The sequence below is a fragment of the Pelobates fuscus genome, chromosome 6 (assembly GCF_036172605.1).
Source record: "Pelobates fuscus isolate aPelFus1 chromosome 6, aPelFus1.pri, whole genome shotgun sequence".
Lineage (NCBI taxonomy): Eukaryota > Metazoa > Chordata > Amphibia > Anura > Pelobatidae > Pelobates > Pelobates fuscus.
In genome coordinates this window covers 308,341,020-308,629,377 of record NC_086322.1, presented here as the reverse complement: position 1 = coordinate 308,629,377, position 288,358 = coordinate 308,341,020, and the positions used below count along the sequence as shown (strand labels likewise).

The following is a 288,358-nucleotide window of genomic DNA, read 5'->3' as shown; positions in this document are numbered from 1 at the left end:
CTCTCCTATGAATAATAACAACACACGTTTTGCTCCATTGAGCAGGATTACCGGAGGAATTAGAATGAGTTTGTAAGCTGTATATTTGTTACTTGTTTGTTTGTCTCTTTGAAATAACAGCTATACTGAAATTTCATCTTAAAAATTGTGCCGTGAATTTCCAAATACATTGCTGGCAGAAATGATATTTTCTTCAACATCATAAATGATTAGAAATTGCCATTCGCAACGTATGGAAGACCCAAGTGCTCTGTATTTTTATGAGTCAATATCGTCTATCTCACTGCATGCAAAGTGAAAAATAATCTTTTTTTTTTTGTGGATTCATATTTCTTTTTTTTTAAGCGTTTAAATTGGAGAAATCCATTTGAAGATTGCATCTTTAAGTTGAAGCATTATTTATGAAGTCGGGATATCATCTCACATATGAAAAGATCGATATCACGGGTAACTTTATTGGCAAATAGAACGCTAACAGAATTTTCTGCTGCAGATAAAACCAGCCCCTGGGTATTGCGAAAACCAGGAAGTCTGTTGAAACTGTAAACTCTTTTTCATTTAATATTTAAGAATTCTATTCACTGATGTACGTTTCAAGGTTTGTGGAAGCTTGATATCGGTTTTGTGTGTTGTCATGGAAACACACATTTTTTCTGAGGCATGGTCCTCAGAGGGAAGATATTTATTTATTTTAGCTGAAGTTGAAGTGAGTAAAAAAAAAAAATTAAAAAAATCTAGAGTCACCAAAGTGCTTGCGCAATGACTGCTGAGTTGCCCACATTCTAACTTGTGCTGATTACTGGGTGGCCAGTCTGCTGGATCCCCATTACAAGGACAACGTGCCATCCTTAATTCTCTCACTGGAGCGTGATCAGAAGATGCACGACTACAAGCACACGCTAGTAGACGCACTGCTGAGGGCATTCCCAACTGACACCGGGGGCTCAGTGGAAGCACAAGGAGAAGGCAGAGGAGGAGGAAGAGGTTGCCAGCGCAGCTAAGGCACCGCCAGCACCTCAGAAGGCAGGGTTAGCATGGCAGAAATGTGGAAAAGCTTTGTCAGCACGCCACAACAACCAGCACCACCAGCTGATATGGAACGTCTTAGCAGGAGGCAGTATTTCAGCAACATGGTGGAACAGTATGTGTGCACACGCCTACACGTACTGACTGATGGGTCTGCCCCATTCAACTTCTGGGTCTCCAAATTGGGCACATGGCCTGAGCTTGCCATTTATGCCTTGGAGGTGCTGGCCTGCCCTGCAGTCAGTGTATTGTCTAAACGTGTGTTTAGCACGGCAGGGGGCGTTATCACAGACAAGCGCAGCCGCCTGTTCACAGCCAACGTGGACAAGCTCACGTTTATTAAAATGAACCAGGCATGGATCCCACCAGACTTGTCTGTACCTTGTGCAGAATAGACATTTATACCCGCCTCACCCAGGCATTGTTATACTCAAGTGCACTTATTCTTTGTTTTCTTTTTTTATATGTCTCAATATTTTGGGGGCTACCCCAATTGTTTGCAGGGCATTTGTCCTACTCTTACCCCCATTTAACTTCCTTTTGCAGCCCTCTAGCCCTTTCCAGGACTTTTTAGAGCCATTTTAGTGCCCAAAGGTTCGGGTCCCCATTGACTTCAATCTGGTTCGGGGTCAAGTTCGGGTCAAGTTCGAGGCCGAACATCCAGGTGTCCGCTCAACTCCGCTCAACTGGCCTTGCAGCCCAGTCTCTGAAGGGAGGGGATGATGCTCTGCTTCAGTATGTCACAGTACATGTTAGCATTCATGGTTCCCTCAATGGACTGTAGCTATCAGGATCCTATCCAGACAACTCAAATCATGTTTAATTTCTTGTTTTATTTTCCTTCAATACCAGTGTCTCTCCAATAGTGGCCACCCTAACCACTAGACCAGCGGATACCAAACTGTGTGCACACAGGTGTGCTGCAAAATGTTTCCCCAGTGCTATGATTATAGCACCGGGGAAACATTACTGCTAAACAGGGGCCTGGCCGAGTGTCACAGTCTTTTAAGACCACGACCGGACCCCTGTAATGTCTGCTGGCTGGGAGGAAATGACAACCCTCCACTTCCTCCAAGCATCTGCATGGAGGCAGCCACAACGTGAGGGGAGAGGAGCATGAAGAGCTCCAGACTTCTCACTCCCACAGCAGCAGGACTCCAAGCCACTGTCCTGGCATATAAGGTAAGCTGAAAACAGGGTGGCGGGAGATATATAAAAAAAAAAATCACTTGTATGTGTGTGAGTATGTGTATGAGTTTGAATGTGTGTGAGTATGAGTGTGTGAGTATGAGTGTGTGAGTATGAGTGTGTGAGTATGAGTGTGTGAGTATGAGTGTGTGAGTATGAGTGTGTGAGTATGAGTGTGTGAGTATGAGTGTGTGTGTATGAGTGTGTGTATGAGTGTGTGTATGAGTGTGTGAGTATGAGTGTGTGAGTATGAGTGTGTGAGTATGAGTGTGTGAGTATGAGTGTGTGAGTATGAGTGTGTGTGTATGAGTGTGTGTATGAGTGTGTGTATGAGTGTGTGTATGAGTGTGTGTATGAGTGTGAGTATGAGTGTGTATGAGTATGTGTATGAGTTTGTGTGTGCATGAGTTTGAGTGTGTGTGTGTGTGTGAGTGTATGTATAGGAGTGTGTGAGTGAGTATGAGTGGATGTGTGTCAGGGTGATTGTGAGTGTGTGTGTCAGGGTGTGCATCTGTGTGTGTGTGTATATCAGTGTGTTTCTGTGTCTGCGCAAACATCTGTATATGTGCGTCTCTGTGTCAGGGTGTGTATTTTTATGTCAGTGTGTGTATCTGTGTGATGTGTGGGCATGTATCAATGCTTGTGTGTGTCAGGGTGCATGTGTGTATATATCGATGTGTATATGTGTGTATGTGTCGGTGTTTATATGAATTTGTGTGTATATGTCGGTGTATTTATATGCATCTGTGTGTTAATGTGCATGAATATCTGTGTAAGTATGTACATTGCCGGTGCAAGGAATTTTGCCGCCCTAGGCAAAAGAAAAATTTGCCGCCCCCCCTCCCCAATGTGACATTACAATGCCCCACCCATATGATCTGCCATATGAACTAACGCCAGTGCTGCACACTGTGTTTACATTAAAAAGCCTGCAGGGACAGGCCATAGACACCGGAACCACTTCATTAAGCTGCAGTGGTTCTGGGGACTATAGTGTCCCTTTAATGTGAGGTTAATTAGAGATTAGTGTCACTAATATACTAGATTGCCTACTTACAACCAGATGAAGATGGTGATGGGCTCTAGCTGCAGTCTGGCTCCACTGGTCTGGTGTAGCACCGGATCTCTGGAGGCTGTTTGTAACTGCGGTCACAAAATTCAATGTTCTGGGAGAACAGGAAGCAGCTCCATTTTTTGGGGCCCCTTACACAGCTCAAGGTCTGGGCCCCAGGGCCTGATGGTGAGTATGCCCATAAGGCCCACCCATAAGTCCATCTGTATGTTCCACCCATTAAATTCGCTCACAGGGAGTGTAGTGTGTAGGGGATGTGTTATGTGTTATTGTAGATGATCTAATGTGTGTGCTTATGAAATGTAGTGTATAGGCATACCAGTTTGTGTAGGTGATGCAGTGTGTTTGTGTGTAGTGGAAGCAGTGTGTGTTTGTAGTTATGTGTAAGGGATAAATTGTGTAAATCTGTGTATGTATGTATAAGGGATGCAAGGTGTTTATCTGTAAGTGTGTGCATTGAGTGTGTGTAAGAAATGTATTGTTTCTGTGTGCATGTAAGAGAAGCAGTGTGTGTGTGTGTGTTTGCATGTGTGTGTAAGAGATGAATTGTTTGTTTCTGTGTATGTATAGGGATGTATTGTGTGTGTGTGTGTGCATGTAGTGTGAAAGAGCTCTCCCTTCTGTCCCTTAGAGCTCTCCCCTGCCCCTTAGTGGTCTCTCCTCTCCACCCCACCCTCTCTTGGGGGTCTCTTCTCACACCCACCCTCCCTGTGTTCTCCTCACCTCCCCTTCTCCTCATCTCCTCTTCTCCTCACCCCCTCTCCTGTGTGTCTTCTCACCTCCCCCCTCCCTGTGTTCTTCTCACTCCCCCCTCCCTGTGTTCTTCTCAGCTCCCCCTCTCCTCACCCCCTCCCTGTGTTCTTCTCACTCCCCCTCCCTGTGTTCTTCTCACCCCCCTCTCCCTGTGTTCTTCTCACCCCCCTCTCCCTGTGTTCTTCTTACTCCCCCCTTTCTTCTTACTCCCCCCTCCTCCCTTTCTTCTTACTCCCCCCTTTCTTCTTACTCCCCCCTCCTCCCTTTCTTCTTACTCCCCCCTACCCCCTTTCTTCTTACTCCCCCTCTTCCCTTTCTTCTTACTCCCCCCTCCCCCTTTCTTCTTACTCCCCCCTCCCCCTTTCTTCTTACTCCCCCCTTTCTTCTTACTCCCCCCTCCCTTCTTCTTCCTCCCCCTACCCTTTTCTTCTTACTCCCCCCTTTCTTCTTATCCCCCCTCCCCTCTTCTTCTTACTCCCCCACCCCCTTTCTTCTTACTCCCCCCCTTTCTTCTTACTCCCCATCCCCTCTTCTTCTTCTTACTCCCCCCCACCCCTCTTCTTACTTCCCCTCTCCGTCATACTCCCCCTCCACTTGTCTTCTTCTTACTTCCCCCCTCCACTTGTCTTCTTCTTACTCCCCCTCCCCCCTTTCTTCTTACTCCCCCCTCCCCTCTTCTTACTCCCCCTTCCCCCCTTTTTACCCCCCTCCACTTGTCTTCTTCTTACTCCCCCCTCCCCTTGTTTTCTTACTCCCCCACCTTCCCTCTTCTTCTTACCCCCTTCCCCTCGTTCTTACCCCCCTCCCCCAGTTCTCCTCCTAACCTCACCTCCCCTGTAGCGTGGCCGAGCTCCTCTGCGGTCCGCGGTACAGTAGTTTCAGTTTCCTGTACCCGGACGGACTGATAGGAAGTGCACACTAAGTGTGCACTTCCTGTCAGTCCGGCCGGGTCGCGGACCGGAAAGGAGCTCGGCCACGCTACAGGGGAGGTGAGGCAGTACGGCAGCCACCTGAGCGCTCTCTATAAAGCGCTCAGGCGCCTGCAACATTTAAAGAACCGGCGATGGGGGCGCAAGTCGCCCCCTCCTATATGGCACCCTAGGCGGCTGCCTAGTTCGCCTTATAGGAAGCGCCGACCCTGAGTATGTATGTATGTATGTATGTATGTATGTATGTATGTATATATGTATGTATGTGCTGCAGCGCTGTACAGATATACAGCCTAGACATTTTGACTTGGGGTGCCTTGGAAAAATACTGAAATATTAAGGGCGCCTTGAACCTAAAAAGTTTGTGAACCACTGAGCTAGACAAACCTTCTTTCTCTCACCTGCATAGCATGATGGTCCAAATCTGCTATAAGAGGCCACACCCTGCTTCTCAAGGTTGCCTTTACATTGATAGAAGTTTGTGTTCTGTTACTGAAAAGACTTCTGCTCCTGGCTCATACTAAGAAAATCTGCTCTACTCTATTATTACAACCTGATCTACACAATTAACCTGCTTTATTCTATACTGGACTGGGCCCTGGGGAGATAGCACAACTAAGCGGACAAGGGCACATGTATGGGTGTGGGGATGGATGTTTGTGATTGGTTGTATGTGTGTATGGGGGTGGTTATGTGTTTGGGAGTGGTGTGGGGATTACCTTACCTCAGTGCCTCATGGGAGACGGGCCAGCAAACAACTTACCCTTACTCTGTTGCTCCTGTTTGTCCTGGGCCTTGGAAACTTTCTGCTTGAGGGTGAATCAAGTCTGCCCTCAGAGCTGCAGCTGCCCTGGATGGTGGTAGGTGCCTCTGTGAGCAATTTTCCCACCTCCAGCTACCCAATTGCACGAACACCGCTGACCCGTACCATTATCGGAGTCCGGGCCCGAGGCGCCGCAAGGTTCGCGTGTCTGCTCCATCGGACACATGGCCTGCTCCCCCCGCAATCTCCAGTGTGCCCCCGGGTAATGGACAGCAGGCTCAGGGCACAAGAACATGTCCTGCGGCTGGGGTGCCTAGGAGGCCTTCCTTGGAACCATGCAGTCAGTGAGACGGCGACCTGTGACGGTTCCGCAGGTGGTGAGTGGGTCCCCACAGGGCTATGTGGGGCATGGCTGTGCCGTGGTTAGGGGGTGGAGGGGGTCCTCTTCAGGTTCTGGTATGTCCTATGGGGATGAGTGTTGGCCGGTGGGGTCCCCCTCTCCTCCCCCTGCTTCTGGCAATTGTTCCCCCATCCCTTCCTGACACTGCCCCCTGTCACCCCCTCCCTCAGCCCCTTGTCACGCCCTCATTCTGCCCCCTGTTATCCCCTCCCTCCCTGACATTGCCCCCTGTCACCCCCTCCCTCAGCCCCCTTTCACCCCCTCATTCTGACCCCTGTCACCCCCACCCTCCTTGACACTGCCACCTGTCACATCTCACTCTGACCCTTGTCACCCCTTCACTTTGGCCCTTGTAATCCCCTCACTCTGCCACCCTTCCCTAACTCTGCTACCTGTCACCCTCCTTCCATCACTCTGTCCCCTGCCACCCCCTCAGTAAGCCCCTGTCACCCCTCTTACCCTCACTCTGTCCCTTGTAACCACCTCACTGAGCCCACTGTTACCCCCTACTTCCCTCACTAAGCCCCCTGTTACCCCATCACAGAGGCTCCTGTCACCCCATCACTCCCTGACACTGCCACCTTTCACACTACCTAACACTGCCACCTGTAACGGAACTCCCGTACTCCGACCGAGTACCTTCCATTGATGGACGCTTCCTAGCTTGTGCCGGGGACCACAAGCACCGCGCCGGACACCACAACCACCGCAGATTCCACAACCGCCGTAGCTTAACTGGAGTCTCGCCGTCTTCTGTCCACCCTAGATCAGCTTCTGTCCCCCAGGACCATGTGGGGAAGACTTCTCCTCCAGGAGAGCGTATCAGGAACAAGCTCTTAAAAGTGCTAAGTGATTAAAGCTCAGGGGAGTATGCAGAGCATAGCAATCCCTAGTGTGGGTATAGCTGTCCCCTCCAATCATGAGACAAGACTACGTGTTGAGGGTCAAGAAGAACTGACTCCAATGAGCGTTTATTTCTGCTTATATACAAATTTACCAGCAAGGTTAACACCCACGTGGACCATGTGGGGCATAGAACTGTACACTTTGCAACCAATCAAATAAAAGCACATGGATAACCACACCCACTTATTACAGTATGATTCCTCCCCTCTGCTTGAGAGATAATTGAGTTAATTAATCTGTTGATCTTTTGGATCAACAGCAAAAGCATATGTGAGGAAGGCTGAACTTGATGGACGCAAGTCTCTTTTCAGCTATGTAACTATGTAACTATGTAACTATGTAACTCAATTATTTCCAAGCTAAAACATATTTATATAATTTTTATAACTTTGTAATTGTACATGCAGTACGAATAAAACTTATATTTTTACAACCAGCATAACTTCGGGGCAAACATCCAAAATTCACTTGAATCGGTTAAGTGGTTAAAAAGTTAGATGAAAGTCCCTTTTTGACCGACCGCACGCACATTTTCATACCAAAAACAGTTTCATGGATTTGGGCTGTGCGGTCGGTCTATTTTACACTGAACAAATGACTAAGTCCCATTCGAACGGGTGTTCGATTCGCCGAACGGGACTTAGGCTCCAGCCGCAGTGTCGAAGTGGAGGAAAAGGTTCAAGTCAGCGGTGTTCGTGCAATTGGGTAGCTGAAAACAGTTCCATGAATTCAGGGGCACACACCGCTGACCGCGTTCGACTGAATATAGATGGCCGCAGTCACGTGTACGACTATACGAACGGCGGCCACCCAGCGGTTGGCAATTAACATTGCAGTTAACCACCAGCCTGGGAGGTAAATTGACTGCACACTTCCATTTGTGTGTGGTCCGCCTGTGCAGTAAATGGTTCGGTAAGCCCCAATTACCGAACCATAAGGGGAAAAGCCATGTAAAAGTGATTTCCACAGTCTGGGGACACTGAGGACACAGATTTAAAGGGGCATTGTTCCAATTTTCACTATGTCCCAATAATGTTTTTAAAGGGCACCCCTAAAAAGGGCAGGAGGCTGGCAAGCAGGCCTCTCCAGGACCAAGTGGCCACCTGTCACCTGTCACCCCCTCACTCTACCCCATGTCACCCCTTCCTACTTCACTCTGCCCCCAGTCACACCCTCTCTCCCTGACACTGACACCTGTAACCCCCTCACCCTGTCACCCCATTCCTCCCTCAAGCACCTGTCACCCACTTTCGCACTCTGTTACCCCTTCCACAATCTGTCACCCCCTTAAACTGACTTCCGGTCCATGCAAATCACCATTTTCTTACATACAACTCGTGGGAACGCTTACCTGGTCCTGCAGCCACTGGTCGTCTATCTCGCTATTTTCCTGACTCTCCAGAGCCTCAACAGGACATCCATACCCCTTCAAACACTTCGCTGACTGTTTCAGTAAAAAAAGCAAGTCAAAGCTGCCCATTGCGCCTTAGTCGCGGGCACTCAGCGTCATCCTGGGTCAGCTCTAACATTCATTCATGCATCTCTGTTCGTTTCTCTCATGTGTTCGTGGCCATACGAACGCTTAGGTTAAATTAAAATATTTCGGCTAATTCTAACTTGTTCCTGCTCACTTGGATTTGCAGGCTTTCGGGAGCATGCGCACGAACGCCTTGTTTGGCGTATGATCAACTAGTGGGCATATTCTCTGAACATTTTTTTGTATGTTTTCTCATTATTTTAGAGCATTCGGTTGTATACAAAACTTAGCACATCTCATGGGCCGTTCGTATATTTTTACCGAACACCCTATTTCAGCATTAGGTTAAATGTACTCATACGAATGTGCATTTCTCTATGTTGATTTAAATATCGGCATCTGGTGGTCAATTTTGTTATTGCAGGTAGAGATTTTAGAGTTTTTGTCGGCCAATTGAAATGGATAATTTGTTTAGATCAAATAAGTGCATTTGCTTATTAAGGATGGAACGCTTTTTTCTTTTCTAGGTACCTTAAAATTGGGTTATTCAAGTTGTTACCAGATCTCAATTTTCATACTATAGGTACAGTTATCCCTTCACTAAGCTGGTATTACATTAAGCCTTTTTGTGGCTGTTGTAGGTGGAGTTTACGTGTATGCAATAATCTTTCATGCTCAGAGGCTGATTTAAATGCATTGTATATTTCAGTTCCTGTATATATGTTAGTGGTTATAGTTTTTCTGTCCACTCATGGTCCTTATATTTATTCTTCTACATTACTAGGTACTAGGCCATCCAAGTCTCCTTTCAAGTCATTTAGTGCCGGTCCATTTTTCTCAAGTATTATCATAGATTCTACATCACTACCATTACTCTCATATGTTGTTACAGAAGGCTGTTTCACTTGATTTTTTCACCAGGTATGTCAATCTTTTCTGGTTCATATCTCCTACTCCTTTATGGTTCTTAGTATATGTTCATACTGGCTTATAGGGCTAGGAGGTCTCTAGTGATAATTATTTCTAGGGCTTGTACGCCTTAGCTTAGTGGTCCCGTGAGGCCATCACCCATCCTCATCTCAAAGGTACATTCGCCCCTCGGGCCAAATCCTAGTTAGTCGCCTCACTTAGTTGCATAGTAAGGGCCTCACTTGTCACTCCCATTCTGTCTTATGCTTGTACATGTCACAGAGAGGCCGTCACCCTAGCACAACCTTGTGGCCACATATCCCACTCTCGCCAACTCATAGATAGAGCCTCTCTAGCCGCTTGGCAATTACCAGGGTATCACCTGCCACCATTAGAGGTATTTTTTTCGCAGCTTGGCATTAGCATTAGCTAGCCAGCAAGTATAGGTAGTAGACCCTGTATAACCTCCTATTTTTTTTATTTTAGTATGTCATACCTACCTGAAGGCAGGGAGGATCTATCTATCCCAAGTACTCCAGCTAGATCTGTTACCCCATCTCGAGGTGGTGATACCGCAAGTACTTCATCTCTCAGATCCTGGACCATTCCGAGGATTACAGCAGAATTACGCAAAATAAACATCCCCTATCCGGCTACAGCCAGGAAAACAGAACTATATAGGTTACAGTGGGATCCAATAGTGGCCAGTCTTCCGATCTACAGGCTTTTGTTTTCATCAGTTCTATCCTTTTTAGGCCAAATCAATGACATGTTGGATAGGATGGACTCAGGAACCCAACTGAGTTCTCCATCAGCACTGGTTACTCCTGATTCCACTAATCCCCCCAGTACCCAATTTGGTAATATCCCAATTGGCCCTAAGAACCCACATATTATTAACCCTGCACATATGGTACCGGCTAACATTAAAAAGGACATCTTGAAGGGGAAAGACGTGAATTTGGTCTCACTCCTCATTGCCTCCCAAGATGTCCTTGAGAACAAGACATACGCTTCTGGTGGCGTATCTGTAGTTTTGAAATCCAGGGATCCCAGACTGAATTGCAAATTATGAATACTGGAATTTGTTCTTGCATTTGGAATATATCGGCACGTGGTTTCAGTATATCCTGACAGGAGAGAAGAATTTGATCCTTACCTCCACAAGCTGGTAGACTTGGGGCACAAGTATGGTGGCACATCCTTTTACGACTACCACCGTTCTTTCTCTGCAAGGGCGTCTGCATCACTGGCCCAATTGAACTATCAAGTGTGGTGACATTCTGTCATCAAACTAATATGGTGACCAGGGGTCATGTGACCAAGCTCATGTATGCCTTTCTCACAGTGGGATAAGCTTTACCTTTGATATGGTAATTCAATACCTTTACAGGTCAGGAAAGAGATAACCACTCCCCCCTATCCCCATTCCTTTCAGTTCCTTCTTGGCTGTGCTACTAAGCAGACCCTTAAGCAGACATGGGCTAATTTTTATCATGGTGAACTGTGAGTGGGATCTGGTGATTTTATAAGATTTAGTTGTTATTGTTAGTTAGGTTGTTGTTGTTGTTGTTGTTGTTGTTGTTGGTATAGTTAGTTAGATTGTGTGTCATTATTTGTATGTTGTTGTTTTTTTGTCTCTGAATAAATATTTTGTTAAAGTAGACGGACCAGAGTTTATATATGTATGCGTACATAATAATTTATAGAGTTTAGTAATACACCACACCAAGCAGATTGGAGTATGTTGGATACGGAACTGTTTTGTAGACACTTTGCGGGCCTCAAGACACCAGCTTGTACTATCTGTTCATCCTCTTCCCACACCGCTAACTTATGCCCAAACACGCCGGAAGTGAGTGCCTTTTACCCCAACCCGACTACAACAGCTAGACCTGACATGGTTCTGAAAGATAAATTGGAATGGAATATTGTGTTTTTAGGGAAGTCACAAATCTGTAACAATTTCAATCCAGGCACCTGCGGTTACTGTGCCTGAAGCCTGTTGCATGTGTGCTCACACTGTTTCCGGGCACATTCTAAGACTATGTGCCCTAATAAATTATACCCTAAGACTTATCTTTCGTCTGTCCATGTATCACTACTTAGGGAATTGTTGCACAACCACCCCTTACAACATCTAGTGGAATTTTTGGTGTCTGGGTTTACGGATCAGTTTCACACAGGTATCATTTACATGCCTTCAGGTATCATTTACATGTAACAATTTACAGACAGCTCTCGCTAACACTGACACGATCAAGAAAGAGGTAGATCAGAGATTTTTACTATGTCCATTCAACTCTCCACCCTTTTCCATGTGAAGAACTAAACCCATAGGTGTGGTCACTAGTAAATCTTCCAATAAGCAAAGGTTAATCATCAACTTCTCTGCTCGATGTTTTACCTTTGTGCTCCTCACCTGGTTGCTGCCACACACGCTTGTCACCATCTGAACCAAATAAGTTTATCTTGGTCTCATCGGACCACAGGACATGGTTCCAGTAATCCATGTCATGCTTGTCTTCAGCAAACTGTTTGCTGGCTTTCTTGTGCATCATCTTTAGAAGAGGTTTCCTTCTGGGATGACAGCCATGCAGACCAATTTGATGCACTGACAGGCTGACCCCCCCACACCTTCAACCTCTGCAGTAATGCTGGCAGCACTCATACGTCTATTTTCCAAAGACAACCTCTGGATATGATGCTAAGCACGTGCTCTCAACTTCTTTGGTAGACCAAAGGCCTGTTCTGAGTGGAACCTGTGCTGTGAAACCGCTGTATGGTCTTGTCCACCATGCTGAAGCTTAGTTTTAGGGTCTTGGCAATCATCTTTATGTAGAGCAACAATTCTGTTTTTTTTAGATCCTCAGAGGATTCTTTCCATGAGGTGCTATGTTGAACTTCCAGTGACCAGTATGAGAGAGTGTGAGAGTGATAACACCAAATTTAACACACCTGCTCACCATTAACACCTGAGACCTTGTAACACTAACGAGTCACATGACACTGGGGAGGAAAAATGGCTAATTGGGCACAATTTGTACCTTTCAACTTAGGGGTGTGGTCACTTTTGTTGCCAATGGTTTAGACATTAATGACTGTGTGTTGAGTTATTTTGAGGGGACAGCAAATTTACACCATTATACAGACTGTACACTTACTATTTTACATTGTATCAGAGTGTCATTTCTTCAGTGTTGTTACATGAAAAGATATAATATTTACAAAAATGTGAGGGGTGTAATAACTTTTGTGAGATACTGTATATAATATAACTCCATTAACTAGGGTAGCAGTGCTAAGGGACTAACTACACTCCTTAGCTCACAAGATGACGTGGATCAACCTCAACCTGCACCATCTCTGCTACTGAGCCCCAAGCTGCACCCCACATGGAAGAGGGAAGGCGCTCTTGCCAGGTAGGGCCAAGGATCTGCCAGGCCAAAACAAACATGCAGTTCCAAGAGTAGGAATAAACTAACAAAAAGGGGACTCGTGGCAAATTCAACTAAACAAGCCCAGTCGCCTTCTCATAAAAGTAAAGGGAGGCCATCCCACCACAAGAAACAATGTTGACGTTCACTCCTGGCCATGGAGAAGCCCTCTTAATTTTGCTTCGGGTCTAGGATGGGTCCCTGCACTCCCATTAAAGCTAGAATGGCATAAAAACGAAAAGTGAAACTGAACACTTTTCTGGTAAAAAAAAAAAAACATTACAAAAAGATTGATTGCAATTCATTGTGACATTGTGTAAATAAAAAAAAAAAGTTGATTAAGGCTCAAAAGAATCAACAGAAAATAAATTGCATAAAAAGAAGACAAAAAAAAGGGTAAAAAAATGCACAAAACTGTCTGCAATACTTTGGTAAACCTCGTCCACATAAAAACTGTTTGAAACAAAATATGATATTGTGATGAAAGCTCTTAAATAGGGTAATTAATTACGGAAAAATGTCTTCACCACGGCTGTTCAACAAGATAGGAACTAGATAATAAACAGAGCGCTAATTGCAAAATATTGTGCTAACACATGTATAATAAATATGGCAATCTGTCATTTTTTATCCACATTATAAACATATACAAACAAATACAAAGAACACCCTAGATTACAGCACAATATGTACCATGATCTGTATATTACACATAGTTACAGTCACATTTGACACATCCCCATTGGCAAGGATCTGACCTTGCACCACATTACTTTTTAGGGTGGCATCTTGCACCCTTCTCACACTTCATCAGATGTTCTTCATGAGTTCTAAAGAAAAGGATACAAATCCTACAATAATATGTAATTCATTATAAAGTCTACGTAGCAAAGTACATACTCACATTTACCTGAGCCTTCTCCCAGGCTTTGGAATTAAGTATGCTGCATTAATTATGTCACGCTCTGCATTGTGATTTCTTTATTGAGAGTCACCCTCTCAATAATCACTTGATTGGTAACATATGATACAATAAACAGCTAACGGATTGACTTGTGCATCCGGTTTCAGATTAATTGCAATCTTCTGAAATTAGGGTGATCGGCGAAATGCCATCAGGATGTATCATGAAATAACAGACAATGGATGAACAGATTGTTTGTTTCGTAATTCAGAGTTCCATCAAAAAGGGATGATTGGAAAAAAAAATAGGGCATAGTCGTTAAATGTTGATTTTATTATTGACAGATCAATTGAGAAGTCCTTTACAGAGACAGTTTACATTCTCTATATACTTATATATTTATCTGTTGATTATGTCTTCCTATTTGAGCCTCAATTTAATATGTTTGGATATGCTTTAAAAATGATTTAGTATTTAGAAGCTTTTAAAGGGATTTAATATTTTTTAAAATATGTTAATATATTTTTTGATAATTCTTTTAAAAGTGTATCTAAAAATATTAAATTGAGGCTTTAATCCGTTAATAAAATGTGGTATGTATATTTTGACGGATGGATGGATGGATAGATAGATAGAACCAAGTTTCATTTGGTCTAACGTAAGCAGAATATGTGAAGTCAAAATCATTAATTGTACTTCCACCTATCCTCCAAACTGGACTCACTGAACCCTACACTGATGGAGCACCGATTTTCTAAACCAAGATTGTTTATCTACATAATATTCCAACATTGCTAAAATGTATATATATCAAGGGACATATACACATTCTGTCTTCTCATTGGTGGAGATCAGCCAATCCAAGAACTAGTAATGCAACGTCCGATCCCTATCCGATCCATATCTAGCTATTTCTATCATCCCTGACTCAATGAATGTCAAGCCTCGTAGACCTCTGTCACATAAAGTAAACTCAGACGTCAATGCTTTAAAAAAAAAAACAAAAAAAACGATGGCTTTGAACATTAGACAGACTGGTAAAACAAAACTGACTGTGATCAGAGTAGCCATCATGTCTACAGACTACATTACCTATTAAAATACTTACTATATATTTCAATATCACATACTTGTAGGTCTCATTTTGATCTATCAGGTATGGCTTTTTTGTCATTTATTTAATTGACCAAGACAAAGAAAATACACAATTTGTCTTCCGCAGTCCTTCTTAGAACATAACTACACAGTACATTGTGCAAATATCAAGATTAAATGAAGAATGGTAGAATTGTGTATAATTCTAATAACAATATTGTGTAAGTTGCTTTATGTTCATGTCATAAAAAAATTGCCCTGTATATCTGCTGCATTTAATAACACAATATCTACATGTAGCCAAACTTTTTGTCCATTTTCTCAAAAGAATCTGTGCTTTTCATGAAAAAAACTAAATATTATTCTGTTTTTTTTTTTTTTTCAATCTTTGGTTTATACTATTAATACTATTTATGCCAGAGACTAAACACTATACGTGATTCTTTATTTTTCGAGACACGGCACATAGTAGAATTGACATATTCTATAGAACCTAATACTGTGATTTCAGCATCTAATGCACCTCACAGTCTGTATCTTTTCAAAGAGTGTTCTGAATGATTCTATGCACAGAGTCCCGTGGTGTTGGTTGAAGTCAAAAGAGGAAAGATATTAGAAGATAATAATGGATTTGTTGGTGAGTAGAGGTAAGCTGTTTGGGAAATAGTTTTTGCACAGCACGAGATAATTATCCCTTTAACCAGCAATGACACTACACCTTACTCAAAAATATAGCAATATCTCAACGCAAATAAAACCCAGAAAATAACATTTATCTCCAGACTCAAACAGTCTAATGTCACAAGTCGTAGTCCATTCCACAGAGCATGTGATATAGATATTTGTACAACTTGGTAAAATGGAATGGAATATTGTTATCTTAAAGGGGAACCAACAGAAGCCGAACAGTTTTATGCAACTCGTCTGTCAGGTCAGTAGGGTAGTTGGCCGAATTGTGAACTTCGAACCAAATTCCGATCTTTGAGCCAACTCACAAACCAATCGAAACACGTTCATTTTTATTTGTGATTCTACATGGTGCCAAAATAGATCGTTTGTGGAAAAAAAAGATGATTGATGACTACGGGATATTCACTAATATTCACAACTCAAGTGATAAGTGAGCAATAGTAGGGAAAAAAAAGGGGGAGCAGTGAAAAACATATATAATAATGATATAATATATAAATAGAGACTTGTTTTTTTTACTGCTCATCCTGTTTTTCCCTATTTGATGACCTTTTCTCAGGTTATCTGTGAACCACATGTTGGGAAAATGCTCAGATCGGTATGTTTTTATTATATGTGTATTTTGCAGTACACCGATTGGCCAAATTTCACCACTTTTGGTCCATGTGATTTGTTTCTAAGGCCACTACTTAGATGTCAGAGATCCTTCCTGGGTCAAGGCTGCCTAAAATGCATCCAAACATTCAGTGTCTCCTCCCTCTGCATGCAGGCACTGAACTTTCCTCATAGAGATTCATTGATTCAATGAATCTCTATATGGAGATGCTGGTTGGCTAGGGCTGTGTTTAGCTTGTGCTGGCTCTTCCCCATATCTGCCTCCTTGACAGTCTCAGCCAATCCTATGAGAAAGCATTTGTTATTGGTTCAAAACACCACTTCTGATGATGTTAGCAGACAGCAGGCAGGTCAGAGGCAGACAGGGGCAGAGGCAGCAGCTGCAGACATGAATACAAGGAGTATTTTACTATATTTAGGAAGGCAAGGGGAGCCAGGGGGGCTTGTTGGTGGTTTTAACACTATAGGGTCAGTAATACATGTTTGTCTTCCTGACCCTATAGTGTTTATTTAAGAAATATATCATCTTTATTGAATTTAATGAATGTGTTGTAATTATTGTGGAAATTTGTGATTATATTCTGGTGAACTGAAAACTGAATTATATAATTTAGACCAAAATAACTGATTGGAAAAACTCTCCAATTTGACTGCATTATAGCTTGTCTATTGTAGACTGAAATCTGTCTTTTGGTTTTCAGTTAAATCACTATTAGCTTGTTAGCAAATAAAGCCCTACATTGTTACATGTGACCTTTCAGACATTAGTTAACGAATTTAGACGGAATTTAGACACCAACAGGATCTTGAGAACTGAAGCTAGATACAATTTGATCAAAGTTAAATCCATGTGTTGCTTATAAATGTCACAATCCAGTAAATATGAGGAGTATTAAATGATCTTTACATTGAGTACCAGGCTTGCCTTTGGACAAATTTGGCTACAACGTTACCAAGGACACAAGGGGGAGTTAAATCACCATTACGCTCACAAAGACTTTGTCTCAATGAAGTGGTCTCTGTATAGTGGTCCTGGCATTTTGATCCTGCAATGGTCCTGCGATGGAAATACTATTTACATTTTTATTACAAATACGAAGGATCCGTTGCTATTATTTTGGGAATACAGTTAGGGACACTATAGTCACCCAAACAACTTTAGCTTAATGAAGCAGTTTTGGTGTATAGAACATGCCCCTGCAGCCTCACTGCTCAATCCTCTGCCATTTAGGAGTTAAATCCCTTTGTTTATGAACCCTAGTCACACCTCCCTGCATGTGACTTGCACAGCCTTCCATAAACACTTCCTGTAAAGAGAGCCCTATTTAGGCTTTCTTTATTGCAAGTTCTGTTTAATTAAGATTTTCTTATCCCCTGCTATGTTAATAGCTTGCTAGACCCTGCAAGAGCCTCCTGTATGTGATTAAAGTTCAATTTAGAGATTGAGATACAATTATTTAAGGTAAATTACATCTGTTTGAAAATGAAACCAGTTTTTTTTTCATGCAGGCTCTGTCAATCATAGCCAGGGGAGGTGTGGCTAGGGCTGCATAAACAGAAACAAAGTGATTTAACTCCTAAATGACAGGGAATTGAGCAGTGAAATTGCAGGGGAATGATCTATACACTAAAACTGCTTTATTTAGCTAAAGTAATTTAGGTGACTATAGTGTTCCTTTAAGCCGTTTTTTCGCACCCTGGTTTTAATTTGATTTCTGAACTCCCCAATGTGCAGATAAATGCAAAGGCCGTTTTTATTCAATTGCAAAACCCTGAAACTGAGTAGTGGCCCCTTTTTAAAGTTATAGGGGCTTTCACTTGTTATGAAATGCTGAGATGTCTAATTCTCAAATATAAAGCTACGAATAAAATAAAAGCAGATAATACAATCGAGACTGATTTCCAGCCAAGCAGAGTTTATTCCGTAATTTCCACAGGAACACAGATAATTACAATAAATTCTTTATAAAAATAATTGTTTTAAAAAAATGTTTTTATTCTTTTTATAAATGGAAAGCTTTTTAAAATAATGGCGAAGTGAAACATTACAAAGAGACATTATTGAAACCTATTTGGATTCCAACAGAGGCTCAGAGTAAGTTTATTTTGGGTCCCAGGTGAATCGGAATTTCCTGAGTCCTCACAAGACACTGACGTCTTCACTCACGTCCTCCTGAGACTATCGACTTTCTTCCGTGTTATTCTGATTATGACCTTCGACAACCTTTGTGAAGAACAGGTAACTATGCAATACCCTTCATTACTTTTGTGACCTCTCTCCTGCTACTGTTTCAAGATTAGAAGAGTTATTTTTAGAATTCAAATTTTTGAACGGCACCAAATTTTTATAGGAATAAAGAAATAAATCCACGTACCGGTCTCAGTGGCTAGGGAAAAATAGAGAGAAAATATGCAGTAATAGAGAAAAACTGGAATTGTCGATGGACAGGAACAGAGGCCCATCTCCATACATTTTGCTCACTTTCTCCAAAGATAGGAATTATATTTTATTTAATTTTAAACAGATAAAGATATTTTATGATATTATGTTACTATGTAGATACAGATTATTTTACCTATTTATTCATGGTTGTTAACCAGAGATGGCTATCGGGTACAAAAAGATGGGTGAGGGGTGAATTGCAGTTATAGTTGGCTTCTTTGATTGGGAGGGAGTTCACTTTTAAACTCACCAGATTAAGATCCCAGTGAGCCTGGTGTTGACAATTATGATGGGCCTAATTACAGAATCGTATCGACATAAACCTCTAACACAGTCATACCCCCCAAGCGTCAGGTATCTGGTTGAGGTATTTGCTGCACTATGCAGACAGCGCCCTGAGCTTGGCGCAAATGTGTCTAATAAAGCCCTCGCTCTACGCTTTCTGGGGACTATCCCCTAGCACTCACTTATCTACTCCTCTCTTTAGATATGTGTGAATTCTCGATTAATTGAATAAATGCAGAGTGAAAAAACATTAGAGGTGATGGTAGTGCTGTTGACTTGGAGGCGAGGTTCCTGCGATCACATAGCCCTGGGGTTGGGAGGGGGGGGGGCAGATCAGCTGCCTGGGGATCGCCAGTGATCAGGTAAGTGCATATTTGCCACGGACGTACCTAATCTTACTGATCATTTTTTGTCGGATGTACCTAATACGTCCGCGGTCGTTAAGGGGTTAAAGAGGATCTGTCTCTTTCATGTTTTGTTTTTGTTTTTTTTGCATGTTTTGCAAAGACTGATGAAAGTGACTGATCCAGTGAGATTGCGAGAGTACGACATGGAGGTCTATGGATTACCCACAAGACTATGTGAGCCTCTAAAGATCAATACCTGAATCCCACAGCTGTCACTTGTGGTGACTGCAGCGATTGGACAAACGTTGATAGCGGAGCTCCGCCTCTTGCAAACTTAAAGCCTTATGGTATGTTTAGATTGCGTTAGAATTGCAATGAAACTCCAACACTGTCTTGATTAGTATTTAATAAACAAGATGTATTTATGAATTACTGAAAGTTACAGATCTGATTTATATTAAAAAAAAATTATATCATTCATATTAACTTTGATACAATAGTCAAAATAACCCAGAATCGAACAATTAGCAAAGTGTTGGATTATTAACCCTCTGTAACCACAGTAATATTTATCGAACGCACATTCTGTCTCTGAGACTTGCTGTACAAATATCACACAGTTCCAGTCAGGCACACTATTCTGAGGATTAATATTTCAACACTACATCTGTGACACACCATCACCCTCTCGTCTTCTCTCACATCATCAGGGGGTTTAACTCATATTGATCATGAACTCATATTGGTCAGTATTGCTTCAGATTCAAAAGAGAGGAAAATGCTCAAAAGCATGTCTACATGCTATGTTATGTTATGTATATATCATAGTTGCCAACTCTTCCGAATTTAACAGGACAGTCCCATGTTTTGACTCCTGTCCTATATTCCAGGGGCAGAACTAGCAGTTGTGCAGTCATATCTGTGTGTGTGTTTATTAATGTGTGTCATTGTGTGTATCGGTGTGTTTGTTTTAGAGTGTGCATGTATCTATACTTGAGTGTATCTGTGTGTGTATGTGCGTGACTGAATCCATATTTGCCACAAGTTGTCACAGTGATTTTTTTTCCCAGTAGTTGCCAACTAAACATACAGTCATGGCCAGTGCAACCTTAAGGTAGCACAGATAGTCTCCTTAAGGCACACCAACCATAGGTGGCGGGTAGTGCTCCCCCTCATTCCAGTCATCTTATGTAGCATGGCCGAGCAGACCCAGAATCTTTGGTATCCTCTACCGGGTCTGACAGGAAGTGCTCGCTGAGATATATGAGAAGCTTCCTGTCAAACTGGGTAGAAAAATCCTCTACCACTGTCCATGCAGCCTCACTACAAGGAAGGAGGAGAGCAGAGACAGAAGATAAGAGGGTGGAAGAGACCACTAAGGAGAGGGGAGTGGAAAGAGGAAGGGGGCAAAAAACACAGAGAGACTGGGGAGAAGAGACACAAAGGAGGTCATGGGAGAAATTGACACACAGAGGGGTTGGGTGGAGAAAGAAATACACAGAGGAGTTGGTGGGAGAAAGAGACACACAGATGAGGTGGTGGAAGAAAGAGACACACAGGGGGTCTGACAGGATAAAGAGACACACAGAGGGATGGCGGGATAAAGAGACACACAGAGGGGCTGAAGTGAGAAAGAGACACACAGAGGGGCTGGCAGGATAAAGAGACACACAGAGAAGGTGTGGGAGAAAGAGACACACAGAGGGGTTGATGGGAGAAAGAGTCACACAGAGGGTCTGGCAATATAAAGAGACACACATAGGGCTGGCAGGATAAAGAGACACACAGAGGAGCTGGTGGGAGAAGAGACACAAAGAGGGGCTGGCGGGAGAAGAGATACACAAAGGTGCTGGGGGGAAGAGAGCCACAGAGGAAAGTTGTGGAAGTGATGAAAGAGATAAAGGGATCAAACAACCATTCCTCCTATTATTCATGACTGGCTGAGATTAGTGGTAGTTATTTTGTAACGGTGTTGCTGCAGACATGGCTGATTGTACTATAACCTGCAAGCTTTGTCAGAGATGGACATTGCACGTGTCTCCTGTATACGCACTGGCATTGTGCATTCAGAGCCTGCTTCCAGTGTTCATACAAACTGCAGGCTGCACAGAGCTCCCTGATGGCCACTGACTGACGGTAGAGAGAGAGCTATCTATGCAGATAGAAGAAGATGCTAATCAATCAAAGCTGAACAGCAAACATCCATGGAGATACTTAGCAGAGATGGACTAACAGAGCAGGAATAGTCAAAAGTCAGAGCAGGATTTAACATATGGTTCAAACAGCTACTAGATGCATACTTGCAAAAAAAGAATATTTAAGGATATAATCTTTCAATGTAGGGTAATAACTGCTTGATCCAAGGAGACATCTGACTGCCATTTTGGGGTCAAGAAGGAATTTTTTCCTAGCTTGTTGCAAAAATTGGACGTGCTTCAGACTGGGTTTTTTTGCCTTCTTTTGTATCAACAGCAAAAACATGTGAGGAAGGCTGAACTTGATGGACGCAAGTCTCTTTTCAGCTATTTAACTATGTAACTATGTTACCATGTAACTATATAACTGTGTAACTATGTAACTATGTAACTATGTAACTATGTTACCATGTAACTATATAACTGTGTAACTGTGTAACTGTGTAACTATGTTACCAGAGACACTACTTAGGGCTCAGAGTTAGACAATTGCCTTGGAACCATTCATCCATTATTAAATAATGAAGAATGGGGTTAAATGGATAACCTACAAAGGGCACAAAGGGATCTTAATCCTTCTTGACTGCAATAAAGACATTCACTCACGCTTTTCAATTAGCTCACAATATGTGTTGTATATGAGTGTGTCACAGAGCTCCACAGAAATAAAACTAGTTGAAATGTGCAGTGTGTGTGAGTGTATCACAGAGCTCCACAGAAATAAAACTAGTTGAAATGTGCAGTGTGTGTGAGTGTATCACAGAGCTCCACAGTAATAAAACTCGTTGCAATGTGCAGTGTGTGTGAGTGTATCACAGAGCTCCACAGAAATCAAACTCGTTGCAATGTGCAGTGTGTGTGAGTGTATCACAGAGCTCCACAGAAATAAAACTCGTTGAAATGTGCAGTGTGTGTGAGTGTATCACAGAGCTCCACAGTAATAAAACTCGTTGCAATGTGCAGTGTGTGTGAGTGTATCACAGAGCTCCACAGAAATCAAACTCGTTGCAATGTGCAGTGTGTGTTTGTGTATCACAGAGCTCCACAGAAATAAAACTCGTTGAAATGTGCAGTGTGTGTGAGTGTATCACAGAGCTCCACAGAAATAAAACTCGTTGCAATGTGCAGTATGTGTTTGTGTATCACAGAGCTCCACAGAAATAAAACTTGTTGAAATGTGCAGTGTGTGTGAGTGTATCACAGAGCTCCACAGAAATAAAAATCGTTGCAATGTGCAGTGTGTGTGAGTGTATCACAGAGCTCCACAGAAATAAAACTCGTTGAAATGTGCAGTGTGTGTGAGTGTATCACAGAGCTCCACAGAAATAAAACTCGTTGCAATGTGCAGTGTGTGTTTGTGAATCACAGAGCTCCACAGAAATAAAACTTGTCGCAATGTGCAGTGTGTGTTTGTGTATCACAGAGCTCCACAGAAATAAAACTCGTTGAAATGTGCAGTGTGTGTTAGTGTATCACAGAGCTCCACAGAAATAAAACTTGTTGCAATGTGCAGTGTGTGTGAGTGTATCACAGAGCTCCACAGAAATAAAACTCGTTGCAATGTGCAGTGTGTGTGAGTGTATCACAGAGCTCCACAGAAATAAAACTCATTGCAATGTGCAGTGTGTGTGAGTGTATCACAGAGCTCCACAGAAATAAAACTCGTTGCAATGTGCAGTGTGTGTTTGTGTATCACAGAGCTCCACAGAAATAAAACTTGTTGCAATGTGCAGTGTGTGTGAGTGTATCACAGAGCTCCACAGAAATAAAACTCGTTGAAATGTGCAGTGTGTGTGAGTGTGTCACAGAGCTCCACAGTAATAAAACTCGTTGCAATGTGCAGTGTGTGTGTGTATCACAGAGCTCCACAGTAATAAAACTCGTTGCAATGTGCAGTGTGTGTGAGTGTATTACAGAGCTCCACAGAAATAAAACTCATTGCAATGTGCAGTGTGTGTGAGTGTATCACAGAGCTCCACAGAAATAAAACTCGTTGCAATGTGCAGTGTGTGTTTGTGTATCACAGAGCTCCACATAAATAAAACTCGTTGCAATGTGCAGTGTGTGTGAGTGTATCACAGAGCTCCACAGAAATAAAACTCGTTGAAATGTGCAGTGTGTGTGAGTGTGTCACAGAGCTCCACAGTAATAAAACTCGTTGCAATGTGCAGTGTGTGTGTGTATCACAGAGCTCCACAGTAATAAAACTCGTTGCAATGTGCAGTGTGTGTGTGTGTCACAGAGCTCCACAGTAATAAAACTCGTTGCAATGTGCAGTGTGTGTGGGTATCACAGAGCTCCACAGTAATAAAACTCGTTGCAATGTGCAGTGTGTGTGTGTATCACAGAGCTCCACAGTAATAAAACTCGTTGCAATGTGCAGTGTGTGTGAGTGTATCACAGAGCTCCACAGAAATAAAACTCGTTGCAATGTGCAGTGTGTGTGAGTGTATCACAGAGCTCCACAGAAATAAAACTCGTCGCAATGTGCAGTGTGTGTTTGTGTATCACAGAGCTCCACAGAAATAAAACTCGTTGCAATGTGCAGTGTGTGTGTGTGTCACAGAGCTCCACAGTAATAAAACTCGTTGCAATGTGCAGTGTGTGTGTGTATCACAGAGCTCCACAGTAATAAAACTCGTTGCAATGTGCAGTGTGTGTGTGTATCACAGAGCTCCACAGTAATAAAACTCGTTGCAATGTGCAGTGTGTGTGAGTGTATCACAGAGCTCCACAGAAATAAAACTCGTTGCAATGTGCAGTGTGTGTGAGTGTATCACAGAGCTCCACAGTAATAAAACTCGTTGCAATGTGCAGTGTGTGTGAGTGTATCACAGAGCTCCACAGAAATAAAACTCGTCGCAATGTGCAGTGTGTGTTTGTGTATCACAGAGCTCCGCAGAAATAAAACTCGTCGAAATGTGCAGTGTGTGTTAGTGTATCACAGAGCTCCACAGAAATAAAACTCGTTGCAATGTGCAGTGTGTGTGAGTGTATCACAGAGCTCCACAGAAATAAAACGCGTTGCAATGTGCAGTGTGTGTGAGTGTATCACAGAGCTCCACAGAAATAAAACTCGTTGCAATGTGCAGTGTGTGTGAGTGTATCACAGAGCTCCACAGAAATAAAACTCGTTGCAATGTGCAGTGTGTGTGAGTGTATCACAGAGCTCCACAGAAATAAAACTCATTGCAATGTGCAGTGTGTGTGAGTGTATCACAGAGCTCCACAGAAATAAAACTCGTTGAAATGTGCAGTGTGTGTGAGTGTGTCACAGAGCTCCACAGTAATAAAACTCGTTGCAATGTGCAGTGTGTGTGTGTATCACAGAGCTCCACAGTAATAAAACTCGTTGCAATGTGCAGTGTGTGTGTGTGTCACAGAGCTCCACAGTAATAAAACTCGTTGCAATGTGCAGTGTGTGTGTGTATCACAGAGCTCCACAGTAATAAAACTCGTTGCAATGTGCAGTGTGTGTGTGTATCACAGAGCTCCACAGTAATAAAACTCGTTGCAATGTGCAGTGTGTGTGAGTGTATCACAGAGCTCCACAGAAATAAAACTCGTTGCAATGTGCAGTGTGTGTGAGTGTATCACAGAGCTCCACAGAAATAAAACTCGTTGCAATGTGCAGTGTGTGTTTGTGTATCACAGAGCTCCACAGTAATAAAACTCGTTGCAATGTGCAGTGTGTGTGTGTATCACAGAGCTCCACAGTAATAAAACTCGTTGCAATGTGCAGTGTGTGTGTGTGTCACAGAGCTCCACAGTAATAAAACTCGTTGCAATGTGCAGTGTGTGTGTGTATCACAGAGCTCCACAGTAATAAAACTCGTTGCAATGTGCAGTGTGTGTGAGTGTATCACAGAGCTCCACAGAAATAAAACTCGTTGCAATGTGCAGTGTGTGTGAGTGTATCACAGAGCTCCACAGAAATAAAACTCGTTGCAATGTGCAGTGTGTGTTTGTGTATCACAGAGCTCCACAGAAATAAAACTCGTTGCAATGTGCAGTGTGTGTTTGTGTATCACAGAGCTCCACAGTAATAAAACTCGTTGCAATGTGCAGTGTGTGTGTGTATCACAGAGCTCCACAGTAATAAAACTCGTTGCAATGTGCAGTGTGTGTGTGTGTCACAGAGCTCCACAGTAATAAAACTCGTTGCAATGTGCAGTGTGTGTGTGTATCACAGAGCTCCACAGTAATAAAACTCGTTGCAATGTGCAGTGTGTGTGAGTGTATCACAGAGCTCCACAGAAATAAAACTCGTTGCAATGTGCAGTGTGTGTGAGTGTATCACAGAGCTCCACAGAAATAAAACTCGTTGCAATGTGCAGTGTGTGTTTGTGTATCACAGAGCTCCACAGAAATAAAACTCGTTGCAATGTGCAGTGTGTGTGTGTATCACAGAGCTCCACAGTAATAAAACTCGTTGCAATGTGCAGTGTGTGTGTGTGTGTGTGTCTGTTTCTGCCATCCAGGTTATGGTAGTATCTTTTACTTGCCAGAAGCTGCCTGTCCAAGGATAATCTGTAAGAATTGGATTTTTATAAAGAATGTTGCACTTTGCAGAATGTTAGCTGGGTTCACTGTTCCCTCTGAGCACAGTTTATTGTGGGTTTAAATAGTAGCTTAGACTGTAATACAATGTGACAACATATATTCTAGGCACTGATTCTAGGGAACCAAATAACTGCTAACGTCACTCACTGCCAACTCTCTTAAAGCACATTATAAAATCAACGAAATCTACTTCTAGTTCTTCAAACACAATCCTGGCCTTGTGTCAGCTCACCAGGAAGTCACCTAACGTTAGCTGTGAAAGGCCTCAATTCCCTGACTTTTCAATGTGCCATTCTACCATTGGTTTAATTAACAGACTGTTATATGGTTCTCACTTAGTATAATATTTCAATCTTTCCTGTTATCTGCCCTCCACTCTTTCCCTCACAGCATGGCAATCATCGGAACTCCTCGTTACTCATCATCATAACTCATCCCCCCGCATCATTGGAACTCCTTCTCCCCCCTCATTATTCATCATTGGAACTCCTCCCCTGAGATTCCTGTATCTGAAAAGGCTTCTTGGAGAGGTAGGTCATGCACGGTAACTAAAGCTACTGTTACACTCAGCTTATAGCTAGCGGCTTCACTGCAGCACTGGGACAGGGGACATTTAGGGTTAATCTGAGGGTTAACATTAGGGTTAGGAACTAATTTAGCCTCCTTTAATTCTTATTGTACCCTAACCCTATACGTGGAATAACAATTAACCCTGGACATAATTGTACATTTATTTATTTTATCTAGGTGTCAGAAATCTGTCAATAAAAAAAATACTCCCTAAATCCGCACCAAAATTGGTAGAATGAATCAAACATTTAATTATGGCAGTGGAATATCAGAAATCAGGCATATGTTTTTGATAATTAATTTTAAATAGGTTGTAAATGTGTGCTACACAAATGTTTTATTGGATTTGTGAAGTAAACTTTAAAGTTTGTGATGAGTTGACAACAAACAGTTTGACGTGTATTTTCCTTACATTTAGTACAAATTTTTAATATTCATCAATAGATTTAGGCTGTGCAGTCAGTCTATTTCACATAGTACAGAATGCTAAGTTCTATTCGAATTCACGAACGGACGTCGTTCGTGCAAATCCCAATGTTAACATGGTGTTCGATTATTCAAACACACTTCGATTTCCGTTGAAGTCCCAGAGATGGTAAGGTTCAGCGGTGTTCGTGCTGTCGAGTGGCCGATTTGAGTTCCATGAACTCGACGGCAAAACACAGCCGACTGTGTTCGACTAAACAAGATGGCCGCCGCCACGTGTTCGACTATACGAACAGCGACCACCCAGCTGTTCGTCAATTAGCTTGCGGTTAACCACAGCTTCTGGGAGGTAAATGGGCTGCACACTCCACTTGCGTGTGGTCCGGCTGTTCCGCGTTTTTTTCTGTAAACTCAATTTACCGAACCACATAGGGAAAAGGGCACGAACAAGCCTTTTTATAGTCTGGGAACACAGTGTTAGCCAGGGGCCATAGTCATAGGGTAGGAGGCTGACAATCAGGTGTGACAAACTGCCATTTGCCACTGGGCATTGGAGAGGACTGATCGCTAGCCCTCTACCCTGCGACTATGGCCCTGGGATGTATTGCCCTTTGAGAACTACATTTGGGCATATTGGATTTTGGTATGCTGTTCATGGCCCTTTAAGTACTTTGGAGCAGTGTTACAACTTTTAAACTGGCACTTCAAATGCAGTGGAAGTGCCGAAGTCGTCGAAGTGCCAAAGTTGTCGACAAACGTACACGTGTCGGCGCCATTTTAACTTATTCGAACGCGGTCAGCGGTGTGTGCAGCCAAATCTATGGAACTGTTTGCGGCTACCCAATTGCACAAATACCGCTGACCCGTACCTACTTCGACACCGCGGCTGGAGACCCGTTCGAATGGGACTTAGTAATTTTCTAGTTGTAAAATAGACCGACCGGACAGCCCAAATCCATGGAACTGTTTTGGGCATGAAAACGTGCTTGCGGTCGGTCATAAAGGACTTCCAGCTAACTCTTTAACCCCCGGATGGAATTGGCTGAATTTTAGATATGTGTGTAAGTAAAGTATGCTGATTATTAATATGTGTTTTTTTATGAAGATTGAATGTATAGTTTTAAAGTTATAAAAATATATAAAAATGTATAAGTTTTAGCTTGGAGATAATTGAGTAGATACAGTAAGAAACTCAATTATCTCCCAAGCAGAGGGGAGGGAATATGTGGGATGTAACCGATATTTGATTGGTTAATGCCTAATTGCCTGTGGGCGTCTCCCTTGCAGGGGAGCACTGCATAAAAGCAGAGTACCTGCCATTAAACATCAGTTCTACTTTACCCTCAATTTGGAGTGCCGTCTCTTATTGGAGGAATCTGCTACAAGGGATTGCTATGCTTGTCATATTCCCTTGCTAAATCACTGCTAAGTTCTTGGAATAGCTGGTTCCTGTTTTGCTCTCTGGAGGAGTCTATGGTGGTTATGGTGTCTGCTGCAGTGCTTGGAGTCCTCAGGAAGCGCTAGGAGCATCCATCAACGGAGGTACCCAGTCGGGGTGCCCGTCGATCCGTTACATCAGGCTCCTCCAAAAGCCAGTGGCAAAGGGCAGTTTGTTACAGCTACGGAACTTGTTGGAGCTATATAAATAATAATAATAATAATAATAATAATAATAATAATATGGTATGTTAAAATTATACTGCTGGAAGGCCAGGCTTCATATCAGCAGTCTCCCATTGTTACCCGCTACCTGGTTTGGCCAGCAAAGGGGATTGTGGTCAGTTACCACTGTAAACTCCATGTGATAAACGAACCTCTGCCTTGACATTCGCCACGGGCTCCTGTAGGAGTGTGACACTAGCCTCCTGCCCACTGACTATGGACCATATGCAAAGATCCAGTTCAGCAGTTAAATCTCCCCAACCGCCGTTAGTGGCTTGACCTGGGTGTCCCTGGTTCGGCACTTTCTGGAGCTAGAAAAATAACCAACTTGACCTGACATCCCCAAGCCAACCCGTTGGAACTGGGGGGAGCTATGTGACAAAACCCCTATGTTGCCTTCACAGGAACCATTCTCTTCTTCAGTTCAGGAATCGGTTTAACTTTGTTTTTATGTTACCAAATTTGACTGACCGCTAGCCCTGATTTCATGGACATTTTTTGGGCATAGGTTTTGCAAAAAAATGTGTGAGATATAGGCACTTATTTATTAATGTTTTGTTAAATATTTGTTATAGCAGCTGAAAACACTGTGTGGATGCTCCAAAATCACCCACTAGATAGAACATTCAAAGTAGACACAATACCAGGTGCTTAAAGTGGTCATCCCCCAAACACCCAGTATTAGTAGTGCAGCGCTTATTTTAAATTTGAACTTACCCTTCCAAATTTCAGGGTGGGTTAGATCATACATGTAAAAAGAAACAGGCCCGGGCTTCCTGTCCTCAACCGGGCCTGAGGGGTGGGATCAGGGGAGAGCATGGCAGGGCTGGGGGGGGGGGGGGGTTCCTCTTAGGTCTTTTTTTTTTGTATCAGTGGGAGAAGGGGATGGCGGTTAGCGGGGTCAATTCTATTGATGGTCAACTCCGGTCAGCGTGGTCCCCAGCCCTGATCCCTCCTCAGGTTCAGTCTTCTCCTACTCCTGGGCCCCTACCCAGGTCGGGTGGCAGTACAGTGCCTCTGAGTTCCCCGGCGCCCGCGGTGGCCAGTGTTCTGCCTCGGGCGATGCTTGTCTCAACAGGGGGTCTCGGACGTGGAGCGGGGTGCTGCTTACATGTGCTGGTCTGGCCCCCTGGGCTTGCACTTGAAGCAGGAGACTAAAGAAAAAATTTGGAAGGGGGAAGTTGATATTTTCTCTCCTGCCGCTGGAGGAAGCTCCTCCCGTGGTGGACAAGGACAGTAAGGAGTCAGAAAAGGATAGGGAGAAGTACCGTTTTCACAAAATTCACAAGAACTTTGGGAACTGGATTCGGGCGTTCTCTATTTTGGCGAGCGTGGTGGGGGAGAAGTCTCCCCAGAAGTGTTCCGCACTGTTCTGTTATTAGGACACAATCTGGAACGCTTGTCGCACCTATGGGGGGCTGGGTTGGTGGAGGTACGACGAGCAGTTTCGACAGTGGCTGGCAATGCATCCCTCTCTGTCGTGGGATCAGATGGATATTGGCCTCTGGCTTTCCATCATGACTCGTCCTGCTCCTCAACAGGGCGCGTTTTCATCTTTTCTTGGGGGGGCCAGTGGGGGCACATCCTCCTCCTCATCAGCCTCCGGTCAGAGGTCCGGCTGTTGTTGGAAATTTAATGACAGTCTCTGTAAGTGGGGGTCCTCATGCCGGTTTAAGCACGAGTGCTCCGGCTGTGGTGGGGCCCATCCTGCCTCCCGCTGTTTCAAGCGGGGCAAAACGGGGGAGAAAGGGGACCTGGGGGCTAAGGGCGACGACGCCGGTCCTCGTAAACGCGATGCGCCAGTGGCTCGACCTTTATAGGAATCGGGCTGTGGCGCGGATCCTGGTGGATGCGTTTGGGCAGGGGTTTTGGATCCCTTTCTCTGAGCGCCCTCTGCTGCTCTCCGTCCGGAACCTCAAGTCCGTATGGGCTTTTCCTCAGGTGGTACGGGAAAAATTGGATAAGGAGGTCTCCTTGGGTCGGATGGCCGGCCCGTTCTCCACCCCACCGATGGCGAATTTGCGAGTTTCTCCCTTGGGTGTGGTGCCTAAGAAGGATCCTGGGAAGTATCGTTTGATTCACCATGTGTCGTACCCTCGTGGGGGTTCGGTGAATGACGACATTTCCGCGGAACTTTGCAGGGTTTCCTACGCATCCTTTGATGCGGCGGTTCGCATGGTGAGAGTGGCGGGCCCGGGGGCATTGCTGGCTAAGGCGGATGTGGAATCCGCTTTCCGGCTGCTCCCGGTGCATCCGGAGTGCCATCATCTTTTGGGGTGTGCCTTTGAGGGCCAGTTTTTTGTGGACATGTGCCTCCCCATGGGTTGCTCGCTGTCCTGTTTTTATTTTGAGTGCTTTAGCACTTTTCTGGATTGGGTGGTGCGGAGGGAAGCGGGGGTCACTTCCCTCCTGCACTACCTGGATGATTTCCTGTGTGTAGGTCCGGCGGAGTCGCACCTCTGTGCCCTCCTGCTGCGGGTTTTCAGGGAGGTGTTTCAGCGCTTCGGGGTTCCGTTGGCTCATGACAAGACGGTGGGTCAGGTCACGTGCTTGAGCTTTATGGGCATCTAATTTGATTTGATGGCTGGGGAATGTCGGCTGCCGAAAAATAAGGTCTTGGACCTGCGCCTAGCGGTGTCCCGAGCCCTGGGGCGGCGTAAGATCCAGCTGCACTGCCTGCAGTCTTTGCTGGGGAAGTTCAATTTTGCCTGTCGGATCTTGCCAATGGGGCATATCTTTAATAGGTGCTTGGTGGCGGCGACGTCAGGGGTCGTTCATCCGCAGCATTTTATCCGGCTTACCCGGCCCTTATGGGCTGACTTTGCCGTCTGGGATTCCTTTTTGGCCTCCTATCATGGCAGGTCTTACTGGCAGGCCCCGGAGGTCTCTAATGCGGACCTCCATTTGTTTACCGATGCGGCGGGTTCGGCCGGCTTTGGAGCCATTCTGGGCGCCAAATGGTGCGCTGACTTATGGCCGGAGACCTGGCATACGGCAGGGCTCACTCGGAATTTGGAGTTTCTGGAGCTCTTCCCTATTTTGGTAGCTTTGGAGGTATGGGGTTCCCTGCTGGTGGATAGTCGTGTGGTCTTTCATTGTGACAATTTGGGTGTAGTGCAGGCTATTAACCAGCTATTAACCAGCTGTCTGGTTCGCTTGCTCCGGCGCCTAGTGCTGCTCTGTCTGGAGCTGAATGTGTATTGTAGGGCTGTGCACATCCCGGGTGTGCGTAATGTGATGGCCGATGCTCTCTCTCGTTCACAGTGGGACGTGTTTTGGGCAGTGGCTCCACAGGCCGAACTGGTGGCTGTCCCGTGTCCGACAGAGATGTGGTCCTTGGGTCTGACAGACTGATGGAGTTGGTCCGTGGGTCGGTCACTGCGGCTACATGGGACCGCTATAATAAGGTTTGGAGGGAATGGGTGGGAGGGGTCCCGCGGGGGCTCCCGGGACTCGTCCACTCATCTGCAAGGTTTGGTTCTGCTCTTAGGGGACTGGGAGGCCGTGGGATTGTCTCCCTCGGGGGGTATGTCTTTGCCAATTAAGTTTGGTTATGTTTAAGGATGGAGTAAGTTCATTATGTTTGCAGGTCTCAACCTCCCCTGCTTCAAAGGTTTAACATTAGGTTGCCTGAGGTCTCGTGCCCATCGAGCGTGGATAAGGTCGGCTAATGGCGGGCATTGGAATGATATGTTTTTATGATGAGGGGGGAGGTGAGAGGCAGTGGTGTTTAGGAACCATGTTTATTGGCAAGGACGGTTGGGTCTCTGTATAACACTGTATGTTGAGTCATATATATGTATATATGTTAATTTAGGATTATTTATTTCTAACAATTTTGTTACAGAAAAGAAGAGTTAAATATATGAAGTCTCTTGCCGCGCGTGCGCATTCAGCCGACGGGGCGGAGAGGAGGCGGAGAGGCGGAGGAGAGCTCCCCGCCCAGCGCTGGAAAAAGGTACGTTTTAACCCTTTTCCCCTTTCCAGAGCCGGGCGGGGGGGGAGGGGGGGGGAGGGGGAGGGGGGGGAGGGGGGGGGAGGGGGGGGAGGGGGGGGGGTCCCTGAGGGTCCTGGCACTAGAGTGGTCCTTTAAGTGCTTTCAATCTGACTGTCAAATGTTAAGCCAAAGCTGCCAAAAAGCTGAGTCATTTTCAAAGTCACCTATGAATTCAGTTTGTCTGTTTTGGTATAAATTTTGAAATCCACTTTGAATTCTCTCCTACCCCAGAAAAGCCACCCATCCCCACTGCACTTTGGGAAAATGTCTTCCAAGTTTCCAGATGTTTGTTTGCTGCTTAAATATTGTTTTATCCAAGTAAAGTTTTCCCCTCTCTGTATTGCAATAGACATTTTCTAACTGTGTCCATTCTACAAATTGCTCAAATATATTGTTTTCCTCTTCGCCTTCTTCTCCATCACAAGATTTAACCACCTCTAGTTTCTATAATAAAGACCAATGACTGCTTTGGGACTAAACCTTTAACCTTCTCTGTAGAACACTGAAAATATTTTGTTAATAAAGATTTAAGCAATGATTAGGCAGCACTATAGTGATCAGAGAATAGAGAGAGATTTCTGTACTGCCTGGGGCTGTTGGTTTAGGAATCCCTTTACCATTTCAGCAGGGATTGTGGTTGTTTATATTTAATCTATGTTCTTATTTACAACATGATTCACTTTGCTTTATAATTCAATTATTATTATTTTCTAGAGTGGTTAATTGAATATTTACAAATATAACCTCAATTTAACATCTTTGGATAAGCTTTGCAAATGATTTTACCTTTTTGGATACGCTTTTAAAACATTAAAATATTTTGAAAAATATTTTCATATTTTATTAATGTAATAGTATTGCTATAAATTTTAAATTAGACATTAAATACAGTGTTAAATACAGCATTCGCCTTATACAGATCCTGAGCCTTCGTCAATTCCATTACTGTGTTATATTATACACATCCCGAGCATTCTTCAATTCCTTTAGAAACATAGAAACATAGAATGTGACGGCAGATAAGAACCATTCGGCCCATCTAGTCTGCCCAGTTTTCTAAATACTTTCATTAGTCCCTGGCCTTATCTTATAGTTAGGATAGCCTTATGCCTATCCCACGCATGCTTAAACTCCTTTACTGTGTTAACCTCTACCACTTCAGCTGGAAGGCTATTCCATGCATCCACTACCCTCTCAGTAAAGTAATACTTCCTGATATTATTTTTAAACCTTTGTCCCTCTAATTTAAGACTATGTCCTCTTGTTGTGGTAGTTTTTCTTCTTTTAAATATAGTCTCCTCCTTTACTGTGTTGATTCCCTTTATGTATTTAAATGTTTCTATCATATCCCCCCTGTCTCGTCTTTCCTCCAAGCTATACATGTTAAGATCCTTTAACCTTTCCTGGTAAGTTTTATCCTGCAATCCATGAACCAGTTTAGTAGCCCTTCTTTGAACTCTCTCTAAGGTATTAATATCCTTCTGAAGATATGGTCTCCAGTACTGCGTACAATACTCCAAGTGAGGTCTCACCAGTGTTCTGTACAATGGCATGAGCACTTCCCTCTTTCTACTGCTAATTTCCTCTCCCTATACAACCAAGCATTCTGCTAGCATTTCCTGCTGCTCGATTACATTGTCTGCCTACCTTTAAGTCATCAGAAATAATTACCCCTAAATCCCTTTCCTCAGATGTTGAGGTTAGGTCTCTATTAAATATTCTGTACTCTGCCCTTTGGTTTTTACGTCCAAGATGCATTATCTTGCGCTTATCCACATTAAATGTCAGTTGGCACAACTCTAACCATTTTTCTAGTTTACCTAAATCATTTGCCATTTGGCTTATCCCTCCTGGAACATCAACCCTGTTACATATCTTAGTATCATCCGCAAAAAGACATACCTTACCATCAAGACCTTCTGCAATATCACTAAGAAAAATATTAAAGAGAATGGGTCCAAGTACAGATCCCGAGGTACCCCACTGGTGACAAGCCCAAGCTTCGAATATACTCCATTGACTACAACCCTCTGTTGCCCGTCACTCAGCCACTGCCTTACCCATTCAACAATATTGGAATCCAAACGTTAAGATTGCAGTTTATTGATAAGCCTTATATGTGCAACAGTGTCAAAAGCCTTACTGAAATCTAGGTAAGCAATGTCTACTGCACCACCCTGATCTATAATTTTAGTTACCCAATCAAAAAAATCAATAAGATTAGTTTGACATGATCTCCCTGAAGTAAACCCATGTTGTCTCTGATCTTGAAATCCATGTGTTTTTAGATGTTCAACAACCCTATCCTTTAACATGGATTCCATTACTTTCCCCACTACTGAAGTAAGGCTTACTGGCCTATAGTTGCCTGACTCCTCCCTACTACCTTTCTTGTGAATGGGCACAACATTCGCCAACTTCCAATCTTCTGGGACTACTCCTGTTATCAATAATTGGTTAAATGAATCTGTTAATAGTTTTGCTAGTACACCACTGTTACAACACTCACCGCCTGGAGAGTGAAGCCGCCGTTTAGTCGATAATCCCCTTTCTCCAGAAATGCAATTCCAGTATAACCGATCATAAAACTCCCGAACGGAGCATACGAATGCGGTAACTCCCGATCAGCAATCCATCCGAAATCCTTCCACAGCTAGAAATAAACGAAAGCGCTGTCCCAATAGTCAATCCCTCCACAAACGAGACAAAGCTCCGTTTTGAAGGTCAAGCAGAATGAGTTTAATGGGGGCTACCTGCCCAGTATTTATGCAGGTCTCCACCAGGTAGACACTCCCCTAGGGGACCTGGTAGAAGACTGAAAAATATATTAAACGGTAGCCAATCACAGTGGCTATAACACAAGCCCTTCCCATTTTACCCACAATACATCTCTTCCTATCCTGGAGATAATTAGGGAGAAACCTAATTAACTCCGAGGATAGGAACCATCGCCATCTTAAACTCAAACACAAAAAATGCAATAAAATACATAAAATCAGAAGTACCGAATATAAAGTGTTCGTGTCACGTATCCCCAGATAGCCTGGATCTGAGGGCATATTCCTACCGAATAGCGCTCAGGTCCGATGTACACAGTCCAATCGCCATGGAGTCAAAGTCTCTCATAAGTCCTTCGGTATACGAATGACTCCATGGGACGGCTATCTGGGTAAGTTCATACGGATGAAAGAAACTCCCGAACGGAACAGTGTTCGTATGCCTCCAAGGGAATAGAAGGGGAGACGGCCGTCTCCAGCGGTGTTCGGTAGATAAAGAGTCCTATTTTAGATCCATGGGTTTTGCACCGAACACCGCTGATTCGCCTCGTGTCCAAAATGGCCACCGCCTCGTGTTCGGCATACGAACGACGACCACCCGTACGAAATGGAATGGAGAGGTGTTTGCGGTTAACCACAACGTTCTAATTTGTGGTCAAGGTGTTAATGAGCCGCACACTCCTCTCCTGGGTGGCCGATGTTCGGTAGTTCCAATCGGTACTTTAGGAAACGTACGAACAACAGCGTACGGACAGGAAATCCACGAATCCAATGAAAACAGACGACCCAGCAATACAGGTCTATGCAGCAGGGTTCGTCACACGGCTCCCCCCTTGTGGAACACTCCGGCAGACCCGGCTTGGCCCTTTAGCGGGTCAACTTGGGGATGACCGGACTAGGAAGTAGCAAGGACGTCGGTTTGCCGTGATAACCCATCTGCATTCCCATTCTGCTTACCGGGTCGGTAGCTGATGGTGAAGTTATATGGTTGTAGTGCTAAACTCCACCGCAACAGTCTACCATTGTCTCCTGAGACCCGGTTAAGCCAAATGAGGGGATTGTGGTCCGTGATAAGTGAAAATTCCTGTCCATACAAATAGGGACTCAATTTTTTCAATGCCCAGACCAGGGCCAAACATTCTTTCTCCACTGCCGCATAACTCACTTCCCGGGGTAACAGCTTTCGACTGAGATATGCGACAGGGTGTTCTCCTCCATCCTCCCCGACCTGGCTTAGCACAGCCCCCAGTCCATACATGGAAGCATCTGTATGAACGAGAAAACGTTTGTTAGGAAGTGGGGCAGCCAGGACAGGGGCATTCACGAGAGCCTGCTTAAGTGCTTGAAACGCAGCTTCACAAGCTGGAGACCACAGGACCTGCTTAGGGAGGTTCTTCTTAGTCAGGTCTGTCAGGGGTTTAGCTATAGAGCTGTAGTCGGGGACAAAGCGTCTGTAATACCCTGCTGTCCCTAGGAAGGCCAATACCTGGGTCTTAGTGATAGGTGTGGGCCAGTTCGCTACTGCCTCTATCTTGGCCGGCTCTGGTCTCTGGCTCCCACACCCCACCCTGTGACCCAAGTATTGTACCTCAGCCATGCCTAGATGACACTTTTCTGGCTTCAACGTCAGGCCAGCGACCCAAATTTTATCCAGTACTACCCCTACGTGCACCAGGTGTTCCTCCCAGGACTCACTGTAGATCGCAATATCATCCAGGTATGCACAAGCAAATTCCTGGAAGCCATCAAGGAGCCTGTCCACCATCCGTTGGAAGGTAGCTGGGGCATTCTTCATCCCAAATGGCATAACCTTAAATTGGTATAAGCCAAAGGGGGTGACGAAGGCCGACTTGGGGATAGCGTCCTTGGCCAGGGGAATCTGCCAGTAGCCCTTGCACAGGTCTATGGTGGTCAGATAGCGTCCCCTGGCAATGCGGTCTAATAATTCGTCTACCCGTGGCATCGGGTAGGCGTCAGTGGTGGTCCGCTCGTTGAGCCTCCTGTAGTCCACACAGAACCGGGTGGTCCCATCTTTCTTAGGCACCAGGACTACAGGGGAGGCCCAAGGGCTATCGGAGTGCTCGATGACCCCAAGCTGGGTCATCTCCTCTATCTCCTTCCGCATTCCTTCTCGGACTGCTTCAGGGATGCGGTAAGGGGGCTGTCTTAAGGGGTTCTGTCCAGGGGTCTCTACCTTATTTACAGCTAGGGTAGTGTAGCCGGGTTCTTGGGAGAACGTAGCCTGCTTCTCCCACAGAAGCTGTTTCGCCTGTTCCTTCTCTGCGGGGCTTAACCTGTCCCCTAGCTGTACGAGGTCAGTCAGATCCGTCTGGGCACCTCTTGCTAATAGGTCGGGTAAGGGTAAGCTTTCGGTATCGTCTGCAGCGGGGGCACATACTGCAGCTACATCCTCAGGTCGTTCCTGATACTCCTTTAGCATGTTCACATGAAAGGATCGCTGGATCCTGTCATCTGAACAGCTGGCTATAAGGTAAGTAGTATCACACACCTGAGCTAATACTTTATACGGGCCCTGCCAAGATGCCTGCATCTTATTCGCCTTCACAGGTTTGAGCACTAGTACCTTCTGCCCAACCTGGAATACTCGCTGTCGGGCACCCCGATCGTACCATTCCTTCTGTCTCCCCTGGGCCACCTGGAGGTTCTCTCTTACCATCAGAGACAGTTTCTCCATGCGGTCCCGGAGCTCCAGAACATATGGCACTATGGGGGTCCCTTCTTGCTCTGTCTCCCCCTCCCAGTGGCCTCTAATGAGATCTAGAGGTCCGCGGACCCTTCTCCCATAAAGCAGCTCAAAGGGGGAGAACCCAGTAGATTCCTGGGGCACCTCTCTGTAGGCAAACAAGAGATGAGGCAGGAATCGCTCCCAGTCCCGGCAAGTGTCAGAAAAGGTCCTCAGCATTTGTTTGAGGGTGCCATTAAATCGCTCGCAGAGACCGTTAGTCTGTGGATGGTATGGGGAACTAAGTATCGGTTTAATGCCGCATACCCTCCACAGCTGCTGGGTGAGCACAGCGGTAAATTGGGTTCCCTGGTCAGAGAGAATCTCTTGAGGGAACCCGACTCTGGTAAAAATCCTAACCAGGGCATCAGCAACTGTCTCTGCCTCTATATTAGACAGCGCTACTGCCTCTGGATAGCGAGTGGCATAGTCCACCACGGTGAGAATGTATTTCTTACCCGATGGACTAGCCCTGGCCAGTGGACCCACAATATCAACGGCTATGCGGGCAAAGGGCTCCCCAATAATAGGCATCGACATAAGCCTACCTTTTGGGTGGTCCCCCCGCTTCCCTACCCGTTGACAAGTGTCACACGTGCTACAATATATCCGCACAGCCTGGTTAATCCCTGTCCAAAAAAAATTCTGCATAATCCTATGGCCTGTGCGGCGGGACCCTAGATGTCCGGCTAGCGGGACATCATGCCCTATCCGCAGAATCTCCCGCCGGTATTTCGCGGGCACTACCAGCTGTCGATTCGGCGGAGGGGCAACACTTTTCTGGGACGGCTTAGGGATCCGATATAACCTGTCCCCCACCCACTCATACCGCTCCCCCTCTGCTCCTTCTTCTCCAGTGTCTGCTCTGCTCCTATACCTCTGGAGAGATGGGTCTGTCTGGGTTTCCCTCCCGAACTCCTCTGGGGAATCCCAACTAGCTAACGTCTGCCCTGGGGTGTCAGTCGGGGAATCGGTTCTTACCTGGGTCTCAGCAGCAGGTGGGCTGGTTCCAGCAGCACGGGTCTGAGCACGGGTAGTCACTGGATTGGCTTCGCCAGGTCCCATAGTAGCATAGGCAGAAATCAGAGGGGCCAAATCATTTCCCAGCAAAACATCGGCCGGCAAGTCCTTCATAACCCCCACATTCACATGTCCAGCTCCCACTCCCCAGTCCAAATGAACCCGGGCAACAGGCAGGCGGAACACGGCGCCTCCTGCCACCCTTACTGCCACAGTATTCCCGGTGTGTTGGTGTTCCGAAACCAGGTTCTTTTGGAGCAAGGTCATAGTAGCTCCGGTGTCTCTCAGACCAGTGACCTCTTTTCCATTCAACTTAACGGTCTGCCTGTGGTGTTGGCGGTTGTCCTGCTGAGCTGCTTGGACTGGGTCTGCTTCGTGAAGAAAACCCCAAAATTCCTACTGCTTAAGGCAGTGAGCAGACGGCTGAGGTGGCTGCTGGGCTCCGCCGGCTGGGTTTCTCCAGGACGGTGCTTGGTTGGCATGGTTTAAAGTACATTCTGGTCTTTTATGTCCCATCTGCTTACATCCATAGCACTGGACCTGGTTCGAGTAACCCCGTTTGTTGAATCAGGCTTTCTGCCCATGGTTGGGTGCTGGCGGCATAGCGGGGGTACGTTGTGCTGGGGGGTGATATAGGTTGGTGGTTGGAGGTGCTGCCGGTTTGTATTCCACTCGGGCAGGGACCTTGGCTGCTGTCTGATCGAGCTTACGGGCATCAGTGTATTCGTCAGCCATACGAGCAGCTTCATGGAAGGTAGCGGGTTTACGGTCCCTGACCCACTCTCGAACCCCTGCAGGTAACTTGTCAAAGCAGTGTTCTAGTAGGAACACTTGCAGCACCTCTTCCCCAGTTACCGCTCGACACCCTGTCATCCAGTGGGCTGCCGTGCGGTGTACCCGGCATGCCCATTCCACATAGGAATCACCAGCCTGTTTATTATTGTCCCGGAATCGCCTCCGGTACGCCTCAGGGGTAACAGCGTACCGGGTCAAAAGGGCATCTTTTACTGCCCGGTAGCTAGTGAGTTCCTCCTCTGGGATGGCCCGAAAAGCTTCACTGGCCCGGCCGGATAATTTCCCAGAGAGGATAGGAACCCATTCTTCTGCGGGCACCTGGTGTAAAGCACACTGTCGTTCAAAGTCCGCCAGGAACCCGTCTATCTCTCCTTCAGTCTCAATAAAGTTTTTAAAAGCAGCAAATGGTACCTTTTTCTTCCCATTGTTATTATGGGGTACCTCTGCTGCTGCAGCTCCGCTTCTCTGGAGCGCCTGTTGTGCTGCCACTGCGGCTTGTACTTGCACCACAATATCCGCTGCAGGGTTGGGGCCAAAGTGTGCCAGCCTTATCTGAACTGCCCAGTTAAACGCTATCTCCTCGGGTGTTAAATCCAGTAGGCCAGGCACATTAGCTATCTCCCTTCCCTGTGCTGTATCCATCTCTACCAATATAGCAATAATCTCTCTTTTCTTGAGATCGCTCGCTGATCGTCCTCTGCGCTCCAAAATGTCTTTAAGGGTAGCACGCCTTAATTCCTCATATTGCATTTCCAATCCGGGGTGTGTAGCTGGCCTTCAGGGCGGTGGGATTCATCCCGTCGCTTGCCACCAATTGTTACGACACTCACCGCCTGGAGAGTGAAGCCGCCGTTTAGTCGATAATCCCCTTTCTCCAGAAATGCAATTCCAGTATAACCGATCATAAAACTCCCGAACGGAGCATACGAATGCGGTAACTCCCGATCAGCAATCCATCCGAAATCCTTCCACAGCTAGAAATAAACGAAAGCGCTGTCCCAATAGTCAATCCCTCCACAAACGAGACAAAGCTCCGTTTTGAAGGTCAAGCAGAATGAGTTTAATGGGGGCTACCTGCCCAGTATTTATGCAGGTCTCCACCAGGTAGACACTCCCCTAGGGGACCTGGTGGAAGACTGAAAAATATATTAAACGGTAGCCAATCACAGTGGCTATAACACAAGCCCTTCCCATTTTACCCACAATACATCTCTTCCTATCCTGGAGATAATTAGGGAGAAACCTAATTAACTCCGAGGATAGGAACCATCGCCATCTTAAACTCAAACACAAAAAATGCAATAAAATACATAAAATCAGAAGTACCGAATATAAAGTGTTCGTGTCACGTATCCCCAGATAGCCTGGATCTGAGGGCATATTCCTACCGAATAGCGCTCAGGTCCGATGTACACAGTCCAATCGCCATGGAGTCAAAGTCTCTCATAAGTCCTTCGGTATACGAATGACTCCATGGGACGGCTATCTGGGTAAGTTCATACGGATGAAAGAAACTCCCGAACGGAACAGTGTTCGTATGCCTCCAAGGGAATAGAAGGGGAGACGGCCGTCTCCAGCGGTGTTCGGTAGATAAAGAGTCCTATTTTAGATCCATGGGTTTTGCACCGAACACCGCTGATTCGCCTCGTGTCCAAAATGGCCGCCGCCTCGTGTTCGGCATACGAACGACGACCACCCGTACGAAATGGAATGGAGAGGTGTTTGCGGTTAACCACAACGTTCTAATTTGTGGTCAAGGTGTTAATGAGCCGCACACTCCTCTCCTGGGTGGCCGATGTTCGGTAGTTCCAATCGGTACTTTAGGAAACGTACAAACAACAGCGTACGGACAGGAAATCCACGAATCCAATGAAAACAGACGACCCAGCAATACAGGTCTATGCAGCAGGGTTCGAATAGCTTTGGGTGCATTCCAACAGTTTCCATTGACTTATTTGTCTTTACTTTTGACAGTTGAAATAGAACCTCTTCCTCTGTAAACTCACGTGTAATAAATGACTCATTTATCCTTTTTCCTAACTGAGGTCCCTTTCCTTCATTTTCATCTGTAAATACTGAACAAAAATATTCATTGAGGCAGTCAGCTATCCTCTTCTACATACCTTCCTTCTTTTGTTTATAATCTAACTAATCCTTGTTTTACTTTCCTTTTCTCATTTATGTATCTAAAAAAAATGTTTTGTCCCTTTTTTTTACTGACTGTGCTATTTTCTCTTCTGTGTGTGATTTGGAATCTCTTATAACTTGCTTAGCCTCTTTCTGCCTAATCTTATAGATCATTCTGTCTTCCTCACTCTGGGTTTTTTTTATAATTACTAAATGCTAACTTTTTGTTTTTTACTATTTTGGCCACATCTGCGGAGTACCACAGTGGTTTCTTGAATTTTTTGCTTTTACTGACAAGCCTAATGCAATTTTCTGTTGCCTTCAGCAGTGCAACTTTTAAATAATCCCATTTCTCTTGGACCCAATTTACTTTACTGTGTTAGCCTTATACACATACTGAGCATTCTTCAATTCCTTTACTGTGTTAGCCTTATACACATCCGGAACATTATTCAATTCCTTTACTGTGTTAGTGTCAGGGCTCCGCGGGCAGCGGTGAGGGGAGGCTGCAATCCTCTCGCAGCACTCACCCTCGGTCCGTCGCCGCCCGCGGTCCCCCCTCCCCTTACCGTTAAGCGAGCGGCGTCCTCTCCTCCTGACACGCCGCTCGCGTCCTCCTCTCCTCCTCCCAGCGGCAGCATGTCTAACGCTGCACGCTGGGAGCCGGCACTATTATCTAAGCGCCGGGGTCACTCACGTGACCCGGCGTTAAAGCTACAGTGCAACAAACACAGTGGGGGGTATAGATATCCCCCACGTGTGTTTGTTAATACTGATTGGTGGTTAGCCAATCAGGATTCAGGCTAGGATTTAAATACTTACCTTTCCTGTCTATCTGTGCCCTGTTGTGGTCTTTGCTTTATAGTATCGATTGTGAACGTGTGCTTTCTGGTTACGTACCCTCTGGCTTGTTATACTGACTTTGTGACTTTCTCCTACCCTTTGACCTCGGCTTGTTTCTCGTTATTCTGTTTTCTGGTTCCCCTTACTCGGCTTGTCTCCTGACTATTCTTTGTGTGCTTAGCCCGGCCACTCTAAGGACCGGTACAGCACACTTTCTGTGTGTGTGTCTGTGTGTGTGTTAGCGTGTTGGGTTCCCCGGGATCGTGACATTACAACAGGGCCATAATGGAACCTGCTGACATACCACAGCTCCTAGTTAATCAGGAGGCTAGAATGGATGGCTTGGACCACCGTATGGATCAGTTTGCTCAAGCTTTGCAGACCATACTGGCTCGTACTGCACACCTGCAGCCTGCCGTCCAGGAGGCGGTTGCTGCTGTGTCCGAACCCATTGCCACTCCAGTACCCGTTCCTGCCCATGTAGTCCATATGACACCGCCACAGCGCTATAGTGGTGACCCAGCATTGTGTCGTGGTTTCCTCAATCAAATTGACATCCATCTGGTGATGAATCCACGTTCCTATCCCACCGACAGATCCAAAATTGCCTTTTTGATAAACCACCTGTCTGGGAGAGCTTTAGCATGGGCAAACCCCATGTGGGAAAATATGTCTCCTATGTCCTTTGCGGATTTTTTGTCCGCATTCAAACGCACGTTTGATCAACCCGGTAGGGTTGCCTCTGCTGGCAAAGCTCTGCTTAGGGTTCGACAGGGTAACAGATCTGTAGCGGATTATACTATCGAATTCCGCACTCTAGCAGCTGAAGTGGTTTGGAATAACGACGCCCTCGTAACAGCCTTTCAGGAGGGTTTGGCCGCTTACATACTGGATGAAATAGCATCCAGGGAACTGCCTGTCCTTCTAGATGATATTATAGACTATGTAATCCTTATTGATAACCGCATTAGAGAGAGACATAGTCAAAGACGGCTGGATACACGGGTGTTACCTGCTCTACCCAGTACTGCATTACTAGCGTTACCCGCTCCTAGGCAACCATCCCCCGAACCCATGCAATTGGGTGCTACGGGGTTAACTGAGGCTGAAAGAACGTATCGTAGAAGGGAGGGGTTATGTCTCTATTGTGGAAAGAGGGGTCACCACTGTAATACATGCCCTAAATTACAGGGAAACTCCAGCACCTAAGGCCTAGAGAGGGGTCGGCCTCGGGTGTTATGACTTTGTCCCCTCATGTGTCCATCTCCAGACCATTTATTACGGTCTCTCTTTTGGTCAATAAAACCACCATAACAACTAAAGCCTTGATCGATTCAGGTGCGGCTGACAACCTTATGGATGAGACCTTTGCCAGAACCGCAGCCTTGACTTTGATCCAAAAGGCCACACCCTTGGCCGTTGAGGCCATAGATGGTAGACCCCTTGAGAGACCTCTGGTGACCCATGAGACCCAAAATATAGAGATGTGTGTGGGTGCTTTACACAAGGAAAGGTTAACCTTCCAAATAATTGACTCCCCTACTGCTTCCATAGTTCTGGGTTTTCCCTGGTTAGTGAAACACAACCCAGTACTTGATTGGGGTTGTTTAGACATACTCTCCTGGGGGGAATCTTGTCAACGAGACTGTATGGCCCAAGTACGTCCCATTTGTTTACTTAACGTGCCCACGGCTAAACCGCTTTCTGTTTCTGTCCCTTCTGTGTATGCAGACCTTGCTTTGGTTTTCGAAAAAAGGGAGGCAGATAAGCTACCCCCACACCGTGAGTATGACTGTGCCATAAACCTATTACCGGGTACTATGCCTCCTAGGGGTAAGGTCTACCCTCTTTCTGAGAAAGAAAACCAGGTCATGGAGGAGTACATACGAGAGGCCTTAAGTAAAGGTTTTATTAGAAGGTCCTCCTCTCCTGCTGGTGCTGGTTTCTTTTTTGTGGCAAAAAAGGAGGGCGATTTGAGACCGTGTATAGACTACAGAGCCCTAAACAATATAACGATTAAAAATGCCTATCCGATTCCCCTCATTACCGAATTGTTTGATCGTGTCAAAGGTTCTAGATATTTTACTAAACTAGACCTCAGGGGGGCTTATAACCTTGTTCGTATTAAGGAGAATGATGAATGGAAAACGGCGTTCAATACGCGTAGTGGGCATTACGAGTATCTGGTCATGCCTTTTGGATTGTGTAATGCTCCTGCCGTTTTTCAGGACCTCATAAACGATGTCCTTAGAGATCTACTGCATGTCTGTGCTGTAGTCTACCTAGATGACATACTTGTATATTCTCCAGATTTGAAGACACATCATACTCATGTTAGGATGGTGCTTAAAAGGTTGTTGCAGAATGGTCTTTATTGTAAATTAGAGAAATGCTTATTCGACCAAACCTCTGTACAATTCCTGGGTTATGTTATTTCTGAACAAGGATTCAGCATGGATCCTTCAAAATTGGAAGCTATACTGTCCTGGCCCCTTCCCCAAGGACTTAAGGCAATACAGCGATTTATAGGGTTTGCCAATTATTATAGAAAGTTTGTTAAAAACTTCTCATCCATTATTTCCCCTATCACTAAACTGACAAAAAAGGGTTTACACCCCAGGGTTTGGAATCCTAATGCTATTGTGGCCTTCGAGACTCTAAAAAAGGCATTTGCCACTGCCCCTGTGTTACACCATCCTGATCCTTCCCTTCCCTTTGTACTGGAAGTAGACGCCTCTGAATCAGGTATAGGAGCAGTGTTGTCACAAAGACAATCGTATGACGAACCCCTCCTTCCCTGTGGTTACTTTTCAAAACGCTTGTCAGAGTCTGAAAAGAATTACGACGTTGGGAACAGGGAATTATTAGCTATAGTGATGGCATTTAAAGAATGGAGGTACTTGTTAGAGGGAGCTAGACACAAGATTTTGGTTATAACCGATCATAAAAATCTATCCTATATCGCAGATGCTAAGAGGTTATCCTCTCGTCAGGCTAGATGGTCTTTATTTCTCTCACGTTTTCAGTACATAATCACATACAGGCCTGGTTATCGAAATGTCAAGGCTGATGCCATCTCCCGCCAGTACGAACCTGTAGATTCTATTACCTCCACTCCTGAGCCCATTGTACCCACAACTAATATAATAGCTACTACCCGTTTGGTTATCTCGTCTCTTTTTCTTGATGGTATCAAGTCATACCAACCCCAAGCACCCTCTGAGACACCTACTGGTAAGCTGTACGTGAAAGTAAAAGACAGAAAGAAGTTGTTGACTTTATTTCACACAGCCAAAACGGCTGGTCATCCAGGGGTTACCAAGACTTACAAGGGTCTTCTCCAACAGTTTTGGTGGCCCTCACTCAAAAAAGACGTGGTAGATTACGTGCAGGCTTGCCGTGTCTGTACACAGTGTAAGTCCCCTAATGTTAAACCCCTGGGACTCCTTATGCCCCTATCTGTACCCAAGAAACCGTGGACACACTTATCCATGGACTTTATTGTGGATCTTCCTTCATCTGATGGGCAGACAGTAATTTTGACTGTAACGGATAGGTTCTCCAAAATGGCGCACTTCATTCCGCTTAAGAAGCTACCTTCTGCGGTTCAGTTGGCTCAGGTGTTTGCCAAAGAAGTGTTCCGCTTGCATGGTATACCACAAGATATCGTATCTGACAGGGGCCCTCAGTTTGTCTCTCGGTTTTGGAGAGGCTTTTGTGCTGAGATGGGGGTCTCCTTATCGTTTACTTCCTCCTATCATCCGCAATCTAATGGAGCTGCCGAACGAGCAAATCAGTCTGTGGAGTTGTATTTACGCTGTTTCACGAATGCACACCAGGACAACTGGTCCCGTCTCCTTCCCTGGGCTGAGTTTGCCAGGAACACTGTGTCTCATTCTTCTACTGGCGCAAGTCCTTTTATGGTGGCTTATGGGTTCCAACCCGCTGTCCTTCCCGGTGTATTCTCCGACAAGGGAATGCCCGCTTTGGACGAGCACCTCGCCTCCTTACGGAAGATGTGGGATCAGGTCCATGCTGCTCTTTGTCGTGCTGCTGCTACTCAAAAGAGGTTTGCTGATCGTCGTAGGTGTGCGGCTCCTTCTTATGCTCCGGGTGATAGGGTTTGGTTGTCCTCTAGGAATCTCCGCCTTAGGGTTCCCTCGATGAAGTTCGCGCCCAAGTTCCTTGGTCCCTATAAGGTGTTGCGTAGGGTGAATCCTGTATCCTACTCCCTGGCCTTGCCCCCTTCCATGCGCATACCTAACACCTTTCACACCTCCCTTTTGAAGCCCTTGCTTTGTAATCGGTTCTCTGGCTCTCTCAGGCGTTCCGATGCCCTCCGCGCGGTCTCTAGTGACGTATATGAGGTGGCTGCTCTCCTTGATTCTCGTTTCTCTCGAGGTCGGTTGCAGTATCTGGTTGATTGGAAGGGTTATGGCCCGGAGGAGCGGTCGTGGGTTTCTGTCTCTGACTTGGACGCCCCCTCCTTGATCCGCTCCTTTCATGCGCGGTTTCCTTTGAAGCCTTCGGCTTCCCGCCCCCTGGGCGGTCTTCGAGGGGGGGGTTATGTCAGGGCTCCGCGGGCAGCGGTGAGGGGAGGCTGCAATCCTCTCGCAGCACTCACCCTCGGTCCGTCGCCGCCCGCGGTCCCCCCTCCCCTTACCGTTAAGCGAGCGGCGTCCTCTCCTCCTGACACGCCGCTCGCGTCCTCCTCTCCTCCTCCCAGCGGCAGCATGTCTAACGCTGCACGCTGGGAGCCGGCACTATTATCTAAGCGCCGGGGTCACTCACGTGACCCGGCGTTAAAGCTACAGTGCAACAAACACAGTGGGGGGTATAGATATCCCCCACGTGTGTTTGTTAATACTGATTGGTGGTTAGCCAATCAGGATTCAGGCTAGGATTTAAATACTTACCTTTCCTGTCTATCTGTGCCCTGTTGTGGTCTTTGCTTTATAGTATCGATTGTGAACGTGTGCTTTCTGGTTACGTACCCTCTGGCTTGTTATACTGACTTTGTGACTTTCTCCTACCCTTTGACCTCGGCTTGTTTCTCGTTATTCTGTTTTCTGGTTCCCCTTACTCGGCTTGTCTCCTGACTATTCTTTGTGTGCTTAGCCCGGCCACTCTAAGGACCGGTACAGCACACTTTCTGTGTGTGTGTCTGTGTGTGTGTTAGCGTGTTGGGTTCCCCGGGATCGTGACAGTTAGCCTTATACACATCCTAAGCATTCTTTAATGCCTTTACTGTCTTAACCTTATACACATCCTGAGCATTCTTTAATTATATTACTGGGTAAGCCTTATACACATCCTGAGCATTCTTTAATTCCTTTACTGTGTTATTCTTATACACATACTGAGCATTCTTCAATTCCTTTACTGTGTTAGCTTTATACACACCCCGAGCATTCTTTAATTCCTTCACTGCCTTAGCCTTATACACATCCTGAGCATTCTTCAGTTATTTTACTGTTAGCCTTCTACTCATCTCAAGCATTCTTCAATTCCTTTACTGTGTTAGCCTTATACACATCCTGAGCATTCTTCAATTCCTTTACTGTGTTAGCTTTATACACATCCTGAGCATTCTTCAATTCCTTTACTGTGTTAGCCTTATACACATCCTGAGTATTCTTCAATTCCTTTACGGTGTTAGCTTTATACACATCCTGAGCATTCTTCAATTCCTTTACTGTGTTAGCCTTATACACATCCTGAGCATTCTTCAATTCCTTTACTGTGTTAGCTTTATACACATCCTGAGCATTCTTCAATTCCTTTACTGTGTTAGCCTTATACACATCCTGAGCATTCTTCAATTCCTTTACTGTGTTAGCCTTATACACATCCTGAGCATTCTTCAATTCCTTTACTGTGTTAGCTTTATACACATCCTGAGCATTCTTCAATTCCTTTACGGTGTTAGCTTTATACACATCCTGAGCATTCTTCAATTCCTTTACTGTGTTAGCCTTATATACATCCTGAGCATTCTTCAATTCCTTTACTGTGTTAGCTTTATACACATCCTGAGCATTCTTCAATTCCTTTACTGTGTTAGCTTTATACACATCCTGAACATTCTTCAATTCCTTTACTGTGTTAGTCTTATACACATCCTGAACATTCTTCAATTCCTTTACTGTGTTAGCCTTATACACATCCTGAGCATGATTGAATTCCTTTACTGTGTTAGCATTATACACATCCTGAACATTCTTCAATTCCTTTACTGTGTTAGCCTTATACACATCCTGAGTATTCTTCAATTCCTTTACTGTGTTAGCCTTATACACATCCTGAACATTCTTCAATTCCTTTACTGTGTTAGCCTTATACACATCCTGAGCATGATTGAATTCCTTTACTGTGTTAGCATTATACACATCCTGAACATTCTTCAATTCCTTTACTGTGTTAGCCTTATACACATCCTGAGTATTCTTCAATTCCTTTACTGTGTTAGCCTTATACACATCCTGAGCATTCTTCAACTCCTTTACTGTGTTAGCCTTATACACATCCTGAACATTCTTCAATTCCTTTACTGTGTTAGCCTTATACACATCCTGAGCATGATTGAATTCCTTTACTGTGTTAGCATTATACACATCCTGAACATTCTTCAATTCCTTTACTGTGTTAGCCTTATACACATCCTGAGTATTCTTCAATTCCTTTACTGTGTTAGCCTTATACACATCCTGAGCATTCTTCAATTCCTTTACTGTGTTAGCCTTATACACATCCTGAACATTCTTCAATTCCTTCACTATGTTAGCCTTATACACATCCTGAGCATGCCTTTATTTGTTTATACACATCTGATTTAATCTTTGCTTTTCAGTTAAGCAGTATATCTTCACATTATGTCTCACTCTACCATCCATCAATGTTTTCATTTTGTTGTTTTAACATTTATTTTTATATTAAATTTTATATTAAATTATTTCCTTCTTTAACTTTATCTAACACCTTGAGAAGCCCCAGCCCTCACAGAACATCTGTGCTTTATCAGTTTATGGTTTTTATGTTAATAGAATTATAGGAAACACTCGTCCAGTGAGAGGAGGTAAACTGTGTTTTGGGTTTTCGCTACTTGCATGTAAAGCATATTCCTTATAGTTTCAAGCTATAACTGACATTAAACATAACAATTCACATGACATTAGCTACAGTTTAAATGCTCGTAATGACACCCATGTGTTCAGTTATGCTTGGTTACACCATAAAATGAATTGTTGCACTAAAAATGCTTGTTTTACTGTCATAATAACAGCATGTTTGTTATACAAATTGGCAAAATAACTATAAAAAGGGATGCATTTATCAGAAGAAAGGAAGATAGTTATGTAAAAATATAAAAAGAAAGAAAGTTTGAAAAGAAAAGAAAATCAAAGTTTCATTTCAAAATACTCGAACAAAAATGATATTAAAAATAAAATAATAAAATGAGGACACCTAGTGGCTGTCCGGTGTAGTCGATATTTGTTAGTTTTTTTTTTTGCCTTTACACAGTACGGTTCTAGATATTCTGCCCTTGATTTTTATTAATTTATATCATTTTTAAAGTTTAGTTTTAGTTGGCAGCAATTCGCAGACTGTTTTATAAGTGATCCTCTTTGGGTCACCAACTTTTCAGAATACTGATTTGGGAGTTAATTGCTCAGGTAACACTGGAGTAATCAGTAAGTAATAAGTTTTGAATAATCATTGCATCGGTGCATCGGTGCTAAGGTGCTTGCTCCTGATATATCAGACGACTCTAAACTAGCTCTTCATTTGAAAAACAATAATTAAATACCGCACTCATATGTATTATTACATGTAAGAAAAGTAATGAGTAAGTCTCTATTCGATATGCAAAAAAGTGAAATTTAATGGATTATACACTAAATGTCTAAATTAATTTATCTACAAAATATGTACACCATAGCATTCTGATTATCTCCTTCATAAAATTCATCTATGATACAAATATATATCCACACATCCTAGGCTATGTATAGTAATCTACATTGACCAATGTTCAGATGGATCCATTCCTGAGTAATCTTTCTTAAAGAAAAAGGATGTATACACAAAAAAAGAAAAAAAATGAAAAAAGTGAAAAAAGAAAATGAGAAAAAAGTAAAAAAAGAAAAAATATATGTTTTAAGTCCTTTGAGAGTTCACTATATATATATATATATATAGTATCAGTATGGTTGGATCTCACCACATTGAAAGTTTCAATCAAAAGTTCAGGTGATCATTGTCCTCAGTACTCCAGTAGTCAGACTTGTTCCTAGACGTCAAAAATGTATGCGCCGGCCAGCCTGCCTGCCCGCCCGCCGGGTGACCGGCCGCCCAGGAGCCCAGCAGCACCACTGGACCCCAGGGAATCCCCTCAGCACTCCAAAAGGTAAGGAGGCTGGGGGGATTAATAAAAAAAAACTATTGTGAGTGTTAGTGTGGGTGTGTGGGTGTGTGTGTGTGTGTGAGTGTTAGTGGGTGTGTTAGTGTGAGTGAGTGTTAGTGTGTGTGTGTGTGAGTGTTAGTGTAAGTGTGTGTGAGTGTTAGTGTGTGTGTGAGTGAGTGTTAGTGTGTGTGTTAGTGAGTGTGTGTGTGTGTGTGAGTGTTAGTGTAAGTGTGTGTGAGTGTTAGTGTGTGTGTGTGAGTGAGTGTGTGTCTGAGTGTTAGTGTGTGTGTCTGAGTGTTAGTGTGTGTGTCTGAGTGTTAGTGTGTGTGTGTCTGCTAGTGAGTGTCAGTGTTTGTGTCTGAGTGTTAGTGTGTGTGTGTCTGCTAGTGAGTGTCAGTGAGTGTGTTACTGTGTGTGTCTGTTACTGAGTGTGTTTGTGTGTGTGTGTGTGTTAGTAAGTCTGTTTGATGTCTGTTAGTGAATATGTGTTTGTCAGTGAGAGTGTATGTTTTGTAAGTGAGTGTGTATGTATGTCTGCCGCTGAATGTGTCTCTGTCAGTAAATGTGTGTGTCTGTTAGCTAGTGCGTATGCGTTTGCTCGTGAGAGTGTGTGTGTCTTCAGCACTTACCTTTCTCCAGCGCCAGACTCCCATGGCGCTGGGGATCCCTCCGCCTCTCAGCTCTGAATGCGCATGCGCGGCAAGAGCCGCGCACGCATTCAAACCGCCCATAGGAAAGCATTACTCAATGCTTTCCTATGGACGTTCAGTGTCTTCGAATCGCAGAAGCGCCTCTAGAGGCTGGATTAACCCTCAGTGAAACTATGCTTTCAGCTGCAGGGTTAAAACTAGAGGGACCTGACACCCAGACCACTTCATTGAGCTGATGTGATCTGGGTGTCTGTAGTGGTCCTTGCGTACATACCGCGGTCGCAGGGGTCGCAGCCCTGCAACCCCTGCGACCAGGATACCGCCGCCATGTGTTGCTGCCCCGGCCCGCGGGGGGGGGGGGTCCACAGATAAATTTTCGCACCGGGGCCCCATGGGTCATGTGTACGCCACTGCTTCAATGGCCATGTTTTGTATATATTGTTGAGGTTACTTATAGGGAATACCTCTAAATACCTGCACCATTTAGTAATTGAGTGCAAACACGAGTAACAATTTTGGATATATAGCTCTACTTTTGAATTTGATAAATATGACCTTTAATGATTTGTTCAGGGAAACGTGTATGTTTGCATATTAATGATATGATCTCACAAATCCTGCTAATTATCTCCATGTCATGATAATAAAGTCATGTGATGGCCGTATTTGGATACTGTTGAAACTCTGGCGGGTTAATGAGTTAACGAAAAGAGACCAGAATGGTTTAATTCAATAGGCAATATGGAAACAAAGTAAATGAAGAACAAGGAAGCACTTTTATTCCACATATAATTTATCAATTCTCCTTTAATTGGCAGAATATTTTATTTGTCCGAATATTTTTTTTTTCCTATAGATATTTAAGGCATAGTTTGACCCTTAAAGGGACACTATACTCACCAAAACAACCTCAGCTTATAGTATTTGTTCTGGTGAGTAGAATCATTCCCTTTATGCTTTTTCCCGTAAACACTGTCTTTTCAGTGTGTTTACATTACAGCCTAGTGATACCTCCACTAGCCACTCCTCAGATGGCTGCTAGAGGTGCTTCCTGGGGCAGTGCTGCATAGTGTGTCTGCCATTCAGTGTCCCCACCCTCTGCATGGAGACACTGAACTTTCCTCATAGAGATGCCATGATTCCATGTATGTCTGTGAGGAGATGCGGATTGTCCATGGCTGTGTATGACTTGTGCTGGCTCTGTCCCTGATCTGCCTCCTTGGCAAGCTCAGGCAATCCTATGGGAAAACATTGTGATTGGCTCAGATAATCACTTCTGGATGATGTCAGCCAAGAAGGCAGATCAAGGGCAGAGCCAGCAGCTATAGACTTGAATACAGGTAAGATGTTACTATATTTAGGGTGGCAAGAGGGAGGACAGGGGGGCTAGTTGGTGGTTTTAACACTATAGAGTCAGGAATACAGTTTTGTGTTCCTGACCCTATAGTGTTCCTTTAAGCTCTGTTTTTGTCTACTTTCTCCTCACTCGTTGTAGTTATAGTCATAGTTATTTTACTTTATACATACTGAGGTCATAGCCATTACATACATAGTTACATAGTTACATAGCTGAAAAGAGACTTGCGTCCATCAAGTTCAGCCTTCCTCACATATGTTGCTGCTGTTGATCCAAAAGAAGGCAAAAAACCCAGTCTGAAGCGCTTCCAATTTTGCCACAAACTAGGAAAAAATTCCTTCTTGACCCCAAAATAGCAGTCAGATGTAGACATAGGATTTGCTTTTCTGATACAGTTAGTATGTATCGATTGAAAGAAATAATGAACTTAATTATTAGGACTATGTCTTTGTAGTACTGACTGGGACTAATTCCATAAAAGTGAACTCTCTAAATTCTAGACTGGGGACTATTTGAGAAATGTAATTCACATGGTTAAGGTTAGTTATATGTCTAAGAAGAAGAAAATCTGTATCAAACTTCTTTATTTTCATTTAATATATCATACATCTTTTTTTACCATAGATAAGTCTCCTCATGATAAAGAATTAATGTATTTAGTTCCAAAAAACACATAGCATGAAGTTTGAAATGTAGCGGACTTAATATTGAGAAAGCAGATACTGCCACCTAGTGGACACATGGTAATTTGCTCATGGTTTTCAATTGACCAACCAGTTTTACTATGATCTTGTTTTGGTGGCAATGTTTGCTATTTTTTCTAATTTGACTATTTTGGACTAAATTCAGAAATTTACTTTGAATCCCAGGTAATTTCATTTTAGTAATGAACCCTGTTTGTTTTCTATGGGTGTATATGAGTGTGAGCTTGCTTTATGTATATAAAGATTGTGATTCATTGATACCGACACGTACAATGAGGAACCTGTAAGTAGTTTTTTCTTCATTTAAATCATGTTCTTTGAAGGAATATTCAAGCATATAATGTACATTATAGTAGTGATTATCCAGGTTGGAATTTCTTCTTTAATCTAATCTCAGGATCTGAGGTTGAATGAATTTTCAGAGTGCAGGGACACATTTTTATGGTTAGTGTGGAGATTATCAGGCTTTCAGGGTGAATGGGTTAATTCTTAAGGTGAATGAAAAGGTTCTCATGTTAAATCAGTAGATAGTCAGGGCGAAAGATCAAATCCACAGGGATTCAGGGTGAAGCTAACACGCCATTAAAAACATAATATGACATATGTGTTAACCACAAGGAACAAGCATATAAAACAATGCTACGATGGTACCTGACACCCCTGAGACTAAAACAAATGGGATGAACACCCACAGACTCCTGATGGAAGGGATGGGGACAACAGGGCACATACATTCATATGTGGTGGGACTGCCCACGACACTCCCCACTCTGGACTGAGGTTGCCAACCTCGCCTCCAGAATTCTACACGAAGACCCATGGATCTGGCTGCTCTCTAAACCCCACCCCTCCATCGCACAAGCACAAAACAAACTAGTAGCTAAACTAGCCCTGGCCACCAGACGCACGATCACAGAACAATGAGGAAACCCAACCACCCCATCCCTGACTACGATGCTCCAGAAAACCAAAGAAGCCATGGGAATGGACAAACTTTCAGCCCTCCTACATGATACAACCAAAAACGTTTACAAAATTTGGAACCCCTGGATCATCGGGAACCTACTGGGGATGTAGGGGGGGACCAGAGGCAACCAACCACCCCAAGGTGCACATCCACACACCACCCCCCACCAAACCCCCTAACTCCTCCGTCCATAACCCCACCCCCTCCTACACCCAACAGCCACCCCACAACCCACAACCCCTCCCCACAATCCCAACACAAGCTAAACAAATCTTCACAAACTTCGAAAACCCACGCAACCAACACTCTTGAATCCTCACGAACAACAAAACATCACCCACCCATAGACTTTCCATAACCAGACACACCTAAAACACAAAGACGATCCCAACCACTTGGGACACACCCAGATACCATCGACTCTGTAACGAACCCATGAAACACCAAATCAGAAACTAAGCCTGAATAGACTGAGATAAAAACACCAAAGTAGGGAACCACATCACCACCCACCATAAGGAAAAACACACCACTTGCACACAAACCTATACAAACCACAAACAGAGATAGGTGACGTCTCCCACCCTACCTACACATATCAATAACACACACCTCAACTACACTGAACTACATAAGAATACCCCAGGGATACATTCCTGGGACGACAAATCTGTCCAGCACCACAACTAAAAGAACCATATGGGTATGCCAAGAATGCACAAAAAAACATTAAAAGCATCTCGATTTCTATTTGCGTTCTCACGGAAACAAAGGTTGCAAGAATATTAACCCCACGCTATGCGGGGGTATGAAATGACACCAATGTAACTTAACTGTTAACTCCACTCTATCTCTTCTGCACCCCCACCCCTATGAAACAAAACTCTAACACAGTTAATTGAAAAATAAAAAAACCTGACGGATATAGAACAACTATACATGCACATTTGGCTTCTGCGCAAGCCCATTACAGAAAGATGATGTACAATGGAATGAACGGCTTCTGCGTAAGCCACACACAAAAATGCTATGTAATATTGCAAATATCTGTCGGAAAGCAAATAAAGATTTAAAATAAAAACAAAAACAAAACATAATATTACCAGTTTAGAAGATATACCTTCAAAGAAAATATCTAAATTGCTTTGCTTATTTTCTTTGGGGCTCTATGAGGTCTCTTGTCTGCAGCCTTAACAATCCCTCCCTTCCAACCCTGCCCAGACCTTATGTGACTGTACAATTACAGACTTACCAATGCATCTCGATGAGAACTTTGCAAGGCAGGTGCACGGAGACTGGGGCAGGCCTGGCGTGACTTCACGGTGTATTAGGCATTTGCCTTGAGCCCACTGGCAGGAGGGGGGGGCGCAATAGCGAGGTGACCAGCAGGACGGGAGCAGTGAGATAGAGGAGCTTGTTTCCTGTCTGGTCTGTGTGGAAGTTTGCGTAGAGAGCATCAAAGCTGCTTCCTGTCAGACAGGGTAGAGGGAAACAAGCTCCTCTACCGCAGTGAGACACATGAAGAGTCAAATGGAGAGCTGGAGGAAGAGAGGCACAAATTTCTGAGGGGGGAGGTGTACAGAGAGCTGAGGCGGGAGAGGTGCATAGAGGGCTGGGGACAACAAAGAGACATGCAGAGGGCTGGGGGGACAAAAAAAGAGACACAGAAGGTATAGGGGAAAAAGAGACATGCAAAAGGACTAGACTAAGGGGGAGAAAGAGTCCCACAATGGTTCTGGGGGAAAAGACACACAGGGGGCCGGGGAAGGGTAAAAAGAATGCAGCGTGGTGCTCAGGGAGGACAAAGAGACACAGAAAGGGGTTGAGGAGGACAAAAAGACACAGAGAAGGGCTACAGGAGGAAAAAAAGGCGTTGGAGCCCCTTTGACAACCTTTGCAACCCTAGTATTTCCTCCAGTGCTCTGAGAAATTGACTCTCTTTTTTGCTGCACAGTATAGCTTGATTGTATATTACTGTTTAATTGTAGCCAAAACTACACATTAACGTATCCTTAATTTTGAGATCATAGTCTTTTTTATTATAGTGAATCACTCAGTCGCAAGGGTTAAAGTGTCATTAAAGGACCGTCCATTTATTCTGCTCCCTTTACCTTAACGTCTCCTGTTGTTTCATGATGGATTGCATTTCTTCAGATGTTTCAGGCTAACTCATTTATTTCAACTTCATAAGATTGCAATGGCTGGTGTTTGCTATAAAAAACACGTTTACTTGTTATCGAAACCAAAACAAGGACTCACTTTACTTCAATTGAATTTCTTGGATCACTTGATCTTACGAGTGCATTGGTTTTTTGTTTGGATATTTTGTTAGTTTGTTTAATATTTGTTTTTATTTTATTCATTGGATACACTGAATTTTAATAATGACAAAATCCACTGTCACTAATGAAACAATAAGGTAACGACAACATTAGTCCCAAAGTGGAGACTGAGCATGAGCTGGGCCATTGTGGCATAACTGACGTAGGCTCGAAGAGTGTCAGCATTGCAGTCCAATAGTGGATTAAGGACAATAGCGAAATACTCAGAGAATAGTGCATGTCTCTATTGTCCAATATATCTTTGTGTATATTTATAGAACGGTCAGGGGAGCGAATCTGGATAGACATAAATACAGTGAATAATACATTTCTATATGTTGTATAACTTTTGCTTGTTTTCATGAACTGTTTGGCTCCACTTCCCAAGAGCAGTTCCAGAATATGAATTCACTCCCCCTAATCTATCTATCTATCTATCTATCTGTAACGGATCACCTGGCACCCCGACTTGGTACCTCCGTTAATGGATGCTCCTAGTGCCTCCTGAGGACTCCAAGCACTCTGGCAGACACCATAATCACCGAATCCGAGAAACCTTTAAATTCTCCCAAGCGTATGAATGCTGTAGACCATTGAATAGGAACCATACGAATAGGCTTGTACTACTAGCAGTCAACTGGAACAGCATACAATAAATCCTTCCCCCAATAATGAGACGACACATCACTTTGAGGGTAAAACAGGAACTCTGGACTGGCTCATCCAGCCTGGCTTTTATTACACTTGTACACTTACAGGCCACACCCAGGGGGAGGCATAAAATAACCAATCACATACATGGTACAACCCACACATCCCCTCCCCTCAGATAACCAGTTAACATAATTATTACAGCCAGGAAAACTACAGTTTTTATACATGTGCTATAACTTTAAATCCATACATCCAATCTTCCTAAAAAACTACATATTTAGAATCAGCACACTTTAAACATACACCCTTCCAAAAATCAGACAAATCCCTCCAGACAAAGTTAGCTGGAGGTCCCTTTATGACCGACCGCAAGCACATTTTCCTGCCCAAAACAGTTCCATAGATTTGGGCTGTGCGGCCGGTCAATTTCATGCCGAAAAACGACTAAGTCCCATTTCGAACGGGACTTAGTCTCTGGAGCTGCAAGTTCAGTATGGAAGAAGGTAAGGGTCAGCGGTGTTCGGCAAAATGTGTAGCCGATTTCAGTTCCACAGAATCTTTAGCATACACCGCTGACCGCGTTCGACTGAACAAAGATGGCCGCCGCCACGTGCAATTAACCTGCAGTAACCTCACAGCCTGGGAGGTAAATTGCCTGCACACTTTAGCTTCTGGGTGGTCCGCCTGTGTGGTACTTGGTTCAGTAAGCCCTATTTACTGAACCAAGTGGGGGAAAGCCAGGGGCAAGTTATTTTACAGGTCTGGGGACATAGTCTTAAAGGGACATTGTTCACCAAAGTTACAAGATGTCCCCAGACGGTTCTTAAAGGGCCATACACACCCAATAAAAGTCCATACGTTTTCAGGGGCCATAGTCTTAAAGGGTATTGTTACCCAAAGTCTCAATATCTCCCCAGACAGTTCTTAAAGGGCCAGCAGCAGTACAATAAAATACCATTCACTATACTTAAAGGGCCAGCAGTCGCACAATAAAATACAATATGCCCCAAATAATCCAGGGGCCATAGTCAGCAGGTAGGAGGCGGGCAAACAGGCTTCTCCAGGGCCCAGTGGCGAGGTTGGTTTCGCCACACTATCTATCTTTCTATCTATATGTAACCAACCCTGGTATTCCATTTCCCATTTGTTTGGTTCCTACCAAACTGCTAGGTTTTTAGTGATTATAGCTCGCAGTTCAGGCGCAGATTCCTACATTCCCAGGAATCAAAGTACAGCATACAAATAAATTCAGCGGTTCAGAAATTCCTTCCCCAAACATCAGTTGAGACTAGATAAAGGGTACAAGTCTTTACCGGTACACACGTTTTTTTTCGCACAGACGCCCGCATGGTGTCTCCACTCTTTCAATACTCTCACCTTTGTCTCAGGCAAGAATGGGAATAGGATTTAGATAACCATCTCCCACTCTGGGAGATACCAACTGGGCACAGTTTCATACATTAAAACATAGGGATGAACGTCATGTACATATAACAGATAAGTTCCGGGAAAGAGAAGGAACAGACTGATTTACGAGAGACAGCTCAGGTGGAGGCTATCTGCTCCCGGAAGCAGACATATATGGTCTTAAGTGTCATTTTAAGCATTAAGCATTTCCTGAGTCCAAGTTAGCCAATTGTAATATAGGCTCTCTAATATGACACCTATAAACTTGAACCTTGGAATCAAGGTAAATGCTTTCACAATCCCATCTTTTGATCCAAGGGTCACCCAAATGTCCAAGTTATGTCCAGGACTGTAAGCCAAAGCCTGTGGGACTTTCATTATTTATTGACCATGGTTCCCTTGGACTGAGAGACCACCAGAATCAGCTGAGGAGAGTTTCTTCATTTGTTAATGACAAAAACCTTCCGATATCGAAGCTGGAAGGTAAGTTAAGGTATGACCAACAGTAGATTTGTTTTTTACAAAGAGATGTTGTGGTGAAAGTAACCTCACCACTTGTACTTGGAGGGGCCTGCTTGCCAGCCTCCTTCCCACATACTATGGGCCTTGCAGGGAAACCTGTAAAAGACAACCGAACTTGACCGACTGTTATCACTGATTTCCCTGGAAATGTTTTGGGCATAGGACCATGTGCACGGTCGGTCAAAACTATGACTTCCAGGAAATTCCTGAACCCCTGAACCGATCTGGGTGATGTTTGAATATGTTGTTCACCAAGATCGGGGCTATCAGGGGATGTAACTTGATTTATGGGGTTTTATGTGTTTTTAAGGTACTTTTTGGGGTTTCATAAAATCTTATGTTTTTCTGTGCTTGGAGATAATTGGGTTAGTACAGTTCCTGATTCAATTATCTCCTAAGCACAGAGGAGGGATTCTATTGTTTGTGTATGGGAGTTTCTCACTGTATGACTCTGTTTTTATTGGTTTATTCACTTTGTGTCCCTGTGCCCAACAAGGTCCGCCTGGGTGTCACCCTTGTTGGAAAACTTGCATAAAAGGCCAGTGTGCCTCCATTAAAATTCTGTTCCTGCTTACCCTCAACATAGTCTCATCTCATGTGTGGGGGAAACATATGCATCTATTCTGGGGATTGCTATATCACTATACTCCCCAGGAATTATAATCACTAGCTCTTATAAAAGCTGTTCCTGCTACGCTCTCTGGAAGTAGGAGAGTTCTGCCCACTGGAAGCTGGATGCCGGTCTTGGACCAGGGTGGGTGAAGGACAGCGAGACCCCGGCACGGCTGCATCACCGGAAGTGGGGTCTGCAGTGCTTATGGTGTCTGGTGGAGTGCTGGAATTAAACGGTGAGCACTAGGAGCATCGATTGGTGGAGGCACTCGGTTGGAGTGCCAGTAGGTCCGTCACATTTTAGTAGACATGATAAGAACTTGAAGGTTAAAAAAATGGTCATAACAAATACAGCTAATAGCAAAAAGTACAGCATTTTTTTAATTAGCTAAGTCAACCATGTTCCTAGCCCAAATGTCCAATCCCAATCCACAAAGAAGACAGTATCCTGTTTGAAATCCTGTACTAAGTCATGTAAATCTTTTAGATGTTTATGGATCATAGTGCCGTGGTCAGATAGGTTAAAACAGCACATACCTTCAATAGCTTCACTTCCAAAGTCATGTTTAATTAGTAAGTATCAAAGGCTGCTCTATTCTCAAGGATTGCCTTCTTATTTGCCTGGGTGTCCATAAGTAGCTTTTCTAGGGCCTGGGAAGTGGCACTTAAACCCTTTGCAAGGGAACAGGCTACATCATTAATTACTCGGGCATTATACAGTGCTAAGCCTGGGACTCCTCCCATAGAGTACGCAAGGGCAGAGTATTCGGATTTAGATAAGAGAGTGATTTCAGGGTTACAATCTGAAGTAAGGGTGTGTTTGACATCTCTCCTGGTCATGGTTAGGCGTGAGATTGCACAGAGTCCTCCTGTAATGTTACCTGGGACATAAGCATGAGTAACATTTTGAGAAGGGGAAAGTCCACCATTTAGGGAGAAAGACATATTGGTTGTAACTCATAACTTGGTGAGTTTGGGTACATTTCATAGTGGTTCTCAGGGCTCTACAATTCGTAGTATTTTTCCACCATGTGGGGCAAAACAGGGATTTAGTATTTTGAACAATTACATGAAAAAGACTAACATAGTTTAGCGGCTGTCACATTAATTGTCTTCACGGCTAGGGAGACTTGCCTACCAGAGGGTTGAAAGCATAAGAATGTAGTTGTAGGGTTTTATGGGGTCTATGGGTAGGTAGGTACTTCTCCAAGCGTGAGATGGGGGTAGGGACAGCTATAAGACAAGATTGTATGGCGTTTTCAGTACTGAGGAGAGGGTTGAGGCAAAGGAGGTTAAATTAAAAGCCTTTTCTATCTGCATCCATATATTTCCCTGCCATGCATTATTATCTTCTGGTCTCAGGTTAGAGTAGCATATCTGAACATCCAATGGTAAAGGATAAGAACAGCTTCATGTCGGTGGATCAGTCGGAGTGACTTGTTTACAGTGACTGGCGTGTATCCACATGGCTTATCCTTCTAGTTTCACTGATGTAGCCATAGTCAGGAGCACTTGGAATGGACTGTCAAAGCGTGGTTCAAGTCCTCTACTCACATGCCTCTTTATCACCACCCAATTCCCAAGTTGCAGTTTGTGAGTTGCAGAATCAGAGTCTGGATCTGGAGTGGAATCAAAGACTTGTTTATTCACCCTGCCTAATCTTTGGTGTAGGACCTGTACATAGGCAGTCAGTAACCATGCTGCATCTGGAGGGTCTGGGTAAATTAGAGACCTGTCTGTGGGGCACATCCAAACAGGATGTCTGGAATTGGGGGTGAATCTCATAAAAAAGAGTGCTAGGGGAAGGCATTCAGTCCAGGGCTTCCCTGTGTCTTGCATGGCTTTTGCAATCTTGCTCTTTAATGTGCAATTTGCCCTTTCTACTTTCCCACTACTCTGGGGGTGATAAGGGGTGTGGAAGGCCTGGCTGATCCCTCAAGCTTTCATGATTTCTTGCATTATTTCCTCTCTATCAATTTCAATCACTTCACGTACCCCATATCTACATACCAGTTCTTTCAGAAGCTTACTTGCTGTGACCTTCATTGTGGCTTTCGACACTGGGTAGGCCTAAGGCCAACCTGAAAAGAGATCACAACACACCAACACATATTCATACACAGTCTTTGACTGCAGTCTTTGAAATGGGTAAAGTGGCCTTGGTGTGTGCTTATTTGTTGTTTTGACAGCCTGTCCTGGATTGTTTCTAGCACAAATCATGCAAGCTTGGGTGTGTTTAGCTGCTACAACAGTAAATCTGGGTGCTACACAATGGGTGTTTACTATGCTGTTCATGTGCATCTTGGATAGATGTGTAGTTCCATGGGCTATCTGGGCAATCATGGGGTACAACACTTGTGGCAGACTTCACGTGAGCTGCCACCTTGATGATGCCTGTTTAAAGGGGGTAGCAGGATAGTGTCCACAAATGCACTCACGGCTTCAGAGTTCTTGATTGGAGTACCTGCTGAGGTGAGAAAATCACGGGCCCGCCACACAGGACCAAAATCATGGGCTATACCGAAGGCATAGCAAGAGTCTGTGTAAATATTAGCTGTCTTACCAGAGGCCAGTTTCCACGCTTCAGTGATTGCCTTCAACTCAGCCTCCTGTGCAGAGCACAATATATTTAATGCATTGGGGTTCAGCACAGCTTGCAGTGCCCCATTTTAACAAATTGAAATGTTCCATGCTTAATAGATCTTTACGCATTGTTTGAACTCATGTGGCTGTCTTTTTAGATTGTCTGATAGCTCATTGTACAGATAAGAAGTGTTATAATGAAAATACTGAAGGTTAAAGTAGCTAATGAGGGAATTGTTAAATTGAGAAAGATGAATATGGAGCGGCTGGACTGATTTTGTAGTTTGTTAAGGGATCACAAAAGATGGCCTACCTTGTCTAACACAATACCACTATTCATACACTCGAACATCTGAATGAAATCTGACCACTTCAGCTAGAACTGTCTATTTAATACAAAACAACTGTCTAACAGTGTGTTACAGGAACGCAATCTGTAATTACCTTAGTGGTAGCCTTATAGTCATACAATAAACACAACCTTTCTAAAGTTAGAAGCAGAACTGATTAGTGGAGTCCACAATAAATGTCTAAGGTCACAATTTCCTGCCTCCTCTACAATTAAGGCCCAAATATTAAACCAGCTCCCTCAGTAATTGCTGGAAGAAGAGCCTGTATCTCACTGTATTGTGTTCTCCATTAAAACACAGAATTAACCACTTTAGTACAGATTTCTTTCTGTTAAATTTGGGGATATGTCATTGCTGTTAGTCTGGTAAAAAAAAAAACATAGCTCTGATGTGCATCAAGTCTGTGCAACAAATATGTAAATTTTGATTATTTTATTGTTCATGGTTAGCCCTTGTCTGCCAATAGTAGAGATTTGTGTAGTGCCCCTATGTAAACCCCTTGATTCCCAATAACACAACATAACGTAACAGGTGAAAATAGGCTACAGCTTTAATTAAAATATTTCACCAATAAATATTGCCAATATTTAACTTGATATATTAGTATAATATATTATAAACTTCACACATAAATACAACATAACTGTAGAACCATACCCGTGCTTACCAACTAATTATACATAACATCGGAACTCTCCTGGGCTCTCACCCTCCCCCCTCATTCCCACTAACACTGGCCACAAAACCTGGCTTTCCACCAAACACCATGCTAATCACTACCTGACCTTTGCATCAATGGGCACGTCTGTAAAAACCATAACTTAATTTAACCGAGGCAAGGGGAGGGATCAGTCCTGATTTTCTTTATACCCATTGGACTCCCCTGTCCAACTCATGATTGGCAAGGACAACCACCCACTTCAATGCCCTCAGAATTTTAGGGCTTAAAACACCCAGAAAGCCATGGCCTGCTCCAACCATTCCTATAATGCCAAGTTAAAAAGGTCCAACGCCACGCATGTGAGGTACACCCTGTAACGGATCACCTGGCACCCCGACTTGGTACCTCCGTTAATGGATGCTCCTAGCGCTTCCTGAGGCCTCCAAGCACTCTGGCAGACACCACAATCACCAAACCGATGCAGCATATGAATGATATAGACCGTTGAATAGGAACCATACGAATAGGCTTACACTCCTAGCAGTCAACTGGAACAGCATGCAATCAATCCTTCCCCCAATAATGAGACGACACTTCACTTTGAGGGTAAAACAGGAACTCTGGACTGGCTCATCCAGCCTGGCTTTTATTTCCATCTCACACATACAGGCCACACCCAGGGGGAGGCATAAAATAACCAATCCGAGATATGGTACAACCCACACATCCCCTCCCCTTAGCCTGAGAGATAATCCACTTATTATACAGTTTAAAACATAACTTTTACACAATATCTGTAACTTCAAAACCATACATCACATTCACATACAAATCACATATTCAGACTCAGCATACTTTAAACATAAACACTTCCAAAATTCAGGCAAATCCCTCCAGTGGATCAAAAGTTACACGGAAGTTCTTTTATGACCGACCGCAAGCACATTTTCTTGCCCAAAACAGTTCCATAGATTTGGGCTGTGCGGTCGGTCAATTCCTGGCATAAAAACGGCTAAGTCCCATTCGAAGTGTGCCTGTACTTCGACTTTAGTCGAAGTGTCGAAGTGGAGTTGATGTTAAGGGTCGGCAGTGTTCGAAGTTAAAATGGCCACCGCCACGTGGTCCTTTGTCCGATACCGGCCACTTCGACAACTTCGACAACTTCGGTAACTTCGGTAACTTCGACAGCTTCGACAGCTTCGACTGTGTCCGAAGTGCCATATACAAAAGTACCAATCTGTCCCCAAAGTATTTAAAGGGCTAGGGACAGTATTATACAACCCACATGCCCAAAAGTAGTTCTTAAATGGTCAGTACATTATGGTAGCAGTCCATAAGCCCCAATTCAGTCCCTTAAAGGGCAATACCTCCCAGGGACCATAATCACTGGGAAGGAGGCTAGCAACCAGTCTTCTCCAGTTCTCAGTGGCGAGGTTGGTTTCGCCACACTTCTCCCCTTTACCAACTAGACTAACAGGGTACCTGACCTCTTGCCGGTCAGTGCCCTTGTTAGTCCAGCAGCCCACCCACAAGACAGAAACAGCAGTACAGCCCACCCGCAATAAATGGTTACTACACCTGGGTAAGGGAGAATCTTGTCCATGTCCAGGTGCCTTACCACGGCTGTGTTGGGGACTGGTAGGCTGCCTTGGTGGGTTGCTGAGGGGGCAGAGACCAGCGGTACTCTGTCCTGGTGCCAGCACTACCACGGGAGTAGTCTGGTTGGGGCCTGGTTGCTGGAGACGGGCTGTCTCCCCTTTAGATACATAGCTCCGCTGTTGGAGGGGGAGACCGACTGTCTCCCCTTTGGCTAAGCAGCCTTGTTGCTGGGGGACAGGACTGACTGTCCTTACACCCTGTGCTGTAGGTGCAGAGACCACAGTCCCATCTGCACAGTTGTGGGGCTTACAGTCTCCCCCTGGTACATTAAGCTGCCGCTGGGGAGAGGTGGTAACCAGCTCCTCTCCCATTAGAACACTCTGCCGCTGGGGAGAGGAGGTAACAATCTCCTCTCCCATGCATACTTTCAGTTTTTGTGGAGGGAGACCGACTGTCTCTCCTCCCAATGCAGTGTCCTGCTGCTGGGGAAAGGAGACTGGGCTCTCTATTCCCAAAAAATCACGCTGCTGCTGGGGGGTAGGACCAACTACCTCTGCCCCCTGTATCTCAGCCTGCCGCTGGGGAGGGAGGACGCTGCTCTCCTCTCCCTGCACTTCACACTGCCTTCCCGGCATATCACTCTGCTGCTGGGTGGTGGGACCAACTACCTCTGCCCCCTGTAACTCAGCCTGCCGCTGGGGAATGGAGACTGGGCTCCCAATTCCCTGCAATTCACACTGCCACTGGGGAATGGAGACTGGGCTCCCAATTCCCAATAAATCACGCTGCTGCTGGGGGGTAGGACCAACTACCTCTGCCCCCTGTGACTCGGGCGCAGAGACCATGGTCCCATCTGCGCTGGTGTGGGGCTTACTGTCTCCCCTTGGTGTGCTAAGCTGCCGCAGGGGAGAGGGGGTAACAAACTCCTCTCCCTTACACACCTTCAGCCGCTGGGAAGAGGGGATAACAGGTTCCTCTCCCTGAACCGTAGACTGCCGCTGGGGAGGAAGGACGACACGCTTCTCTCCCTGAACTGTATCCGGTTGCTGGGGCGTGGGTAACCCACCCCGAGCCTTCCTATTGTCCCATTCTGCTAGGTGCAGCAGGAACTCGATCAGTAGATTCCTCGAGAATTGCACCATTGCCTCAGATGGGTTGGGTCCAAAGAAAGACAGTCGCTCCTTCAGCATCTTGTCAAACTGTGCCTCAGTGCAATTGAGCGCCATGCTTGTTTTGCCGAAAGTTAGTCCCTTTGAAGATAGGGCCGCTGTACGCATACTAGCGTTACCCTCCATTTGTAGCTCCAAACGTTACCAGTGTCTCCGAGCTGCTTTATCTCGCACTAGGACGCCATCCCACCGCTTGCCACCAATGTAACGGATCACCTGGCACCCCGACTTGGTACCTCCGTTAATGGATGCTCCTAGCGCTTCCTGAGGCCTCCAAGCACTCTGGCAGACACCACAATCACCGAACCGATGCAGCATATGAATGCTATAGACCATTGAATAGGAACCATACGAATAGGCTTACGCTCCTAGCAGTCAACTGGCACAGCATGCAATCAATCCTTCCCCCAATAATAAGGAAACCCTTGCAAAGTGACCTTTGTACCCCATGCGAAACCATCCATGTAGGACCGGCAGGCTAACCAGCTCGCCAACCCGCAATGCTCCAAAAGAGGCAAAAGTAAAATCAACACAAAAGAGCACCACCTTAAAGTCAGAGAAACACACCACCAGCAGAACAGTAAACAAGCCCAACAGCAGCGCCCCTGACATGGAGCTGCGGGAGCGGGGTGCCTTAGAGCGCCACCTCCACCCCCTCATCGCCAAGATGACCATAACATCCTTGGTGACATCTTGAACCCTGGACTGCTTGAACGAGAAACTAAGCACCGAAAGATTAGCTGAAACCATAGCCAAGGAACACCCCGGTGCCTCTCAGAATCAGAGGAGCTGCAGTAGCCTACCCAGACAATTCCGCTCAGAATGAAAACCACCCCAGGCCTTCTCAAAAGCCTTAACATACTGGGACCACTTATGAAACTGATACCCAAATCAAAGCTTTTACACGCTCTGCCCAAGGGACCACAGTTCTGCCGGGCATGGGAACCTCGTGGCAGCACAAAACCTCCATCTCTGTATGGTCTTTGTAACAGAGCTTCCTGTACCACGGTTGGGTACCTATGCTGACGGATGCTCCTAGTGCTTACCGAGGGCTCCAAGCACTTCTCCAGACACCATAAGTACTGTAGACCCCAAGAACCGCTGCAGCTTGGTTTGGGTCTCGCCGTCTCCTACCCACCCTGGACCCACGACGAGGCTCCAGGTTCCAGGGGGTCAACCTCTCTTCCTTCAGGGAGCGTAGCAGGAACAGCTCTTACAAGAGCTAGTGATTATCCAAGAGAGTATGATGATCATAGCAATCCCTTGTAGTGATATAGCAATTCCCCCCAATAAAAGACAAGACTCTAGATTGAGGGTGAAGTAGAACAGAAGGTTTAATGGAGCATACTGGTCTTTTATACAAGTTTCCTAACAAGGTTGACGCCCAGGTGGACCTTTTTGGGCACAGGAACATGCAAGCCAATTGAAACAGTGTGACAATGAACGACACTCCCACATACATTGCACAATCCCTCCCCTCTGCCTGTGATACAATTAAGGTAGATAATACAATAACTTAATTATCCCCAGACAGAAAAAACACACATTTATACAAAGTCTAGAAAACACCCCAAAACACAACATATACCCACAATGTCACATCCCCTGATAGCCCTGATCTGGGTGACCAACATATCCAAAAATTACCCAGATCAAAGCAGGGGTTCATGAAGTTCCTGGAAGTCTATTTTGACCGACAGCACGCATGGTTTCATGCCCAAAAGTTCCAGAGAATCAAGGCTTGCGGCCAGTCTAGTTCAGTAGTTAGCAAACGAACAAACTACCGAACTGAGTCAATAGTCTTACCCTGGAGCTTGTTCCCTTCATCTAGACAAATGATCTCACTGAACAGTGCCCTTCTAAGCTGAGTAGAAACGAACGCAGGCGATAATGGTAGTTCAGCGATGTTCGGGAGTTTCTGTATCCGATTTCAGTCCCATTAGATTAATGCCCAAACAGCGCTGCCTGCATTCATGCGAACAAGATGGCCGCCACCTCGTGGTTGTTCATAGGAATCGCGGCCACTCACACGAACAATTAGAACACTGCGGGGAGAAACGTTCCAAGTTGTTAATAGGTGTTAACAAGCTACAGGGTGAACTTGCACGAACAGAGCCTCTTTGAAGTATATTAACCAGTTCTATTGCAGGGGCCATAGTCACAGGGTAGGAGGCTGGCAAACAGGCCCCTCCAGAAACCAGTGGCGAGGTCATTTTCGCCACAGTCCTTCTCACCACATCAAAAATCACTCTAACAAGATTGAAATGTGTATATTCTCTGATGGCTACAATAACTGCTAATGGCGTCAGATGCCCTCTTCAGCCCCTTCATGTATCTTCTCATATTACTATTACTACTACCACTTATAGTAGTAGAAGGTGGTTGGAGAGAGACCTGGGGGAGAATGCTAGAATATTCTCCCTCAGATCAGATAAATGAGTAACACGGTAGACAATGTGGCATTAGGTGAGGAATCGTAGTTAGCGGACAATCAGGGAGTGAACACCAAAATGCTGTCTTAACTGGCTTTTTAAGAATGGGGACACCAGAATGTAAACTTCAAGGACAACCTCACCTCAAAACATATTTTTTGATATAATAATCATTTCATCAAGTCGTGAAGGGAAATTTATTTTTTTATTGAAGCTTATGTTAAAAAAAAAAAGAGAGAGAATCCTGTCATAGACCTTTAGTCTCTAGGACATTAATACTTCTAATCATTGTAGAGGGTGAATATTGAATGTCACAAGCAAAGCCAATTGGAAAATCACAGGGGTGTTTATTAGGGTCCTCTCATGGTGGCAAACCCGTCAAACCATATTGTGATAAAATGCATGTAACATGCTACATGGGCAGGATGTCGGTACGCGGGGGGTTATTTTTTTTTATTATAAACAAATCTCTAGTTCTCACTTCAAACCCAAGAAGAAAGAACGTGAAAAGGAAACATATTCTAGTAATTTGGGGATCTTTTGTTGGAGCATCAATGGGGAACATAAAAGAAAAAAACACATTATTTGTTTTATATTGAGTGTTTTTGAATCAGAAAAAGTCTGAAAAAATACATGCTTTTTCTTGTATTTTTGATTTATCCTCCTTGACCAGGCAGAAAGTAAAAAAAAAAAAAAAATAATAATAATATTAAAGCTTTCATCCCTAGAACGTTCATACAGAACTGACCTATTCAAAGTTTGGGATGAATTCTTATTTGTGTCAAGTGTTCACTTGATCTTCTCTGCTCTCTATTGTGAGATAGGCTTTACAGAAGATCTGCCAGCTGCACTGTTACAGCTATCAAGAAAAGGAAATAAACAAATATATAACGAAATTTAGCCCTTTCAATTCCAAATAAAATGATCTCCGATTTATTAAAGAGACAGTAACTGACAACATTGACAGTCCCACGGTCTCTCATTGGGGTGAGGAATACTTATCTCTGCAACATGTCTCACCAGGAGGAGCTAAGTGCAGTAACTGCACTCAGGTGTCCACTTACTAAGTTCCACATGAGCGCACTGACCCTTTACATGGGCATCAATGGGTTTTCATTGCACGCACAGTTTATTTCATGATTTTCATTGTAAATACTAGGTGTTTGCACATCACTTGGGAAAAAACTGCCATTCACACATAATCAAAAACTGGGTGGGGTGGGGGGGGGGGGGGGGGGGGAGAGACATTACCACAGCATCCAAAATTAGAGAGAAAGAAGTCTGGACTGTCAGTACATTTATAATTTATTAATGCAGTTTGATATTTATTGTGTGTCTCAAAATATTCGTGACCCTTTCAATTAATCACTATTATTTTGTATTCATAGTATGTAAGTTATATTTCTCAATTAAACTGATTAAATTGGTGTGAGGCTGAAATTTAAAATGTAACACAACTGTGTGCTACGAGTCAGTACCAAATGAATTAATACATAAAGTTCAATGCAGCTTTTAAATGCCAGCAGTAGGGGCAACTGTCACTCAATGATATTTTGGTAAATTTTAAATTCCTTGCAGAGATATCATTAGTGTCACGATTATTCACACCAATATATAACGAACTTGACATGAGTGGAATTCTACAACAATATATAAATGACATTTAAAAAAATGAAAATTGGGGGGGGGGGGGAGCAGACAAACTATATAATATGGCATAAAATAAATGAGATGGCACTCACCATATTGACCTGGTACAAAATAGATTGTGCTGCTACAGAAACCAGATCAGCACACTCGAGTAATGCTATATTAAACACAGCTCTCTTTATTGGGAACTCACGAACAACAGTTCAGCCCAAACATAGGCTTTAAAAATCAAAAGCCTGTATTTGGGCTAAAACATTCTTTGTGGGTGCCCATTGTCCTGGGACATCGTGAATGCTGAAACTATAATATAAAGGCATCATGTTTTAGGCAACTAAGGAGCCCTGGTAAATATGTCACAGCATTGAGGCTGGTGGATTACCAGTCTTACATTTGATCTAGAACAACGATGAAGGACACGTCAGTCCACATTTGTAGTCACCCGATTACTCTATGACAATGTAAAAACTAAAATAAACAATTCTGCTGCTACGATAGCAAATCATTGCGTTACACATTTAAGGAGACAGCAGACAAACTGGTTTTATAGTGAATCTTTAATGAAGTTTTACAATTTGAAATGTACAAATGTTTGTAACGCTAAATCTACAAATATTTTAAAATAATAATTATAATGACTTTTGACACAATCTGTTTGAAACATATTTATGGGACATAAAAAAATCTGTATATAGTGCAAAAAGAATTTATAATAAATACTTAAATCTAAAGGACAATTATTTTCTATAATACTTACACACAGTGACGTGATTGGTTGGCTGACATTTTCTAAAGATTTGTTTGAGAACATGTATGTATAATGGTTTGGCAAATTATTTTTGTATAATGTTTGATGGAATACAAGTCTTACTTTTGATAACATGCGTACTACTGATTTTAATTTGGAATTTTAACTTTAAAGATTGAAATGTATAACTATATAAATATATGAAATTCTAATGGTTGATTCAGATTAAATATTTCAGAGTTTTCTAACTTTGAGTTTGGGTGCTATGCTTACTTAAAAGAGGCGTATCATCAAAAATGTAAATTGGAAATGTATAATGGGCACAGGGTTCCAAGACTTATAGAAGTTCAGGATAATGCTAATAATATTGTTCTTCTCACCTATTCAACATGATGATTATTAGGAGAAGAAGGGGCCACCAAGAGATCTCCAACAAATGGTGTGGGAAATATTTATATCTGGAATCTAAAACAAAATATCTAGATTTGGCACTTGGGTTCCAAGACTTTTCAGGATAATGCTAATAATGTTGTCGATCTCACATATTCTACATGATGACTAATAGGAGAAGAAGAGGTAACCAAGAAGTCTCCCACAAATGTTGTGAGAATAGGGGCTTCATCAAAATCTTTTGTTTGGTAGGTTAAGTGAAGAATTGCTGCTGATTTTAATTGCTTTCCATAGATATAAGCTGCAGGAGTTGGTGTGATAGTCATGTGATTGCCTCCTAATTTAACAGGAGTTCTCAAGGCTAACACTTTTTTTTTTCACTGTTTGCCTGCCGCTACATAGCTTTCCCTATAACTGCATTTGTGGTGCTTAATATTGACTTAACTAATTGGCTTCACAGTGGTGATCGTGGTCAGTTTATTCGGGCATCCAATCGCTTTTATTATAAACAGTTATTTAAACAGTTGGTGTTGGTTTAACTGATACCTTGCTATAATAGAGATTGAGTATTCAATTCTGTCTATATTGTAGGGATCACTTGACTGATATGGGTCTTCGGGAAAATGACTAAGCACGCTTTCCATATATTTTTGAGCAAAGTGAGGTTTCTAAATAGGGTTCCACACCAACAGATCACATAATCTCCTATTAGAGTACGTTCAGGGTTAAGAAACGATAAAGAATATGACACGTTTCCTTCATCCTATACTACAGCTAAAAACACAATATCAAAGGCTCAAATAATCCTCACAGGGGTATCAGTGAAAAAAGGAATTATTAGGAATTAGGAGCATTGCAGATTTGAATTGGTTCATTTGGTAAAAAAAAAAAATTGATTGTGAATTATTCATAATTTACAGTTTAATGAATAACAGTGAACGATAAATAAATACCATATTTGGAATATAGCATTAGTTAGGAATCTGTCTTCATCTTAGATGTAAATAATCTAAAACCTATTTCATACAGTGAAATGTATCTGATGAACCAGAAATTGTGCAGATTTAGCATATTCATTTAATTTCTTTGGATGAAATCAGCTATTTTTTCAAAATCGGTTATTATTTTTTTTTTTTAATGTAAAACTCCCTTATTAACTCCGCACAATTCCTGTTTTAGTGATTAAGATGATGGTTACATCATTTAAAAAGGATGATGTCATAATTGTTTGTTGAATTGTTGGAAAGCTAACAAACATTTATTCCATAAAAACACGTGGTATCTAGGGAAAGAGGCAGGTCAAGCGTTCATTTCACACTAATTTTAGGAGAAGCAGATGTTTGTGTGAAAATCTATGAATGCTTGATTCCACGTCTTGACTTATTACATTTAGTCTCTGCAGAGAGAAACTTGGATTCTTAACATCTTCCAACTTTTAACAGCTAGCAAGAACATTCTATCACTCTTAAGGAACCACAGGTTAATGTGTTATTGCCAACCGTCTCCCTCTGTTATAAGGAATGATCTTAAACTCTCTATAGTCAGTGGGTGTCAGTGGGGGAGGGACAGTGCCCCCTCCAGTCTATCTATTGTCCATGAGTGAAGATCAGTGCCCCCTCCCATTTTTCTATAGTCAGTAAGTGTGGGTCATTAACGCCTCCTGTCTCTCTACTGTCACTGAGGGTCACTTCCCCCTCTCTAGTCTCTCAATTGTCAGTGAGTGAGGGTTAGAGCCCCCTCCATTCTCTCTATTGTCAGTGAGTGAAGGTCAGTGCCCCCTATCAGTATCTCTAATGTCAGTGAGTGAGGATCAGTACCCCCCCCCCAGTATCTCTATTGTCAGTGAGTGAGGGTCATTGCCCCCTCCAGTCTCTCTATTGTCAGTGAGTGAGGGTTAGAGCCCCTCCAGTCTCTCTATTGTCAGTGAGTGAGGGTCAGTAACCCCCCCCCCCTCCAGTCTCTCTATTGTCAGTGAGTGAGGGTCGGTAACCCGCCAGTCTCTCTATTGTCAGTGAGTGAGGGTCATTGCCCCTTCCAGTCTCTCTATTGTCAGTGAGTGAGGGTCAGTGCCCCCTATCAGTATCTCTAATGTCAGTGAGTGAGGATCAGTACCCCCCCCCAGTATCTCTATTGTCAGTGAGTGAGGGTCATTGCCCCCTCCAGTCTCTCTATTGTCAGTGAGTGAGGGTTAGAGCCCCTCCAGTCTCTCTATTGTCAGTGAGTGAGGGTCAGTAACCCCCCCCCCCCTCCAGTCTCTCTATTGTCAGTGAGTGAGGGTCGGTAACCCGCCAGTCTCTCTATTGTCAGTGAGTGAGGGTCATTGCCCCCTCCAGTCTCTCTATTGTCAGTGAGTGAGGGTCAGTGCCCCCTCCAATCTATCTATCACTCTGATGTTGTATGTTCATTCGCACCCGCTCTTCTCTTTCTCTGACTCTCACTAAAATTCTCAATCTCTCTCTCTCCTCGAGCATATTTCCATTGGCCTTCAAACATGCAACTATAACCCCAATTCTAAAGAAGCCCAACCTTGATCCTAACTCCTCGTCCAACTACCGTCCTATCTGGCTACTGCCTTTGGCATCCAAGATCCTTGAAAGAGTTGTGTATGCGAAATTGACAGACTTCATCGAGTCCAACTCTCTGCTAGACCCACATCAGTCTGGTTTCTGCACTAAGCACTCTGTGGAATCGGCACTGACCAAAGCATCCAATGTTCTCCCGGCTGAAAAATCTTGTGGTCCTTACTCTATCCTATTATTTCCTTGACCTTTCTGCGGCTTTTGATACTGTTGATCATCAACAGCTTCTTCTCATCCTCCGCAATAACGGTCTACACGATATTGCTCTCTCGTGGTGCTCCTCCTACCTCTCCCAATGCTCTTTCTCTTGCTCTGCTTCTTCTCCCCAACTCCTCTCTGTTGGTGTCCCCCAAGGTTCAGTTCTTGTTCCCCTTCTGTTTTTTATCTATATAGCCTCCCTTGGTAAACTCATTAAGCTCCTTTGGCTTCCAATATCATTACTATGCGGATGACACGCAGATCTATCTGTCCTCTCCTGATCTCTCCTCGACCCTCTCGCTGCCTGGGTGTTCTCTTTGACTCTGACCTCTCCTTCACGCCTTAATGTTCAGTCTATCGCCAAATCCTGCGACCTCCATCTCAAAAACATTTTGTGCATCCGACCCTACTTAATGCCAGATGCGAGTTAGGTGCTGATCCATTTCACTGTCCTTTCTCACCTTGACTACTGTAATCCGCTTCTCAGTGGTCTTACGTGCTCCCAACTTGCGCCATTAATGTCCATAATGAATGTGGCAGCGAGGCTCATCTTCCTGTCTGCCCGCACTTCCCACGCCTCACCCTTCTGTCAGTCCCTACATTGGCTTCCTGTAAGATATAGGGCTCAATTTAAAATTCTGGTTCTTGTTTTCAAATCTCTACATAATGCTAATGCACAAATATATCCTGTCTAGGCCCTTACGTTCTGCTGAAGACTTATGTCTAACTTCTGTCCGTACTCCCACCTCTGATACTCGCCTTCAAGACTTCTCGAGGGCGGCATCGTTCCTGTGGAACTCACTTCCCTCCTCCGTTAGATGCTCACCCAGTCTCCACTCCTTCAAAAAATCGTTAAAAACCCGCTTCTTCATAAAAGTGTATCAATTAAACTGTTAATAGCTCCTGACTGATTCCTTTCTTGCAACTGTCATTACTCTAATACTATACTTACCTTTTGTGTCACTTTACCCCACCCCCTCTAGCATGTAAGCTCATTGGGTAGGGCCCTCAACCCCTCTGTTCCTGTGTGTCCAACTTGTCTGGTTACAATTACATGTCTGTTCGTCCACCCACTGTAAAGCGCTGCGGAATTTGATGCCGCTACATAAGTAATAACATAATAATAATAATCTATTGCCAGTGAGTGAGGGTAAGTACCCCCTCCAGTCTCTCTATTGTCAGTAAATGAGGGTCAGTACCACCTCCAGTCTGTCTGTTGTCAGTGAGTGAGGGTCAATGCCTCAATTCAAAACATTTCACCAGACACAATTCATGCAACAGTAGCACCCAGATCTCTGAGGATCCAGACATGATGAAGAGAAATAGGAGATTGATTTTTACCTGCCAAATCTGAGTGCATAATGTATTGTCTGTATAAGATGCTGTCTGCGACAAAGAATGATTTCAGCTACTTCATTTTGGGATCATGGCCATTACATACGGAATGCAGTCGCTGTCACTGGCTGTCAGCAAGGGTGGTCTCTTATTATTCTGAGAATAGAGTTTGTGGCAGTAATTTCATAGCTCTCCATCTGTCCATCTCTTATAGCTATCTCCTTCGATTAGACTTTGAAAAATGTAAATCCTGACTATGGGGAGAGGATGCTAGAACATGTTCGGTGACCATTTGTCATGGTGTAGTGCCTGTAATAGACTATTTTTACCGTGGAACTGGAGTGACTGTGTCAAATAATCTACCCCACCAAGGAGTTTGTGCACAAAAGAATGTTAATCTGTTGAAATCAAAGTTACATTGATGGTTTTTCTAATTCGACAACCTTGAGCTAAAGTTTGACATTTTTACATTGAAATCACTTTGATTTCCTGATCATTAACTGATTAGAATATAACCCTGTGTATCCCTGTGTAGTAACCAACTCTATCGGAACCATTGCAAGAGAGGGGATATTATGCATTCTCTAACTCAACATGTTTCAGCAAAGGAATACACCCCAAAAAATATAATTTGTGAAAGTTTACATATTTGTAATTAAACAAAAAATGAAATTGCTATGATACATTTGTGTGCTAGCTCACATCATTCCGTGTTTCCAAGCTTTCTTACAATTTACATTATTTATTTAAAATGAAAAAAAGCTTGCTAGTAAAGGGGTAAAAATGTTTTGTGATATATTCCAGACCAATCCTAGTAAAGTAATATTTTGCCCAAATAGAAAGGTATCGGACAGTATGCTTAAAATATTGCAAAAGCACAATAAATAAATAAAACAATTTAATTTCAGTAGATTCTCACAAAACCAGAAAAAAATATAAAACACAACAAACAAACATATATATATTAGCAATGATAATGCAAGATATAAAAAGAAATTGCTTAATTGTCCGGTTTATAAGCAAGTATGAAACAGACACATCCGTAAAGTCTAAACAGCGCAATCTTTGTAAAGGTAAAAAAAAATTGCATTGCAGCGTAAAAACAATCCACTCGTGGGCCACCCTCCTGACGGCCTCCGACTTCCCATCAAATTATTGTATAAGAAATCTGGCAGTTAGAAATGAGTCTTTATCAGTGTTCAGATCTATATGTAGGAAATGTGTCAGTTCTGTGGAGTTTCTGTGGATTGGAGAGGTCTTCTCGTGAACACAATTCATATAAGAGAAAAAGAAAGTAGTGGTTATTATACAAGCGTTAAACTATAATAATACTGTTGCCATTGTAAATAAAATCTACATCAGCTCTTAATATTTATACATTTAATGGCTTTTGTTAAAAATAATTAATGCATGCTAAAATTTGTATTGAAACATATCAGTGAACTTTGCACCTCCCTCTACTGTAATATAACCTGTAAAGTGCTGAGTACACCTGTTAGCGTTAGATAAATAAAATATGCAGACACTGTATACCTACTGTACTTACTGTACCTCCCTCTACTGTAATGTAACCTGTAAAGTGCTGAGTACACCTTTTAGCGCAATATAAATACAATATACATACACTGTATACCTACTGTACTTACTGTACCTCGCTCTACTGTAATGTAACCTGTAAAGTGCTGAGTACACCTTTTAGCGCAATATAAATACAATATACATACACTGTATACCTACTGCACTTACTGTACCTCCCTCTACTGTAATGTAACCTGTAAAGTGCTGAGTACACCTGTTAGCACTATATAAATCAAATATGCATACACTGAATACCTACTGCACTTACTGTACCTCCCTCTACTGTAATGTAACCTGTAAAGTGCTGAGTACACCTGTTAGCATTATATAAATACAATATACATACACTGTATACCTACTGCACTTACTGTACCTCCCTCTACTGTAATGTAACCTGTAAAGTGCTGAGTACACCTGTTAGCATTATATAAATATAATATACATACACTGTATACCTACTGCACTTACTGTACCTCCCTCTACTGTAATGTAACCTGTAAAGTGCTGAGTACACCTGTTAGCGCTATATAAATAAAATATACATACACTGTATACCTACTGCACTTACTGTACCTCCCTCTACTGTAATGTAACCTGTAATGTGCTGAGTACACCTGTTAGCTCTATATAAATAAAATATACATACACTGTATACCTGCTGCACTTACTGTACCTCCCTCTACTGTAATGTAACCTGTAAAGTGACGAGTACACCTGTTAGCGCTATATAAATATAATATACATACACTGTATACCTGCTGCACTTACTGTACCTCCCTCTACTGTAATGTAACCTGTAAAGTGCTGAGTACACCTGTTAGCGCTATATAAATACAATATACATACACTGTATACCTACTGCACTTACTGTACCTCCCTCTACTGTAATGTAACCTGTAACATGCTGAGTACACCAGTTAGCGCTATATAAATATAATATACATACACTGTATACCTACTGTACTCACTGTACCTCCCTCTACTGTAATGTAACCTGTAAAGTGCTGAGTACACCTTTTAGCGCAATATAAATACAAAATACATACACTGTATACCTACTGCACTTACTGTACCTCCCTCTACTGTAATGTAACCTGTAAAGTGCTGAGTACACCTGTTAGCTCTATATAAATATAATATACATACACTGTATACCTACTGCACTTACTGTACCTCCCTCTACTGTAATGTAACCTGTAACGTGCTGAGTACACCAGTTAGCGCTATATAAATATAATATACATACACTGTATACCTACTGTACTTACTGTACCTCCCTCTACTGTAATGTAACCTGTAAAGTGCTGAGTACACCTTTTAGCGCAATATAAATACAATATACATACACTGTATACCTACTGCACTTACTGTACCTCCCTCTACTGTAATGTAACCTGTAAAGTGCTGAGTACACCTGTTAGCTCTATATAAATATAATATACATACACTGTATACCTACTGCACTTACTGTACCTCCCCCTACTGTAATGTAACCTGTAACGTGCTGAGTACACCTGTTAGCGCTATATAAATAAACTATACATACACTGTATACCTACTGTACTTACTGTACCTCCCTCTACTGTAATGTAACATGTAAAGTGCTGAGTACACCTGTTAGCGCTATATAAATAAAATATACATACACTGTATACCTACTGCACTTACTGTACCTCCCTCTACTGTAATGTAACCTGTAAAGTGCTGAGTACACCTGTTAGCGCTATATAAATATAATATACATACACTGTATACCTACTGCACTTACTGTACCTCCCTCTACTGTAATGTAACCTGTAAAGTGCTGAGTACACCTGTTAGTGCTTCATAAATACAATATACATACACTGTATACCTACTGCAGCTACTGTACTTCCCTCTACTGTAATGTAACCTGTAAAGTGCTGAGTACACCCGTTAGCGCTATATAAATATACATACACTGTATACCTACTGCACTTACTGTACCTCCCTCTACTGTAATGTAACCTGCAAAGTGCTGAGTACACCTGTTAGCGTTATATAAATACAATATACATACACTGTATACCTACTGCACTTACTGTAGCTCCCTCTACTGTAATGTAACCTGTAAAGTACTGAGTACACCTGTTAGCGTTATATAAATACAATATACATACACTGTATACCTACTGCACTTACTGTACCTCCCTCTACTGTAATGTAACCTGTAAAGTACTGAGTACACCTGTTAGAGCTATATAAATACAATACACATACACTGTATACCTACTGCAGTTACTGTACTTCCCTACTGTAATGTAACCTGTAAAGTACTGAGTACACCTGTTAGCGCTATATAAATATAATATACATACACTGTATACCTACTGCACTTACTGTACCTCCCTCTACTGTAATGTAGCCTGTAAAGTGCTGAGTACACCTGTTAGCGCTATATAAATATAATACACATACACTGTATACCTACTGCACTTACTGTACCTCCCTCTACTGTAATGTAACCTGTAAAGTGCCGAGTACACCTGTTAGCGCTATATAAATAAAATATACATACACTGTATACCTACTGCACTTACTGTACCTCCCTCTACTGTAATGTAACCTGTAAAGTGCTGAGTACACCTGTTAGCGCTATGTAAATAAAATATACATACACTGTATACCTACTGCACTTACTATACCTCCCTCTACTGTAATGTAACCTGTAAAGTGCTGAGTACACCTGTTAGCTCTAAATACATAAAATATACATACACTGTATACCTACTGCACTCACTGTACCTCCCTCTACTGTAATGTAACCTGTAAAGTGCTGAGTACACCTGTTAGCACTATATAAATAAAATATACATACACTGTATACCTACAGCGCTTACTGTACCTCCCTCTACTGTAATGTAACCTGTAAAGTGCCGAGTACACCTGTTAGCACTATATAAATCAAATATGCATACACTGTATACCTACTGCACTTACTGTACCTCCCTCTACAGTAATGTAACCTGTAAAGTGCTGAGTACACCTGTTAGCGCTATATAAATATAATATACATACACTGTATACCTACTGCACTCACTGTACCTCCCTCTACTGTAATGTAACCTGTAAAGTGCTGAGTACACCTGTTAGCACTATATAAATCAAATATGCATACACTGTATACCTACTGCACTTACTGTACCTCCCTCTACTGTAATGTAACCTGTAAAGTGCTGAGTACACCTGTTAGCATTATATAAATACAATATACATACACTGTATACCTACTGCACTTACTGTACCTCCCTCTACTGTAATGTAACCTGTAAAGTGCTGAGTACACCTGTTAGCACTATATAAATATAATATACATACACTGTATACCTACTGCACTTACTGTACCTCCCTCTACTGTAATGTAACCTGTAAAGTGCTGAGTACACCTGTTAGCGCTATATAAATAAAATATACATACACTGTATACCTACTGCACTTACTGTACCTCCCTCTACTGTAATGTAACCTGTAATATGCTGAGTACACCTGTTAGCTCTATATAAATAAAATATACATACACTGTATACCTGCTGCACTTACTGTACCTCCCTCTACTGTAATGTAACCTGTAAAGTGCCGAGTACACCTGTTAGCGCTATATAAATATAATATACATACTCTGTATACCTACTGCACTTACTGTACCTCCCTCTACTGTAATGTAACCTGTAACGTGCTGAGTACACCTGTTATCACTATATAAATAAAATATACATACACTGTATACCTAGTGCACTTACTGTACCTCCCTCTACTGTAATGTAACCTGTAAAGTGCTGAGTATACCTGTTAGTGCTATATAAATATAATATACATACACTGTATACCTACTGCACTTACTGTACCTCCCTCTACTGTAATGTAACCTGTAAAGTGCTGAGTACACCTGTTAGCGCTATGTAAATAAAATATACATACACTGTATACCTACTGCACTTACTATACCTCCCTCTACTGTAATGTAACCTGTAAAGTGCTGAGTACACCTGTTAGCTCTAAATACATAAAATATACATACACTGTATACCTACTGCACTCACTGTACCTCCCTCTACTGTAATGTAACCTGTAAAGTGCTGAGTACACCTGTTAGCACTATATAAATAAAATATACATACACTGTATACCTACAGCGCTTACTGTACCTCCCTCTACTGTAATGTAACCTGTAAAGTGCCGAGTACACCTGTTAGCACTATATAAATCAAATATGCATACACTGTATACCTACTGCACTTACTGTACCTCCCTCTACAGTAATGTAACCTGTAAAGTGCTGAGTACACCTGTTAGCGCTATATAAATATAATATACATACACTGTATACCTACTGCACTCACTGTACCTCCCTCTACTGTAATGTAACCTGTAAAGTGCTGAGTACACCTGTTAGCACTATATAAATCAAATATGCATACACTGTATACCTACTGCACTTACTGTACCTCCCTCTACTGTAATGTAACCTGTAAAGTGCTGAGTACACCTGTTAGCATTATATAAATACAATATACATACACTGTATACCTACTGCACTTACTGTACCTCCCTCTACTGTAATGTAACCTGTAAAGTGCTGAGTACACCTGTTAGCACTATATAAATATAATATACATACACTGTATACCTACTGCACTTACTGTACCTCCCTCTACTGTAATGTAACCTGTAAAGTGCTGAGTACACCTGTTAGCGCTATATAAATAAAATATACATACACTGTATACCTACTGCACTTACTGTACCTCCCTCTACTGTAATGTAACCTGTAATATGCTGAGTACACCTGTTAGCTCTATATAAATAAAATATACATACACTGTATACCTGCTGCACTTACTGTACCTCCCTCTACTGTAATGTAACCTGTAAAGTGCCGAGTACACCTGTTAGCGCTATATAAATATAATATACATACTCTGTATACCTACTGCACTTACTGTACCTCCCTCTACTGTAATGTAACCTGTAACGTGCTGAGTACACCTGTTATCACTATATAAATAAAATATACATACACTGTATACCTAGTGCACTTACTGTACCTCCCTCTACTGTAATGTAACCTGTAAAGTGCTGAGTATACCTGTTAGTGCTATATAAATATAATATACATACACTGTATACCTACTGCACTTACTGTACCTCCCTCTACTGTAATGTAACCTGTAAAGTGCTGAGTACACCTGTTAGCGCTATATAAATATAATATACATACACTGTATACCTGCTGCACTTACTGTACCTCCCTCTACTGTAATGTAACCTGTAAAGTGCTGAGTACACCTGTTAGTGCTTTATAAATACAATATACATACACTGTATACCTACTGCACTTACTGTACCTCCCTCTACTGTAATGTAACCTGTAAAGTGCCGAGTACACCTGTTAGCGCTATATAAATATAATATACATACTCTGTATACCTACTGCACTTACTGTACCTCCCTCTACTGTAATGTAACCTGTAACGTGCTGAGTACACCTGTTATCACTATATAAATAAAATATACATACACTGTATACCTACTGCACTTACTGTACCTCCCTCTACTGTAATGTAACCTGTAAAGTGCTGAGTATACCTGTTAGTGCTATATAAATATAATATACATACACTGTATACCTACTGCACTTACTGTACCTCCCTCTACTGTAATGTAACCTGTAAAGTGCTGAGTACACCTGTTAGCGCTATATAAATATAATATACATACACTGTATACCTGCTGCACTTACTGTACCTCCCTCTACTGTAATGTAACCTGTAAAGTGCTGAGTACACCTGTTAGTGCTTTATAAATACAATATACATACACTGTATACCTACTGCACTTACTGTACCTCCCTCTACTGTAATGTAACCTGTAAAGTGCTGAGTACACCTGTTAGCGCTATATAAATAAAATATACTTACACTGTATACCTACTGTACTTACTGTACCTCCCTCTACTGTAATGTAACCTGTAAAGTGCTGAGTACACCTGTTAGCACTATATAAATACAATATACATACACTGTATACCTACTGCACTTACTGTACCTCCCTCTACTGTAATGTAACCTGTAAAGTGCTGAGTACACCTGTTAGCGTTATATAAATAAAATATACATACACTGTATACCTGCTGCACTTACTGTAATATAACATGTAAAGTGCACCTGTGATATAAACTTTATATACATACTCACACAGAGATCATAGAAATAAAATACCAATTGTCGCCACTAGTGGGCAGTATCATCTAGTATGAGAGATACATTTATTGGTAGTTTGAGCTGAGAAGTGTTTTAATGATTACTGGTAAAGTTCATAGAGTCAAGTGTTTAAAAAATAATCCAGAAAAAACCTTTTACTTGACGCAGGATAATTATAAATTCCAAGCAAGATCTGCGAAGTGAGTCACTGTGGGAATCAATCGCCTGACTAAATCACCCAAATAATTTAGATTGATGTAGATAATCTAGAAATGTATTTACAGAAAATATAATTTAGCATTCCTATTCTAAATTTGATTTAATTATATTTCTTGATTTCCATGAGGAGACTACGCCCGCCCTTTAATTGGTAAACCGATTTAGCTTTCATTAGCAGAAGGATGATTAGTAGCGAGTTAGACCTTTCAATGAATGAATTTTCAGCTTAGAGGGGGAGGGGTTCTACAATGTCAATTAATAATATAATCAGCTTTTACTGCTCCTACACAAGGAAAATAACTGGATATCCATTACTGAACCACAATGCATTCTCTAACAGTATTAACGAGCTTCAGCTGTGCATTATGGGAAGTGTGTAAGAAGCATTATAATTTTACCACTTTAGTTCATTTCATTTCCCTTCTGATTATAGAATTTGAATAAAAACTGTAAAGTCAATTTAAAGCAGAGAATTAGAAAAACTTGAATTCAGAAGGTGTTGGTTTCGAGTTTCAAATTTCGGCTGATTGGCAGGTTATCCGAATCCCATAATTCCAACTGGTTTATGGAGGTAAAACTGAACGAATGACTTTCACAATAATTGGTTTGTTAGTCCAAGGTTTAACCGCGGCAGCAAGCAATGATTGATGGGAAAAAAGATGGTCGATGGTTAGGGGACACTAATTGTTTATATTATTCACAGATCACGTGACAAGTGACCACTAGGGGAAAAAAGAGGAGCAGTGAGAACATCTATATTGATATGTTATAAACGTGCGCATTGTGGTCAGCAGCATTCACTATCCTGTTTGCTAATAGAAAGAACAGCAAGCGATTTAAATAAATCCAGTGAGTACGATCTTATATCCTATAGTTATACATAGTATCATATTCTCTTATATCCGATCTTCATACATAGTATCATATTCTCTTATATCCGATCTTCATACATAGTATCATATTCCCTTATATCCTATCTTTATACATAGTATATTATTCTCTTATATCCGATCTTCATACATAGTATCGTACTCACTTATATCCTATCTTTATACATAGTATCGTACTCCCTTATATCCCATCTTTATACATAGTATCATATTCTCTTATATCCTATCTTTATACATAGTATCGTACTCTCTTATATCCTATCTTTATACATAGTATCGTATTCTCTTATATCCTATCTTTATACATAGTATTGTACTCTCTTATATCCTATCTTTATACATAGTATCGTACTCCCTTATATCCTATCTTTATACATAGTATCATATTCTCTTATATCCTATCTTTATACATAGTATCGTACTCTCTTATATCCTATCTTTATACATAGTATCGTACTCTCTTATATCCTATCTTTATACATAGTATCGTACTCTCTTATATCCTATCTTTATACATAGTATCGTACTCTCTTATATCCTATCTTTATACATAGTATCGTACTCCCTTATATCCTATCTTTATACATAGTATCGTACTCCCTTATATCCGATCTTCATACATAGTATCATATTCTCTTATATCCGATCTTCATACATAGTATCATATTCCCTTATATCCTATCTTTATACATAGTATCATATTCTCTTATATCCGATCTTCATACATAGTATCGTACTCCCTTATATCCCATCTTTATACATAGTATCATATTCTCTTATATCCTATCTTTATACATAGTATCGTACTCTCTTATATCCTATCTTTATACATAGTATCGTATTCTCTTATATCCTATCTTTATACATAGTATTGTACTCTCTTATATCCTATCTTTATACATAGTATCGTACTCCCTTATATCCTATCTTTATACATAGTATCATATTCTCTTATATCCTATCTTTATACATAGTATCGTACTCTCTTATATCCTATCTTTATACATAGTATCGTACTCTCTTATATCCTATCTTTATACATAGTATCGTACTCTCTTATATCCTATCTTTATACATAGTATCGTACTCTCTTATATCCTATCTTTATACATAGTATCGTACTCCCTTATATCCTATCTTTATACATAGTATCGTACTCTCTTATATCCTATCTTTATACATAGTATTGTACTCCCTTATATCCTATCTTTATACATAGTATCGTATTCCCTTATATCCTATCTTTATACGTAGTATCGTACTCTCTTATATCCTATCTTTATACATAGTATCGTACTCTCTTATATCCTATCTTTATACATAGTATTGTACTCCCTTATATCCTATAGTTATACATAGTATCGTACTCCCTTATATCCTATCTTTATACATAGTATCGTACTCTCTTATATCCTATCTTTATACATAGTATCGTACTCTCTTATATCCTATCTTTATACATAGTATCGTACTCTCTTATATCCTATCTTTATACATAGTATCGTACTCCCTTATATCCTATCTTTATACATAGTATCGTACTCTCTTATATCCTATCTTTATACATAGTATTGTACTCCCTTATATCCTATCTTTATACATAGTATCGTATTCCCTTATATCCTATCTTTATACGTAGTATCGTACTCTCTTATATCCTATCTTTATACATAGTATCGTACTCTCTTATATCCTATCTTTATACATAGTATTGTACTCTCTTATATCCTATCTTTATACATAGTATCGTACTCTCTTATATCCTATCTTTATACATAGTATTGTACTCCCTTATATCCTATCTTTATACATAGTATCGTACTCTCTTATATCCTATCTTTATACATAGTATCGTACTCTCTTATATCCTATCTTTATACATTGTATCGTACTCCCTTATATCCTATCTTTATACATAGTATCGTACTCACTTATATCCTATCTTTATACATAGTATCGTACTCACTTATATCCTATCTTTATACATAGTATCGTACTCCCTTATATCCTATCTTTATACATAGTATCGTACTCTCTTATATCCTATCTTTATACATAGTATTGTACTCTCTTATATCATATCTTTATACATAGTATTGTACTCCCTTATATCCTATCTTTATACACAGTATAGTATTCCCTTATATCCTATAGTTATACAAAGTATCGTACTCCCTTATATCCTATCTTTATACATAGTATCATATTCTCTTATATCCTATCTTTATACATAGTATCGTACTCTCTTATATCCTATCTTTATACATAGTATTGTACTCTCTTATATCCTATCTTTATACATAGTATCGTACTCTCTTATATCCTATCTTTATACATAGTATTGTACTCTCTTATATCCTATCTTTATACATAGTATCGTACTCTCTTATATCCTATCTTTATACATAGTATCGTATTCCCTTATATCCTATCTTTATACATAGGATCGTACTCTCTTATATCCTATCTTTATACATAGTATTGTACTCTCTTATATCCTATCTTTATACATAGTATCATATTCTCTTATATCCTATCTTTATACATAGTATCGTACTCTCTTATATCCTATCTTTATACATAGTATTGTACTCTCTTATATCCTATCTTTATACATAGTATCGTACTCTCTTATATCCTATCTTTATACATAGTATTGTACTCTCTTATATCCTATCTTTATACATAGTATCATATTCTCTTATATCCTAACTTTATACATAGTATCGTACTCCCTTATATCCTATCTTTATACATAGTATCGTACTCTCTTATATCCTATCTTTATACATAGTATTGTACTCTCTTATATCCTATCTTTATACATAGTATCATATTATCTTATATCCTATCTTTATACATAGTATCGTACTCTCTTATATCCTATCTTTATACATAGTATCATATTCTCTTATATCCTATCTTTATACATAGTATCGTATTCCCTTATATCCTATCTTTATACATAGTATTGTACTCTCTTATATCCTATCTTTATACATAGTATCATATTCTCTTATATCCTATCTTTATACATTGTATCGTACTCCCTTATATCCTATCTTTATACATAGTATCGTACTCCCTTATATCCTATCTTTATACATAGTATCGTACTCTCTTATATGCTATCTTTATACATAGTATCGTATTCCCTTATATCCTATCTTTATACATAGTATCGTACTCCCTTATATCCTATCTTTATACATACTATCGTACTCTCTTATATCCTATCTTTATACATAGTATCGTACTCCCTTATATCCTATCTTTATACATAGTATCGTACTCTCTTATATCCTATCTTTATACATAGTATCGTATTCCCTTATATCCTATCTTTATACGTAGTATCGTACTCTCTTATATCCTATCTTTATACATAGTTTCGTACTCCCTTATATCCTATCTTTATACATAGTATCGTACTCCCTTATATCCTATCTTTATACATAGTATCGTACTCTCTTATATCCTATCTTTATACATAGTTTTGTACTCTCTTATATCCTATCTTTATTCATAGTTTTGTACTCTCTTATATCCTATCTTTATACATTGTATCGTACTCTCTTATATCCTATCTTTATACATAGTATCGTACTCCCTTATATCCTATCTTTATACATAGTATCATACTCTCTTATATCCTATCTTTATACATAGTATCGTACTCCCTTATATCCTATCTTTATACATAGTATCATACTCTCTTATATCCTATCTTTATACATAGTATCGTACTCTCTTATATCCTATCTTTATACATAGTATCGTACTCCCTTATATCCTATCTTTATACATAGTATCATACTCTCTTATATCCTATCTTTATACATAATATCATACTCCCTTATATCCTATCTTTATATGTAGTATCGTACTCTCTTATATCCTATCTTTATACATAGTATCATACTCCCTTATATCCTATCTTTATACATAGTATCGTACTCTCTTATATTCTATCTTTATACATAGTATCGTACTCCCTTATATCCTATCTTTATACATATTATCGTACTCCCTTATATCTTATCTTTATACATAGTATCGTACTCCCTTATATCCTATCTTTATACATAGTATCGTACTCCCTTATATCCTATCTTCATACATAGTATCATACTCCCTTATATCCTATCTTTATACATAGTATCGTATTCCCTTATATCCTATCTTTATACATAGTATCGTACTCCCTTATATCCTATCTTTATACATAGTATCGTACTCTCTTATATCCTATCTTTATACATAGTATCGTACTCCCTTATATCCTATCTTTATACATAGTATCGTACTCCCTTATATCCTATCTTTATATATAGCATCATACTCTCTTATATCCTATCTTTATACATAGTATCATACTCCCTTATATCCTATCTTTATACATAGTATCGTACTCTCTTATATTCTATCTTTATACATAGTATCGTACTCCCTTATATCCTATCTTTATACATATTATCGTACTCCCTTATATCTTATCTTTATACATAGTATCGTACTCCCTTATATCATATCTTTATACATAGTATCATATTCTCTTATATCCTATCTTTATACATTGTATCGTACTCCCTTATATCCTATCTTTATACATTGTATCGTATTCCCTTATATCATATCTTTATACATATTATCGTACTCTCTTATATCCTGTCTTTATACATAGTATCGTACTCCCTTATATCCTATCTTTATACATAGTATCATATTCTCTTATATCCTATCTTTATACATAGTATCGTACTCCCTTATATCCTATCTTTATACATAGTATCGTATTCCCTTATATCCTATCTTTATACATATTTATTTATTTATTTATTTATTAAAAATTCTTAAGAAACGCAGTCTTATTACCCATAGGGTCTCGATGCGCATACCAGCAATCAAAAACAAGCAAAACAATATCCAGCACACAACAGCATTATAATCACATGCATTTGAACCAGGTTAAAAATTTCATGTCATCCCGTATGCCTGAGCAAATAAAACTGTTTTTAAGCTCCGGCGGAACTTCAGTAGATCATTCTCAAGTCTTAATGTCAGAGGCAGGGAGTTCCTTATATCCTATCTTTATACATAGTATCGTACTCCCTTATATCCTATCTTTATACATAGTATCGTATTCCCTTATATCCTATCTTTATACATAGTATCGTACTCCCTTATATCCTATCTTTATACATAGTATCGTACTCTCTTATATCCTATCTTTATACATAGTATCGTACTCCCTTATATCCTATCTTTATACATAGTATCGTACTCCCTTATATCCTATCTTTATATATAGCATCATACTCTCTTATATCCTATCTTAGTATCGTACTCCCTTATATGATACATAGTATCGTACTCCCTTATATCCTATCTTTATACATAGTATCGTACTCAGGGCCGCCACCAGAAATTTTGGGGCCCCTAACTCAGCTCAGGGTCTGGGCCCCCTGGGGCCCGCCTCCAAATACCGCCCACTGGGTCCACACACAGACACAAACGCACACACTGATACAAAAGGACACAGATACATACTAACAGACACACATACTGAAACAGACATACATGCATACAGGCATACATACTGACACATACTGAGACATACACACAGGCATACATAGTGACAGACAGACACATAATAACATACATACAGACACCGACATACATACATACACACACACACACACATTCATACAGACATACACACATACATTCATAATGGCATACAGACATACACTCATAATGGCATATGACCTATCTTTATACATAGTATCGTACTCTCTTATATCCTATCTTTATACATAGTATCATACTCCCTTATATCCTATCTTTATACATAGTATCGTATTCTCTTATATCCTATCTTTATACATAGTATCGTACTCCCTTATATCCTATCTTTATACATAGTATCATACTCCCTTATATCCTATCTTTATACATAGTATCGTACTCCCTTATATCCTATCTTTATACATAGTATCGTACTCTCTTATATCCTATCTTTATACATAGTATCGTACTCCCTTACATCCTATCTTTATACATAGTATCGTACTCCCTTATATCCTATCTTCATACATAGTATCGTACTCTCTTATATCCTATCTTTATACATAGTATCGTACTCCCTTATATCCTATCTTTATACATAGTATCGTATTCTCTTATATCCTATCTTTATACATAGTATCATATTCTCTTATATCCTATCTTTATACATAGTATCGTACTCCCTTATATCCTATCTTTATACATAGTATCATATTCTCTTATATCCTATCTTTATACATAGTATCGTACTCCCTTATATCCTATCTTTATACATAGTATCGTACTCCCTTATATCCTATCTTTATACATAGTATCGTACTCCCTTATATCCTATCTTTATACATAGTATCGTACTCTCTTATATCCTATCTTTATACATAGTATCGTACTCACTTATATCCTATCTTTATACATAGTATCGTACTCTCTTATATCCTATCTTTATACATAGTATCGTACTCCCTTACATCCTATCTTTATACATAGTATCGTACTCCCTTATATCCTATCTTCATACATATTATCGTACTCTCTTATATCCTATCTTTATACATAGTATCGTACTCCCTTATATCCTATCTTAATACATAGTATCGTACTCCCTTATATCCTATCTTTATACATAGTATCGTACTCCCTTATATCCTATCTTGATACATAGTATTGTAAGCTCTTATATCCTATAGTTACCCAGCGCACTCTCTCATTTACTAAACAGCAAGTTCAAGTCTCACAGAACATATATTGCATAAGTCTGTCACAACATCAATGTACCCCATTCTTGGCAGGTCCTAATGTCTGCACATATTGATTAACCCACTTACTTGGGAATGCTTCCTACTGTCTCTCTCTCTAATATTTATATCATGTATATATTTTGCAGTACACTGATTGGCCCATTTTTGAGCCCTTTTAGTTCACTTGAATCATTTTCCCGAATATTTTTTGTGGACGATATTCGTACATGCAGAACCGCCAAAAAGAGCGTCAGAGATCCCGAACCGCATGGCCCATCTGAATGAATTGAACACTGTTACAGATATATATGTGAAATCAATCTTCAAGATCTTTCTTCTCCTGGTTTTCACACTTTGAGAAAGTACATGATTCAGAAAAGCTTCTCAGCTCTGTCAGAACTGTGCAATTTAATTATAGAATCGAACGGCAAGCTCCATTCATTAGCCTGTAGCCAGCACAATTTACTTTATGGTCCAGATACAGACTGGAAAAATCTGTAATCTGCAGGATAAAAAATATTTTCTTGCGTTCTTTCTAAACTGGCTATGTTCAAGGCTAAATAAACATCCGTAGCTAAATTTATGGAATGATTGTAGGGGACTTTAGAGCTGTATTGGGAAAAGATTGCCAGTGGGATTTGTCTGCGTTACCCAGAGGCAACAATGTTTGAACCCCATGGATTTAACTGTGAAAAAATTACAGCATCTGTCCTGTAATCATCATCTAATAAAGTATTATGTGGATAAGGTAAAAGCGGAAAAAATAGACTTAACCAAATTTAGTTTAACTATTTTTCCAATTACCATCTAAACAATTATAATCCAAAATGTAAAATATTTACACAGGTGGATGAAACCTACACCCATAATCTATTATAACTTGGTACATGAGTGCAGGAAGGTCCCCAAATGGGAGTACAGTGTGGACAACTGAACCCTACATTAGGGTACCTGAGTACACCTGAGTCCACCTGGCACGACGCTTGCCCAATTCTGTATTGTTAGCAGGAATTGTTAAATATCTCATAAATTTATTATTTAATTTGTCCATAGAGAAATATATTTGCAGCTGATTGTAAACTGTCTTAAACCACTTGAGAAGCTTGTGGTTATAGTGTTAATGTCTTAGTAGATCAGTTGCTCACAGATTGTTCTTTCTATTTTCCACAACATGCGCATGACACTAATTTTATCACATTTGTGAATGTAAATAATAGATGGGACAATGTGATGACTTTACGCCTGCAGTTAATTTGTGCAATGTGCAGGAGGATTTTTGCTGATTTTCCATCCCTACTCCATCCCAGGAGTTAGATTTTCTGCATGAATACTGTTGGATGTGTTCCTTTGAAAACCAATTAAAACAGAACCAACATTTCTTATGAAATTAAAGCATTGAATAGAACATTGAATATGACATGTATTATTTAATATTAATGTAAAGAATTAGTCATTGACATCCCAATCCAGTTCAGGCCTGGCACAGCCTGGCACAGCCTGGCACACCTTCCATTGAAACATTCTGTACTTTGTTCAATGGTATGTACAAAGGACGAGACATATCACAAGAAGCCAAGATGGACGCACTCAGTTCTAGGACAGAGCTAAGCTGACAGTGTGAATTGACACATTTAGTTTTATACTAAACACACATTTGAGTAAACATAATATTAGAAATTGACTGGGAGTGACAGCTTCCCTTTAGCATTCACTGGCATTAAGAGGAAAACATATATTTTGTTTGATGGGCTTTGAAACCACCCATTAGAGAATGGCATATTTAAGAATGTAGGTATTTACCAACCTACAAAAGAATAAATGCTGTATTTTCTCTTCTCTGTTTGGTGTAATAATAATGTTAATACAAGTCAGAATGGGCTCAATATTAGTATTAATAAAAGTCACGCTGAGCTCTAAAAACAAATGTACAGTATTGTTTTGGCACCGTGCACAGAACCATAACTTTAGCAAAGAAGAAAACGAAAAATGTTCAGAAATCAGCATGGAAATTAAAAACAGACACATAGTGTGGTCAAGCAGAAAAAATATGACATGCCAGAAGACACATTAGCACTAATTACAGATGCCTGATATAGTATTTACGGAAATCAATATTCTTTGGAACTTAATGAGCATAAAACAGATTCATAACTGCTGTCTAAATGTATTAATTAAGGAGGTGAGGATTATTTCTCTGTTCTTTAAAATAATTACCGTCCTCTGTGTTCATTCAGACAGAAACCGTCGACATTCATTTGGGCACAGAGCAATTAAAAGGCCCATTTATCAAGGGGTCTGATAGACTACAATCCAAAACAATTTATTTTTGCATTAGCTGCACTAATGCATTGGAGATGCACACCCACATTCAACAAGCTCTACAATCAATGCTCCGCAGCTGCTAAAACAGTGACCTCTGCTATCGAGCCACCATTTGCGGACAGTGGGTGTCCCATTGAAATAAGGGTGGGCATAGTCTGAAGAATGCAGCAAAACAGTACAAAAAAAGTAATAACAAATAAAACATTCAGAGACATGTTCCACTGGAGAGAAGATCCGTGTCCTCCATGTCAGAACGTGTCATGGGAGGCAAACTGATCTCATTTTATATGAAATCATATTAAGAACTTATAGGCGAAGTATATTAAAGTAAGGGGGAATCTTAACTATTTTCCCATAAATAATGATTTCTAGTCATTTCCCATTTATTTGAAGGTACTACATGGAGTTTTTAGAAAAATGATATATTTTGTCTCTTTTCTTGATCTCGTACAGAATTACATTTACACTTCTAAATGATGGAAGATATCGAGCATTATGTGAGGATGTTTCTTCCCTAGTTGCCCATTCCTTGGTTATTTCTCACGTTGGAACTATCACAACTAACCATAAAAGGATTTCTGGAAATATCTTCTCCCATCCCCAGTCTGTCCATGTCTGTCTCTCATAATACATATTACATTTTGTGCCTGAAGTTATACAATTCTATTGTCCTATCTCAGTAAAACAATTACCGTTTAGATAACAACATTAATCCTTTCTTACTAGTGGAACATTGGTCCTGATTTATCTCCTGGTGTTTAAAATTCAAATTTAAATTCATGCTAGCTGATTGTACAGTTAAGCTGATTACATTGCCCTCTGCTGGCCTTTCTTGGCAACATCTACTTCTTATTCTTAGTGGCTATCACTGGATTTTATTGCCCTCTGCTGGTCCTTCTTGGCAACATCTACTTCTTACTCTTAGTGGCTATCACTGGATTTTATTGCCCTCTGCTGGCCTTTCTTGGCAACGTCTACTTCTTACTCTTAGTGTCTATCACTGGATTTTATTGCCCTCTGCTGGCCTTTCTTGGCAACGTCTACTTCTTAATCTTAGTGGCTATCACTGGGTTTTTATTGCCCTTTGCTGGCCTTTCTTGGCAACATCTACTTCTTATTCTTAGTGGCTATCACTAGATTTTATTGCCCTCTGCTGGTCCTTCTTGGCAACATCTACTTCTTACTCTTAGTGGCTATCACTGGATTTTATTGCCCTCTGCTGGCCTTTCTTGGCAACGTCTACTTCTTACTCTTAGTGTCTATCACTGGATTTTATTGCCCTCTGCTGGCCTTTCTTGGCAACGTCTACTTCTTACTCTTAGTGGCTATCACTGGGTTTTTATTGCCCTTTGCTGGCCTTTCTTGGCAACATCTACTTCTTATTCTTAGTGGCTATCACTAGATTTTATTGCCCTCTGCTGGTCCTTCTTGGCAACATCTACTTCTTACTCTTAGTGGCTATCACTGGATTTTATTGCCCTTTGCTGGCCTTTCTTGGCAACATCTACTTCTTACTCTTAGTGGCTATCACTGGATTTTATTGCCCTCTGCTGGTCCTTCTTGGCAACGTCTACTTCTTACTCTTAGTGGCTATCACTGGATTTTATTGCCCTTTGCTGGCCCTTCTTGGCAACATCTACTTCTTATTCTTAGTGGCTATCATTGGATTTTATTGCCCTCTGCTGGTCCTTCTAGGCAACATCTACTTCTTACTCTTAGTGGCTATCACTGGATTGTATTGCCCTTTGCTGGCCTTTCTTGGCAACATCTACTTCTTATTCTTAGTGGCTATCACTGGATTTTATTGCCCTTTGCTGGCCCTTCTTGTCAACGTCTCCTTCTTACTCTTAGTGGCTATCACTGGATTTTATTGCCCTCTGCTGGTCCTTCTTGGCAACATCTACTTCTTACTCTTAGTGGCTATCACTGGATTGTATTGCCCTCTGCTGGCCTTTCTTGGCAACATCTTCTTCTTACTCTTAGTGGCTATCACTGGATTTTATTGCCCTCTGCTGGTCCTTCTTGGCAACATCTACTTCTTACTCTTAGTGGCTATCACTGGATTTTATTGCCCTCTGCTGGTCCTTCTTGGCAACATCTACTTCTTACTCTTAGTGGCTATCACTGGATTTTATTGCCCTCTGCTGGCCTTTCTTGGCAACATCTACTTCTTACTCTTAGTGGCTATGACTGGGTTTTATTGCCCTTTGCTGGCCCTTCTTGTCAACGTCTCCTTCTTACTCTTAGTGGCTATCACTGGATTTTATTGCGCTCTGCTGGTCCTTCTTGGCAACATCTACTTCTTACTCTTAGTGGCTATCACTGGATTGTATTGCCCTCTACTGGCCCTTCTTGGCAACGTCTACTTCTTACTCTTAGTGGCTATCACTGGATTGTATTGCCCTCTGCTGGTCCTTCTTGGCAACATCTACTTCTTACTCTTAGTGGCTATCACTAAATTGTATTGCCCTCTGCTGGCCCTTCTTGGCAACGTCTACTTCTTACTCTTAGTGGCTATGACTGGATTGTATTGCCCTCTGCTGGCCTTTCTTGGCAACGTCTACTTCTTACTCTTAGTGGCTATGACTGGATTGTATTGCCCTCTGCTGGCCCTTCTTGGCAACGTCTACTTCTTACTCTTAGTGGCTATCACTTGATTGTATTGCCCTCTGCTGGTCCTTCTTGGCAACAACTACTTCTTACTCTTAGTGGCTATCACTGGATTGTATTGCCCTCTGCTGGCCTTTCTTGGCTACATCTACTTCTTACTCTTAGTGGCTATAACTGGATTTTATTGCCCTCTGCTGGCCTTTCGTGGCAACGTCTACTTCTTACTCTTAGTGGCTATCACTGGATTGTATTGCCCTCTTCTGGCCTTTCTTGGCAACGTCTACTTCTTACTCTTAGTGGCTATGACTGGATTGTATTGCCCTCTGCTGGTCCTTCTTGGCAACATCTACTTCTTATTCTTAGTGGCTATCACTGGATTTTATTGCCCTCTGCTGGTCCTTCTTGGCAACATCTACTTCTTACTCTTAGTGGCTATGACTGGATTGTATTGCCCTCTGCTGGTCCTTCTTGGCAACATCTACTTCTTACTCTTAGTGGCTATGACTGGATTGTATTGCCCTCTGCTGGCCTTTCTTGGAAACATCTACTTCTTATTCTTAGTGGCTATCACTGGATTTTATTACCCTCTGCTGGCCTTTCTTGGCAACGTCTACTTCTTACTCTTAGTGGCTATCACTGGATTGTATTGCCCTCTGCTGGCCTTTCTTGGCAACATCTACTTCTTACTCTTAGTGGCTATCACTGGATTTTATTGCCCTTTGCTGGCCTTTCTTGGCAACATCTACTTCTTACTCTTAGTGGCTATGACTGGATTGTATTGCCCTCTGCTGGCCTTTCTTGGCAACATCTACTTCTTACTCTTAGTGGCTATGACTGGATTGTATTGCCCTTTGCTGGCCTTTCTTGGCAACGTCTACTTCTTACTCTTAGTGGCTATGACTGGATTGTATTGCCCTTTGCTGGCCTTTATTGGCAACGTCTACTTCTTACTCTTAGTGGCTATGACTGCATTGTATTACCCTTTGCTGGCCTTTCTTGGCAACATCTACTTCTTACTCTTAGTGGCTATCACTAAATTGTATTGCCCTCTGCTGGCCCTTCTTGGCAACGTCTACTTCTTACTCTTAGTGGCTATGACTGGATTGTATTGCCCTCTGCTGGCCTTTCTTGGCAACGTCTACTTCTTACTCTTAGTGGCTATGACTGGATTGTATTGCCCTCTGCTGGCCCTTCTTGGCAACGTCTACTTCTTACTCTTAGTGGCTATCACTGGATTGTATTGCCCTCTGCTGGTCCTTCTTGGCAACATCTACTTCTTATTCTTAGTGGCTATCACTGGATTTTATTGCCCTCTGCTGGTCCTTCTTGGCAACATCTACTTCTTACTCTTAGTGGCTATGACTGGATTGTATTGCCCTCTGCTGGTCCTTCTTGGCAACATCTACTTCTTACTCTTAGTGGCTATGACTGGATTGTATTGCCCTCTGCTGGCCTTTCTTGGAAACATCTACTTCTTATTCTTAGTGGCTATCACTGGATTTTATTACCCTCTGCTGGCCTTTCTTGGCAACGTCTACTTCTTACTCTTAGTGGCTATCACTGGATTGTATTGCCCTCTGCTGGCCTTTCTTGGCAACATCTACTTCTTACTCTTAGTGGCTATCACTGGATTTTATTGCCCTTTGCTGGCCTTTCTTGGCAACATCTACTTCTTACTCTTAGTGGCTATGACTGGATTGTATTGCCCTCTGCTGGCCTTTCTTGGCAACATCTACTTCTTACTCTTAGTGGCTATGACTGGATTGTATTGCCCTTTGCTGGCCTTTCTTGGCAACGTCTACTTCCTACTCTTAGTGGCTATGACTGGATTGTATTGCCCTTTGCTGGCCTTTATTGGCAACGTCTACTTCTTACTCTTAGTGGCTATGACTGCATTGTATTGCCCTTTGCTGGCCTTTCTTGGCAACATCTACTTCTTACTCTTAGTGGCTATGAGTGGATTTTATTGCCCTCTGCTGGCCTTTCTTGGCAACATCTACTTCTTACTCTTAGTGGCTATCACTGGATTGTATTGCCCTTTGCTGGCCTTTCTTGGCAACGTCTACTTCTTACTCTTAGTGGCTATCACTGGATTTTATTGCCCTCTGCTGGCCTTTCTTGGCAACGTCTACTTCTTACTCTTAGTGGCTATCACTGGATTGTATTGCCCTCTGCTGGCCTTTCTTGGTAACATCTACTTTTTACTCTTAGTGGCTATCACTGGGTTTTTATTGCCCTCTGCTGGCCTTTCTTGGCAACATCTACTTCTTACTCTTAGTGGCTATCACTGGATTTTATTGCCCTTTGCTGGCCTTTCTTGGCAACATCTACTTCTTACTCTTAGTGGCTATGATTGGATTGTATTGCCCTCTGCTGGCCTTTCTTGGCAACATCTACTTCTTACTCTTAGTGGCTATGAGTGGATTGTATTGCCCTTTGCTGGCCTTTCTTGGCAACGTCTACTTCTTACTCTTAGTGGCTATGACTGGATTGTATTGCCCTTTGCTGGCCTTTCTTGGCAACGTCTACTTCTTACTCTTAGTGGCTATGACTGGATTGTATTGCCCTTTGCTGGCCTTTCTTGGCAACATCTACTTCTTACTCTTAGTGGCTATGAGTGGATTTTATTGCCCTCTGCTGGCCTTTCTTGGCAACATCTACTTCTTACTCTTAGTGGCTATGACTGGATTGTATTGCCCTTTGCTGGCCTTTCTTGGCAACATCTACTTCTTACTCTTAGTGGCTATGAGTGGATTTTATTGCCCTCTGCTGGCCTTTCTTGGCAACATCTACTTCTTACTCTTAGTGGCTATCACTGGATTGTATTGCCCTTTGCTGGCCTTTCTTGGCAACGTCTACTTCTTACTCTTAGTGGCTATCACTGGATTTTATTGCCCTCTGCTGGCCTTTCTTGGCAACGTCTACTTCTTACTCTTAGTGGCTATCACTGGATTGTATTGCTCTCTGCTGGCCTTTCTTGGTAACATCTACTTTTTACTCTTAGTGGCTATCACTGGGTTTTTATTGCCCTCTGCTGGCCTTTCTTGGCAACATCTACTTCTTACTCTTAGTGGCTATCACTGGATTTTATTGCCCTTTGCTGGCCTTTCTTGGCAACATCTACTTCTTACTCTTAGTGGCTATGACTGGATTGTATTGCCCTCTGCTGGCCTTTCTTGGCAACGTCTACTTCTTACTCTTAGTGGCTATGACTGGATTGTATTGCCCTTTGCTGGCCTTTCTTGGCAACGTCTACTTCTTACTCTTAGTGGCTATGACTGGATTGTATTGCCCTTTGCTGGCCTTTCTTGGCAACATCTACTTCTTACTCTTAGTGGCTATGAGTGGATTTTATTGCCCTCTGCTGGCCTTTCTTGGCAACATCTACTTCTTACTCTTAGTGGCTATCACTGGATTGTATTGCCCTTTGCTGGCCTTTCTTGGCAACGTCTACTTCTTACTCTTAGTGGCTATCACTGGATTTTATTGCCCTCTGCTGGCCTTTCTTGGCAACATCTACTTCTTACTCTTAGTGGCTATCACTGGGTTTTTATTGCCATCTGCTGGTCCTTTTTAGAAACTCTTATTAATCTCACATGAAGGGAAGCCCATGCCAGCACACTTCTGATCTTACAACTGACTGAATTCTCTCACTAAAGGGTAGTGATATGTGTGTAGTTACAGTGTATTCGCTGTTCAGAGAAGGATCATGTGACATCCCAATATGCTAGCACAAGGCCTTTAGCAGGCTGGGAATTGTGGGAAATATTGTCCACTTACAATCAGACCACCCCCTGTGCCTGTACACACAAAATTGTGTGTTCACGCATTTCACTTGTCTTATAGGTATCACTCGCTAGAAAAAAAGCAATAAATACAACAGAACTAAGGGAAAAAAAGCGCCTCCTCCAGCCTCATTAAAAGGAGAAGCCGTATTTGATTGCCTCTTACCTTGCAAGCTGTAGAGTTGCCCCGTACTGTGCTGCCGTGTGATGTGTTGCCAATACGCACTTCGTGGCAGCGGTACCATTGTGTTAAGGGACATTGTGCGTTCACTCATTCTCATTTGAAGCTACAAAACACAGAAGAATGAGATTAGACACAAATTATTAATAATAATTACATTATATAAAATGAGCAATTTGTTATAATCTTACAGATTTCTATCTTGTTTAATCATGCAGATTTTATTTCACCATTTGCTCCATTTTCGTTCTCCATCTTCTATCTCAATCCCTGATCAATTCCTAGCTTGGGAATTGGTGGCTTCACCTCCTTTCCTTCCTGCATGTGTCTCCCACCCCGTGTCTATTGGTTCCTCCATATAAAGTTCTTCTCTCCATCACTGCCCTATTTGTGCTCACTCTCCTTGTAGATATTATTCCCTTTAATCCCTCCCTCAGTTTCACTCCCACGTCAGACCTTTTAGCTCCACTTCTCTCATTCTTCCAGTTCCCACCAGTTATATTCATTCTCTACTCCTTTTATACCAATGCACGTCCCTCAGACTGTAATATTTTCCAATCTTTCAGTCTCACCCACCATCGGCCTCCTCTCATCCCACAATACCCCTGTTTTCAATGTATTTTCCAAATTAGTTTAGATCTTACCTTTCCCCCACCCCTTCTATTTCTCTCTCTCAATATATACACACACACACACACATATAAAGCAGCTCCTCCTGATTATTTTTATTTGCCATTCATCATTAATGACTACCTTCTAGACAAACATTATTCGCCACCTCGGAGAAGCTGCTGAGTTCCAGAACTTGCCCTAGTGTAACCAGTTCTTCACTATCCCTGCACTGCCTCAAGTCTTGTTGGGTAATTTACTAAACTGAGAACCCAAGATAAAATCAATGTGAATTTTAAATTTAAGGCCAGATTAGCAGAATGGAATGTCGAGTTAGAGAATATTTCCAGTTCGTCTAATTTAAATGTAAAGGTCACTTTGAATTCACCTTGAATTCTTACCACATTGAATAACCCTGTTAGTTTTACGGTGAGAGTTACCATATCGCTAGTTTGATGGGATCAGCTCGTCTCCCGACTTGTGTGATGCGATAAGACCAGCAGAGAATGTTTGATGATGTGTCCAGCTCTGTACTGCAGATGATCTCACAGTACCAATGTATATGTTTAGATTATTATTATTATTACAGAGTACACTGTCACTTTAAAACAATGCATGTAGAAGGGATTAAGATATGTACTTAGTGATGAATGGAAGATCATCTTTAAAACAAGGGCGATATAACATTGTCACTGTAACAGCATATATCTCATCCCTCCTGAGCGCACAGTTCAGAAATAAATGTTTGGGCTTTTAAGCTGTAATCACCGATCTTCATGTAATTTCCAATTTCAATAACATTTGTAAGGTAGATGAAGATGGGTTTCAGCACCTCGGAGAGCTGCCACATGATATTATTAGCTGTTACATTGTAGCGAGGTCGGTATTGACATTTATCAAGAGATTCAGCACGGCTTTCTAATATGCAGGTATGGTAAAATCATTTCAATCTGCATTGTCTCGTCTGGCTTACAGCAAAACAACAGACGCCATAATTTTTAATAAATAGCTTTTTGTCGCATTATACACCAACAGGAACATGGCTGCGTGACAGCTAAATATTTGTTCAATTATAACCACAGGTTTCTCTATTGCAAGTCCACTGAATGATATTAGCATTTACAAAAGGGAACTGAAATCACTGTTATCGCAAACATGTGGCGAGCTGTTTTACGAGAATGAAATCCGATTTTTGTTTTTCTGTGGCAGTTAGAATACAAACTGTTCTTTCTTTTTAAAACAAAGAAAAGAAGACAAACTATTACGGTGTAAAAAATTCAATTTTGCTTCATATTATAAAGCTTAGAAGATGCATTTTTTAGAAAGTGCTGTATAAAGATGGCAACAGCTATTAGACAAATAATTACTTGGGAGAGAAAAAAGGACACTTAAAATATTCTCTCCAAACGCCATAAAGGAGAAACTCTAATTTACAGTTTACAAATCTCATCAGGCATACAAGAAATATTATTGATTATTTCTGATAATATAAACGATTAGATTACTAGAAATATCACCGGTTAATTCTAACAATATAACATATAACTATCAGATTACTAGAAATATCGCTGGTTAATTCTGATAATATAACGATCAGATTACTAGAAATATCACCGGTTAATTCTGATAATATAACTATTAGATTACTAGAAATATCACCGGTTAATTCTGATAATATAAACGATCAGATTACTAGAACTATCACCGGTTAATTCTGATAATATAACTATCAGATTACTAGAAATATCGCTGGTTAATTCTGATAATATAAACGATCAGATTACTAGAAATATCACTGGTTAATTCTGATAATATAAACGATCAGATTACTAGAACTATCACTGGTTAATTCTGATAACTATCAGATTACTAGAAATATCCCTGGTTAATTCTGATAACTATCAGATTACTAGAAATATCCCTGGTTAATTCTGATAACTATCAGATTACTAGAAATATCCCTGGTTAATTCTGATAACTATCAGATTACTAGAAATATCCCTGGTTAATTCTGATAATATAACTATCAGATTACTAGAAATATCGCTGGTTAATTCTGATAATATAACTATCAGATTACTAGAAATATCCCTGGTTAATTCTGATAATATAAACGATCAGATTACTAGAACTATCACTGGTTAATTCTGATAACTATCAGATTACTAGAAATATCACTGGTTAATTCTGATAATATAACTATCAGATTACTAGAAATATCGCTGGTTAATTCTGATAATATAACTATAACTAACAGACACACATCCTGATACGCATATAGGCATACATACTGACACACACATACTGAGACATACACACATATATAGACACACAGGCGTACATAGTGACAGACACATACTATTATACATACAGACACACATGCATAAGGACATACAGACACAGACACATTCATAATGAAATACATACAGACATTCATACAGACATTCATACTGACATGCAGACATACATACACTGACATTCATACACACATAATGACATGCATACAGATAGACATACATGCATACATACATGCATACAGACATACATACAGACATACATTCATACAGACACTGACATCCATACATACACACATTCATAATGACATACAGACATACATTCATACATACATTCATACAAACAGACATACACACATTCATAATGACATGCAGACATACATACACTGACATTCATACACACATAATGACATGCATACAGATAGACATACATGCATACAGACATACATTCATACAGACAGACAGACATACACACATTCATAATGACATGCAGACATACATACACTGACATTCATACACACATAATGACATGCAGACATACACACAGACAGACATACATACAGACAAACACACATACAGACATACATACACACAGACATACACACACAGACACACACACAGACATACATACACACACACAGACATACACACATACAGACAGACATACACAAAGACAGACATACACACAGACAGACGGCCATACACACAGACAGACATACATACAGACAGACATACAGACAGACATACAGACATACATACATACATACACACAGACAGGCAGACATACACACAGACAGACAGACATACAGACAGACATACACACAGACAGACATACACACAGACAGACAGACATACATACACAGACAGACATACATACAGACAGACAGACATACACACAGACATACAGACATACAGACAGACATACAGACAACCATACAGACAGACATGTCTGTCTGTCTGTCTGTCTGTCTGTCTATCTATCTATCATTTATCTATCTATCTATCTATCTATCTATCTATCTATCTATCTATCTATCTATCTATACAGTATCTATCTATCTATCTATCTATCTATCTATCTATCTATCTATCTATCTATCTATCTATCTATCTATCTGTACAGTATCTATCTATCTATCTATCTATCTATCTATCTATCTATCTATCTATCTATCTATCTATCTATCTATCTATCTATCTATCTATCTATCTGTCTGTCTGTCTGTCTGTCTGTCTGTCTGTCTATCTATCTATCTATCTATCTATCTATCTATCTATCTATCTATCTATCTATACAGTATCTATCTATCTATCTATCTATCTATCTATCTATCTATCTATCTATCTATCTATCTATCTGTACAGTATCTATCTATCTATCTATCTATCTATCTATCTATCTATCTATCTATCTATCTATCTATCTATCTATCTATCTATCTATCTGTCTGTCTGTCTGTCTGTCTGTCTGTCTGTCTGTCTGTCTATCTATCTATCTATCTATCTATCTATCTATCTATCTATCTATCTGTCGGTCTGTCTGTCTGTCTATCTATCTGTTTATCTGTGTGTCTGTCTGTGTATCTTGCATATAAACAGAACAAGCTTTGTTACTGTGTGTACAGAGAAAGTCCAGTTTCTGGGTGACAGGAACTAGAAGATAGTTACTTATACAAACAACAGACAAGATAAAAGAAATTAAAGGAGAAAACTTTTATGAAAGTCTAGTTATGTTGGGAGAATTTGCTGTGAGAGAGTCTTTTATTGAACCCACTACATGATGGGGATCAATCTCTTTTTAAGCTGATTCCCTCAGTGATGCTGTTCTATTTGTCATGATAGTGTCCCTTTAATGTGTCTTGTGTAGCTCATTATATCTGCATGCTTTTTGTTCTTAGGTCAATTTATTATTACCGTATTGATAGGTGTGCTCCTATATTAATTTGGCCCTGCCTTGTTCTAGAGGTCTATTTTTATGTTTTACCCCCATTGTTCAATCCAGGTAATGGGATTCAGAAAGCGTGGTCTGCCTGAAAGCGAAGCTACAATATAAAACGTCTTAATGGAAACCATTTACCTTAGCTTAATAAAATAACAAGAATTAGCAGAACACGACCATCACCAAAATAAAGAACTATGAAAGGGTTGACGATATCAGCGGACTTTCTGATTGAGAGCAAAGTGGTATTTTGCAAAGTTACGTAATCCAATTGGTTATTCATTCATTTCAGCATTGTATTACTCTAAGTGCACCACAAGAGCATTTCTCCTCTCTAGACAGTACATTATTTTACCCGTGATTGTATAAAGTTTTGTGAGCGCTTTTCTATCTCACAGCTAAGCCTGTCTTTGATCGAATATTGACATCTGTATGAGTCCTCTATGTTCGATTTTTCAATTTAATTACAGAAAAAACTTGTTAAATTACATAAAGGATCAGAGCCCGGCAGATGTAAGCAAATTGAATTCTCCACTTTTCTTTTAGAATAATGAACTTAACATAATATGAAAGAAAGAACTTTGAATGGGAACTCTTCATGGGAATTAAAACAGATTTTAATTACTTTACTAAAAGCAGGAATTTCAATGATAGAGTTATATTTACTATGCAATGGAATTCACAAGACTTGTGTGAAAATTAGTTTGAATCGGTTCTTCCAAATCAGATTCTCTTTAATCCAAACCCATATGAAATAATATGCCTAAGATTAACCTGTGGGGTGTAAATCAATCGAAACCGTAACCAATCGAGCTGTCCAGGATTTACCTTTGGAGTCTAAGTCAATCCAAACCCAAACCAATCATGTCCAGGATTTACCAGTGGAGTCTAAGTCAATTCAAACCCAAACCAATCGATCTGTCCATGATTTACTTGTGAAGTCTAGGTAAATTCAAACTCCACATATCGATCTTGCCGGGATTTAACTGTGGAGTCTAAGTCAATCCAAACTCGAACCAATCGATCTGTCTGGGATTTACCTGTGAAGTCTAAATAAATCCAAACCCCACAGATCAATCTTGCCAGGATTTACAGGTGTAGTCTAAGTCAATCCAAACAGGAACAAATGGAACTGTCCGGGGTTTACCTATGGAGTCCTATTCAACCAAACCCAAACCAATCAATCTTCCTGAAGTTAACCTGTTGAATCTTATTCACAAGACCCCACCGGTAAATCCAGACAGATTGGTTAGTTCTGGTTCAGATTGAAAGGAATTTGATTTGGACAAATTAGCTCAAACATATTTTTGCAGAAGTCTAGAATTCCCTCTCTGCACATGTAACCCTTCATTCATTTATATATAAAACATTTTTGTAAGCCACGGTTTGCACAACAAATATTAGTCCTACAACAGCTAGTAGGTGACTACCCTTATGACCAGGGCCGGGCTGTGGAAGATCCCCAGATGTTGTACAACTACAACTGTCATGGTGCCTTATCAGCTTTAGAATGGCAGAGTATCATGGAAATCGCATTTCTACAATTATTATTTGTCCATCCTGCTTTAGACCATGCATTCTATGTAGGCCATACATGTTCTAAGCCAGTCAGGAGGGAAAGCTTCAATTGTAAAGATATTTTTAAATGATGTATTTTACATTAAATCCTAAAGTAGAGAAGAAGTCTATTCATTGTTTGGTACAGGGTAAGGAGGGAGTAGTAATTACTAAAGAGGGAATTCTGCTAAAAGCACAGCTGATTTAGAGAATGTTTCCAGTTCACTTCTTTTGCTTTTTTATTTTAATTTGATTTAAATTAAAATTTTCACTTTAGTAAAAGAGTAGTTAAGAGTATCATATTTTGCAGTTTAATAGCTAACTTGTCACAGCTATCTGTATAATAATAAAAAGTAATCGCACAATGCTCGGTGTAAATGGAGTTTGGTGGTTGGCCAAACAACATGGCACTGAACACAGAAGGAACGGCTGCTTGTTTAGGGCCACGAGTCCCGGTATGATCAAGTTAAAGGGAATTAGAATCAGACGTACCATTGAATTCTTGACAGTTTGCAGTAACCGCTCGTGTTGCTCAGCTATTGCCAGAGCGGCTGAATGAACCTTGTGATAAATAGCTTCACCCTCTCTGGTTTGGAAGATAAACAGTCCTTCCCCAGTGTCACACATCCTGCCAAACAGACAAAACAAAAATCACATGTGATCACGGACTCACGTCTGACAGCCCAAAACATTTTCTTTATACTGAGTATGTCATTATCAGACCCAATGCAAGTCCCATCCCTGATCAAACAAGCAAAGAGATAAGAAGGTACGCGGCCTCAATGGATGGTCTAACGAGCTAAACGCTAGGGCACAGTGTGTGGATACATGTAACACACTGATACACATACACATATATATTGTGCTATTCTCAACATATTCATTTTAACCCCTTAATGTCCAAATGCTTCAATTTCACTGTCATCTCAACCTGGTCCCTAAAGATCTCATATTGTAGAATATCATGTTAGTCCTGCAATGCCCTCCAGCCATTAATTGGATAGATCACTAATAATTGGTAGCATAGCATAGACCCTCACTGGCCTCTAAGGAAATACAATTTAAAAATACATCTCACAGGGCAATCCTGACATTTCTCTGGCATCTCTGATCATGTAACAGAGTATGGTGAAACATGGTGAAACACCAGAAGTAATTGGATGAGCTTTGATTAGTTATGTTTTTAGTAAATATAAACTCCAGCTCATAGTTATGGTTTGTGCTGTGCATGTCAATAAAGGGACTCTGTAGATACTGGAACTGCTCCATCTCATTGAAGTGGTTATAGTGTCTGAAGTCCCCAGGCGCTGTCCCTCCATTCAATGTTAAAACACTCCAGCTCATTGAAGTGGTTATAGTGCCTGGAGTCCCCTGGCGCTGTCCCTCTATTCAGTGTTAAACCATACTATTTAATTGAAGTGGTTATAGTTCCTGGAGTCCCCTGGCACTGTACCTCTATTCGGTGTTAAACCATTCTATTTAATTGAAGTGGTTATAGTGCCCTGAGTCCCCTGGCGATGTACCTCTATTCAGTGTTAAACCATTCTATTTAATTGAAGTGGTTATAGTTCCTGGAGTCCCCTGGCGCTGTACCTCTATTCAGTGTTAAACCATACTATTTAATTGAAGTGGTTATAGTTCCTGTAGATGTTGTTTACTTTACGGGTCTGTTTTTCTCCAAACATTAATTAGATTTTAATGTAGAAGTGATATTATTTTTTTTCATAGTTATTTCTCAAAGTATAATTTTTTAGGAAATGTCAATTTCACTTAACAATTTTTCAATCTTGTTTTTTTTTGGTAAATATTTTTCCATAATTGGAATTTGTGTAATCTCTTGGTTGATTTTGGACAGTTAGTATTTTAGAGAATAGCTCTGTCAGAGCTCAGTATAGTTTAAGTATTAATCAGATGAGGGGATAATAATTCAATCTGTTATGACAACCAAGAAAAAAACGCCATTATTTGAACTCCTTTAAAACATGGAGCAAATTCCATTATATTGTGTCAGTCTTGGCACATTATTCCATGGACGAGTTTGAAATGGCTAATAAATTGACATAAAGATAAACCTGAAAACAACCAATCCTAACGGCCATTATTTGATTTTTCTATTGTCTTGCATTCAAAAGTTCGAGAAGTCACAGGTCCGTGCTTGCATAATGTTGGCTCCTGACAAATAAAATGGCTGGTAAATACAGAGAGGTGATACTTGAGATGAACAAAATGTAATGCAAATAGATATCTTCCAAGAATCGTGCCGGAGAAAACACAGGGATAGGGTGGGTGCCAACAACTCGTGGCCTCCATCACTAGCCGGCCCACCCACTGACTTGCTGTTTGGCTGATCTTATCCTTGGGAACCAAGTAAGGAGCCCCATTAAAGTGCATCTAATGCTGTGCTGACCAGGGACACAAGGGAACCAGAGCAGGGCAGGACCCCAAAATTGGGACTCTCCCACTGAACGGAGGACTGTTTGGAGGCTTACAGGTATACAGTAAATAAAAACAATATTGCGTTTTAAATTGCGGTATGTCACTTAAAAGAACACAGGTAACATGTCCTCTCTAAGCTGGAACACAGGAGTACTAAATCCAAAGTTCTATGACACAAAGTTTGTTGCTGATTGGCTAATCAGACAAATACAATAATGAAATAATTAAATTATGGGGCCTCAAAGGACGGAAGGTGACAAAAGAAATCAAAACATTTCTAATTTGTCTTGCTTTGATAACGTATGCTGCTCAGCAGTTTCCTAAGTTCAAGCATCTGTTTCGTTGTGTGTTTGTAATTAGATCAAAGCTTGAATGCCCATTACACCACCTTAGTGTGGAGAGTTGTGATAGAGAAAATTCCTTTGATAAAACTTACAGTGCGCTCTGTGAAATTATTCTAAGCCCCAGTATCAATAACATTTGTTTATGAAAGGCTCAGCAATTAAGCCGTGTGCATGCACTACTTCAGACATACTAATTAATTCAGAGCTATTTTTTTTCCCCAAAGGTATTAAAAAAATTATATCCATCCGTCTGTTTATTGTGTTTTCAAATTGTGCTCAATGGGAAAGGATATGAATGTGGTCATGATCTATTTTCCAAAATAAATCTTTGCAGAATATTGAATAAAGACCAGATTTGCATAAATGTATATTTATTCTCAACAGCCAAGGTACCCATGTTTAATGTCGTTTTAATTTGCATAATAAAGGTATTAATAACTTTGCATTTTTACCCAGTGTTGGGTTTCTCAAAAGATGTTGCTTAGCATTTAGTTTCTCCTGTTAATCTCTACAGGAAACATTAAAACTTACTGCGGGAGCTACCGTATATACTCGAGTATAAGCCGAGGCCCCTAATTTTACTCCAAAAAACTGGGAAAACTTATTGACTCGAGTATAAGACTAGGGTGGAAAATGCAGCAGCTACTGGTAAATTTCTAAATAAAATTAGATCCTAAAAAAATTATATTAATTTAATATTTATTTACAGTGTGTGTATATAATGAATGCAGTGTGTGTGTGTGTATGAATGCAGTGTGTATATGAATGCTGTGTGTGTATGCAGTGTGTATATAATGAATGGAGTGCAGTGCGTGTATATGAGTGCAGTGCATGTATATGAGTGCAGTGCGTGTATATGAGTGCAGTGCGTGTATATGAGTGCAGTGTGTGTATGAGTGCAGTGTGTGTATAATGAATGCAGTGCAGTGTGTGTATAATGAATGCAGTGTGTATGCAGTGTGTGTATAATGAATGCAGTGCAGTGTGTGTATATGAGTGCAGTGTGTATATAATGAATGCAGTGTGTATGTATGAGTGCAGTGTGTGTATGAATGCAGTGTGTGTATGAATGCAGTGTGTGTATGAATGTATGAGTGCAGTGTGTGTATGAATGCAGTGTGTATATAATGAATGGAGTGCAGTGTGTGTATATGAGTGCAGTGTGTGTATGAATGCAGTGTGTATGCAGTGTGTGTATATAATGAATGCAGTGCAGTGTGTGTATGAGTGCAGTGTGAATGCAGTGTGTGTATGTGTGTATGTATGAATCCAGTGTGTATGCAGTGTGTGTATGAATGCAGTGTGTATGCAGTGTGTGTATGAATGCAGTGTGTATGCAGTGTGTGTATGAATGCAGTGTGTGTATATAATGAATGCAGTGCAGTGTGTGTATGAGTGTGTGTATGAATGCAGTGTGTGTATATAATGAATGCAGTGCAGTGTGTGTATGAGTGTGTGTATGAATGCAGTGTGTGTGAGTGCAGTGTGTGTGTGTGTGAGTGCAGAGCATTGGTGGGGGTGGGCATTTTATTAATTATTATTATTTAATTATTATTGTGATATATATATTTTTAATGTTGTTATTATTTTTTTTATTATAATTATTATTATTATTTTTTTTATTTATTTTTTCGTCCCCCCTCCCTGCTTGTTAGCTGGCCAGGGAGGGGGGCTCTCACTCCCTGGTGGTCCAGTGGATGGGCTGTAGGAGGGGGGCTGGCAGGAAGCTGTAACTTACCTTCACCGCAGCTCCTGTCAGCTCCCTTCTCTCTCCTCCGTCCGTGCAGCTCCCAGGTCAGCTCCCTCTGCAACTCTCGCGGTCGCGTGGAGCGTTGCCACGGTAACCCATGGCAATGCTCTGACCCCGCGGCTCTCGCAAGAGTTGCAGAGGGATCTGACCTGGGAGCTGCACGGACGGAGGAGAGAGAAGGGAGCTGACAGGAGCTGCGGTGAAGGTAAGTTACAGCTTCCTGACAGCCCCCGGTCCTTGTCTGTATTATGGCAATGAAAATTGCCATAATACAGACAACTGACTCGAGTATAAGACGAGTGAGTGTTTTTCAGCACAAAAAATGTGCTGAAAAACTCGTCTTATACTCGAGTATATACGGTAATTACCAGTCATTATTGAGCATAGCTGCAAATCTCTATCATTAGTGGTGACCATTTAAGCAATTATCAGCTGTCAATAACTGCAACAAGTATTGGAACAGCCAGCCCCATGTATATCACAAGTGACACGAAGAAAAAGAGTGGCGCTAAAATCAGATATAAAATCAAAGTGTAAAACCCAGTGCAGCTTAAATATCACCCAAGTGCTTTGTCACTAAAAACACTTAATATGTACGTAAAAGAATATCAGATAAGGTGATTGTGCACACAGTGGTGCTACGGAATTCCTATATACTGTAAACATAAAAAAGTAGGGCAATATGTATACAATAAAATTGTAATAAAAAGTATATTGGAACACTCACAATATTTAGAGCCCTATGAGTCAGCTCTAAACAATGCTGGCATTTTCATCAATTGTGATAAGAGAATGTAGATGTATTCATCACCCGGTCATGTGACCACCGCAATCCAGAATAGATGCGCGGCCATCTTGGGAAGGTCACCTGCATTTACATAGAGAAACATAGCCAATCCTCCATATTAGGTGGGGTGAATATTGGCTTTTTAGTTTAATTAATACACCTGTATTTGTTTTAATTGATTAGTATGTGTATTTAAAGATACTTGTTCATATGGATACTTACATGTACCTGAGCAAGACCTGTCTATGGTCGAAACACGTTGTGCTTTTACTTGTTTTTGTGAATAAAAGTTTTTACTACATGTGACGAAACCAACCTCGCCACTGAGAACTGGAGAAGCCTGGTTGCTAGCCTCCTGCCCAGTGATTATGGTCCCTGGGAGATAGTGCCCTTTAAGGGACTGAATTGGGGCTTATGGACTGCTACCATAATGTACTGACCCTGTAAGAACTACTTTTGGGCAGGTGGATTGTATTATACTGTCTCTAGCTCTTTAAATACTTTGTGGACAGATTGGTACTTTTGTATATGGCACTTTGGACACATTCGAAGCTGTCGAAGCTGTCGAAGCTGTCGAAGCGGTCGAAGCTGTCGAAGTTACCGAAGTTGTCGAAGTCGTCGAAGTGGCCGGTATCGGACAAAGGACCACGTGGCGGCGGCCATTTTAACTTCGAACACTGCCGACCCTTAACATCAACTCCACTTCGACACTTCGACTAAAGTCGAAGTACAGGCACACTTCGAATGGGACTTAGCCGTTTTTATGCCAGGAATTGACCGACCGCACAGCCCAAATCTATGGAACTGTTTTGGGCAAGAAAATGTGCTTGCGGTCGGTCATAAAAGGACTTCCGTGTAACTTTTGATCCACTGGAGGGATTTGCCTGAATTTTGGAAGTGTTTATGTTTAAAGTATGCTGAGTCTGAATATGTGATTGTTATGTGGATACGATGTATGGTTGTAAAGTTATGAATGTTATGTAAAAGTATATTTTGAACTGTACACATAATGGGATTAAGTGTCACACTAAGGGGAGGGGATGTGTGGGAGGTAACATCTATGTTATTGGTTATTTTATGCCTCCCCCTGGGTGTGGCCTGTATGTGTACTCATGTAATAAAAACCAGGCTGGGTGCCCCAGCACCTCAGACCACTGCTTGACCTTCAACACGGAGCCTTGTCTCGTTCTTGGGGGGATTCACTGTATGCTGTTGGAGATTGACTGCTAGGAGTGTAAGCTGATGTCTGCTTTTCCTATTCATCTGCTAGCAGCTATTCGCGAGGTTCCAGCTTGGAGTGCTATCTTATTTCCTGGTATGCAGTTCGGGAGTTTGATGCATTCGCCTGTATCTAGTTCGTGAGTTTTGATGTTCTGCAGTAGCTGTGCCTTTCTGAGAAAAGGGGATTATCGCCTAAACGGATTTTAACCCCTCATATGCTGAAACGGTCCGTTACAATTGGTGGCAAGCGGCGTGATCGTTCCTACAGCCAGAAGGACAGCTACAGAACACCATTTCTTTGGATTTACAATTTGAGGGCAACGCATGTCTGAGTACAGCGACCCTGACAGCACCAGGATGGAACCAGCAGTGGAGTACAATGAGGGTGACATGGATGACCGGGATTCATTAAGGAAAGGCATCTGGTACCAGGCCCTGGATAACGTACAGTACCAGCGGGGCAAGAGTCTCCCCAGTAAAGAGCAGCGATGGCAGACACGACTGGCACTGCGGATACCCTTCCTGGGAGAGCAGCCCCTGAAGGGATGGGTGAAGGAACTAGAGCACCGGGTATGGCAGGAGCTATGGCTGGAGGATGCCTACCAGGCGCTCTGGTGGTATATGGCACAGTATATACCCTGGACAGCCGAACATGACAAGCCAGAGGGAGTGGAGTTTGATGGTCCTGGCTTGTTATGGGAGTCTTTTGCAGAGCCTGGCTTCGGGAGCCCTGCGCAAACCAGATTGCAGGACATTTTCTCTGAGAGGGAGGCTAGGCATGAGTGGGATGACCCCCATGAGGTAGAGCAAGACCTGGCTCACCTAGCAACCCTGGAGTGGGAACTGGAGCAAAACTACCGAGATCTCTTCCACTTCATTGGGAAGGCTCAGCAGGACAGTAAGGTGACAGACCCAGATCCAGACCCCTTCCGCTGGGAAGATATTGTAGAGATTTACTGGGAAGAACCCCAGGTGGCCGGTAGAGATGGGACCGAGGTCTCTCCACCGGTCCTGCAGGGAATTGGGAGCCCAGTCTCCATTCCCCAGTGGCAGGCTGAGTTACAGGGGGCAGAGGTAGTTGGTCCTACCCCCCAGCAGCAGAGTGATATGCCGGGAAGGCAGTGTGAAGTGCAGGGAGAGGAGGGCAGCGTCCTCCCTCCCCAGCGGCAGGCTGAGTTACAGGGGGCAGAGGTAGTTGGTCCTACCCCCCAAGCAGCAGCGTGATTTTTTGGGAATTGGAAGCCCAGTCTCCATTCCCCAGCGGCAGGCTGAGTTACAGGGGGCAGAGGTAGTTGGTCCTACCCCCCAGCAGCAGAGTGATATGCCGGGAAGGCAGTGTGAAGTGCAGGGAGAGGAGAGCAGCGTCCTCCCTCCCCAGCGGCAGGCTGAGTTACAGGGGGCAGAGGTAGTTGGTCCTACCCCCAAGCAGCAGCGTGATTTTTTGGGAATTGGAAGCCCAGTCTCCATTCCCCAGCGGCAGTGTGAATTGCAGGGAATTGGGAGCACAGTCTCCATTCCCCAGCGGCAGGCTGAGTTACAGGGGGCAGAGGTAGTTGGTCCTACCCCCCAGCAGCAGCGTGATTTTTTGGGAATAGAGAGCCCAGTCTCCTTTCCCCAGCGGCAGAATGTCCAGCAGGGAATAGAGAGCCCAGTCTCCTTTCCCCAGCAGCAGGACACTGTATTGGGAGGAGAGACAGTCGGTCTCCCTCCACAGATGATGGAAGTATGTATGGGAGAGGAGCTTGCTACCACCTCTCCCCAGCCGCGGATCATTGATGTGCAGGGAATAGAGAGCCCAGTCTCCTTTCCCCAGCGGCAGAGTGTTCTAGTGGGAGAGGAGCCTGTTACCCCCTCTGCCCAGCGGCAGCTTAATGTACCAGGGGGAGACTGTAAACCCCCCACCGGTGCAGATGGGACCGTGGTCTCTGCACTCACCACACAGGGGATATGGACGGTCGGTCCTACCCCCCCATGACAGAGCTGTGTATCCAAGGGGGAGACAGTCCGTCTCCAGCAACCAGGCTCCAACCAGACTACTCCGGTGGTAGTGCTGGCACCAGGACAGAGTACCGCTGGTCTCTGCCCACTCAGCAACCCACCAAGGCAGCCTACCGGTCCCACACACAGCCGTGGTGAGGCACCTGGACATGGACAAGATTCTCCTCTACCCAGGTGTAGTAACCATTTATTGTGGGTGGGCTGTACTGTTTTGTCTGCTTTGTGGGTGGGCTGCTGGACTAACAAGGGCACTGACCGGCAGGAGGTCAGGTACCCTGTTAGTCTTTTGGGAAAGGGGGAGAGATGTGACGAAACCAACCTCGCCACTGAGAACTGGAGAAGCCTGGTTGCTAGCCTCCTGCCCAGTGATTATGGTCCCTGGGAGATAGTGCCCTTTAAGGGACTGAATTGGGGCTTATGGACTGCTACCATAATGTACTGACCCTTTAAGAACTACTTTTGGGCAGGTGGATTGTATTATACTGTCCCTAGCGCTTTAAATACTTTGTGGACAGATTGGTACTTTTGTATATGGCACTTTGGACACATTCGAAGCTGTCGAAGCTGTCGAAGCTGTCGAAGCTGTCGAAGCTGTCGAAGCTGTCGAAGCGGTCGAAGCTGTCGAAGTTACCGAAGTTGTCGAAGTCGTCGAAGTGGCCGGTATCGGACAAAGGACCACGTGGCGGCGGCCATTTTAACTTCGAACACTGCCGACCCTTAACATCAACTCCACTTCGACACTTCGACTAAAGTCGAAGTACAGGCACACTTCGAATGGGACTTAGCCGTTTTTATGCCAGGAATTGACCGACCGCACAGCCCAAATCTATGGAACTGTTTTGGGCAAGAAAATGTGCTTGCGGTCGGTCATAAAAGGACTTCCGTGTAACTTTTGATCCACTGGAGGGATTTGCCTGAATTTTGGAAGTGTTTATGTTTAAAGTATGCTGAGTCTGAATATGTGATTGTTATGTGGATACGATGTATGGTTGTAAAGTTATGAATGTTATGTAAAAGTATATTTTGAACTGTACACATAATGGGATTAAGTGTCACACTAAGGGGAGGGGATGTGTGGGAGGTAACATCTATGTTATTGGTTATTTTATGCCTCCCCCTGGGTGTGGCCTGTATGTGTACTCATGTAATAAAAACCAGGCTGGGTGCCCCAGCACCTCAGACCACTGCTTGACCTTGAACACGGAGCCTTGTCTCGTTCTTGGGGGGATTCACTGTATGCTGTTGGAGATTGACTGCTAGGAGTGTAAGCTGATGTCTGCTTTTCCTATTCATCTGCTAGCAGCTATTCGTGAGGTTCCAGCTTGGAGTGCTATCTTATTCCCTGGTATGCAGTTCGGGAGTTTGATGCATTCGCCTGTATCTAGTTCGTGAGTTTTGATGTTCTGCAGTAGCTGTGCCTTTCTGAGAAAAGGGGATTATCGCCTAAACGGATTTTAACCCCTCATATGCTGAAACAGTCCGTTACACTACATTTACCTGGTGCCTGACTTACTGAACAGAAGAACTGTGTCGGTTTTTGGAGGACAGGGTGATGAATACATCTACATTCTCTTATCATCACAATTGATGAAAATGTCAGCATCGTTTGGAGCGGACTCATAGGGCTCTAAATATAGTGAGTGTTCCAATTTACTATTTTATTACAATTTTATTGTACACATATTGCCCTATGATGTTTTTTTTTATATTTACAGTATATAGAAATTCCTTAACATCCATATCAAGTATACCATTGTGTGCGCAATCACCTTATCTGATAGCCCAATGTATATACCAACATCTCCTAAGCAGAAAAAACACTTTGTTGGATAGCTAAATGTAAATGTTCCATGTGTAAATAGAATGTTGTTTTTTTTTTATTTTACAAAAAGTGCAGTTTCAATAAAAATTGGCAATTTTATAAAAAAAAAAACGGTGTGTATTTACCTGCCAGCTTCGAAAGTAAACCAGGCCGGGTCTCGTCCATACCTCCGGAGTGAGCTAAGTGGCCAAGAGACTAACTTGGTTCGGGGGTTCTGAATGTCCCACAGGCAAATGTTCTCAAATGTAATCTGCAAGGTGCACTCTCCGTGGATTTCCAGATTAGGGGATGGCATTAAATACACATAGAATCTCTCTAAGAGAAAATATAAATTAAAGACACAGCATGCAGACAGCTCATTATTGTAGAAAAACATGTCAGACAAAGTATTGTTGGGCTAGTGTTCTATAATAGAATCAATACAGGCAAAAGGAACGAAGGAAAACCATTTCTATTCTATTTGTAATAGACATAATTCTTTCAGTTCTAAACGCGGTTAATATATTAACCAGTGACATTATTATTAAACTATAAAAATTGGAAAGAATTTCAGAATTTAATATTAAACTATATCCCATTCCTTCAATTTTCCAAAAGGCTGGTTTTCATTTGAAGTACTCGATTTATTGTCCCGTTCACCACTTTTCACTTTTTAGTAAGTAAATCTATAAGGATTTTTTTTTTGTTTTCACTCAAAAACAATAAAACGGAATGTATGTTGTCCTGAGATGACTTTTTCTGATGGGATTCTAACATAGTTAATCTTATCTTCAGCTTTTGAGAAAATATGTCAATGTTAAGTCTTATGCAAAGAAAGAAGTTGCACCCCTACTTTTTTAGAGAAATAATGCACTTTACAAGAGTTTACAAGATATATAGAAATTATGATTTTATCAGAATGTATCCTTATAACAAAGCCCCCCCCCCCCCCCAAAAAAAAATTGTGTTTATTTTTCTTAACACATTTCCTGTTATATTTTGTCTTTCTTCTGGGATGTTTCATCAATCCGCTGTTTTGGTGGGTTTTTGGTTAGTTTTTGGTTTTTTTTAGCTGTCAAAATCATTGCAACTTAATTTATAAATGTTGCAGCACACACAAGCGGTTGAGGGTTGGGTATCATATAGTAAATAGTAAAAGGTTTACATGATAAAGGTATATTAACACCAGCTTGTAGGTTTGATTGTAAAACCACAAGTAATTTAGAGTTGCTTGGCTTCTTTGTTGCGGGGATATATCAGTCGCTGTGCTCAGTATTTAGGTTCATGAGTAACTCAAGCAGTAAAGAATCTTTGTGCATGTTCTGTGATCACATATGAAGTGTTGTCTCATAGAGAAGTTCTTTATGTATTTCAAATTCAAGCTAGGGCACAGATGTTCCACCTGCCAGGTACTGATACTGTTTCCTCTCTAGGATTCTGAGAAATCAGTGGAATTTTGGGAAGGTCTCCTGTAGAGGTGTGAGAGATGTAAAGGTTTAGAGAAGAAAAAATGGTGGTGTGGTAGGTCTGGGATCTCTTTTCCCCCTTGTAGCATTTGTGAAGCATCATCAGGGTCAATAATGTGTCCCTTGTGGACTGCCAGCATGATGGTCTGGTTGTAACTCTTTTGCATTAAGTCAGTAGAGTAGTTTTCAACAGATTTAATATGAATTACACAATATGTTTCATACTCCAAAGGTAAATGGAAGGCCATGTGGTTCCCAATCAGCTTTCCATGCTTTCAGAAGAATTGCATTATATTTAAAAAAAAATCAGTGTGCGGTCAATTACAACTGTTCATTAAACTTTGAAGTTATCCGTTCACATAAGGAATCCTAAGAATACTGCGCACATGAGGGTTTAGGCTGAAGAATTATACTAAGTACTGGAATCATAAATGGAACTTGTTAGGTTTGGTCTTTAGGGTACAGATCAGCCATATTTTGGTTGAGTCTTTGGGTAATCTTCCTTCTCCATATCTGGTGAATAATATTGAGCCCTAGAAACTCCACTCAAGGCACCAACCTCTTCATAGATAGTGCTAACCAATTGGTTGAGTCAAACATCTTTAAATGCCAAGCAGTCCTCTCTTTGTAGCCTTTTCTGGTCGGTCTTTGAAACGAAGACGGGGTCAATGTCTGGGGCAGATGATCTCTTTAAAACTTATTGTTGGAATTTTGACTCAACAAATTATCAATAATATTAGGAATTCTACTATCTTGCAAAATAGATTTGTAGACACAAATACTCACCATTTTGCTCCCGTTCCACACCTGTTGCAAGTAGGTCTGGCTCTCCCAGGCTGATGTCATTGATCCGAGTTCCCAGGCATTCTGTATGCAGAACCTTACACCACTCATCTGCTTCTAGCTCTGCACAAACAAAGACACATTATTTCAATGGTTTAATGTTTTACATATTGATGCAGCAATTTCTTAATGTGACAGAATATGTCCAGTGTTATTACGCACATTTTTTTAACTGTATTTATTGAGAATACAAAATGAATTCAGTATAAACATATGAATAAAACTTATTGCAATAAAATGGCAAATTAATTAAGAAAAACATAACACGTAAAGGAATATCTTACTCAGAATGTTGTCTCGCTAAAAAAGAAGTCTCTGGTATTTACCTCTTCAATAAAGAAAAACATGAAAGCAATGCAGCATCCAAAAATAAAAACCCTTAGAATGCAGGTTGATCTTTGTGATTTGTGGGTGTTAGGAGCAGCGGTCAGAGAAGTACTCAGACTCTGTGTGTTTCGGGAGCACTTGATGCACATCCTTTTGTACATGTCACACATACACGTGCTGTAATCCAGAGGCTGTAGAGCGTGGTGTGTACATTCCCTGCACATACACATTTATCTCTCTGTGGGCAAATGCACACACCACACATGGCATCCACTAGGCTACCAAGGACCAACATTTATAGAACAGTATGCAACAGAGAGGGAAATGAAATATAGGAGAGCAGGCAAAGGCTGGGGGACATTAAAGACTGCAGTTCTTTTTTTTACCCAAGTTCCCATAGACAGAGATAGACCTGAGTGGGTATATGAGAGTTGTGTATGTTTGTGAGGTGTGCCTGTGTGTGAATGGGTTGTCTGTATAAATGATGTGTGCAATGCATTGGTGTGTTAATTAGTGTGTGTAGAATCTGCTTATGAGGTATGGATGAGGCATCTGTGTTTGTAAATATAACATATCGGAGTGTTTGTGTATGAGTTTGTGTGTCTGTGTGCGTTTGTGTGTCTGTGTGTGTCTGTGTGTGTGGCCGTGCAAAGGGAGCTTGCCAGTGTTTGGCTTGGGGGGAATGAATGCCTTTTTTTCTTATTTTAACACACACATGGCCCAGCCTATGCATTGAGAACATTGAGATCACTTATATCAGCACAAGTTCAAACAAACGTCCTGCATATTCCCTGATTGCAGCCCCGCTCCTGTAGTATCTGCTTTTCGACATCCCACTGCGATTTCTATTTCCATAATGAACAGAACAGTGCTATGAGACTGCAGCTTAGAAACTCTGTATGTAATTAATTAATTTGATAAAACCTACTGTATAGGTAAAATGTGTTTGGATGTATATTTAATTTTTAAAAGTTTGTTTTAACCCAATACAGTTATTTTGGCTCAAAGCTGTGTTAGATTCACCCATATATTTTATTGTTATTATTTTCCTATCTGTTAGTGGCATCCTACTAGTATCCTGCTGTATAATTGTGAACATATGGTCCTTGGTAGGGACTATACCTCTTGGCTGCTCTCACAAATGTGAGTACGGTTCTCATGCTCTTTGTTTACTCACTACACCAGAGAGCCCAATACTGTGTTTTTTTTTTCTCTTTTCATATGTACACTTATGATTCTGTACAGGCTGTGACAATATTTACATCCATAATGTTGGAATTATACCACCCTACGCCTGAGTCATTGAGCTTGTGATGTGAGCTCCCCCTTTGTGAGTGCATTTGCCATCAAATTCATTACAATATTACAATATTGTTCTTTCCTCTCTCCCTTGTGTATCACTGTATATCCACCACTGAATAACACCAAAGCTGCACATTAAACACATGTATCCATAAGTGAGGATTAAACCACTATTGAGTCCAGAGCTGGTTTGAAGCTCCATTACGTGTGAGTGGGTATTCACACATTTCTGTTGTGTGTCCTTGGTGTCATATTTTAATATACTGCACCATTGATTTTCTCTGTCTCTTTACATGTACCCAAGTTATATTCAAGTACCATCAGAGGCAAGACCATCTGGTGGAAAATAAAAATTCTGAACTGTGTCCCCAGGACCTTTTTTATACTTTTCCACTTTAATACATTCTGTATCTGACATGAGGTGCATCCTGTTATTTGTCTTATGTGTCTCTTGTGCTGTAATTAGTCTGCATTAAATAAAATGAGTAAATATGGATCGCTATTAAAAATGACAAAAAACAGCACTTTCATATTACAAGGCCATGCACTGCTATCCACACGCACAGTCGGAATAAATCATGGCTGAATGATTAGGCTAAAACTACTATCTTAACAGACTGCAGTTCCTGTAAAATATAAAGAAAAAAAATGGCTGAAACCCAAACTTTGAGTTTAGAGGTCTGTGATCTGGCTGAAATTCAGCAGCATCTAAATAAAAACCGTTTATGGGTTCTTACTTAAAATATAGAAACTACATTTTTCAAGCATATGTATTCATTATGTAGTGGTTATAGTGCTAGGAGTACCCTTGTTTGATTTTTACCTGGGTCTGCCAAGTGCACCTCCCTGTCTGCACTACTTAACACAGAGAAGCGGAGGCTTTCTGCCTGAACTAAGCTGGCAGTGCAGGGCTTAGCTTATTGGCTGAGAACAATCATCTGAACCAATGAGCTATCCCAGCATTGCAGGGCTGACAAAAGCTTGTAAATAGGGGCTTCCAGTTCTCTGTTAGTAGTGGAGGCAGGGAGTGCCGCCCAGTGGATGTCCAATCAGAAGTTAAACCATTTGAAAATGGGTTGACTACTTTCAATGGGGGTTTGCCTCTTGCACTGTATGGGGCGCTTGGTGTGTTCCTTTTTAATTGCTGCTTATTTACGGTTTCATAGGTTAAACAAAGATATCCTTATTGTTCGTATTGTGAAATAAAGTTGTTTCTTCCTTTTTTTCGCGAAAAGATGCATTAAACAAGTCCAATAAAATAAATCGAGATGAACCGGCCATGTAGCCTTGTTTCTGATAGCATACAAAACAAGTATTTCCAGGACGATAGTGTATAGTAGCAGGGCGTCACAGTGAGAACATGCAATGCCAACCAATCTTAAAGTGAGTCCCTAATAAAATCAACAAGAACTCTTTTCCCTGACTTGCAAACATTTCAGGAAGAGGAAGAATCATGGATGAACAAATTAATTTGCATAAACAGTGGGAAAAAAGTGGGAAAATGTGTTAATTAAGCTGAGAATTCTGGCGATTTAGCTTCCTGTTGTCCCAAATAACTGTTGAGCAAGGCATTCTTTTCACATCGCATAAACTGGCCTGAAATTTGTAAAACATTTATCAAATCTCCTGGTTCAGTAAATGAAACAATGACATATTTACAGCACAGTTATAATGATTTTACATGCACACTTTGATGGATATTGACTAAACTCTGAATTTTATGAATTCAATCTGAATGACAAAATGTAAGGTACAATAGCAAACTTGGAACTATATCAATAGCAAACTTGGAACTATATCTGAGATTTTTCCAAAATGGCAAATTTGGCCTCAGTTTTGCCATTCAGGTTCAGTCCATGATTGATAAAGCTTTCCATATGATTTATCTACAAACATTAGACTTTAATGGTGACATTGGTAGATAAGCCATTTAGGAAGTTTGTCTAACAGTACTCAATCATTTGGAAAGCTTATTAAATCAAGACCTTAATTTGAGGTTTAGTGAACAATACATTGACTTGTGCTAAAGTTTGTTTGGGACTCATTGATTGTCCAGGATTTACCTGTCTTATTCAATAGACAATATTACACAGGTAAATCTTAGATAAAGGGTAGGTCACCTTGGCACTCCTGATGTTGTGGATTATATTTCCCTTAACAGTCAGAAACCTGGCAAAGCATCATGGGTGATGTAGTCCACAACATGTGGAGAGCCGAAAGTTGCCTAGATGATCAATTTGTCCTGGTGTGAATTACAAGGTATATGGCTACACACCATCTAAAATTAAGTTTTGCACAAGTCTAGTAAATAATCCAGAGTTACATTTCACATTTCTCATCCAATGTAAGTGTTTGCTGAAATACAGACAGTGAAGCTTACATCCATTACTGTAATGGGACATAATAGCTATGGCATGTTCAACTACATCCCTCACCATTCGTCATACTCTCTGCAATAAAAAGGGAGATCTTCTTACCCGATTCACAAGCAAATGTTTTTGAGGTGTCATCATTGAAAATTATTCCCACCGCGTGTTTCTTTGTGGTTTTGGGGAGCCTTTCTACATTTTTTACATTATTCAGCTCTGTGACCTAAAATAAACATTAAAAACAATCAATTTATTGTATTTATCAATATTTAAATTGTTTAAAAAAGAGTGGGTTAAACTAAAACTAAATGTTCTACACATAGAAATAGTGACAGTGGTGGAATGCGTCAGGCATTTGCAGATATAATGCAGAGGAAAGTTTATTAAAAGATGTTAACCATTTGCTGGGAATCCTCTAGTACTTCACTCACAGACTATCACTGGTGATCAAGTTGGGGCCTCGATTTAAACTTTTTGGGTAAGCTTTTCAAATTGTTTCATATTTTGGATAAACCTTTTGGATAAACGTCTTGCTCCGTAACTGTCATGGCTCTCGGCTCTTCTGCTCATAAACTATGCAGCCACGCTGACAGAAAGGTTTCAAACTTACCTTGGTCGCGGTGGGCAGCTGCCCAGTCTCTCTCCGTTCCGGTCCCCAGCATGTGCGACGTTCTTTGGAACGTCGGCACCTGCGGATCAGGATTTTATAATAAATTTACCTTCGCCCACATTAAAGATGGTGCCAACGTGCGTGGAACGTCACATCATAGATTTGCATGCACGTTTTGGGATCAGAGGTCAGAGACAGCCAATCATAGCCTATAGAGGGTTTTTTAAACCCAAATTACCTTTTTGCCAGTGCCCTATCGTGGTTTCCACTGGCTGGTTATCCGAGAGTGGGTTCCTGATCGTGTTTTTCTGGTATTTGACTTTGGCTTTGTTTGGACTTCCCTGATTTCCTCATCGTTGTGTCTCATTCTGTGTCCCTGACCTCGGCAAGTATTTTGACTATTCTCTGGTACATTAAGTCCGGCCATTCTAAGGTCCGGTTAGACGTTATCCTTAGTCTTTCGGTGTGATACTATTCTGGGTGCTGACAGTAACCATTATAAAATGCTGTCTTTGTTACGGTGCTTTAAGTGTCCTTTATCGTTATTAAACCAGCTCACCTACAAAAAAAAAACCACTTTAAAAGGTATCATTACCATTGTATACTTTAATTACTCTATTGTATATACAGTCCATATTTTATTATTTATACAATGTAAATATAGCATGTGACAAATTCATTGTGATCTCAATTAATTGTATTTAATTTTGTTTATAATGGCGTCTCCCATTTCTTATCTTGTCTGCCAAGGGATTAGTAAATCCATAAAATAAAACATGCACACTTATTTAGTTTCCTCAGTATTCTGGATTTAATACAACACTGGGGGTTTTTAAAAGCATTGTCCTTGATGTACAAATTTCTTCAATTTGCTAGATTTCAAACACTGCAGTTTAGAATAGTCTGCAATCGCCTGTTCTGTTTACCCAGCCGACACATCTTTTGCAGAGGACCCTCCATTCCAGATATTAAAGGTCACCATTCTGTTGCAAAATATTTCCTAAAACGGTATAAAACCAGAAGCAGCTTTATTGCCTATGACCTCTTTCAGATTAAAGCAAATTTGAAAGTGCTCAATGTTTAATGGTGCGATGCAGAAAGTCGCAGTAACAGAATGGTTTCTTTTTTGCTGTTCTGGTTGATTTTATTGGCCAAATAGCATACTATGCTGTACGGTTCATTGTAGAAGTTCCTCTGGCTTTTTCATTTTTTATTTTTTTTTATATATACTGGAAAAGGATCCACAAGCAGAAGGTTTATTTGTATTGGTTTTACATATAATCAAAGGTTCTGCCAAATAACTCTTTGACATGAGAATCAAGAGAAACTTTAGCAAGACAACAAAAGTTCAGGTTTTATATCAACCTAGCTCACCAAATAGCTGCATCAGCAAATCTGAAAAAATTGTGTTCATAAAAGGCTGGAGATCTGCCGTCTCTCCATTTCAGTTTATTTGTATATGAATAAGATCTCCCAAATGTGAAAGTTTAATCCAGATGTGGACCCTTTGCTACTGTGCTACAGGGGCTCTGAACATTGCCTCGCCTATTGCTCCTGTGTCTCTTGTCAGCTTTTTACCTCTATAATAGCAAAAGTGACCTGAAACTTGTGTAACACCTTAGCAGGGGCTAAAAGAAGGGGGAGCTATTTTCGTGCTCTCTTATACTTTGTTTTGGAGTTGTACCCACTTACTCAATAAGAAAAGCACTATCCTGAAGATCACTTAATTAGATGTCAGATATTTGGGGCAAAATTCATAAGTCTTGGTCAGAAAAAATGCTTGTCAAGATTTCCATAATATCACCCCTTTATGACACTCTTCATCTTTTGAAGAAGCTAGTGGTAGCCTTTGAATCGGTCAATGATTAAGAAAGACCAGACACCCAAATTTGAATCTGAGGCAAAGCTACACAGAGCTGAAAGATAAGATAGACAAGATAGATGGGTATTATAGGTCCTTACGATGGCTGAGTTAGGTAGGCAAAAAGACAAATGAGAGGTCAGAAAGCAAGCCAAGGTTAGGGAATACATAAATATAACAAACAATAAGCATTCAACTCAATGGGTAGCAGATAGCAAGGTAATTAAGACAAAAAGGGTCAAATATCAAACAGACCAACTCGAATCAGGAATGAGCCATTGGGAATACCAGGAAGTGACAGATTGGTTGGTGCCATTCCTAAGCACCCTGAATGTATTTTTGTGTTGATGCCAGTATGATCTCTCGTACTTTAGTCCTTACAACTTAAATTTCACATCTCTAAACCCAATATGCAGTTTGGAAAAATAAATAATATTATCTACATAGACATTTTAATATATCTAACTGTGCTGAAGATACCTCATCATATGATTAAGGTAAAGAAAGACCATATATATCCAAGACAAAGAAAGTAACCTGTAAATTTTGGATTAGATATGTTTAGAAAGAGTTTGTTAGATTCATGGAATTGAAACCAAAATGGGTGGTAGTTGAGTCTTAATTAGTGATGTCCCGAACGGTTTGCTGACGAATTGTTCCTGGCGAACATAGCTTGTTCGCGTTCACCACGGATGGCGGACATATGCGATGTTTGGTCCACCCCTATTCATCATCATTGAGTAAACTTTGCCCTGTGCCTCACAGTCAGCAGACACATTGCAGCCAATCAGCAGCAGACCCTCCCTCCCAGACCCTCCCACCTCCTAGACAGCATACAATTTAGATTAATTCTGAAGCTGCATTCTTTTTTTTTTTGTATTATTTTTTTTAGACAGAAGTGTGTTATATTTGAGCATGCTAGGCTGAACGTGTGTATATCATGGCTAGTTGCACTGAGGGTATGAGTATATAGCAGTACATTGTTGTGAAAGATGGCTGTCATGTTTAGGGTGTAGCTTGCATGTCAGAGGCGGCTCTCTAATTATGCGGTTTAGGCGGCCGCCTAAGGCCTCGCGCTGGCTGGGGCCTCGCGGCCGCCTAAACCGCCTATGGGCAGACTGTGTCAGGTCCTCGGTCACTGACTTATGCGTTGGTGGATTTTAATGGGGACTGCTTCGCTTAGCTGTGGTGGAGCTTGTTGGGGCTGTGGTGGAGCTTGTTGGGGCTTCCTGCTTGTTATTTTCTTCCAAAATTGATTAAAGAGTCTGTCCAGCTTAGACTCAATATCCTGCCATGCTTTGCTGGTACCAGGAGGACACGCGGCTGCCGCCATATTGGGAGAGTCGCAGATGAGTATGTCAGCCTGGGCGGCTGTGCTCTGTGCGTCCATTAGCTCCAGACAGCCTCTCGGGGTGGACCGGGATAACCCCCACCGGTCTGAGGGGGGGGTAACGGAGCTCCTGCCGGGAAGTAGCTGCTCCTTGGCATCCCAAGATCAGGAGATCTGCTGCCTCTCCCGCCCGGTGAGCACCACTCCTCACTTGCCACGCGGAGGTAAGTAAGACTCTGTCGAGTTGCTGACCGCTATTAAGCATGTCGGGTCGGTCAGGTAGGAGCAACATTGCTGGGTCATCCCCTTCTGGGGTGAAATTCGCTTGTTGATAGCTGCTTAAAGTGAGATATTGAGGGAGCTCACATGAAGTGCGTCTTTCCTCCATGACACCTAGGCCCTGCCCCCCGGAAGCTGCATTCTTAGTGAGAGGAGGGACAGTGTAGCTGCTGCTGATTTAATAGGGAAACCGATAGCTAGGCTAGTGTATTCAGTGTCCACTACAGTCCTGAAGGACTCATCTGATCTCTGCTGTAAGGACAGCACCTCAAAAAGCCCTTTTTAGGGCTAGAACATCAGTCTGCTTTTTTTTCTGTGTAATCTAATTGCAGTTGCCTGCCTGCCAGCGTGTGTGTCAGGCTCACAGCATATACTGTGCCCACTTGCCCAGTGCCACCACTCATATCTGGTGTCACAATAGCTTGCATTAAAAAAACAACAACTTTTTTTACTGTAATATAATAGCAGTCAGTTTCCTTCACACGTGTGCGTTTCAGGGCCTGCCAGGGCACAGTGTCACACCAGTGCAACTCATATCTGGTGTAACAGTAGTGTACATTAAAAAAAAACTAGAAATTTGACTGTGAAATAATAGCAGTCAGTTTCTTTCACACGTGTGCGTTTCAGGGCCTGCCAGGGCACAGTGTCACACCAGTGCAACTCATATCTGGTGTAACAGTAGTGTACATTTCAAAAAAAAAATACAGGGGGCTTGTTGTCACCTTTCGGGGACCCTTGGTGTTGTACGTGGCTGGGTGGAGGAAGAGACCTTCAATGACATCAGTGAGGACAAGGAACGGGACATGGCTAGCTTGGTATCCAACCTTGTGCAAATGGGGAGTTTGCGGTTGTGCAAATGGACTGTTTGCGGTTGTTTGCGGTGCGTTACACGGGGAGTTTGGTCTGTCACTGTGAAGCGGGCGTAACCCTTACACTACCTGATCGATACAACATCATACCTCATGTTTTAAAGCACGTTATTCCAAACAATTTAGGAATGTTAGGTGATTTATGCCCTTTATGGATTAAAACCAGACTCTGCATCAACTACGTAATTTTCCATGGGAGTTTTGCCATGGATCCTGTTATGGGCAAATGCAAATATTACAAGTTTTAGAATGAAATGTTGTATTTATTAAACTGTGTACTTTGTCTTTAAGAGATATTGCAAATTGACAAGGTGTTAGAAATGGAACATATTGTTTTTCATAGATGTTTCTTTAAGCAATAACCTCAGTGCATATTATGTTCACGCCATTTTGTCCCAGACGAATTACAATAACAATAATGCATAAACAAGTTTCAAGGCTATACTACGACTCTTTCAGTACACAATATACTGTGGTAACCCCAAGTTAATGGAACTTCCCCAAATCCGGGAATCTCCCACTACTGTGCACTTACGTCTTAGTATAAACAACAGATAAGCTATTCAGACTTTAAGATGCCATCTTGAACTAAGTCAGGAAAATTTCCATGACGTATGCACCCTTTAGTTATGGCCTTGTATCTTTGCCAAATTAAGGGAGGTCCTAAATTGATTTAAAGTAGACAAGTTACTTTTTCATATATGAACTATGGTGACCCTAAACTGAAGACACCTAAGGTATAAATAGGTGTACTTTTAAAATGTTAAGACACAGAGGAGAGACTTGGAGACAGACGCTGCTCCATCTTAAAATGACTGAGAGGCTGACATGATGACATGTTCAGAAAAAGTTAACCTATTAATGATATTTGCAAGCATTTAATTTCAACTTATAAACTCTGCTATAATGGATTTTATATTTATATTTTTATATAATAAATATCCAAAAAGACAAAACTATTGCTTCCAAGACAATCCTTATTTTATATTGTATTCTCAATTATTTACATATGTTAAATAGATGATCTCTTACTAACTATATAAAATTATGGCTAAGATATCTGTATGGTTAGCCCTACTAAGTTCTATGCTTTAAGACATTATAGTGGTAAATAAGGGAACCAGCCACGGTTACATATCCCCCTCCGGCATGCCACAGTCCAGGTGTTAGTCCCCTTGAAACAACTTTTCCATCACTATTGTGGCCAGAAAGAGTCCCTGTGGGTTTTAAAATTCGCCTGCCTATTGAAATCTATGGCGGTTCGCCCGGTTCGCCCATTCGCGAACATTTGCGGAGGTTCACGTTCGCCGTTTGCGAACGGAAGATTTTATGCTCGCGACATCACTAGTCTTAATAAAAAGTGGAGGTTGGTGAAGGTAAATTAATTTGAAAAAATCTGAACAAAGAACTCCTGAAATAAAGTCAAGTGTGATAATAGTCCTTCAAAGGCAGCCTTGACCTACGAGAATATTATATGACAAGAGTACTACAATGCAAAGGAGGAATACAAAGACAGACAAACATTAAGTCCTCGTTTATGCACCCATTTTGCATGCACATGTCCTACACAAGTCGTGAATTATTCACAAACCACTAACAAAAGGATGAATTAATATCGTACAGTGTTTGCAAAGAATAGTACTTAGTTCCAGTTAATAATATGTTCGGCTCTACCTTAACCGCACGGTAGCCCTCGTGTATGCCATAAAAGGGAAATATTGATTGCTGCCTTGTAAATGTGAAATGTTCATCATTATGGGAATCAGTGATTGACAAAAAATTAAAATAAATATCTCGAGCTAGGAAGCATGTTAACAGTTTTATACCTGGAAGGGTTTCATAAAATGTTATAGATTTGATTAGGAGAACAAATGGCTTGAGGTTTGTTTGGTTGCTGGCACTCAAAAAACGCTGAATAATATGAGTTTTGTAGAACTATTATTTAAAGACGCCCTCTGCCCAAAATAAAAGTAAAAAATCCCTGTTTAGTAGAAAAACTGCAAATTAATGATTTATGTATGCATTTTTTTTCATGAAGAATATGTCTAAATAAACAGATCTCTTGTCTGCTGCCATTGCAAGCTCTCCCCTTCTGAGTCCACCCAAACTTTATGTGGCTCTCCAATGCCTTCCCTCTCTTTCTCCTCCTTTGAAATTCACTTATTCAAACCCAAATCTGCAAACATTGCAGTTATTTATCGGCCCCCTGGTTCTCCTTGTCTCCTTCTTGACCATTTTGCTGCCTTGCTTCCTTACCTTCTTTCAAGCAATATCCCATCCCTAATTCTCAGGGATTTCAACATTCCCATAAAACCACCCTTGTCCTCGGTAGCCTCAAAACTTATTTCAATCACCTCCTCCTTTGGCCTATCACAATGGGCTAATTCTCCCACACATGTAGCTGGCAATACCCTAGATCTTATTTTTTCAAATGCACGCTCAGTCTCCAATCTCTGTAATACTCAATTTCTTCTATCCGGACACCACCTCCTTTCATTTGTTCTTGAGTGCCCCCAAACTCAATATCCTCAACCTAATCCCCAGGAATTTGTATTATCTTGACCTCCAGCAGCTAGCAACTGTAATCCATTCTGAACTCTCATCCATGCCTACCCTCTCCTTTCCCACTCTGGTTATCTCCTCATATAACGCTACCCTCACCTCTGCCCTAGATGCTGCAAGCACGTACCTCAAGGAGGGCGCACCTCGAACTGTGGCACACTAAGTCAACACGCTATCTGCAGAGATGCTCCTGTTCAGCTGAACGCTGCTGGAGGAAGACCTGCACCTTGTCAGACTTCCTCCATTATAAATACATTTTGTCTTCATATAGCACAGCCCTCACCCTTGCTAAATAATCCTTCTTTCATCTCTTGTTAGTTAATGCTCTCACAATCTCGGGTGTCTCTTTAATACCTTCAACTCTCTCCTTCGCCCACCTCAAGCCACCCTTCAAACTGACTTTTCGGCGATAGCCTTGCATGCTACTTTACCGACAAGATTACTTTACCACATTGACCGTACCTTCCCTACCCTACAGGCCTTCTCCCCAGCTACAAAACAGGAGGTGGCTTCGCTTCTCCTCTCATCCCACCTCCTGTCAGCTTGATCCAGTACTTTCTGTCACATCCTCTTCTGTTCTGCAGAGATGTCTGGCCTTGGCTTCTGGTATCCAGTACTCTTTTTACAATTCTTGTTTAGTTTTCTTGTTTTTTCTGGTTTTCTATTCTACGTCTGATTTTCTTAATGCTGGGTTTTCTGGGTTCATTCCTGTATTCCGTTCCTGGAATTCCCAGTCTCTTGGATTCCTTTAAATGTTTATTTTTTGTTGCCACACCCATTCCTTTCCCATTAATCCTTTTTGTTTCAGTCTGGTCCTGCAGCAGTGGTTTAATTTCCTCTGCTCATTCCTTTGCAGGTAAGTACTGTGTGTGCTTTATTGTTGTTCATTTAGCAGACATTAGGCAGTTAGAGTACCACCTGCCGAATATGGGGTACATTGACGTTGTGGCAGGCTTATGCAATGTATGATCATATAATGTAACTAAATCTCCATAGTTTTACATATATAGTACTTAGTTCTATCTCCTCTTGTTTTGCCTTGCATATCTGGTTTTGTTTTATTTTGTATTGTACTCCCAGTTCATGTCAGTCCTGTCCTGTTCATGTTTCCCTCGTGTCTTGTGTGCATGTTCTGGGTTCTTCTAGTCTTGTCTTGTTTTCTTGTTCGGTGCCTGTTCTAGTCTTGCCTTGTTTCTGTACTGGATACATATCTGCTGCAGAGCCCTCCTATCCAGTTCCTGGGAGGTCTACATATTATCAAGCTCCTAGCAGTTGGGATCCGCAGAAGCTGCATCAGGGCCTTGGTATGTGGCCGCACAAATGCTGGTGCTCAACACCACGGGGCTTGTGGTTACCCTGCACCAGGCCCTGATATTTAATTTCCATGCTGAAACTCCCCCCATCATCAGGCACTCAGGGGTCCTGGTCTCTGTACCGCCACCCGTGAGACTTTCCCACCTAATCAAATCTCTCTCCCCTTGTCTTGTACCATCCTTAACACACATCCTAAACTGCTCTCTTTCATATGGTGTTGTCCCTGCTCCCCTTAAGCATGCTACTGTCGTACCCATCCTTAAAAAGCCATCCCTAGACCCATTTTCCCCTTCTAATTATAGTCCCATATCCCTGCTTTCTTTTTGCTCAAAACTTCTAAAAAGACTTGTCTTGTCATATGACTCACTTCCTAAATTCCAACTCCCTCCTCGTTCCTCTTCAATCTGGCTTTCGCCCCCTCCACTCTACTGAGACTGCTCTTATTAAAGTTACAAATGACCTAATCACAGCTAAATCCAAAGGCCACAACTCCATACTCATTCTTCTTTACCTCTCTGCTGCCTTTGACAATGTTGATCATGGTCTCCTTTTCCTAACTCTAACCAATCTCTTTGTCTCTGTGACACAGCCCTTTCATGGTTCTCCTCCTATCTCTCTCAATGCTCCTTCAGTGTCTCTTTTTTCAATGGCACCTCCTCTCCTCGTCCTGTCTCATTAGGAGTCCCTCAAGGTTCTGTTATTGGTCCCATTTTGCTATCTCTCTATACTGCCTATCTTGGCAAACTCATTCATTCATATGGATTCCACTGCCACCTGTACGCCGACGACACCCAGATATACCTCTACCCCCTGACTTCTCCCCTGAGTTTCTTGTTTTTCCTCCTCATAATACTGAGCCTCCTCCTTCACTCTCCTTGCAGGTTGACGGTACCTGCCTCACCCTATCCTTTCAAGCTCACTGTTGTGGTGTAATATTTTATCCTGGCCTCACCTTTGCGTCTTATGTTCAGTCTGTTGCTAGAACCTGTTGATTCCAACTTAAAAACATTGCACTAATACACCCCATTCTTATGCAAGATGCTGCCAAGGAGATTGTTCATGCTCTAGTAATCTCTCACATCGAATACTATAATTCCCTCCTAATTGGTCTCCCCAGAAGCCATACCGCTCCCCTGCAATCTGTGATGAATGCTGCTACCAGGCTGATCTTTCTCTCCTGTCGCTCTTCTCACACCTCACCCCTCTGTCAATCCTTACACTGGCTTCCTGTACCCTAAAGGTGTCAATTTAAAATACTAACCCTTTCCTATAAAGCCCTAACCAACTCTTGCCCCTCTTACATTTCCTCACTGTTTCATAGGGATGCCCCCTCTTGGTCTCTCCACTCTATTGGTGTCCTTCTCTTGTCAGCTGCTCACACCCTTACTGCAAATTCACGCCTGCAAGACTTCTCACAAGCTGCTCCTTTGGAACAGCCTGCCTACCCCTGTCAGACTCTCTCCTAGTTTTAAATCCTTTCAGAAGTCCCTCAAAACCCATATTTTCAGTATTGCTTATGGCCTCCAAGAGTAACTTCTATCTCTCAAACATTCATCTTGCTCTCTGCTAAAGGGTCACACTCCACTCTCACCTCCAGTTCTGCTACTTTCCCACCATGTCTATTTGTTGTCTCTCTCAATTCCCTTCCTATTGTTTTTTTATACCTCACCTCATTTAGATTGTAAGCTCGTTGAAGCAAGGTCCTCAACTACCTATTGTTCCTGTTACATTTTGTTATTATCTCATTTGGTAAATTCCCCTCTTATTGTAAAGCACGGTATATAAATAATAACCAGTAATAATAATAATAATAATGAGAAGTCTTTGAAGGCAGGTGCGCTGGGCAATTGCTGGACCTTGAATTTAGCTTCACTGAGCGAAACAACCAGGAAGTAACAGGACCGGTTGTCTTATTGACAGACAGGGGGTTGTAACTAATATAATTCATAAAAGTGTAAATTTCTTTAGAAATCTGCACTTTTTATAAAATGAAAAAAGAGAACACACTATTCACACATAAAGCATTACAGGAAGCTAAAGAGTTTTAGGGGTTTGGAGTGTTCCTATAATGCAGCAATATAGCTCATTTGGTCAACATAACAATTGTAGTATAAAAGCACAAGTTGGCCGGCTCATTTACTAGCAGATAAACCAAGCCTACCATGCTCCCAAGGATAATGTAAAAATACCATACCATTAAACTGAGTAACATAATAATATCTATTCTCCAAAATATAATGCAGAACAATTAAATCTATCCTTACCTTATCCTTACGTTGCGTATTGCAGTAGTGGGCTAGTATGGGTGGCAGAAGGGAGAAGATGTTGGACCTCTCATGTAAAAGAATTTATCTATACCTGCAGTACCTAATGTAGACACGGGGGTGACGAAAACCCACTGGATACATTTAAATAGCTGCACACTTACTATGTTTTATCTGTGTGTTTTAATGCGGCCTTTTTAGTAAACTATTTTATTTTATTTTTTATTATACTATTATTTGCTAGTTAATCCAATCAGAAAAGGTATGTCAATGTATTCTGCTAAAAGTTATTTTAGGGCACAGAGCGCCCATCAATTATATTACTGGTCAATCTCAGTTTTTAACTAAATTAGCAGATAAATACAGAAGAAACAACTAAATTAAGGAACATTTAGATTTTACAAACCGGTGGCAATAGCTATTTAGTTCACTTAGAGTTATTATTTTATTTTATAGATTGTACTGGGGAGATAAACTATATAATAAAATATAGGAACTTTCAGGCTGCACTACCAAGACTCTGTCATCTTTTGCAGAATTTGCATAATTTGGTGAATTCTACTTATTAATGTATTTATTATTTATTTATTTATTACTGGTATTTATAAAGCGCCAATCATTTTCCGCAGCGCTGTACAATTGGGAAAAAGACAATATAATAATAACAAATGAAAAAAATCTCAGGCACTCACTGTGATCCCTTCCAGGCAGTTTTATTGCAATGTTTCGACCTGTAACAAGCTTGACGGTCTTGATAAAGACCTGGTCACAGGTTGAAACGTTGACCAGGTCTTTATCAGACCGATACAATACAATAAGAACAGACTGATACAACAGGAAGAGTGCCCTGCCAGTGAGCTAACAATCTAAAGGTAAACTGTGGAGGTGAGACAAAAGCTAGAATTATACAGTAGTAAACTACAAGTACAAACAGTAGCATTGCTATAGTAAATTAATGATGTAGTAACTAAGATGAAGGAAATCTGGTAGAATGGCTTCTGATTCTTAGTCTGTACCTTTATACTGCAGTCTTCAAATATTACTTATCTGATGCTGTCCCAGTGGGCGTCACCATCTTCTTCTTTCAGTTCCTCGTTCTTCGTCAGCTAGGAGTCCACATCAGTGCTGTAGTCCAGTGCATGAATGAGAGTCCACAACTAATGTCTATTGAAGATCCCGCAAGAACCTCCATGGATATTATCTTACAATGATTGAGAGCACGTCTTATTACCACAGCAGTGGAAGTGATAAAACATGGCAGGTCTTAGCTGTGCCTTTTGTCAAGTTTTGTCAAGGTGGTATTTCACCATAAGATAAAGTAGTCCCTAGTCCTATGATATGTTTATACTACATTGGAATTTCAATTAAATTGCAGAGCAGTCTTTATAAACATATCATGAGATGTTCTGTTTTTTCTTCTGGTGACAGCTGCTATTGTGATCCAGGCATAACAATCTGTATAGTTTGATGCTTTGCTAATAGAATTTGACATTCAGTCTCTTTTAGTCCCTGTTCCATTAATTGTCACTTTAAGCCATTCAGTTTCCCATTCTGACCATGTACCAGCGATTTGCATTTGGTAATTTGCAGACAATAATTTATTGATGTAACCAAGTGATGATCCGACAGATCTTTAAAATGTACCATGATTTTCCTGCCGTCTGCCTCTTGAATTTTATTGTTGTTCTCTGACGAAAATAAATTAAGTAAATTGGTAAAGAGCAGGTGTAGAATAAAGACAGACTAGTTGTAAATCCCTTAAAGGCACCGTATATTTCCGTCAATCACTTGTCCAATACCATAACATTTCAAGCAGGGTGAAACTGATTGATCAAAGAGACGGCAGATAGGGCTTTACCCTAACTATAAAATTAGAAGGAGAAAAAGAGGAAATTCTCCTTATCACAAGGATAGGTGCGACCTGGAATTATCAAAAGTTATGCTATGGGGAACGTACATATCTCCACCTCACTCTACATATCTCCACCTCACTGCACATGTCTCCACCACACTCTACATATCCCCACCTCACTCTACATATCTCCACCTCACTGTTCATATCTCCACCTCACTGCACATGTCTCCACCTCACTGCACATGTCTCCACCACACTGTTCATATCTCCACCTCACTGCACATGTCTCCACCTCACTCTACATATCTCCACCTCACTGCACATGTCTCCACCACACTGTACATAACTCCACCTCACTGCACATGTCTCCACCTCACTGCACATGTCTCCACCTCACTGTTCATATCCCCACTTCACTGCACATATCCCTACCTCACTGTACATATCCCCACCTCACTGTTCATATCCCCACCTCACTGTACATATCCCCACCTCACTGTTCATATCCCCACCTCACTGTACATATCCCCACCTCACTGTACATATCTCCACCTCACTGTTCATATCCCCACCTCACTGTTCATATCCCCACCTCACTGTACATATCCCCACCTCACTGTACATATCTCCACCTCACTGATCATATCCCCACCTCACTGTTCATATCCCCACCTCACTGTACATATCCCCACCTCACTGTTCATATCCCCACCTCACTGTACATATCCCCACCTCACTGCACATATCACCACCTCACTGTACATATCCCCACCTCACTGTACATATCTCCACCTCACTGATCATATCCCCACCTCACTGTTCATATCCCCACCTCACTGTACATATCCCCACCTCACTGCACATATCCCCACCTCACTGCACATATCACCACCTCACTGTACATATCCCCACCTCACTGTTCATATCCCCACCTCACTGCACATATCACCACCTCACTGTACATATCCCCACCTCACTGTTCTTATCCCCACCTCACTGCACATGTCTCCACCTCACTGTTCATATCCCCACCTCACTGCACATATCCCCACCTCACTGTTCATATCCCCACCTCACTGTACATATCCCCACCTCACTGCACATATCCCCACCTCACTGTTCATATCCCCACCTCACTGTACATATCCCCACCTCACTGCACATATCCCCACCTCACTGCACATATCACCACCTCACTGTACATATCCCCACCTCACTGTTCATATCCCCACCTCACTGCACATATCACCACCTCACTGTACATATCCCCACCTCACTGTTCATATCCCCACCTCACTGCACATATCACCACCTCACTGTACATATCACCACCTCACTGTACATATCCCCACCTCACTGCACATATCCCCACCTCACTGCACATATCACCACCTCACTGTACATATCCCCACCTCACTGTTCATATCCCCACCTCACTGCACATGTCTCCACCTCACTGTTCATATCCCCACCTCACTGCACATATCCCCACCTCACTGTTCATATCCCCACCTCACTGTACATATCCCCACCTCACTGCACATGTCTCCACCTCACTGTTCATATCTCCACCTCACTGTACATATCCCCACCTCACTGTACATATCTCCACCTCACTGTACATATCCCCACCTCACTGCACATGTCTCCACCTTACTGCACATGTCTCCACCTCACTGTTCATATCCCCACCTCACTGTCAGCATGGGTGGCATCAGGTGTCTCTAGAAGATATGTCAAAAATATTTTTATCATAATAGAGAGCACTATTATCTGCTTTATATATGTTTTTGTCATTTTTGGTCCCAAAACACCATCTTCTACGAACACTCACCAACACATCCTGTAAGTGGGGATTATACCATTATACGCTATCAAACCTGGAGCTGGTCATAGCTCCACCAAATGTGAGTAAGCTATCGTTGTTTTATTACCTATTACTCATTTAAGTTGACATGTTGCACTATCGGATTTCTCATTTTTTTGGCTTGCATATATCTATGGATTACAGTAGGACATTTTCTACCCATCAGATTCGCTGATGCAAGGACCTACTGCCTACCCAAGAATTCCTATTGCACTGCAAAATTCATTTTAAAGGGGGTACTCATTATTATTTATAGACTCTTTTGGACTTTTTTTTTTAACGCTGCTTTGGACTATTTTATTTACCCTCACCTACTGTATATTATTGATGATATCACTTTATTGTCATTCCTGTACATATGTTATTCTTGTTTGAGCAAGGCCTTCTTCGCCCCCTCTTTATAATTGAAAATCTCTGCAATAATAATTATATTTAAAACACACCATGTGGACATATTTGGAACTGCAGTCAAAAAGAATATTACTACTGTTGCTGTTAATATCCACACTTTGAAAGTTTTACATGTATTTAGAGGCTGTCTTGTACAATAAAATATAAACACTATTAAATATTATTTAGAAAATACAGACTCCAAATGTTTTACTTTAAAACAATTATGGGAGCATTTGCCTTCTCCCGCCTTGGTAATATTTCACCAGTTCTTTCCTGGAGCAAAGATCTCCGTTTAATATCAAAATATTATAATAAATATATTAGAATGATAATAATATAACTATTTTATATTAATTTGTAATATGAAAAATTAAAATGGTTTATATTAAAAAAACATACATTTTAATGGTGACTTTTGTAGATAAATCATTTTGTTTTTCATGTTTAAATCTTTATTTCCCTTTTTCAAGTTACAGAAAAACACAACAAACATAAAAAGAAATAAATAAAATAAAATAAATAAATAAATAAATAAATAATATACGGAAAGAGAAAAATACCATTCACAATGCAAGATATTCTATTACCATCTTTTACTTTTATACATCTTACAATCTCTTCTGACTCATTTTCAGCTTCAGTAACACTTATATCTTTATATCACTGAATTCTTATTTACATTAGGCATTTATTTTTTATCCCTTCCGACATACTTTACACATATCCTGATTCGTGTATTAAATTAGGTTTTTATTAGGTTTTTATCCCTCCTTCACTATAAAGAAGAATTAAAAAAAAAAATAGATAAAATAAAAATAAAAATGTACATTTAATTATAGTAATTCTTTCTTTTATGTATCTGCATTTCCAATTTGATTTGATTTATAAAATTTCATATCAAAGGTCTATATCAAGATAAATTATTTTAAAAGTATTTTCTAACAAATTATAATCTTTTGAAAGGTTTATCCAAAAATATTAAACGAGGCCACAGTAACATAGCAATGAGTCATGGGAGGGACAGGATCTGGAGGAGGTCTGCTCCGTCCTACGAATGATCTGTTTGCAAAGCTAAAATTGCAGGAGAGCAGCAAAGACATTCCTGCTGTAGGTGTTTGTCAGCCGGAGAATTACTGGAGATAAAATATGCAGAATTTTAGCCGGAAGAAAGAATTCTTTGACAAATAGAAAGCTCCGTAGCTTTGAAATATCTGTACAGTCCTTCATACCAAGGTCTCACTCACTGTTTGATGAATAAACCCCAGAGAATAACACAGGAAAATGCCTTATTTATCTCTGGGAAAAATAAATAAGAAGCTTTGATGAATAATCCTATTTGATTATTCGTGACTGTAGAATAGTAAATTCGTTTCAGATATCTTCTTAGACATCCTGAATTCATGGAGACGTTCGGTCAGGTCATGTGTTTAAACTGATTTCGTAAACACACAGCAAAAATCCAAATGTATGAACATATATTAATTTTAAAAGCTATGGATAATGCTTTGCTATTTTTCGTACTCCATTTTGAATTGCTCATAATTACATTTCTACAATCAGCCCACCAGAACATGTTAAAGAGGAGTTTATTCACTAAATACCAATAGTAGTGATTCCTTGCTTTATATGAACCAACATCTGTTAGTAAATGGCTAAATCTGCCAGTCTGGGACTGAACTGGGGTCCCCCAATACATTGTGATTATAAATCTGGTTTCATAGAAGGTAAAATTGTGTTTAAAAAGTCGTTATTGTGCGTTCTTAGTAACTTGCCATAGACACTACAAAACATGTAACAAAAAAAATCATCATTTAAACCAAAACTATTTTTTATTTTTTTTTTTAAATTCTTTATTTTGTTCAGTCTGCACATGTATCAGAAGTACAATAAACAGTTATTGACATGTCAGAAGTATATTGCAGGTCACAGTTATAATACATCAGAGTAAAAGGCAGCAGACTGAGTTTTTTTTTTGTGGTAAATATGCAAATTTAAGAGATCACACATTATATCGGTAAAGGGCCTTCCAGGGCCAGAGCGAGGCATATTCGTGAGAGAGTTAGTGCCCGTTGGAAGACAAGTCCCCTGCAGTACACCAATACAATATACATATGTGTTAGTCTAAGGGGGCTAGAATAACAAACAATAAAAATTAAAAATAATAAGTCAAGATAAAAAGATGGCGGTGCACATCAGAGCGTATTCAAAGCATGGTTTGGAGTGCGGCTATGTGTGTAGACCTAGGAAGTATAGGAACCTGCTGAGGAAGGCATTCTCGGGGGTGCTTGCTTATAGAGGAATGGCTACATCAGGTGAATACTAGGAGACACTGGATGTAAACACCGAGGGAGGCTTTAGCGCAATCCCTTGTGTTAGCTTTTTCACTATCTTATGGGGGTGTTTCCGCGGTGTCGTGCATAACGAGGAATTTTATCCACTCCTGGAGTGGGGGGGGGGGAATGGTGCCAACATTAGCGCGGCCGGGTGAATCGTAGCTAGCCCTGAACCTTTAGTGCCTCAGCGGCTGTGAATACTCTGCCGATCATTTTAGAGAGGCGCTGCTCTGCAAATAGTGAATTGGTGTCAGGAACGATAAAGTGTGGTGAAAATCATAAGAAAAGATAAAAAATAAGAATTAACGAAACGAAACTAATAAGTCAACAGTTACGTTTTTTTTTGTGGTATTACACTACCCAACTGGGGTCAGTCCATTACGGTGAAAGGAGGAATTTCCATAGGCGTTGTGGAAAGTCCACGACCTCCTCTGTTTCTCAAGTTGGGTCTTGTGCGACATTCGACCGTTGGGATTGGCGTGGAATGAATTCTGCTATCCTCGCAGGGTTTAGGTGGGAAAGTCCCGTGGTTGTGGTTCCAGCTTGGTCGACAATGCCCAATTTAATCAGGAGGGCCTCCAATTCCGGATAGCTGTGTGCTCTGCAGGCTGTCCCTTGATGGGTGAGCAAGACCGCCCTCGGTGTACCCCAGCGGTACTGTACGTTCTTGAGGCGTAGCTGTTGTAGGAGCGGCTGCAGGGATTTCCTCCATGTGATGGTTGCGCGTGTGAGATCCGGGAACAGTGATAAAGTCGATCCCTCAAAGATTAAGGGGTTTTTCCCTCGAGCAGCGTTCTGAAGTAAGGCTTTTTCTTGTATGGATTGGAATCTAATAATCAAGTCTGCAGTAGCCGCTGGGGGTGCCGTCTTCGGTTTCGGAAGGCGAAACATCCCGTCCAGCCTTATTGATTTCACCTGTTTAGGCGGCAGGAGGACTGCGGTCAGACGCCTGATATAGTGTGGGAGGTCAGTGATGGTGACTGAGTCTGGGATGCCACGAATTTTCAGATTGTATGTTCTCCGCTGGTCCTCCATGTTGTCCACCCTATCGGATGTGACCAGTTGTTGCCGCTGTAGGTCTTCGATCCGCTGTTCGACAGCGGTTAGCCTGGAAACATGGGTGCTTGTTGAGGCTTCTAGGAGGGTGATCTTAGCCGTAGCACCTTCAATCGCATTCTTAAAATACACCATGTCCGCAGCGATGTCTTTACGCAGGTCTGCCAACATACTCTTGAGCAGATCCGCCGTCACTGGTGCTCCTGTCGGTGCTTGTACGGGTAGGCGGTCAGGTGGCAAGCCCGGTGCTGGGCCCTTGAATGGTCCCTCACCGATGTCTGAGGGGGTGCCATCCGAGGAGTAGAAGGAGCTGTCTTCTCCCAGCGCCATCTTTTGCCATGCGGCTTGCTGTGCGGCCTGCTGTGTGGTGAGCAGCATTTCTCCGATATCGCGGACAGTAGGGCTATTCCCCGGTTTTTATTTTTTCTGCCCATAGTGCTCACCTACAAGGGGTGTACAGAGTTGTTCAGTCTTGGGTGTAATTTCCACCAAAAAATAGCGTTTTTCGTTCCGGTCAGTGCGGAGCTCCATAAAGTGCGACCGTTCTGCTTCGTGGCTAGCTCCGCCCCCCCCAACCAAAACTATTTTTAAGTAATTTTTTTTTTCCTTTTAAAATGATTTACTATAAATATCTTAACCAATTACTTGTATACACGTGTTGCTCATTTGAAACAAACGTATATATCTTAATAGATAGTAATAATGATAACAGATTGGAAGCAAAGTGTGTTAAAATACGCTGCAGTTAATCATTCAAGGCAATATGTTTTGTCAATTTAAAGAACGATAAAATGTCAGATTTCGGAAACCGCCGCACATGTGATCGTTCGCGATCCATAGAGATATGGGGCTGATATTAGAATTAATGTGTTTTCTTTCATTTCTCCTTTTTCATAATGGCCTGAACCATATGGGAACCCCTTAATTTTCTGCATATATTAAAAGCTGGAGCTTTACATCTATTTTTAGAACCGCGAGGCAGAATGCTCAGTGCTACAATTAGTAACCAACACATCGTGCTGTTTCAATGGAAAATTATTTAATCTGAAAATGCACACTTCTGATGCTGATGAGGATTTATATGTTTGTGTGTTCCAAGAAGTTTTTGCAGAAAATCCGCAGATAGCAATGCTCTGATGAATGGAATATTGTAACGTCAATCAAAATAAAGAGATTTCTGAAGTCCATCTGTGCACAAGCGTTGAATTCTAGATGTTTATTGCTGTGATGGCTGCCATACTTTGAGCTGAGCTTGACGTAGTTATGGTAGTAATGACTTAATTTGTCTTGTTTCCAGTTTGGTCGAGAGATTATAAGAGGGTAATATTGCTATCGATGTAATTAACATTGGTCTGTGCAAACTGGCAGGTAACCATGGAAACACTCCTAACATGTTCTGGTACTTGGAAGGATGGAAATGCCTTTTTCTCTTTGCGTTTTAATCTCGAGTGTGAACAAAAATCAGTTTTTTTTACTTTTTTGATGAGCACAGTGTGACTGGATCTATACATTTTGTTACGTGTGATTATCTTTTTCTGTGAGTCTCCTTCAGGTCATTATTATCTATGAACACACATGGGCATTGACCCACCAATACCAACCCACTCTCCGCATTTGGGGGATATCAAGATCCCGTAGCTAATGGCTGAACATCCACCTGGGGTTCAGTATATAGAGATCTGCCCATGGGTGAGCTAGGGACATAATTATTTAGAAAGTATTGTTCTCATTGGGTCTAGATGTGTGTGAAATTGGGAACCAAGAATCAAAGTCTATAATATACAGGTTTGGTAAAATGAAACATGTTTTTTTTTTATACTTTTATATTGCCTTTAGCACCAGTAGTGTTATAAACTCTACTTTTCTGGACACCAATCTGATTTATGGTCCAATGTGTAGTACTCAACAATAACCAAAGTATGCTGCATTCATATGCTGCAGGAGAAATATCAGATGACTTGGGGGATCCTAGAGAAATTGGCGTGTTGAGTTAATCGATTTCCTTCTTCTAGTATATGAATTGCACATACTATAGGGCACTGCTTCTAATGTGCTTTACATCAATACATGGCCAAACAGAGTTATTTTATAAAGTGGGAACACAAAGTGAATTCAGAGTGAATTTCAGATTTAAGACCAATTTATTAGAACTGGCAAAATGCAAATTCAGCAATTCTTCCAGTTCAAGGACTTTGTACTAAAATGCGAAATTCCTTTTTAATTCATCTTGCACGACATTCCCAAGGAGAACTATTGAATAGTATGTTTCCTATAAACAGTAAAGTGTAAATGGTTCTGTGTCCTTCTTATAGATGTACGTTAGCAATAAGCAATGAGATATATATAATTAGTGTTCGTTAATAATCACTACTTTCCCAAATCCCATCTGCTCCAGTCTGAGCACTAACCAGCTTTGCCTATTTCTGACATACTACCCATCATAAAACCAGGTTTCACTGAGCACAGTAATCCCCCATAGAAAATTAAACATAATTACGTTCTGTTTGGATTGAAAATGCTTGATATACAGCAGAATATATTGCACTAGAAAGCCCAGATCTATAGACCATATGCTACAGTATGCCAATAACGGCATTTATGTATTTACATGTTTTCTTCTGGTTTATTTAAAGGGACTGTCTAAACAACATAAACATTACAGCTCCTGTGCCGCCCCCCGGTTCATTATTAAATCATTTACCATAAACTAGGATTCTTCTTAGTGCACAGAGAGCTGCAGTCATAAAGGGAGAGTTGTACTTCCCCATCATCAATGTCAATTTCAGGCAAACAAGCACTGAGTAGCTGAGAGTGCTGGCAGTGTTTCTAAAAGGTTTGATATTAAGCTTGGGGAAGGAAGCAGGGTGCTCTAGCACTAGAGCAAACTTCAAGCAGCAATGGTAATGCTTCTTAAAGGGACATTCTAGTGCCATAGAGTGTACAATAAATGAAAAAAATAAAGTGTTAGTAGAAATACCCCCAATTAAATACCTACATGCCTTTAATTATGCACCTTTCATTGAGGCTATATCTAAAACATATTGCAAAAGCTGTGGATCTCTTGTCTTCCCTTCTAACCCAGCCCAGACTTTCTATGGCTGTCCAATCAGCTCAATGAGAAGTCTTTGCACGGAAGGTGCTCTGGGTAATTGCTGCCTCTGGAGTTTATCTCCACTGAGCTAAACAAACTAGGAAGTAACAGGACCGGGTGTCTGATTGACAGCCAGGGGGGTGTAACCAGGTTAATATGTAATAGTGCCATTTTTTTGATTTTTAATCTGCACGTTTTGTTAAATGAAGAAAAAAAAAGAAAAAAGGTAACACTCAGCAGATATAAAGCACTTCAGCAAGCTAAACTGCTTTAGTTGTTTGGGGTTTCTTTAAATAGTTCTAAACAGTTGTGATTTGTGTTAACCTTTTGAGCACTCTTTATAAAAAATGCATTCATCAATTTGGATCTTTTTTTTTTCTTTTTTTTTTTTCTATTACATTACAAAGAAGAAACATATTACTTCCAAGAAAAAAACAAAAAGATGGCAAGGATACATACAAAAATCAGAATGTACAGTCTAAATATCTCTACATACTATTACAATTTCCCAAACAGTAAGTTAATTATTATTATTATTATTATTATTATTATTATATTTATGTTTCTTTCGCTTAACCCCTTAAGGACCAAACTTCTGGAATAAAAGGCAATCATGACATGTCACACATGTTATGTGTCCTTAAGGGGTTAAAGTGGTTTTACGTATTATCGTCTCTTGGTAGATTTGAAAAAAAATAAGGCATTGAAGTGAGTAAATATATATAAAATACAGTACTACATTAAATCTACATACATTCAACATTCACTCAAGGTCCTACTCAACAGGAGGGTGGAGGGAGAGTCAATGATAAATTTCCCATCTAGAATAAGCCCACATTGTTCTCCCTGAAATGTTTCCAAGGGGCCCAAAACTTCAGATATTTAACATATTGGGATTGATCTTGATAAAAATAAGCCTCCGTTTTATGTTGGTAATCTATTTGTAATAAGATCTCTGTCCAACTTAAACCACCCTTAGATTTCCATTTACGTGCAATACAGATTTTAATTGCTAACATTAAATGAACGATTAAACAATTCTGAGTATAATTTCCAGGTAACAGAGTAATGAAAAGGAAAATCTGGGGGTTAGATCAAAGTTAATTCCTAACAGAGACTTAAGAAAAATCTGGAAGGACATAGTTGTTTTTTTTTAACTCGGAACAACCCCAACAGATGTGTAGGAATAAACCAACGTTAGATTCACATCTCCAACACAAATGTGATGTATTGGAATAAAGTTTATGCGATCTAACTGGAACTAAATACCATTGTAGAGTTATTTTGTACTGAGTTTCTATTAGAGTCATACTGTCAATATTTGTCCTTACTATCATCAGACCCTTCAACCATTCTTCATAATCCAATTCAACATTCGTCTCTATTTCCCATTTAATCCATGGTGAGATTTTTTCTTGTGGTTTGAGTTCGGTAAAAACAATTAGAAACCCTAGAGGTGATCTTATGCTTTTAGTGTTTATTTAAAAATTCGATTCCATTACCATCTTTTTTTTGTGATTACATTTTTTAATCTAAGATAGCTAAAGATTTCTCTGGACCATAAATCAAATCTCGACTGAAGCAAATCAAAATATAAAAAAGACCCCTCTGGTGCTAAATCTTTTAGAATTTTGATATTCTTTTTTCTCCACCTTAATAGACTAATGTCACCTATATCTAATTCCTTAGATTCTAGTGGTATATTTTGCAGAAGGGAATTTCGCAAGCCCGACACTTTAATCTTTAAATTGTAGAAAGTTGTATAGACATCACCAAATATCAGGGTATGAATAGAAATACTCCGGCTTACTTTCTCCCTAGGATCTATATTTGACCAGAGTAAACAAAGAGGTTCTAATTTCCCTAAATCTTGTTTTTCGATCACAGTCAAATAGGTCTGGAGATTGACAAATTACCCCAAGCGATGGCGTGTGCAAACATATTGTTATTATACACAGAAAATATGTTAGGAAATGATAACCCTCCCATTTTAAGTCCCTATACATAACATCTGTGGGAATTCTAGATTTCTTGTCCTGCCAAATACATTTGTTAATCGTTAATTGAATTTCTTTGAGTACTAACTTATTCATTCCGAGAGGTATGTTTTTAAACAAATATAAGATTTTAGGAAGCCGATAGGATCTTACAGCTTCCGCTCTTCCCATCCAAGATAATATCATCAATTCCAATTTGATAAGGTGTTTCTAAGATCGGAAAGTTTGAAATTCTCATTTTCATTTCTGATATTTATCATATAAAGTTGGATCCCCAAATAATCTATATATTTAGAATGCCAATCAAATTTAAATCTTGATTTAATATACTCAATATCCAGAATAGATACATTGTTCAATAGTATTTAAGTTTCAATTAGGATCTTATTAATCCAAGGATAGTGATGTCGCGAACATAAAATTTTCCGTTCGTGAACGGCGAACTTCCGCAAATGTTCGCGAGCGGGCGAACCGGGCGAACCGCCATAGACATCAATAGGCAGGCGAATTTTAAAACCCACAGGGACTCTTTCTGGCCACAATAATGATGGAAACGTTGTTTCAAGGGGACTAACACCTGGACTGTGGCATGCCGGAGGGGGATCCATGGCAAAACTCCCATGGAAAATTACATAGTTGATGTAGAGTCTGGTTTTAATCCATAAAGGGCATAAATCACCTAACATTCCTAAATTGTTTGGAAAAACGTGCTTTAAAACGTCAGGTATGATGTTGTATCGATCAGGTAGTGTAAGGGTTACGCCCGCTTCACAGTGACAGACCAAACTCTGCGTTTAACGCACCGCAAACAACAGCAAACAATCCATTTGCACAACCGCAAACTCCCCATTTGCACAAGGTTGGATACCAAGCTAGCCATGTCCCGTTCCTTGTCCTCACTGATGTCATTGAAGGTCTCTTCCTCCACCCAGCCACGTACAACACCAAGGGTCCCTGAAAGGTGACAACAAGCCCCTTGGGACGCCTGCTGTGTTTGGTCTTCCACCTCCTCAAAGCCACCTTCCTCCTCTGACTCCTCTTCTTCAGACTCCTCTCTCTGCATTGCCTCTCTCTGCGTTATTATAAGGTGTGTTAAGTAGTACTATTACTATCAGTTTAATCCCTGTTACGTCCCCTATCAGAGGACGTGTATATGGCATCGATTTTAGGAACCGGGAGATGGAAAAAGATGCTTGGTCGGTCCTCCTACTTCAAATTTGGGGCACTGCGCGTGCAATCTAATGTGCCACCAGATAGGAGTGGAGTGTTAAGTAGTACTATTCTTATCAGTTTAATCCCTGTTACGTCCCCTATCAGGGGACGTGTATATGGCATCGATTTTAGGAACCGGGAGATGGAAAAAGATGCTTGGTTGGTCCTCCTACTTCAAATGTGGGGCACTGCGCATGTAATCTAATGTGCCACCAGATAGGAGTGGTGTGTTAAGTAGTCCCCCTCATCAGGCCTTTTTAAGTCGAATGTATCGCCCACTGTCAGTCCCTTCGGGATCCATCCCTCATTCATCTTAAATAAAGTTGAGGTAATCTAGACTTTTTTGACCTAGGCGACTTCTCTTCTCAGTGACAATACCTCTGCTGCACTGAAGGTCCTTTCTGACAGGACACTTGAAGCGGGGCAGGCCAGAAGTTATATCGCAAATTGGGATAGCTCAGGCCACAGGTCAAGCCTGCACACCCAGTAGTCAAGGGGTTAATCGCTCCTCAGAGTGTCAATATCTGCAGTTAAGGTGAGGTAGTCTGCTACCTGTCGGTCGAGTCGTTCTCTGAGGGTGGACCCCGAAGGGCTCTGGCGATGCGTAGGACTTATAAAGCTCTGCATGTCCTCCATCAACAAAATGTCTGTAAAGCGTCCTGTCCTTGTCGGCGTGGTCGTGGGAGGAGGAGGATTACTTTCACCTCTTCCCCTGTTAGATTCCCGTTATGCTGTGACATCACCCTTATACGCTGTGCAAAGCATACTTTTTAATTTATTTTGGAACTGCTGCATCCTTTCCGAATTGCGGTAATTCGGTAACATTTCAGGCACTCTCTGCTTATACCGGTGGTCTAGTAGCGTGGACACCCAGTACAGGTCGTTCTCCTTCAGCCTTTTTATACGAGGGTCCCTCAAGAGGCACGACAGCATGAAAGACCCCATTTGCACAAGGTTGGATGCCGAGCTACTCATGTCCCGTTCCTCACCCTCAGTGATCTCACTGAAAGTATGTTCTTCTTCCCAGCCACGTACAACACCACGGGTACCAGATAGGTGACAACGAGCACCCTGGGATGCCTGTTGTGGTTGGTCTTCCTCCTCAAAGCCACATTCCTCCTCTGACTCCTCTTCCTCACAATCCTCTTCCAGCGTTGCCACAGGTCCAGCAAGCGATGCTGATAAGGCTGTTTCTGGTGGTGATGGTGACCACAACTCTTCCTCTTCATGCTCATCTATGGCCTGATCCAGCACTCTTCGCAGGGCACACTCCAGGAAGAAAACAAATGGTATGATGTCGCTGATGGTGCCTTCGGTGCGACTGACTAGGTTTGTCACCTCCTCAAAAGGACGCATGAGCCTACAGGCATTGCACATGAGTGTCCAGTAACGTGGCAAAAAAAATCCCAGCTCCGCAGAGGCTGTCCTACCACCCCGGTCATACAAATAGTCATTAACAGCTTTTTCTTGTTGGAGCAGACGGTCAAACATTAGGAGTGTTGAATTCCAATGTGTCGGGCTGTCGCAAATCAAGCACCTCACTGGCATGTTGTTTCGCCGCTGGATATCTGAAAAGTGTTCCATGGTCGTGTAGGAACGCCTGAAATGGCCACACACCTTCCTGGCCTGCTTCAGGACGTCCTGTAAGCCTGGGTACTTATGCACAAAGCGTTGTACGATCAGATTACACACATGTGCCATGCACGGCACATGTGTCAACTTGCCCAAATTCAATGCTGCCAACAAATTTCTTCCGTTGTCACAAACCACTTTGCCGATCTCCAGTTGGTGTGGAGTCAGCCACTGAACCACCTGTGCGTTCAGGGCGGACAGGAGTGCTGGTCCGGTGTGACTCTCTGCTTTCAGGCAAGTCAACCTCAAGACGGCGTAACACTGCCATATCCGGGATGTGGAATAGTACCTGGGGAGCTGGGGGGGTGCCGTTGATGGGGAGCAAGACACAGCAGCAGAAGAGGAAGAGGATGGAGTAGGAGGAGTAGAGGAGGTGGCAGCAGGCCTGCCTGCAAGTCATGGCGATGTTACCAACTCTTCTGCAGAGCCACGCATTCCATGCTTGGCATCCGTCAGCAGGTTTACCCAATGTGCAGTGTAGGTGATATACCTGCCCTGACCATGCTTTGCAGACCAGGTATCAGTGGTCAGATGGACCCTTGCCCCAACACTGTGTGCCAGACATGCCATTACTTCTTTTTGCACAATCGAGTACAGGTTGGGGATTGCCTTTTGTGCAAAGAAATTTTGACCGGGTACCTTCCACTGCGGTGTCCCAATAGCTACAAATTTTTGGAATGCCTCAGACTCCACCAGCTTGTATGGTAAAAGCTAGCGGGCTAAGAGTTCAGACAAGCCAGCTGTCAGACGCTGGGCAAGGGGGTGACTTTGTGACATTGGCTTCATACGCTCAAACATGTCCTTGACAGAGACCTGACTGTGGGCAGATGAGCAGGAACTGCTCAAGGCGAGAGACGGAGTGGCGGATGGTTGAGAGGGGGCAAGGAGGACAGCAGTGGTTGATGTGGCTGAAGATGCTGGACCAGGAGGAGGATGGCGGCTTTGAGTTTGTGTGCTGCTTGTACTCATGTGTTGATCCCATAGGCGTTTGTGATGTGCGATCATGTGCCTTCGCAAAGCAGTTGTACCTACGTCGGTGTTGGACTTCCCACAACTCAGTTTCTTTTGTATCTGACAACTCAGCAAAGGAAACAACAGCGGGTACAACATCATCATCATCCCACCGTACGTCCATGTGTGTAAGGCTGCCTGACTGAGACATATCCCTGTTATCTACATCCTCTGGCAATAATGCTTGCGCATCACTCATTTCTACCAAATGATGTGTAAATAACTCCTCTGACATATCAAGTGAAGCGGCTGTGGTGCTAGTGTTGGTGGTGGTGGCAGGCGGGCGAGTGGTAACTTGAGAGGTGCCCGAAGCTAAGCTGGAGGAGGATGGTGCGTCAAGGTTCCAAGCGGAAGCTGTAGAAGATTGGGTGTCCTGTGTTAGCCAGTCAAATATATCCTCAGAACTTTTCGAGTTCAGGGTACGTGGCCTCTGAACACTGGGCATTATTGTAGGGCCAAAGGGAATCACAGCACCATGACCATGACGGCCCCTACGGGGTTTCCTGCCTCTGCCTATCATTTTTTTTTCGATTAGTGGTACTATGCATGCAAGCTACTGTGACAACAGATATGAGTGGCACTGTGCACTGGCAGAAGTTGGCAGAGTAGACGATGTAGGCCTGACACACACGCTTGCAGACAACTAACTGCTATTCAATCTATTACAGTCAAAATTGTATTTTTTTTTTAAATGTACACTACTGTTACACCCGATATGAGTTGCACTGGTGTGACACTGTGCCCTGGCAGGCCCTGAAACACACACGCGTGAAGGAAACTGACTGCCATTATTTCACAGTCAAAAAAGTGTGGTTGTTTTTTTAATGTACACTACTGTTACACCAGATATGAGTTGCACTGGTGTGACACTGTGCCCTGGCAGGCCCTGAAACGCACACGTGTGAAGGAAACTGACTGCTATTATTTCACAGTCAAATTTCTAGTTTTTTTTTTAAATGTACACTACTGTTACACCAGATATGAGTTGCATTGGTGTGACACTGTGCCCTGGCAGGCTCTGAAACGCACACGTGTGAAGGAAACTGACTGCTATTATATTACAGTCAAAAAAGTTTGTTTGTTTTTTTAATTGCAAGCTATTGTGACCCCAGATATGAGTGGTGGCACTGGGCAAGTGGGCACAGTATACGCTGTGAGCCTGGCACACACGCTGGCAGGCAGTCAACTGCAATTAGATTACACAGAAAAGAAAAAAAAGCAGACTGATGTTCTAGCCCTAAAAAGGGCTTTTTGGGGTGCTGTCCTTACAGCAGAGATCAGATGAGTCCTTCAGGACTGTAGTGGACACTGGATAAACTAGCCTAGCTATCGATTTCCCTATTAAATCAGCAGCAGCTACACTGTCCCTCCTCTCACTAAGAATTCAGCTTCACAATGAATCTAAAATGGATGCTGTCCAGGAGGTGGGAGGGTCTGGAAGGGAGGGAGTGCTGCTGATTGTAAAAAAGAAATAAAAAGGTAGGTGAAAGGTAGTGAGACCCAAGTGCAGGCAAGCCTCTGTAAAAAGGTCACTCCAACGCTAATTATAACATGCAAACAAGAATAGAAAATACAGGGCGCCACAGTCACTATATGGGTAATCCAATAAATGGGGGAAAAAATAGGATAAATATAACAGAGTTTATTGAAGATATAAAACAGTCTCAGCACACAATATGTGCAATAGATAAAAGATATATATAAAAAAGCCATAATAGGCTACAGGACCCTTAGGTGTAGCAGCTTAATTTAACATAGTACAAAGGTACATAAAGGATCTAAAAAGTGCAAATGCTAGAGTGCAAAACCAACAAAGTGAAAAGGCAAAAACCCAAACACTGTATAGATAAAACAGCACTCAGTCAAATACTTTCTAGATTTACAGAAGAAATTCATGACACGTGTATTAATTTTTAGATCTCACTTTGTTTGTAAAAGATGGGAAAATCCATAGTAAGACCTTTTTTAAACAAACGGATGGAAATGGTTTTATAGAGTTCTCAAATTGCCCCCATCGTAAGTGGTTAACTAATATCCCTAAAGGACAACATATGAGGATTTTTAAGAACTGTACGGAGAAAGAGGATTTTAGAGAGCAGGTTCAGATTGTAAATAAAACATTTTCGGATAGGAATTACCCCAAAGAACTTTTACTTAAAACACAGAGAGAAATAGAGAGCCTTCAAAGAGAGGACCTTCTAACAAAGGTTAACAAAAAGAAGAAGGAGGAAAAGAATTGTTCGGAATTCGCTTTTTTAACAAAATTTAATAATAAAGCTAATTTAATAGAGAGATCGATTCGAAAAAACTGGCCTATTTTATTACAAGATAAATTTAAAAAAAAGATTTTACCAAAGAGACCTAAAGTAGTATATAAGAGATCGAATAATTTGAGGAATATTTTAGCCCCTAGCATTTTACCCAAGAAAGAGGCTGTGAAAGAGAGAGTTTTTTATCAGAGAAACCTAATGGGTTTTTAGATGCGGAAGGTGCACTACATACAAATTCCAGAAACATACGGTTACGGATTTTTGCAGTACAGAGACCAAAGAAACCTTTAAAATTAAGCACTTTATTAATTGTCAAAGCAGATTTGTAGTTTATATGTTACAGTGTGAATGCGGGGTTCAATATGTAGGACGCACTATTAGAAAACTGCACGAAAGATTACTCGAACATTTTAATGGAATTATTATTATTATTATTATAGCAATTTATATAGCGCCAACAGATTCCGTAGCGCTTTACAATATTATGAGAAGGGATTTAACTATAGATAGGACAATTACAAATAAACTTACAGGAACAATAGGTTGAAGAGGACCCTGCTCGATCGAGCTTACATTCTATAGGAGGTGGGTGTAAAACACATTAGGACAGGAATTTGCAATCACATAAGGTGGACTGCCCTTTAGGAGAGGGCAAGAGACAGGTATGTGAGGTAGGGGTTAGTCTTGGAATTAAAAATAAGAACATGAAGCACAGTGTACCTAAACATTGTAATGCTTGCAGAGAGTTTGATTTTAAAGGTTTTATCTGCATTGGGATTGACATGATTATACCACATTGGAGGGGTGGAAATACTGAGAAAATGTTGGCCATGAGGGAGACGGAATGGATATCCAAAATGAAATCCTCTGTCCCCTCAGGACTCAACACGGATTTGGATATATTGGCTTTCATGGATTGATTGATTTTGTAAAATTATTAATGGATGACATATATCGAAATATATATTCAAAATGTAAAAAAATACATTAAAATACACTGGAAGAAAAAATTCTGAGAAAAACAAGAGTACACTGGAGTAAAAAATACAATAATACAAAATACACCGTATAAAAATGAGAGATGAAAATATGTGCAATATTATGTAATAATAAGAGATAAAATGAGATACAAAATGTATAAAATATAATAATGAGAAAAAGAGAGAGGGATTAGTACAAAATCAATCAATCCATGAAAGCCAATATATCCAAATCCGTGTTGAGTCCTGAGGGGACAGAGGATTTCATTTTGGTTATCCATTCCGTCTCCCTCATGGCCAACATTTTCTCAGTATTTCCACCCCTCCAATGTGGTATAATCATGTCAATCCCAATGCAGATAAAATCTTTAAAATCAAACTCTCTGCAAGCATTACAATGTTTATATTGTAATATATTTGTGTTTCAAAACAGTAAAAAGTATTGCAGCAATAATATCGTCCGTGTAAGTGCTGTTTGTGCGTGAAAAATGCAAAAAACATAACTTTTACTGGCGATATCATCGTTGTAATACATTTTACTGTTTTGAAACACTAATATTTGTGTTCAGCGAAGTCTCCCGAGTAAAACAGTACCCCCCATGTACAGGTTTTATGGTGTCTTGGAAAGTTATAGGGTTAAATATAGTGCTAGCAAATTAAATTCCCTATACTTTCGGCATGGGTTGTCAGGCAGGTCCCGCTAATTGTAATTAATTAGGATACCTAATTATGTAAAATTATTACATAAATATATGTGTAGAATTACCGTATATACTCGAGTATAAGCCGAGTTTTTCAGCACATTTTTTGTGCTGAAAAACCCCAACTCGGCTTATACTCGAGTCAGAGTCTGTATTATGGCAATTTGCATTGCCATAATACAGACTGGGGGGAGAGGGGGGCTGGCAGACCTGTACTTACCTTTCCTGCAGCTCCTGTCAACTCTCTCCTCCTCCGCGCCGTCCGTTCAGCACCTCGGTCAGCTCCCAGTGTAAGTCTCGCGAGAGCCGCGGCTCTCGCGAGACTTACACTGGGAGCTGACAGAGGGAGCTGCACAGACCGCGCGGAGGAGGAGAGAGCTGACAGGAGCTGCAGGAAAGGTAAGTACAGCTCTGCCAGCTCCTCTCTCCCCCCCACTGAACTACCAATGACACTGGACCACCAGGGAAGGAGCCCCCCTCCCTGGCAAGCTAGCAAGCAGGGAGGGGGGACGAAAAAAAAAAAGATAATAAAAAAAAATAAAAACAATAATAATAATTAAATAAATAATAATAATAAATAAAAAAATAATAATATAAAAAAAAAAAAAAAAAATAATAATTAATAATATATCAAATGCCCACCCCCACCAACACATACACAAACACACACTGTATCACACACTGCATCACACACTCACACTTCATTCATATACACACACTGCACTCACACACACACTGCACTCACACACACACTGCACTCACACACACACTGCACTCACACACACACACTGCACTCACACACACACACACTGCACTCACACACACACACACACACTGCACTCATACACACACACTGCACTCATACACACACACACTGCACTCATACACACACACACTGCACTCATACACACACACACTGCACTCATACACACACACTGCACTCATACACAGACTGCACTCATACACACACACTGGAAATAAATATTCAATTAATATATACGCACACACACTGCACTCATACACACACACACACTGCACTCATACATGCACTGCACTCATACACGCACTGCACTCATCCGCACACTGCATTCATACGCACACACTGCATTCATACGCACACACTGCATTCATTATATACACACACTGTAAATAAATATTCAATTAATATAATTTTTTTAGGATCTAATTTTATTTAGAAATTTACCAGTAGCTGCTGCATTTCCCACCCTAGTCTTATACTCGAGTCAATAAGTTTTCCCAGTTTTTTGGGGTAAAATTAGGGGCCTCGGCTTATATTCGGGTCGGCTTATACTCGAGTATATACGGTAATATATGTATATATATACATATGTGTATATATACGTATATATATCATTTTTTTAAAAATATTTTTATTTATATATAGGTATATATATAGTGATATATACGTATATACATATATATTTATATATATAGATATATATATATTATTTCGTTCTACGTGTATTTTGATATAAATATATATATATATTAATATCACAATACAGTTAGAACGAAATAAAACACATCTATATATTTTTTAATATTTTATTTTCAATTATTTTTTTAATTTTATTTTTTTACGTATTTACATATTTATTTTTTATATATTATATATAAATATATATATATAACAATAATTATATATATATATATATATATTTAATCAGTGTCAGTCTACGTGTAATTTGATATTAATATATATATATAATTATATATATATTAATATTAAAATACACCTAGACAGTGTATGTGTGTGTATGTATATGTATATGTGTGTGTATATGTGTGTGTATGTATATGTGTATTTTTATTTGATTTCAGCCAGCAGGGGGACCAACTGTCATTACAGTTAGTCCCCCTGCTGGCATTGCTGCAGCCAGCTATCTCGGCCATGTGATTGTGAGGTCCTCGCAAGGACCTCACTCTCACATGGCCGGGAGGGCTGCAGGAGGACGGAGGTGCCGCGGGGGGCTCCCTGGGAGTCCCCCCAACCGCGATTGCCGGCGTGGGATCGCCGGCAACCGGGTAAGTAAATAAAAACCGGAGGGCGTACATTTACGTCCTGCGGCGTTTAGAGCCGCTTTAAAAAGGACGTAAATGTACGCCCTCCGGATTTAAAGGGTTAAATTAGCTTTATTATTAAATTTTGTTAAAAAAGCGAATTCCGAACAATTCTTTTCCTCCTTCTTCTTTTTGTTAACCTTTGTTAGAAGGTCCTCTCTTTGAAGGCTCTCTATTTCTCTCTGTGTTTTAAGTAAAAGTTATTTGGGGTAATTCCTATCCGAAAATGTTTTATTTACAATCTGAACCTGCTCTCTAAAATCCTCTTTCTCCGTACAGTTCTTAAAAATCCTCATATGTTGTCCTTTAGGGATATTAGTTAACCACTTACGATGGTGGCAACTTGAGAACTCTATAAAACCATTTCCATCCGTTTGTTTAAAAAAGGTCTTACTATGGATTTTCCCATCTTTTACAAACAAAGTGAGATCTAAAAAATAATACAAGTGTCATGAATTTCTTCTGTAAATCTAGAAAGTATTTGACTGAGTGCTGTTTTATCTATACCAGTGATTGGGTTTTTGCCTTTTCACTTTGTTGGTTTTGCACTCTAGCATTTGCACTTTTTAGATCCTTTATGTACCTTTGTACTATGTTAAATTAAGCTGCTACACCTAAGGGTCCTGTAGCCTATTGTGGCTTTTTTATATATATATATTTTATCTATTGCACATATTGTGTGCTGAGACTGTTTTATATCTTCAATAAACTCTGTTATATTTATCCTACTTTTTTCCCCATTCATTGGATTACCCATATAGTCACTGTGGCGCCCTGATTTTCTATTCTGCTGCTGATTGCTGGAATGTGTCGGCTGACTTTGAGGTACAGGGTCAAAATGTACTCAATGATGATGAATAGGGTGCTGATCGAACATCGCATATGTTCGCCGCCCGTGGCGAACGCGAACAAGCTACGTTCGCCAGGAACTATTCGCCAGCGAACCGTTCGGGACATCACTATCCAAGGAGAATCCATTTGCTATTTTCCAGTCAATAACAATTGTATTCCTGTGTTTTGTTCTTTAAACATTGGCTCAAAATGTGTTGCCTTTATTTGGAAGGAAAAGAGACATGTGAATGGTTAAGCCCGATGGTCTTTTCACAAGCAATATTTCTAAGTAACTCTTACTCAATGAAAAAACAACAACATTTCACTTACCTTATGGTAACATCGGAAATAAGCTGCCCTCTCATCTGAAAACTTTTCCAGCCTTTTCGGTCCTTTGCTTGATGCTTTCTTGAAAACTAACCAACATCGCTGATAGATCTGAAAGCACAAAGCAGTAAATCTTTCTACACGTAATGTCTTTAGTACTGTGCTTTGAAAACATTATCAAACAGATCCCAGAAACACAAATCTTCAAGGAACACTCAGGACACCATAACACCATCATTGGAATTACGTTTTTATGGTTCCTCGAGGTCCTGGTACCAGTGTACCTTCCGAATGGTTTAAACCCAGAGTTTTGAATCTAGCTCTGTTTAGCCTTGCCCATATCCTGCTGTTTTTGAGACTTGAGTCAGGAAACCTTGGACAGACTGAGAGCAGTAGCTCCCCATTGATAAAATGTGCATATTTTTCTAAATCATTTTGTGAATGAGGAGCTTCAGCCGACTCCTAACTCAGGATTCCTGATTCAAGCCTCGGACAGAAGCGGATGAAGATGGTCAGAACTAAACGGTACTGGATTCAACACTGTGAAGGTAACTATTTAATAATTGTTTAACCCCTCAAGGTAAGCAAAGACCAGGGACGTCCTAGCGCCATAACAGCTTAATTATGAAGGTATAAGGGAGTCTGGAATGTTCCTTTTAAGTAACTAATTGAATAACATTTTTTGTTAAAAAAAATTAAATATCAGAAAAATATATCAAAACATTGACATTTATTTATATTTCCACTGGAGACTGAAGGACATTATTTTACCTCCCGATAGATATTAGCTGTTTTTTAAAATCTGATATTATAATTACATTCTATGAGTTATCCCCGACTAACCCTCTAGTGCTACTAATCATACAGGGCTATTCAGTGTGAATCCCAAGGAATTCCAAGTAAATTGAATAGTCGGAAAAAATAGCCAAAATGAAAATATAACTGTGTTGGAAAATTCCTCTATAATTTGCTGTGAATTCCTGACAACTGACACATTAGTAAATATGGATGTTAGAGAACAAATAATCTCACAGAGAGAGATAACTGCTCTCATGGAATTGGTGTATCTTCCTTTTCTTTCTTCTCAATGCTGTCACTGAGTGAACACTGAGGGTTGGTATCATGTCATATCACAATGATGTCAGATCACAATGATGTTTTATCAAATTATCACACATGGGGATCTGTGCAGCCACTTCTTTAATTTAAATTGAAGATCTTCCTGTTTAAATGTAGATTTGTAGCCTCAACATTGTACAAACACACAGGGCCGCCATCAGGGGGTGACAACCATGACGGTTGTCACGGGCCCGGCGGCCCTGGGGGGCCCGGACTGCTCTGGCAGTCCTGGGCCCCACTTTCCCTCCCTGCACACATAGATAGCGAATATCGCTATCTATGTGTGCAGCCGCGGGCCCCCGGCTCCCTGTTACCGCAGAGGGGGCCCAGGCAGCACACAGCTTCTTCTCTCTTGTAATAACTCTCGCGAGACCCGGTTGCCATGGCAACGCTCCGCGGGTCTCGCGAGAGTTATTGGAACAGAGGAGAGAAGAGAAGCTGTGTGCTGCCTGGGCCCCCCCACCGGACCACCAGGGATCATGGAATCTCCCCCCTCCCTGGACAAGGTAAGCAGGGAGGGGGGAGAAACATGTAATTACCGGTAGATTAAAAAAAAAAAAAAAAAATGATGTAAAAATTTTTCCCCCGTCCTCTGAGTCCCACCGGGTGGCCCATGCACTTAGGGCCACCCGGAGGGCTTGTATCAGCAGGGGCCCGGTTGGGCGCTCTTTCCCCCCACGACCGGGCCCCTTGCTTTCCGGCAGCCGGCTGGGAGGGAGTGAGGATGGGGGATCCTCACTCCCATCATCCTCAGGCACCTCACTGGACCCCATAGAATCCACCCTCCAGCAAAAGGTAGGAAACTGGAGGGTGGGTTTAAAAATGTAAATTTTACATGTGTGTCAGTATGTCTGTGTGTCAGTATGTCTGTTTGTCTGTGTGTCAATATATGTGTCTGTGTGTCAGTATGTCTGTATGTCTGTGTGTCAATATATCTGTGTGTGTCAGTAGGTCTGTCTGTGTGTCAAAATATTTGTGTGTGTGTCAGTATGTCTGTGTGTGTGTGTGTCAGTATGTCTGTCAGTGCATGTGCATGCATGTGTCAGTCTCTGTATGTGTCTGTGTGTGTCAGTATATGTGCCTGGATGTGTGTCAGTATTTCTCAGTGTATATGGGTGTCAGTGTGTCTGTCAGTGTGTGTGTGTCAGTATCTCGGTCAGTGTATGTGCCTGTGTGTGGGTGTCAGTATTTCTGTCAGTGTATGTGTGTCAGTATGTTGATCAGTGTGTGTGTCAGTATGTCTGTATATAAGCCTGTGTGTGTCTGTCAGTACGTCTACCAGTGTATGTCTGTGTGTGTCAATATATGTACCTGTGTGTCAGTATGTCTGTCAGTGTATGTGCCTGCTTATCTGTATGTAGTCAGTGTGTGTATCTGTGTATCTGTGTATCTGCTTGTGTGTCAGAGTATGTACCTGTGCATCTGAGCCGGAGCTTTATATACAATTACACCCCTCCATTCAAACTTCAACACTACATACAAGCACACTCCTACATTCAAAAACAAACACTACACATAAATGCACACTTTCATTCAAACTCCAGTACCACATACAAACACATTAACACAAACATACTTCATACAAACACATGCTTACATTCAAACACACAAAACAGTGCTAAATACAACCCTGCAAGCATGGGAAATTGGTAGAGCCCCACCTGTCAAAGCATTGTTAGAGTTGCACGACAGATGGGGTTCTACCTTTAGTCCAATCTTGCAATTGGGTGTCCCAATAAAATTCATTCTATTTAATGCCGCCACTGCATTGGGATGGATGCCGTGATTGCATACCAGGGAGTGAGGGGCGACGGCGGCAGGGCCCAGGGGGCCCAAGCAAGCGGGTCCAGTCGTTATTAAAGACGGCCCTGCACACACACACTGCATACACTAACACAACACACACTGCATACACTAATACAACACACTCTGCATACACTGACACAACACTCTGCATACACTGACACAAGACACACTGCAAACACTGACACAAGACACACTCTGCAAACACTGACACAAGACACACTCTGCAAACACTGACACAACACACACTGCATACACGAATACAACACACACACTGCATACACTAACACACACACACACACTGCATACACTAATACAATACACACACTGCATTCACTAATACAACATGCACTCTGCATACACTACACACTAACACACTCACTGCATCCACTATACTGACACAACTCTGCATTCACTACACTAACACACACTCTGCATCCGCTACACACTAACACACTCTCTGCATTCACTACACATTAACACTCTGCATTCACTACACTAACACACACTCTGCATCCACTACACATTAACACACACTCTGCATCCGCTACACATTAACACACACTCTGCATTCACTACAAATTTACACACACTACATTCATTACACTGACACACTCTGCATTCACTACACCCTAACACACACTCTGCATTTATTACACCCTAACACACACTCTGCATTTATTACACCCTAACACACACTCTGCATTTATTACACACTAACACACACTCTGTACACACACTACATCCACCATAAATTGAAACACTCTGCATTCACTATACACAGACACTGCGTCTAATACACACACTACATCCACTACACAAACACACACTACATCCACTACTCAAACACACTCTATGTTCACTATACACACTGCATCCGCTACACAAACACACACTCTGCATTCACTGCACAAACAGTATCTAATACACACAAACACTACATCCATTACACACATTCTAATTTACTTCCACTATACACACCACATTCAGTCCTGCATCATTGTCAGCGAACTAGGTAGGGCGTGGGCGGGCCCGGGAGGGAGGGGGGGGTGGGGCCCAGACCTTGTGCTTTGTCAGGGGCCCCAAAATTTCTGATGGCAGCCCTGCAAACACACATACCTTGGCTGCTTTGTTATGCTTCTGTTTGTCAGCTTTGTATCACTGTACAGCCTTTAAAGTGATCTTGTTAACAAATATAATCCCCAAACTTAAGCCAGAGAAAAATCCAGATATCATAAATTATCGACCAATATCATTAATAAACTCAGATACAAAAATATATGCATCAATACTAGCAATTAAATTACAAAAAATAATGACACATTTCATACATCCAGACCAAACAGGATTCATAAAACATAGATAATCTTCTAATAATATCAGACGAATGATTGATATTTTAGATAGAGTTGATAAAACAGGAGTCCCATTTCTGGTTCTATCATTAAATGCTGAAAAAGCATTTGACAGAGTCAGATGGGACTTCATGAAAAAATCCTGTAAAAACTGTGGATTGGCTGGATGGATATACAACACAATCTGGGCTTTATTTACATGTCCAAACACCAGGACAGCAGGAGGCGGTATATCCTCTGAATGGATTAAGATAACCAATGGTACCAGGCAAGGATGCCCCCTATCCCCGCTATTGTATGTCAGTACAGTTTCTAGCCAATGAGATAAAAGGTAACTCTAAAATAAAAGGATTTTCAATCAATAATGAGGAATACAAAATTTAGCTTTTCGCGGATGATGTTATCACGCTAGAGAGTCCAGTTACATCACTTAGGGATGTATTGTTGATGACAACAATAGAAAGCTTTAGTGTACTTTCAAACTATAAATGAAATATTGACAAATCATTGGTAATAGACAAAAATATAGAATTTGAAGTAAAAAGAGAAATAAAAAGTACATAGTATTTTATATGGGTTAAAAAAAATCATATCTGGGAATAAAATTTACAAGAAATCCAAGAATGATAGTAGAGGCAAAATGTATAACCTTTAATAAAACAGATGAATACACAACTTAAACAGCTTAAAAACTCCAAAATGTCATGGATATGAATTATCAAAGCATATATCCCTCAAAAATGGTTATATATATTTTGAATAATGCCTCTAAATATCCTGAAATCATAGTTAACAATGATCCAATCCTCTTTCAATAACATTCCAAACCATGGAGGCTTGTGCAATAGGCATATAATCAATACTCTTAGAAAAGTAGTCTCTTGCAACTGTCATTAGTCTAATACTATCCTTACCTTTTTGTGTCACTTCACCCCACTCCCTCTAGCATGTAAGCTCACTGAACAGGGCCCTCAATCCCTCTGTTACTGTGTCACTATACCCCACTCCCTCTAACATGTAACCTCACTGAGCAGGCCCTCAATCCCTCTGTTACTGTGTCACTATACCCCACTCCCTCTAACATGTAAACTCACTGAGCAGGGCCTCAATCCCTCTGTTACTGTGTCACTATACCCCACTCCCTCTAGCATGTAAACTCACTGAGCAGGGCCCTCAATCCCTCTCTTACTGTGTCACTTTAACCCACTCCCTCTAACATGTAAGCTCATTGAGCAGGGCCTCAATCCCTCTGTTACTGTCACTATACCCCACTGTGACGAGAGCAATCTCGCCACATTGCATTGGAGAAGCCTGGCTGCCCGCCTGCTGCCTTTGGACTATGGCCCTGGGAGATTGGGCCCTTTAAAAACAGTATTCGGCCATACCAGAGTGTATGTCACTCATTCTGGCCCTTTAAATACAATGGGGTCATTTGGTACTTGCCCTGTGTGAGCTGTGGTAACCCAGATAGCTATGCCATGGAGCCTATTCGTGTGATTAAAGACTTTGGCTCTATGGCGATTAAACTGTATTCGGTTGGTCTGAGTGCCATTCACCTAATAATGTGCACTCAGACCTGAGCTATCTGGGGATATGTGAAATGTCTGTGTGTTATGTGTAAAATGTGACTTTATGTCTTTTAAAGAGTTTTATGTTGTTTTGCAACCATGTGGTTAATGGAGTCTGCCTCTAGTCCTGGATAATTGGATTACTTCTCCAATTATCTCCAGGGCAGAAGGGATGAAACCAGGATGCATTGTGGGGATGTTTTTTTGCCATGCTGCCAGGGGTTTTAAAAGATACTTTACTAAATTTTGAACCCCTGGTCTGATTCATGCCAATTTTTAATATGTTGTTCCCCTGAATGGATTGATTGTGGATATGGATTTTTATGTGAATGTGATGTATGGTTTTAGAGTTATGAAAGTTGGGTAAAAAGTATGTTTTAACTGAATGTATAATGGATTATGTGTCACACTAAGGGGAGGGGATGTGTGGGTTTCACCCGTGATACTATTGGTCATTTTATGCCTCCCCCTGGGTGTGGCCTGTATGTGTTCACTTGTAATAAAAACCAGGCTGGGTGTGCCAGCACCTCAGACCACTGCTTGACCCTCAACACGGAGCCTTGTCTCGTTCTTGGGGGGATTCACTGTATGCTGTTGGAGATCGATTGCTAGGAGTGTAAGCTGATGTCTGCTTTTCCTGTTCATCTGCTAGCAGCTATTCGTGAGGTTCCAGTTTGAAGTGCTATTTTGTATCCAGTTCTGGAGTTTGGTGTTCTGCAGTAGCTGTGCCTGTCTCTCAGAAAGGGGCATATCGCCTAAACGGATTTTAACCCCTTGTCTGCTGAAATGGTCCGTTACAATTGGTGGCAAGCGGCGGGATCGTTCCTACAGCCAGAAGGACAGCTACAGGAAACACCATTTCTTTGGATTTACAAGGTGGGGCAACGCATGTCCCAGTACAGCGACTCTAAAAGCAACAGAATGGAACCAGCAGTGTTATACGAGGAGGAGGACCTGGATCGCCGGGATGCATTAAGGAAAAGCATCTGGTACCAGGCCCTGGATGTACAATACCAGCGGGGTGAGAGTCTCCCCAGTGAAGAGCAGCGGTTGCAGAAGCAAGTGGCCCTGCGGATGCCCTTTCTGGGAGAGCAGCCCCTGGAGGAATGGGTGAAGGAATTGGAGCTCCGAGTATGGCAGGAGATTTGGCTGGAAGATGCCTACCAGGCACGCTGGTGGTATATGGCACAGTATATACCCTGGACAGCCGAGCATGACAAGCCAGAGGGAGAGGAGTTTGATGGTCCTGGCTTGTTATGGGAGTCCTTTGCAGAGACGGACTTCGGGAGCCCTGCGCAGACCAGACTTCAGGATATTTTCTACACAAGGGAGGCTAGGCATGACTGGGATGACCCCCATGAGGTAGGGCAAGACCTGCTTCACCTAGCAACCATGGAGTGGGAACTGGAGCAGGACTACCGAGATCTCTTCCACTCCATTGGGAAGGCTCAGCAGGACAGTAAAGTGACAGACCCAGATCCAGACCCATTCCGCTGGGAAGATATTGTGGAGATTTACTGGGAAGAACCCCAGGTGGCCGGTAGAGATGGGACCGAGGTCTCTCCACCGGTCCTGCAGGGAATTGGGAGCCCAGTCTCCATTCCCCAGCGGCAGGATGAGTTACAGGGGGCAGAGGTAGTTGGTCCTACCCCCCAACAGCAGAGTGATATGCCGGGAAGGCAGTGTGAAGTGCAGGGAGAGGAGAGCAGCGTCCTCCCTCCCCAGCGGCAGGCTGAGTTACAGGGGGCAGAGGTAGTTGGTCCTACCCCCCAGCAGCAGCGTGATTTTTTGGGAATAGAGAGCCCAGTCTCCTTTCCCCAGCGGCAGAGTATCCAGCAGGGAATAGAGAGCCCAGTCTCCTTTCCCCAGCAGCAGGACACTGTATTGGGAGAAGAGACAGTCGGTCTCCCTCCACAGAGGATGGAAGTATGTATGGGAGAGGAGCAGAGGCGGCTCTAGACTTTATGAGGCCTTAGGCGAAACTCAAACATGAGGCCCCACTAACAAAAAAGTGTCAGTGTATGTGCCTGAGAGTGTCTGACAGAGTATCCTTGTGTGTGAATGTATGTTTTTGTCTGAGACCCTATGTGTATGGGGTAGCTGCTTGAAGTGTGTTGTGTGTATGGGGGGGTGATGGTGAGAAGGAGAGGCGGGTGAGGGTGACAGGGAGGTGATGGTGTGGGGGGTGATGTGAGAGGGGTGATGGTAATGTGAGAAGGGGGGGTAATGTGAGAAGGAGGGGGAGTTGATGGTGAGGGGGGGTAGATGGTGAGGGGGGGTAGATGGTGAGGGGGGGTAGATGGTGAGGGGGGGTAGATGGTGAGGGGGGGTAGATGGTGAGGGGGGGTAGATGGTGAGAGGGGGTAGATGGTGAGAGGGGGTAGATGGTGAGAGGGGGTAGATGGTGAGGGGGGGTAGATGGTGAGGGGGGTAGATGGTGAGGGGGGTAGATGGTGAGGGGGGTAGATGGTGAGGGGGGGTAGATGGTGAGGGGGGGTAGATGGTGAGGGGGGTAGATGGTGAGGGGGGTAGATGGTGAGGGGGGGTAGATGGTGAGGGGGGGGTAGATGGTGAGGGGGGGTAGATGGTGAGGGGGGTAGATGGTGAGGGGGGTAGATGCTGAGGGGGGTAGATGCTGAGGGGGGTAGATGCTGAGGGGGGTAGATGCTGAGGGGGGTAGATGCTGAGGGTGGTGGGGGTGGTGAGGCTGAGGGTGGTGGGGGATGGTGAGGCAGAGGGTGGTGGGGTGGTGAGGCTGAGGGTGGTGGGGGTGGTGATGCTGAGGGTGGTGTGGGGGGTAGTGAGGCTGAGGGTGATTGGGGGTGGTGATGCTGAGGGTGGTGTGGGGCTGAGGGTGGTGGGGGGGTAGTGGGGCTGAGGGTGGTGGGGGGTAGTGAGGCTGAGGGTGGTGGGGGGTAGTGAGGCTGAGGGTGGTGGGGGTAGTGAGGCTGAGGGTGGTGGGGGTATTGAGACTGAGGGTGGTGAGGCTGAGGGTGGTTGGGGGATGGTGAGGCTGAGGGTGGTGATGCTGAGGGTGGTGTGGGGGGTGGTGATGCTGAGGGTGGTGTGGGGGTGGTGATGCTGAGGGTGGTGTGGGTGGTGGTGATGCTGAGGGTGGTGTGGGGGGTAGTGAGGCTGAGGGTGGTGGTGGGGGTAGTGAGGCTGAGGGTGTTGTGGGGGGTAGTGAGGCTGAGGGTGTTGTGGGGGGTAGTGAGGCTGAGGGTGTTGTGGGGGGTAGTGAGGCTGAGGGTGTTGTGGGGGGTAGTGAGGCTGAGGGTAGTGGGGGGCGTAGTGAGGCTGTGGGGGGTAGTGAGGCTGAGGGAGGTGGGGGTGAGGCTGAGGGTGGTGTGGGGGTAGTGGGGCTGAGGGTGGTGGGGGTGAGGCTGAGGGTGGTGTGGGGGGTAGTGGGGCTGAGGGTGGTGGGGGGTGAGGCTGAGGGGGGTGTGGGGGGTAGTGAGGCTGAGGGAGGTGGGGGTGAGGCTGAGGGTGGTGTGGGGGGTAGTGAGGCTGAGGGTAGTGGGGGTGAGGCTGAGGGTGGTTGGGGTAGTGAGGCTGAGGGTGGTTGGGGTAGTGAGGCTGAGGGTGGTGTGGGGGTAGTGAGGCTGAGGGTGGTGTGAGGGGTATTGAGGCTGAGGGTAGTGGGGGGCGTAGTGAGGCTGTGGGGGGTAGTGAGGCTGAGGGAGGTGGGGGTGAGGCTGAGGGTGGTGTGGGGGTAGTGGGGCTGAGGGTGGTGGGGGGTGAGGCTGAGGGTGGTGTGGGGGTAGTGGGGCTGAGGGTGGTGGGGGGTGAGGCTGAGGGGGGTGTGGGGGGTAGTGAGGCTGAGGGAGGTGGGGGGGTGAGGCTGAGGGTTGTGTGGGGGGTAGTGGGGCTGAGGGTGGTGGGGGTGAGGCTGAGGGTGGTGTGGGGGTAGTGAGGCTGGGGGCAGGGTGAGGCTGAACCTACCTTAATTTCCCTGGTGGTCCAGTGGGCTCCCTGGTGGTCCGGTGGCCACTGCTTCCGGTCTGCAGCTCCGCTGAGCTGCAGACCATGTAATCTCGCGAGTGAATCAGAGCGTTGCCTTGGTAACCCGCGGCAACGCTCTGATTGGCCGGTTCTCGCGAGACACATGGTCTGCAGCTCTGCTCACTGCGGAGCTGCAGACCAGTATCTGCGGTGGCTGGCCGGGCAGCCAGGAGGGGCCTCGCACCCGGCGGCATACCGGGCAAGCCGCCGGGCCCCCTCCTGGTGTCAGGTCCTCGGTCACTGACCGAGGACCTGACACACTCTGCCCACAGGCGGTTTAGGCGGCCGCGAGGCCCCAGCCAGCGCGAGGCCTTAGGCGGCCGCCTAAACCGCCTAATTAGAGAGCCGCCTCTGGAGAGGAGCTTGCTACCACCTCTCCCCAGCAGCGGATCATTGATGAGCAGGGAATAGAGAGCCCAGTCTCCTTTCCCCAGCAGCAGGACACTGTATTGGGATGAGAGACAGTCGGTCTCCCTCCACAAAGGCGGAAAGTATGTATGGGAGAGGAGCTTGCTACCACCTCTCCCCAGCGGCGGATCATTGATGTGCAGGGAATAGAGAGCCCAGTCTCCTTTCCCCAGCGGCAGAGTGTCCAGCAGGGAATAGAGAGCCCAGTCTCCTTTCCCCAGCAGCAGGACACTGTATTGGGAGGAGAGACAGTCGGTCTCCCTCCACAAAGGCGGAAAGTATGTATGGGAGAGGAGCTTGCTACCACCTCTCCCCAGCGGCGGATCCGTAATGTGCAGGGAATAGAGAGCCCAGTCTCCTTTCCCCAGCGGCAGAGTGTTCTATTGGGAGAGGAGCCTGTTACCTCCTCTCCCCAGCGGCAGCTTAAGGTACCAGGGAGAGACTGTAAGCCCCCCACCGGTGCAGATGGGACTGTGGTCTCTGCACTTACCACACAGGGGGTAGGGATGGTCGGTCCTGCCCCCCCACGACAGGGCTGTTTAGCCAAAGGGGAGACAGTCGGTCTCCAGCAGCAGAGCTGTGTAACTAAAGGGGAGACAGTCGGTCTCCAGCAGCAGAGCAGTGCAGCTAAAGGGGAGACAGTCGGTCTCCAGCAACCAGGCTTCAACCAGACTACTCCCGGTGTAGTGCTGGCATCAGGGCAGAGTACCGCTGGTCTCTGCCCACTCAGCAACCCACCAAGGCAGCCTACCAGTCCTCCACACAGCCATGGTGAGGCACCTGGACATGGACAAATTTCTCCTCTACCCAGGTGTAGTAACCAGTTATTGTGGGTGGGCTGTACTGCTGTTTCTGTTTTGTGGGTGGGCTGCTGGACAGGTGTCAATCCATATCTGCCAAGTGACCCTATGTAGGGGGAACAGTCCCTATTCTGCTCTGTGTCAGTGTGTATCAGGGATCCTTAGGATAGGTGTCAATCCATATCTGCCAAGTGACCCTATGTAGGAGGAACAGTCCCTATTCTGCTCTGTGTCAGTGTGTATCAGGGTCCCTGAGGACAGGTGTCAATCCATATCTGCCAAGTGACCCTATGTAGGGGGAACAGTCCCTATTCTGCTCTGTGTCAGTGTGTATCAGGGTCTCTGAGGACAGGTGTCAATCCATATGTCAAGGTGTCAATATGTCATATGTCAGGTGTCAATCCATATCCATTGTGATTTAGGAATATTAGGTGATTTATGCCCTTTATGGATTAAAACCAGACTCTGCGTCAACTGTGCAATTTTCCATGGGAGTTTTGCCATGGATCCCCCTCCGGCATGCCACAGTCCAGGTGTTAGTCCCCTTGAAACAACTTTTCCATCACTTTTGTGGCCAGAAACAGTCCCTGTGGGTTTTAAAATTCGCCTGCCCATTGAAGTCAATGGCGGTTCGCCCGGTTCGCCGGTTCGCGAACGTTTGTGGAAGCTCACGTCCGCCGTTCGCGAACCGAAAATTTTGTGTTCGCGACATCACTAATGGCAAATGGAACATGGTATAATTATACAATTTCATATAAGAAACATAAACGATCAAACTTGGTTGAAATGGGTTCAAAAGATGAAAAAAGGGAAGAAATAAATAGAACAGGAGGAATAATAAAAAGATAGAAAGATACTACAAATTGTACAAAGTTGTCAATTTTGTTTTAGAATGTTTGTTATATATTGGGTTTGAGTATACATGGGAAAAAAGAGAAGAAAAGGAAAGGGAAAAGAAAAGAAAGAAAATAGAATATGCAAACATTTAAAATGTATATAAAATACTGATTGCTTAACCCCTTAAGGACCAAACTTCTGGAATAAAAGGTATCATGACATGTCACACATGTCATGTGTCCTTAAGGGGTTAAATATACAATATTTCTTCTTTAACATGAAACTCAATTTCTATATATGTGTATGTTTTGGGGGGGTTTTTTTTGTATGCCTGAAAAATTTAACAATAACCAAAATAAACATGAAAACAAATTATATTTTTAAAATAATAATAAAGTCATCATTGTGTTTCTAAGTGTTATAACTGCTCAATTATATATATTTTAAAGCTCTTTACCCACAATATACATGGACAGGAGGGAAACGCAAAAACAAGTTTACCAATATGTATGTTCGAGTCATGAAGATAAAATGAGATGTGGAAATTCCCATCTCTTTACCCTGCCACTGGGCGTCTCCATCTCAGCTCCCTGTCAATCATTGTTCTAAACTCTTTGCTCCTGGCAGTCTGAGTGTTTCTGGTTTTACCCTCATTTGCAAGACATGCCCTGGCTGTGCCTTATCTGAACTGAATTATGACTTCAATTGCTAAATCTTTCTTATAAATTTAAAAAGAGAAAAGAAACCATCATGTAAGTGAAGGTGAACACACTTTATAGGTGATTTTCAATGCTTTATTCAGCAGACTGAAATAAAATAATGTGAGACTTTCCCTTTAAATAAAAATTATAAAATGACAAACAATCATTCTTTATTTTGTGACTGTAGAAATGTTAACCCCTTCAGGACCGGCCTGTTTTTGCGATGTTTGTACGTTAAGGACCAGAGCAGTTTTAACACTTTTGTGGTGTTTGTGTTTAGCTGTAATTTTCCGCTCTCTCATTTACGGTTCCCATACAAGTTATATATTGTTTTTTTCAGGACAAAAGGGGCTTTCTTTACATACCATTATTTGTATTATGTCCAATATTGTATTTAAAAAAAATAATAAAATATGGTGAAAAATTAAAAAAAAAACGTTTTTGGACTTTTACTTGAAAAATCTTTTACTTATCTACAAAAGCTAATGAAAAAAACTGCTAAATAGATTCAAAATTTTGTCCCGAGTTTAAAAACACCCAGTGTTTACATGCTTTATTGCTTTTTTTTGCAAGTTGTAGGCCTATAAATACAAGTAGGAAATTGCTGTTTCAATATATATATATTTTAAATGTATCAATAGTGACCTTGTAACACCGTTATCTGTCATAAATCCCTGAAACACACCTAACATGTACATATTTTTTTAAAGTAGACAACCCAGGGTATTCAAAATTGGGTATGTCCAGTTTTTTTTAGTAGCCACTTAGTCACAAACACTGGCCAAAGTTAGCATTTATATTTGTTTGTGTGTTAAAAATGCAAGAAACGCTAACTTTGGCCGGTGTTTGTGACTAAGTGGCTACTAAAAAAGGCTGAACATACCCCATTTGCAATACCTTGGGTTGACTTCTTTTGCAAATGGTATGCCATCATGGGGCTAATTCTCATTCCTTGGCTACCATACGCTCTCAAAGGCAACCTAACCAATCCGACAAATTTCAATTAAAAAAAAAGTAAAATCAAGCCTTATATTTGACCCTGTAACTTTCACAAACACTATAAAACCTCTACATGTGGGGTACTGTTATACTCAGGAGACTTCGCTGAACACAAATATTAGTGTATCAGAACAGTAAAATGTATCACAGCAATAATATCCTCAGTGAAAGTGCTGTTTGTGTGTGAAAAATGCAAAAAACTTCACTTTCACTGACAATATCATCGCTGTGATATGTTTTACTGTTTTGAAACACTAATATTTGTGTTCAGCGAAGTCTCCCGAGTAAAACAGTACCCCCCATGTACAGGTTTTAGGGTGTCATAGAAAGTTACAGGGTTAAACACAGTGCTAGCAAATTAAATTATCTGGACTTTCGGCCTGGGTTGGCAGGCAGGTCCCTCAAATTGCAATCATTAAAATTACTTAATTAGGTAAAAATATTACATAAATACACATGTAGAATTTTAATATATATACATATTTATATATTTGACGTCTACGTGTATATTTATGAAATTATTTATGTAATTATGTATATGGACATATGTATATTTCGTATTGTTTTTATTTATTTATTTATACATAGATATATATATCATTACATTCTAAGTATATTTTGATAGAAATATATATATATATATATATATATATATATATCAAAATACTGTTAGAATAAAATTGCATATATAAATATTTTTTTATAATTATTAAAAATTATTTTTATTTTTTGTTATTTATTTTTATTAACATATTATTTGTATTTTATAATAATATATATATACCATATATATAGCAATTATATATATTGTATATATTCGTGTGTAATTTAAATATAAGTGTATTTTTATATTAATATACGTATATATAAATATAAAAATACACTTAATATGACATTATATATATGATACATATACATATATTATATATAGATATAATACATGTATATATATCATATATATATATACACATATTATTATTTTTTTTTTTTTACACTGATTTTACACTGTTTTTTTTAACTTTATTTTTTTGATTTTTCACTTGCAGGGAGACTGCCTGTCAGCACAGACAGTCCCCCTGCAGGCAGATACACAGACACCTATTGCGGTCATGTGATCGAGTGATCACATGGCCGCAGGGTCCTGATCTGCCGAGGGGGGACTGCCCGGGCAGACAGGCAACCCCCCTGGACCGGGTGGAGCACTGATCGCCGCCGTGGGACCGACGGCGATCAGGTAAGTAGCCCCAGACCGTTATGACGGTTCAGGACCGTCAGCGGTCCAAACGCATGTTTTACCGCTGACGGTCCTGAACCGTCAGCGGTCCTGAAAGGGTTAAGTAAGAGATAAAGTTATGGAAACCGGGTAATTTATAGCATTGCCTCAGTTGGATCTGCTTCTTGGAGAGTGTAGCAATGGGAATTTCTAAATGTATTTGTTTCTTGCCTTGTTCATTGACAATCCTGTCGACACTGAGGGCAAAGGTCGGGGCGAGCTTTATTCAGTACGAAGCTGTAACACTGGATTTGATTAGATCCGTGCTTTCAAACTGCAGGCTTCGATTAACCTAATGATCCACACTTAAAGATATGTGTCATTATCAGGAACAAGTGGATCAGTTATATTAACTTATAAAATAATTGACTTGAATTGAAAAAAATCACTGGTTTATACGACACGAGACAAGCGGTAACTTTTTAAGATAATGTATTGGAGACATTCCTTCACATTCCTTCCAAAATGGAAACAAACCACTATACCAGAAATCAAAAAACAACAAATACAGGGTGCGCTGGATAAAATAAACTAAACGAAAATGGAAACACGAAAAGGAAAGTCTCTATAGGTACAATCTAGACCTTGAGTAACTGTTCTTCTATTCTTGCTTTGGAATCTCAGTGGTCGAATATGGAATACAAAAGCAGAGAAGGGGAGACCAATAGTGCAAAACCGTAATGCTGAAAAGATCACGAACAACACAGACGTGTTATTTTTTTTTTAATTTTCTTTTTATTTAATATTAATCATAAACTAAGTCCATATTTTCATGTTTTATGTACTATTCTTTATTGTTATTTCATTTATTTTTTATTTTATTTTATTTATTTTCATCTAAATATATGTTTATGTATTTATTATAACTGTCTTATTATCCTGTATGCTCCCCTCCTCACCACTTTGCCCTTTAATCACATTGCCCTTCCTTCATATGTCACCCCTCTGCCCCTTTACCCCTTTGTCCTCCACCACTATGGTTGCTTAAAATCTTCTTTTCCCTTCATTAATTAGGACTCCCCCATCCCTTATTCCGTTTTAATTTTCGTTCCGATCACGCCATTAGCTTAGACGTGATCCGGACTACATTTCCCTGCATGCCTAGCGTTATCACACGGCACTATGCCGTCACCTCCCACCCGCCCGTTTAATTGGTTTAGAATGGCCACGCCCCCGCGACCTTTCACCTGTCTTTTCTTTTCAGTATTTCTTTCCTTCCCTTGCACAACATTTTTTTTTTTTCATCCCCTAAAGGTCCTTAGTGGGTTAAGAATAAGCCCATAACACACAAATTCAAAAACGATTCTTTTTTACTGTTTTAATATGTTAACCTATTAGATGTATAATTTTAAATCATGTGACCGCGGTCACGTGGTAATGACGCCATTTTGGCGCCAATTTTTGTAATTTATGCCATATAGCTGCCTATAAAATGTGAATAGCCAGGATTATTATCTCTACACTTGAAAAAGCCTATTGTTTGGCGAAACGCGTTGTGTATTTTTACTTTGTTTTATATTAAAGTATTTTGAAACTACCTTTTACCTTGGGTTAGTTCATTTACTTTATATGTTGCTGTTTTATCCTGGCTGATTTTTATCATCATTAACAAGATCCAGTGCTGCAAAAGAAATCCCTGGTGGGGATTATTCCACCTACGCTTGGTTCATAGAGCAGTGAGTCTGCTCTGAACATTGTAAGTACGTTTCTTTTTATTTCTGTGTCATTTTACATATGGAAAACACTATGGGCCCTCTCTTGTGATTTTATTTTCATAAGACCGGCACTGCAAGCATCACTAGAGGAATATCCTACACGTGGGGAGTTTAAATACCACTGTATGCTGTTTTACTTAGAGCTGGTCATAGCTCCTCAAATTGTAAGTTGACACTCTTAGGACCTCAGTGTTGTCTGTTGTTGCAGTATTACCTAAGTTATTGCACCATTGGGTTTTTCCCTCTTTTATATATTTTATATGCTGACGACTGTCTCAGAAGTTTTAAAGAATCGTGTGGAGACACCTCCAATTGCCCAGTAATATCCTACATGTGGGGAGTATCAAATACCACTGTATGCTGTTTTACCTAGAGCTGGGCTTAGCTCTAAAAATTGTAAGTTGGCACTTCTCCACGTCTGTGTTGTTCGTGATCTTTTCAGCATTACGGTTTTGCACTATTGGTCTCCCCTTCTCTGCTTTTGTATTCCATATTCGACCACTGAGATTCCAAAGCAAGAATAGAAGAACAGTTACTCAAGGTTTACATTGTACCTATAGAGACTTTCCTTTTCGTGTTTCCATTTTCATTTAGTTTATTTTATCCAGCACACCCTTTTTTTGTTGTTTTTTGTTCTCTCCATCCTCTGAAGGGTTTGAGGGTTACCCTTCCTCTCAGGTGTGCAGCTCTATCCCCCCTTGTGATCAGTTCTGTAGCGCTGTTCCCTCCCCACTTTTTCTCACTACACTATACTAGAAATACTAGGATTATCAAGTAGACAATGAGCTCAGTACACAACTCAGTAATAGTCAAAAAAGGTATCCCATAAACACTCCATAGTATGAGGTACACCACCTTAGACACAAGCTGGGTTCTCTAAAACAATGGAACGTTCTAGAACGGTCACAAACATACTGTACTCTTGTCTAGTGCACAGAGGACATTTTAATTTCTTTAATATTGATATGGTTCTGATTTTCAAAAGTTCAAATCGAAATTTAGAGATCCAAAAGTACACCAAAGCTGTCTAAACTCTACCGAATTTTAATTCTGGCCGATCCAAATCTCTAAGTCCACTGCATTCAATAACAATCTGCAGAGTGCTCTAAAAACATACAAAGAATGCTCAATGACTATCATAAACATACAGTGCTCAAAAAGGCTCACATGTACGCAGAGCCCTCTAAATCACATACACTTATACACTGGGTCACACAAACCCAAACATCTATAGATCTCTAACCCATAGCGAGAGTCCTCTAAACTCCAAATGCAGAGACCTCTAGATTACTCTAACCAATACAAAGAACACTCATACATGCAACACATGTAAGTGGAACACTCTAAAATTACACTTCCGACAGTAGGGGAGTAAAACTATGTATGTGCAGAATTTCCAACAGGCACCATGACTACTTCAAATCATTGCAATGGTCATGATTTATGGAGCAACCCTTTACCGTGACTACTCTATTATCTACCTCAACCTTGCTTCGCTCCTCTTTCTTCATTATTATTATTATTATTATTATTGCCATTTATATAGCGCCAACAGATTCCGTAGCGTACTTATCACATTGTAGAAATCCTAACTCTCACCTTATGTGGTCATTAGCCTAGACAGGGCTGGCCTTTGGGGTGTGCGAGTTGTGCGGTGGCACAGGGTGCCATAGCAAAAAGGGCCACTTTGGCAGCTGACACAGCTCGCAAGCTGAGTCCATCCTATTACATGAAAAATTACTCCCTGATGGTCCAGTGGAGCACCTAGCAGGAGCAGCAGCCAGATCATCATAACTTCTCCCTCGCGGTTCCGGTGCTCAGTTAGTGAGTCAGAGCGCAGCCTCAGAGATTCCCAGCCTGCGCTCTGACTCAACACAGCGCCAGAACCTCGAGGGAGAAGTTAGGATCAGCACTCCCTGCTATCCACCTCCAGCCCAGGCCGGCACTGGAGACCAGGGACAGAGGAGACTTGTGATCGGGCACCAGAGAGATGGGGCATTGAATGGAAGCAGAGGCAGCTTGGGACAAGGTAGGAGACTGAGTGACTGCATTGAAATACAGCCTTGAGTTCCCAGTCACAGAAACTCCCCCAGTCTGTGACTGGGAAAGAAGCTGCTGAGTATAGGTTGTGTTACATCAGCATTAGTCTGCTGGTGTAAGACCACCTACCTATCCTGTCTGTCATATACCCTCATCTGTACCCCATTTCTATTAACTCACCCATGAACATGCTATATATAATCAGTCAGTTTCGGACCCTGATCCCACATTTGTGAGCCTATGTATTTATGAGTCTGTGTTTGTGATCTGACTATGTATGTGACTTTGTGTGTCTTTTAATATTTGTGACTATGCTTTTTTGTGTCTATGAATGTATCTAACTGCATTAATGTGTGTATATCTGTGACTGCATTTTGTGATGTGACTGTGTACATGATGATGTGTATAGATGTGTTTCTGTGCATATATGAGGCTGCCTGTGTTATGATTGTGATGGTGTCTTAGTTCATATCTGACAAGCTTCTTCACTAACACAACAATTGTCAGAAAAGTGAATTTCAAAGTTAGCTATGCTTTGAATTCAGCTTTTTTGGCACTTAATATGAAATCCAGTGGCGTACATACCGCGGTCGCAGGGGTCGCAGCTGCAACCGGGCCCCTCACTCCAGGGAACCCGGCCGCCCTGTGGACCCCTGCAACCGGGTACCAGCTGCCATGTTTTGCGGCCCTGGCCCGCGCGGCAAACCACCGGGCCCATCTTTCAAGGGAGGCGAGAGGGGGCCCACGGATCAGTTTCGCACCACTGACGATCCTCATTTTGGTAAATAACCTGGTATGTATGTATAAGTGCCAATCTGTATGTGATGGCATCTGTATGTGAATGTGTGTATATATGTATATGTGAGATGTGATCCGTGGATTTGTATGTGTAATAATGTATAAGGGCTCTAATGTACTTTATAAAGGGGGTGCATACATCACAATACATATACAGCAAATTAAAATATGGAAAATATTTTACATAGAAACTTTGAATTAAAAAATACACAGTTCATACAAATTAGTTTGTAGAGAAAACAGTGTAGAGTTACCCGGTGTACATGACTGTAAGAATTGTGTGCATGGGACTATGGGTGACTGTTATTACTTATACTGTGTAAATGTGTGATTGATATGGTATGCATATCACTGTGTGTATGTGTGAGTATGTGTGTATTTGACTGTCTGGGTATGCACCGTGTACACAAGTGTGTGATTACTGTACGTTTGTTTGTGTCCGTGTTCAGTGTTTAGTTCATGAAACAAGAAACCCCGGGCAATGAGGGTTTTAAATCTTGCCAGCCTTTTCAAAGGAACATAACACAATGTTTCAGTTACAATCTGTTACCTTATCAATCCATGGAGTATAACACAGCATTACATTAGAAAGGATTTCAAGATTTAGAACTCTAAGGACCTGGACTTTCTTGTTTTGTGTACTACGTATGTCTGGAGATGTGGCGGCCTCCATAGTTTGGAGCACTGCATTCTGTTTGCTTTATATATCATTCAAAAGAAATGTTCCTTAAAGGTTTACAGGTGATTCTGTTATTTGATATTGATGACTGTGTGTGTTTTGTGTCTATATATTTAACTGTTCTTGTTTGTCTTTGCATGTGACTGTGGTTATGTCCATATATGTCTGTGATTGCATGTGAATGTGTAGTTATATGGGGGGGGGGGGGCGAATAGGGTTAAGACATACAAGATTTGAGTGGGATTAAGAGACACACAGGAAGTAACAGTACGCTAAGAGACAAGACGGTAAAAGGAAATAAGAGACACACAAGAAGGGTCCGGACAAATATGCACCAGTGGATGAGGAGCACCACACACACATTTAATCTACTTTATTGGCATAGTAAGGAGTAACCGATGGTAAATCAGCTAAACTGGAAAAAATCTCCAACTTAACTATTTTCAGATCAGATATAATGGCCTAGATATTGCAATTCCCTTACCATTTAACAGGGCCAGGAAAAGGGTGTGACTAGGGAGGGGCGCTGTGAGATGTTTATGCACAGGGCGCCAAAAGGCATAAGGCCTGCCCTGAGCCTAGATGATACTTATGATGAGAGATGGACACATTTTATATGTGGATAACGAGGGAGGGTGAAAACAATGACAAGAGAAAAAAACTCCTGAACACACAATTCAAAACATTTAATACATGCTTATCTTATACAATCTACCATACTTTCCATCTCACAGAATCATTATTGCATTATAACTAGTTCAGAGTATCTCTGACATAAAGGAACTGGCTGCAGTTAGAACTTAAAACTCATAAAACTTCATTGCAAGACGTATTTGGTATGTTCAAACGCACTGAGCCTTTTTATAAAACATCTGCCTTTTATGTCTGCACAGGGCATAAAATACCCAACTTCTCCGGAGTGTTATAAAAAGCCTGATGGTCGGAAGGTGAATGAATTTGCCATTGGGAACATTCTCTGCATACTGTGCTGGAAACCAAGTCATTCGTAAGAATAAAATGAAATGAAGACTAAATGATATGAGAAAAAGGAAAATACAGAATTTTGATATTGTGTTTGATAGGTGCTCATAAGAAAGAAGCAACAGAACCTAATTAAAGTACGTTTGTCCTCGTCAGGTTTGTATTAAATAGCTCATCAGTTCGTCCTTGCAATACTCCTCGAAGGAATTGACAGACTGGGTGTACGAAATCTCAAGCATAAATTGACATGCTGTAGTTTCAAAAGGACAATAAAAGCTGTAATCAAAGTCGCTAATTAAACTTATAGCCTCTGGAGGGTGAAAATGACACATAATAGGGACAGCCATTTACTCAAGTAATGTCAGCACTAAAAACGCTGTAATAATGGCATTATAAGGGTCACTTTAATGGGGTTGGTTCTGTTTACTGAAAGGACATTATTACCGAAAATAATATATTAACCAATGTGAGGAACACTCCAATTAAAAAAAAAAGAAAAAGAAAGAAAGAAAATAGATGTGCTCCTTTATATGAGATTATGGAAACCCTTCAGTTTAAAAAAAATTATAATTTTTCAAAAAATTGCCATAATACTCATCTGTAAATTCTCTTTGTAGTCACTCTGTCTTACATGACGTTATTAGTCCTGATGACTTTTGGCAAAACAAATTATTCTGATGGGTACACAGCAGCTTTTTGCGAGAATCTCCCAATGTGATGCTTCTCTGGAGACTTGAATCCAGTGTTTCTCTGTGAGAAGCATTAATGGTGTTTGATATTATCATGTTGTGTGCGATGATGCCGAGTGTGAAAACCTTCTTTTTTTAACCCCTTAAGGACCAAAGTTCTGGAATAAAAGGGAATCATGACAAGTCACACATGTCATGTGTCCTTAAGGGGTTAAAGGTCTTCACAAGGAAGTGTCTTTAGTAGCTTTCCACTAGAAGCATAATTACCAATAACTGATTCCTAGAAATGGTAATGTTTTACATTGAAAGAGAAAGTATATAGTGGTTATGGTGCTGATACTGTACCTTTAAGCTGTATGCATAGAATCCTGTAGTTTTCAGATACATTTTGATGTCAAATTGTATGAGCTATTAAAGTTTTAGATAGGATTTTCTTTGAAATTGCTTGTGTTGTTGCCTCTTTTTCCATCTATGCCTGCCAACATTTATTATGGCTGATGAGAACTTGGCCTCATTTAGGATCATTCTACCATGCTTGAGAGTTAATATGCAACATGCTGGAGAGAAACAGGATTCCGAATGGGGCATAGCAGAACCACACGATGCTCAGGATAGCTCCCGGTCAACAAAGGTTATTCAAATCTTAGACAAAATTGCCATAAAAGTGAATTTAAAACAGCTTTTTCCAAAAACAAATTACTTTACTCTCGTGTGCAATCTCTACATGTGTATTCGTTTTTGTAGAATATCCCTCCAAATAGTTAGTCTTTAGATTGGAAAGTAACTCTTCCAGAACAAAAATCTATCTGTTCCACTTTTATAATGTCTTTTTCCTAATTGTTATTATTATTATTTATAAAGCGCCAACAAGTTCCATAGCGCTGTACAATGGGTGGATTAACAGACACGTATTTGTAACCAAACGAGTTGGACACACAAGAACAGAGGGATTGAGGGCCATGCTCAATGAGCTTACATGCTAGATGGAGTGGGCTATAATGACACAAAAAGGTAAGGGGGGGGTAGAGACGTAGGTTGCTAGGATAGTATTCATTTAGGGCTTAGTGTTTTGCTTTGATGACAGTTTCAAGAGAGGAATCAGGGTGTGGGGAAGGAAAGCTGTTCACAGTTTAATTGATACGCTTTTTCTAAAGAAATACATTTTCAAAGATTTCTTGAAGGAGTGGAGATTGGGGTAAAGTCTAACAGAGAGAGGAAGGGCGTTCCTTGGGAATGGTGCATCCATAGAGATATCTTAAAAGTGAGCATCAGAGGTAGGAGTACGAACGGAGGTTAGACGTAGGTCTCCGGCAGTGTGTAGGGGCCTAGATGGGACATATTTGTGTATTAGTGAGGATAAGTAGGTCGGAGCAGCATTATGTAGAGATTTGGAAGCCAAGATTGGAAGCCAATGTAGGAAGATGAGCCTCGCCGCATTCATTATAGACTGTTGGAAACACGTAAGACCCCTTAGAAGCAGATTACAGTAGTCAAGGCGAGAGAGGACAGCGGCATGGACAAGCACCTTTGCTGTATCAGGCATTAAAAAGGGTTGAAATGGAAGAGGAAAGATTTGGCGATTGATTGGACACGAGGGGGGAAGGAGAGGTTGGAGTCAAAGAGGACACCAAGGCTGCGAGCCTTACAGATAGAGCCGATGGTAGGGCCATTGACTTGGAGGGACACAGACAAGAGAGTGGCAACACTTGAGGGAGGGAAAACCAGAAGTTCTGTTTTGGACAGGTTACATTTAAGGAAATGAGCAGCCATCAAGTTGCAAATAGCAGAGAGGCAGTCAGAGACACGAATCAAAAGGGGTGGTGAGAAATCAGGGGAGGACAGATAAACATCTGCATAATAATGATACTGGAAGCCGAAAGAGCTGATGAGTTTACCAAGGGAGGCAGTGTAGATTGAGAACAATAGGGGACCAAGGACAGACCCTTGGGGGAACACAAACAGAGAGGAGTTGGGAAGAAGAGGCAGAGCCAGAGAAAGAAACACTGAATGAGTGCTGGGAGAGGTAGCAAGAGCCCCAGGAGAGAGCGGTATCTCGTAAACCGATACAATGTAAGATCATTGAATACTTTGGTCACAGCTGTTTCAACAGAATAACGAGCGTGGAATCCAGATTGAAGCAGGTCAAGCAGAGAGTTGGATTCGATGAAGTCTGTCCAAAGAATGTACACGGCAACAATTTTGACAACTCAATTGTGTAAAGAAATTAGTTTGTGTACATAAAATATGTTAATCTTGTACCAATTTGTTTTTTAACTAAAGACATGTACAACAGTGGGCTATGTCTGTAGAGCGCATGAGACATTGACCAATAAAGGTAGATCAGTCCTTCAAGACCACAGACTTCTTGTTTCGAAGATTGGACTACATGGAATTTGACCACAGACTGTCTTCTTCTCCACCCCTCACTGTTGATGGCACACAATGGGGCCTGATGGGGAAAGGGGTGCACTGAGATCTCTTCACAAAGTCCATCAATTGCATGGTGTGCCTCTGCAGAGCATAAATTTGGGTGGAAGTGCCAGTTGTTGATAAATGAAGTTGTGAAGCTCTCATAGGTAGACAAATATGACTGAGGCAGTAAACTGTGATGAGCCCTATCATTGAAAGTGGTGATGTGAATAATGTGCTCTAAAAAAAGTATAGGTTCCTATTCTAAAATTCAACACTACGCGACAGACTTATCGCTATTTCATATTTGCAAAATGCTAATTATAAGCAACTCTATGCAATGAGCAATGATCCGGATTATATCTATATCCTCAAACAATGGCCTCAATTTAATATTTTCGCGTAAGCGTTTAAATTTGTTTTCATATTTTTGGATAAACTTTTAAAAAAGTAAAACTATTTGAAAATATTTTAATATTGTTATATTTTGAGATTTTTTTTGATATATTAATGTATTTTTTTATACATTTGAATTTTTGAAAAAATATTAAATAATTTGAAAAACGTATCCAAAAATATTAAATCGAGGCCATATTTGTAAAAAATCTAGAAGTTTAAGGAGAATGATGGGTCCAATGAATTTAATTTCCTTTAGCTCCAATCCTGCTAACCCAGATGCCTGTGCAATATTATTATTATTATTGTGTATATTTCCAGGCTAACTATAGTATATTCCTCAGAGTATTCGTTCTCTATTACATTTTGTGTTTACCATTGAAATGAAATCTAAATGTCATTGTCAAGCTGGCCTCCTCTGTCCATGATTTGATCAAAATAAAATTATATTAAACAAAATGTATATACATTGCAATGCATCAAAGATTATTTTGTTTGGAATATTTTGTTAAAGCGCCAAAGCAATTTTCTAATGATAAGATTTGCTTCTTACTTCTAAAGGTAAGGAAAATTGATTTTTCAGTCTTGCTGAAAAAGGTTGGACGTGCGAGCGTGCCAATATAAAATTATGCGAGCAAAAAGGTTTTTTTTATTCATTTTTTCAAAGAAGGACTGCCATCTAATTCAAAAAACAAGAATTCGAGAAAAATGCCACCATGTCATCTGAGATTTGTCTCAGATAGCGAACGAAATGTTCTAAGTTTGACGAGTTGATTTATCTGTTGTTAATAATTTTTTATGTTATGTTAGGAGAGACGAAGCCAGCTGTGATGAGTTGATAACTTTCATTTAAGAGAGAATAATATTTTTTCCATTTTTAGTGTAATTGATGTTCTGCTATTCCAAGTCCTGAAATAAGATATATCTGCAAAATCTTATGCTATCAGTGCGGAATTCAGATCTAAAACAGCAGACAGCAAACAGTGTATGATTTGATGGGCCACATGCAGTCTCTCTGTCAAAGTAAAGCTTTTAAAGTTGTAAATCCAATGCACAACAGGCCTGGAGATTTGGTTCAGCTAAAGCGTTCAGTACATTTTTAAGGAAATTATTTGAATTATTAAAGTCCAATGCTCAAAAATAAATCTAACTGCTTCCTTGACAATAATTCGATTTCCTTTTGGTGTCCTACAAATAGTAACTGTTGGGTTTATTTGCTAAACTAGAAACTGTGGGGAATTGATAACGAAATTGCAAATTAAAGGGACACTCCAGGCACCCAGACCACTTCTGCCCATTGGAGTGGTCTGGGTGCCAACTCCCACTACCCTCAACCCTGCAAGTGTAATTATTGCAGTTTTCATAAACTGCAATAATTAACTTGCAGGGTTAACTCCTCCTCTACTGTCTACTAGACAGCCACTAGAGGGCACTTCCTGCTTCATATCACAGGTTGTGAGGACCTCCAGCGTCGCTCAATTCCCCATAGGAACGCATTGAAAAGCATTTTCAATGCTTTCCTATGGAGAGCTCTAATGCGCATGCGCATTATGTCTCCTCAGACGGCAGGCGGGATCAGTCACCCCCAACGGCTGACGTGATGAAGGGGAGGAGCGGTAGCGACCCAAAACCACAGCCGAGTGACATCGGCGGGGGTCTCAGGTAAGTCACTGAAGGGGTTTTCGGGGATGGGTGGTGGGAGCGAGAGGGGACCTGCAGTGCCAGGAAACCGGATTGTTTTGCTGGCACTGGAGAGTCCCTTTAAGTCAAACACATATTGTCTTGAATTGAGACTTTTCCAATAGTTGCCAGTTTCCAGTAAAGATATACACTGGCTGCTTGAATTGTACTATATGTGTAGGCTTGTTGAGCACAAGATTCAGACTTGTAGTACATTTTCTTTGATAGAGAGACTGTCATACAATATATCTGATTAGAAAGTAAAAATATTATGGGATGAGTTGGTTTTTGTAGTCGGCACAATAAAAGCCTCTTATGGTCCCTAATGCAAATTTGTGCTTTTTTAAAATGTTTTCATGTATTATTTCTGCTTCTAGAAAATAGAAAACCAGTTTAAAAAAGCCTGGCTGGTACAGAAGTGAGGTGTATCTCTACAGATTACCCCAATTTAATCTGAAAAGCCATTGGTGGCTGCTTCATTGATATGGACACAATCAGCCCCCAATGTGACAACTGATGTGGGACAGAGAGCTTGGTTTATTTATGAAATCAATACAGGTGATGTATTTGGAGAAACTATTAGTTGAGGGACTACCAGTGACCGTATAGTCTGTCTGTTTCAGTGTGACAAATGACAGCAGTAAATACAGTGGCATTTAGAATCCAACGTTTTCTGCCATTTTCACTTTTACACCTTTTGCTGTGATATAAATGTTGGAACCGAGAGCTTATTTATTTCTTTATTTAATGCTTTGAAGCTGGGCTAGGCTTAAGGATTTGTAGCTTTGGTGTAATTATTTTAAGGTCCAATTTAAAGATTTTAAGATTAGTCATTTGTCAATGATGAGATTTTAGTATTAGGAGTTTCATTGAAAAGGCCAGTATCACCAGTGCCCTTAATTCTAAACCTCAAGTCTGCCCCCATCTTTCATGGCAAAATGCCTTATATCCCAATGACATGTATCCATACAACTCAAGTTCTGCTCTTATTAGAGCTGCAAAAATAAAAAATAAATAGAAATTGCATCTGTATTTAACCAAGTCAATGAAACTGTAGAATTGGTTACATCTGCCTTTCGATTGAGAGTCAAGACTCACTAAAAGGCAACTTATTATATAAATATAAATCACAATTCCGTGTAATTTTTATATGAATACTCTGATTATCTTTTACGCCACAAAACTGTAGCTAAACAAGAAAAGTGTTTAAAGTCAAGCAAGGAACTTTTATTGCAAGAACTGGCCCAGAGTACTTTATCATTTGCCAGTAGCAAGGTTAATTCAGATTTCTATTGCGTGTCACTTGCTTTTTTCTTTTTTACCCCTTTGTAATATGTCATAAAAGAAAAGTACATTTAAAAGGAAACGAGATACGGCAGAGTCTAGTCTTACTTCATTATTGCCCCGGGAAAGGGCTTTTGTTAAAAGAAACATTCGTCTTATTTAAAATGAGTTCAGAAAAAGCAAGGTTTAAATTTATATACATTGAAGCTGATCTCCTCTCATCATTTTCATTTCCTATTCTTAAGAAGATACTTTCATTATTGCTATCAAATTGTATAAATATCAGACTCTATTCAAAGGATTTAAGCCAAGAGGAAACGATTCCCAGCCTGAATCTGCTCTTTCTCATTTTGTGATCTTAGTCCTATTTCTTTACCATGATTCAAGATTGTCTCCCTGACCGTAATTTGAAATAATGTTAAAGTTTAATCCTTTAGGGCGGAGAGCCAAGCAATGTAGCGGACTGTAGAGCTTTGTAGAGGATTTAACAAGGTATATTTTATTTATTTAGGTATATTTGTTATCCATACGTGCTAACTGCCTCAATTTTGACAGCACTGTCCACTTTTTGACCAGAATATTCTCAACAACTTCTGGAAAATGTAGCCAAATGTTTTTAGCTATAAAAGTGGCCGAATGTCCATGTGCAGTTGGCTGTGTACTGAATCAGTGTTGCTTGAATGTGTAACTTATTTGCACACAACCAAGAGCCTCTCGCACACCACCGCTATGTTTAGAGTGCAGGAAGTATTGTTGACTGATGACAAGGGTACCACATGGCTTATTATGAGCTATTGCATGTCTTGCATTGGCTTATGGGATACTAATATTCCATTATAACAGACAGAAAAGGAGACCCTTGAAACAAGGGGATCCTGAGAAGCAACTTTGGACACGGAAAAGGCACTTGAATGCCCGGTAACAGGAAAGAGAGAGAGAGTAATAGGAGAGTGAACAGGTGAGAGATAATGAATCATAACCTGTACCCCCAACTTGCTTGATATATCATACTAGTAAAAAATAGTAAAACTAGATAAATAGCCCCGCACGAGGACTATAGAGGAGTAACAAACAAGAGAACCCCCAAAAATATCTCTCCAATAGCTGCCTAGTATAATATGTGGATACAACCACCTTAACTAAGGCAAACACACTAAATGCCTGCTACCGTTGGCAAACCGAAAAGTCACCTAATAAAAAACTATAAAGTGCTACCTAAAAGTGTGAGACAAACATAAGAAAAATAAAGTAAAGGAAACGCTCGACGCGCGTTTCAGCGTGTATGCACGCCGTCGTCAGGAGCTAGTCAAACACTGTGTGCTCCCAGGCTTCTTAAGTATCCGACATATCATGACCAGATGGCTTGCAGCTGATCGAGGCAAATTGAAGGTGTCATTCTGTCCCACCTCCTATACCGCATCATAGCCGAGTAGTGCCTATGCATTGGTGGAAATGTGGGTCAATCATAAGGTGATCCCACAGCGGATCCGCCTATCCTCATTGCTGCACACACTCGGCGGCGGTCATAGGTTCAACAGCATGTCCGTCAAATGTGGGCGGACAAGGGGGAGGGGATGCAGTAACTAGCAATCCAATCGCCATGAATCCTTCAATGCTGGGCTGTCCAGCTAAGTGGGAGTGTGAAGCTCCGTCAAAGAGGCGGGGCTTCATGTCATTATAACAGAGCTCGTTTTTTATTCTACATAAATACATATATTATCTCTGAATTCCAATGAAGGCAGGGTGACGTCCATGTTTAATTTACTCTCCTTCACTGAACCTCATTCCCCGCATTGCAGACAAACTTCCAAATTAATGTTAGCCCACCTCCTTAGTTCAGTCAATGGTTTAATCCCTACGATGTGGAAACAAACGTAACCTCCCTTGGTAAACCAGTGGATCACTAGGTGGAATGTGTACGATCAATGAAATAAATTTGCCGGTCTGCCTTGGGTTTGAGACCCTGTTTTCCTTTTACTTTGATTCCTTGGTGTGATGCTGGTTTAAGACAACTCTTCGTCTATCACATTTCCTGCTAGTGCCCTGGGTTATGCACCATGCTCTCTTGACTTATCAAAAACCTCCTCTCCATTAGCTGGAGTTGGGAGTCCTGTGAAGGCCCTGGGGAGATAGCGCAGCTAAGCGGACAAGGGCACATGTAGGAGTGTGGGGATAGATGCAGGGGAGGGTCTTTGACAGTGGGTGTATTGTGTGGGTGGGGGTTAGGGCTATGTGAGCTAGCAGGGGGGAGGTCTTACCTCAGTGCCACTTGGGATTCGGGCCAGTGAACAGCTTCCTGTCTCTTGCTCCTGTTTGCCTGGGCCTTTAGTCTCCACAGCTTGAGGGATGGATGTTGAGGCGATCCTGTCGTCCCTCAGGGCTGCTGCTGCGCTGGATGGTGGCCGGCAACTGAGGGAGCAATTTGCCAACATGACTGGAGGTATGGCTAGCGGTGTGGGCACCCCCCGTGGCCTACCCTCCCCTGGGGTATCTTCTGTGGTCCCCCCTGCTGCTCCCTCTACGGTCCCTGCCCCTGGGGGCCGCACCAGCACTGGCAGGCGTTCCCGGCCGCCTGCCAGGCTCTCCCCTGATCCTACTCCTCGGGCCCGGTTGAGGACTGGGAGCCCGGGCCCGAGTCGTCGCCAGGACCGCGTGTCTGGGGCTCCAGACACGCGGCCTGCTACTAGGAGTACATTGCGGCCTTCTGCGGCCGCGCGCGTGGCACGGCCTTCAGGCACGGGGCCTGCCACTGCCGCGCGGCCAGCCGCCTCTACTGCCGCACGGCCTACCAACTCGAGGCCGGGGACGCGGCCTACGTCCGCCGCGCGGCCTGCGGCCACGCGGCCTATCACTCCCAGGCCGGGGATGCGGCCTGCTTCCGCCGCGCGGCCCCCTGGTGCGGGTGCCGCGCGGCCTACCAGTGGATCCCCTACTACACCTGCCGCCCCGGCCGCCTGTGCTGGTTTGCGGTCCGGGGGTGGTGGGCGGCGGCATATGCCATCCGGGCGGCAGGCGGCCGCCCGGCAACGTTCCAGGTCCCCCCGCGGCCGGCGGGGCAGTAGGGCGGATACTGCTGCACTTCATGGATCCGTCCAGCAGGTGGCGTCTGGATCCCAACTGACGTCTTCAGTGGATGCTGGAACTGCAGTTTCCTTGCCTCAGCCTTCTGGGAGCGCAGTACCGGGCTTGGATCGCCAGTCTGCGACCGGTGAGTACCTTGTTCCTTCCGTTTCTAGCGCTGCGGGTCCCGGGTTGGGGGGGTTCCTCTTAGGTCTTAGGGGTTTTTTGGATCAGTGGGAGAAGGGGGTGGCGGTTAGCGGTAATACTATTGATGGTCAGCTCCGGTCAGCGTGGTCCCCTGCCCTGCTCCCTCCTCAGGTTCAGTCTTCTCCTACTACTGGGCCCCCTCCCGGGTCGGGTGGCGGTGCGGTGCCTCTGGGTTCCCCGGCGCCCACGGTGGCCAGTGTTGGTTCCGCCGCGGACGATGCTTGTCTCGCGGTCGCAGACGTGGCGCGAGGTGCTGCTTACATGTGCTGGTCTGGCCCCCTGGGCTTGCACTTGAAGCAGGAGACTAAAGAAAAAATTTGGAAGGGGGAGTTTGTAGAGATATTTTCCCTTCTGCCGCTGGAGGAGGCTCCTCCAGTGGCGGACAAGGACAGCAAGGAGTCAGAAAAGGATAGGGAGAAGTACCGTTATCGCAAAATTCCCAAAAACTTTGGGAACTGGATTCGGGCTTTCTCTATTTTGGCCAGTGTGGTGGGGGAGAAGTCTCCCCAGAAGTGTTCCGCTCTGTTCTGTTATCAGGACACGATTTGGAACGCTTGTCGCACCTATGGGGGATTAGGTTGGTGGAGGTACGACGAGCAGTTTCGACAGCGGCTGGCAGTGCGTCCCTCGCTGTCGTGGGACCAGATGGATATCGGTCTGTGGCTCTCCATCATGACTCGTCCTGCCCCTCAACAGGGTGCCTTTTCGTCTTTTCTCGGGGGGGGCGGTGGGGGCGCATCCTCCTCCTCATCGGCCTCCAGTCCGAGGTCCGGCTGTTGTTGGAAATTTAACGACAGTCTCTGTAAGTGGGGGTCCTCGTGCCGGTTTAAGCACGAATGCTCCGGCTGCGGTGGGGCCCATCCTGCCTCCCGCTGTTTCAAGCGGGGCAAAACGGGGGAGAAAGGGGACATGGGGGCAAAGGGCGACGACGCCGGTCCTCGTAAACGCGATGCGCCCGTGGCTCGACCTTTATGAGAATCGGGCTGCGGCGCGTATCTTAGTGGAGGGGTTTGAACAGGGGTTTTGGATCCCGTTCACGGAGCGCCCTCCTATGCTCACCGTACAAAACCTCAAGTCCGTGCGGGCCTTTCCCCAAGTGGTGCGGGAGAAATTGGATAAAGAGGTTTCCTTGGGTCGGATGGCCGGCCCTTTCTCCGCCCCACCGATGGCGAATTTGCGGGTTTCTCCCTTGGGTGTGGTGCCCAAGAAGGAACCCGGGAAATATCGTTTGATTCACCATTTGTCATACCCTCGTGGTGGTTCGGTGAATGACGACATTTCCACGGAACTCTGCAGGGTTTCCTACGCATCCTTTGATGCGGCGGTTCGCATGGTGAGAGCAGCGGGCCCGGGGGCGCTGCTAGCTAAGGCGGATGTGGAATCCGCTTTCCGGCTGCTCCCGGTGCATCCGGATTGCCATCATCTTTTGGGGTGTGCCTTTGAGGGCCAGTTTTTTGTGGACATGTGCCTCCCCATGGGTTGCTCGCTATCTTGTTTTTATTTTGAGTGCTTTAGCACTTTTCTGGAATGGGTGGTGCGGAGGGAAGCGGGGGTCGCTTCCCTCCTGCACTACCTGGATGATTTCCTGTGTGTAGGCCCGGCGGAGTCGCACGTCTGTGCTCTCCTGCTGCGGGTTCTCGGGGAGGTGTTTCAGCGCTTCGGGGTCCCGCTGGCGCACGACAAGACGGTGGGTCCGGTCACGTGCTTGAGTTTTCTGGGCATCGAAATTGATTCGATGGCTGGGGAATGTCGGCTGCCGCCCGATAAGGTCTTGGACCTGCGCCTTGCGGTGTCCCGTGCACTGGGTCGGCGTAAGATCCAGCTGCGCTGCCTGCAGTCTTTGCTGGGGAAATTTAATTTTGCCTGTCGGATCTTGCCAATGGGGCGGATCTTTAATAGGCGCCTGGCGGCGGCGACATCGGGGGTCGCTCATCCGCTGCATTTTATCCGGCTTACCCGGCCCTTGCGGGCCGATTTGGCTGTCTGGGACTCCTTTTTGGCCTCCTATAATGGCAGGTCTTACTGGCAGGCACCGGAGGTCTCTAATGCGGACCTCCATTTGTTTACCGATGCGGCGGGTTCTGCCGGTTTTGGAGCCATTCTAGGGGCTAGGTGGTGCGCTGACTCGTGGCCGGAGTCCTGGTATGCGGCGGGGCTCACTCGGAATCTGGCGTTTCTGGAGCTCTTCCCAATCTTGGTAGCATTGGAGGTATGGGGTTCCCTGCTGGTGGATAGGCGGGTGGTTTTCCATTGTGACAACCTGGGTGTAGTACAGGCTATCAACCAGCTGTCTGCATCTTCCCCCCCCGTGGTTCGCTTGCTCCGGCGCCTAGTGCTGCGCTGTCTGGAGCTGAATGTGTTTTGTAGGGCTGTGCACATCCCGGGTGTGCGTAATGTGATGGCCGATGCTCTCTCTCGTTCACAGTGGGACGTGTTTCGGGCCGTGGCTCCACAGGCCGAAATGGAGGGTGTCCCGTGTCCGGCAGAGATGTGGTCCTTGGGTCTGACAGACTGATGGAGCTGGTCCGTGGGTCGGTCACTGCGGCAACATGGGACCGCTATAATAAGGTTTGGCGGGAATGGGAAGGGTGGGAGGGAGCCCACGGGGGCTTCCGGGACTCATCCTCTCGTCTGCAGGGTTTGGTTCGGCTCTTGGGGGATTGGGAGGCCGCAGGACTGTCGCCCTCGGCCATTTCGGCTCGCTTGTCGGGACTCAGCTTCCTGTTTAAGTTACGGGGTTGGGAGGACGCTACTAAGGCGTTCATTGTGCGGCAGGCACTAAAAGGCTTGAGACGGGGGAGGGTGTCTGTGCCGGACTCAAGGCGTCCGGTCTCGGGCACGCTCCTGACTGCTTTGTGTGAGGCGTTGCACGAGGTTTGCCATTCGGATTTCGAGGTTCGGCTGTTTCGCCTTGCCTTTTCCCTGGCATTTTTCGGCGCCATGCGGATTGGGGAGCTAGTATGCCCCAGCCGGCGGCAGGTAGGGGGGGTGCTATTTGGTGACGTTTCGTGCGTCACTGATCAGATCTCATTCCGAATACGCCGCTCTAAGACGGATGTCTTGGGGAAGGGTAAGTGGGTCCGTTTGGGGGCTGTGCCGGGTTCCGGCATTTGCCCCGTGTGGTCCTTTGGGGAATATTGTGCTGTGCGCTCTTCTCCTGCGCTGCCTCTCCTGGTGCATGGAGATGGTAGTTTCCTTTCCCATTTCCAGTTTGTTAGAGTGTTTCGTTTGGGGCTGGAAGCAATGGGGTTGGATAGCAGGGAGTTCGGGGGCCATTCCTTCCGTATTGGGGCGGCGACCGAGGCCTCTCGGCTAGGCATGCCAGCGCAAGTGGTTCAGAGGATTGGTAGGTGGGACTCAGGGCGCTACATTTCCTATGTTCGTCCGGCCGGTTTATTGACGTGATTTCTTTCCACAGTTTCTGTTTCCCCCAGGATCTGGATCGTCGGACACTCTTACGTTTACTGGGCTGGGCAGCGGGCGGCGGTTCGGCCTGGAGGTTCGAGGTTGGGTTTCACGCCTACCGAAGCGGAAGTTCGATGGCTCGGTGCGCGGGGTATGAGGTGGTCACGGCTCCTCCCCGAGTTAGTGCGGCTGTCTCAGCTCCTGGGTGCGCCGAGTGTCCTGGTGATCCACCTGGGGGGGAATGATCTGGGTTCGGTGCCCATTTGGGATTTGATCTCGGCAGTGAAGCGGGACTTGGCCCGCATCTTGGTTTTGTTCCCGGGCGTGCGCTTAATCTGGTCTGAAGTTGTCGCCCGCAACTATTGGCGTGGCGCCAGGAGTCAGAGTGCCATGGAGCGTTGCCGGCGCAAGTTGAATAGGCGGGTTTCCCAGTTTGTTTTGGGGGCTCATGGACTCCCGGTCCGCCATAGGGTTTTTGAAAAGGAGGCGGCTCATTTTTTTTGCAGGGACGGGGTACATCTCACGGATGTCGGGCTCGACCTTTTTAATCTCGCCCTACAGGAGGCAGTGGAACAGGCCATGGCTGGTTTTGGTGGGGTTCCCCGCTGATTTAGGGGTAAAACAGCGGGTCTGGTGGCGGGGGTATGTCCTTGCCAATTAAGTGTGGTTATGTTAAGGATGGAATAAGTTCCTCATGTTTACAGGTCTCAGCCTCCCCTGCTTCAAAAGGTTTAACTTTAGGTTGCCTGAGGTCTCGTGCCCATCGAGCGTGGATAAGGTCGGCTGATGGCAGGCATTGGAATATGTTTTTTATGACGGGGGGGGAGGTGAGAGGCAGTGGTGTTTAGGAGCCACTGCAGGTTTTTATTGGCAAGGACGGGGGGTTCTCTGTATAGCACTTTATGTTGAATTGTTATTTATATATATATGTTGTTTATGTTTTGTTGCTAACAATTTCGTTACAGAAAGAAGATTTTAATATATGGAGTTATGGGTGTGTTATACAGTAATTTATTTATGTTTTAATAAATGCTGTGGCCTGTTCATCCATACCACGTTGTCTGTCGTTATTGGGGGGAGGTTGAATGGGGTTTAATTATGTTTATGCTGCATCGTAATTCCCCACTACGTACATACAAGGCCCTGGGGAGATAGCGCAGCTAAGCGGACAAGGGCACATGTAGGAGTGTGGGGATAGATGCAGGAGAGGGTCTTTGACAGTGGGTGTATTGTGTGGGTGGGGGTTAGGGCTATGTGAGCTAGCAGGGGGGAGGTCTTACCTCAGTGCCACTTGGGATTCGGGCCAGTGAACAGCTTCCCGCCCGCCCACCCCGAGTAGATTTAGTTAGTCACAGCGAGTCGGGGGTATGTCCTTGCCAATTAAGTGTGGTTATGTTAAGGATGGAATAAGTTCCTCATGTTTACAGGTCTCAGCCTCCCCTGCTTCAAAAGGTTTAACTTTAGGTTGCCTGAGGTCTCGTGCCCATCGAGCGTGGATAAGGTCGGCTGATGGCAGGCATTGGAATATGTTTTTTATGACGGGGGGGGGGAGGTGAGAGGCAGTGGTGTTTAGGAGCCACTGCAGGTTTTTATTGGCAAGGACGGGGGGTTCTCTGTATAGCACTTTATGTTGAATTGTTATTTATATATATATGTTGTTTATGTTTTGTTGCTAACAATTTCGTTACAGAAAGAAGATTTTAATATATGGAGTTATGGGTGTGTTATACAGTAATTTATTTATGTTTTAATAAATGCTGTGGCCTGTTCATCCATACCACGTTGTCTGTCGTTATTGGGGGGAGGTTGAATGGGGTTTAATTATGTTTATGCTGCATCGTAATTCCCCACTACGTACATACATGAAATATAATTACCTTTTTATAATTTGCTATGGTTTTTCTCTCCTACCACAGTCAATTAAAACAGTTCTTTTGGATGATTTTTGCTCCGTACACGGTTATCATCTGGATGGATTCTCTATAACGTGCATCTAATCTTAGCTGTTATTTGGTTACAATGCTCTGACGTGCTCTATTAAAGGGACACTATAGTCACCTGAACAACTTTAGCTTAATGAAGCAGTTTTGGTGTATAGAACATGCCCCTGCAGCCTCAATGCTCAATCCTCTGCCATTTAGGAGTTAAAGCCTTTTGTTTATGAACCCGAGTCACACCTCCCTGCATGTGACTTGCATAGCCTTCCATAAACACTTCCTGTAAAGAGGGCCCTATTTAGGCTTTCTTTATTGCAAGTTCTGTTTAATTAAGATTTTCTTATCCCCTGCTATGTTAATAGCTTGCTAGACCCTGCAAGAGCCTCCTGTATGTGATTAAAGTTCAATTTAGAGATTGAGATACAACTATTTAAGGTAAATAGCATCTTTTTGAAAGTGAAACCAGTTTTATTTTCATGCAGACTCTGTCAATCACAGCCAGGGGAGGTGTGGCTAGGGCTGCATAAACAGAAACAAAGTGATTTAACTCCTAAATGACAGTGAATTGAGCAGTGAAATTGCAGGGGAATGATCTATACACTAAAACTGCTTTATTTAGCTAAAGTAATTTAGGTGACTGTAGTGTTCCTTTAATGTTTGAATGTATGTTCAGAGTAGCTTTAATTCCCTTTATCCTATTATTTTCTTCAAATAACAAGTGACATACAGAGTGTAATCAGCAATATTAGCAATAGGTGCATCCTTTAGAGTTGTATCATCTTAAATATACAGAATTCACCTCTCCCTCTACTACCATAAAATATGCATTGTTATGCTCCTGATAAAACTCTTTATTCCATCGCCCAATGTTCAAGGTCATTCAGAGGTTCATATGAATGATTGGAGAATGGATCACTGGTCTACATTAGACTTATTGGAGGCAAGCAAAGCACAGTAATAATGTTCACTAAGGGACACTATAGGCACCCAGACCATTACATTGAAGTCATCTGGGAGCAGTGTCCCTGTTCCTGTAAATGTTTACATTGCAGCATTAAGACTGCCCCTGGTAACTGCCTACCAGACAGTCACTAAAGGCACTTCCCTGCAGTTTCATGGAGTTTAGCATGGACTCACACTTTGTATGAGGACACCCAGCAGCTTCCAAACCCCCAAAACATCTTTAAGTGAATTAAAGGGTTTTTAACAGGGAGCCACGAGGTAGGGGGCTTTGTATTCATGACACTATAGTGTTCGTTTAACTCAGGATTTAACTGGAGACAGATTTAGGCAACATTGCAATTAATAGTATTTGCTTATCCTCCATGTTCCTTTTTTCATCTTTATATTGTATAAAGAAGCATATTTGTCAGTGTACCCAACTGATTAAATTGTTTTTCGAGAATCTGATAACGTTTAAACAGATGGTAAGTCATAAGAGAGTGAAAGTATTCGCACAGACACAACAGGACAGAACTGACATGATGTGAGAACGAGCCTCTCAAACAAATGTTCCCAGTAAAAATAGGTGCAGTCAGCAAAGTAGTAAACAATTTCTTATATTTTTACTCTGCAATGAAAAACACTGGGTGGGATTAAATTTTAATTAAATGAATCATACTTTCATTTGTTTTGATTGTATCTGTTTGAAAATCTCTTTGCTACAAGATATTTGTCACATGTACACACAGTCAACATCTCTGCTTATAGTTTCAAACCTTTAAATAAAGTTGGGAAAGAATTGTAACCACTAAACGTGCTCCGATTTGCATCACCTCCTGTGGTCATTGTATCATTGTCTGCATGTGTGAAAATTAAAAATGAGCTTCTCTGGAAGATCTGGTTAGACAGCTGTCATCAGCGGCATCTTCTAATGCTTGTCTGGTAGATTATCAAAGACATTGATTGCCAGAGACATGAATGGCAGTAAATGATGGCTCTACCTATCAATATACAGGGACATAAACAAAGTGAGTCCTATGTTTTTGCACTTAGAAACTGCAATGAAAAAAGGATAAAGAAAGTTAAGAAAAAAAAGACTGACATGAAAGCTTAGTGCCGATTAAAGAAGAAGGTAGCAAAGAGTCCTCTGTTGGTCTAATATTTACGGGTTAGTCATTCTGGAGATTTATACCCTGCACTGATGAGAGTCAGCCTCTGGTTTTATCTTCTTGAATAACTTAGCATGTGCTGCTAATGAGGACCTAATATGATGACATTATGTAGATAGATATTATATAGATATTGTGGTATGTTGTGATGGAATACTATGCTGATCACGATGATAAGTCTGAAGTTTGAGTTTTCATTGTTTGTGTTAAAGAAGACTAAAAAAAAAGTAGGTTTGACCGAATAATTTTGTGGCGGTCACCCCGAGAGAGGAGGGGTATCCACCGCCAGAGATGTCGTTTTCCCCTAGTGTGGGAAGCGCTGCAGTATTCCCAAGGTGATCTTCAAGCAGGCAATAGAGCCAGTATAGTTGTACAGCTCTTATAAGAGCTAGTGGTTATAGCAGGTCTAGCTGTTCCCTACAATCACGAGACTAGTCTGCGTTTTGAGGGTGAAGAGAACTGACTTTACTGGGATCACACTTGGCATTTTATGACATTCCCCATGCAAGGGGTACTCCCACTTGGACCTGATGGAAGACTGTAGTACAAAGTCACAGACCAATGACAACATTGTTAAAATACATGTTGTTATTATTATTATTATTATTATTATTATTATTGCCATTTATATAGCGCCAAACAGATTCCGTAGCGCTTTACAATATTATGAGAGGGGATTTAACTATAAATAGGACAATTACAAATAAACTTACAGGAACAATAGGTTGAAGAGGACCCTGCTCAATCGAGCTTACATTCTATAGGAGGTATATGACACTCCCATACATATCATACAATCTCTCCCCTCTGCCTGGGAGATAATTGAGTCAAGTACTGTATTAACTCAATTATCTCAAGGCGAAAAAGAACACAATTTTACAGGCAACCTGAAAGTACCCCAAAAACTCACATTAATCCCACAAAAAGTATATCCCCTGATAGCTCCGATCTGGGTGAGCAACATATCCAAACAACCCATGTTGGTTCAGGGATTCAGGATTTTCATGGAAGTCTAATTTCTGACCGACCGCACACGAGGCTCCTGCCCAAAAGATTCAGGTCGGTCTCTTTCAGGAGCTTCAAACACAATATTCCAAAAGTAGCAGTTTGTGGGAAAACTAGTTGTGTGCCCCTCGTTTGGCAGTCTGGTTTCACCAAATGCGCTTTCCTCAGAATAATAGGAATGAACATAGGTGAGAGTAGAAGTCTCAGCGGTGTTCGGGCCGTCTGGAAGCTTTTGTCTATACGAACGACGGCCACCCAGCCGACCACTTAGAATTTTCAAGTGTTTGCAGTTTGTATTGGTGTAAGTGAGGTCAAGTGGGTCAACTAGCGGCACACGACTGTTTTGGGTGGTCCGTGTGTTTGTTTTTTTTGTTCGGTATACAAACCAAATGGGGCAATCTGTTCGGTTAGGTTTGTATACCGATCTAGTCAAAGAAAAATTATCATCCAAGAACAGAGGGATCTGTTACAAATTTCGTTTGGGGAAAAAAAAATTGGGTAGTACAAGAATCATCAATGTGGCTGGCTCGCCAAAATATCATTGATGCAAAAGATTCGGAGAAATGTTAAGATGAACCAAAAAGGTGAAAATGGACCAATCAGGCTACTGCTAAATATTTACATAGTATAAATAGTATGTATATATTTTGCAGTACACTGGTGTATTTTACTGCCTGTAATTTGGTACATGGATCAAATGAGAAAACGTAACCAACAGAGGGAAACAATATAAATATAGATGTGTTTACTGCTCCTTCTTTTCCCCTCTACTGGTCGCTTCTCACTAAATCTGTGAATAAAATCAACATGTAGTGGCCGCTTCCTAATCAGCAATCATCTTCTTTTTTGGCAGAAAGCCAAATCAGGAATCAGATGAACATGCTCATCCACTGCGAGAGTCATTTGTTACGTGTCCATATGGTGCTTTGGAGTTACGGGATTCGGGTGACCCGCCAATCAGCCTAAACTCATATGAATTGCAATTCGGGTGAAAATGAATGCACAAATCTAGTTCAGAGCCAGGACAATTTGTTGAGTTCATCCCAGATGTTGTTGAAGATCAATTTCCCTAGAATGATGTGTTGTATGGTGTTTTGTGTGGATTATAAACATGAGAAAAGTAATTTGAAAATCTTATATGTATATATTTATTTAAATAATAGTCTCAAATGAAACGTTTTATTTAATAACGGTTCAAGCACAAGCCATAGCAGTTATTTCTTAAAAAATGTCCAAGTGATAAGCTCAGTTTGAACCTCATTACATTAAGGGAATATACATCTGTCACTATAGGAAAGTCAGCAGCTGAAAGCTTATTTCCGGGTTGATAAATGTCTGTGTTTTAACCCGTTTAGCATTATGCTGGTTTGCAGGATAAATATTAATGGGTTTATGTTTACTTGTAACAGAGGATATAGGATTAGCATATTACTCTAGAAGTAGAAAGCAGCACATCTCGTGAAAGATTGGTGTTAAGACATACCGAAAATAAGTTTGTTTTACTTCTTCATTGAAATATATACTGGTGGGGTGTGATAATGCCTAACTATTTTTTCCTCCGACTGCTGTTCAATAAGTACCACTGTCCACCTTGAGTTCCAGAGGAGAAAGTTGTTCCTCCACCAGCTAAGGACCAGTGCAGGAGCAAAGGAGATCCTCAGTGGCAGGGGAGGGCTAGATATTGGCAGGAGGTGAGGAGTTCTCTAGCTTTTAAATATGAGTCTACAAAGGTACTCACTAAAAAATGGCATGTTTTAAATATTGAAGAAGTGAATCAAAAATATCTCCATTTAAAATGTTGGTTTGATTCATTACAAGCACCAAACACATGCATTCAAAATATCCCCATTTAAAATCACGGGCGTCAAAAATGGCACATTCTCAACCATGTTCCAGTCTGTCAAGTACACCTGATTAATACATATGCCCCTAAACCTCTCCTAAAATCTATAAAATGAAAAATATGAGACAGCTGAAATTTGAAGCCAATTCTCTCCAACACCTTTCATAATGAACAATGCCAAAATGATTCGTCTGTCTCTTATTAAATAGGAATTCATTATTGTTTTTTAGTAAGCTATTGCAATTTAACAAGGGGAGATGCATGTATCTGCTTATTAACCATAGTTAAAATCCCGATCCACGTAGTGATTCCTACTTTACGTTCTCTTCATTGTATTTTATATTGCGGAGAGAAGAAGAATATATTGCTGTTTGACTGCTTTATACACATTTTTTATGAAGATCTTTCCGCTGCTGGAAGCCTACGCTATAAAATTGTCAGCCGATGATTTATTTGGTGAAATGCAGAGTAGACAACAGGAGCAAATTCCTTTTAAAGAGCCTGTTTTTTAAAGCAATCCATTAACTCTTTCAATATTAGGCATTTTTATTTATAATTTAGAATAGAAAACGTAGAGGTGAATGGAGCCTACACCTAGGATAAGGGATAACCCTCATATTCAAATGTAATGACTCGAGAAAATGACACCTAAGCCAAACAGAATCCCCTGGCGTAGGGTAAAGGGAAGGGAGAGATAATAAGGCAAAAATAGAATAAATGTAAAAAATAATAATAAATGGGACTCAATGAAAGTAATACAGGATAACGTATTGTGTAACTTACCGACCCTCAGTGTGATATAGACTACATAACGAGAGACTAAATAAAATGGTATATCTCTGGAGGGTCAAAGGGAAGAGAAGAAAGAGGCTCCTTAATAGTGTTCAAAATAACGGTAGAGATATGTTGAATGTTATTTTATCCGGTCTGTGGCGAAACCGACCTCGCCACGTGTCCTTGGAGGGGGCTGCTTGCCCGCCTCTTGCCTTTAGACTATGGCCCCTGTTCTTTTTCCCTGCAGAAAGGCTAGTTTGTACCTTTCTGCGGACTGTTAAAGCCATGCTACCCCAGATAGCTATGCCATGGAGCCCAGCCGTATACTGAAAGACTGTATGAAAGACTTTGACTCCGTGGCGATTGAACTGTATGTATGTGATCTGAGCGCCATCCGGTAATAATGTGCGCTCAGATCTAAGCTATCTGGGGATAGGTAGAATGTCTGTATTTTATGTATAAATGTAACCTTGTGTATTTTATTGTATGTTACTGTCTTTTTACTGCCAAGTGCTTAATGGAGTTTTGCCTCTGTCCTTGGAGATAATTGGATTACTTCTCAATTATCTCCAGGATAGAAGACTCTGTGGAACTGGTTTTGGGCAGAAAAGCCATGCTTCATTTGGTCACAAAGGACTTTGATCTATCTTTTGAACCAATGCACCAATTTGGATGATTTTGACATATGTTCATATTTGGAGTATGCTGATTCTGAAAATGTAAGTTTATTGAATGTGATGCATACTTTCAAAGTTATGAATATTGTGTAAAAAACTGTATTCCTCTGCCTGTGATAATGAGATTACCCATTGTGTTCAGTAATCATATCACAGGCAGAGGGGAGGATTTTGTGTGGGAGTGTCTGTGTGTATTGTACGGATTGATTGGTTGTTCTGTAAAACCCTGTGGGCTGTACTATGTTTGTGGATTGGGAATAAAAGAGACTGTATGTGCCAGTACATTCAGATTCTGCTTAACCCTCCAAACGAAGTGTCGTCTCGTTATTGGGGGAATTGGATTGTATGCTGACAGCCAGGAGTGTAACCCTTTTGTATGGTTTTCCTGTTCGGCTGTTTCCAGGATCCGTAGAGTTTGAAGTTCGGGAGATTGGTGCTTACAGTAGCTGCCTGTGAATCTGGAAAGGGGAATATCGCCTAAACGGTTTTTAACCTCTGGTGAGCGAAACGGCCCGTTACACTGTCTTATGCCAACTCTGTAATATGTACAAAGAATGGGTAAAATAATTGTGGTATAGATGCACTTTCACTCAGGGCTTAACTAAATAAAAGCCATTACATCACATCCCCATGGTATTTATTGGTTCACTATCCCTACATTACTGACTAGATGGAATCTTAGTATATTAGGGATATATCATTCTCTGATCAGAATTAGAATAGGAACTCTGATACCACCTCAGCACACACTAGACACTGTGTGGCTACAATAACCAAAGGACTAACGGCCGATAGCCAAGGACAGACTAAAAATAAATGTGAAAAATGACATTGTGCTACCTATAGTCAAACTAAACATCGCACAAGGTCAAATCCCGCTGTGCATTTCGGCGTGTAATCACGTCTTCGTCAGGGGAAATAAGGGACAGTGTCTACAAGAGCATCTTATAAGTGAATCTCTACAATTAGCCACCTGTATCACATCCAATCGAGTGAGTGGGCATCTACTGAGGAGCTGTGCCATGTCAAGGAACCAATAAATTGTTCCAGGTGTAGATTCTATCCGAAGCGCGCCTGCCCAGAGAGCGCGTCTAGATAGACTGACCTCTATCTACTGAGCTCTCCGAGGGGAGGCTAAGTGTGATCGACTAAGGAGACTCCCCTCGTATGAGGCATGTGGTATGAGATTCAAACACAATAGAAAATAAAACACACCTCCTCCAAAGCGATCCTATCGGGATAACCACAGCTAAAGTGATGATATTTCTTGGACTGCATAATTTAAAAAAAAGTTTTTTTACTAACGTGAGAAATGAAAGTGAATAGAAAGTGAATTTTAAATTTAAGGCCAGAGCAGCCAAACTGAGAGCAGAATTGACTTAGGATGTGTCCAGCTTGGCTATTCCCTTTGAATTCTCACCTTAGTAAATCAAGCTATAAGCAGTACATTTTGCAGAATGCTAATAATTCCTGTAGGGCATTCAGTATTGTTTTACGCCTGGCTGACAGTTGGTTGCCCACTTTCTACCCCTCAATGCCCCTCCATTGGCCGCCCACCGCCCATCCCAGAGGAATGCTATAAAGATGCAGAGCCCTCGATCCCTGACAATGAATTTCTGCATAGTTTGAATAACAGCAACAAAGAAGGACTAGCTGGGCTTTATATCTGATTTATGGTCTAAACGACGGTTTAAATCTCATCTGAATTGTTTTGCAAAGAAAAATGAAACATAGCACTAGCATACACATTGGTGGGAGGGAGCTGTTTAAAAACCCTTAACATATCAGCTAAATTGCTTTATTAAATAGCATTTAGAAATCAATTCCTTGCAAATAAACATGTTATCAGCTATCAGCACAGAATAGGGACCGATGGTAAGTTGGATGAAATGTAACATCTCTATCACTATGTTCAAGCCGATGTCCCCCACATGAATTAATGCTATTTTTAAATAGCTAAAGGGGCTGGTGGTATGAGAGAGAACATGTCATTTAAACCAGCTGTGTGATCGTACAAGGATAGAAAAATGGCAGAGAAGTTTCATTTTTCAAAGTGTCGCCATGATTTTGCTTCATAACAACTGCATGAGCATTTGTGTCTCACTGTCTCAGTCTGTGTGTCTGTCTCAGTCTGTATGTCTGTCTATCTCAGTCTGTGTGTCTGTCTCAGTCTGTATGTCTGTCTATCTCAGTCTGTTTGTCTGTCTATCTCAGTCTGTGTGTCTGTCTCAGTCTGTATGTCTGTCTGTCTCAGTCTGTATGTCTGTCTATCTCAGTCTGTTTGTCTGTCTATCTCAGTCTGTGTGTCTGTGTATCTCTGCCAAGGACAGCTTTCTAACTGGCACCAGGGAATACCTCAGCGATTCTGCCCTAGTCACTGTGGCCTGACTGGGGTCCTCCTGGAGCCTTTCCATCCTGGAAAAGAATAGGGGACTGTAGTGGGATCTGGGGAACCCAGCTGGTTGCCCCCGCTATGAATGCATTAAGAGACCCATTTCCCTCAGTAACTGAATAACTGGGCACACAGCATTGCACAGACCCACGCGGGTCTCCATCCTTTACAACACAATCCCAGGCAGGAGGGGGCTGGGTTGTAGATAACCATCTCCCACTCTGGGAGATACCATTAGTACACAGGGACACACATGCCAACACATTCCATACAGAGGGGTAAATTTTGGGGGTCTGTGCCTTGGGAAGGGAAGGGGTCACACAGGCAAAACATATCGATAAATAGCCCCGGGTCCCATCTGAGATCCCTGCAAATAGTGGGGCTATCAGGTGTACAGAGCCCGAGACACCAGCATCTAAAATCTGGGGCTCAATGCTCTATACATCCTTGAAATCAGTTCCACAGTTTTGCTTGGTCGGGTAAATTCAAACTTTGTGCCGAAACCAAGTAACAGCCAATCAGCGCTCAGGGAGGAGAGGGCATTCGCCACCCAACCAAAAGAAAGGGCGCAAAACCCAGTTTGAATGGGCACTCCTGCTCTGATTGGTCACCTGCTCCCTGCAGCAACCAATCAGTGCTCTCTCTGGCCAACCAACCAGGAGAATGGTGCAAACTCAGTTTGAATGGGTGCTCCTTCTCCCATTGGTCGGCACAGACTTCCACACATTCACCGGGGCCCTGTGACCATGAGACCGACTCACAGCCCCAGGGATTCCCTGTTGGTGCGCATCCCTCTCTCGGGTGGATATCCCTATGCTGGTATCCACCTGGGAGAGCGCTTTTCTGGGCTGCCACGGCCCTAGCCTCATAGGTGTAAGGGGTGAATATAGCTCAGTTGGGAATGGGTAGGACGATCCACGACACAGGAACAAAGTTTGTGAAGGCCGGTTCGGGAGGCAAATGCTCCCACAGGTGGGCATTCGGTGATACAAACCGGTGGCCACCGAGGGGAAGCTTGAGCCGCTTGTTTCCCTTGCGATCTGTGGTTTTCAAGCTGGCCACCTTTGGGCTCCCCCGGGACAGGCAGCCACTTGTTTCCCGGGCGGGTGGTGATGGAGCACTTTCCCCTGAGCTCTCTCTCTGCTCAGCTCCCTTGCGCGACCTGCAGTAATGCTGGGAGGCGGTGCACGAGGGAGCTGAGCAGAGAACTCAGGGGAAAGTGCTCCCTCGTCACCCGCCCGCAGGTCCGGCCACCTTCCTGCCCAGCAGCTCACTGGACCCCAGGTTAAAAATCCACCCAGCTATTCCAGGGTAGGGTAGGCTGGGTGAATTTCAATAAAAAAAAATTATAATACTAATTGTGAGTGTGGGGAAATGTGTGTGCGTGTCAGTGAATGTGAGTGAGTGTGTGTCAGTGAATTTGAATGAGTGTGTGTCTGTCAGTGAGTGTGTGTCAGTGAATGTGTGTGAGTGTGTGTCAGTGAATTTGATTAAGTGTGTTTCTGTCAGTGAGTGTATGTCAGTGAATGTTAGTGTGTGTGTCAGCGAATATGAATGAGTGTGTGTCTGTCAGTGAGTGTGTGTTTCAGTGAATGTGAGTGAGTGTGTTTCAGTGAATGTGTTTGCTTAAGTGAATGTGTGTGTGTGTGTGTCTGTCAGTGAGTGTGTGTTTCAGTGAATGTGTGTGAGTGTGTGTCAGTGAATGTGAGTGAGTGTGTTTCAGTGAATGTGTGTGCTTAAGTGAATGTGTGTGTGTGTCTGTCAGTGAGTGTGTGTTTTGTCTCTGATAGACTAGACCAGGCATAGGCAACCTTCGGCACTCCAGATGTTTTGGACTACACCTCCCATGATGCCTTGCCAGCATTACGGGTGTAAGAGCATTATGGGGGATGTAGTCCAAAACATCTTGAGTGCCGAAGGTTGCCTATCCCTGGACTAGACTCTATTTTATGAGGGGTTTTTTCTCTTTTAGGTTCTCTGTTGCCTATAAACGAATTTGTTTTGTAATATTGTATTATTTTGGATATCTTCAATCTCCCCCTTTCATTTTACAGATGGAATTTAACACGCAGCTTTATTTTACAGGCCTGCATAGTTTTATGTCTGTCCCAAGCAGTTTCAAATTACCTTATGATAAAATCCCACACGGATTTCAGTATCTTCTGTCTGAAAAGGGATATGTGAATAGATTTTAGAAGGTCTTTATAGTGTTCTGATCAGAGCTCTTAAAATGGAAATACGTAAAATGGGGAATATTCACTGAAACAGAATAGAATATACCTAGACCTATAAAAATAAAAGAAAGAATGCGCTCATAGGGGATTAACGTAAATACACAGGTAGCCCCTTTATATTTATGTCACACTCACAGAATTTTAGTGAGTTTCAGGCACATCAGTTAGGTGGATTTTCACGAATTCCTCAGAGTTAGAATGGTGGGTTTTGCATGTAAAAGATAGAAAATAGCATAGTATAGCACTGTTGTATAATAAAAAATCAGCTTTTAATGGTTCAACTTACAATGTAAAAGTTGCAAAAAGGCCCATCAATACAATTCTGTTCCTCCCATCGGTATGGAGCCAAACGTCCTCGCAGAAATGTCAGGCAGGAAAAACAGATACAAAGTAACAAATAAATCAATAAATAAAAATGCCAATCAGTAAGAGTCTCTACGCGTTTCGTCTGGATCCCCTGACTTCATCAGGAGTAGTAAAGTGCTTCAGGGGATCCAGACGAAACGCGTAGAGACTCTTACTGATTGGCATTTTTATTTATTGATTTATTTGTTACTTTGTATCTGTTTTTCCTGCCTGACATTTATGCGAGGACGTTTGGCTCCATACCGATGGGAGGAACAGAATTGTATTGATGGGCCTTTTTGCAACTTTTACATTGTAAGTTGAACCATTAAAAGCTGATTTTTTATTATACAACAGTGCTATACTATGCTATTTTCTATCTTTTACATGCAAAACCCACCATTCTAACTCTGAGGAATTCGTGAAAATCCACCTAACTGATGTGCCTGAAACTCACTAAAATTCTGTGAGTGTGACATAAATATAAAGGGGCTACCTGTGTATTTACGTTAATCCCCTATGAGCGCATTCTTTCTTTTATTTTTATAGGTCTAGGTATATTCTATTCTGTTTCCATGTATTTTGAGGATTGAGAGGAATCCTTTTGCCTAACCTGACCAAAAAAGGAAGTAATTATCCTTTCTTATTTCTATACACTGCACCTGGGTGGTCTAAATCTGTATTTTTGTAGAATATTCACTGAACTCTGAATTGTAATCAATTGAAAAGCCATATCACAACATTTTGGCAAAAATAATACACTTTGTCTATAATTGCATTGAAAAATCTTTGCAAATCCGCATTGTTAGCCTGAATTTTGCAATTCTGTCTTTAACACTGTGGGATTACTTACACTTGCGTGTGAATGTAGCCACTGTAGGGTTAACTACTTTACATACATTGCCTGGATGTACCTGGCAAAACTTGTGAATTCAATAAAAAAAATTTTTTTTTTTTTCAAAAAAGAATTGGATAAGAATTTTAAATTATTTAGTACAACCAGTAGCTAACTTTAAGCTACACTAGGGGACAGTTTCTCTTTAAGTGTATGCATTGCAACATATTACACACAGAGGCTATAATTCAGGTAATGATTGTTCCTTACATTGGCGGTACGGTGTGTAGTGATATACTAGGGAAAAAACAGATAGCCACATACTCTACAGCACAAATTAAGATTATGCTAGCTTTAGTGTACAAATAATCTTAATTTTAGTAATGACAGGAGGTGAGTATTTTGCATAATCTCTCTTTACTAGCTCCACATAGCAGCAAAGAAACATATAGAAAAAATAACCAATTACAAGAGAGTAGGATGTACATAAGGCATAGTGACCTCATCACTTCCTCTTTCAGACAGCGACATCAAGCAGTAACAATAACTCCTAAGTCCAACATACGAAAGAGCAAACTTTCTGTGAATTCCACACAAACAACAAAAATGTGTTTAGGGATGAATCAAATCCGAAGGACCAAAATTCCAGAGAGTTTCACACGAACAACCACATGTCTTCAGAGATGAATCATACTGAAAAGAGAATGTGTGGCAGGTTTAGACACAAAGTCATGAACATGTAAATCCAAGTAACGTACCATATACATCATCCCATAGAAGAAAATTGTAAATTACAATCCGATCACTGAATAACTACAATGTAAAACTCCAATGAGAATTCCAGATTATTGGAAATACAATCATCAATGTAAGCACGAAACATTGAGGGCCAAACCTACCTTAGGCTCGTGATACATACAAAGAAAACTAACAGTAAGGGTAGGTTAGTAAAGCAGGGAGGAAAAATACTCGCCTCCTGTCATTACTAAAATTAAGATTATTAGTACACTAAAGATAGCATAATCTTCAATTTTACAACATAACTGGAGGCTTCGTATTTTGCATTTTTAACGCTGAGAAAGGAATAGAAATTGAATGAAGAATCCGAAAGTGCGACGGGATACCTAGCACATCAGGTCAACGGGAGAAACCTCCGCGTCGAACGCCCGAACATCCAGTTCCTGATGGAAAGCCTCCAGTCCAAGCATAACAGTCCTTCAGTAGATGCCCTAGGCTAGAAAAAAAATAGAGAACAACCTCCAAGTCCCATCAGCTGGAGGTGGATGCTACTGGGTAACTGGTACATAAGTTTTAGGATTGTTGTCCATCGGGAGTCCCCAGACTGAGACACCGGCCATAGAGCCATCCAAACCACCACATAATGGATCAAGGTAAACATCAAACATCAATCAGACCAGGAACGCCCAGATGGAGAGGTAGCATCATCACATCCCTGGAGCCCAAGAGACTCCAAAGACGTCTTTAGCAGCCAACCCTCCAGGAAATAGAATATGCGTGTTTCCTTCGGATCCGTGAGATTAGTAGGATATAAATGTAGGAGGAGGAGATCCTCACCAGTCAGTCCTGTAAGGTCTGGGAAACAAGGTTGACTACAAACCAGCAGGGCGGCCAAGGCGGTGTTATTCGCTGAACAGTGAGATGATGGAGAATTTTCCAATCATCGCAAGGGAGGAAAAAGCATACGTCCCCCGGGGAGGCCCAGGTGCACCCTCGTGCAATGTGCCAGTCGAAAAACACTGCATTCTGGTGGTCCCTCTGATATGTGTCTCCCCCAGGATATAGGCCGACCATAACTCCATAACTTCACTCGAAATGCTTCTCTATTCTAACGAATGGATCTGAGTGGTATTTCGCCAGATTGGGCGCTCAGATCCCAGCTATTCAGTGAAGTGTCTTTCGTGGAGTTCGGATAAATATTATACGAATTATGATATTTTAACCAATATTGTGTAATTTTCTATACGGAGAGATAATGTAATTAAAGGTGTGCTATTATGCAATTATCTCTCCAGTACAGAAAAGCATTATGGGAAATGTTATTGCAAACTCAGTTTTCCACAAGGTCCATCAGGGGAAAAGCTTGGAATGTCATTATAGAAACCCCTTGCATGGGGATTTATATAAAACCGGCTGTGGTTCAATAAAAGTTCAGTTGACTCCCAAAACTGTGTGTCGTCCAGTTGTTGGGGAATGGGATTGGAATTATTACGCTACTCTTGATTTATATGCTGACTACGTCTACCAGCGGAGATATTACAGCTTACACTTCTACTCCACTACACACCATTTGAAGACTGCCATTTAAAGGGCCAGTTTTACATCCACCCCTGCAAGAAGCCACATTTAATTTGAAGACTGAGAATCCGAAGCCATTCTACCAGATTTCCTTCTTCTTAGTTACTACATTATTAATTTACTATAACAATGTTACTGTTTGTACCTGTAGTTTACTACTGTATCATTTTATACTTACAGCTACAAGTAAATATTAATAATCTGGCTGATAGTATTCTGGTTAACAAATATTGTAATTTTATCAGACAAATAGCAGCTCTGCTCAACCATACCCCCCTTTCCCCACCTCCCCCTTCTTGCCACTTTTAGCCAGATATTCCTTTAAATAATTTAAATAACTGTGTTTCTCTACTTGTTAGGGCCAGTTTTACATCCATCCCTGCAAGAAACCCCATTTAATTTTACTCGGCTGAACCCACCCTGGTTTCTTGTACCTGAGCCAGTCACCTCCTTATTACCTTCACATGCAATCAGCTGCTGCAGTTATACCATTAACTCTCTCTGCCATATCATACAAATTCCCAAAGTTTACCTTTAGATTGTAAGCTCACGGGCAGGGCCTTCTACCTGTTGTATCAGCCTGTTCTTATTGTATTGTCTTTTTCCCAATTGTACAGCGCTGCGGAATATGTTTGGCGCTTTCTAAATACCAGAAATAAATAAATAATAAATACAAAAATAAAAAACTTATTGAAGATGAAGTTGTTATGGTGCGTATAGCATTCCTTTGAATATTTATATTGGGCGTGTGTCTTGTCTTTGATCATATTTAGAGATATAATAAACGTGTAAATTGTATAGTTTCAAACTGTGACCGATCCACTTGAAGAATTGCTTCCACAGGCATCGGATCTGAATTATTTAATTAAAGAATCATTTTGATGCCCAGAATAATTCCTTCCTCTAAACCCATGGATTTTCCAGACATGCTATATAAAACATAATGTTATCACTGTAGTTCACAGACCACTAGTCACCAAATTGGCTGTTACCCTTAGTAACCGAAAATCAAACACACTGAAGACTACACTTTGATTTAGTGTGGGTGTAATCTGTAATGAGAAAACATCAGATTTATTAAATGTTTCTCAGTATGCATCAGCTAGACACTGAGTACATATACAGGCTTAGGAGAATACACTAATACACTGTCCTAATGCACCCCAATATACACTAACACACTGTCATAATGCACCCCAAAATACACTAACACACTGTCCTAATGCACCCCAATATACACTAACACACTGTCCTAATGCACCCCAAAATACACTAACACACTGTCCTAATGCACCCCAATATACACTAACACACTGTCCTAATGCACCCCAAAATACACTAACACACTGTCCTAATGCACCCCAATATACACTAACACACTGTCCTAATGCACCCCAAAATACACTAACACACTGTCCTAATGCACCCCAATATACACTAACACACTGTCCTAATGCACCCCAAAATACACTAACACACTGTCCTAATGCACCCCAATATACACTAACACACTGTCATAATGCACCCCAATATACACTAACACAATGTCATAATGCACCCCAATATACACTAACACACTGTCCTAATGCACCCCAAAATACACTAACACACTGTCCTAATGCACCCCAATATACACTAACACAATGTCCTAATGCACCCCAATATACACTAACACAATGTCCTAATGCACCCCAAAATACACTAACACACTGTCCTAATGCACCCCAATATACACTAACACAATGTCCTAATACACCCCAATATACACTAACAAACTGTCCTAATGCACCCCAAAATACACTAACACACTGTCCTAATGCACCCCAAAATACACTAATACACTGTCCTAATGCACCCCAATATACACTAACACACTGTCCTAATGCACCCCAAAATACATTAATACACTGTCCTAATGCACCCCAATATACACTAACACACTGTCCTAATACACCCCAAAATACACTAACACACTGTCCTAATGCACCCCAATATACACTAACACACTGTCATAATGCACCCCAAAATACACTAACACACTGTCCTAATGCACCCCAAAATACACTAACACACTGTCCTAATGCACCCCAAAATACACTAATACACTGTCCTAATGCACCCCAATATACACTAACACACTGTCCTAATGCACCCCAAAATACACTAACACACTGTCCTAATGCACCCCAATATACACTAACACACTGTCCTAATACACCCCAAAATACACTAACACACTGTCCTAATGCACCCCAAAATACACTAATACACTGTCATAATGCACCCCAAAATATACTAACACACTGTCATAATGCACCCCAAAATATACTAACAAACTGTCCTAATACACCCCAAAATACACTAACACACTGTCCTAATGCACCCCAATATACACTAACACACTGTCATAATGCACCCCAAAATACACTAACACACTGTCCTAATGCACCCCAAAATACACTAATACACTGTCATAATGCACCCCAAAATATACTAATACACTGTCAGAATGCACCCCAAAATATACTAACACACTGTCCTAATACACCCCAAAATACACTAACACACTGTCCTAATACACCCCAAAATACACTAACACACTGTCCTAATGCACCCCAATATACACTAACACACTGTCATAATGCACCCCAAAATACAGTAACACACTGTCCTAATGCACCCCAATATACACTAACACACTGTCCTAATGCACCCCAATATACACTAACACAATGTCCTAATACACCCCAATATACACTAACACAATGTCCTAATACACCCCAAAATACACTAACACACTGTCCTAATGCACCCCACTACACACTAACACAATGTCCTAATACACCCCAAAATACACTAACACACTGGCATAATGCACCCCAATATACACTAACACAATGTCCTAATGCACCCCAATACACACTGTCTTTTATACACCCCCACTACACACTAACACACTGTCCTAATACACCCCACTACACACTAACACACTGGTGTAATACACCCACAATATACACTAACACACTGTCTTTTATACATCCCCACTACACACTAACACACTGTCTTAATACACCCACAATATACACTAACACACTGTCTTAATACACCCCAGTACACACTAACACCATGTCCTAATACGCCTCAATATACACTATTACACTGTTTTTATACACCCCCACTACACACTAACACACTGTTGTAATACACCCCAATATACACTAACACGCTGTCTCTTATACACCTCCACTACACACTAACACACTGTTCTAATACAGGCACAGTACACACTAACAAATACATACAATTGGTGGAACACTTTAGGTGGATCTGTAGGAGAAATATCACATAGAGTAATATTGTAAAGGAAAAATCAAAATAGTTAAGAATCAAGATTAAATACTCACAAACATGGAGCCAAATATAATCATAAGGCTCTCATGAGTAGCGCAGGAGGACTCTTTCAGGACGTCCTCAATCCTCTTTCCTGATGTATTTGGTGCAGGTGATAGATGAGAACAGACGTCTTTGTAAACGAACAATTCTTTATTGGTAAAAGCATGCACCTACATATAAGTGCTGGTGCTAGTAAAATAGTGTCTGTGGGATATCTCTATATGGGTACTGTCTGGGAACCAGATCAGACCCAATGGTGAAAATCCCAAAAAAGAAAACAGTTTTTTTTTTTAAAAAGTCCAATGGGTCATATAGAAGTCCAAATGGTACCTTTGGTAGCTTCTTCCACCAATTGTATGTATTTGTATTTTGATATTTAGAGTGGTATAAGGGGTTCCCACTCAGGTGGTTTATAGCACTGGTTGCTAACACTTTTTTTCCCACATATTGTGTACTGTTTCCTTTCGTCATTTACAGTACACACTAACACACTGTCCTAATACACCCACAGAACACACTAACACACTGTCTAATACACCCACAATATACACTAACACACTGTCTAATACACTCACCTGTACACAATAACACACTGTCTAATACACCCACCATTACACACTAACACACTGTCTAATACACCCAGCAGTACACACTAACACACTGTCACTGTAACCATATGCTTCCTTAAAGGCAGGGCCGGATTAGCCTAGGGGCTGATGGAGCTGCATCTCTGGGCCCATGTCCATGAAATAGGCCCATTTTACTGAAATTAAAAAATACATTTAAAAAAGTTTTTTTTGTTTTTTTTTACTTTTACTTTTTTTTTCATACACTTCTCTTAAATTTGCCACCTGACTGGTATTTTACCGGCACAGACGGTATTTGAGGCTGCCTGCCCGTGCCGATATTGCAGTAATTCCAGCAATACAAATGCAGATATTTTTCTCAGTATAAACGGAGATTACTCTGCAATACCAGCACTGGCCAGTAGGGGTCACTGTGTGTGGAGAGAGGCAGGGCTAGGAAGTTGCAGCATATCCCTCCCTTCCTCTCTTTACTCACTGGCCCGCGGGGGAGCAGCTACACAGAGGGCCGCCATCAGGGCATGACAACCGTGACAATTGTCACGGGCCCGGCGGTCCTGGGGGGCCCGGCCCGCGGCCGGATTGCTGGAGCGGGCCGGGACTGAGAAGAGGACTCATTTGTCGGGCGGGCCCGAGTCCCAACAGTAGGGGGGCCCAGCAGCTTAGCCTCTGTGCCGCTGGATGCTGGGCCCCCCTGTGTGCCGCCGGGAGAGAGCTGTCACCGTGCACTGTGACTGCAGACAGTGCACAAATCCGGATCCCTGTGACTCCTGTCTGCAGCTCCGCCTCCACGGGTGCAGAGCTGCAGACCATGATTGATTGTCAGTGAGCTCAGCCAATCAGAGCTCGCGAGACAATCTCCACATGGTCTGACTGCAGCTCTGAACCCGTGGAGGCGGAGCTGCAGACAGGAAGGAGAGCATGGGACCACGAGGGTGCTGCTGCTGCTGCAGGAAAGAAGATCACCAGGGACAGAGGTAAGTTATTTTATTGTCTCACTCTCACTGCCAACCTCCCCTCACTGCCACCCTCACCTCCCCCACTCACTGCCATCCTCCCTTCCCCCATCACTGCCACCCTCCCCACTCACTGCCACCCTCACCTCCCCTACTCACTGCCACTCTCACCTTCCCCACTCACTACCATCCTCCCTTCCCCCATCACTGCCACCCTCCCCTCCCCCACTCAATGCCAGTCTGACACCCTCACCCCCCCACTCACTGCCACCCTACCCTCCCCCACTCAATGCCAGTCTGACACCCTCACCCCCCCACTCACTGCCACCCTCACCTCCCCCACTCACTGCCATCCTTCCCCCCATCACTGCCATCCCCCCCACTCACTGCCACCCTCCCTTCCCCCACTCACTACCATCCTCCCTTCCCCCATCACTGCCATCCTCCCTTCCCCCATCACTGCCATCCTCCCTTCCCCCATCACTGCCACCCCACTCACTGCCACCCTCACCTCCCTCCACTCACTGCCACCCTCCCCTCCCCCACTCACTGCCACCCTCCTGCTGCTGCAGGAAAGAAGATCACCAGGGACAGGGAGTCACTTCACTCTTGAGGTAAGTTAATTTATTGTATCACTGCCACCCTCCCCTCACTGCCACCCTCACCTCCCCCACTCACTGCCATCCTCCCTCCCCCCATCACTGCCACCCTCCCCCCATCACTGCCACCCTCCCCTCCCCCACTCAATGCCAGTCTGCCACCCTCCCTTCCCCCCATCACTGCCATCCTCCCTTCCCCCCCTCACTGCCACCCTCCCCACTCACTGCCACCCTCACCTCCCTCCACTCACTGCCACCATCCCCTCCCCCACTCAATGCCAGTCTGCCACCCTCCCCTCCCCCACTCACTGCTACCCACACCTCCACTCACTCACTGTCACCCTCACCCCCAGACAAAGTCATCCCCTTTACCATGCCACACTCACATCTATCCCTGCTAATCCTGTATCACACTCCCCTCCAACAACGTTGCCACACTGACATTAATACATCCAATCCTGTCACACTCAACACCCTTCGCTCTGCCACACTCACCATGTCATAATAATCCCTCAATCCTGTCACACTCCATCCTCCAACCATGCCACACTAGCACCAAATGCTGTCACACTCACTGATTCACACTTCAACCATGTCACACTGAACCTGAATATTAATCCTCCTTAAAGGGACACTCCAGGCACCCAGACCACTTCTGCCCATTGGAGTGGTCTGGGTGCCAACTCCCACTACCCTTAACCCTGCAAGTGTAATTATTGCAGTTTCATAAACTACAATATTTACCTTGCAGCGTTAACTCCTCTAATGGCAGTCTTCTAGACTAGACAGCCACTAGAGGACACTTCTGTGTTTATAGCACATGAAAAGTGTGCTATAACGGCCCAAGACGTCCTCACGCTATGTGAGGACCTCCAGCGTCGCTGAAATCCCCATAGGAAAGCATTGAAAGCATTTTTCAATGTTTTCCTATGGGGAGGTCTAATGCGCGTTTGTTTGTGTGCGTCTCCCCCGCCGACGGCCACGCATGCTCTATAGGTCTCCCCGTCTGATGTCGGTGGGGGAGGAGCGTGAGTGGATCCTGACCCAGCGCCGAGGGACATCGGCGCTGGATACAGGTAAGTCACTGAAGGGGTTTTAACCCCCTCAGCAACTTGGGATGGAGGGTGGGAGGGAGAGGGGACCTGCAGTGTTTTCCTGGCACTGGAGTGTCCCTTTAACCCCTTAAAGGACCACTCTAGGCACCCAGACCACTTCAGCTTAATGAAGTGGTCTTGGTGCTAGGTCCAGCTAGGGTTAACCCATTTTTTTTTATAAACATAGCAGTTTCAGAGAAACTGCTTTGTTTATAAATGGGTTAATCCAGCCCTCAAAGCCTCTAGTGGCAGCTCTTGCCACGCGTGCGCATTCAGCCGAATGGGAGGAGAGGAGGAGGATCGGAGGAGAAGAGCTCCCCGCCCGGCGCTGGAGAAAGGTAAGTTTTAACCCCTTTCCACTCCCCAGAGCCCGGTGGGAGGGGGACCCTGAGGGTGGGGGCCCCCTCAGGGCACTATAGTGCCAGGAAAACGAGTATGTTTTCCTGGCACTATAGTGGTCCTTTAAGGACACATGACATGTGTGACATGTCATGATTCCCTTTTATCCAGATGTTTGGTCCTTAAGGGGTTAAGCATGCGTGGGATATGCATAAGGCTATCCTAACTATAAGATAAGGCCAGGGACTAATGAAAGTATTTAGAAATTTGGGCAGACTAGTTGGGCCGAATGGTTCTTATCTGCCGTCACATTCTCTGTTTCTATTAACACTCCCTCCTCCAACTATGTCACACTCATCCCCAAATCTTTCCCTGCCACACTCACCCTGTCACTTTAAGCCCCACATTCACCCCAATTCTGTCACACTCTACTTCTCTCATTCTGTCACACTCACCCCCACCCCTGTCTTTCACGCCCCTCGCCCTGTCACCAGTGGTGTATCCTGGTTTTGTGCTGCCCTAGGCAGGACAAACTCAGGCGCCCCCGCGCCACCCCCACCCAACCTTTCCCCCCGCCCCGCATTCTAAATACACACACACACATTCACTGACAGATACGCATACACTAGCTAACAGAAACACACACTCGCTAACAGAAACACACACACACTAACAGACTCACTCAGTAACAGACAAACACACTCACTAACAGACAAACACACTCACTAACAGACACACACTCACTCACTAACAGACACACACTCACTCACTAGCAGACACACATACTCACTAACAGACACACACTCACTCACTAGCAGACACACATACTCACTAACAGACACACACACTAACAGACACACACACTAACAGACACACACACTAACAGACACACTCACACTCACTAACAGACAAACACACTCACTAACAGACAAACACACTCACTAACAGACAAACACACTCACTAACAGACACATACTCACTCACTAGCAGTCGCAGACACAAACTAGCAGACACACACTCACTAGCAGACACAAACTAGCAGACACACACACTCACTTACATACACACACACACTAACAGACACACACAGTCAGACACACACACTAACAGACACACACAGTCAGACACACACTAACACACACACTAACAGACACACACACACACACTAACAGACACACACTAACAGACACACACACACTAACAGACACACACACCCACATTAACACATTTTTTTAAATTTATTTAACCCCCCCCCCAGCCTCCTTACCTTTGGGAATGCTGGGGGGGGGGTCTCTTCCTCCCTGGTGGTCCAGTGGCTGCTGGGCGAGCGGCATTGGCGGGCGAGCGGCGAGGGAGCACTTCCTCTGAGCTGTCTGTTCAGCTCCCTCGCGCGCCTCAGAGTGAGGCTGGGAGCCGGAATATGACGTCATATTCCGGCTCCGCCTCCCAGCCTCACTCTGCGGCGCGCGAGGGAGCTGAGCAGACAGCTCAGAGGAAGTTCTCCCTCGCCAGCCGCCCACCAGCGCCGCCCGACCGCCCAGCATGTCTGTTAGCCACAAGGCTAACAAGACATTTGCCTTGGGCATTTGGGGGCGGCTTTTTTTGCCGCCCCCTGGAAAATGCCGCCCAAGGCAAATGCCTTGTTTGCCTCGCGGCTTATACGCCCCTGCCTGTCACACTTACTCTGCCAAGTTAACCCTATATTCCCCCTTCACAGTTACACCCTGAAGACAGTAATCATACACAGTCGTGAAATACAGCTTCTCCATAAACACAATGCACAAAGATCACAATCAGCCCCCCATACATACGAGCTTCCACTTGCTCACATGGTCCCAGGCACACACATGCTCACAGAGACACACATTCACTTACAAGGATACTTGCTGTCTGACACACACTCTCAGACACATTTAGAAATACACAGAGCCAAATGCACATTGTGAATGTATGTTTGTTTGTGTGTTTCTCTGTGCATCAGTGTGTGTGTTTGTTTCTTGTTGCTCAGACCTTGCGACTGATGGACACCTGCAATTTTCCTGAAAGGTGAGTATTTCTGCCTGTTACATGACCACGTACGTGCTTGTAACTTCCTAGGACATCTGAAGATTACTACATTGGTAAGTTGTATTAAAACACATCGAGCAAGTCAATTTGTGTAAAATTTGTTTGCACTGCACTATTTGCACATTTTTGTATATATTTGCTCATTGTTTCCTGCGTTATTTGTTTGTTTTGATATTTATATTTATTATTTATTTGCACTTTTTGTGAATTGGGGGGGGGCCCAGACCATTTGTTCTGTTAGGGGCCCGAAAATTTCTGGTGGCGGCCCTGGCTACACAGCACAGAGAGTCCAGGCAGCAGCTCCCAGGCTGCAGAGACAGACTACAGCTCAGGTAAGTAATGGGGGAAATGCAGCAGGGAGACATGGACACACTGAAACACTAGGAGACCTGGGACACTGGGAAACATGGGGACACTGGGAAACATGGGGACATTTGGAGACACTGAGACATTGGGACATGGAGACACCATGTCTCACAGCCAGTTTCCCTAGTGTCTCAGTGTCCCCATGTCTCCCAGTGTCCCCATGTCTCCCATTGTCCCCATGTCTCCCAGTGTCTCCATGTCTCCCAGTGTCCCCATGCCTTTATCCACAAGTGCCCCATATATCCCAGTGTCCCCAAGTGTTCTAGTGCCCCCAAGTGTCTCAGTGCCCCCATGTCTCCCAGTGTCTCCAAGTGTCTCAGTGTCCCCAGGTCTCACTGTGTCCCCATGTCTCTCAGTGTCCCCTAGTATCATAGTGACATGGGGACACACTGAGTCATGGGGACACTGTGAGAAATTGGGACACTGAGACATTAAGAGACTAGGGAACTGGGCGACATGGGGACACTGACACTGTGAAACATAGTGACACTGAGACAATGGGTTGCTTGGGAGACTGAGACACTGGGAGACAGGGAGACACTGGGAGTAGTGATGTCCTGAACTGTTCGCTGGCGAATAGTTCCTGGCGAACATCGCTTGCGCTGTTCGGTCCGCCCCCTATTCGTCATCATTGAGTAAACTTTGACACTGTACCTCACAGTCAGCAGACACATTCCAGTCAATCAGCAGCAGACCCTCCCTCCCAGACCCTCCCACCTCCTGGACAGCATCCATTTTACATTCATTGTGAAGCTGCATTCTTAGTGAGAGGAGGTGCTGCTGATTTGATAGGGAAATTGATAGCTAGGCTAGTGTATTCAGTGTCCACTACAGTCCTGAAGGACTCATCTGATCTCTGCTGTAAGGACAGCACCCCAAAAAGCCCTTTTTAGGGCTAGAACATCAGTCTGCTTTTTTTTTTTGTAATGTAATTGCAGTTGCCTGCCTGCCAGCCTGTGTGTCAGGCTCACAGCATATACTGTGCCCACTTGCCCAGTGCCACCACTCACTCACTGGTGTCACAATAGCTTGCATTTAACAAAAAAACAACTTTTTGGACTGTAATATAATAGCAGTCAGTTTCCTTCACTAGTGTGCGTTTCAGGGCCTGCTCAGTGCCACCACTCACTCATATCTGGTGCCACAATAGCTTGCATTTAAAAAAAACAAAACTTTTTTGACTGTAATATAATAGCAGTCAGTTTCCTTCACGCGTGTGCGTTTCAGGGCCTGCCAGGGCACAGTGTCACACGAGTGCAACTCATATCTGGTGTAACAGTAGTGTACATTTAAAAAAAAAAAATACAATTTTGACTGTAATAGATTGAATAGCAGTTAGTTGTCTGCCAGCGTGTGTGTCAGGCTCACAGCGTATACTGTGCCCACTTGCCCAGTGCCACCACTCATATCTGGTGTCACAATAGCTTGCATTTAACAAAAAAAAACTTTTTGGACTGTAATATAATAGCAGTCAGTTTCCTTCACGAGTGTGCGTTTCAGGGACTGCCCAGTGCCACCACTCACTCACTGGTGTCACAATAGCTTGCATTTAAAAAAAAAAAAAAACTTTTTTGACTGTAATATAATAGCAGTCAGTTTCCTTCACGAGTGTGCTTTTCAGGGACTGCCCAGTGCCACCACTCACTCACTGGTGTCACAATAGCTTGCATTTAACAAAAAAAAACTTTTTGGACTGTAATATAATAGCAGTCAGTTTCCTTCACGAGTGTGCGTTTCAGGGACTGCCCAGTGCCACCACTCACTCACTGGTGTCACAATAGCTTGCATTTAAAAAAAAAACAAAAAACTTTTTTGACTGTAATATAATAGCAGTCAGTTTCATTCACGAGTGTGCGTTTCAGGGACTGCCCAGTGCCACCACTCACTCACTGGTGTCACAATAGCTTGCATTTAAAAAAAAACAAAAAACTTTTTGGACTGTAATATAATAGCAGTCAGTTTCCTTCACGAGTGTGCGTTTCCTTCACGAGTGTGCCTGCCAGGGCACAGTGTCACACCAGTGCCACTCATATCTGTTGTCACAGTTGCTTGCACGCATAGTACCACTAATCGAAAAAAAAATGACAGGCAGAGGCAGGCCACCCCACAGGGGCCGTCTTGGTCGTGGTGCTGTGAATCCCCTTGGCCCTAGAATAATGCCCAGTGTTCAGAGGCCACGTACCCTGAACTTGAAAAGTTCTGAGGACATAGTTGACTGGCTAGCACAGGACACCCAATCTTCTACAGCATTACGCTCGGAACCTTGACGCACCATCCTCCTCCAGCTTAGCTTCGGGCACCTCTCAAGTTACCACTCACCCGCCTGCCGCCACCACCAACACTAGCACCACAGCCGCTTCACCTGATCTGTCAGATGAGTTATTTACACATCAGTTGGAAGAAATGAGTGATGTGCAACCATTATTGCCAGAGGATGTAGATAACAGGGATATGTCTCAGTCAGGCAGCATTACACACATGGACGTACAGTGTGATGATGATGATGTTGTACCCGCTGCTGCTTCCTTTGCTGAGTTGTCAGTTACAGGTGAAGTGGTTGATGATGACGATGCATCCGTGGATGTCACGTGGGTGCCCGCTAGAAGAGAAGAAGAACAGGGGGAAAGTTCAGATGGGGAGACAGAGAGGAGGAGGAGGAGACGAGTTGGAAGCAGGGGGAGGTCGTCGCAAGGAGCTAGTGGCACAGTCAGACAGCATGCATCGGCACCCGGGGTCAGCCAGACAGCACGCCAATCAACGCATGCTGTTGCCACCACCAGAATGCCGTCATTGCAGAGCTCAGCAGTGTGGCATTTTTTTTGTGTGTCTGCCTCTGACAACAGCGATGCCATTTGCAACCTGTGCCAAAAGAAACTGAGTCGTGGGAAGTCCAGCACCCACCTAGGTACAACTGCTTTGCGAAGGCACATGATCGCACATCACAAACGCCTATGGGATCAACACATGAGTACAAGCAGCACACAAACTCAAAGCTGCCATCCTCCTCCTGGTCCAGTATCTTCAGCCACGTTAACCACTGCTGTCCTCCTTGCCCCCTCTCAACCATCCGCCCCTCCGTCTCTCGCCTTGAGCAGTTCCTGCTCATCTGCCCACAGTCAGGTGTCTGTCAAGGACATGTTTGAGCGTAAGAAGCCAATGTCACAAAGTCACCCCCTTGCCCGGCGTCTGACAGCTGGCTTTACTGAACTCTTAGCCCGCCAGCTTTTACAATACAAGCTGGTGGAGTCTGAGGCGTTCAAAAAAATTGTAGCTATTGGGACACTGCAGTGGAAGTTACCCGGCCAAAATTTCTTTGCACAAAAGGCAATCCCCAACTTGATTGTGCAAAAGGAAGTAATGGCATGTCTGGCACACAGTGTTGGGGCAAGGGTCCATCTGACCACTGATACCTGGTCTGCAAAGCATGGTCAGGGCAGGTATATCACCTACACTGCGCATTGGGTAAACCTGCTGACGGCTGCCAAGCATGGAATGCGTTGCTCTGCAGAGGAGTTGGTGACACCGCCACGACTTGCAGGCAGGCCTGCTGCCACCTCCTCTACTCCTCCTACTCCATCCTCTTCCATAACCTCCTCAGCTGAGTCCTCTTCTGCTGCTGCATCTTGCTCCACATCAACGGCACCCCCCCCAGCTCCCCAGGTACTGTTCCACGTCTTGGATACGGCAGTGTCACGCCGTCTTGGGGTTGACTTGCCTGAAAGCAGAGAGTCACACCGGACCAGCACTCCTGTCCGCCCTGAACGCACAGGTGGATCAGTGGCTGACTCCGCACCAACTGGAGATCGGCAAAGTGGTTTTTGACAACGTAAGAAATTTGTTGGCGGCATTGCAGTTGGGCAAGTTGACACATGTGCCGTGCATGGCACATGTGTGTGATCTGATCGTACAACGCTTTGTGCATAAGTACCCAGGCTTACAGGACGTCCTTAAGCAGGCCAGGACGTCCTTAATGTGGCCATTTCAGGCATTCCTACACGGCCATGGCGCACTTTTCCGATATCCAGCGGCGAAACAACATGCCAGTGAGGCGCTTGATTTGCGACAGCCCGACACGTTGGAATTCAACACTCCTAATGTTCGACCGCCTGCTCCAACAAGAAAAAGTCGTTAACGAGTATTTGTATGACCGGGGTGCTAGGACAGCCTCTGCGGAGCTGGGATTTTTTTTGCCACGTTACTGGACGCTCATGCGCAATGCATGTCCTTTTGAGGAAGTGACAATCCTAGTCAGTCGCACCGAAGGCACCATCAGCGACATCATACCATTTGTTTTCTTCCTGGAGCGCGCTCTGCGAAGAGTGCTGGATCAGGCCGTAGATGAGCGTGAAGAGGAAGAATTGTGGTCACCATCACCACCAGAAACAGCCTTATCAGCATCGCTTGCTGGACCTGCGGCAACGCTGGAAGAGGATTGTGAGGAAGAGGAGTCAGAGGAGGAATGTGGCTTTGAGGAGGAGGAGGAAGACCAACCACAACAGGCATACCAGGGTGCTCGTTGTCACCTATCTGGTACCCGTGGTGTTGTACGTGGCTGGGGGGAAGAACATACCTTCAGAGAGATCACTGAGGACGAGGAACAGGACATGAGTAGCTCGGCATCCAACCTTGTGCAAATGGGGTCTTTCATGCTGTCTTGCCTGTTGAGGGAGCCTCGTATAAAAAGGCTGAAGGAGAACGACCTGTACTGGGTGTCCACGCTACTAGACCCCCGGTATAAGCAGAAAGTGCCTGAAATGTTACCGAATTACGGCAAGTCGGAAAGGATGCAGCAGTTCCAAAATCAATTAAAAAGTATGCTTTACACAGCGTATAAGGGTGATGTCACAGCACAACGGGAATCTAACAGGGGAAGATGTGAAAGTAATCCTCCTCCTCCCACGACCATGCCGGCAAGGACAGGACGCTTTACAGACGTGTTGTTGATGGAGGACATGCGGAGCTTTTTAAGTCCTACGCATCGCCACAGCCCTTCGGGGTCCACCCTCAGAGAACGACTCGACCGACAGGTAGCAGACTACCTCGCCTTAACTGCAGATATCGACACTCTGAGGAGCAATAAAACTACTGGGTGTGAAGGCTTGACCTGTGGCCTGAGCTATTCCAATTTGCGATAGAACTTCTGGCCTGCCCCGCTTCAAGTGTCCTGTCAGAAAGGACCTTCAGTGCAGCAGGAGGTATTGTCACTGAGAAGAGAAGTCGCCTAGGTCAAAAAAGTCTAGATTACCTCACCTTTATTTAGATGAATGAGGGATGGATCCCGAAGGGACTGACAGTGGGCGATACATTCGACTAATGAGGGGGACGTAACAAGGTGTTGCGGCTGCCGGCCCGCCGCATGATATTTAAATCCCTAGCTCACCCCAGTTCCTTGCCCTGTCGTGGTTTCCTTTTCCTGGTTTCCTGTGAGTGCTTTATCATTGTGAATATGATTTCCTGGTATCCTGATCTTGGCTTTTCCCTGGTTATTCTGAATTCTTGTTTCCCTGACTTGGCTTGTGTAAACGGTATTGTGTATTTTCTGGCTTCCTTGACCTCGGTTTTCCCTTTGACCATTCTCTGTCTTTAGCATATTAGTCCGGCCATTCTAAGGTCCGGTTTACGCTCTGTCCTTTTATTTTCCTTTTCTTGCCTATGTATATGTTTACATAGTTTCTGCGTGCTGGACCACACTAGTAGTCGTGACATTGGGATTAAACTGATAAGAATAGTACTACTTAACACACCACTTCTATCTGGTGGCACATTAGATTGCACGCGCAGTGCCCCAAATTTGAAGTAGAAGGATTGACCAAGCATCTTTTTCCATCTCCCGGTTCCTAAAAGCGATGCCTTAAATACACGTCCCCTGATAGGGGACGTAACAGGGATTAAACTGATTAGAATAGTACTACTTAACACACCACTCCTATCATTAGATTGCACGCGCAGTGCCCCAAATTTGAAGTAGGAGGACTGACCAAGCATCTTTTTCCATCTCCCGGTTCCTAAAAGCGATGCCTTATATACACGTCCCCTGATACGTAACAGGGATTAAACTGATAAGAATAGTGCTACTTAACACACCACTCCTATCTGGTGGCACATTAGATTGCACGCGCAGTGCCCCAAATTTGAAGTAGGAGGACCGACCAAGCATCTTTTTCCATCTCCCGGTTCCTAAAATCAATGCCTTATATACACGTCCCCTGATAGGGGACGTAACAGGGATTAAACTGATAAGAATAGTACTACTTAACACACCACTCCTATCATTAGATTGCACGCGCAGTGCCCCAAATTTGAAGTAGGAGGACTGACCAAGCATCTTTTTCCATCTCCCGGTTCCTAAAAGCGATGCCTTATATACACGTCCCCTGATACGTAACAGGGATTAAACTGATAAGAATAGTGCTACTTAACACACCACTCCTATCTGGTGGCACATTAGATTGCACGCGCAGTGCCCCAAATTTGAAGTAGGAGGACCGACCAAGCATCTTTTTCCATCTCCCGGTTCCTAAAATCAATGCCTTATATACACGTCCCCTGATAGGGGACGTAACAGGGATTAAACTGATAAGAATAGTACTACTTAACACACCACTCCTATCTGGTGGCACATTAGATTGCACGCGCAGTTCCCCAAATTTGAAGTAGGTGGACCGACCAAGCATCTTTTTCCATCTCCCGGTTCATAAAATCGATGCCTTATATACACGTCCCCTGATAGGGGACGTAACAGGGATTAAACTGATAAGAATAGTACTACTTAACACACCATGCCTATCTGGTGGCACATTAGATTGCACGCGCAGTGCCCCAAATTTGAAGTAGGAGGACTGACCAAGCATCTTTTTCCATCTCCCGGTTCCTAAAATCGATGCCTTATATACACGTCCCCTGACAGGGGACGTAACAAGGATTAAACTGATAGGAATAGTACTACTTAACACACCTTATAATAACGCAGAGAGAGGAGTCTGAAGAAGAGGAGTCAGAGAAGGAACGTGGCTTTGAGGAGGTGGAAGACCAAACACAGCAGGTGTCCCAGGGGGCTTGTTGTCACCTTTCGGGGACCCTTGGTGTTGTATGTGGCTGGGTGGAGGAAGAGAGACCATCAATGACATCAGTGAGGACAAGGAACAGGACATGGCTAGCTTGGTATCCAACCTTGTGCAAATGGGGAGATTGCGGTTGTGCAAATGGACTGTTTGCGGTTGTTTGCGGTGCGTTAAACGGGGAGTTTGGTCTGTCACTGTGAAGCGGGCGTAACCCTTACACTACCTGATCGATACAACATCATACCTGATGTTTTAAAGCACGTTATTCCAAACAATATAGGAATGTTAGGGGATTTATGGATTAAAACCAGACTCTGCATCAACTATATAATTTTCCATGGGAGTTTTGCCATGGATCCCCCTCCGGCATGCCACAGTCCAGGTGTTAGTCCCCTTGAAACAACGTTTCCATCACTATTGTGGCCAGAAAGAGTCCCTGTGGGTTTTAAAATTCGCCTGCCTATGGAAATCTATGGCGGTTCGCCCGGTTCGCCCGTTCACGAACATTTGCGGAAGTTCGCGTTCGCCGTTCGCGAACCGAACATTTTATGTTCGCAACATCACTAACTGGGAGCAATCCATCTATACAGCAGAATCAAACTCTAAGTAGTTTCTTGGTGATTTTACAGAACTTTCTCTTATGTCATTCCTTGTGATTTACATCATGTGATGTCACACATACATAATTATTTATACAAATGATTAAGGCCAGTATTTTGTTCCAAGAAAGCTGGCAACCCTAACTACTCTTCACATACTCTTCCTTAAAGGAACACTATAGGGTCAGGAACACAATCATGTATTTCTGACCCTATTATGTTAAAACTACCATCTAGCCCCTCTTGTCCCCTCTTGCCTCCCTAATTATATAGTAAAATATTACTTGTATTCAATTCTGCAGCTGCTGGCTCTGCCCCTGTCTGCCTCTGACCTGACTCTGTCTGCGACATCATCAGAAGTGGTGGTCTGAGCCAATTACAATGCATCCCCATATGATTGGCTGAGACTGTCAAGGAGGCAGATCAGGGGCAGAGCCAGCACAAGTCAAACACAGCCCAGGCCAATCAGCATCTCCTCATAGAGATGAATTTAATCAATGCATCTCTATGAGGAAAGTTCAGTGTCTGCATGCATGGGGTGGAGACACTAAATGGCAATGCTGCACACTAGGCAGTACTGCCCCAGGAAGCACCTCTAGCAGCCATCTAAGGAGTGGCCAGTGGAGTTATCCTTAGGCTGTAATGTAAACAATGCATTCTCTCTGAAAAGACAGTGCTTACGGTAATGATTCTACTCACCAAAACCAATTCAATAAGCTGTAGTTGTTCTGGTGACTATAGTGTCCCTTACAGTATGGAAACTTAAGAGGGATATATGGGAACAAAACTTGTGTGGACTGGCTGACAATGAAATTAGTTTAGGTAATGCAGACTTTGGTCTCTCTAACACTGTGGCGTGTTCCCTTTCTTCTATACTAACTACAGCCACCTTTTCTCTGTCTCAGACTGTATACCAGGAGCTTCTGCCTGCTAGTAAGAAGGTAAGGAGACAAGTGGACATGTGAGTGCTAGGGGACAGTCCTTAGAAAGCATGGAGTGAGCGCATCATTAGACATATGTATGCCAAGCTCAGGGTGCTGTCTGCATAGTATGCCCTTAGTTGGATAGCCTGACATGCATTCATGCCAGGCTGGCCTTCGAATTCTTTGGGCAGACATGCCCCCTTTTTGGGCATGTTCTCCCCTTTTGGCAGGTTACGTGATTTGCGTCAGTGGCCCACCCTTTTACCGCACCCATCGACTTCCTGCTTCACTGGACACTGCTGTTAGTGGGTATTTACTTGAAAGATGAAAGAATAAATTAGAGAGAGATTAGCATAGAGTATGTGTTTTCTTATAGCTGCATCCTTTCAGTTTCCCTCCAACACCATCTCCATCAGATACATGACGCTTGGGAGGTATGAGTGTCTTAGTGGTTTTAGTCGATAAGATTCTGTAATTAGGCCCATCATAATTGTCAGCACCAGGCCCACTGGGCTCTTAATGTGGCCCTGCCCAAAGGGGGAGAATGAGATTACAGAACAGGCTATTGCAAACTCTGTCTCTTTAATTATTTATTCTCTTTATGTCATTAGCAAGATCTGTTGTCCAGATGTTTTTTATATACATTTCTGTTTGGATAATTATGACAGATCGTAGCTAGAACGTACCATCAATGTAGTAACCAAGCAACAGTTACATTCACAGAGTCAGGGGTTTGCTTAAAGAGACAGTTGCCAGACATTCTCTCTTTTTTTCATATTTAATAGCTTTATAAGACCTTTCTAGGCTTTACATCAATAGGCGTACTTTACTAATATTTGTATCAATGTTAATATGAATTACTCTATTTTTCTTTTTAATCAATACATTGCATAGCCTGAAACAGAATGAACATCGAGTTGTGCCAAACAGCCCAATGCTCAAATAAAACAAACATTGATGTGTTTAACCACCAGAGTGTAAACTGTCCGAAATTCACAACAAATTTAAAGTCAATATCAAATTTTATCAAAAATAGCTGAATTGGAAAAATGATGCTTTCAGTTTGCTTAAAAATGGGAAATTGACTGTGAATAGACTTTGACTGCCCAGCAATGCACATTTTATTATTATTGTTATTTTATTAATTACCCATAGGAGCGAAGAATGAGAATTCAGATTTACATAACAAGCTGCCTATTTTGTATTTACATAATTTGTTGCCTTTATTTAAAAGTAGAAATTCATCAGTGAAATAAGAGAGATATCATTCAATCCTGGTTCCTATAACATGATGTCACACCATCTTTACAAAATATATATTTCCTTCCTTGAGAAGGCTATTGAGAGGTCATTGTATTATATAAAGAAAGTAACCTCGCCACTGGTTCTTGGAGGGGCCTGCTTGCGAGCCTCTTGCCTCAGGACTATGGCCCCTGTGTTAAACTTTGGTTCAGGACTATGAAAAGGCTTTGTTCGTGCCTTTTCCCCTCTATGGTTTGGTATACAGGGCTTACCGAACAGATTAGATTGATGCTGTTCGTATACCGAATGAACTGTCGAACGGACCGACCACCCAGAACAGGAGTGTGCTGCTTATATCCCTTATTGACCTCGCAAACCGCAACATTCTAAGTAGTTAGCTGGGTGGCCGTTGTTCGTATGTGCGAATACGTGGTGGTAACCATCTTTAGCCATGAACACATACAGCGGTATTTGGTCGTCGAGTGCATGGAACTATAATCGGAACACTCGACGCTGGGACTTCCATCTCTTCGTACGTTCGACTGGATTCACTTCAGAAGAGCGGCGTTCAGTGGAAACACATCCCGAACAAAAGACACAGACAAAGTATACATGTGAACTGGTCGCATTCGTATTTCTGTTATATTGTGAACTGACGAACTAGACCAACTGCAAGCCCTGATTCTCTGGAACTGTTTTGGGCATGGGACCATGCGTGTGGTTGGTCCAACTAAAACTTCCATGGAAATCCTGAACCCCTGAACAGATCTGGGTGATTTTTAGATATGTTGGTCTCCCAAATCAGGGCTATCAGGAGATATGACTATATTGGAGTTTCCATGTGTTTTGGGGGTATTTTTAATATGTTATAAAAATTTATGTTGTCTAGGTCTGGAGATAATTGAGTTAATACAGTTCATTACTCAATTTTATCCCAGGCACAGGGGAGGGATTATCTTATTATGTATGGGAATGTCCTGGATCTGAGAGCCGATGTAGTTGTGAATTTGCTTCTACTGTGGTTTACTCTCAGGTCCAGGGGGGAGTGCCCCTTGCATGGGGACCTGCATATAAGGCAAGCTGTGGCCGCCATTAAACAGTCCCTGCTTACTCTCAACACAGAGCCTCGTCTCGTGATTGTAGGGAACAGCTATACCAGCTATAATTCCTGCTCTTGGGATTGTTCTTCGGATTGCTATAATCACTAGTTCTTGTAAGAGCTACACTGCTATACTTGCTCTACTCTCTGGATTGGGAGAGGTCTACCCACTGGAAGCTGGATCCTGGGTGGGTGGAGGACGGTGAGACCCCAACCAAGGTGTAACACTGGAAGAGAGGACTACAGTGCTCATGGTGTCTGGCACAGTGCTTATGGTACTCGGCGACAGCTAGGAGGCAGCTATTGGCAGAGGTACCCAGTCGGGGTGCCAGGTGGTCCGCCACATCCATTCTCACCTGAATAGTCCCTTATTACCATTTTTACAAGTTTTATTTACGATATTACTGACCCTAGAAGAATTATCTCCTTAGAAGCCACCATGCAAAATCAACAGCCTTGTTATGGTCATTGTGGAACCACGGACAATGAATGATAGCTGGTCAGAAAATGATTTTACAGAATAGTAAAACGCTACAATCTCAAGTCGTTAGCACATTGTTTGTGATTATATAGATTGTAGCTTATCCCCACAAAATTATGAATTAACGTTTCTAAAACCAACTACACTATTTTAAAGTCTACCAAACCTCGAGTTATTCCATACAACAGGATGAAAGATTGGCTTTTAACCATCAAATCCATCTTATTTTACTTAATTCATAGCGAGCAAAAGATTGTGTTCATTGTTTCCCTTCGAGTCTATTCATTATAAAGCAATACCGTGTGCTACATAACATGAGTCTAATTTTTCCATTTGGCAAATGCAGTTAGCACTTCATGCCTCATTGACACTGTAGCTCTTAAGATTTTTTTTTTTTTTTTTTTTTTTTTTTTTTTTTTTTTTTTTTTATTATTTCGACCAGAGTTTTATTTACTTCATATGATCCCCACACTTATGAGCATTCAGCAAAAATATATAATAACACTTCTTCTTTTAGCAACAAAAATTAGTATAGCGGCACGGTGGAAATATCCACTTTCGCCCACCTTAAAAGAAGTATTAGAAAGAGTAGATGATATGTACTACTTGGAACAAAAGGCATATCACATGAAAGGCAAAAAACATGTTCACACAAAACAAAATGGTCTAATTGGCTTATTCATAGACCTACTTTATTAAACTAGAAAAGAAAGAATGTTATTTTGTTTATATATATATATATATATATATATATATATATATATATATATATAAATATATACATATATTTAAAAAAAGGGAATATTCTAAAAGGCTTTGACTGTGACTGCTGCCCACTATGTACAATAAAATACTTCTGACTATCCCCAATGTAGCTCTTAAGATATATACCATTCTAGCCGAACTGACACAGGACCATGTACCCATATGGGAATTAAGTGTGTTTTCTCTATGCCCTGGGATATCTCCACGATATTATGATTCCTTTGTTATAATTGCTATAATTTACTTGGAGTCACCTTGGTGTCTGCAGAGGTAAATATTGCAGTCACGTTGCATCAATCCTTGACAAATATACAAGCATTAAAGGCTATTCTTCTGTGCCTGCATCATTTTGCCTTATGGTGTGCTATGATGTCCAATATAGATATCATTTTATCATTTTAGATGTACGATTGCTATTCTACACCGTATTCCTTCCAAAATGTAAACATATATATGGCAACCAGAGTTGTAGGCGTGTTTTTTCAGGTCACCTCGCTGTCAGATTATTTAAAGAGGATCTTCATGTGCTTTGGACCTCTCACACACCCCTAAATTATACAAATTACACAAACAGAGATTACCATTATCACAAATATACTGTTTCAGATCTCTCACAGTCACATAAAATCACCAAACTCAAGAATAAAGAAATTAGGTTTTAGTGAAATTATACTGTTACACCCACCACATCATCAACATATCAATGTGTCGGTCTATATTTAAATGCAGGATAAATATGTCCATGCTGTATCGTCTACCTGCATTTCTGTCCTTTCTGCACCAAGAAACACTGCAATGTATATGTTTTTCTGAAGGCTTGACCTTTAAAAGAGAAGTTCCCTCGAAAAATGAGTTACGGTAGTTCCCAACATTTTATTTGCTCTGTTTGCATTTATGATCTGACTTCATGTGCCTTAGTACATGATCATGTTACATTCTAACTGCTGAACAACTGTAGAATGCATTGGTTCTTAACTGAGTGTTACATTCTTTTCTTTATTGTTTTAATTGTTTTACATTTTGAGTTCTTTTGATGATTCGATTTTGCTTATCACTCCTTTCTTCCTCGGGTTGTGTGGCTGCTGCGTAGCTCCATTAGCTGAGTCAGTCCAGTGACTGTAAGAAGTGTTTTTGGCAATAATTATGTAATAATAATAATTAGACCACCATTCACGTTCCTGTAGAAATGAAAACTGACTTGGGAGACTACACATGAACAATGTTTAATCATTCCTGCTTTCTGTTACTGGTCCCTTTGGCCAGTAAGTGGGGCTGGTTTCAGTTAGCGTCTGGGTGCACATTCTCAGTACAAAGCGATCCATGCATTCCTTTTTTCTTATATTTCCCGAGATATGTATTACTAGGGGGAAAACATTGAAAATCTCCCTGACCATTACTTTATTTTCTCTTGAAGTCATATACAAAAACCCCACAAAATTCATATAAAACAAAGAAGAAACTGCATTTCACAGATTATATAACTCACTATATTTTGGTAAAATAGCGCAGGGGACAGGACGTTTGCAGCCATGCCTCAGGATATCCATCATCTCTGTGTGGCTTCCTTCGGAGGTCAATACAATAATTGCCATTAAGTTGAGGAAGAAGTAATAGAATCCAGGATGTTCTAGGGAACTAGAAACATCATAAATTTACCTTCTTTTTTAAATGCTTTAATACCATTATTATGTTTAAAATAAAATCCAATTGCTTACTGTGTCTCGCACAGTTAACACAAATTTGTGTTGACAGTTTCTACCACTCATTTGCAACCTAAATAAATTAAGCCATTTGGCATTATAGGAAAAGCAAAATGCATCATTAAGGGCAACGTCATCTGTCTATGAAAAAAGGCCTTTCAGTTATCACATGTACCAACTAGACTACCACTTTTCACACAGATCTGTTAAACATCTTTCAAAGAATTATGCAGAGGTTTCTTCAAGACTCTGTTGGTTTTTTTAGAAGACCATTTTGATTAAGATATAGATCTTTCAAGTCCTCAGGGTTAAGTCATCAATTCTAGCAAAGTAATAACCACAGCTGCCTTGGGAAATATACATCCCTTTAAATCTTTAATCAATGCTAAAACATCTGGCAGCTGATGCATTTTATATTAGTTAATTTATTACACGTAAAAAATAAATAAATAAAACGGAAGCCAGTTACTCAAATGTCTTAATTCTCATTTCGGTTATCATTGTGAGTATTCGCTAATTCGGAAAACAGCAAATCATACAGATGTAGTCATTTCCCTCTGTAATGTGATCCGTTTTTATAACTTCTCTATTATAACAAATTTCCTCTATATTTCAATGAATGAGGAGTTGGCTCATACATAATTCAATCTGCGCAAAAAATATTCTAATTCCATTTGTGAACAGAATGCTCGCTTTAATAAATTAAGAAACTAAACACTGCTTTATTGTATAATATTTTAAATTGGAAAATATTAAAACGTATGCATTACCTATTTCTCAAGGTAATTTAAACTAATCATTCTATGTTTAAAAAATATAGTTCTCACAATTTTCATTTCTGAAAAGACAGATTATTTCACCCTCTCTGCAAAAAGTTTTGTTCAGAAGATAAAGAGCGTCTTTGTGTGGACCTGTGGTTTTCTGCTATTTTGCTGCATATTGAGAAGAATTTACCAGTGATCTTGTGTTAAAAGGGGTCTTCAGAGCCATCGTAGTCCCTGTAAAACTTGAGTCTATCATACCATTTCATTCTAATGCCTCTCAACTCCTCTCAATGACCTCCTCCCTTGGCCCAACTCGATGGACTATTTAACCCCTTAAGGACACATGACATGAGAGACATGTCATGATTCCCTTTTATTCCAAAAGTTTGGTCCTTAAGGGGTTAAGCAAGCTTGCAACACTCTTGATCTCATCTTCCCTAATCTCTAACTTTTCCAGAATTCCTTTGCCTCTGTTTGACTATCATCTGTTGATGTGTGGTATTATTGTACCGTATGTCTAATGTAAGACACCAAATTTATATTAACTTCGCCAGGATCTTCACTGTTGACCTACAGCGAATCTCCACCAATCTAAAACTCAAATGTTATCCACATCAAACCTTTCCTGCTCTAGATCAAAAACATCCATCTATAACTCCATATGTTCTTCTAGACTAAATAGACAAAAACATCTAGCACCTTTTACATTTCAATATTGTAAGTGATCACAATTATAACCTATATTAAACCATCCTGATACCTCTAAATCTGCTCTAGAATAGATGAACGCTGCTGGAGGAGGTCTCATTCGACACCATATTTCTTCCACTACAAATGTATACAATGCTCAAACAGTTTGTCCCTCTCCTTGCCAAAGAAAAGTAATGTAACTCCCCCTTAACCACAATGTCTGGAGAACCCAAAGACCCCTTAAACACATTTTAGCACACTGCTTTCTGCTCTTTCTTTGTTTCCTTTTCTGGTGATTCCTTCTTTCGAGAACCCCTCTCTGCCAGTGTTCCCCAAGATTCAGTTCATGGTCTCTGCTGTTTCCAATTATATTACCTCACTTAGTAAACAAATACAGTTGCTAGGATCACTTTTATGCTGTCAAAAAACAGGTCTACCTGTCTTCTCCTGATCTTTTTTCATTCCTCTAGAATCATGTCTCCAGCTGCCTCGCTGACCTTTCTGACTGGATGGCATCTCACATCCTTAATCTCAATCTCTCCAAATTATGACTTATTGATGCTCCTTCTTCAATTACTGCTAGCCCATGGCTATCGGCTATACCCCACAGGCTCACTGTCTTGGCATTCTATTTGATTCCAAATTGTCTTGTTCACTGTGAGAAAATTCCGCTCTGACAAATAATTTTTTACCAAGATAGAACACGTTTTGGGACACCCAAAATTCGTCTTGATGTCAATTTAGTTTGTCGGCTCAGGAACCAAATCAGGAAAACAAACAAAAAAAAGTGCAAAAATGGGCCAATCAGTGTGTTGCAAAATATGTACATATTATAAATGATAATACTATAAAATAATGATATTATAAACGATGATATAAATTATGATATAATAAATTATGATATAAATTATGATATTATATTATAAATGATGATATTATATTATGAAATGATGATATTATATTATAAATGATGATATTATAAATGTTGATATCAGAAACGATGATATTGTAAACGATGATATTATAAACTATTATATTATAAATGTTGATATCAGAAACGATGATATTGTAAACGATTATATTATAAACGATTATATTATAAATGATATCAGAAACGATGATATTGTAAACGATGATATTATAAATGATGACGATTATATTATAAATGTTGATATCAGAAACGATGATATTGTAAACGATTATATTATAAACGATTATATTATAAATGTTGATATCAGAAACGATGATATTGTAAACGATGATATTGTAAACGATGATATTGTAAAGGATTATATCATAAATGATGATATTATAAATGATATATATATTTTGCAGTACACTGACAGGAGCATTTTTATGCAAATTGTTGCACAGATCAAGTGAGAAAAAGTAACCAATAGAGGGAAAGCAGGAGGAGCAGTGAAATGATATATTTATATATGAGATATACGTTAGATAATATACAAATATATAACTATAGATTGTATTCTTGCTCCTCATTTTTTTCCTGTAATAGTCACTTCTTCTCACTTGATCTGTAAATAAAATCGTAATTTAGTGATTGTCCCCAAGACATCGGTGATCAGCTGGCCATTTCTACCATATTTTCGGAATTGAGCAGTTCGGTTAGTCCGCAATCAAGGTATATTTTGGCTTGAAATTCTGGAATTCAGATGAACACCCGATGGACCCATATTCAGCCAAATTACAATGTGGCTGAATTTTCCAACTTCTCCTTCACATCCAATCACCAAATACTGTCTCTTCCATCTTTAGCCATAGAATGTTTATATCATAACAATTGAATCAACTCCAGTTTCAACTCCGGCAATCCACTTTCCATTGTCCTTACACATCCCCAACATGCCCATCACAGTCCATAATGAATGCTGAAGCCACACTCAGCTTGTAGTCCTTTTGCACCACCCACACCTCCACCCTCTGTTAGTCCTTACTTGGCTTCCCTACAGATTCCGGGTTCAAATTAAAGTCCTGCTCCTTTCTTAGCAATCACTTCATAACATCGCCTCAATTTAACTGTCCTCAGTTATAAATTATTAATTCCATCTAGGCTCTTCCATTCTTCAAAATGCCTGCGCCTGTCCTGTGCTCATTCCCACACCTCTGACTCGTACATTCCCTTCTCTAGGACAGTACCATTCCTATAGACCTATGGACCTCCGTTCTCCACTCAATAGATCCGATCCTTTCTTCCCTCTTGTTCCCTACACCTTACTAGCCTGTTTTACTGCCTCTCCTTCAACTAAGTCATCTAACAACTAAAATCTCATTGTACTGTAAACTCTCCTAGCAAACAATGTTCGCTATGTATAAAATACATTTTACCATTTCCTTTTTTGTTATAATACCCAACACTTCTTACAATTTAGCTTGTTTGAGCTGGGTCCCCAGCAGCTTCTGTTCCTGTCCAACTTGTTGTTTTATAAGTACTTGTTTGTTCTTTCACCTATTGTACAGTGCTAGAAAATATGGTGGCGGTTTATAAATTTTATATATATCAATCTCCATGGAAACTATTCTAATCTATCACCACATTTAGAATGTTGCCAAGGAATCGTTCCAGTTTAGTTTTGATAAATATAGCTAATTTTATCTTTGTCAAAGGTTGATTTGCTAAACAAATGGTGAGATGATTGCGGCAATGACTGAAATAAAATAAATAAGAAAAATCTATACCTATGGTATGAAGTGCAAAGTTTCATTTCACTGTAATAACTCAGACCGGAAAAACCTTGGATGTCTGATAGAGGTAAGTGCCAAACCACTAATAAATGGTTTGACAGATTACTGTGGAACGTCACCCAGAGATTTCTATCACCATAACCACTACAGAGCATCGTAGTGACCCTTTATGTTGTTTGTGATATTTATTTTAATGTTGACTAAATTACACTTGTAGGACGAGCCACCGAGCTGTGCTTTGTCTAAAAGAATAGGTCAAGCTATTGCCTGTTTGAAAAAGGTACGCTTGATTCTAAGTGAACAGTATTGGATAATGGTTTCTTTTTGTCTAAGCAATAAAACTATCCATCCACTAGTCTCTATGGATTCTTTGAAATATTGCTCTGGTTTTCCATTTTTTTGACATATTAGGATACATTTATCAAGGCAAAACAGATGCAGTTCAGCAGTAACGGGCTAAATAAAGAGCAATTGCCATAGAAACTAATATAATGTTCCTCCGTATTTGGAATGTTGCCAAGGAATTGTCCTAGTTTAGCTTTAAATAAATATGGACAATTGTGTTTTTGTAATGTTTTGGTTTCCATAGTTTTAATATAACATAAAATATATGCTGGGATTATTCACTGAAGTTTAGCAAAGGGAATTCTAGGTCAAAATAACTGAACTAAAAACATACCTGAGACTTTTTCAGGTGTGACTAGTGACTGTTTTGGCCTAAAATTTGAAACGCATTGATCAGTATCTAAAAATGAACAAGTGAGTCGTCCTGATTAAATCTAGGGAGAATGGACAAGTACATTCCTGCAAATATTATTCACTGGGATGGTAATTATTTCTGATATTAAAAGGTTACTCCAGCCAAGAGCCAGTGTTTTTATAAACTGAAGTGGTCCATTGACCCCAGACATAAGAAGGGAAAAAATAAAAGAAAGGTTTAAACTTACCTCTGTTCCATCAGTGAGTCCAAGTTCTCCCTCAGTCTAACCCTCCTAAGCTGGCATCAAACCCCCTTGTTGAACGGGGAGGGAGGTCCGGGAGAACAGACTGAGTAGAGGATTGTGCAGCAAGGTTACATCTTTATTGTGTTTGTGTGTGTTTGTGTGTGTGTGTGTGTGTGTATGTGTATGTGTGTATGTGTATGTGTGTGTGTATGTGTATGTGTGTTTGTGTGTTTGTGTGTGTTTGTGTGTGTATGTGTATGTGTGTATGTGTGTGTGTATGTGTGTGTGTGTGTGTGTGTGTGCATCTTTCTTTCTTTCTCTCTCTTTCAATTACTATGTTTCTAAATCTGAATTGATATATGGATTGCTGAGGTTGGGACTGTATTTCCTGACCTGACATTAAGTAAATTAAATTATCTGGTTTAGCTCTAATCTGGCTTTTTACTGATTCTGCTAAATGCAATAGATATAGAGCATTTCCTCTTGCATGTGAATGTTAGTGACAAGAAACCCGCCCTCGTTCCAGTGTTATAACAAAAAGGAGGATGGGGTGTGCAGTTACAATTAAAGTTCAGGTGCACAGAAATAAATTATATATTCCTCTATAAATCACACAATTTGATGAAACATTAAAAATCCTCTGTGACTTGTGTTCTATTTATTTCATGTCATGCTCCGTTCTCCTTTAAATGTTTATTAAAGATTTAACATATTACACCACAAACCAGTTCAGTCCTGGCACAGCAAGGCACACAGAAACTGGAAGAGGAAATTCAGAAACATTGTTTCTATCTTCTTCTCCTCTCTCTCGTCAAAGGGCCGAGATAATCACTATGATGGAGACACAGATTTCCAGGACGGAGGCCAATAGAACCGGGTGAAGAAGGGGACCAATTAGGTGGCAGATGTAGAGATACACTTACCCCAAATTGTCACGCTCTATCTTCTTGCCATTGTTCTTCAACTCTTGGTGAATTCTGCCATAATCCATTGTAACTAGACTTGTGCATGGCTGCACCATTTTTCCTAAAAGTAGAATTTTCTTTTCAGGATACCCAAATTCCAATTCAGGAATCAAATCAGAAGAACATAAGAGGCATAAAATATTATGTGTAGATTTTGCAGACGACTGATAGGAGCTTTTTCCTTTTGGTCATTTGGTTTTCAGATCAACTGAGAAACGATAACCAATAAAGTGGAAAACAAGAGTGAGAAAAACTCGATTTATATGCCTCTATATTATACATTACTCACATTATAATATATAAATCTATGTCTGTTTTACAGGTCATTCTTTTCTTCGTATAGCGCATTTTTACTTGATCGGTGACTAACATCAACATTCAATAACTGTGACCTAGCAATCAATCATCTCTTTTTTTTGGGTGGAATCCAGAATCATGACCCCGAGCCAAACATATCCAGCATTGCACAGTTCAGTTACTCTGTAATTCGGGCGTTCAGCCAAGCACCTGATCGGCTTAAATTCATCTGAATTGCATTTCGGAGAAAACCAAATCTCCTAGTCTAGTTATCACTATTGAACGCATGAGTGTACAAAGTAGGCTGTATGGAGTCTACTGCCGGATTGTAGGATCTTTCATCTTCTGAATGAAAATTCCAACACAGTTAAAAAGGAGCTTCAAATAAATAAAGATTTTCTTATTTGGAAAAGTTTGATAATGACAGAGCCATGTTAAGGGAACACAGATTATAATTCCCTCCCCCCCCCCCCCCCCCCCCAAAAAAAAAAGACATTCAATTTGTCAATTTACCTCAACGTAATGGGGTTATTCACCAAACAGCGAAATGTAGTAAATTGAGAAACAAATTTCAAAAATGTAAAGTAATATAGCCGGTAAACTATCAAATATAATCAGTACTTTGCAGTTTGTTGTATGCATTGTTAATAAACTCATATTATGTAGTGAAAATACAGCTTACACAGAAATAGCAAGATAATCCATCACTGCTAGATAGCTATATTTATATATGAATTTATTTCCTTTAGACTTTGAGTTGATATAAATACAAATATACTTACACGGGGTGGGGGGGTGATATTTTATTAGTTAAAGTAATATAATAATAATAATAATAATAATAATACTTATTGTTATTATTGTTATTATTATTATTATTATTTAGATTCCACCAACAGACTAAGCAATGCTTTGCAGTCATAGACTGGGGATAATTGACAGCAAGTTAACACAAAATATTAACAACAGGTTAAGAAGGCACTGCTCAAACCAGCTTCCAATCGATGGGGGATATGGACATTATCAATGGCAGCTGCAGAGGACAGTGACACCCCGCTTACAGACATTACTAAATCATTTAACCCCCAATGAATTAACTAAATAAACACTAATCTGTGAGCAACTGTGGTATTGCAATTTTATTTGTATTTTTTTTTTCAAATTAATTTATAAGCGAGGTTATTGCAAGCATTTTACAATGAAGATATGGAAGCAAAATAAGTGGCAAGTATAGTGAACTTTTAGATAATCGAAATGCTGATATCTAATTTTTATATATAAGATAAAAACTAACGGGACTATGCATGTACAGACCGTGAATATGAGATAGATTGAAGCTACAAAAATAAGTAGACAAACAACAAAAATAAAATCAAGAAATATATGAAAATCAATATGATATGCTGATTGTGCATATGCATGTAGGAACGGAGGCAGCAGTAAAGTCAAGAGAAGATTCACTTGCCATCCAAGTCACCCAACCAATTCCCATTCTAAAGGCCAGAGCTCTGGGAATATGATTAAAGAGAGAAAGGATCCGCTGCTGAGTGGCTGTACTTCACAAACCGGCTCCCTGGTAAAAAATTGAACAAACAAACAATACTGGCCAGTCTGGGCATTCATAAACTGGTCCTGTTCCAATATATAACCAAGGCAGAGGAGTTAGAGAGCGCTGTTCTGTGGGAATGTATTTGCTTCCTTTCTTAGTTGTCTTGGGAGTTAAAGTGTTGTAGGAGGATTGCTTTCCCTGATAGCTCGGCACATAGGGAATAGAAGTTCCTTTTTCCCAGACAAGCAACACCAAAGTCTCTCAGCTGTCTTGGGCCAAGTAAAGCTTTAGAGGCATTCTGCATTGTACACACATCCTGGTTGTGTATTTACTTAGGTTGGGTGCATGTACTGATCCTAGTGTCCTGTCAGAGCTGCAACTGCTGCCAAGATGCAAAACAGAGTCGTTTGAATGCGTCCAGAAAACCTCATCAGAACTGTAGAGGCCTCCTACGTGTTATGGAAGTCACCACCTCATGCCTAGCTGCCATCTTAGAGAAGATGGAACTAAGAAAAATAATTTACACTTGTATCCCGTAGGCATGTGCATGGGGAAAATTTTCGTTTCGGCATTCCGAAATTCGGGACTTTCGCAATTCGGGACTTCGGCAATTCGTCACTTCAACACTTCGGAACTTCGGCAACTTCGGAACTTCGGCACTTCAGCACTTAGGAACTTTGGCAACTTCGGTTCTTGGGCACTTTGGAACTTCAGAATTTCGGGAACTTCGGCATTTTGGAATTTTGGGACTTCGGCACTTCGGGAAGTCTTTTGCAGCCGCTTAGTAGATAACTCCCTAATTCCCACGGTATTAGGGAGTTATCTACCAAAAGGCTGAAAGACCAAAATTGGTCTTTCAGACAAATTTACTAAAACTAAGTAAAAATTACTTAGTATTAGTACATTTTGCCCCTACTCGCTATACCGCCTGTTGCTGCTTACTGTTAAAAAAAAATAGGATCCCCCTTCCTTAAAGTAAAATGATGGGGGGGACCTATTGTCCTCCCCCCAGCCCACACCCCTGAGCGGTGGGTGGGGGCCCTAAATACTAATAAGGGGGGGGACCTAATGTCCTCTCCCCCTGGCCCCCACCCCTGAGTGGTGGGTGGGGGCCCTAAATACTAATAAGGGGAGGGACCTAATGTCCTCGCCCCTGGCCCCCACCCCTGAGCAGCAGGTGGGGGCCCTAAATTGGAATAAGGGGGGGACCTAATGTCCTCCCCCCTGACCTCCACTGAGCGGCGGGTGGGGGCCCTAAATACTAATAAGGGGGGACCTAATGTCCTCCCCCCTGGCCCTCACCCCTTAGGGGTGGGTGGGGGCCCTAAATTGGAATAAGAGGGGGACCTAATGTCCTCGCCCCAGGTGACTAGGGGTCCCCAAACCTCTAGTCACCCCCTCCCCCACAAAAAAAAATATTTCCCCACCTACCCTCCTCACCCTAAAAATAATGAGGGGGGGCCTTTAACTAAGTACCTGTAAAAAAAAAAAAACTTACCATTCAATGTTTTCTTTCTTCTAAAATCTTATTTTTTCAGCCCCAAAAAAGGCCAAATAAAAAACCATAATAACCGACACACTTAAAAAAAAAAATGAAAAAATACAGAGAGCAAAAAAATAAATAATCCATCTTCACCCATGGAGGGCTCCGCGCAGACTGAGCTCAGCAGGGCGGGGGAAGGCTTATAAAGCCTTGCCCTGCCCTTCAATTAGGCTCAGAGCACTCTGATTGGTGGGTTTAAGCCATCCAATCAGAGTGCTCTGACAGGTAAATGAAGAGACTGACAGGTAAGTCTCTACATTTACCTGTCACAGCACTCTGATTGGTTGGTTTGAAATCCACCAATCAGAGTGCTCTGTGTCATTTTACACAGCGTGGTAAAGTTCTTTGGAATTTTCCCACACTGCGTAATTTGACTCATAACACTCTGATTGGTTACTTAAGTTTAAAAGCCCCCACTTGCGCGTCGCGGGTGGGGGCTCGGGAGGGGGGACCTTTTTTTTTTTTTAACAGCTCACTGTTTAATAGACATGCCCCTACTCGTGGTATAGTGAGTAGGGGCATAATTTACTAATACTAAGTAATCTTAGCAAATACCATGGGAATTAGGGAGTTATCTACTTATTCATTCCTGTCATTACATTGACTGGCTAAGTAACTTATATTTTATATGAATGTATATTACTTGATTGTTGTAAGTGTTGCAAATGCTTACAGCTGAATCCTGGCTTTGTTTGTATACTTTTTACTTTTTATTTAAAATTGTGTACAATGTAACATTCTTCTTCTTTCACTGGGTAAGTATATTAGTACTTAGGCAATACTGTGCTTTGGCAACTTCGGAACTTCGGCACTTCAGCACTTCGGAACTTCGGCACTTTGACACTTCGGCACTTCGGCACTTTGACACTTCGGCACTTCAGCACTTTGGAACTTCGACACTTCGACACTTCGGAAATTCGGTAATTTCAGAACTTCGGGACCTCGGCAATTCGGCACTTCGGACATTCAGAAGTACCCAAATGTCCGAATTGCCTGAAATTCTTCCAAATTCATATTCAGACTGAAATGAATTGCACATATCTAGTATCCCGATAACAGAGCCCTAATCGATGAACACGAGTGATATGTGCCATGATAAACCTCACTGACTGGATGGGAAACAGGAACCACAGCTATGGCTTCTGACTCCAAGGAAACTGTAGGTGGCGGGATCAGCCACCTCTCTCGCACACATGTTATCTTTTTAATGCAGATTTTTCCAAAGGTAAAAATTCAGTTCAGTAAAATAAAAAAACATGCAATCATTTTGGAAGCTGGGTCTCAGTCATTAAAAATAATTAATGGAAATCATCTTACACAGGTAAAAGCATTTGCCTACAGCTCTATGTTTCTCTAAAAAGAAGAGTATGAGGGTGGGAATTAGCTGCGTTCTCAGTATGAGGTCACATACTGGGGATTGACTGAATTCTCAGTATGCTGTCACTAACATGCCGAGCAAGTCTCCCACAGAAAGAATAGGAAGCTGGGGATTGGCTGAATTCTCAGTATGATGTCACTAACATGCCAAGCAAGTCTCCCACAGGATGGATAGGAAACTAGGGATCAGCTGAATTCTCAGTAGGATATCATTAACATGCTGAGTAAGTCTCCGACAGGGTTAAATAGGAAACTGGGGATCGGCTGAATTTTTAGTACGATGTCATTAACATGTCGAGCAAGTCTCCCACACGAAGAATAGGAAACTGGAGATCAGCTGAATTCTCAGTATGATGTCACTAACATGCCAAGCAAGTCTCCCACTGGAAGAATAGGAAGCTGAGGATCGGCTGAATTCTCAGTATGATGTCACTAACATGCTGAACAAGTCTCCCACAGGATGAAATAGGAAACTGGGGATCGGCTGAATTCTCAGTATGATTGCATTAACATGCCGAGCAAGTCTCCCACAGGAAGAATAGGAGACTGGGGATTGGGCTGAATTCTCAGTATGATGTCACTAACATGCTGAACAAGTCTCCCACAGGAAGAATAGGAAACTGGGGATTGGGCTGAATTCTAAATAGCTAAATTGTGACTCTAACGGACTGGGAGACATTTTTCAAATCAGCATATTTAGCTTACATTTTTGCCATTCCGATTTAGACCTGAATTTAATATTGTTGGATAGGCATTATAAATTATTTCATATTTTTTTAATACGTTTGGATAAACTTTTAGAAAGATTTTTTCAAAATATCAAAAAATTTATTATTTATAAAAAATATATCAGTATATCAAAAAATATAAAATAAAATATTGTTCAAAATATGAAATCATGTGAAAAGCCTTTCATTGTTAAAAATCAGAGTTTAGTAAAATAATAATAATTTGTACACCCTTTATGTACTGAGCAGAGCCCTCATATTCGCTGCTATGTTCCCACATTCCATGGTGACTTTCAGAATGTCCTTCTCTGCTCTGAAACATACCGGATTAGGTGCAATTACATGGCTAAAATTATAAAGCACCAAGCCATCCCAACATTGGTCATAATAGCCATAATTCTGCCTCTCGATGTGTCTGGAAAATAGAGCAACACAATGTCTTGGAAACCTGAAGGAGCAGAGGTCAAAGCTGGCTATTGTTAATGTTGCAGCATGTTCAATAAATGTAATTTTTACAGCACCAAGTGCGCCCTCTCCAATTTAATATACTGCTATATTAAACAATGAAAGCTTAGGGATTTTTCTGTAAAATGTGTGTTGTTATAAGGTGATAACCATCCCCAATTCGGAAATCTGATGGTTTCTACGGAATGCCAATTTAGATCTACATTTCTCATCTCCGCCAATCATTCAACTCATCAATTAGTGAGTAAATTCCTTGGAAGTAATATCTCGTTTGTTATTTCTTGCACCAATAAGAATTGCAGCCCTCCAAACTGTCCCTATTTCAAGGTCCTGACTTGCCACCGACGTTTTTTTTCTGTTTTGTGCTTTTTTGGATCCAGAAAGCTTAGCGTGAGTTTAGATGTACCCCGTGCTACAATCAGTGACGAGGACCACGTAGAGAGCACTGAAACTGGCTCTAGGCGCGGTCAGCCTTTAGTGGATTGTTTGGTGATTTGTGTCACCAGTCCACCCCCTTTTACTCTGTTTACCCAGAGTTTGTTTAAATAAAGGAAAAAAAGGGGATACGTGTGTTTACAGATAGAGGATTAATGATAAGACATGTCCTAATGCAAAAGGTACTAAAGACTCGTCCCATGGGCTTCAATCAAATGCAGTTAGAATCTCCGTCTATGCAAGACAGCCCAGCAGCTTACAATCTAGATTCTAGAGGGTTAATGAGACTAGATTTGTTATAATGAATAATAAGAATTGGTAAAAACACAATACATAATACAGTGATACTATCACCTATGTGGGTCATTCCACCACACACACAAAGTGCAATACAAACAAAGAATAAAAATGGTTAGAGCACACTAATATATATATACATATTACCACATTAAAACAAATGATAATCCTGAAATATAAAAAGACAGGAAAACATACATAAGGTAATATAGTTTGAATAAGATTGTATTAACAGTGGATGATCAATCTCACTCACATGTTTCTGAGCCACTAAAAATAAGCTGGCTCAGACTAAACGTGTAGAATGGACAGGTAAAGATGATTTCTGGATAAGAAGACTGACACATGTCCTTGTTCCTTTCTTTCAAATAGAATCCAGAATGCAGGATACTAATAAAGGGTTTATTGAACAATTGCACAGCAAAATAAAATCCAAATAAAAGTCCACCAAGTACCATTAGTACACGCGACGCGTTTCTGCTTTTGCCTTCTTCAAAAGTGTATGTCCATTGTGGGCTAATTCTCCATTAAATACGCTTGAAATTGACGCGCTTATTCCCGCCGATATCTGGCTCCTCCCACTTCCACTTCCAACGGTAGGACGTTTTATTTCCTTACGTCCTGTTATCTTATTCTCACGTTACCCTTCCACATTCATCATAGATGACGTCAGGGTATTCATAAAGGGAAACAGAACCGTTCTCTTTACTATCACATTGTTAATGCCCAAAACCAATATGGCGCCACAGTAGACTAGATTTGTGGTTGGTATCATTCTGATACAAATATTGCCAGGGAAATCCTAAAGTGAAGGAAATAAACATGCCTATAGTGTCCCTTTAACATTTAAATTAGTGATTCAAAGATGGTGTTGGCAGTGGCTAAGCAGTAATCTCCACAAAACTAATTCTGAATTCAACCAACTGAAACAGCCCGGCTGGACTATATGGCAAAACTAGGTGACCCGTTTCACACCCATTCCTGAAATGTGTATAAAATCTCCACTGACCGGGAAAAGAGGGTAGGATCATCATTGGATTCCACCTTCTAAAAGATGTTTGTACATGTGTGGGTGTGTGTGAATGTGTGTGCAAGTGTGTGCGTGTGTATTTGTGTGCGCGTGTGTGTGTGTGCGCGTGTGTGCGTATGTTTGTGCGCGTGTGTGGTAAACTAACAAACATGGCACAAAGCATCATTATGAGAATGAGGCAATATGGGGCATTAGGGTTCTGGATAAATTTATTCTATGTGAGTGATTTATAGCATTTGTTGGGAAACACGTCAAATAAAGAGGCGTCTACCAGAGCTTAAAAAGGCATGAAAATGATGTAGTAATACATATTCAGAAACTTTATTTTAAGAAAACAAATCTTTGTTTAACCCTATTTTCATCCTTCATTGCTAATTGGACCATAACTTATACATTGTTTGTTCTTAGCATGCCCTTAATTATCCTGACATTATTATGGGTAGAATGTGAGCTCCTAAGCCCAGGAAGTATGCTTGCAATTACTATTTTGTGTACCCTTCACTTATAATTCTGTTCTTTGTAATGCTTTGCTTACAGTAGCCTCAATGGACACCCAGAGAGTAAGGAACTATACATGTACCATACCAATCGCATTTAACCCATTGATTGAGACATCCCAATAAGTTAAATAAAGCGCCAATGTGTCAAGTTTTCTCTTTAATCTATAATTTGATTAAAAATGTAATGACTTCTTATTCATAATAAACACTTGTATTTGTAAGCTTTAAATATGCCATTTCCCATTGCTCTCTCAATATAGCTTGTAAACGCCATCACTAGTCAAAGGCAAGCAGCTGTCTCTATACTTGGATCATTAGACACATTTGAAAGCTGTGCCGAGTTCTAGGACAGTAGTTTTGCTTGCTATATAATACATTATAACATACAGAACACAATCACAACAATAAACAAATAAAATGAACATTCTGTTAATGGAATGTGAGCAGAGATGTTTGTTGATGTTCGGACTGTGTTTTTGTAGAGGTTGTTTTCTTTGTGATATATTATTCTCTTTATATTGCAATACTGAACATGACGTGCAGAGCTGCAGACAGCTGTTCCCACCATGCTTCCTGGGAGCTGACAGGCAGGGGTGAAAGAAGGAGAGGGCAATAGCCCCCCAGCTACTTAGGCGTGCAGTACCTAATGCAAATGTGTCCCATTTTCAGAGGGTTATTTTTTTTGTTAAGACGTAAATCCTGAAAAACCCATTAACCCCTTACCTTCCAGCCTAGGCTTGGTTTAGCTGTGTGTTGCTTACAAATCTAAAATTAAATAAAAACAACTGTAAAAAAAGAAAATTAAACATATCATCACCAATCCTGTGCTGATCTTCACCCAGCAGAGCAACAAATGTGTCAGCGAGTGGTTTTGGACAGCAGTAGAGCCTGCAAAGTGCTACAAAGCAATGGGGGGAAGCGTGAGTGTAATGAGACGTAATGAGGGCGCTGGACGTACATGTATACTGCAAAATTTAACCCCTTTGGGACCACTTACAGAGCCAGGCAGCTCATGAAACGTAGAGATGTGCTCATGATCCTTAAGAAGCTGATACGGCGGATATTATTTCTACTGTATTTACTCTAAGTAGCTCAATGCTTTTATTTTACCATTTTACTTTACCAAGAGTAAATATAGTAATGGCATCCCAAAGCAAACCAGCAACATGTATATAATAAAAAAATGATTCCCCATTTGTACCGATTTTCCATATGTAATAATTAGTCACATTACGCCTTACGTGCCCTAACGCTAAATCCTATTCCCAAAAATGGCAGCAGATTCCTTAGTAGTACTCATTGTCTAGGTTATCAATCCCATTTATTATATTTCTTCCATTATACATATTGCATGGTCTAATATTATTTACCTGGACATTTTGTGATCATTTTTGTAAGCTATTAGAAAGAAATGCAAAATAAAACGTATAATCTCAAAAAAATCTCTCGTTCCGTACCATGATATTTCTTTGAACAGATTATTGAATTCTGTAAATGTACTTCATTTCATTTTTCTAAACATCGATCTCGGCAGAGAAAAGGCTGATATGTGCCTATTGTACGTGCTAGATATTCATACTTAATAAAATATTACTTTCTATGTTTTGAATATGACTCTAAACACTTTGCTAATTATTTTAACTATTTCAGAAAGCACAGTTATAATCACATATTTCAATGGCTGAAAAAAGATTCAAATCCAATCAGTTCAGCCTTTCACACGTCCCACAAAATGGAAAAAAATCCCCATAGATTACCAATTATATTCTAATTTCCCCCCAGAATATCCAGGCTGTTTATAATCTGTGCAGAATCTGATAAAACAACTTCTGCAGGCAGAGAATTTGATGTTTGTATTGTTTGCATTTCTAATTATTGCTCGATGTGTTTCCATCATATTTATATGATTGTCTCTCCTTTATGGTTGCTAATTGTTTGTTTGTAAAATCTTCCTAATTTATTTTATAATTGGTGCTGCAAGATCTATTTAAAGAAACACTTAAAGCACTATAACCACAACAGCTTATTTAAGTGGGTATGGTACAAGATGCAATTCCTGTCTTGGAGACATAAGATGGTTTGATTAAAACTGAGCCTGAGCCCCAACCACGGTGAGATGAGTGTCGTCATCCCCCTTTTTGTATCCTCTTCCATTCATCACTCTTGCGGAGGAGCGGAGGCAGAGCCCTAGCTAGCGCCGAGGGACATCGGCTCTGGACTCAGGTAAGTGACAGAAGGGGTTTTTAACCCTTTCTGCACAACAGGGGGAGGGAGGGGAGGGTGCGACGCAGGGACTATAATTTCCCTTTAAGGTTCTCAAACCTGGTTGGTAAACATTTTTCTCACAATCTTCCAACATCCCATTAACTACGATCTCCGCTCATATTTTCATGTAGTGGCTCCTAAGTCACTAATTTATTGTGAGACTTTCTAATACTTGCTCTGTTACAATTTTGTTTTTCCTCTGAAAAACCTCAATAAACTCCAAAAAATAAATAAATAACAAAACTGGAAGACTGGGTCCATGGAGTCATTACACCAAAAATAAAAATATAAAAACATGAAATAGTTATAATGATTACAGTAAACTGAAGTGGTTATGGTACCAAGGTCGTCCCTTTAAGAATCTCCTTTTAAATATTGTGTGGAATGTGTTTTTTATGCATCCCTTGTTAATAGGACATCTAGTTACCTTTCTCACTGTTTCCCCTAGAAATTATATTTCCCACGAGACTAAAACAACCAGAATGTTCGCTGGGCATCGTGGTAAATGTAGTCTACGATTGCTTGGTACGCCATGGTGAGCTTTAACTATCATCGCCTTGGCTCATTAATATTTCATATGAAATATATAAATATCAGATATTCCACCGCTGCTGACAATAGATACATAGACAGTTTTCGACGTCCTCTGGATTGTTTGATGTAACATGTGACAGGAATTCTCTTAGGTAATCCCATAATCTGAAACGGAGATGCTTTCACAATCGGAAATGGAGATATTTTCACAATCTCAAACGGAGATAGTTTATTTCGAGTAAAGCAGGTTTCCTGATCTGAAGGTCCTGATTTGCCGTCTGCAGAGAAATGAACCTTTTACTTGCTGAGCCATTATCGCGGAGTCTTTTGTTCTGCGCAGAGCAGCGTGGTTATAATTTAGTGCTAATATATAGAAATGAGCGGTTCTCAGCCTAATAAATCACAGTCTGTCAGACGCTGGCACATAGCATCAATCTATTAATAATTCAGCCCACCGCCATCGATAATTAATATCGCTTCCTATGGGGCTTCAGGAAAAAAAGGAACGTTTTTAGATGTTGTTCTCTGGTGATTATACAGAAAAATGAATTCAAGAGTTAGATAGACGTACATAGGGTTAATTTAAAAAAAAAAAAAAACATTTTAAATGAGCCAAACTGACAACTGAATAGCAAACTATGAATCCATTGTCACCTGGTTATATTTCACTGTTTAGTGAACAAACACCTTCGGCCAGATGAAAGTGACGCTCAAGACCCCCACACTGGAAGATGCCCAAACTGCCTGACTTTTTATTACAATTTTAACTTTTTGATTTATTTTTGTGATTTGCTTCTGCTGGGAAGTGCTTAGTGTGTAGCCAGGAGGCCACAGATATTCTCCCTGGCTTGACTGAGAAACTTCGAAAATACCACCCACAATATTGGAATTGGCAAAGATTGCCGCAAATACGAACAATTCATTGAAAAAATATAGAAAAAAAAACAGACTGCGCCAAATAAGAAATATTAGATAATCGTATGCAGAGCTATCTATACACCATGTTATATCTAAAATTATTGTGATAATAAAGAGTCCCAGCAGGAAGTTTTGTTTTGGAGATAAGAACCTTTTCAAGCTTTTTGGAGGTCAGTCTGTTATCCTCCTTAGTGTTCAAGTAGACAAAACTTTAGTGCAGATGAGGAATTCTGCTGTTGGCGTCTCATATGAAATAAAACACAAAAGAAACCACCAATAGTGTAATCCAGTATAGACAATAAGATAAAATACACTCACAAGGAGAGAGCTTCCAATGGGCTCTCAGATAGGGCTCTGAGCGGTACAATCCCCGCTCAAGGATAAATCTGGAGCTGATGTTCACAATGTAAATGGCATATGAAAGGAATAAAACGAGATATAGTGCTCACTGTTTCAAACAATAGCACTTTTAAAAAAAATTATAAAATCTATCTCAATATTTTTCTATATAATATTGTGTATACATATATCTGTATGAGATTATCTGGTATTTCTTACTTGACGCAGTCTGTTTTTTTCTGTAATTTGTGCCTCTTGGGTTTTTAGGGTATCCAAGTAACAGACCTTATTCTGCTGCCCTTGGAGTTAGCACTGTATCTCCCCTTCTTTTTATTCCTATAATCAATTCATTATCTGACACACAAGTGGCCTATCTCTGCACCAGAATAATTGCAGAAACCCCTAAACCTTAACAACATTGTTAGTTATAAAAACGTGATGAAGGGTCTTTCCAGGGTGGACACCAGTGACATAACTGGTGTTCCTGATGAACCCATAATGAGGATGCCTACTGAAGGGGTGCATCAGCCTGGCATTGAGCTGAAGTGTTCCCTGCAGGGTCCTGGTACCCTCCGCTCGCCTATTGATGACTTGCACTAGGGACTAGTCCTTGGTGTCCCCTGATTCACACTAGGGAAATAAATCAGGACGGACAGACAGGACCCCAAAATTAGTAGTACTGCAATCCATCTTCCCCTCATATCTACAAACAAGCAAAAGAAAGGAGGTCTGCACGTATGCATTGATAAAGGGCAAGAGCCCAAAACGTTGACAAAAAAACCTTTTTGTATTCACCCGATTCCAGCACCAATCTCCCTCCGTGCTGGGTTGGTGTTCTGTCTCCTCCAACGTCATCCAATGGGGGGGAGGGAAGGTTATGTGCATGAGTGTCAGTACCACAAGTGTATTAAGCCCTCAGAATAGGAAAGCTGCTGTCGACCATTGCCGGGTTGCCTCTGGTTTCCAATTTCTCATGTTCTAGACTTTGGTTGATCTGCTAATGTGGTTAAAGGACAACGTTCACCACAAAACTATTTTTAAATGTAATAATATTATAAACAATGAGAAACTCATCTCCACTTTTAGTAAATGACAGAATCCTCCAGCCATATACATACAGCTTGGGTCAGACAGTGTTAGATATCACTCTCTATGGTCTTCCTTATTTCTGTGCTGGGAGTGAAGCCTGGAAGACCATAGAGACTAACTGTTGGTATTCAAACACTGTCTCACCCAAGGTGTGTGTATATGGCTGAGGGATATGTTAACGTTACATAAACTTCATTTAAGTAAAAAGTATTTATTTTAAACATTTGATAAAAGGATTATTATATTAAAATTAGTTTTTCAGTAAATATTGCCAGATTATGTATCCGGTATAGAATCACAAGTGCACGATTTTGCATTCTCTTCTCTAGAAACAAAGGGGCTCATTGACTAAACTCAGTGAATTTATATCCAAATGACAAAATAAAGCTTATACAGCCAAACTGTGAGCAGACTTCTCGGATTTACCTATTCAGCTTTTCTTGCTTATATTTTGCCTTTCACATTTCAATTTGCTACATTGTTACAGCTTAATGCATAAAGCACAAAGTAAGATTAAAAAACACCAAATAAAAGAGGAACAAAAGTATGTTGTTTTTAAGGCGACAGAAAGTGAGAACGATTAAAAGTCATAAACAAAGCACATTGTTTTTAGATAACCGATCAGTAATCACAATGCAGTATACACTTTATATAATGCGATATTAAAAATATACTAAATGTCTAATGTTTATAACAAAGTCTGTTTAACGCAGACAGAATACAGTTTTTTATAGATTCTGCCGGAGAGTGACACAAGTCAGAAGGCGACTTCGAGAGAAGTGAAAACGAGAAACAAGTGATGAAGTAATGAGTCATCTCTAAGGCTTCGCTAAACTGTGTGACCGTCCTTCATTGTGTCACTCCCCCTGTAAATCCTGTGTCTTTGTATTTATAAATAAATTGAGAAACATAAAATAGAATCCTAAGAATTAAACACAGACAGGGTTATTCAATAAAGTGAGAATTTAAAGTGAATTCAAAGACAATTTCACATTTAGTTGAGTTGTCTTTGAATTCACTTTAATTGCTAAATGAAATATAGTTAAAGTTGATGACAGAAAATAAAAATGTGTGGGTCACTGTTTAGTAATATAAATATTTTGATATATTTTATGGATATATATTTTCACCTTACAAATTACATGTTTGAGATCAGTTGTTCTTAGCCCTACTTATAGGAACCCTCATTGCATATATTATATTGGGATGACAACCAATTGTTCAATTTAAAATTAATTCACTGACCTCGATATTCAAGTGTAATTGAATTAACATTAAAGTAAATTTATCAAAACACATTAATGAGATTGGTTTCAGTGTCAGAAGGGTCTCACTGCACATGGGAAGGCAATGCCAAAAGAGAGATCCACTCCTTGTGGCCAGTGATTCGATAGATAATGATGTGCCTTTTCCAAATACGGGGGCACCAGAAATAGGACAGAGAACCAAATTTTGGTCCTGATCAAGGATTTAAGGATCATCATATTAAATATTTACCCAAGTCCTTCTCCACCAGTCCTGTGCAAAGCTCAGTACAAGTATAACCCAAGAGCATTGTCTCAAGACATCAATATTGGTCTGACCTGCAATTCATGCAAATTAGGGTCAAATTCTGAGCCAAAATATATCCAAACCACAAACAAAACGTTCAGGGCCGAACATGTCTGTTTTGGCTAGGGGTCAGTTACTAAATGTTAATTTTATTCACAGATAAATATATTATTGTTCTGCACCTCCTATTTTCCCATCTATTGGTAACCTTTTCTCACTTGATCTGTCAACCAACTGGCTGTTGGATGCTCCTATCAGTGTGCTGTAAAGTATATAAATACTATTTATATTTTATATATATATATTTATCTATTTATATATTGCTGTTCACTGATTGGCCAATTTTTGCACCCTTTTGGTTGATCTAAATTGTTTCTCTGAATTTATTGCATGGATGATATTCTGACGAGCTGAACCACCAGATTGACGGCTTTTGAACAACCTGTATTAATACCCCTGCCATGCACAAGTCTAACACATACCAACTGCCCCTATTTTGGGCTTTAATCCCTTTATCCCTCTTATCAATCCTAATGTCCTTCTCTAGGAGCTCCAATCTAAAAGGAATAAGCGGTGTAATTAAAATACTTTGTATTTGTTCAAAGTTCCATTTTCAATTATTATTAATTATCGGAATTAATAGAAAGCTCTACATGAGTCTATATAGTAGAGTAATAATATATATATTGCCCTGGCATTCTATGGCTTATTCTAGGCTGACTGGTTAGGTCCATAAACAGATAACATACCGGTTGTGTAAAAATGTCCTCCTCTGCTAATAAAAGTATTAACCCTGTTTAATGACCGAGGAGGAATTAGCTTCTTTTATAAATAAAAAGGATCGGAATTACTTTATTGAGCACGGCTTTTCAAGAGGAATTCTGGGACTAACGTGGGAATGAATTAAACAGGCGTAGCAAATCCACTCAGCGCTGCCTCGGTATACAGAGCATTTCACAGAGTTTATTCAGAGAATCAATACTGACTTTCACAGAAATATTAATGCAGTATCTAAATAGCATCTTATTACCGCCGTGACACCGGTGTGACTCATTCTATAACAACCACAAAGTCACAGAGTTATTTAGATAGACCGACGGAAAGACCAGGTTAATATCCCTTTATTATGATTATTATTTGTATAGTGCCAACATATTCTACAGCGCTGTACAATGATAGAATGGGGATATTTGGCAACTAAATGACACACAGAGACAAGACGTGACGAAAACTGCTCAACAATTTTACAATCTATGATTTATAAATACATTTTTATTCGCAAGTAACAATATTGTTTACATGGTTACGTGCCCTTTAGTCATATACACCTTTTTATCCATTTTACATATATATATATATATATATATATATATATATTAGCAAGTTTAAGAATATCCGATAAAAAGGGTAAATAAACATCCCGTCTATGTCTATAAACACTGATTTTCTAGTTTTGGATCATGTTTAATCTGGCAGAGGTCCAAGACAGATCTAAGACCATCACAGTTTGAGCCTCTCGTTTGACCCGGCTATCTCTTTAATCTTGAGCCACGAGGAACACCCAGGGATTCCTAAAGCGGAATGTTCTACGAGCTCTGAACTTGGCTGCCAGCCCAGCACACAGAACCGCGGCGTACCCAGTGATCTGGTCTGCATTCCGCAAGCTGTGCTCAGCTGCTGGTTCATATCCAGGACAGGACTGGCCCAGGACATGTTTCAGAATTAGGACTTCCAGGGAGACATTTTGTACACTAAGCCAAGAATTGTGGAGAACTGACAACAATTGTAACTATATGGCTGCTATAGCTCAGAAAAAAACTAAACAAAAAACCTCCAATTCGGCTACTTTTGCAGCTCTGAAATTGTTATGTGAAATGTGCAATAGTCTGGCTATTTCTCCATAATTCAATAATATAATATAATATAATAAAGTAATCCCAATGTCAGCGTTAAAGAAATCAAGGAACAATTCTACTCATAGATTTCAATGTAATTAGACAAGTTAAAATTTGGAAAATAAACTCTGGGTGAATGATGATTTTACTACGATATTTTATAAGCCAATTTCTGAAATACAAATATGGACGTTGCTTGGCAGCCATTTTGTAAACAGTGCATGTATATGTAACAATATACGGTGTAATACATTCTGCCACTAAAGCAGAGACAGAGACTCCAAGGTTTTGGAGGGCTCACTGAGGTAATGGGGTTCAGAATTACTAATAATGCTACAGACTAATACTACAGTATATGATGTGTTACAGACATACTTCACCCATTGATCTAATTTTCCCAATTCCCTAATTTTTCAAATTCTCAAATGTTCTCCTAATTCTCTAATTTTCCCAATTCCTTATTTCCCTATCCTCTAATTTTCCCTATTCTCTAATTTTCTCATAAATCTGTAATTTTCCCAATTCCCTAATTTTCTCCTAATTCTGTGATTTTCCCAATTCTCTAATTTTCCCAATTCCCTAATTTTCTCCTAATTCTCTTATTTTCCTAATTCTCAGATTTTCTCCTAATTCTCAGATTTTCTCCTAATTCTCTGATTTTCCTAATTCTCTGATTTTCTCCTAATTCTCTGAATTTCCCAATTCCTTATTTCCCGATTCTCTAATTTTCTCCTAAGTCTGTAATTTTCCCAATTCCCTATCCTCTAATTTTTACTATTCTCTAATTTTCTCATAAATCTGTAATTTTCCCAATTCCCTAATTTTCTCCTAATTCTCTGATTTTCCTAATTCTCTGATTTTCTCCTAATTCTCTGATTTTCCTAATTCTCTGATTTTCTCCTAATTCTCTGATTTTCCCAATTCCTTATTTCCCGATTCTCTAATTTTCTCCTAATTCTGTAATTTTCCCAATTCCCTATCCTCTAATTTTTCCTATTCTCTAATTTTCTCATAAATCTGTAATTTTCCCAATTCCCTAATTTTCTCCTGATTCTCTGATTTTCTCCTAATTCTCTGATTTTCCTAATTCTCTGATTTTCTCCTAATTCTCTGATTTTCCCAATTCCGTATTTGCCCTGATGTGATTTGTCCAGCAGAGACTCATTATGCCGTGTAGCTGATATTTGTACATAGATGCAAACATTGTATAGTGCTGACCTAGGCGGTGATGGGACTCAGCATATTGGATGACATCACAGATGCTTGGGCTGATATTTTAGGAAATGATATAAACGCAGAGCTGAAGTGATGTGAAAACAAAGTTCGTCAGAATGTAAAAAACAAATCGACTAAGTTTAAAATCGTTTTCCAAATGATTTATTTTATCCTAATGTTTGCCACACAATGAGTCCCCCAAACTTGCTAATTAGTAAATATTTGTGAAATATATTATTAGCATGTGGCTTAGGCCATTTCCGCAGTGAGATCTACATGTCCCTAGTCGGTGCATGTCAATTCAGAAAGGGCAGTGAAAAGGATAGACTAGCGGATAGACTGTTACATAATAACAACGTCATGTGATATAATAACTGTCACAACTACGCTGAATGGAGAACTCCAATATACTCTTATTCTCTTTTGTTCGGCTGTCAGTATGCCCAGCTCGTTTACCGAACCCCCTCGCTGTGTGGCCCTTTGTTCACACCTTCATAATCACCGACCACCACTGGCTGTTAACCACAAACTGGTTACTGGTTCAAATGCTCTACTTGTATGGCCATTTTGTCTCCCGAATGAGGGCATGCGTTTTTTTTTTTGGATACGCGTCCCTGCAAATGCCTGGGAAACAGGTACTGCTGCCCATCCAACTTCCCGAACAGTTAGGAGAACGGTGTTTGGGAGGCAGAAACTACCCAACAGGGGGAGCATTCATATCCTGACAGCCAGGGGATGGATTCATCACTGTTCATGCGAGAACCCCCGAAAGATGACCGGTCGTTGCCTTGTTTTTTCTGGAACTGTTTTGGGTCAAACCTTCATTCGAATGGCGTTCCCGAACCACCTAAGGGATCTGAGTGATATTTTGGCAAACTGTGAACTCAGATCCAAGCTATTCAGTGATTTGACTTGCATGGGGTTCTGAAGTAATTAAAATGTATTTTTGGGATGTTTTAAAATATTGTAGATTTTTCTGTACCCGAGATATAATGTAGTTATAGCATTTTTTCACGTAATTATCTCTCAGGCACAGAGGATCTTGGGAAGAAAAGCCCTGTAATTGTGACTTAGAAACGCCATGCTAGGGGCAATTTATAAAAGCCGTTTGTGGCAGGAATTAAACCAGTTGTATTCCCAGAGCTGTGTGTCGTCCAGTTACTGGGGAGGAGGTGGGATATTTCTTTGGCGTTTTTCTTGTTCCTGGTTGTACTTTTGTGGATCCAGCAGAGAAGAGTCCCTGCTAGGACTAGGGCTCCGCTACAAATACCACCGCCTTCGACAGATGGACAGACAGACTGAAAGATAGACAGACAGACAGACCAAGAGATAGACAGACAGACAGACCAAGAGATAGACAGACAGACAGACAGACAGGCAGGAAGCAGACAGACAAATAGATTTTGCATGGATAAAGCCTTGAGCCAAGCAAGAGCATCTAATAATGCAGTGAACTTTATCACATATGTCTTCACAAACAGGATAAGAGAAGAGTGCTACAAAACTGGGACTGTTGGCAAGTATGCTTTCATTTGATTACTAGATATTGTTTACATTGAAATCCCATGCAAAGGGTTAATAGAAATGTCAGGTAGCCCATGGGTTGCCCTAAAGCAATTGTTGAACTACAACTCTCAAGACGCTCTGTTAGAATGAATTTGTTTATACATTAATTTAGGCACAGAGAATGGGGAAATGTCACAGATTTCTCGGGCTGACCTTTAGTTTCACGCTCCACATTCATTATTTATTTTTATTTTTTTTACTTAAAATGTTTTTAATTTTAACTACATTTCAAGGAAAGAAAGAATCATAGATGCAATCATTTTGAGAGACCATAAAGGTTAAATAAAATTAATCTGTCAGTTCACGGTCTAATGTTGCTTAACCCCTTAAGGACACATGACATGTGTGACATGTCATGAATCCCTTTTATTCCAGAAGTTTGGTCCTTAAGGGGTTAAAAACGTCCTCTTAAATCAAAAACAGAATTTGAACAGATTTTTGCTAATATCACTAAAAACATTATTTTAATATTGCTATGTTATATATGGCGTGTCTGTGTATGAGTGCGTGTGTATGTGTGTGTATGTGTCTTTGTATGTGCATGTAAACACCACTATATAAACATGCACTCACACACCAAGATGTATATTTTGTCTTTTGTCACATGAATCCACGTTACACACAATGATTTCTTAGATATAAACCTGGTGACCACTGGGCTCTCTAGAGAGCCCACGCTTTCTATTCCAATTATCTGTTAATATGTAATGGATCTCCTCGGTATACAGTGTGCAGATTTGATCCATATGATAATTTGGCTAATGCAGGGCAGACGCATCTTCTTTGATTAGAGGACAAACGCTAGTGCACCCAATTTTCATAATCGATTCTAACGGATCTCAAATGGAATAAGCTGGGCAGATGTTAATAGGAAATCAGAGGACATTATTCATAATCTACAAGTTTGCAGTAGTAAATATGAACAAATTCTAATGTGTAAGTATTGTAAAAGAAAAACAACATCTGGTAATGATGGTTAATGTCATGACAGTCAAAGAAGAACCGTTTTATTTAGATAACCGACATTATTTCCTCACCCCAATAAACTCTGTGAAATGTGCAGTAGGGGGTAAGTATAAAACATATTACGCTGCAAGCATTTATCTTCCTCATCTTCTTCACTCATGGAGAATCATGGGGCATTGTAAATTAGCATCAGATGCCAAGCTGTGCCAGTTCAGCCTTGCACTTTAGACAAATCCACACTTTTTTAACTATAATTTTCCAATAAAACACATCTAATGGGCGACTTTGAGTTATCTATCAACCATAATCCTCACAGTGACAATTCCTCTATAGATATATTTAATATCAGGAATTACATGATTTAGCAGTAATGAAACTAGAAGACATATTTTTTAAAAATCAATTAGCGAGTGTACCAACATTGGAAAATATCAAATCAGGATGAGTGGAGCGTGGGAGCAAATAATCTTTAGGGGAGGCATGACAGTAACACAATGCGCATTAAAGGAGCACCATAAGGTTAGGAACACAAACATATATTTCTGACCCTATAGTGTTAAAACCACCATCTAGCCCCCCTGGGCCACCCTAAATATAGCAAAATCTTACTTGTATTCAAGCCTGAAGCTGCTGGCTCTGCCCCTGTCTGCCTCAGAATAGCAAGCTGCCTGCTGACATCATCAGAAGTGATGTTCTGAGCCTATCACAGTGCTTCCCCATAGGATTGGCTGAGACTGACAAAGAGGCAGATCAGGGGCAGAGCCAGCACAAGTCAAACACAGCCCTGGCCAATCAGCATCTCCTCATAGAGATACATTGAATCAATGAATCTCTATGAGGAAAGTTCAGTCTCTGCATGCAGAGGGAGGAGACACTGAATGTTTGGATGCATTTTAGGCAGCCATGACCCAGGAAGGATCTCTAACAGCCATCTGAGGAGTGGCCAATGGAGGTATCCCTAGGCTGTAATGTAAACACAGCATTTTCTCTGAAAAGACAGTGTTTACAGCAAAAAGCCTGAAGGGAATGATTCTACTCACCACAACAAATTCAATAATCTGTAGTTGTTCTGGTGACTATAGTGTCCCTATAATGAGCATTGGTGGCCTATGGGAAGAGACAATATAAGCTCAGCATTCATGTGTCCCAGATTTTGGTAGGAAACCATAGCTGACTACTGGGCTGCATTGCTGTGCATTTCTGCGTGCACGATTTTGTTTTTAGTGATTGGAACAACGATACATGAATCCAGCTCAGGACTGTCCAGTTCAATTCAGAACATTTGGCCGGTACAAAAAGTATCAATTTAGGACTGTATCATCGGATTCAGGATAGTTGGAAGGTACAATTTAATATGAGGTGAGATTTCAGTTAGGTGATACATTTCTAAAAAAATAGACGTATTTAGTCACTCATGCAGATCTGCACTATTAATAAATGAGTGATTATAGCTCAAAATGCATTCTTATCCAACCATTGATTAAAAAGCTTCCTTTCTGCTCTCTGGGCTACACTTGAGTCTGAAGAAAGTAGGTTTCTGCTAATAAGGGAGGAAGGCTGTCCTTTGGTAAATGAAAGACAAGTGGGATTCTGTCTCTGTTCTATGCTATGTATACACTAACCGTGAACTCGGCCATAGAGACGTCCTTGGAGAAGAGGTGAATGCAGAGAACATTCTGTTGCTAATGTCAAAATACACCGAAATACAATAGGTTTTAGAATGATGGCACAGGTGCCTAAGATTTGAAAGTTCAGTAAATATCTGCTATCACATGCTTTCAATAAAAAAAAAAAATCTGGAGTGTTGCTAATTCCTGATTTACCTCGCTCACAGAGAGCCAATCGCAATGTATCTTTGGTTCTCGATATGTGAAGGGTATGATATCACAATGTACTAAATCACGGAGCATCTGAGGCTAAATTAACATTACTGCAATTCACACGTTTACATTTTTCAGAGTTTTGAATCCAATTCAATAAAATATCTATGGCTCGTGTCACAATACTTCTTTAAGATCACAATAGACAGTATAGAATAGTAACAGAAATCGCAGTCCTTGGTATAAAGCAGTACTGATACTTTGTTTAAAACACAATAGACACAATAGACAGTATAGGTATAAGGATAAAGATAGGCGTAACGCTATCCTAACTACAGACAATGCCAGGCACTAATGAAAGTATTTAGAAAATTGGGCAGACTAGATGGGCCGAATGGTTCTTGTCTGCCATCACATTCTATGTTGTTCTATAGTGGCTGATAAAAAAATACCTCGTGTATGTATTCAAAGACTATTATTAATAAAGGCACAGACAAGGCAATATATGTAAATTAACATATTTTTCCATATATATACAGCACCATCAAATTGGGTCATTATGCATATTTTGTAAGTCACGTTTCAGTTGTACACTTCCCCTTTCATTACAAACGTTCACAATTTTATTTCAAAGCCCAGTTTGAGGTCAGTGGGGGATCAGCTGTTGCTGCATGTTCACACTAGGAATCTTGATCACAGGATCTGGTACAGGGGTGTTCAGTGCACCCATCGAGGCGTTATGCTTTGTATGAAGAGCAGCTCTGCAGGGAGTGATGGGATAACCAAGCAGGTATATTTTAATCCATACCCTGACATTGTATAGATTATATAAATCCTGAACGTGTACCTTGTATCCACCTGGTCCATTACACATGTCAAATTCCATTCTAAATTCCTGATGATTCCTACTTCAGATATAAAGTTACCTTAAATTGGATGCATTAATGGTATCAACAGCTAGTTAGTAATTTAGTGCAACATCTTGTGACAGCTTGCACAGAATATTTTTATTATAATCCACATTTTTATATAAAAACATGTTCTTAGAATATTGAACACAATTATTCAGGACGATAAGATTTCACAGAGATTTAATTTAATATTAATTTAATATGGCCCCCTGCCCAAGAGGGGGTGTGATTATGCTGTTATGATTTCAAAACCAAGAGAGATTATAAAAACTAACGCTGTGACACTTAAAGGTTAATGTGGGTTTTACATCAGTTTTTACGAGAGAGAGTGGGTGAGGAGGTATTTTTCATCAGCCAAATGCAACCACATAAATCCAAACATTTCAAACAGAACTTTAATTTGAGAGGTGTGACTAGGTGTGGGGCTGTTATTGGTGTAAGTGGGGGTGTAGCCAGGGGAAGGGCTGTTCTTGATGTGAGTGGGGGACAGAGGGATTTGGGCGCAAAATAGTGACTGCCCTTCTAAATAGGGACACTTGGAAAGTAGGCAACCAAAAACACATCACAGGCCATAAGATCGTATTTCCCAAAATTCAGAGGTATAGAGGGAGACAGTATGTCTGAAGTGAGTGGGCTAGTTACACAGTAAATGCTATTGTTGATGTGATAGGGCCTTATAAACTTTACCTGTCGTGGTGCTCATAATTTATGCTCATTTTAAAGAGCATAACATTCCATCTCTACATCATTCTAGCAGAATTCATAGCAAATTTATAGGTTTGTAGATATTTTGAATGTAAGTTAAAATTCCTCATCTCTTGTCAACCATTTCTCGAAATAACCTTCTACAATGGTGAGATAGCTTCTAAAATGGTGGGGGAAGTTCTACAATGGTGGGGTATGGTCTATAATGGTGGGGTATGTTCTATAATGGTGGGGTATGTTCTATAATGGTGGGGTATGTTCTACAATGGTGGGGTATGTTCTATAATGGTGGGGTATGGTCTATAATGGTGGGGTATGTTCTACAATGGTGGGGTATGGTCTATAATGGTGGGGTATGGTCTATAATGGTGGGGTATGTTCTACAATGGTGGGGTATGGTCTATAATGGTGGGGTATGTTCTATAATGGTGGGGTATGTTCTATAATGGTGGGGTATGGTCTATAATGGTGGGGGAAGTTCTACAATGGTGGGGTATGGTCTATAATGGTGGGGTATGGTCTATAATGGTGGGGTATGGTCTATAATGGTGGGGTATGGTCTATAATGGTGGGGTATGTTCTATAATGGTGGGGTATGTTCTACAATGGTGGGGTTTGTTCTACAATAGTGAGATAGCTTCTATAATGATGAAATTGCTTCTATAATGGTGAGATAGCTCCCCAGAGAGGGCCAATCATGTTTAAGCAGGGTAGGAGGCAGGTGAAGCTGTGGTATGGGTGTCACATTATGTAAAACCCATAAAGATGGCATGATAGAGATAGGAGGTCAATATACTCTACATTCCTCATGAATATGTTCGATATACCATTGTGAAGTAATCATTGCTATATTCATTGATTACTGAGACTACGGGTTTACAGTGAATCTGTCCTGACAAGTTCCACAATAAGCGACTTTTTATGGGTAGTTTTAGTAGCGTGAGTATATCTATTGTATGCCAGTCATGGGATATGGGTTATCACACTACACTGTAAGAGAAAGTAACAAAACTCTAATACACAGCCAACAGACACAGTACAGTAATATAACATGAAATCCTCAATATGAGAGAGAGTTGATACCTTCTTTGAAATCACAACAGGCAGTACAGGAGAGTAATATAACATGTAATCCTAAATATGAGAGAGTACTGGTACCTTTAAACAGTACAGAAGAGTAACACACCGTGTCACCCTCAGGATAACAGAGTATTGCTACTTTCTTTAACATCACAATAGATAGTACAGAATGGCAACATGCTACAAAACCACTAATATTGACCAAAATACAGAAGCCAGCAGCATAAGGTGCTGGGAATATGCCACAGAACCTCGCAAGGAACAGAACGATGCCTGTCCTGCGTCGAACCACATCAAGTGAGGCTGAACTGGCCATGCGGCCTAAACCGGAGCGGAGCCTAAAGCCTAGGAGAGGCGGCCGATCTCCTGGCGTGGGACCCGCATGCAAACGGGAAACACACTCTGTATTAGAGAGTAATATAAACATGCTGTCCCTAGTATTTGAGAGTAATATTACATGTTGTCTATAGTATAAGAGAGTACTGGTACTTTGGAAGAGTAATATAACATGCTGTCCCTAATATTAACGAGTAATATTACATGTTGTCCCTAGTATTAGAGAGTAATATAACATGCTGTCCCTAGTATATGAGAGTACTGGTACTTTGGAAGAGTAATATAAACACGCTGTCCCTAGTATTAGAGAGTAATATAAACACGCTGTCCCTAGTATTTGAGAGTAATATTACATGTTTTCTATAGTATAAGAGAGTACTGGTACTTTGGAAGAGTAATATAACACGCTGTTCCTAGTATACGAGAGTAATATATACACGCTGTCCCTAGTATTAGAGAGTAATATAAACACGCTGTCCCTAGTATTAGAGAGTAATTTAACACGCTGTCCCTAGTATTAGAGAGTAATATAAACACGCTGTCCCTAGTATTAGAGAGTAATTTAACACGCTGTCCCTAGTATTAGAGAGTAATATAAACACGCTGTCCCTAGTATTTGAGAGTAATATTACATGTTGTCTATAGTATAAGAGAGTACTGGTACTTTGGAAGAGTAATATAAACACGCTGGTACTCCTTATGGAATCACAATAGACAGAGGTAATGGAGTAACAGATCCTTCCTGTCCTGGGATGGGGAGTATAGAGGAGTATGTATTCCTGGAATCAATGCACTCTTCGAGTAATGTCTATTCGGTCGGGGAGTATTTACCATCTCTATAAAACATTGCTAGGGTTTATTCACTAAGTAGTGAATTGTGATGAATTGAGAACAAAATCACAAAATTACAGTAGGAACAGCCGAGACCTGACTTAACTGAATTGCAGAATCTTTCCAAAACAGCTATTGTGGCCTAGAATTTATCATTTTCAGTGACCGTAATTCTCAGTTTAGTCAATAAACCCCCACTGTGCCAGATACTGGGGAGATGGGTTCAAGTTTTACCCTCTGCCTGTGCCAAGCAATACCCAGAAACATGACACTCCATCTGACAGAACAAAGGCTGGCTCTCCTGTCCTGCACCCAAATCATTCATCAGACACATGTCACTCACAGAACCTCAAATACACAATCATGGGGGGGCAGCACCCCAAAGGGGACCCTCTGTCCACCAGGCACCTTGCAATATCCCATAATAACACAAAGAGACAGCACAGGTAATGGGAGAGGATTGTGTGTTATATCAGAGATGACATTGTATCAGCTTCTTGTTACTACCAATAGTGTCCAAATTATATATAATAATATGAAACAAGGAAACATTTACAGAATAAAAGTAACGCTGTGAGTTAACCTATTGAGTGCCAGTATTCACAGGGCTGTGGCATTTAAAGTCTAAACGCTAATTAAAGCAAATTGCAATCACAATAAATCACTCCATAAATAAAAGAAAGAGAAAGCTGTAATAAAGACTGGTACTTACCCCCAGGCGCCTGCTGCGAATCCTCACATAGCCCTGCTTCAATATGTCATTAAAATTAGACCCCATTCCCCAGCAATGGGGGTCCCCCAGGCTGGAGTGAATGGAGAGCTGTGTTAAAGTTGGTCTGGTTCTATAGGAGGCGGTATAGCAAATCCCAGCAGTAAGGCTGTAAAAGGCACATCACTGGGTCCCAGAGACCCGATCCATGCTGCTTTCCTTTTTAAATCCACTTTGCAAGGAAAGTGTAATGTGAGCAGAGAGCTGAACAAATAGGCTGGAGCAGCCTCCATCAGCTGACAGCGCAGGCTGTGTACATACTGAGCTGTACCATTGTGGAGGGATGCAGGGGATGCTGCTCTATCCTAGACTGGTACCCAGCCCCAGCATCCTCCCTGCCTCCCTGCCTCCCTGATGGTTGCAAGCATGTGTAACACAGCAGACACTTGTATCTGCTGCAATTAGCATAGGGGAAAGCAAACAATTATATCTCTAGAAAGGTCAGTGCAGAATGTCTCACAGCCTCTGGGCATCTCAGCCCTTTCTGATGCTCTGTGGATGGATTGCTTTACACAAGAGACAGGCTGTGGGTGGTGGGAGGGAGGGGGTTAAACAAAGAGGTTTATTCACTAATCATAGAATTGGGAAATATTGTCAAAGGGAATTGGATTTCAAGTGGTAGAAAATCCTGCCATTACCAGCTATTCTTCTGGCGGATGTCGTTGTGCCTACATGTCGCAATGCTCTAGATAGTTTTAGTAAATATCGTTAAGATTAATTGCTGTGTTGCCATGGTTCTAATTAACGATAGGCTGCTATGCAGAAGAGCTTACAATCCATATTAGTCAGTTACCCGGCATTTCCAGGGACTGTCGCGTGGTTTGCTGTGTCTCCAGTATCCTGGATTTTATATATTAATGATTATATCACATCCAGATCCTGAATATATTAATGGTGACATCATTCGTGCAATTATTTAACGTAATGAACAGGGCATAATGTACAGATCACCTCCATGCAGTCTGGGAGCCCTAAACCTGGGCAATGCTCAGACCTACATCTCTGACCGGCTGTGTGAGACCCCTGAGCTGCTATGGACTGTAACTCCCACTAATCTCAGACAGCATAGTGTTTGATCCCTTACAATAATGTTTTCCTCATGACACTATCCTAGCACAGCCCAATACACTACCTATTAACGTCTACACTACCCTAACACTACGCATCACAATACACTACATAGTAACCTCTACACTACCCTAACACTACACTGTAACCTCTACACTACACAGCCCAATACACTACATATTCATCTCTACACTACCCTAACACTACACACATGGCACAATACACTACATATTCCAGCTCTCAGCATCACTCTGCTCTCTCGCCACTGCCTTGGATCTCAGCTAGCCGTCTGCCACCAGGCTAACAAGGTATTTTTGTGTTTTTTTGCTGCCCCCTGGAAAGTGCCGCCCAAGGCAATTGCCTTGTTTGCCTCGCGGCTAATACGTCACTGCTCTACACTGTCCTAACACTACACAGCACAATACACCACATTCAGTGAATACAAGGTACACTATTTCCACAACCCGTGTGTAATAGTGAAAGTGCGTAGCGCTATAAAATATTTACTTACTCCCCGAATTACTTTAGGGGTGTAGATAGTCTCCTGGTAGCTAGAAAAAATTAAAAATACATAGTGTGTTCCAATTTTTCAAATAATTATACCCCTTATAATTAAGAAGCACTCACGTGGTTTAGAGCCTATTAGGATTGGCTCTAATCACTTTCGCTTTGTGTCATTCAGGTGACACACACCTCAACGTCCAGATGGAGTGTACTCCTCAGAGAGGGAAACAAAAGCAGGGGAGGGGAGGACAGGAAGAGCTCGCCCTGGTGTTGAAATCCTTATGGACACAGTATAATAATAAGATAAATACAAGAGTAAAGGTTACTCCTCACCTGGTTAAGAGCCTGTGACCTGGCTCCCAGTATAATAGTGTATGAGCTAGTTTAGGGACAGCTCTCTCCCTTCTTTTAGCAGGATGGATGAAACTTCAAATGCATATACTTCAGCTTTTAAGAGCATTTATTGCTTAAATATTAAAAATCAATCTGATACATACAGTAAAATTGTCCAAAACGCGTTTCGCCGAGTCCATTCGGCTTTCTCAATTGGTGTCTTCTGATCTGCTTGGTTCCGGTTAAATTTCCCACTTTCCGTCCTGATTGGTGGCCACAAAACACTTTCCAACCAATCACAGGCGTTCGTGCAGGGGAGGGTGCATTAGCACAGCTGTATTACTTTATCCCATAACAGTGGCGTCATCACGCACCCACACGTGACCGTGCGTGTGACGTCACTTCCGGGAATCTGGGAGAGTAGTATCTCCTCTATTGTACATCCGGTTTGGTCCGTTTTCCAGTTCCACTTCCTATTGCACGGATCTATAACCGATCCTCACTTGTCTCAATACTCATTTTCCGCCATTGCACTTAAGGGCAAAGTGCTGGCAATCCACAAAAACGTCCGTAATGCAGTCAGTTCGTCTTCAATTTACTCTAAAGATGCCATGCTCATATCAGAGCATTATGAGGCACAGAAAAAGAAAAAGGATATATACAAAATACCATCATCAGTAAAAACATGTATATCAATATCACAAAAGATTTTTCACATTTCATATATTTAAAAAATAGACTCCAAAAGTTCAGATTCCTCTCCCAATGTTCTAATCCCTCAAATTGATGATGATTTTAAACTAAAAAAATGGAATATATATCAATATAATTAAGAATAATAAAAAATGGATATAGGAAAAAATATTAAAAGTTAATTTATAATATTAAAAATATTAAAAATAATTATATCAAATCTAAGAATATCCATTCATAAAAAATGGCATAGTTCAAAATCATCATTTAAACCGAAAGGCTGCATGGTGTTTAAGTGAAAAATCCATCTCATCTCTGTTTGCCCTATTTGTTTTATCGGATCGCCGCCTCTCCAGTTTCCAACTATTTTCTGTATTCCTGTGAATTCCATTAGGTGAGGATTTTTATTGTGACAGTTCTTAAAATGTAGGGACACACTATGTTTCAGGAACCCGTTTTTAATGTTCCTTATATGCTCCTGGATCCTGGTATTCAGGCTTCTGGTGGTTCTACCTACATACATTAATCCGCACGGACAAGTAATCATATAAATTACTTTAGTTGTGTGATAGGTGATTACTTGTTTAATTTTAAATTTTCTATCTTTCTCCTGTGTACTTTGGAATTCCCTAACTACTCTTTTACCATTATTGGAGCCCCTACATGCTCCACACATACCACATCCACAAAAACCGTTTTTTTCTTTAAAGAACTGATTCGTTAATTTCCTCACTGGTATGTGATTTTTCGTTAGGCTACTTTTTAAATTTGGTACCCCCATATACACTATATCGGGTCTCACTGGAAGGATTGAATTCAATATAGGGTCATTCTTTAGGATTGGCCAATATTTTCGGACGATTTTTTCAAAACGCCAACTATTATGGTTGAAATCACAAATTAGTTTCACGTTTTCTGATTTCGTATTGTCCCTGGTCCCTTTATAGTCTAATAGTTCTGTTCTATCTTTGCATGTCACTTCTGTGAGGGCTTTGTTTAAAAGGTCATTTTTATATCCTTTCTCTTTAAAATCGTTAATGATTTTCTCTGATTGCTCTACAAATTTATGTTGATCCGTACAGTTCCTCTTAACTCTGAGTAATTGTGCCTTAGGGGCGTTTAGCAGCCAGGGGGAGAAATGGCAACTGCTTTCCCCTATATAGCTGTTAACGTCCACCTTTTTAAAGTGCGTGCAGGTCTTTAATATGTTTTGTTCCACATAAATGTTAAGATCCAGAAACTCCACAGAATCTTTACTGAAGTTACTTGTGAGCTTGATGCCCCATTCATTTGTGTTGAGATGATTTAAAAACTGAATCAATGATGTCTCATCTCCATCCCAGATGAAGAATATGTCGTCAATATAGCGGCGGTAGGACACGAGATTCGCATCCCATCTATGGTCCTTATAGATATACTCCTCTTCCCAATGCGCCATAAACAGTTTCGCATAGCTGGGTGCGAATCTCGTGCCCATCGCCGTACCGCAAATTTGTAGAAAGAACTGGTCACCATACCAAAAATAATTATTTGTTAAAATCCAATTTATCCCTTCTGTTATAAAATCTATTTGCTCCTGTGGAAATTTTTTAGAAAGTTCCAAAAAGTGCCTCGTTGCTTCACAACCCTTTCCATGGGAGATTATTGTATATAATGAGTTGACATCTGCAGTTACAAGATAATAATTTTCCTTCCATTCTATATTCTTAATTATTTGCAATACACTGATGGTGTCTTTGAGGTAACGGGGGCAATTACAGACAATGGGCTGCAGACACCTGTCAATGTACTGTGATAATTTGCTGGAAATTGACCCTATTCCGGAAACTATTGGTCTTCCTGGAGGTCTATCTTTGTTCTTATGAATTTTTGGCAAATAGTAGAATACGGGAATTTTAGGATGTTGTACATCCAAGAATTTGTATTCCTTATGGTTCAGAACCTCCATGCTTTTGCCTTTTTCAATTAATTTGCCATAGCTAAGTTTAATTTCCTTAGTGGGATCTGTTTTTAGAATGCGGTATGTACATTCGTCACTCAATAATCTTTGTGCCTCCTCTTTATAATGGTTTATATTGAGAATAACAATCCCCCCACCCTTATCGGCTGGTTTAATTACCACAGATTCATCTTCTCTTAGTTGTTTCAGGGCCTGTCTTTCATGGATATTTAGATTATATTTGCAGACTTTAGGTTTCTCTATTTTGTTTATATCGCTCATTACCATTTTTTTCGAATGTCGTCATTTCTTCGGAAATATAGTAACGAGGAAAAAAAGAGGAATTTTCTTTCAAATCAGTGTGAATAACATCTGATTCACAATTTACCACAGGATTAGCATTCATAGGATGTTTTAGAAAGAATTTTTTCAAACAGAGTTTACGCTTAAATCTGTTCAAGTCTAGGTATACGCTAAACCTGTCTATTGGTTTCGTTGGGGCGAACTTTAGACCCTTAGTTAGTAAGTTGATTTGGTTCTTAGTTAGTTCCTTTTGGGAAAGATTGAAGATTCCATTTTGTTTGGGTATCTTTCTCTCTTTTCTTTTTTGTAAAAATGTTCCTCCTCTAGCTCCCCTTCTTCTATACTGCGTCTCCGTTTGTTTGGAGATGTCCTGGGGAGTGAGGCTTCTTTGTACCTCTCTCTTGCCTGTCTGTGCCAAAAATCCTCCTCTACTCGGGGTGTGGAGAGAATCTGGAACCTATTCTGTATTGGGGCTTCAGCTTTATTCATAAGGTGTTTAGACGTATGTACTTGTCTATCATTTGTGGTTTTCGGGCTGCCTCTAGATGGTCCTTTCCTGCCTCCTATTGGGGATCTAAATTGTTTCCTTCTGACCACCTGTTCCCATCTGCCCTCATTGTGTGCAGGTGGGTCATGGATCTTTGGTGGCGACCTTTCCCTCTGGTGGCGTTCTCTACTGCTCCTACGAATAGGAGTCCTCCTCATTTGTTCTCTCCCCCTCCTCCTTTCATTTCCATAAAAGTCTAATTTATTGTTCCTATTTGTCTCTTTTCTATTATCCTGTCTCCCATATGTATACGATGGTTCCTTCCCCTTTGCATACGTCCTAACCTGATTCGTTGCGTAATCCCTTTTATCACGTAAATATTTCCTTTTTTTGATTTCTATAACACTTTTTTCATTCTTTTCCAAATGAATTTGTATCTCATTCATAGCATTGGTATACTCTTCTTTCGTCATATTTTCTAACAGAAAATCTTTTATCTCAATTATTTCTGAATCTATTTTTGGTAGGGAGTTATTTCTTCTCCTAATAATTAAATTCATCATACCAAAGGAGAAACTCTCCAAGAGGTCCACATAGCAATCTCTACACTACCCTAACACTACACTGCATAGTTATATCTACACTATTCTAACACTACACTACACAGCACAATACACCACATAGCAATCTCTACACTACCCTAACACTACACTGCATAGTAGTGATATCTACACTATCCTAACACTACACTACACAGCACAATACACCACATAGCAATCTCTACACTACCCTAACACTACACTGCATAGTAGTGATATCTACACTATTCTAACACTACACTACACAGCACAATACACCACATAGCAATCTCTACACTACCCTAACACTACACTGCATAGTAGTGATATCTACACTATTCTAACACTACACTACACAGCACAAAACACTACATAGCAATCTCTACACTACCCTAACACTACACAGTATTATCTACATTACCCTAACACTACACAACCCAATACACTACATAGTATTATCTACGCTACCCTAATACTACACAGCACAATACACTACATAGTATTATCTACACTACCCTAACACTACATAGCCCAATACACTACATAGTAATCTATACACTACACAGTAATATAGTAATATAGTATTATCTGCACTACTCTAACACTGCATAGTAACCTTTACACTATCCTAACACTACACTACACAGCACAGTACACTACATAGTATTATCTGCACTACCCTAACACTACACAGCCCAATACACTACATGGTATTATCTGCACTACCCTAACACTACACAGCCCAATACACTACATAGTATTATCTACACTACCCTAACACTACACAGTCCAATACACTACATAGTAATATATACACTACACAGTAATATCTACACTACCCTAACAATACACTACACAGCACAATACACTACATAGTATTATCTACACTACCCTAGCACTACACAGCCCAATACACTACATAGTAATCTATACACTACACAGTAATATCTACACGACCCTAACACTACACTACACAGCACAGTACACTACATAGTATTATCTGCACTACTCTAACACTGCATAGTAACCTTTACACTATCCTAACACTACACTACTTAGCACAGTACACTACATAGTATTATCTGCACTACCCTAACTTTACACTACACATTACACACATTTACACTAAAATAGCAGAACCTCCTAACATAGGAATACTCCTATTACTACAACTAAAACCACTAACCACTACTAACGCCAGATAGCCAGAAGTTTCAAAGCAGCATCAGCTCATCACTCTCAGCCAATGAGATATAGTTGTTCTATTCCCACACCAGTTATATGCGAGGGTTGTAGGTTACAGTAAAAATAAATGTCCAATCCAATGACCTGCAGTTGATTGAGTAAATGACCTCTATAATTTAGATTTGCCCTGCTCATCTCCCCCCTCCCCCCCAGTCTCACCCATTTTTATGTACAGTTGGGTCCGGTCTTATTTTGAAGAAGTTTGATGTAGTGTTTGCTCCATTCCTTATCCATCATCCGTCACCTCGATGTTCACCATCTTTACTCCACGCACTGCATGGGAGTTTATCTAGAGGGGCATAAAAGGAAAGTTATCACGTGATTAAATACAGAGCACAACGAGTCCAAGCGTTAATAACAGAAAGTTAAAATAAGTTCACTTTATTAAACTACTGAACACTTTGAAAGCCCATTAACACAATCAATAGACAACTATTGTACAGCACACAATGAGGAACATGCCAATCTCTAATGACAGGAACATGTCCTGAACGAACCTGCATCTATTCTGAAACGGATTGAAGTTTCATGTAACTGACCCCCACGTATAGAACTTTAACAGGTTCCAACCGCAAACTCCAACACCGAAACGGAGGAGCAATTTAGTAGATTTTAGCAATTGGTTTAATTTTGTGCCCTTTTGATTCATGTGAATTATTTTCCCAGATCGTCTTCATGGATTAAATTAGTTGAAACTGAAACTCCCTATGAACAAATTTCGGACCACCCGCATCGATATGTTGCCTGAACTGAATTGCATCTAATAATTAGCTGTGCCATATAATCTGCTGTAGAATCTTTTCAGGGCTCAGTTAGTTTAGGGTCTATCAGTCAAATCATTTATGTTATTTACTAAACACCAAATTTTAGGGAATTAAATGCAAATTGCTAGATTTAGACCAAAGTAGAAAAGGCAGTGTTTTTATCGTTGTATAGTAACACTTGTTTTGACTGCCACTCAAGTGGCCACTAGAGGTGCTTCCTAATCCAGTGCACAATGGGCCCCACCTGCACGGAGTTGCTGAAGGCTCCCCATAGAGATGTATTGATTCAATGCATCTCACTGAGAAGATGCTGATGATCTCAGTCTTGGAGGCTAAGCCAGGCGCGGTTGAATGACGATTGACTCTTGAGTTTGGTGTAGATGCGAAATGTTACAAAAACTCAATAGGATCTCTATGATGGTTGAATCCAATAAAATCACCCTTGTGGCTTGAAAGAGTGGAAAATCTGAAATTACATTCAGATTTTGTTTGTCTCGTGATTCGGAGATCCATCCTGTAGCACTAGAAGAAGGGGATAATTGAGGTGGAGGGGAAAATAAGCAGCATAGTTTGCCATGATGGACAATAGGTCTGCATCTTCTGTCTATTAAAGAGATACACAAAAAGATAATTGATGTGAAAAAGGTGATTAATGAATAGGTGATAGACACAGGTCAAGTGACCAATAGATGGAAAAAAATTAGGAGCAGTAAAAAAAATACGCACATATCCAAGCAGGATTTTTACAGACATTTTGAATTCTGCTAGAGAGGGAAACAGACCAGCAGTGACACAACGTGGGCTACCATTGCTGTGAAAAGAGAGGTACTTTACCTGGGCAATATCATCAATCTGACTAACCTACAGAAAACATAGGAAAACTGTAATACAAAGAATCCTAGAGGGGATCATACCACCAAAGCTGAACATATAGAGCGGATGGAATGGTTTTGGAAAGTGTAAGTTAGGCTATTTAATTACCACCTCCTACTTACTCATTTAGAGAGCACTGTTTTGCACTTTTTTTGTATGGTATTTATGCCAACCATTCTGTAAGTGAGGACGACAGCTGATATTCCTGTATATTCCAGAATTGGGGATCAATACCACTGCAAGCTATTTTAACCAGAGCTGGTCGTTGTCAGGGTGGCGGTCCGGTGCCCGGGACCCAGACACTGTCCGGGCGGCGGTGCAGGACCCAGTATGCCTGATGTTCAGAGAAGGAGTCACAGCGTGGAGGTGGATTAGCAGGGTCTGGTGCAGGGTAACCGCACGCCCCCTGGTGTTGAGCACCAGCGTTTGTGCAGCCACATACCAAGACCCTGAATCAGCTTATGCGGGTACCAGGAACTAAGAGCTTGGAAATTAGCAGACCTCCCAGGAGCTGAATAGGGAGGCTCTGCAGCAAGATTGTATCCAGTACTAGAAACAAGGCAAGACTAGAGATAGGCACCAAACATGAAAACAAGACAGAACTAATAGAACCCAGAACCAGAGAAGGATAGTAAGCTAAACCCAGAACATATACACAAGACATGAGGAAAACATGAACATAACATGGGCATGACTGGACAGGACTCTACATGGACTGGGTATACAAACTAAAGCAAGACATGATAACATAGGCAAAACAAGAGGAGAAATAACTAAGTACTACATATGGAAATCATGGGGGTTTAGTCACACTATATGATCATACATTGCATAAACCTGCCAACAACACCAATGTACCCCATATCTGGCAAGTCCTACACTGCCTAAAGTATGCTAAAACATCCTAAGACATATTACCTGCAAGAAAAGGCAGAAGCCGTGAGGAGCTGCCTGCAGGACACTGAAACAGAGTGAATGATGGAAAACAAACGGGTGTGGCAACATAAAACAAACATTTAAATGAAACCTGGAGACTGGGAATCCCAGGGATGGATTACAGGAATAAACCCAGAAATCCCAGCATAAAGAAAACCAGACCTAGAATAGAAAACCAAAAACCAAGAAAAACTAAGCAAGAATTGTAACAAGAGTACTGGATACTAGAAGCCATGGCCAGACATCTCCACAAAACAGAGCAGGACGTGACAGTCGTAGCTCTATTCCATGTGAGTTTCATACCATACTTTTAGTGTTGTGCGTGTCTCATTTTTAGACTCACCGCTCCAGTGGACTCTCTTTTGCCTTCTGTTTTGTTCCATGTATACTTACCAATCTGAACAACTGTGAGAAGTCATATCCAATCCTACCCTTCGAGGAAACGAGCATCTTCACTAAAAGGACTCTTTTTGCTTTAAGTATATCATTTTTCTTTTTGTTTTTTATTGTGTGCTATTTTAGCTATATTTTATTGATCTTATTTTAACTTTGTTTGTACCATTTTTAGCAGATATTTTTACTTGTATTATTGGCTTATTATGCACTACCTTTTCCTCTATTTGTTACCTTTGCTGTTGCCTACGTGGGAGTGTTAGCCGATGTCATGTGTCATTGATCCCAATGTGAAACTGGTGAGGTTTACAGCAACTTTGACTCATATCTCTTTTCTAAGATTGTAATAGAATTCTAGAACCTTCCAGGGAATAACAAAAAATAAAACCAAACTTTACCTGGTAAAAAACAAATAAAGAAAAGTGTGGACTAATCAACTTTAACGAGACAAAATGTTTTACTTTGCACAAGTCTAGTTAATGCCACAAGACGCCATTGTGTAAAAATATTTCTCATATATACATATCAGGTAGTTTTACCATACAGGGCTTTGTAGGTTACTAGTACAACATATTGTCCTCAGAACACTTACATCAACCTATCTAACCATCTAGTTTCCATGGATTTCCAAATGTAAACACATGATTGAGACTTACTATGTTTATCTAACATTTCCCTGTGTATGAGAATAGATGGCCATTTTTTTTTTTTTTTTGTATTTTGGCGGGAATTACAGAGATAAGTAAAAGCTGATCATTTTTTTGCAAATTTCTCTTTTGTTAAAAACGTTTCACTAATTACTGTCTTCAAGCTCATGTAGCATATAATATAATTCACCACCTCCTATACACCTAAAATGAATATGTCCTGGGAGAGAATAATGGAAATACTCTCCTATGACGGGAAATAAATGCAAAGGGTTAGGTGAAAGAGGAGATATTTAGTGATGGAACCAAGTCATTCTAAAGTAGGTCAGAGGTTTATAGTCTGTTCTGAAATATAGAGACATTTTGTCATGGATTAAGTACAAAAAATGGTTGACACACTCAACTAGCTTCTTGCAAGGGCGTTGAAGTTGAGAATAGGTTCAGGAATGGAGAAAGGTGAAATGTTTATATGAACCAGAATATCCGATGCTTGTATAATGCTTTCTCTTCTGGAACACAATGGACCGCAAATCAATCTTTGTGAACCACCAACATTCTAAGACTAATGCACTCTGTTTGAATGAAGATATTGAAAATAAATATCTGGCTCTTTAATATTCCTTTGAGGCCTGGTTATACAACTGCTGCTCTAACAAACCCCAGAGCCCTTTCATGGATCTGAGAGTATATCTGCAATGCATAGTACGAATTATACAAAGGGATCTAACGCGATTCTAGACTAGGGAGAGCACAACTCATCAAGAATGCTACAATCATTGACATTCAACTCAATGTAATACATTGTGTGCATTAGAATTTAGATGTGTTAGGATATAATACGCTCTTTTGATATGACCATTTCAAAGAAAGTAGGATTTGAAACATTTGATACTATGAGTAAAACACCTAATAGATTTGAGGACAAATTATTTGAATGGGTTATTACTTCATCAGGACGGGATATTGTAGCGGTACTTACCCTTTCCAGGGGCCGGCCAGGGTCGGGGCCGGGGAACAGGAAGGCGGGCAGTGACCGCGAGAAGCGGTCACGTGTCCCGCCTGACTCTAAGAGCGCGCCGCGGGTCTCGGGCGCGCTCTTAAAGGGACACTGGGAGCCTAAATTGGAAACAGCCTCCCATTGGTCCCTGTCATGCCACACTCCCCATACACTTACCTTTTGGGGGCGTGGAGATGACGGGGACCAATCAAAATAGTTGTTTAGTTATTTATACTCACCTCTTTCCCTTAGTTCCTTGCCCTATCGTGGTTTCTGTTTCAGTTCCCTTTAGCGCTTGTTGTATTCAGTTGTGTTCCTCCGTACTTGACCTTGGCTTCGTATTCTGACTACGTTATTTCTTTATCCTTATCTGTTCTGTTTGCTGGCTTGCTGTTTATTGTGTACCAGACCCCGGCTAGTCCTAGTTTACGCTGTCCCTTTGTGCCCTTGACCTCGGATCGTTCCTGACTCTGTACTTCTCCTATATACGTCGAGTCCGGCCACTCTAAGGTCCGGTAGACGTATCGCCCCTCTGTGTTGTCTTCTGTTTAGCTGAATCCTGCGTGTTGGGGTATATTTTCGTTACAGATATGCAGTCATTTTAATTAGACTCATGTTTTTTAGAAATATAGACCACTGATCCAAAGCATTTCAATCCATCTGAGACCAATTTCCACATCCTGCTCCATCAGTTTCTAGGCTCTGTTGCTACAAAGGATTGAGCCCTCTATGACATTACACCTCTAGTATGTCAATAAGCCACTCAACCTCAAGTTAATTATGTGGATTCAGCGTCCCTACTTTGCAATCGGCATAGAAAGGTCAATGGTAGCCTCCTGTTTCTGTTTTGTTGAATTATTTACGTTCAGTGCTTTATGTGCCATAAAACACAGCATTTTAAATTTTTTTATAAATACTTAAAGGGGCAAATCCAATTTAGTAAAGCAAGTTTTTGTTTGCTTCACTGAGCAAACTTTCGAGGTTTTATTCAACTTTTTAAATCTGACTTAAATCAGTTCTATTATATTGTTTACATAACAACTTCTGAATTAAATCTGACTTCATGTTACAAATGAATTTCTTATTAGAAAATTAGTCCCACTAAATGTAATTTCTAAAGGTAAAAAGTGATAACTTTATCTTAATTCCCTTCTTCCTCAATGCCCAGAAAAAAAAAGACTCAAAATGTTAATTAACTTCAGGTTACTTCAGCCTCATTGTCTCACAACGTGTTTGCCTTTTTACTATTTTCTGGCTGTTTACTGATCTCAGCCTCGTTAAAATTCTGATTTTGAAAAGAGGAAGAGATAACCATAAAAACAGTATGGCTAAAATTGTACGTACATAATCAGAGTTCTAAGTTAAAACTGGACACGTACAAAAAATAAATGAATTAGCTTGTGCTAAAACAGAAATATGACTGAACTGCTTTAACACCAATCTTTCCTGGGTAATATATCAATTCAAACCTATATACTGTGGACAATATTTAAATTTCCTTATGCTACTTAATCTTATTGTAAGTGTTTACATAGAAGTTACGCAATTTAATGATTACTAAGAAGATTCCTTAAAACTGGCACATTTTTATGCATATTTACAGTTTTCATGTGTTTTATTTCTTTTTGTTAGATATTTTTATCCGTCCTTAACAATGAGATCTCATGGTCACTCTGTGCGGTGTTTATTGATTGTTTTATCATTTGAAGTGAATTATCAATAAGAATGCATCAACGTAACTCATTTTACAGATTTTCATGTTTAGTGCACATAGAGGAAGACCTCTCACTTTTGGAGAAATTGTGAAGTTTAAAAGCTCACTTTGCAAGAAGCTAAACTTGTTGAAAAAAAATATAATTTTTTTATACCTATGAGAAAAAAAAACAAAAAAAACACAAAAACAAATCAGCAAGTCAGGAGAAAATAGGGAGAGTAGGGAAAATAGAGGGACTGGAGGAGCAGTTTTTCTTACGTATTGCAGACTGAAGCACTTATTCATAAGTAATTTATATATCTGGCAAAGAGAAAGGGCTTGCCAATTGATTTTTTCCCCCATCCTTACTAATAATAGTGTTATTCTTGTGTCTGTCTGATAAACGATGCTTGTCATAAACCTTTTGATGCCAACAATGATATAAGAGTGACTATGAGACTGCTGATAATGATGATAACAAATGTTAGTCAAAGTTGAAGTCAATATCATTTGTCGCCATTTGTCATGGTTAATTGACTTTACATACCGCATGATGTACTTGGTGTAAACTGAACATAGAGACAGACTGTTAGGAATCTTACCTGATGTGGAGTCCGGTATGCAGAGATATATGCTCACCCTTGCAAATAAACACAGACCAAGGTGACCAGATAAGAAGCCACCTGGCCTGTGAGTCTGTGCATGGGGGCTGTGCAGGGATATAACTCCAAGTCACAGTACAGGCAAAGACACAAGTAGGAGAGTCGTTGAGGAGAAGCCAAAGTCAGAGGATGCCAGAGGTCAGGATAAACAAGGGTAAGCCAAAGTCAGAGGATGCCAGAGGTCAGGATAAACGAGGATAAGCCAAGGTCAGAGGATGCCAGAGGGCAGGATAAACAAGGGTAAGCCAAAGTCAGAGGATGCCAGAGGTCAGGATAAACAAGGATAAGTCAAAGTCAGAGGATGCCAGAGGTCAGGATAAACGAGGGTAAGCTAAGGTCAGAGGATGCCAGAGGTCAGGATAAATTAGGGTAAACCAAGGTCTGAGGATGCCAGAGGTCAGGATAAATGAAGATAAGCCAAGGTCAGGAGCCGTCTGGAGAACACTGGATCAAGAACACAAATACAGGAACCAGAGTCAATGAACTGACACTGCCCTCAGAGAGAGGCAGTGTTTTATACCTGGCTGATTAGGCAACTGCTTCAGGTGGACTGAGATAGACACCCCCTTGTGCTGGAGACAGAGCCAGGTAGAACAGGGCTAGAAATACTCAGATGAATAGGAGCTGCTGTGGCTTACAGGTAGTAAAGCAGGCCCAGGACAGCGAAGTACCCAGGTGCAAATCCCCTGTTAGGCACTTCTGGGGCGACCATGTCTGGCTGTCTGGATAGAACTGTGACACAGATGTCCTCAGTAGAGTAATATATGTATGTACACACACTAACAAATCCACACACACATATTATTATTATTATTGCCATTTATATAGCGCCAACAGATTCCGTAGCGCTTTACAATATTATGAGAGGGGGTTTAACTATAAATAGGACAATTACAAATAAACTTACAGGAACAATAGGTTGAAGAGGACCCTGCTCAATCGAGCTTACATTCTATAGGAGGTGGGGTGTAAAACACATTAGGACAGGCATTTGCAGTCAAATAAGGTGGGCTGCCCTTTAGGAGAGGGCAAGAGACAGGTATGTGAGGTAAGGGTTAGTCTTGGAGGCCATAAGCTTTCCTAAAGAGATGGGTTTAAAGGCACTTCTTAAAAGATGCAAGACTAGGGGAGAGTCTGATGGCGGTAGGCAGGCTATTCCATAGGAAGGGAGCCGCCCGCGAGAAGTCCTGCAAGCGTGAGTTGGCCGTACGGGTGCGGACAACGGACAGGAGGTGGTCACGGGCAGAGCGGAGAGACCGAGAAGGGACATACCTATGGATCTGTGAGGAGATATAAGAGGGGCTAGAGTTGTTCAGTGCTTTATAGGTGTGAGTTAGTACCTTGAATTGACTCCTATAGCATATAGGAAGCCAATGTAAGGACTGGCAGAGGGGTGAGGTGTGAGAGAAACGACTAGAGAGGAAAATCAGTCTGGCAGCAGCGTTCATTACAAAAGCGGTGCAGTATGGCTTTTGGGAAGACCAATCAGGAGAGGGTTACAATAATCCATGCGGGAAATTGCTAGAGCATGGACAAGCTCCTTGGTAGCATCGTGTGTACGAAAGGGGCGGATGCGGGCTATGTTTTTAAGATGGAATCTACAGGATTTGGCAACATGCTGGATGTGAGGCTCAAAGGTGAGGCCAGAATCAAGTATGACGCCAAGACAGCGTGCTTGCAAGGATGGACTGATGTGGGTACCACAAACTTGAAGGGAGAGCTATGTGTTAATTAATAATGATATCAAATTATTGATTAAGGAATGTTTAGATTCCACGCATGTCATTTGAAGGAGATTATATTATAACAACACATATTTTAACTTCCATGCAAGAACAAACTTTTCTCTGCCAGGAGACCCATCTCAATGGCCATGTTGACTGCTGAGTAAAAATCATTTAGACCAAAAAGAGGGAATATATATTTAAAACGGGAAAAAGGGAATTTTTCCAACCTCTGGTTTTTCCATCTTTTCTAGTTAGAATATCTAGCGTTCACTACACAGCAATATGTTGTTTAGTAAAAACTACACTGGAATCATGTCTATCTTATAACTTTTCTCATTATTTTTTACAGAGCACTCCTGCTTTATTCTCTGACCCTTTATGGTAAAACGGAGATGAGATAATAATTCATCTGGAGAATTTTTCTAATTCAGCTTTTGTCTCAAAATGTAAAATTTTCCTTCTCAGATCTCCAGAATTACCAGTTTATTCATACAAAAAATGACTGCCAAATATGTATCTTCTAAATTCTCGATCCATTTGTAAAGCAGTGCATTCGAGGACTTGCTAAGGATGGCTGCTGTAGGACATCGAAATATTTGACTTCTGGATCACAATACAAGAGTCTTGATTCATTGAGATTAAAGGATTTATCTTACTTGCCTGAAATGAAAATCCCAGGAACAAAGACTGTCTGAAATCTCGTTGCTGAGTTCACTACTTGCCTTTTCTTCCATCTACTTTTTACTTTCTTTTTTTATTTACCAAAATGTAATCTTTTAATTGAAATATCACCATGGATACATAGATATATATTCACCCTTACCCACTTCAGCTGGCTAAAAATAGGCTCAGTGAGAGGACCGGTGCCGCGGGCGTTAAAGGAAAAACACATTGAAAGTACAGAGATGACACATTGAAACACAGCACTTGCAGTTTGCAATGTGATTCTCACAAAGAAATGTGACTGTAGAGGAAATAAAGAATTCTTAGATTATTTAAAGCCACTGAAATTCCCCACTACATAGTTACAAAGTGCTCAATTTTAACTTCTAGTTTACCAACTAAATTTAGAGGAATTAAGCCATGGAAGGAGATCAAACAAGATTAAACTGGTGGCTACCTGAAAGCATTGACATGGGTGAACCCAACAACAGGAAGACGTATCTTGCACCATCAACCACTGGTGAAGGCTACCCTGGAAGTATGGCACGGAACGGCCTTGTGGATGGGCCTCTCTACCTTCCCTCCCCCCCTATACCCAATCACAAACAACCCAGAATTCACCCTGTGTATGGAATCACGCGCATTCACATGTCTGACTCCACTGATACACATTCAAGTTAGACACATGATGATGAAGGACAAAATTAAACCCATCAGTGACTTTCTGGATGGCCCACACTCTACCTTCCTACACAGACTGAAATATGAACAAATCCGACAGTTCCTGAACAGCATTGCACAGAAACCCAACTTAAGCAGACCCAGAAACACTCTTACACACCGTCTCCCACTTAGAGAAAGAGAGAACATAATCTGTCCTGGTTTGTTGGGATCCTAAATAAACTAAACACTTAAAATCTAACTTTTAATGGATATTTTTAAATCTGGCAAAGTAACCTTAGAACACAGGGATACAGGGGATAGGGGAAATATATACAGGGGGTAAAGATATATACAAAAAAAAAGATACCTTTCCAAGAGCTGGTAAGGCAGATAGATAATTTGTCATAAGGTCAGTGACTGAAAAAAGTAACTATCTGAAAGTATATATAAAAAAAACAGATAACATTTGTATCTTGTGATACCTTTTTGATTGGACTAACAGAATTTTTTAATGACAAGCTTTCGGGAGAACCTCCCTTTCTCAAGTCTGAAGCATTTCTGAGCAAGACGACACATAGAATTCAAAGTTGATATACTACTAGTATATACCAATGAAGAAATCATGGATGTATTTCATTAGGTGTATAAGTAACAAAAATCGCTTTACAAGCCCTCCCCTTCTAACCCCGCCCAGACTTTCTATGCCTGTCCAATCACAGACTTCCCAAAGCAGCTCAATGAGAAGACTTCACAAGGCAGGTGCTCTGGGCAATTGCTGCCACTTGAGTTTATCTCCACTGAGCTAACCAAACCAGGACGTAACAGGACCAGGTGTCTGATTGACAGCAGGGGGGGAGGTAACCAGATTTATTTATAAAAGTGTTCATTTCAATTGAAATCAGCACTTTTTATAAAATTAAAAAAATAGGCTTCCACACTCTTCACACATAAAGCGCTTCAGCAAGCTAAGGTAATTTATGAGTTGGGAGTGTTCCTTTAATGGTATGATGTGAAGGAAGCATTGTGGCTAAAGTGACCACGCCACTGGTTTTTGGAGGGTTCTATTTGCCAGCCTCCTGCCATGTGACTATGGCCCCTGGGATCTATTGCCCTCTAAGGAACTGAGTTGGGGCTTATGGACTTATATTATACTGCTACTGACCCTTTAAGAACTGTATTTGGGCATAAGGGATTTTTCTAATGCTGTTGCTGGCCCTTTAATTACTTTGGAGCAGTGTTGCAACTTTAAATTGGCACTTCGGATACAGATACATGTGGCGGCGGCCATCTTTGTTCATTCGAACGAGGTCAGCGGTATGTGTAGCCAAATCCATGGAACTGAATTCGGCTACACATTTCAACGAACACCGCTGACCCTTACCTTCTCCTGCACTGAGTTTTCAGCCACAGAGACTAAGTCCCGTTCGAAGATTCGAACGCACGTTCGAATGGGACTTAGTCATTTTTTCAGTGTGAAATTGACCGACCGCACAGCCCAAATCTATGGAACTGTTTGGGGCAGGAAAATGGTCGGTCAAAAGTGACTTATATCTATCTCCCGAATGGCTGAACGGATTCGAATGATTTTTGGGTATGTTTGTATTTGAAATATGCTGATTAATAATATGTGATTTTTAATAATATTGGATGTATAGTTTTAGAGTTATGAAAGTTGGTTAAAAAGTATGTTTTAAACTGTATGGCTAATTGTGTTACCTAAGGGGAGGAGATGTATGGGAGTGTTTGTACTGTATACTATGTGTTTATTGGTTGTTCTGTAAAACCCTGTGGGCGGTCCTGTATGTGTTAAACCTGCATAAAAGAAGGCCCTTTGGTAAACAGAGTTCTTCTTCACCCTCAATCTAGAGTCCTGTCTCTAATTGGGGGAATCGCTATATCACTACAAGGGATTGCTATGCTCTGCATACTCTCTTGCTATATTCACTGCTAAGCTCTTGTAAGAGCTTGTTCCTGTCTTGCTCTCTGAAGGAGTCTATGGTGGTTATGGTGTCGGCTGGAGTGCTTGGAGCCCTCAGGAAGCGCTAGGAGCATCCTTCAACGGAGGTACCCAGTCAGGGTGCCAGGTGATCCGTTACAAGCATCATGCCCCAAAAACTGCTAGAACCTCAGTGACTCCTCAGTGATCACTTACCAAGAGACAACAGACAATAGCTACTGCCAGAATCACATTAGATACTCACAGACAAGCGTGTGAAAAACAGAAGCATTAACTGCAAAAATCACAATGCAACAATAGATAGCACGAACAACCGCAATCACATGAGAATCGACACAGACATCACCAGCTTCACAGCAACATGCATATCGACCAGCATCTACTCTAAAACTCACTTACTTTTTGTAATCTCTTTTTGAATTTTTGCCTCTGCTGCTAAATCAATTTGAACATACAATAAAAAGTAATGTAGTATGTAGCGTGTGTAGTATGAAGGGGTTTAGAAAGACCCCCTCTTTGTCTCATTAGAGATATCTTTACCTGAAGCTGAAGGAAGCAAGGTGAATTGTTAGTGTAGGACCCACCTAAGAGGTTTGCCTTGACTTGGCAGGTAGGCTTCCATCTAATGGCCGTTGGAGTGATATTAAAAACCTCCATTTATTTAAGTATACATAGGGATTTGGGATAGTGTGCAAGTAACTCTTTGCTTTGGCTTTTTAATCTGGGGAACGTATTCCTGGTTTTCTAACAGTGTCCCAGACAGTGTCCCTAAAATAACCATCAAGTAAAATCAGCCTCTTTTGTCTGGTATATGAAAATACATACATATAAAAACGATAAAAAAACACAGTCCTAGAAATAAACAGCAAGTAATCTCAGAGCAGTTTAAGAAAAGGTTAATATGGTACTGGGAATGTAGGAAAGAGATCTCAGACATACTATAGAGGGTTTTTTCCTTTGCTGCTGAGTATGAAATTCTAATTACGGAATTAGGTCTTAGGGCGAACTTTGACTAAGCATTTTGTCCATGTAATTCTCTCGACTTATTTATAAGACACTTGAAGCTGTTGCCAACATTAAGATACTGAAACCACTTAAAGATTAAAAAGGGCCCATGCAGCATCCATCTCTCTAATAAAGATATCTTTCTATAGACAGTTGTGGGGAAACATAATAGAATTTGTTTGTTATCTACAAGACGACACGTAGGTGCAGTATCGCGTTTCAATGAAAATTAAATGTGAAGTTTTGGACCGGGAGAGATGATTGGATGTAAATAAAACTTAGATTATAATTGCATGCCAGAACTATTTTTTTCCCTTGAGGGCCAGGTCATTTTTATATACTTGATAAGAATCAGCAGCGGTCTGAAGGTAAAAGCAATGAGATTTTTAAATTGTGACTAGTATATGGTGTGCATTATTAATTCACAGACAGAGCAGGACTAACCGCGAGGGGCCGCCTATGGACATGGGATTAGGCAGTGGACCCAGAGCCTTGATTTTGCTTGGCATAATTCATCATCCCGGAGTGATGAATGAAGGAGGGCCCATATTGGTGACCTGTTTCTTTGGGCTCTTTGGGATTTTAATTCTTCTCTGGTCACAGAGCTCCCCAAAGCTCCTCAAAGCTCCACATGAATAAAATGTATGGTAATAAACATTGTGTATCAGTGCTTAACAGGATAGATAGATAGATAGATAGATAGATAGACAGACAGACAGACAGACAGACAGACAGACAGACAGTGTGTGTGTCCATCAATTTGCAGTTTAAAAATTAAGCAAAATTTAAATTATCTTATATTTTAATCATAATTCAAAATATAAATAAAAAATATGAGACTTCATTCAATGTAAAATGAGATCCATTATTTTACCCTCCCTTACTGAAAGAGTAAATATCACTAGCGCTATACAGTTTTGTTTTCGATATATAGAATGTTAACTGTCTGTAACCAACTTGTTTAAATGGCAATCTATATTGACTCAATCGTGTGCTCTCTGCTTGATAAACAACATTCGGGCAATCCTTGGGGACAATCCTGGATGGTGTCAGGATTTACTGGAGAAGACACAGTTTGAATCCTTTTTTAACATGCATCACACAAGCTTTGAAGTCAATGAAACCTGTCGTGTAACATATAAATTACAGATCATTCTTTGTATTCCAATTACATATTCACGGTTTTATTCTGGGATTATAATTATATGTGAGGATATTTCACTTGTAAACGTAATGAAATGTGCGTGATCCGGTGCTGAAACAGAAATGTTAAATAAATCACAATGAATACAGGCCCCAGCAGTGAATCAGGTTTACCAATGACTTGGGTTTGTTGACATCAAGTGAGGTTTGTGCAAAAGCCCTTCTCTTAAGCAAATGAAACAAAATTAAAGCTGTCAGCGTTGGGACCTGTCGGGAACAGGAGACAGCTGGGAACACAGTTCTTTTTCACTAAATTAAAATAATGATCCATCGTTGTCACCCGTAACCAGGAGCCTTGATAAACCACCTTAGCGAGACTCTTACCAGTCTACATGATGACCGTCTTCATTGGGGCATAATTAGAGATTAGTAAAATTACAACACTGAAATCTATTTATTGCGATATGTAGAATTAAAAAATTCCATAACAAAAGCAAAATAAAATTCAATTTGGCTTCTCCCTCACACATTGACCTATGCCCCTGCTATTGCCCTAACCCATCCCATGATTCCCCATAAATCCTAATGTGTTCTATATTTCAGAATATCACATGTAATATAGATTAGATTTATAAACTCCACACCTGCTGGATTAACTGCAAGCCATGCTGTTTTAAGCCATTGTCCCTTTGAATCCAATCCCTGCGCCCACTGCAATACACCCACACTGTGCTGTATAATAAACTCACAGGTGCCTGAATTTGCCGGGACAGTCCTACATGTTCAGGTACTGTCCAAGCAGATATAAATTCAGAAAACCTGCAGTGCATTCTGAAATCTGCCAGCAGTCAGCATGGCCACCCTCTTTACTGGGCGGTCCTGTCCCCTTTGACCACTCGCACCCTGCTCTCTCCCCTGCCCACCGCTGTCCCGGAAGGTGAGCAGAGAATGTCAGCAGTATGTTAACTTCAAATAGGGTTCCTTAAATGACACTGTCAAAATAATGTAACTTAATGTGTTATTTCTCTTTCAATAAGACTCAAGGCACACACTGAAAAGCTGCCAAAATTAGACTTGGGGACCCTGCCTATTGCAGCTCCACACCATCCCCCCAGCAATGCCATTTTTTCCAATAAAATCACATTGTGCTAAATGTATTCATTTATTGAAGCTGGAGAACATGTACCTTGATTTGAGAAAGGTCCAGGTAGAAGGGATGTGCATGGGCAAGACATTTGGTTCGGTTCGGAACTTCCAAAATTCAGGACTTCGTCAATTAGGGACTTTGGCAATTCGGCACTTCAGTTCGGCACTTCCAAAATTCAGGACTTCAGGAATTCGGCAATTCAGGACTTCGCCACTTTGGGAATTCAGGATTTTGGCAGTTCCCTAACCATAACCCTACCCCTAACCCTACCCTTAACCCTACCCCTAA

General features: G+C 41.7%; 1 protein-coding gene across 1 annotated transcript; it reads right to left on the bottom strand.

Annotated features, from left to right (window-relative positions):
• Positions 1–77,355: 77,355 nt before the first annotated feature.
• On the bottom strand, positions 77,356–265,913 carry DOK5 (docking protein 5). The gene is made up of 8 exons (XM_063425686.1): positions 265,594–265,913; positions 158,632–158,739; positions 124,010–124,124; positions 119,847–119,966; positions 117,741–117,930; positions 107,750–107,885; positions 100,844–100,964; positions 77,356–77,503 (listed from the first exon to the last, which is right to left on the bottom strand). The coding sequence occupies exons 1-8, from the start codon at positions 265,657–265,659 to the stop codon at positions 77,439–77,441; spliced, it is 921 nt and encodes a 306-aa protein (XP_063281756.1). The 5' UTR covers positions 265,660–265,913; the 3' UTR covers positions 77,356–77,438.
• Positions 265,914–288,358: the final 22,445 nt, after the last annotated feature.

Excerpts from the sequence above, each read along its gene's own strand:
- DOK5 (XM_063425686.1), bottom strand. The coding sequence starts at position 265,659 with ATGGGGTCTAATTTTAATGACATATTGAAGCAGGGCTATGTGAGGATT. Across the intron at positions 124,125-158,631 it reads ATTTCCGATGTTACCATAAG|GTCACAGAGCTGAATAATGT; the intron begins GTAAGTGAAATG and ends TGTTTATTTTAG. Across the intron at positions 100,965-107,749 it reads AAACTGTCAAGAATTCAATG|CTTCAAATGAGAATGAGTGA; the intron begins GTACGTCTGATT and ends TGTGTTTTGTAG.